Raw genomic sequence first — 253,980 nt, forward strand, 5'->3', positions numbered from 1 at the left:
AACAGCTGATGAGAGGAGTCTTACTTTAGCTTGCCAGTATGCAAAGTCTAGTTTTATCGCCTTTTTCAATGAAGCCTGCTTTGTCTGTACCAGTGGGCGCCTTTCACAAATCCTGCTATGGGGGAAGGAAATTTCACCTACTCTCCTACTCTCATTATGTTTTTGTGTCTCTGCCATAAGTCAAGGAAAGATATGTCCATTTTTGTGTGTGTGTAAAGGAATAAGGCAGACGTATGCCAAATCGACTTGAACAAATATTTTAAAATCCTTTTGCTGAGAGAAATTGCAGGGTGATTACAAAACATGGATGATCTAAGGATGGCATTATTCTTGTATACAGAACAGTCTGCAGTTCTTCATTGCAATCCCCTACCCCCACCCCCTTCTTCAGCACAAAAACATCCATTACAAGGCTCCTGCAGTCACTGATTTATGTGCTTGTGATCAAACTTTCCTGCTTCTAATACTGTGAGCATTTTATAAAAGATGGTTGCAATTCCTAGATGGACTGAGCATGTCTGTTCCTGTGCCGTTGTGCAGCTGCTTTATTATGCTCCTGGCCTCCCATCAGTGATTTCAGTCTTACTATGAGACTCTACAGAAATTAATCTCTCGGAAGAGTTCATTTATATTTTGATGATCACCCAATCTGCATAGCTGCACGATGTACTATGCTTTGTGTTAGCAGTCCATGATCCCAAAATCCCAATAGCTAACCTACAGCCAATTTTGGAGGCTGCATGGGTTGATACCTGTCCTTGTCCCAGAACAGTATCAACTGTCTCACCAAGCAATCTGATCAGTCATATTAGCCTTGACACATTATTTTGAGCACCAGCTAATAGAGGAGAAAATGCCTCACATTCCACAGTTGCGTGCAAATTTCTGAGAAAGATACCAAGTTAGCTTACCTGGCAAATGTGAATTAGAGCTGCATGCAGATTTCATGACAGGAATCAGCAAAGGATGTAATATTTTGAAGCTTGCTCCTCTTCCACATTTTTACATTTTATTCTGTGAAATAAATTTACTTCTGGATGATAAGCATAATAGACATTAGCAATCTCTGCAACATGTAAAAATATAGGAAGCCAACAAGAAGCAGTACTTTTAACTTAAAATGAATGTTTCCTTTATTTTTGGGTCTACCACTTGATTTGAACTGCAGATCATGAGCACAAAACTACCAGATTTTGGTAAAAGAAATAAAGGAAGATCACATTTTTCTTTCTGCTTTAATAACAATCTTGCACATACAGGGACTGCACAGGCTGATCCATGACATTCTTTCACAGTCTCCTAACATGAATTTACAAACAGCAAGCTAAGAGAGTAACAGAGGCACACTTTAACCTCTGCCTCTCACTCCTCCCATCACAAATGCTGCTGCAGCGTGGGACTGGGAATGCAAATGTACCGGCACTGTGGAGGGTGACGGCAGTTGTCAGCGTGAAAGCCCCAGTCACTTCCAGAGAGAGCATCTGGGGCCACAGCAGCGTCACCATTGTTTGTAGCTCCCATTTCTGTCTTAGCAGCCGGAGCCACAGACTTCCAGGTAATCACAGAATCACAGAATGGTTGGGGCTGGAAGGGACCTCTGGAGATCATCCAGTCCAACCTGCCTGCTAAAGCAGGTTCACCCAGAGCAGATCACACAGGAATGTGTCCAGGTGGGTTTTGAATGTCTCCAGAGAAGGAGACTCCACAACCTCTCTGGGCAGCCTGTTCCAGTGCTATGGCACACTCACTGTGAAGAAGTTTCTCCTCAGATTCAGATGGAACCTCCTGGGCTTCAGTCTGTGCTCTTTGCCCCTCATCCTATTGTTGGGCACCACTGAAAGGAGTCTGGTCCCATCCTCTTGAGATATTTATAATCATTGATGAGATTCCCTCTCAGCCTTCTCTTCTCCAGGCTGAACAGACCCAGCTCTCTTAGTCTGTCCTCATAAAAAAGGTGCTCCAGACATCACGGTACTCCAGATGCAGCCTCAGATATCTGAAGGTACTTGTTCTGCCTCTCTTCCTTTGTCTTAATCAGTTTAATATTCTGTATCCACGGTTTCTAAAGACTACTACATATTCTCTGACATAAATACACATTAATGAGATGAAAGTATATTTTAACTTGCTTTTCTTAGTTCTCAGTCCAGAGGTCTGGAGACTGAACACACTAGGTTTTGTATTCTTATCTACATCATATGCAGGTGGAAGGGTGCATAATGCTTTTAGTCCTTCAAAGGGCTGTGTAGAGAGTGAAGAGACACAAACAGCCATCTGCTGCTGAAATCATCACACCCATGTTTCTTGGATTGGGTGCTTTTTGTCCACATTTGAAGTGTGGGCTTTTGGCTCAAGAGACTTCCTTGTTGCCTGCTGAATATTGGTGGAGTTGTGTCCCAGCTGAATTTGTCATTTTATAACATAAAGCCCTCAGACTTCGCTTCATCTGAACAGTCTCTGTTGACTGCTTCAGATTTTCACAGCCTTCAGAAGAGCTACTATTTTTTTTTCTCCAGGGACAGTTGAGGAAAGGCTAAATCATGTGGTGAGTTAAGCCTCCTATGAGTAAACTGAGGAATGGAGATGCTTTTGTTAAAGTTTCCTGACAAACAGCTGGCCTGTATTAAGTGGGGTCTGCTACAGTTATTAAATTTGTAAGTTTTAATTTCACTATTGTAAACTAGCTGGGACTTTCAAAATAGAGTCAAGCATTGTATTTCTAGCAACAGGTGGTAGGACAAGTCTTTGAGCATCTCAACCTGCTGTGTTAACAATTAAGCAGGTATTTTAAGATATGAGACACTATGCTGGAGGAATCAAAATAACAATGTATTTTCTTATTCTGTACAAAAGTTTTCAGTAAAATGAACTCAGAATCTATTATAGATTTTATGTATATACATACACACTATGTGGTAAATTTCCTATTTTTTATTTCAGTTCCAAGATACTGTTGAAACAAAGCACCATGTCTAACTTTGTACAGACTGTTCCTCTTGCCCGGTTAGTAACCTCGTTTTATCTTGGGATCCATTCAGACATACATAGAAAGCTTGTGTGGCCTGAAAAAAAAAGTGGAAGCTTATTCAAAAATACCAAGATTTTTGTTTAATAACTTCACTTCCTTAAAGTATAGATCATTCATTTATCAGCAGTACCGTTCTCTCATGTACAAGTCTTTAAAAGAAATAAGGTGTGTATTAATGTGTTCCATACTATAGAAGAGGAGGTAACAAGACCCAAAAAGCTGAGAGGGGTGTTTGTGGAGTTCTGGTCTTTGGGGAGGGCTGGGCACATGTCAGACAGGAGAGCAGCTCTGGGCAAAGCTACAGAAAAGCCAGGTCCCATGGAGGGGAGCCTGATGTGGACAAAGCTCAAGAGCCGTGTTTGTGGAGAGATGGGCAAAGCTTATGGTGGAGAAAAAAAAAAAGGAGGGGATAAAAAACGAAGTCGATATTTAATAGCAAAAAATATTACTTTATGACTTTTGAATAGTGCTGAAAAAAACTTATTAGGGCATTCAGAGATTGAGAGAAATCAAAGGCATCCTGTTAGTTGCCTCTATTTTTGTTAAATGTTAATGATTTGGGATATTCACACCACAAACTGCATGTTGTTTTATCTGGGAGGACAAATCATAGTAGAAAAAGGCTGAGAAGACCGTAACCATTTCATTTGGTGACCTTCACAACATGTAAAAAACAGATTATAACTTTCAGTTAGAAGGGTGCAAAAAGCTAAATGTCATTTGCATAGTTGCTCTGGAGTTCCTGTGGAGTTAGGTGCTCCATGACTTGCCTGAAAAGAAATTGGCCTGTTGTACTGTAGAGTGACATTTTTATTTGTTGGGAGAAGCATGTTGGTATTGAGATGTTTGCATATAGGACAGTGAGAAAAAACAACATAATACTTTACTAATAAATTGACCACATGAGGCATGAGGCCAAAAATATCTAGGAGGTTTCAGTACATGCAGTAGGAAAAAAAAAATAGAAAAAATGTTAAAACCTGATTCTGCTAGGAATATTTGCATTATGTAGCAATTGGGCAATCCAAATCGGGAGAATAGAATCACACGAAGAAGCAGCCATTCTGAAGATCTCCTCTCTACTGGCACCATCAGAAAGCAACAACAGCTTCTGTCAACACAGAGGGAAGCCATAATAACACTGTATTTTTTTTTTGGTACAGAGTGATGTCCATGTGTGCTCACATCCTAATCACTGGAGCAATTACTGTTTTTCGCATCTCCATTTCATTTCCTTGGCTGAGCACTCCGGGGATTTTGGACTGTGATTTCATTATTCGCTTGGCTCTGCCGTTTGTATTGTGTACCTGCTCCAGTAGATATCATCAACTCTTAATACTCCTGTGCTATGCAGAACAAAACATTTGCATTTGAGAAGGTCGCTATGGCTACTGGCTACCTAACTGTGTACTGCATCTGTAAAAGCCCCAAACCAAAGGTTCTTCGCAGAATTCAGACAAAGATCAACTGTTTGCTATTTGAAATCGTATCCACACCCATTGTTGTTGCTAACAGCACGTACTTGTGTAGGGTTGATTAGGTACAATCTCTCTTCCTATTGTGGATTAATATTTAGAGAGGTTCTTTCTCAGGGCTGCAGGCTGACTCCAAAGGAAAAAAATGTCTTTAGAGGACACTTGCATGACAGCGAACAGATTAATTATACCTGCAGTGGTTCAAGGTATAGCATAAAATGTAAAGCTTTTCCATTAAAATTAATTATGTGCTATTCAAAAATACAAATTCATGCTGGAGTTGTCCGAAACAAATCTGGTAATTTACACTGTAGTAGTTTTCAGAGTACAGAAAAACTCCGTAACTGGGACTAACACAGAAGGTGCCCGCTCAGTAGGATCCAAGTCTTTAACTTGCAGAGGTTCATTCAGAAATACCAACCCTAGTGCTTTGTTCTGAATCACAAAGGCAGGGAAACAGTATTATCCATGGTAAAGAAAACGATGAACAGTGAAACGAAGTGACTCCAGAAGGAGACAGTGAGTCAGCATCAAAGTCTGGACCAAAACTTAAGTTTGCCAACTTGGAGACCTCTCCTCAGAGCTGAGAACAAATGGAGAAATCATCTCTGTGAAAGCACTGGGTGTAGAATTGTACCGAAAGAATCTGCCTGAAGAATCATTGTTAAGAACAACAAAATACAGCTGAGAATTGGGCTAATAACAATAATTTTCTTGATGTGGATGAAATAAACCTCCTTGATCAGAAATTCAGTGAACATTGCATGCATTCTATAAAACCTCTTGCACATATTTGGAGACATCTGGCAGTCCCATAATTGCGGCAGTGCCGTAATTGCGTCCATGCCACAGGTTGCCTGGCCCCCTTCAGAAACTACGTACTAACCCCATCACAACTCTCTGCTGCGATATTTATGAGAATAGCAAGGGAAAGTTTATTGCTTGAAATTAACTGAAGATTGTTCTAAGTGCTGCAGTTCAGCTTTTCCTCCCTCCTAGCAAACATCTTCAATTAGGTATTATTTTGGGAGGGGGGCTGGAGGATTAAAAAATTTCCCTCTCTCCTCTTCACCAGAAGAACAGACTCTTTTTGAGGACAAAATATACGTCTGACTTGACAACATGCTGCTTTGGTAACATAGATGGAGTGAAATATCTGTTCGCTTATTTACCACTGAAATTTGTCAGGTTATGAAGAAGGCTGAGACGTTTTATTGCCAGTTGTAGAACAACATCAGCATTTGTGGATAAAGTCTACTTGCTTCATGAGTGTTCAATGAGAAATTGTGTGGCTGAAAAATGCCTTCATATATGTAATATACTAAAATGAAAAGGCTGTAAAATAATGATATACATCACTTGCACACAAAGATACATAAGCAGAACACAAAAGCAGCTGAAAAATGAAACTGGACGTGCATGCTTGGTTGTCACTTTGAAAGTTATCACATTAAGATGGAACAAGGAAGCTCCGCAATTAAAGGGAAAATCACATCTGAACATAGTTTGGCATTATTTCCTTAAAGCATTTTATTAGATTCTAATGTGAGCCCTATAATTTTGTGATCCAACCTCCTTCTTCAGGAAGATGCCTTCCATTATTCACTCTGTTGTGGGGTGGCAGTGGGCTTTGTTGTGTTCCAGCTATGACAGCTTCCTCTGGTAAGACTGAATTTCAGTACCAAGACAACAGGTAGAGAAAGCAAGGAAAAAAGAATTTCAGACCTTCTATACAGATCCTGAAAGAAGATAGAGAGTGGAAAATAGGACACAATCACTCTTTTTTTTTTTTTTTTTTCCTGACAGTAGGTCATGTACAAATTTTGTAGACCTTACAAACAGCTTTCAAAAGAGTCTTTAGTTATGACTTTTCAGTATGGCTAACAATGAAATCTTAACAAATATTGTCACTGGTTTAGATTAATAGACAGGTTGTAAATGGAAACACCTACCTGACAGGTCCTCCTGTACCTTCGAGTTATCCCCACCTTTTCACTTCAGCCTTCCCTGCCCTTCCTCAAGTTACGCAATGCCATGGGTCTTAGCCACAGGTAAAAGGGGCCTCCTGCCTGCCCACCATCAGGAAGGAAGCCTGCTTGGCTCATCCAGAGAAGCAGCTGTTGAAATACTGTTAAATTTTAGTACTAGGAAGAAGTGATTACAAAGAACTACCAAGCCAACTTATAATAAAAGGGCTACATAAATCTATTTTGGTCTTCCATCCACCCCATCTGGAAGCCAAATTTTTTCTGGGAACTTGCAAAGAGCTTCCTTCTGATTGCCTCCATTGTTCCTGGAAAGAATTGTTTTTGAATGACCTCCATCAGCTTTAGCAGGAAGTTGCTTGTTTGCAGCCATCGCTGCTGAGTTTAGAAGCCAACTGGTTAGAAACATTTGCACAGCAAATCCTTCCCTAACCCCTCAAAGCTATGTGATCATTACCCTGACAAGCAGATGACAGTGTTAAATTATTGCAGCTAAGCCTACCATTGTTGCTGTTTAACTCATTTTAATTTACAGGTTGTGTTGTGTCACGGGTGTGTGTTTCTTAACAGCACCTACTAAGTGCACTTGTTGGATGTACTTCACATCTGTATTTTGAGGGGGAGGGAGGGGCCTCATTTGTTATCTGCCTGTCAGATTCTGCATCTGCCTGTCTCAAATTCAGTAAGCGTGACTCAAGTGATTCCCCAAAGCCTTCATACATTCATACATACATTAATTTGTTTAGGAAGATTCATGTTTGCATAAGGACGGTGTTCTGGGGTCTGGTTGTTGGGGTGCAGCACACCGAGGTCTCTCACTGCGTGTTACAGCCTGCCTGACCCAGCAGCAGCCCCGGTTGCTGTCACCCGGTAAGTGTCCCCTGGCGTGCCTTGGCCAAGGGTCTCAGTGGATTCCGTTCTGACTTTGGAAGAAGATGAGGGTGAGAGCGGCAGGGAGGACAACACAGCCCAGGTGTCTGTTAGCCAGCTGTATGGTGAGGAGATGTCCACCACCTGCTCCTGACAGGGCCTGGCTGTGGGTCCCCGTTACAAGGTAGATCTATTGACTGCCATTTTGGGGGCCTTGCTGGGTACAGAGACGCTGCCATGGAGTCTGCAGGTCCAAGTCAGGATGGGTCAGGCTGTGTCACGCTGCATTTCAGCTGCAACAGCAGCTGTTTCATGATACTCTGTTAATGCTCATGTTTAGCTCTCCTTACAGGTTTACTATACCAATGATTACAATGCTACTGAGAAGACAAGAAAGTAACTTTGCTTTGGCCTTCTGATTACAAGCTGTTTGACAAAGCCCGACATTTTAATTTGATTTCTTCCTTGTTCAAAGGTCACAAGCCTCAGCTCTGCCGACGCTCCTCTGTGCCTTTGCTATCAACAGCACTCACACAGATTTCGCATTCATCTCGCCATCAGCAGCGGGCAGAGCCGGCCCGCGGGGGCCAGGGCTGTCTCCCCAGGCTGGAGGCTGCGGCTTTGCCCGTGTGCACTGGTGTGCCGGGTACGGCCCCTGGGCCACGTGGCTGTGCTTACTCATCACCTTCCACCTGGAGGGAAACCGCAGGTCTCAGGTTGGCGTGCAACCTGCAAAGGCAGAATTTGTTAAGCAGCCTCTAAATCACGCGTGTTTGGGTTCAGGGTGCTTTTCTGTGAACGCCTTGCAGCGGTGGGGCTTGCATTTCTGTACACAACACCGCAGAGAGGCAATGGCCCGCCGAGGCCCCGGGGCTCCCGAGGGCGTGGGGGACTCCTGCAGCGGCGGGCAGGGCGCCTTTTGGGAACGGCTACTCAGGGTGCCCGAGCGGCTCAGGGGGCAGGTGATGCAGCAGGGAAACACCCGCACAAGCGCAACCCCCTCCGCGCTCTAAGGCTGGCCGGGGTAGCCGAGGCCCCGAGGGGCCAGGACTGGGCCTGTGGAGCCGCCTCACAGCTCGGGCCTGACTCCTCGGTGGCCAGGCCCAGAGGGAACCGCTGCGGTGGGCAGCGAGGAAAACGGGCGGGCCAGGCACGGCGGGACGCGAGCCGCGCCCGGGTTGCCGGCGCTGAGGCCGCCCGCCGGGGCTGCACCGCTCGGGCGCTGCCGCTAGGGGTCTCCGCTGGGCGGGGAGGCCGGGCCGGGCCGCACCGCCCGCTCGGGGGCGGGCCGGGCCATCAGCTGACCGGCCCCGCCGCGGCGCTCGGCTGGTGCCGCCGCAGTTCAGTCCCTCTCCCCGGCAGAGGTGCAGCCCCGCGGATTTACAGCCGGACCCCGCCGCGTCTCGCCGGCCGGCCTCCCTCTTTCCCTTCCTCCCTCCCCGTCCCCCGCGATGCTGCCCCACTTAGCCCTACTGCTGTTGGCCTCCGGCGCCGCCCGGGCTCTCGAGGTAAGCGGGGCAGGGGGCGGCCGGGAGGGGGCTTCCCCGCCGTCCTCGTCCGCTTCCCCGAGGCTTTGTCTGCCCGCGGCCGCCCCTGTGGCGTGGGGTCGGCCGCGGCGGGGCGGTCGGGTGGGGGTCGCCGGCGCCCGTCACGCAGCCGGGCACAGCGGGGAGATCCTCGCCCGGCTGCAGTCGCCCTCCCGCCGCCGAACAATAGGGCCGCTCCCGCCGAGTGGGGCGACGAGGAGGAAGAGGGTTGAGAGCAGCCGGGGCGGGCGCCCCCGCTCCCGCCACGCGTGTCCGCGGCGGGCAGCCGGGACCGTCCCTGCCGCCGCGGCAGGCTCCCTTCGCGGATCCGGCTGTCGCCGCCGGGGTATTTCCCCGTTAACTTCGGCCGCCGCCCGCGGAACTGTCTGGCGCGGCGGGGGGCGGTGGCGGGGGTCCGCGGGGAGGGGCGGCGGCGCCGCCAGCCGGCGGGCCGGGCAGGGCGGGGAGGGCTGAGCGCGTCCCGCGGGGGTGCCGGCCCCGCCGCGGGGGTTCCTCTGGCGGGGGCTGGGGAAGGGAAACTTTCCCTGCAGGGGAGCGAGGGGCCCAGCGGCATCCCCCCACGGGGCGGCGGCTGGCGGTGCGACGCCGGGCTGCGGGTACCGTGCAGCCGGGGGCGGGCAGGGCAGTGCCGTGCCTCCGCCGTCGCGAACACACGCAGGTGTGTGGGGTGGCGGTGCGGAGCTCCCCGCGCTCTGGCGCAGCAGCCCTGCGGGGGCGGGAAGGCGGTGCCCGCGGAGCTGCGTGGGGAGGGGGCGGCGGCCGTGCGGCCGTGGCCGTGCCCCCGCGGGCGGGCCGGCGCCCAGCGGCGCGGAGGTGCGAGAAGATGGCGGCTCTGCAGTGCAGCAGCGAGGCGCCGCCGTGCGCGCTGCGGCCGCCAGCAGCCCGCGCCCCTCCGCGGCCGCCCCTGCCCTCCCCTCCCCGGGGCGGCTCCGCCCGCCCGCCCCCGGCCTGGCGGCACCTTCCGCTGGCCCCCCCGCTGGGTGAGGCGCGGGGTGGGACGGGTCCCTCGTACCCCGCCTCTGGGTGGGGGTGTGACCGCACCGCGGCTCCTGCCGGGGTCGGGGGAATTCGGAGGCACCCCGGCGGGGCAGCGCAAGTCCGGGCCTCGAAGGAGGAGCCGGCAAGGGTGGGTGTCGTTCCGCCCGCCCACCCGCTTTCTCCCAAAAGAAAAAAAAAAAAAAAAAGTGTGGGAGGGGGGAGTTACCTCCCGGTCTCCCTTGGTCTCTGGTTGTCAAACCTCAGCCTTCAGAGCTTTTTGTCCTTCTCTGATAATAACCATACCCTTCTGCCAAGGGGGGCTCAGGAGGTGGGTGGGGGTGAGGTGCGTGACAGTGTTTATTCTAAGGACAGCGTGGAGCTCGGCACTCACTCTTGGGCAAGGGGCTGTGGCTCAGGTGCCCTTCACAGGAGAGACCCTGGTACATGATGGTTGAGAGCAGACAACTCTGCATCCTGGCTCTCCATCCCCACCACTCAGGCTGCCGACCACCGGTTTGCACTTCCAGCAGTGGTCTTGCCAGTGTTCAGTGGGGTATGTCAAGCTGAGCAGTTGTAAAGGTGCTCAGAGGTTTAAAGCTTCCAGTTACAAAGCTTGTTTGGGTTTTAGCAGCTTAATGCAATGTTTTGTCATTTAAATGCAATGGAAGGAAATCTCTGCCTTGGGTGCGTAGCTGAAGTAAAAAAATAAGGTTTTATGACCATGTTTCAGGATAGCCCACAGAAGGATGGACATTCCTGTTAGATCCCTGTAGCCCTGGCCTTACCTATAGGTGCGTAGGTATTGCCACTGTCCAGATGCTTCCAAGAAAGGTGGCTTGGATTTTGCACCAAAACTGTTTGAGGGAGTGTCTGTATTCAGAGACCTCTGCAATGGTGTCTGCCTTAGCAATATCCAGAATTTTCAGAGACGTTCTTTGCCTCAAAACGCTTGCTTAGATGGGCACTGTTGTTTCTGCAGAAGCCTTCAATCTTGTTCTGTCATTCCATATGAACATTTGAGGTTTTGAATTTATCCTTCCTTTTGATGTTTGATAGCAAGGTAGGTTTTAACATCTGGTCTTCTTGTGATCAGGCATTTATCAGTCTTGATACTCTAAGGTTGATGTTTTGAAGAAGTAACTGCTTTTATAATACTAAAGTATTTCATAATAGGATTTGCATGCATGCGTTTACTGCACTTGAACTGTCTTCATATGCTCAAGTGTGAAATTTTGATGTTTGAATTAGGCTCTCTTTAGATCTCTTATGAAATGAAACATTTTTCCTGCCATTTTAACAAATGCTTTCTGGAATGCAGCAAAGAACCTTGCTTTCAGAACAAACAGTATAAGGAAGAGGAAAAGCAGGAACAAAACAAATTCTTTCTGTATTACACATGGAGAATTGCATTCTGAAATTACAGGTAGATGAATATTTATTTGTGGAGCTTTAAAGGAAATGTTCCATAGCGATGCTGTGGTGATGCCATAATTGCTTAGCATGTTGCTTCTGCCACTCAGGTGAATCATAGTTACTGGGGTTAGGAAATCCATTGGCCAAGAGCCCTCATAATCTGCAAAATCATTATATTCTTCAGTAGCTTAATTACTTATTAATCTCTTTCCATGAATTTACCGATTTCAGAAGATAAATGCAACAGACAGTAGCAGTCCTTGTGAATTTGTGTGAACAATCTTGGTTTATAAATTAAGATTTCTTCTAATTAGCACACTGAGGTTATCAGGACTTCAGCTGTGCTTGTTCTGCTTGCTGCTCTACTTCCATAAGAGACTCTTCACACCACCTTACTGAAATTAAGTTGTTAAGACGTTGACATCATGTGCTGACCCTCAGAAGGTTAGTTGACAAAAAGTATGTTGCCTGACAGCTTTTTTTTTTTTTTAAACTTGGTAATGTAGTGCTTTATAGGTGTTTTGTTTGTTTTTATTATTTTTTTAATGGAAGACCCCAAATACTTGTTTCTTTGCAATGTGGGAAGGGGAAGGAAGCTTCTCCTTCACTTCCATTAGGGACTTTCATTTCCTTTTCCCATTAGTTCTGTTCCCAAAATTCCCTGGCAAAGGTTCGACATTTGTTCAAGGGTCCCTTTTGCATTTCCTATTTAAAATGCTGCTGTGCTGGGGCGGGTAAGTGGGACAGGGCAGGTGCTGTGGGTACTGTTCCCTTGCCACAATCCTTGGCAGTCGGGTGAACAAATTAGGGGAGTGAAAAAAGAACATCTTTCCAGTTTTTCTGTTGTTTGATTAACAAATATCATACAATTTTGAGACTCTTCAAAAGCATTTTCTGGGGGGAAAAAAACTGATCAGCCATTGTGCTTCTTCACAAAACGCATATGAAAACATGAGGGTGATGACAAGATTTAGAGATCTTTTTCCATGAGCTGTTTATGTGACAGACGCAAGTGATTTTTCTTAATCAGTTCTAATTGAGCAATGTTGAGTTGCATGCAAACCTGCAAGAACTATAGATCATCTTTGATGGCTTTTTATGGCTTTCTCTTTGCATGTGTTTAAACTGTAGAGGATAAAACTTACAAACCAAATTGTTTTCTATGAAGAACAGGTATGTTGATTTATTTCAATTGGCAGTTCTTTTCCAATACAAAGCTCAGCAAAATACCTTCAAGCATACTAACTTCATGTAACTGCCTGATGAATTTGCAGGTGGCTCTCTGGGCAAGAATTTTCCTTTATTTTTTATTTTTTTTTTTTTTTTTTAGTGACTCAGTAAAATAATTAACACAAGTTGCTGGGTGTGGAGATGAGGTCAAGAAATGAGTAGATAGGATCACAGGATCCCTCAGGAGGTCTCTGGTCTGCCCCCCCACCCCTCCCAAAGGAGGGCCAGCTCTGGGCTTTCTGCAATTGAGTCTTGAAAATGCAGCTCCAAGGATAGAGCCTGTGCAACCTCGCTGGGCAGCCTGCTCCATCCACAGTTTGGTTGGTTCACCCTCTGGTTTGAAGCAGGTCTCCAAGCTGTTATTTGTTTGTTTTTAAGGTAGTGTCTCTAGGCTTAATTTACATCCTCAATCCTGAATACTCTGAATGTCATTTTGACATGTCGCATCTTCAAAAAATGTATGTAATAATCGGGAGTTGAAAAAAAATGTATTTGGATTTAATTAAAAAAGTATTTCCTGTCAAGCGTCCATGCATATGTATTAACATGTGTGCATACACGTAATGCATTAAAATCACCTAATGTGTCAATATAATGTATGCAAAATATTGAAATCTCCAATTTAATATATGGCATTAATCACATGAATATAGTGTATATACACATGTGTATGTGTATAGGCTATATTAAACCAGTAGTCACTTACCTCCTTATATCCAGGTAATGAAGAGGTGGAGTTCTTGACTGCTACTGATAAAAATATAATTGGGTTTACATATGGTAATAGATTCATTGAAGTTGTTAGGTGAGCTGTCTGGTGTGGTTTTAACACAAGTCTAGAGCTGTGTGTTATTGGATTTAAATTCTGAGGATTTTGAAAAAAAGAATCCTGTGGTGTAAGAAGATTAAAAGTAAAGCAAATTGAAAAAATACCGAATGACTTTCCGTAAGCTTGGTTAACTGTTCAAGCGTGCTCTTGCGATGAGAGTTTACAACAGCTGCTGCCAGGCTGAGGATTGCCAAGAGCAATGTTGATACCAAGCTTGAGCATGGAATAATTTGGAGACAAAGGACTTGTCTTCAGCGAAGTCAAAACTTTTGCTCTGACCTGTTTTTAGTTTTTGTTTAAAACGGAATGAAGTTGGTCTCGTGAGCCCTTGTTCTCACAGCTTGGTCTGGAATCTGCCCTCCTTCCCTGACTCACCTTCAGAAATACCTGCAGTTGAGGTTTTGAAAATGTGTTTTCCTCTCTTTTTGGCGATGCCAAACCACCTGAGAATATCAGCCAGTAATGGCTGGTGTGAGGTTTTGAGTTTTCAGCCCTAAATAAGTCACTTGTCTGCCCTTGATTGTAATGTGACATTGGTTCTGAAACCTGGGTATTTGTCATCTTCGTTTATTAATTTTGATTAAAAACCTTTAGAGAGCTACCTGACTATTAAATCCTGCTGTGTTCTATTGTAGATTACAAAAGCTCTGGAGTTACCTCGTTACCAAAAATAGCTACTTTTCCTTGTGAGAATTTAGCCATATAACAAATGAGAAACAAAATAAATGGGGATAATGGCCTCTGTTCTAGGGGATCAGTTTGAATGACAGCCAATTAGTATATGTATATATACACGAGTGTTTGTTTAAAAAATAAACATGACACCTCAAGCACCTTGCTGTATAGAGGATATAGGATTGTTTTGATACTGCACTTTGTATTAGAGCAAATACTTGAAAGTGATTCAAGTTAAATACAAAACAAAATTTCACATGATGGAAATAATGGGTAAGGGTCAATACACTTTGCAGTATGTAATTAATGCCAGTGTCTTGCGGTGGCCCATAAAATGGACTTCCTGGATGACAAGCACATGTTGGTGTGTGAATGTAAAGATATTAAAATAAGTGATGCTTTTTAGAAGGGTGCAAAGCTTAAACCAGCTACTGATGGTAGGGACACTGCTCTTCTACAATTGTGTGCTGCAGGTTTCTTGCCCTGCCGTGACTAATAGAAACAGAAGTGTCATAGATTATGGGTATTGCTGGTTTCTTTACTTTAGCTTCCAGTGTAACAGCATTGTAAGCACTATGACTTCTTCGACTGAGAAGCAGGACCTTGCTGGGCTTCCAGCAAGTTCAGGAAAACTTGATCTTCTCTTGAGGACTTAATATTAAAGGATAAGTGAAGATTGCAGTGATTTACAAGGCTTTCCAAAAGGAGCAAACCTTCTGGTCAACTGATGGCATTCCATGGACTGTGGGACAGCCAAGATTTCAACAGAGGAGCCAGCGTGCTTAGTGGTTTTGTAATCTGGCTGCTCTTCTCAGGCGGTAGCCAAACGCTGCCGTTTGGCGGCAACCCACCTAGCTCAGGAGCTGGCTGCCCAAAGCTGCTCTTGCTGCTTCTGCCAGTGGCCACACTCTGTAAAGTGAACTTTTCAGCTCTCTTTGACACTTCTCTAGGTTGTTTTTGCAATCCTGTGCCTTATGAAAGGAAGGAGCTGTGCCATTTTTGGTGTCATCTCCTGGCAAATGCTTCAGAGACCTGAGTCAGAAAATGGCCACAAGCAGTTGAACTGGCCCAGCTAAAAGAGCAGGCAGCTGCTTTGGGGAAGAGCACCAACCTCTGAAACCACGTTTGCTAAAGTTTACCTTAATAGTGTGTAATTAAGGTGCTAGTCTCTTTGCCTTGCTCTGGTGACCTGCAGCACAGGGCGTGAACAGTCTTTTCACACCTGACACCTCGGTTCCCAATTGTAAAAAGTTGGCATCTGGTCACTGCAAAAGGCAAAAATCCCCAAGGAGCTGCATTCAGAGATGGATAACTCCATTCAGTTCCCACTGACTCATTTTGAGCTAATCCAGGTAGGAATTCCCTGATCAGCCTTTACTGGTCTGTTTTCCCCTAGAGCAGAGCTTATCTATTCAACCACAGCAGATAACATATGACAGGAGTGGGGCAGAACTGGCTGCACCTGTTAGTAAAAGCATTTAAAATTACTCCTTTTCACAGCAGGCTACTAATGTGATCCAGTATGGCAGTCTGTAAGATTTATGTAATTTTTATTTGGAGTTGCAATTAGTAAAACAGAGCACGAATCTGATAGGAGTTTAAGATGGGGGCAAGGGTGAGGGTGAGAAAAAAAACCCCTATTGTTTGGGAACTGTATTAGTTCAGGACTTCGAGGGTTTTTTTTGAAACTGAAACAGGAGTTTATGCGTACACAACTCGAATTTAGGTAATACAGTTATTTGGTGCTAATAGATTTGAAATATGCCATTAGTTTATTTTTTCACTGTGAGGGTGAAAACTGACTCCTCACCCATCTTCAGAATTTAGGAACAGTATTTAATGGACACCCATTGGAAAAATAGCAATGGGGCAGGATTTTGGAGTTATTTCCAATCTCTTTGTCAAGTTACCACATCATATTTGTTCCTGCAGCAAACCACCTCTTACCTTCTCAGCCCATTTTTAAAGTAGAAATTGTTCATTCTGAAGATCTGACCCTGTAAAATTGATTTTTCTCTAAATTATGAGCTCTGCAAAAGGGCTGCTTTTTTTTTATTTTTTCCCCCTCTTTCTCACCTACCTTGTCAGATACCATAATGCCATTCCAAGACAAACAGCTAACTTGAGTTCTTCCTTAGTTATGTAAATTTATCTGTAACTGGAGTTTTAGATCTGAAATATGGTGTACTGAGCTGATACAGTAGTTTTATTGCATTCCGCTTTCTCGTAATTTGAAAGGTATCTTGAAAAAGTACATTTTTTCCCTATGTCTCACCTCAAAATATGGGGAAATAGATTTTTGATGTATTATTGTTAAAGGAGTGATTCTATTGTAGTTAATTTTCGAACCTTCTCATAAGCTTAGTCATGGCTTCCAGGGCTTTCTTTGCTCCTTGATACACATCCCATATAACACCTGTATGTTTGTTTAAGTACACAGTGAAAAATACAGCATTATCTAGGGGAAGGTAAACCAAGGAAGATAAGAAAACTGTAAATGCAACAAAAAGGCTGTGGCTTTAAAATGACGTTCATTGTTTTGGGGATTTTCCTTTTTCTTTATAGGTGATGTAAGTTTAAATGTACTACATGTCGATTGGTTGTAGTAAAATTGTTGAGCACTTACGATATGTAAAATCAGAGGGTTTTGTATGTGCATAGCATTAGTAAGCATCTAGACCTGTAGCATTCGTTAAGCTGCAGGGTTGTTTCGAAGCTTTTTTGATATTCCACCGCTCTGCTATGTGTGCCTTGTCTGTCCTCTGCCCAGTTCTCTTAACTAAGAAGTGCAATAAAATTGCTTGTAATGACATGTCTTTCAGCATCCTAGTTTCATCGGTTTCCTTTCGCCAGTTCTGTCTTCAGTGCCATTAAATCTTGGAAGGGTAATATTGATCTGAAGTTGCTTAGGAGCAAACTTTTTAAAACAAGAGTTTTAGAACTCCAACTTTTCCTTCTTTCAGAGTTGCTTTGCTCCTAGAACTTCATTGCAAGCAACTTGGTGGTGGGAACTTGCCTGTAATCCCAGTGTCCAGAAGAATGTGATTTACCATGAGAAAGTCAGCTTTACATCATTTAAAAAAAATAGCAAGCCAAAACCCTCTCAAACTTTAGCGTTTATTATTTAAATTTAATGCAAGAGAGTAAGAGGGGGATTGGAAAGCCTGACAAGTCAAAGACCAAATAAGAGACCGACAGTACATGTGCGTGTTTGAGAGAGTTTTGAGGACTTCTAAATCTTCCCAAGGGGACCTGGACACTGGCACTTGGTTTTAAATTAGTTTCTACTTTGGTGTTGTCTCTTTCTGTTTCTCATAGCAGTAATACAAGCTGTGGGGAATTTTTAAATTTTTCTTGCTAGCTTTAATGCCTGAAAAGCCAGTTTCTCCTTTTCCGTGTTCAGCATGTTGTTCTAATCGTGGTGCCATCTCTGAGTTGTTGAGGTGAAGTGTTTTGTCTTTGCTGGCCTGTCTGGCCTGTTTGAATCCAGGCTGAGGTACCATCTCTGATAAAAATCAGCACTTGCTTGCTTGGGCCACAAACTGTGTTATTTTGGTGAACGGCCAAGATGAGATGGGTAGATGCCCATGATGGGCAGTTCCTGCTGTGTGGTCAGGGAGGGTTCTGGTCATTATCAATGCTGATAGCGAGCACTGGCACTGAGCTGCTTCGTTAAGTCTCTGCTCTGATTATGGGGGGGTCTTTCCTTTGGGCAGAGGAGCTGACGCCTTTCTGAACGTATTTGCAAGAAAACCCTGTGAACAGCTGAGCTTGGAGAGAAAATGTAATCTCTGATACAAACAGCACATTAAAATGAAATGAAAGCATTTTATTTAGAAATCGCAGTCTAAACTATTTCTGAAAATGTATTTGAATGAGGTTTAGGATTTGTCAAACAGCTTTAGATTAATGTAGAGCTACAGTACAAATTAAAAACTACTAAGTTCCTTTTTAAGCCAAACAAAACTTTTGTGGGCTATGGTCAAAAAATACAGAAGAGCAAGACCAGGCCCTGAAAACTGAGGCGGATGTGTGTCGTCCAGCTCATGTGAACCATCCCCCTTCATTTCAGTGGGGCTGCACACACTTGAATATAAATGCATGCCTAAGTGTTTGCAGTTTTAAGGAAATTGTATCTCTTAACTGATAAGAGGAAGAAAGCTTTAATTAAGCTGTCACTTAAAAAAAACCTTCTGAGTTACAGTGGCTGTTTTGTACTATTTAATAAGCAGAAGGACGAGATGTGATTTAAACAGTGCCTTAGTTGCCTTCACAAAAAGAAAATACTGGCCATGGAAAGGCATGCCAAGTATCACTGTCTGGAAGGCATTCAGGTAGGAAAGCAGGGACGTGTTCGTGACAGTACAGCCTTGGGGCAAGCTGAGAAACGAAGTAATTTTTTTTTCCCCTCCAGATGTGAAGACTGTGCAACTATTTTTTCCAGAGAGGTAAATATGAGATGTGGGGCTCCAGCATGGTAAACAGAAGAAATGTAATAGCCTGTGGTGTGCAGGAGGAGGTCAGATCAGATGTTCTCTGTTCAAATAATCGGATTTAAATTCTGTACCCACAGGGAACTTCCAGGGCCTTTAAACATACACCCCGAGGGGAATACATTGGTGTCTGGTCATACAGTGTTTTGTAGAGTATAACACTCTTTGCAAATGCAGCATAAGCTATTTGCTTGCTGATTTTAGGATATGGGTTTTGGTATTATCAAAACATAATTAAGCCTTAAATTTGATTATTTTTATTTTTTAATCTGTTGTGAGTTAGCATTTTCTGTGACAAACTGCTTAGTATGGTTTGAGATTTCACAGATATAAAAATGCTTTAATATTTGCAGAACTGCTTAAGGAAACAGTTGGAAAGTGTCTGTTCTTAGTGTTAAATTGTGATTAAAAAAAAAAAAAAAAGAGTGCTAAGTTTTCTGAGCCCTTGAAAAGTCTTATTTTTTTTATCAGTGGTGGTGAAACAAAACACGCTGGAGCTGGCAGGCTGGGCTGTTTGGGTGTGTTTCCCATGCTGCTGGGTAGTGCCGAAGGAGTTTGGATTGTATCTGCTTACAGTTGTCTTTGCTTCATGCATTCAGTCCAGCTCCCTGGCTTTCTGAAACAGAAATTTTAAAGAAAGAAAGAAACAGTTTTTAAGGAGTTGGCTCAAGTTGTAAATGACCTTAACAGATAAGGAGTCCTTATACATTTTCAAGTGTTCTCATTTTTTAAATGTTTGAGCCTGCAAAAGAAAAATCCTTGGGAGGATAACAACTAAATAATGTATCTTAGGAGCGAAGCGATAGCTCCCCGGTGTATCTGTAGCAGCTGAGGCTGGTGTAAAAGGCCATGTGAGCCTTTGGGGAATGCTGCATTTAAGCTGGAGCACAGGCTTGGTTTATGTTTCTTACTTACTGATTTTTTAATTACAGGGAATAATTTGGGCAAGGAAAATATTTTAGATTTGAGGAACTGGTCACATCAGAATTCTCCAAGGTAAATTTCAGTATGGTACCCTTGCCCCTGCTGCCAGCATCTCCTTGGAATTAGGCTTCTTGCAAGGTCTGAGCTCGTCCAGGGAGGTGTAAGGAATCTTGAGAAATTATGGGTCTCTTTGCTTATCTCACCTCTTGATCAGAGTATGATTTTTTCTTGTTGTTGTAATATGTTCGTTGGAAGTCTTAAGACTTGCTTTGAATTCTTGCCTTTACGTTGCTATTTACAAAGGTTGGGTGGGGAGACCTCTTGTGTTCTCCTTGCCCTTGCCAAACAGTATGGTGCTGATGCTGCTCCTCCACAGCTCTCCAGCCACCCGGTTGATGTTGTCAGGAGCCATCCCTCTGCGGCTTGAGGAGCTTTTGGATGTTTTCCACAGAAATGAAAATTCCTGTTCTTATTTACTGTGCAGTCAATAAACTCTTTTGTAATTCTTGGTTTGTCTTTGGGTCAGGGCTGCCTCTGCCAGGGCTTTTTTGATACTCAGCTGTTTTTGTCTTGCTCTAACAGTTTCAGTTATTGTTTCAGGGGAAACAATGCAATATAAGATTAACCTCAAGAAAAAAAAATCAACAAAAGAAAAGGAAAAAACACCCCAAAGAAACAGCCGCCCCCATCCCCTAATTCTCACTCTAGCTGTCTGTCTTCGAGAAGCATATGGTGTCTCTGGCTTCCTAATTCAAAGACTGCTTTTAATCATGTCAGCAGCCAAATTGCTGGTCTGCCTGCAGGTGATCTGCAAGGGAAGAAAAAAAATATTACCTTTTATGCTTCTCTGTGGTTTATGTTGTGAAAAACAGACTAAATGGTTTTCCTGAGTTGCTGGGAAGAGGCAATAAACAACTTATTGAGTGTTTTTTGGAAAATTAATGAATCTCTCCCAAGAATCAAGCGGAAGACTAGGGAGAAAGCCTTAGGATTACTAATTAATCTTTGGTGGTTTAGTACTTCCTAATTAAAATGCCTATAAATTTTAGGTAACACATATCTTGAAGATTCAACCTTCTACTGCTTTGTTTGAATTAACAGTATATGTTGTAGGATACCAAGTAGTCTTGCTCAACCAGGTGATATAGAAGTCCAGGATTGATGTTTTTGTTTGTTTCTTTGTTTGTTTCACTCAGAATGTTCAGAAAAGAAAGGAGGAGTGTTTTCAGCCAACCATTCCCATGACTTCAATTACATGTCATAAAAAAGCACATAAAAATTCCTTTGGGAAGTGTCTCTGGGTTTTTAGTCCTATGCAGTCAAATCATTGGGGGCATCTAAATTGGTACAATGTTGGGAACATCAAAGGCATTGAATCGTGTGTGCTATGTCCCCCTTGTCATTCTGCTTGTGCTTTGAAAGGAAAAAAAACTTATCTGGGACACAAACAGCAGGCAGGTTGTGCATAGCCTGCCCGGCCTGTTGGGATGTGGCTCATTAAGTCAGTGAGAGATGCTTTGCTATGTATGATTTTTACCTTTTCTTTTAGGAAACCGGGGGAGGCACAGCTTTCTGAAGAACTTCCTTTAAAATAATGTTTGTTTCTAGAAATGTTATTTTGGAGAGGTTGTTTAAATTGGAGGTGAGGAAGGGGTGGGTGTCACTAATTGCAAGTTACGTATTCTGGCTACACCTTTCTGTCTTTCGGAGAGTGTTTATTTCTGTAGTCAGCAAAGCTGAGTATCAAGGGCAGAAGATACAAAGAGAGTAGAAGTGAAATAGAGACTTACCACCTACAGTTAAACTGAAATGTTGTATGTCTTTTAAAATGTATTTGTACGAATTTGTGCTAGTGGTTTGTTTCAGTCTGCTTAGAAACTTGCCTTCACCCTCTATCTTTTCCTCTCAGACCTGAAACGATACTTTAAAAGTTTCTTAATTAAAAACAAAAAACCCCAAACCAAAACAATGGCAAAAAACCCACAAACCCCAAACCAACCAGCCAAGCCATGAATTTTTGATTTCATGGGGTTCTTTTTGGATGTGGTGTTTTTTGTTTCATGTGTGTTTTGTTTTGCTTTACCCGGCACTTGGTAGCTCCCTCTCTGACATACCTCAAAAATATTCTTGAAACTTCTCAGACTGATTCTCCCATCTTTGTTGAATCGTGTGTATTGTACTAAAAAGTGTTTCTGGTGCCCAGAATAGTAAATGTTGTTGGTCTTTTTGTTTTCAGTCTTAGGCAGATTACCCTGTAACAAAAACGGGCAAGTGGCTTGTAAACCAACAGTTGACAAGTAAATTGCATGAGTTTCAATATACGTTTTAAAAAAAAAAATTGAAAGGATATAATGGTGTTGTTTTCAAAAGCAGCACTCTGGTTATGAATTTCTGTTTGCAGAACAGAGTAAATAATGCAGTTCTACAGCTTGCATTGTTTTGATTAGGTGTTCAGAAATGCGTATCATAATTGCTGGATCATTGGCACTTGCAACAGGCAGCTGCGATTTTTTGAGAAATTGCTGCCTTACAGCATACCACAGGAGTGTTGGAAAAACGAAATTTTATTTTTTCATAGTTAAGAATGCAATATTAATCAAGGAGAGCTTGTCATTTGGAATAAAAGGGCTTCATCTCACTGAGGCTCTACTGTCCCCTCAATTTACAGTAAATTTTTAGCTTTTAGCTGGTTTCCATGTTAATGCAAGGGAGGTTATGACTTGTGTGAGGAAATAGGCTGCTTTAATCTTGTGGATGTGGGTATAGATACTGCAGTTGTCATATCATACACATAGGTTTATTTCTTTTTAATGAAAAGGTATGTTTTTATGTAATGGTGGTGGTGTGTGGTTGTTTTGTTTTGATTGTTTGTTTTTTTTTTTTCTTCCCCTAGGTGAGTTGTTAGACCCATGTACATAAATCCTTAACACCTTCCCCCCACTGAGACATTTAGTATCTCGAGTTACCTGCAGAACTAATTCTGAGTTAGAGAATGGGTTTGGTTGCCTGAAACTGGTTGAAATATGCAGCGCAGTTGTACCTGAAGGTACACATAGAACAAATATTTTATTAATGCTGGGTTAGTGGACACACCCATGTCTCTGGGTGGATTTCTTTCTCTTCCTAGCTCTTAATCATGGGAGGAGATGGGAAAGATGCATTAAAATTACATGCTTTGCTTGTAATAGTCATGGTTATGAAAGGTGATCCTCAGTACATGCCTGCATTGGCTTTGGTGCTGGAAAGTCTTACTTATGTTGGTTCTGCTTGGCATGTCCCCTGCTTCGTCACTGCTATACCTGTCACTTCTGCTGCTTGGCCTCTGCTTCCCTTTGTTCCTCAGCCTCAAAGCTGGGGTGTGGGCCATGGATTAGCATCATAGAATCATTTGGGTTGGAAGAGACCCTCAGGATCACAGAGTCCAACCATAACATAATGGTAGCACTAAACTGTTGTCTCTAAGAACCTCGTCTAAATGCCTTTTAAACACCTCCAGGGATGGTGACTCCACCACTTCCCTGGGCAGCCTGCTCCAGTGCTTCACAACCCTTTCTGTGAAGAGTTTTTTCCTAATATCCAATCTAAACCTTCCCTGGTGCGACTTGAGGCCATTTCCTCTTGTCCTGTCACTTGCTACTTGGGAGAGGAGACCAACACCCTCCATGCTACAACCTCCTTTCAGGTAGTTGTAGACAGGGATAAGGTCTCCCCTCAGCCTCCTTTTCTCCAGGCTAAACAGCCCCAGTTCCCTCAGCTGCTCCTCATCAGACTTGTGCTCCAGGCCCCCACCAGCTTTGTTGCCCCCCTCTGCACCCTGTGTGGGTTTCTGCTACATGCTGTGACTGTCTCCAGGAGCGGCTCTCTTGAGCCCTCTGAAGGGGTGGTGTTCCTGCCATCTTGCTTTAATTTTTGGTTTGCGGTAGCATGTGGGTGTACTTGACTCGGATTGTTGTTTTCCTTTCTCCACGTGTGAGCACATACAGTTCCCACACAGATAATTTTTCTGAGATGTCAGAAGGAAACAATTTTCTCTGGATTAAGCTTACTTCTCAGTATGATGTTCTTCTGAAGTAGGGGTGAGTGAATGTCTACCAATTCCCTTCTCCTGGGGAAGTGATGCCAGACCAAAGAGTAGGCTCTGGCAAGTCACTGCCGTTCCCCTACTAGCTGCATCTTTTTGTCAGATTTCCCGGTTCTTTTAGGAGGGAAGGCACTCCTGATAGTTGTGAACAGTTGTTATGGCTTTGAGGGCTTCTTTTCCCAATAGATACCAGTTCTGAATGAATGGCAGTGGTTGTCAGTTTGCCAGCAGGTCTCATAGGTCTGTGGACTGTTCCTGATAACTTTGCAAAAGTAAGCTAAGAGACCAGCTGCCATAAGCCTGACTGTTTTGGACTAGGATGGGCATTTCCTCAACCTATTTTTAGAGCCTCTTACGAGGTGGAAGCAATCGTGCTGAGCCTCGTCTGGCGGTGCGGCACCTGCTGCTATCAGCTGATAAGCCCCATTGAACAGGCATGTTAAGCCTCAAAGAGGAAAATGTTGTCACACTGAGCACAGAGGATGGAATAGGTTTGTGTTGAGGTATGGAGGGAGTGGTTTGATGCAGTGCTTTGGTTTCAAGTAACCCAGTGAGTCAGATGTTGGTCTTCCCTTTTGATTAAAGCTGGTGACTTTGTGCTGTGCCTATATTAGCATTTATGTTCAAATCACAAGCACGTGCCAGGAGAAGGTGCAGATGGGCTGACTCAACTGAGCTCAACACTGCTGTGGGGTGGCCTTGGGGCACAGGGGCTGGCTTCTTCCATGGTGGAACCCAACTGGAAGATGTTCTTCAGGGGGTTATGCCTGAAATGTGTAGGCACCCATGCCATGTAACTGATCTGGGTATGGTTGGAAGTGAAACATGCCAAGGACTGGTGGAAACACAGCTGTTCTGCTCTGCAGGTCCTCTCCATGTCTAACGTAGTTGTAGCTGCAGAGGTGACAGGAAGGACAACATCTTCCAGCTGTGACAGCTTGTAGGGACACTCAATTTGTTTAAGGTAGCGTAGTCACTGAACCATAGTCAGAAATGTAACAGTGCACGCTGAAAAGAAAAATGTGAGTATCTAGCTGCTTTGGAAATGTCCCTGTGACTGGCTGGTGCAATGCAAGGAGTTGCTGCTTTTCCTGTCTCCCAGTGTCACCTGTCTAATAAAGGCACTGGGGCCACTGTGTCCATGGCCAGAAGCTGAGCTTACACACCACTGTCCTTCTGTTAATGCTCCAAACAAGGGGGATGTGGGATATGATCTTAAATAGTGTTTGCAAAGAGAAAAGTTCAGCTTGAAGTTGATAGGTTTTTTTACACCTCTCCTCCTTCTATAGGGGCAAAAAATGGTATGCAGCCATTTGGGAAAGACTGATTAAAGCAATCCATATCTCTTACAAAGCTCTTAGTGACTCCTTGGTGTAATCTACAAGCACATTCCTCCAAGGGCACAGTCACATCCGCTGTCATCAGCACTGCGGAAATGTGCTGAGCAGGCATGTGGCTGGGACCCAGGCTCCCCAGGCATCTCTTCCCAACCTCAAGGGGTTTGTTGTTGTGTTTGTCATTTAAATGAACAGTGCAAGGGCAAGAAATAGTTTCCTGCCTCCTTTTGGGGTAGTTGCTGCTGGTGTTTGTTTTTTTTTCTGAGTCATCTCCTGTGTTGCCTGTAATGGTGAAGACATTAATAGTTTCATAGATAGGAAAATAAGACTCTTGTTTTAGGTAATGGCCATAGGCTAGAAGTATAAAGCTTATTGTAGGTGAAATCCAGACAGTCTGAAATGACACTGCAGGCTGTTGGGGTTGCATATTTGTGCTTGTATGTTGACGTGTGTGCATACTAAAGATAACTAATGCTAATTATGGCTAGCTGTAGAGTGTCTATCTGAGGAAAGAGTCAGATGGACAGGGCTTATTAGCGTCTCAAAATTTATATTTGCTTGCTCAAGTAGAAAATATAAGCCTGGGGTTACCTTACCTGCCTCTTCCCATTCCTCCCAAATAAATAGTACATTGCCTCTTATCCTATGAAGACGTTCCTTAAATTAATCCTGCTAATAGTATCCTAAAATTTACCTCTAGAGTAATCAAATGTGGAGTGTAGCAGCTCAGATAATAGTGAGATGTGACTCTTCTTGCTCGGATTGATTGTGTTTGCACATGTAAATGTAATATCAGCTCCATGGCACCATGCAAAAGCATAAGGAGCATGGCTGTACATGTGTAGGGTTAAATGCAGTGGGAAACCCAACAAACAAAATGTTATCCAACTGTAAAAATAAATAAAACCTACCCTGACTTTTTCTTTTATAGGTCTGTAAAGGTTTTCAAGAGTGTATCTGTATTTTCATACTATTTTGCCGAAAGTTGTGATACTGTTAAATTACTATCCAGTACTGTGCTCTTATGCCTCCTTCACTGAGCACATGAATTATATTTCCATTTTCATGTTTCACTTCTTAAACAACACGGTTAGGTTTAGCAACACAGCTCAGATATTATGTTTAAGTTGAGGTAGTTCTTAATCATCTTTTATTAAAATTGCTCATGTATAATTAAATTAATTTATGGTTAGATCTCAGGTGGCTTGCAGAAAAATTGATGATAATGCTCTACCATCATATTTTTCAGAACTTTTAGCTAACTAAAGTGCTGCTTATCTATTCTTGTGTTTTTCTTAAACTAACAATATACTGTCTGTTAATAGTTTCTAGCTGTCATTTAGTATTTTATTTTTTTTAGGTTTGCTTAATACATAAAACTAAGAAGGAACATAGCTATCATAGTTCTTGTAATTTCAAAAAACTTTTAATAAGCACCTTCCTTGTGCCCTTTTATGAAAGTGTTCAGTAGTGTTACATAATTTGACAGTCAAAGGTCTTGAAAGGACGGATTTGGACAGAATTGCAGCATCAGTTGCTTCAGTGACTGCTGTAGGTATTTCCCAACATGATGCTTGGGAGTGCAAAAATGATCAAGCTACACAATGTAAGATGAGTAAACCATGGTCAGTTATTGTCACCTAGGTGATAGTCCCAGTTTGATGTTTCGCTGGTGAGTATGCTAATTTTTTCTTAATCACCTAGAGAGCTTCACTTTTTAGTCTGTTGTGAATAAGGTATAGATGCGCATTATGTGCGATGTGTTCTCTCGGTGCAGAATATTTCTCTGCTAATTATGTATCAGGTGTAGCAATGGTAGACACTTAAAACAGTGAAGTTAAACAAGTGTCAGTTGTAAATCTGGTCTTGCAGATGGAATAAATGACCAAGTATAATTGAAGAATATACTGTGTTGACTATGTATGCATTGCATATCTTGAAGCTGAATGCAGTTACAGAGACTGGGAATGTGTACAGCATGCACTTGTCTCTTATGCACTGTAGCACCGGTATCCAGCATGTCTTCCTCGATCATTGTTATTGCTGGAAGAGATGTTCTGTCTTACCTGTAATTGCAAATAAATTGGTCTGACAGAGATGCTGCTAGGCTGGGCTCTGCTGTGTGTCAGGACCTTGGAAACGAGAAAAGACTGGAACTGGAAGAAAATGAAGAGGAACAGCTGGATGTGGCAGCTCGCATCTGAGTGGAAGGGTTTTCTTTTGCAGAAAGAAAGCAATGTTTTCAGAAGTGTAATAAACCTTAATGAATGCAGTAATATTCTCATCAAAGCATTACTTTTGCTCACGGTTTTCAGACATTTCGAGTTGTGGTTGCAGTGTGCTAGGTTGGCAGTGGAGGGGAAATGTGTGGAGGTGGCTGACAAAAAGCAAATGTTGAGTTGCTGCTCTTGAATGAAGACAAGATAAAAAGTCAAATGTTCCGTCTGTCTTGGAGGGAAATGTCTTAACTCTTCAATTCTAAAAGCTGGGCTGCTGGCTTTGGTCTGGAGTTAGTTCTCTAGAGGTGATCTTTTGTCTCTGTAAATTCATGGGAGCAAAAATTTTGGAAACCCAAGATCATGTAGTTGCTGTTATGAGTAGTGTGAAGTTATTAAGGTTCGATATTGATAGGCACTGATGTATTATTGCAGGGATGAAGACGAGGCAAGGGCTTCATGCAGTAGTCACGATCAGTTTATATGTAGGTTTGTGCCACTGTCTGTCTGCCCAAATTAGATTTTGTGTAGTCTAGTGAAACTTAGACTGAGGTTGTTTGTGATCCAGGATACAGAAAAACCAGATGTGAAATTTGATGACCTAGAGGAAATGTTTGACTAGATAGGTGGACTCCTAAATCTAAATACACTGGAATCTCAGCACTCCGAGATGAAAACACTTCCTATTTATATTTCATTTTAGTTTTGGATGCATCACGCGAGGCTGTTTGCTCGCAACTTCAACCCTTTTGATTTATTGAGGGTATTGCTCCATATTTTATGATGTCAAGTGAGGCAAATGGCATCAGTCACGTGCTCTGATGGCACAGGCCTGGTGTCAGAGCAGGATGTGTAGGGCTGAGGCAGCCCCAGCCCCTCTGACCTGCACACACTGCTTCAGAGCCTTCTGCTGCTCGAGAAGCATTCACGTCCACGCCATCAGGGATAGCAGTGGTCACAAATGACTAGTTTTGGGGATGCGAGATAAATAAGCATGTCAGCTTTGGAGGAAAGGGAGGGTCCTGCCAGCCTGGAAGTTGTCCTTCTTTTCTGCACTTCTGCTGTGCCAAGTTCATCCTGAAATGGGAGGAAACTGCCCTGAAAATAAACAGCACCATTGCATGTAAGGTTATATGCGGTGCTTAAGCTTGGGAATTTTGGGGTCCTGTGGGATGCAGTTATTCTGTAAGAAGTAAGAACTGAAGGTGGTTTAAGTCTTGAGGTTTTAACTAGCAACACTGGTACGGTAGGCACAACTAGTAATTTTATTCTTCTGCCATAGCTGAAGTTAAAATGTGTGTAAACAAGAAGTATTAAGAACAGTTTGAGGTTTTCTAGCTACCAGGCACTCAAAATTATCATCTTCCTAGAGGTGGATGATGTTTTATATGGTTGCCTGGTGTTTATGGATCAACTTGTTGGAAGAACATCTATTCTTGCTGCTGTATCCTTATGATTTCTGTTGAGCTGGAATAAAAATAAACTTAGAACCATGTTTATAGTCAAGAGTAACAAAAAGAGCAGCCAAAATCCAGCTTTTTTCTGTCACTGACTTTACTTTCAATGCTGTAGCTATAAAAAAAGCAAAAAGTAGTTGTTTCCAGTTGTCACTTTTAGGGCGGTAGTCAGTGTTGCATCTGGACAAGAAGACAAAGAGGTTTCTTGTTTACTGTACTGTGAATTTCTGTGTATGCCTGCTAAGAGTCCCCACAGAAATGGCTGACAATGTCACCATTATATGTTCCCCTGTGTTCGAGGAAGAAAGACCAGAAAAACATCCAGGTGAGAAGCGAGCCTTAAGTACACGTGAGAGACTGGGTGGCTTTAGTGCCTGTTTACTTGCTGTATGAGGATCATCTCTTATAAGGGCTTATCATTTATACCAGTGTGTTAGGGGATGATGCCACAACCAGTTAGGTGTATCACTGTCCTGAAGCCTGTCCTTAGATTAATTTGGTGGATTTAATAAATTTCTCACATGTTCCCTTTTCCATAGCAACGTAAGAGCAGAGTCTGCATACTCATCAACACTGTGTAAAACCTTCCAGGTTTTTGAACACTTTGTGTGTTTGCTGAAACATGTTGAAACCTCAGGTGATAACACACAGGACCACTGCGAAAAAAAAATTTCTGGTTCAAATGGAAATTTCAGCGCCGGAAACTCCATTGCAGCGGCTGCTTGGAGATGGACCCAGGCTCCTCTTGGTTCAGTTGTGGGGTGGCTGGGAAAGCCCCAGTTGGATGCTGGGGCGCTGCCTGTGCAGGCTGCAGTTTGTGTGGTGGGGGGGACAGGCAGGATGGGGTGTGGTTACCTGGGGACACAGAGGTTTGCTTGCTTTGTTGCCTCAGGTTTGGCTTTGGTTTTCAGATGCCTAATTATGTTTTCTCTGCGTGAGGCATACCTGTTTGTTTGGGTTTTTTTTCTTCCCTGTGTTGTCTTCTCTGCAAGTTGGTGTTAATTAGGCCACTGCTCTACACCACTTTTGCTGACAGACGGGTTTTGTAGAGGCTCTTGCAGCGTATTCCTGTGCTGTGGCTGCTCCACCTTGTGTAGTGCCAGCTCAGGTGCTGGCAGATGCCTCTTAATCGATTTGGCCTCGGTGCGACCAGATCAGATGTTGCTCTGCGTGATATTGTTACGGTTGCATCCTGTATCTTACGCTGAGCGGTCTGATGCCTGCCTGACTGCAGACAAGTTTATTTTCTGCCTTTTCTAATTTGTTTGTGATAAACTGAGTGGAGAATCAGAAAATGGGATAACATTTCTGTAAAAACGATCCGTGTGATCTGTATGCAAGTGTACGCAGTTAGGTTTGTGTGGTAGCTCAGAATTGGTTGTCTCAGCCCCTGGCCCTGCGGGTGAAAGAAGAGCGGGCTTCTTGGTTGGGTTGGTGGCTCAGTTCATTACCGCCCTGACCTAAAGAAGCTAGTGGTCCCTGGGATTGTCTAATAGTCAACATTGTTCTTCAAAACAAGAAGTCAACAGAAAATCTGCTTGGAGTTGGTCTGTCTTGAGATGAGCATTTTGGTTTATAAGTGGTTTTGGTAGCTTCAGTGGCAGATGGTTTCATGGGGAGCATCGTTCTACTGTGGGGAAGTGAGGGATGTTCCTCACCTGTGTGGTGATCTGGTCAGGCAAGGAACATTTCACGCATCACCTGTGGGTTTGTGTGGGACGCCTCTCCTGAGGTTACTGTTTGGTTTGTTTGTGAGAAAATAATAACACCTTTTACCCTTTAACTTGCATTCTTGGCAAAATGGCTAGAGGTCTGTGTGTCCCACTGGACTTAGCTGGTGTATGAGATGGAGCAGTCATTGCTGTACCAGTTTGTACATTGTAGCAGTCTTGTTTGTGCAGGAAAAATCAAAGGTTGTCTTTTTTTTCTTCCTTTTCTTATATGTCTTCTCTGTTTGTTTTCTTTTTTTAAAATGAGTATATTGCCTTTGATTGTCCAAGTTATTATTAATAAAAGTAACAAACTTTCATAGATCAGCTAAGAGGGCTGTGGAGGGAGACTACAAGAAAACAAACGTATATTTTAATTTTTTTTTTTTTTCCTGTGGCTATCTAGTAGACCTTTTGTATGTGTTTTGTGCTTTTTCTTAAAACTTTAAAGCAAGGATATAATTGCTGGCAATTTCAAAGTAGGTTTAGTTTCATGTCCTCAGTAAGTTTAAGTGCTCAGTTTGGGAGGGAAATTATTTTGGCTAATTGTATTAAAGTCAGGTTTGATAGTTGAATTGATGCAGAACCATGTCAGTATTGACAAAAATGTGCTGTTCCGTTCTCATCTCTTGATTGTGAATGTTGATTTGGGAGAAAAAAGATTTTTTGCAATGTACTCCAATTACAGTTCCTGAAACTGGCTCTTGACAGCTACTTCATTCTAGGTTTTGCATTAATTTTTGTATTCCTTGACGCTTGATAGACAATTAAATTGATACTTTGTGTTTGCCTCAGTATATTTGTCCATAACAAATGGTTTCTAAAACTGAATTCAGTATGTCATATTGCCTAGTAGCAAATGCTTTCCGCGATGATTTAATCTTATATTTCAGCCTTTCCGTAGTCAGCAGAACTGCCTGGGTAAGGCTTGAAGGTGGGCTGAAAGGGGAAAAAACGGAGGGATTTTTCCTGTCCCCTCAGTCATTTCCCCCTTTTCCTTATCACTTTTTTCTCTCTCGAGAGTCTGAATTGGTTTCTTCCAAAAGGACCTGTTGTTGTAGGGAGTACTTTTGTTGCAGCTGAGGTGATTTTTCTAATGGCAAGAAGAGAAACCTCCTGTTGAAGTTCGAAGGCTCCACTTTCTATCCATTGTAAACTGTCCTTTGCAAAGAGTGAGGAAGAACTTCCTACGTTTCCTTTGCACACATGCATTTTTTTTTTTAATATGATAATGCTGTAAACAAGTGATCCCTTCCAAAAGTAAAAGCTCGGTTTTATTTGTATTGTGCTGGGATTCACGGAAGACTGAATGGCATCTGAGGCAATGCAGGCTTCATAGCCATGTACTGACTGGTTCCAGTAGAGTAAAGAATGAGAGGAGTGCTTGAATGGTGATCTGAAGAAGTGATTTTTGTAAACAAAATTTATTTGGGGTGTTTGCTCTTAAAATAGTTTGCTGATAACTGTCGACTGTACTTCACATCGAATTTTAGCCATAGTAAATTGCGTCATAACTTCTTATTTTTTTCCTGGCGGACTTCACAAACTGTTTAATATACAGATAGCAGAGTAGAAATAGTTTCATATCTGCAAATCTAGATTTACAAAAAGAGTTTTATAAGTTGTTTGGTGTGGTGTGGTGTTTTGTTTTTTTCCCCATCCCTGCTGGTTAAAGTTTCTGCCTTCCTCAGCATATTTTGAGTGAAATGCCAATATTGGGTGGGGCAAAGGAACTGATTGTTTTGTAACAAGCTTGTCGCCTTAATGTAGAAAGCAGAGTAAGGTACTTACTGTGCTGCGACATAATGTTTGAGCATTAACGCTGTCTGTGTGCATAGCTGCATCCCCAAGGGATGCCCGTCCTGGGAGGGAGGGTGGACTGAGCAGGACTGTGTCCTGCTGGCTTCTGCCATGGCCCTGACACTATGCAGTCTGGACTACTTATTTTTTCTAGTAAAACACAGTGTTGTTTTGCAGGAGCGCAAAAGACATCCTTTTGAGTAATCTTCCTGTAGGAACATTTATAAATCTGTCCACCTTACAGCTCTCACCCAGATTTTCAGCATACTTTGGTAATACAAAAGCACAGGAAGTATGATCTAAACTCTTGCAGGTCTTTAATTCACTCTTCTCTTCAATAGCAGTGGTGGATTTTCAGTGGTTCAGGAGTTTGTTTGGACATCTCTTATTAAAGCTTCTTGCGTTTCACTCAGTGCAGAAGACAGTGGCCTGAATGGTCCTGAACCTGGAAAAGAAGCGTAGTGGTGGTTTTGTCCCTTCCTTATAGCAGTCTCTGAAAACATCTTAATGTTGCTGGTCCTGTACTTCATTTACTTCTCACGAGCCCTAATGCAGAAGATCAAACAGTGTTTTTTAGTGCTTCAGATGTTGCTGTATGTATAATCATACGTGTCCATTGTGTGATGTTTGAAATGGATTTATGGTGTCTGTTTATTCAGGCTAATTGGTTTTGACAGATTTTAAGAAGTTTTTTTGAATCAGGAGTGGGTAGATGCATATTTGGACAGCTTTTATCTCAGAAACAAGAAAGTTGTCTGAGCTAGAGACAGAACGTAGTATCTGTGTGAAGAAGGGAGTTTTTAGAAGTCCTGTGAAAACAGGCTGAAAAGGTCTGGTGGCACAGCCAACCTGAAACCTTGCAAACATCAGAAAAAATGGTATAAAATCCCTTACTGTTTGAAAAGGCTAAGAACTGATGGTTTGACATTTTAAACAAGCTTGCATTTAATTCATTCTGCTATACAGTGTGGGAAGAAATGTATGTTATGGATTCTAAATTTGTCAGGCAAACATATTCTAAAGATTTACCAAGATGGTGAAAGTCATGGATATGGAATCCAGTTCACTGTGAATATGTAAGGTCATGCCTGGTGAAAACAATAACTGTTTTTCCTATTAAAAGCTGAGAAGTTGTTGTAGAAGAGCTAAAATTCTCACAGTGGTTTGCATTTGAAAACCAATAAGGTGAACAGTTGTTTACCAAGAGATGTCAAGAGATGGTGTGTGTGGGGAAATCCGTATGTGATAATTTACCAGTGCTTCATGCTGTTTGGAGCCTGGGGTGAGCTCATTGCTGTACTTTACTTCTGAAATGCAGTAAATGTTTTTTTTATTGTGATTGGACACAACTGAGTTCGCTTTCCAAAAACATTTTGTTACGTTGATGTGGATTAAAACTCTTGAGTACTATCTGTATCACGCGAAGAATTACTTGACTTCGTATGCTTTTCATGTTTGAAAAAATAGGATGTTTTATCTAAAATCTATATATGTTCTCAGGGAAGTAAGTGAGGCTTTGCAGGCGCTGAGCATTCCCGTGGGCAGTGAGTCTGTGCAGAGGTCAGTACGTGAGACCGAGGGCTCCACGCTGGAGCCTGCGAGGTCCCCAGGGAGCATGTCTGGAGAAAAGGATGTGCGTCAAGTCATCATTCTTATAGCTGGTCTAAAGTGTTAGCGGTCCTTGGCAGTTAAGTTTCTTAACCTTATTTTATTAATGTAGATTTGATGCTTATTTTCTGCCTTTATGTAACAAAAGAAAATAAAAGTATCTGAAACTAAGTATGTGTTCTTCTGATGATAATCTTGGTTACCCTGAAGCAACTTTAGCTCTCCTTGTGGTTGTAATAGTGCGAGTAGAAAACAATGCTGGTGTTAATTGATAATGTTCCCTATTGCATTAGCAGAGGGAAAGCCCACAGAACATACACTGACTGACCCCAGAGATTGAGGATGAAAGAAAATGTGGCCATGCCAGCAAAATGGAAAGCTGTACTGTTGGTTGGAATGAGCTGAGGGGCTCTTAAAAATTATTCTGTTTTTGAAGTGATGTGGTTGTGGGTGATTTGCTGATATAGAACTACACCATCAATAAAGGCCCATTCTTAACCAGGTACACACTGGGAATGTAACACAAAGCCTTGCCTTATTAATAAATCCTTGGTTTTGGGTTCTGTGTTGTGCAAGGTATCTCACCACTGCAGAGGAAACATGATGATGAACTCTCAGCTTGGCTGAGCCTGTGTTGAATGCAAGTAAGGCAGCTGCTGTGTCCTTTCATGAGTGTTGCCAAGGCTTCTGGACCCAAACACTGTCCAGCTTCTGTGCTCTTTTAAGCTGAACCCTCTGACATCTCAGCAAATGTTGGGAAACTATGCCTCCCTTCCTGAGCTTGTGGGCAGGAAGGTGAGAGCTGGAGGAAGGCTACTTGCTGATAGCTCGCTGTCAAGCTTGTCCCTTGCTGGAAGGGTGGTGGTTACCACCTGGAAGAAGAACCCTAAGCTCCAATGCAAGTCTCTAACCTTTTCAGCTAGCTTGGGTTGAAAGCGCTAAGCAATTCTTGGGCAGTTTCTGTATCAATGTAGTGCTTGAGATGGTCCCAAGGCTGACATTAAACTGGATGCTACCCTACTTGGACATTTCAGCTCCGTGATGTGCTTTCAGGTCATCATTTTACTGTTTTCTCACTTTCCACTTGGCATGTGCAAGGAATTCTGCCGAAGTGTTATTGTGGCTGATATTCAGAGCTGCTGCTTCCAGAGCTGAACAGGCCTGGAGATGGGAAGGAGAATGAGAAATGAGTTTTCCTAAGGTAGGAAACAGGAAGGCAGCTGCAGACTGCTCTAGAATTTTATAGCCTGTACATGGAATTAGAGTGGAGTTTTAAGGTAATACCCAATGTTAACTGTATTTTCTGCTGTATTTTTAGTGGTACAATTTCTTTCACCCTCTCAGTATAACAAGTGAAGTGTAGTTGTATAAGACATGTCAGATTTAAAGGTTTCTGGCCTTGAGATTGAGAGTGTGAAAATGAATGTGCACAACTTTCAGAGAGCACATTCTTCAGAAGGGGGAAAAACATCCAGAGAAGGGACTGTGTTGCAGCTTGGGGCAACTGTTTTGTCAATGTAGGTCAGAACCAATTTTTAATATCTGCAAATAAATCTGTGAGGAGAACTGGAGGAGAAATGATCCATTATGTTGCAGCTCCATAGTGTTTGGATCGTGGATAGCTTGTGTAGAGCTTGTGCTGCTACATCTAGTACTCTGGTCATATTCCTGGTGAGGGATAAGCATCCCTGCTTAGAGTCCTTAGGCACAGCATCAAGTGAAAGAAAATAAATGTTATTTCTGCTTTCAATGCAGATTGAGACCTAGCTAGTCTTAAATAAAAGTTGACAGCCATCGTGCTTGTTTCTCTATTAGTGAACAGAAATAAGGTTTCCTGTACTCCCCTTACCAGGCATCGTTAGTGCGCAGTGGGACTTTTTGTAGTAGAGCTCCAGGCTCAGTAACCAAATATTTTTTCTTCCTCTCTGTGGTTGGAGAGTGTGTGAAATCTTTCATGGTATAACTTGTTCTTACTACATATCAATAAAAAAACAAGTGGGAGGTGGGAAAGCGTAGTTTCTTTGTGATGATGGTTATCAGGATGCTATAGGTGATTAGTTTTAAAAAGCATGATGCTGTATTAATCTTCCAGATTAGTCATTTAAAAGACAAAAAGCCCCCACAAGCCACTGTTTGAAGGATATATCGGTTCAAAATAGCAGTAATATTGTGGGGCTATTGAAAAAGGAGCATTTTTTGTCTTGAAGTATGTGGTTCCAACATGATTAAAAAAACTGGAGATTTTTTTCTCTTAGGAGAGGGCTAATGCTTTGGTTTTCTTATACTTAATGATCTGTGGTGATTTTAGTCTACTTATTGCTAAGGAGACAGCACTTCATCCTTATTATGTCCTCTTATTTGGATCAGTTCTCTCATCTCTGATAACAATGGTTTACAATGAATAATCTCATTTATCTGCATCATTTGAGGATCTGAAAGTGCCTCAAAGTTCATCTTAACCTCTTTCATAAAAGTCTGTTAAATTCAATTAGTATGAATTTGAAACAGTCTTTTTAAGGATGCTCCTTTTGAATGCGGTACTTCTCAGGATCCTTAACAGCAAATGCATGTGAGCATCTCCTCTTCTCACTCTTGGCAAGACTGAGAGCAGCTGCTGTTAGTGACTGTGGAATTAGCAGAGGACTCTGGGAGTCCTTAGTATAGTTAAAAAAACCAAACCCAAACAAAACATAAAAAACACCAAAACGAAAAAACCCCAAAACAACAACAAAACCACCCAAACTCTCATTCTGAATTTTGGCATCTATTTCACCTCTTCATTCAGTTACTTTCTCCAGCCTTGTCTGAATGCGAGACATTTGTGCAAGCACCATAATAAGTCTTCTCATGGAAGAGCAAGAGCTGTCAGGCACAATTTTTGTTGTGTTTCAAAGTTTTGCATAACTAAACTCAGGTGAGGCCAGACTTTCTAAAGTGCTACATGGTTATTATGAAAAAAATCATGACACTTTAAATATTTACAATGAAAACCTATACTGAACACAGAGTAGCTGCTCAAAAAGAGCAGCTGGGTGCACAGTGACGGGGAAGAAAGCTTGTGTCTAGTGGGATAGTAGGGTGTGGGGTGTATTTTTTCGTTATCTTTTTTAGTAGCAGGTGACTCGAGTACCCTACAATCAGATCCAGGGCAGGATCTGTTTCAGCATGGGATGTCTAGTAATGCTGTGCTAATTCCCTTCCCATCACAATACAGAGAGGTAGAATTTAATACATTTTTAGGGAGGAAGGATTGGACATTCAATTGAACTCAGAATGAATTGAAATCTGTCAACCATCTATTTGACTCTGGTTTGTGGCAACTAGTATCAGGCTTCTGCACATCCAGGTAATTTGCTGTGTTGTTTAATCCTAGGGCTGACAGAGTAATTCCTTCGAGTTTGCTCATATTGGTGTTGTGAGCTAAAAAAAGGTTTGTCTTATTAGAGATGTGTTGGCATCTTGGGTAGCACAATTAATGTCTCAGGAAGGATCTTATGGACATGCTCTTCCTTGTAGCAGTCAATGAGTCCTCACCTTGCCAAATGCTAATGGTTAAAGTCAGTGAATGCCAGAAATATTTTGTTAATTCATCTTCACATTGTTTGTGGAATGAAATTGTGAAATTGTTATTTTTATTAATAAAATCATTTTAGTAAGCCAACCAGTCGGACAACTTTCAGAGAAGACTGAGTGGCACAGAGAATAGTTCTGCATGAAGATGAAGACCTTTGATGTATGGAATGCTATAACAGTGCAAAATAGCTGAAACACTTCATTTTAAAACTAGTGAGTTACATCAGACTTCTCACATGGCTCTGTTCAGATGTTTGTGGTTCAGCCAAATGGTAGCAGAGGAGGATGCCATTCTGCATCATTTGAAGCATAACATAAGCAAGGTGGTCCATGGAGCAGTTGCTTTAGCAGCATAGGTTGCATCTCTGTGTTGAGCGCAGATAACGAACTAACGAATGCAAATAACAGATAATGAATGCAAAATAAATAATGAGAATAAAATGTCAGAGCTTCAGAGCTTGCTTTGAAATTGAGTTGATGCAGGATGGAGATCCTGTTTCAGAAGCAAAATTTCAGCTCTTCTGGCCGTGGTGAGCAGATGGGTTGCAGCTTCTGTTCCTTCTTGGAGCAGCTTGCAAAGTGCAGTGTGCATTTCTTCCACTGCAGTAATAACAATGTAGGCTTAGAGTAATTAGTTTAGTAGTTTAGTGTTGTCTTTCTACTATAGGAAAACCTGTAAGCCTATGGGATTTTCCAAATCTGGTATCTATTTTTAGGGAAGTTTGTTTCAAGAAAGCTCAGGTGCCTTGTATACTTTAGCTCACTTTGTGTAATTGCTATATTGTCAAAAACAGAGGATGTTAGTACTGTGTAATAAATCAGTCATGTAAGAGTCATGCTTGGAAGTGCGTCGTGGGTGTTGTGATTTTCATACTGTTCTTAAAAATTTGTTGTTGTTATTTATTTATTTAGAAAGTTACAAATACAAACATTTAAACAGCGGTGTTAGTCATATTTTCATGTGTTTTGGGACTGTACTATAAACAGTGTCTGCTGATTTGCCAGTAAAAGCATCCCATGTAGGATCTAAAAAGAATGAAAACAGTACTGAAGCAGTAATTTAAATGACTTGTTTCCTTCCTTTCTTCCTTCTTCAAAATGCTTCTAAATGAAAGATCTAATTCTGTGAGAGGTTGAGTATGAATAAATGTTATGCAATGGAGGTAAGATATAAGCATCCCTCAAATGGAACAGCATCCTCTTGCAAACTATCCTTTTGCAGCCCAGTTTAAGCAGGAAAAGTTGAAAAAATAACATTAAAAAGGAGTGATTATATTCTTCCATGACATGTTTAAGAGAATGAGGTGCTGGAAATGTGACAAATGAGATGTGAAGCTGTCTTAAAGTCAGCAGCTACTTCAAATGAATTCTTGAAAACTGAAGACTGCTATTCTGTTTAAAAATAAAATCAATAACTTACAGAGCACTGACATTTGAGTAATATAGTTCATTTCAGAAACTGACATTGCTCAAATATTAACCTGTTTATCAAATTTGAACTAGGATTGTTCCTCAAGTTTTGATTTGACAAATATAATTTGTTTGTTTCATTGTATGTAGTTTGGCTCTGCATATAGTAATTTTCCTTTTCACATCCTTCCCAGATACACATGTATTGAAATAGGTTTAAAATATATCTTACAACAACTTGAGGCACCTTTTTTTGCAAGGAAAAAGTGCTTTAATATAAATGAAAACTAGATCTTATTTAGGGCTATTTTGTTTACTTTACCTTGTACTTTCTGTTTTACAAGAGTGATTTTTCAGGGGTGAAATAGAAACCAAAAGGTTACTACTGAGCTTGAAACAGTTTTGTAGTCTGTGTTGCTGCGGAATATACTCTTTCTTAAACTTCATGTATTTATTTAAGATAAAATAAGCAATGGTGGTTCTGAGCACTGGAATAGAAAATAGTATTCTGGAATTACATGGATTACAATGAATGTATTTCAATGCAAAACTTTAATTTGATGCTGTAAAACAGTGTCTTATGTTTGTTTTGGGGTAATGAAAGGCTTCCAGGTGATGAGGTTTAAATGCAGTATCATAGCATTTCTGCACGTGTAGGTATACCAAAGCAAATTATAGCACTTGTCATATTTATCAGTATCATTAAACACTTCTTTCATCAAACTTGCACACCTGCTCAGTTGCATCCTTTTTTTTCTTTTTTTTGCCAAATGAGACAGAGGATATTTAATGCTATATAGGAATTTTCTTGTTGTTTCTTGTTTACCCTGCTGCTATTAGTCAACACATTATATAGCCATGTAAATGACCAAAGACTGTTTCAAAATCTAAATGAACAGCTTGGCAGCAAGACTGGCTTTTTTTTCTACTTCCACCTTCTTAATGCACTTTTTATTCAGCTTGTGAAATCTTGATTCCCCCTGCCTTCCCCGCCCAGCCCTTGTTAAGTGATAGTTGGTGCTGCACTAGCTTTAATACTTCCTGAAAGTAATTCCAGTCATGGATAATTTTGCTCAACCCACTTGTCATCATTTTTCTTCCTGCCCAAGCAGCAGTTTTTATATTAAAATGTGACTAAACCATGCGCAAGTATGTTCAGGCTGTTGTCATCTGGTAGGAATGAACATTTCCAGTTAATCTTACTGTTACATTGATGGCTAATTGCAAAATCCATAAATTTGATTATGGGCTCTTAAGTAACTCCAAAAGAGACCTGCTTGGATCTGTCAGTGTTGTACCCATTTCCCTCACTTTCCCCCCACCTTTGGTGATACATGTTATTGAGCCCATCAAACTGCTTGTGCTTGTGGTCTGGTTGTGACCAAAGTTAGGCAGGCATTAGAGTACAATAGAATATTTTGGTTGGAAGGGGCCTACAATGATCACCTAGTCCAACTGCCTGACCAATTCTGGGCTCACTAAAAGTCAATGCATGTTATTAAGGACATTATCCAAATGTTTCTTCAACACTGATAGGCATGGCAGATTGATAACCTCTCTAGGAAGCTGTTCCAGTGTTTGACCACCCCCTTGGTAAAGAAATGCTTCCTAATGTCCAATCTAAATGTACCCTGGCACGGCTTTGAACCATTCCCAGGTGTCCTGTCGCTGGATACCAAGGAGAAGAGCTCAGCTCCTCCCTCTCCAGGTTCCCTCCTCAGGAAGATGTACAGAGCAGTGAGGTCACCACTCAGCCTCTTCTCCAAACTAGACAAACCCACAATCCTCAACTGCTTCTCATGGGTCATGCCTTCCAATCCTTTAATCAGCCTTGTTGCCCTCCTCCAGATACATTCAAGGACCTTCACATCCTTCTTAAATTAAGGTACTCAATTTGAGGGTTGAGGGAGTGTGGGTTTTAGGGCATTTTTGGAGGCTGCCGTGTTGCTGGTAGGGGGCTCTCTAGTGTTGGCAGTGGGTGAGAAACTCTTGACCCTGCACTTAGTTGTAGGCAAATGTCTTTTTATTATGTTCACGTAGCTGACACAAAAATCTACCTTACCTGACTTGCTAGGAATACTGCCCCTCCCCCCTCCCCCCCCCCCCCCCCCTTTCCCCTCATACTTTCCTCACATTTATGACCATGTTCAGAGATGTTGATTTTTGTAGCTAAACTTTAGTTTTGAGTTTCACTTGCAGGAGCATTTTGGTGTGGCAAAGCTGGACAGGCTCTGCACATGAGCCAGGCTTTGGCTGGCCCTCCTCTTTGCTTGTCTGTGTTTCCAGGGGCCCTCATTGGGGAAATCCCTCCTGTCTTGGGCGAGCATTCGCGTGTGTGTGTGCAGATCTGTTCTTCATTACAGAAACGATAGCGAAATTCCTGGTGAAGTCTTGCAAATATCTCTGCTAAGCACTTGGTTGCTGGGTCGCTAGGCCCTTTGGGGAGGGGAGTGCTTACCTCCCGGTTGCTCTGTGAGACAGCTGTGTAAAATCAGCGTTCAATCCTGGCGAATTTTTGGTTTGTTTTTGATACATTTGGGTTGAATAGGTTATAGCCAGGGCGAAATAAACATCTCTGATCTTCCAGAAGCTTTTCAGCAGAGGTTCTTACTCAGCCAAATATCAGGTGCTCCCTAGTTCGCCTGAGTACTTGAGCTTCTCCATAGCGAATGGCTTTTTGTAAAGGAGATGTGGGTCTTTCCAGGGTTTAGAGGTGTGGCCCTTTTTGTTACTGTTTGCCATATACATTTTTTTTTCAGGAGAGAGCAGCTGTACCGAGCAGTTTACTGAGCAATCCGTGAAATGTTTTTTGACCTATTTCTGTAGGCTGTTGACAACGATAACTACTGCTGTTGTTTCTATATTAACATTATATTATAAACCACTGTTTCTAAATTATTCATGTTGATTTTACTCTTGTGACACTGTTTGTCTTTAAGAAGCTGGGAGATGGAGAATTTTCCTTGGTTTTGACAGACAGCCATCTTAAAGTTGTGGGGAGACAGTAATTTGGTATTTCATCCCTTTTAATTTGGGTGTTTTACTTTTTTTTCCCTGATTGCATTTATAATAAAAGAAGAGATTTTTTCATTGCTTATCTACATGAGCCAGCTTTTCAATATAAATAGTCTTTAAGGAGTTTGTGGTGTGCATAGATACCTAATAAAACTAGGAGGAGAACTAGTATTTTATGGCTTAAATAGGAAGTCTGGCAGTCTGTATTCTGTTACAGTCTGCTGTAAAGTTGACAGTTAACCAACGGGCAAGAAGCCATGGATTTGTCTGGTGACACAAGCCTATATTAGCATGGCATTTGCCCAATTTGAACCATAGACTTCTGGAATTGAGCAGTCTTCACTTGTAGGGTTCAGCAGACCAGAGATAGAGCAGTGGAAGAAACTCGATCTTTCCACAGAGAATAAGAAGGTTATCTCGTGTTTTACTCGCTAAATGTGTAAGGCCAAGCAGAAAGTCCTTTTTACACTCGTGTTATTTTTACCTCTGTTTTTTTTTTTTTTGGAGAAGTGATCTATGAGCAGCCCCACTTCAAAAATAGAATTTATTTGATTTTGTTAATAGTCCTAGGGGAAGCAAACTGATTGCATGCAAATTGATGCTGCTTTAGTTAACAAGAAACCTCAAATTTCAACCTGAACGAGGTGTAGAAGTTTGGAGGAAACACAGGCATGGTTTGGAAGGGTGGCATGTTACTTGGCTGTGTTTAATTCTTCAAAATATTTGAAACCTCTTTTGATTGTCAGCAGAAGTTGTTAAACCTTTAAACTGTTGTCACTGACTTCTTAGTTGAATGGCAGGAACTGGTGTTAGCATGAAAAATGGAAAGCAGGGAGGGATTATTTTAATAATCTCCTAAAATAAAGAGAGCACTTGTTTCTCTTGAGGAAGTTGTAGATATGGAGGCTGTTATTGATTGTCCTCTCCTTGAAACTAATTGCAAATGAAGCAATTAATACAAATAAAATGCACTTTGAAGGCATACAAAAGTGGCTTCAGGTTGGTGTTTGCAGAATAAAACAACCTAAATCATAGAAGCCACCTTAGGGACCTCTGAGGAATGTTTTTTGGTGCTTCGGTGTTTAATAATAGCACACATAAGGTCTGATGCTTATTTTCATATTAAGTTGTACTCTTTAATTACAAGTTAATAGCTGAGCTATCTGGAGTGGCGTTGAGTTACTTTTGTCCCGTGATGAAAAACCTTTTGAAGGTAAAACCTTGCAGCCTATGTGAACAAAGCCAACCCTTGTTGTTGAAATAGGGATTATAAAGAACTATTAGCAAATACACTAATTACTTTTGTAACTGCAGAAAGCAATGACAGAGAGAGTGGATGAGGAGAGGGCTGCGCTTGCTGTCTTAAAAAATGGTGTTTGATAGCAAAAAGTCTTTTGATGTTAAGATTAAATGATAATGAGCTAAAAAACTCCAAACACTTTTTTTTTGTTAAGGTGAAGTATTCTTTTTTTAATTAGATAAGCTTCTTTTGGTCTTCTGTTATGAAAATCCTTCTTGAGTGTCTTCAAAACCACGTAAATGGCATCCAGCATGGTGTGTGGACATGGAGTGCACGGATGCACTGAAGACCCTTTGCACCTCTCCTCAAATAGATATGTTAAATTACCAGGGCTGGAAGAGGGGAAAGCAGAGGCATCTCTTTACTGCATCCTAACATGGGAAGAAAACACATTCCCTATGTCTTAGTCTTTTAACGCTAGTGTAACTTTTTTCTTCCTTTATTGTATCGACATTTTGACATCAAATAAATGCTTGGAATGACTGTTTTACCTCTCAAAACAATAGAAAAATAACATGGAATGCCAATTTTCAAAGACATTCAGGTGGCTTTGCCAGGACTTGCCTTGTTTTGTCCTGCTTTGACTAGGTTTGTAAATATTTCTTTGACACAATCTGATGGGGAAACATCTGGATTATGTCCCTCTTCTTTCCTTGTGCAAAGCAGTTATAACCAGTAGGCCATTATCTGCCTGATGGGCTTGCTCTTATGGAGTTGTCTTCTAATCTGAATCTTTAGTGTTGGCTGGATTTTCTATATTTTTTTTAATATCTCCAACTAAAGTATGAGTCCTTGCTGTGCTTTCTCCTTGAGAGTAGGCAAACTACTGAAACCTATGCGTGAAAGGTATATTAAATGTATTTACTGTCAAATAATATTTTAAGCACATCAACAGTCAGCAGCTTATAAGAAGGAAACGTGGCAGGGGAGTACATGGGAAGATACAATGTGAAATGAAGTGTCTTGGGACTGGCAGACGGATCTTTGGATTGCTGAAATTCTGTAAGGGAGAACCTTCCATCAGCATTGAGCATTACCACAGCCTTGCACATCCTATCCTTTCTTTCAGAACTTGTACCTTTACTACACTTTTGAAAGTTAATAATTAAAAAAAAATATGTAACAACCGAATATTTTGTTTTCTAGATAGAAAAACGTTAGGTTGGTGCTTGAACATCTTGTGACATTAGTCTTATGTATTTATACAGAACTCTAAATAGTGTATGATTGAGGTATTTTTTTTCAGAATCGTAGCTGCCATTTGCAAATATAGTAGTGCTTTATTTGGTCTTTGAAAACTGGAAGTACTGTGAAAGTTAGCTTGGCAGCGTGCTAATTGGTCTTGCTTATTGAATGATTTGCCAAAAGGCAGGAAGAAAAACACATGCTACTTCTTCAAGGTCATGTGCAAAGTGGGCTCAATAATATGTGATTACAGTTTCATTAATGTGCTTGGAGTTTTTACTTTTGCAGAATACTAATAGAACAAATAATGCTGTTAATGTAGTTTGTGTTCTATGAGTTATTCTTTGGGAAACTAATCTGCCCGAGAGCTTTAAGGATTAGTCAAGGAGAGATTTGCCACTACGGGCATTATTGTAGCAAACTGGACTGCAGCTTTATGTTATTCAGCATTACTGTGTAGAAGCTGCTTATCTTTGTAGATTTGGATTCTAGATTATTTAATTACACTAATGCAGATAATTTTGGGAATGAATGTAAATTAATTAAACCATTGGCTGGGAAGAAAACTTGAATGAAACAAAAGTATTCGCTTGTATTTTAGCTGGATATACCTTTGATGTGACAAGTGGTTCATTAATTCGTGTGTTTTAAATGTCATGACAGCATGTATGGGACAAATTACTTCTCACCTCATCTAGTTTTACTCTCGTTTCACTCTCCTGCCTTTTTTTGAGTTGTTTTAATCTCTTAAGTGTATGTGTTTTAAAAGAAGTCCTACTTTCCCACCCCCCCCGCCTCGAAATAGTGCTGTTCAGTCTGCTTTGTATTGGAACTGCTGTCAGATATCTGTTAAAATCAGTAATAGTTCATTAGGTTTTACATTATCAGTAACTTGCACAGACTAGAGACACTCGTGGAATCAGTTATCTTAGCTAAGTTTAGTCTTTTATTTTTGGCTTTGCTGTGATAGTGAAGCATCATCACAGTGCAGTCCCTTGGGAGAAAACCAGTCTGCATTTCTTCCCAAAGTGCCATGATGCTTGAGGTCTTCAAGGCAAACTTGATGGGGAGGGAGAGGGTCTGAAGAGAGAGTTGTTTCTTTCTATTGGTGTGATATGCAATACGCAAGTGATGTGTTTAGTCTCTCACCTGGAGATCTCAGGAAAGACTCAGCAGCACTTTCCACCACACTTTTCATTGCCTGGAAGGCTTTTCTAGCATGGTCCCAGTGAAATTATAGTTGTGCTGGGTGAAGCTTGGTCTTCAAATGGCAGCATAGCCCAGCTGTACACTAAGTACATCAGCTGGAAAGGTGCTTAATGTTTAGTACTCTGCGCTGTTAATGTTGGGAGGGGCAAAATTCCATGGCAGAGGCTGGAAGATCTGTGTAAACCCATAAGACATGCAGGGGAGTGTGCTGGAGGTGAACACTTCTGAATGTTTGCGTTGAGAGGTGAAATGGTATGCAGGAATTTTGTTAGATTCTCCCTTCTTCACTGGTTCTTGGGCTTTTTCCTACCAATAGATGCCACGCTAAACACGTGAGCAAAATTACTGTACAAGACTGGCAGTTGGCGTGCAGGCCTTAGCAGCTCCGGATTATTTATCATAATGAAGTTTTAAAAACATAAGGAGCTACTGCGGTGTTTATAAAAGTGAGGTTTGAGGAGGTGCAGGCAGTAAGTGCTGCAGACCCCTGCCAGTGCCAGTCCAGACCAAAGCAGCTTGAGAGGATTCATGTATCTCAATTTTTCTCCTCTCATATCAGTCAGCCTTACAAAACTAAATGACAAGAAAGTTTTCTGGAATTAATTGCTTAACTTAGTTACTAATTTAGGAATGTGTCCTGGATTGAAATAGAACCCCAAAAAATCAAGTCTATGAGGTCTGATCTCTTCCAGGCACCTTTTTGGCAGGCACTTTGGGAATGCTCTTGTGTTGAGTGGGGAAGGGAGTTGGAAAGAAACCAGAAAATGTACCATCAGAAATATTTGTCTTAATTATTTATCTGTTATTTAGCATAATTAGTTATTTTGGACCAAGAATGGATTTTTAGCTTTATGGATTTGAGCTTTTTCTGTGAATTTTGCTGTAATCTGAATGGCTGCAGAGGAAAACAGTATGTAGAAGAGTGCAGTATTTAGCAGAACACAGTAGCTGCAGGTTTTTGCCAACAATCTGAAAAATTTATGTTTTCCTTTTTTTCATGTTTTTTCACTGTCAGTCACTGTGTTTGATGTGTTCACTCTTGGGAAAATAGAAGTAACAACGCTGTGAAGCATATGCTTGCACAATGGAGTAAAGGGAAGTCTTTTAGTCATATACTCTTATATACATACATAGGAGTGTCTTGCTCAGGTGTTGTCAAAAGGCTCAGCAGAAGCTCTAAATCTAGGATAGCTAAGGCCAAGGTCAGATCTAGTAACACCTTCCTCCTTTGCCCTTGCATCAAAGAATGCTCTGGTGCTTGATTGTTGTGTTTTGACCATCATCTTTGCAGAAAAGCCTCTATCAATGACAGCTGTTTCTGTGGATTTTGCAGCGAGACGAATTTCTTGACAAGCAGGAAGCTGCCAGTTTTCAATCAGAAAAAAGTGCCATAGCAGACCAACTTCTGCTATCTGATATTTCATTTCTGAAGATCATAAGAAATCTTGAATTAGAGATGTATATTATCTATTGAAAGAGCAGAGAGATGGCACAAAGCCTGTCTCAACAATGAGTCTGTTGTCCTGTTAAAACTTTGCAGTGTTCCTGTAATTTTCACGGGTACCTTGCTGAAAATGCAATGTATAAAATTGCTTCTTGTTACTAGAAGTGGGAGGCTTTTAGTTTAAACACCAGGGCTACACAGTGGTAGCAAGTGTTTACCTTCAGATATTAAATGATTTAATGAGTCTTAAAAAAAAAAAGCAAAAATCCTAACATATTTTAAAAGGTGTTATTTCCACTCCAGCTGTTTACAAAAAGCTAATTTGAAAGCTCAGTGTTGCATTTTAGCTGGTGATGTAACAGACAAATCCATTAACCTACTACTCTTGCTTTAAGGACACTCTTGACAGAGTTCAGCTTGGGAAACTGAGTATTTGAATTATTCGTGATCATGATGTAAACACTTTAGTTCTGTTTACAGTGTCTTTTAATTGCTCCGGTATTTCTTTATGATCAGAAACATTTAGCTGTCCTAATCAATAAGATGAAGTGCTGTGCTGAGCAGTTCATTAGCATGGTTCTGTCAGCTCCACGTATAGAACGCTAAATGTGATCATGGCTTGCTCTGGTAGTCTCATTAATCTGGAGATGTTATGTCTTTTTTGAAGGGAATGAGATTTTAAGTAGACAGTCATAGGCTGTCATGTTGCTAGAGTTAAATTGATAGCATTCCAAGCAAACGGCCGCATTTTTTTTTCCACAACTTCAGATGTCTTCCTAGCCAAGGCAAAAAACCCTAAGAAGCTCCGTATTACAAAGCGACAAGTCCAGGTCTCTGTAAATCACCAAAAATAAAAATCTGCCCCAGTATGACTGCTGTGTGTTTTATTAATTCAATAGAGATCCCAGTTGGAAGAGCTGACTGTGAATAGAGTTCACATTCACACATGTCACCTGAGGAATGAGTTGCTTCTGTTTTTATTGAAATTTTGGTAGGGTTGTGTTGCATCAATAAAGAAAAAAATATCATTAATTTGGGGGATTTTTTGCAAGCTTTTGGTACGGATCTGTGACGTTTGAGGTGCTCACCAGAGTTTCTGAAGATATTAGAAGGAGTAAGCATGTGATAGTTCTACTGATCAAGGCAAGGTGGACCAGGTGTCATCCCATCTCTAATTAGCCAGTGAAAGGAGAGTGATGGTTAACTGTTAAATCGTACAGAACTTACTAGTTCCACAAGAGAAATTGAGATAGTAGAGGGGAATCTCTGCCAGTAGAAGTGTTCCTGCTTTATTTAAATTGTGATAACATGTTAAAATCTTAAAGAAGGCAGGAAAATAAGTGTTCTTTCCTTTTCTTAAAAACAAACAAACTAAAAACTTGTTTTAATTTCTGTGTTTTAACTTAAAGTGCTGAGCTAATGTGTTAGGGTAGTTGGATGTTGACTCCTGTAATCATTTTTGGTGTAAATTTTTTTTTTTTTTTTTTTAATTACTGTAGGCATATAAAATGCATCAAGTTTTTTTGTGTTTAAACAAAGAGTGGAGGAACTAAGATACGGGGTTTGCATACGTCTTGTAACACAGTAACTCTGTTTCTTTAGTTTTTCATGAATTTTTAAAATGTTTTTAATTTTCCCCTTGAGAAGCCTTCTAGCTAAAAGATCAAAAATAGGTATTAGACATAATTGCATGCTCTCCTGTACCTTGAATGGAACGGGCTCGCCTTTGAAGTATGAGGGGCAATGGGGAACCATTGACTTCTCTCGAGGAACCCGACCCAAAGAGGAGACTTATGTTTGCCTTTTGTTGCTCAGGTGGCAAAACTGAAGCGAGTATCTTCATCTTCCACCTTTGGATGTTTGCTCCCTCAGGGGGCAGAGAGCTCAAAGAGAGAGGTCTTGATTTGCCTTGGTGATGTGGTCCCACAGGAGGGATTGAAACCCATAGAATCATTTTGGTTGGAAAAGACCTTTAAGATGATTGACTCCAACTGGAAACCTAACACTGCCAAGTCCACCTCTAAACCATGTCCCTAAGAACCTCATCTACACACTTTCTTTTGAACGCCTTTGGGGATGATGACTCAACCCCTTCCCTGGGCAGCCTGTTCCAGTGCCTGACAACCCCTTCCATTAAGGCATTTTTTGTGTTGAGGTTTGTGTGAAAGGAAGGTTGAGTTGGTTTATCAATGCAGGTAGGAAGCTCAGAGATGTTTCAGAATTGCTTTCAACTGGGAAATGGAGGGTAGCTCTGATGTTTGGCTCCGTATCCCAGCAGCACTGGGGTGTTCCAAGGTGTGTGGGGTGTCCTGGGCAGCCTGCCTGCAGGAGGCGAGGAGGAGCCCTGCGGGCAGCCTGTGCTAAGCCTGAACATCTTCATGCTTGGTCGGGTACAGGGTGTTCCATAGTACTTTGCTGTGAGCTAGACCTTTAGCAGTCCCACTGGGATACCACCCCAGCCACTGCATTTTAAGGTTCAGTCAAAACAAAGTTTAGGTGGAAACTGCTGCTTTTAACCTGCCGTCTTTATAAGGCGTGATGAAATACAGCCTGTGTGCTTGGCATCTAAATGAACTGGAGAGGGTCTTGAGAAAAGATACATCGTGGGTAGGTTTTGGTTTGGTTGGTTGGTGGTGGTTTTTGTTTTTGTGTGTTTTTTGTTTTGTTTTTTTCTCTAGGAAACTCTTGAGGAAAACTTGTTACTTATTTGTTAATTGTTAGTGAACTACTCCCCCTCAGTATACCAAGTCTGTTCGGAAAATTAAATTTCTGTAATTGCACCCTAAGTATGCTTGTTGTTTTGTGTTTAGCCCAAGTTGATAAGAAACAATTCTGGGCCACAAAACTGTTTGCCTACAGCTTTATACTCTGTATTATACTGTCACATGCCTGGATATCTATGAAGACCACATTTATGTTTTTCAAATCTTCCTGACTCAGTTTCAGCCTTTGCCACCATGGGTGGGTGAGCACAGAATTTGGTTCAGGTTTACTTTAGCTGTTCCTGCTTTGGATGGACTGAATTGTCAGATGTGAGATTAATTTTTTTTTCTTTTTTCTTTTTCTTCCAGGTGCCTGCTGATGGAAATGCTGGGTTGCTGGCAGAGCCTCAAATTGCCATGTTCTGTGGGAAACTCAACATGCACATGAACGTTCAGAACGGAAAATGGGAATCAGACCCCTCTGGCACCAAGACCTGCATCGGGACGAAGGAAGGGATTCTCCAGTACTGCCAGGAGGTAAGTTCCATCCTTAGGAACAACTGTGGTGGCTCTTCTGAAGCACCGAAGTGCAGGTGCATGCTGGAGAACTCTGAGTCTGTATGGACCTCCCTTTTTTTTTTGGTGTTTTTGTTGTTGTTGTTTTTTGTTTTGTTTGTTTGGGGTTTTTTTTGTTTTCTTTTGGTTTTTCTTTTATCTTCTGCTCTGTTGCCCTTTTCTCCTTTTTAAATCGGTTCTCTGCAGAGCCTGTTAAAACAGCTTCAAAACCTGGTTGCTCAGGGTCACTGAGGATGTTGGACAATTTTGTCCCTCTGTGTTCTGCCCTTGGGGGATAATTTTGTATCATAAATGCATGATGAACTTATTGCTTATGAAGTATTTTTAATGAAGCTGAGGTGACATTATTTTAAATGCCCTTGTTCTTTCTGGGCTGATCTTAAGAGTCAGCTGTAACAGGTCTTCTGTCATCCTAAAATGATACTGAGATACACTGGGTCAGTCTGGAGTTATTGGTCTCTGCTGCACACTGAACCATTCAGAGTTTCTTAATGGAAAAAGCTTGCCCTACAGATGAAGTCACAATGACTGATTTCATATTTGAGAGCAGAAATAATCCAGTCACTTATGACCTAAGAACAGATTGGGGATTTAATTTCGTTTTGTCTCCATGCTGTGATAGCATGATAACCTCGTGCCAGTGTGTGACAATTTGAAAAGAAAATGGGTATTTCATGCCATGAAACAAAACAGCACGGCCTGAGTAGCTTTAGTCCTTATATCTTTCTATACCATCTCTGCCTTTTTTTTTAAAGCAGAGGCTGTTGCTTATTGCCATAGCAGTAGTTGTCTTACTTCCTAAATGTCAAACCAATTCCTGTGAAAACACCTCCTTAGAAAGCAAGATAATTTACTCTTCAGAGCTCTGCTCTATTAGCATCTTCATTCCTGTCCTTTCACCCATGGATTGTTCCTTCTGTTTCTTGCAGTGTTTTGTTCATTTTTTTCCCTGAATTTGGTCTTTATGTTCTAGAATATTGATTTTAAGGATGAACTTCTAATGGCTATTGATTCTTCACCAGTAGCATTGTCTTCTAACTAGAAGTGTTACTTTGTGAAATTAATCATATTTTTGTTTACCAAAAGCATCAAACCTGGCCTCCTAGTAAGGTTTTAGAGGTTTCTTCTGGTTTCTGTTGTCTCCTTTGAGTTATGTAAATGAAGTTGATTTATGCATGATTATATTATTGGAGGAAGGAATAAGGAGACGGACTCAAACAATCATGAATAAAAGTCCACAACACGATAAGTCTTTCTAAATTTATAGAAATAAATATTTGAATTTATGGGAAGTAAGAGTAGAAAGCTTCACTTGTTCTAAGGCGTGAATAGCTCAGGTTGGCAGTTTGGTTACAAATGCTTTAGGTAGGGAAGGATTCCAGAACAAAGACTCAGAGCTGCAAAAATCAGCTGAATGCCAGGTGACTTTGGAATTTTAGGTGACATCTTACCAAAAAAAAAAAGCCTTCTTAAAAAAAAAGTGAAGAAGAAAGCAAAAGCAGTCAGGGTATAGTAGCTGTATGCTGTTAGATGACAAAGAGAATAAAGTGGAAAGCTGTGGCTGCACATAAGGTAAGTTCTTTGCCATGAGAGAGGCCATGTGGTGGCACAGGCTCCACAGGGTGCGGAGCCTCCATCCTTGAAGACTGAGAGAACTTAACTGGGCATTGGCCCCAGCAACTTGGTCTGGCTTAGATGTGGGCCCTGGCTGGAGCAGAGGAAGGTCTAGATGACCTCTGTAGTTCCTGGTTTAGCCTGATTTTTTTTTTCTTTATGTCTGAAACTTTCTCCTGACTGGAGAAACAGAGAGGAGACAACCTGTTACTTGGGTTTTTAAGGATAAGTATTTAAACTCCAGTGTTGCGGTAACTTTGATTTGTGTGCTTTGACAGTTCATTAGCTTCATATTAGGTGATCTTGTCACAATTTTAGAGTGTCTCTTCAGCTACAGTTACAAGTGTAGTGTAGAGGGTTCTGCACTGGCAAGGTGCTTGTGGGTCTGCTCCCTAAAAATGGGATGGATGGGCATTTTACTGGTTTTAGTAAATCTATGTCACAATGGGTTTGGGATTAAGCAGCGTGCTCTCATTAACTTCAAGTGAGCAACTCTGCTCTGGGGGTCTGGCTAAAAACCTTTTCATTGCTGTGCTCACCAGCAGGCTTACCTGTTTGTGGGAAACTGCCGGTCTCCTGGCTGTCATGCCCCATCCTTCCCCCCCACACACACCGGTACAACTGGCTGTAGGACACTGGTGGAGAAGGGACAAGCTGGTCTGGGGTGATAGAGCATGTGGCAGTACTGTGGCTCTCTGTCAGCAGCTTGTTTGACAGTGGGGAGGAATCATGTGAGCCCCTATTTTTTCATACTGGTAATAACTTCAGAAATAGGTAGCAAATATTAGGATGGTCAGATCTGCTGACAGCAAGTTAAAAACAAACAAAAAAAAGGCGTGACATGGAAGTTGATACAGCCTGGTAGGATGGAAAGAAGCTCCCAGTTGGGTACAACTCTTCCCCACAGCCTTCCTTGTGCCTGGGCCTGTAGCATGGTGGGCTTTGGCTTTGGCCAGGAAAGGGCACTACCACTTTGCTTCTGTTTAACTTTCCCATGTCCTGACAAGAGAAACAGAAGAGTCAGATAAAAAGCACCCTCTTCTATTAAATAAAGGAATTTGTAGACGAGTGCCAGTAAATGCAACTCAAAATGGCTTCTTAGCTGTGGGGAACCCCTTGTTGCATGATGCTCCAAATATGCTTTAGTATCCTGGGGGGAACAAGTGAGGTGGTTTTCCTCTTGCCTTCTGCTATTTACATTGGCTGTGAGACAGTGGTTGCTATGAGATCCAGGGAACAGGGTGAACTTGAATTTGCCAATTAACACGAAGCAATAGGCAGTAAGGCTGAGATGTGGTACCTCTTGCATTGGAATAGCATGCAGGTACAAATCTCCTTTTTGATTACTTTTGCCAAATATGACCTTTTCCTTTCTGTCCTTCCTTCCATCCTTCCTTTTCTCCTGTTCATGCTGCTTTTTTTCCCCCAAAAGGAGGGCTGCTACATCTTGGGGTGCATTTTTTCTCAGTATAGGCACAGTCTGAGCATATTTGCTCTGCTGATCAAGCAGACGGGTACTCTGCCTGAATCCGTGTTCTTCATGCTCCCCAGCAACGCGACAGCTTCCTTGGTTCTTTGGTCTTGCTGTAGCAGCAGCTGTTAGTACGACGCTGCTGAGGTGCTGGGTTTTTCCCCAGCTCTGAGCAGTGCCTTGGAATGACACTGGGCATGAGAAAATAATTATTATTATTTTTTTTTTTAATTATTATTTTTTTTCCCCCCTTCATCTCCCATGAGAAATCTGTCCATCCTGGTTTTTGCTGCAGATACCTTGTGTGGCTCTGCAATAGGCATTGTGATTATGGCTGTAGTGCAAAAGATGATAACTGTGGTAGGTCCTGTAGAGTTAGAGTGTGTGCCCAGTTCCTCCTACACCAGGGGCATATTGAAAGGAAACAATGGGGCAGAACTTCAATGAGCAAGTGCAGTGGAGAATCTTGCTCTATGGCTCCTTGGCTGTAAAAAAAATACAAGTTAATAACTTTTACCAGGAAACTCTGGTTAATCCAGAATGATGCTGTATGTAGTCTCTTGCTTTGTTTCTTTCCATGGAAGATAACTTACCAAAAAGAAAAAAAGAAATCGCCTCTTCCAGCAGAACTTACAAGTTACCTGTGTTCCTCTGCCTCCTTACAAGCTGTTTGCGAAGAGCTTTTCCTGACATTGCCAGCCCAGATGCCTGGGTGGTGGGCAGAGCACTGGGCTGGAAGGTGCATGAAGTACAGAAGGGTTTCCATTTCCTGGGAGCCTTGTGTCTTTTCCTTGAGATTGTCATCACTGCCGCTCCTCGTCCACTGCCAGCGTAGGTGGATTTTGAAGTCTTGATGTAGGAAGTAGCAGTAGAGGAGCGTCGCAGGGGCAGAAAGGGAGGAAGGGAATAAGCAGAACCACCTACGTGTTTTAAAGATGTATGTCACTTGTTGCTTTGCTTCTTTTGAGTGGGAGTTCAGTGCAGCACAGGAACTGTCTGGTTTTATATTTGGACAACACATCACACAGTTTGAAGATGACAAAGCTTGGAGTGTGCATTACTTATTTGAAAGGAAATGGGAGATACTTGGGTGCTACCTTCTACCTTCCTTTAGTTCAGTTAAACTCTGCTACTGAAGTCACAAGAAGTGGTTCTGGAAGCAGAGCACATCCATCTCCTCTGCATTCAAATCTGCATGTTCTCCCTTGTTTAGCCTGAGCTGGTGGCTTCTCTTTTTTAAAATATAGCAAAATCAGCCTTTCTTGGGTGGAATGAGATGCTGGTTAGAGAAGTACAATTTACTAGTGGTATCTTTTAATCTCAAACTAGTTAGCGTGCTGGTACATTAATTGTACCTGTTATTCAAAAGTAAAACAGTGTAGGCCCGATCTGCGAACAGCTGTCACATGCAAGTGCTGCAGGTTCTAAAGCAATGTTGCATTAATGTAAGTGGGGTGGTTACACCTGTACATGTGCCAAAATCTTTAATGTGTTGTGAGTGTAGTAGCTGACACTTCAGATCAAGCCCTCAGTCAGTCTTGTCCTGCTGCTGACATTGCAGTACCAGCTGTTTTGCAAGGATGTTGGGAAAACCCTGCCATACACAATTACTGGGTAACCAGCCCTCTGGGGAAAGTTTCTTCCTATCAGTCCCTGATGGGTGTTTAGCTAATGTCTTAAAACAGGTGGGGACCGCTGCTCCTGGGTTTTGCTTTTTCTTGTTTTGTGTAAGAAACCGGGTACCCCACCCACATGTGTTCTATCGCAGGGGTGGCATGGTACTGTTGAAGGAAAGTGTGTTTGGGAGCTGGCTGTGCTTCGCTGGAGGCCACTCAGCTCCTCTTGCTGAAGAGTTTCTGTAACACTGATCTGGAGCCTGCCCTTTGCCAAAGTGCGTGTTTTCAGAGCCAGATGAATATGCAGAGTAGGAAGTTAATTTAGGTGTGCTCAGTTCCCTGTTCAAACAGAATGAGTGTTCATATGGAATATATTGCTGTATGTTTTATGATATTAGCAATTTTGAACAGCTACTGTGTGCTGAATTTTATGTCTAGTAATTAGGATACATTATACAAGTTCCTTGAAGGACTGAAATTATTTTGCTGTCTGTGCTGAACTTGGTGTCCAAAATGGATTGTAAAAATAACAGTTAGAGCTGACAAAAAACTCATTTTGTCTAATGCATGTTTTTTTTTCTCCAGTTAGTTAAATTTTGGAGGTGCTCATTTACATTTTAAGTATGCAAGGAGTTGAACAGAATGGAAAGGAATGATTCTGAAAATTGTTTGTGTTTGTAGTTTTTGTTGTTTGTTTGTTTTGATTTTTTTTTTTTTCCCCAAGACCAAACCAAAACTAGAATAAAACTAATTTGGGTCTGGATAATCACGTGCATGGTTGAGTGGATGGAGTGTAAACCTGGGAGCCTGGAGATTTAGCTGCGCCTTGTAATCAGCAGCTGGCTCACTGTGGGACCTTTTGCTAAGTGCTTAGAATAACTTTCAGATGTAGAGTGTATGTTGACTTTGGCAAGCGTTGAACGTGGCATCTCTGATACCACATCATGACTGTTTGGTTTTTCTTGTAGAGAGAACATGTGATCACGTTCTTTCTAAACATCATTGAGATCTGTGAGCGTCTTACACTGAATGTGTATTCTCACAGAAGTGCCTCCCCAGAAATTAAAAAAAAAAAAAAAAAAAAATAGAATTATAAATGCACACTACCATGCCCTTAACTATATCTGTGTGTTACATGGAGCAGAAAATAGTAGGGTAAATTCAGATAACAGATAATTCATTATAACTGTTGACAGAATAGCATTGTAATTTCTAATCTCTAATCATAATGCGTCTAAAAAGGATCTTCTTGTCATTTGCACAGATCTTCTGTGTTTATGCCACGTGTTTAGGTAAGTTGCTGGTGAAACCCAAAGCCACTTAGCCAGATCCAGTACAAGCTGGAACGTGACCATAATAAGGCTTTGACATTAATTCACCCCACAATCTCTAGTTTCATAGTAGTCCTCAAGTCCCTTGTTTTGTACATGAGCCAAAAGGGCCATCAGACGACTGCCCCATCTTCATTTTATTTACTTACTTAACTCCCTACTGCCTTTATCTCAGATAATCTTTCAGCACCAGGCAGGACTGATGGCAGCACTTCCTTCCCTCTCTAGTCTTTGTCCTTGTTGAGAGATTCTAGAGATTTGTTAAAGGGTTTGTGGAACTGGCAGGGATGCTGAAGATTTTAAAAAGAAAAAAAAAATAGTTTGGCCTTTTTTATTCCTGAGCAGAGAATTTAAGATGCAATGAAAATGGTCTTGCTGCTTTGATAATGGTTTCCTCCATGTTACCTTGTCATTTTCACCCTAATATGAATTGTTGCTTTTATCTAGGCTGCATAATGTGCTCCTTCTAGTTTCTCAAACCAAATAACCACTGCATTGAAGAAGAAAATGAAATTTAAACCTGTGCTACTCTAAATTCAGCAGCTTAAAAAGCCATACATTTTGCTCTGAGGAAAATGATCCATTTAATGAAACATTATGGAAAACATACAGATTTTTTGGCAGCACAGATTGTCCTTAAAAGCAAATGACATTTTCAAGGCAAATGTGTGTTGTTATATTCTGAGATGTGCACAGTCATGCTTAAAAGCTTGAGTGAACAGTACCTTAGCACTCTTCACATTGATTATTGAGGTATTCTGTTTTACTTAAGTTTTGGTCCACAGCAAAAGTGGCATTAGTTCACTATGTCTACTAGTCCTTAGATTTCATTTGCTTTAATGAAGGCTTAGATTTTGGAAATGCAGGGTCTACTACTGATGTTATATTTGTCCTGCAGTTAAACTTGAGTATACTCACCATATAACCTTCTTGAGAAAGAAGACTGAGCTTTTTAGCCCAGACCGTAGTCTGCCATTTAAATGCATTTCAAATCAATTCAAAAATAAAACTTGGAGCCTATGTTACAATATAATGCCTGCCTTTCTTTTGTTGATAATAAAAAGCTCACTTCTCAGTTTTTCCCTATACAGATATTTTTTGCATGTCTCAAAAAGAAATAACATTAAAACCTTCATGATCTCAGTATGTTGTTGCTTTTATGATAAATTTTCCAAAGCTTTTCTTGTGGAAGGAGGCTGCTTCTGCTTTGAGGCTGAGGGAGGAAAAAGGATGAAAATGGAAGAGGATTGTCTGCATAAATATATATTTAGGTAAATGTGTACTGCAGTGTTTAATGAAGCTGCGATGCTGCATTTTCCCCTAGATTAATTTTGGATTTCACAGATATAATGGAGTAGATAAATGACTCAACTTAATCGGCAGGTTCCACCAGCACAGCATGTGTGCCAGGAATACAAATGTTCCTTCTGTCCTCTAAAATATATAAATGCAATGGCTGTATACAGGGTAGTCTTATTGCCTTTTTTGGTTCATAGTTGAACTAGCAGACAACCATTTAGCATGTGATCAAGATGTCAAAAGACATCTGCTAGATTAGAAACATAAAAGACAAGAAGATGATGTTTTACATTATCATCAGCGTGCTGTGTTCTGTGATCGTGGTTTGCGCCTTAAGATTACAGAAGGACTGTCTCACCACGCTTGCACAAGTCTCACTGCATGCCTGGGGACCTTACCGAAGCCCACGAAACTTCTAAGAGGCCTGTGTGGTGTTGGATGTGGTCTGTAGAGATGTTACTTTTCCTATGCCTGTGATGCTGTATGGAGAATGTCCTGGGGGTGGCACAGCACAGCAGACCTTTACTGCTGCATTTCACCCTTCTTTTTTCCTTCTAATGTACAAAGTTATTGTAGTAAGTTGTCTGCTGTTTTCTTTACAGATAGATCTCCCAAACATCTTGCACTATGTAACTCTGAGATGGACTGGTAGCAGCTGTTCCTTTATTAAATAATGTTGTAAGTCTAAGAGATACTAGGTGTAAAGTGTGATGATTACCCTAAGTGAAGAAAAATCTTTTATACAGTTGTTACATTTCAGCCCTTTTGAGGAAGAAATGCCCATGCTAATCCACTTCATTTTCTTCTAAGTTTTCAGACCATTCTTGCATGGACACTTCTGTCTGGCAAGGATCTGTCCCACTTTTGCTGAAGTCATCCTAGGTCCTCTTTAACTCCTGGCAGTTTCCACTCTGATGCAGTTTTTATTCTTGAGGAGGGATGTTTTCAGAAGTAGGTCAGTTCCTTGATCTGGCTCCTGTGTTAGCGCTGGCTCATGGAGAGGTGTTAGCAGTTAGTTGGCCAAGCGGTGGAATAAGTCAGGAATCGTGCCCTGGCAATATCAGGCTTGTATCCGGTAAATGGCACTGAAACCACAGCCCTGGCATCTGTGAGGTACCTCTGGAGATGGATGGGTGCAAGTGTGACTCCTTCTTGGGACTGGTGCTGCTGAGAGACTACCAGCAGGATTTGGGTGTTTGGGTGGTTTTTGAGTGTTCAGGGGCTTCAAGTCTTTTCGGTCTTCATTACCTCTCTGTGCATGACTGGGTGTGTATGTGCATTACCAGTACGCTTGGTGGCATGCCCTAGTTTTTGGGTCATCTGCATCCCTTATGGATGGCTCTATGACTTTCCTGTGCTATATCTTATTGCTTTTTCGTAAAACCATTTCGATTGGAAGATACCCTCAAGATCATTGAGTCCAACCATAACCTGACTCTGGCACTAAATCATGTCCCTAAGAACCTCATCACGCATCTTTTAAACACTTCCAGGGATGGTGACTCCACCACTTCCCAGGGCAGCCTGTTTTCACATGGTGGTAGCGTTACTTTCCTCCCTCCCTCCCTTCCTCCTTCCCTTCCTCCTTTACTCTCTCCCTCTTCTCTAGTTTCCCCCTTGCCACTCCTGTCTATCAACTTTGAAATGTATGGAAATCAGAAACATTGACTACAGCTGTGTTTATCTCACTATAACAGTGCGTACGAAGCTTATTAGTAGCAAACAGGGGGCTGATCTGTTTAGATCAGTAGTACAGAATAGGTTCATGTTCAGAAGTCTGTCTATGCAAGTAAAAGATTATTATGCACATATTTTCAGTTGTTGGTTCTGCAGGCAAAAATTTTTTTTAAAAAAGAGAAAGTTTCTGTCACTCCATAGCTTTGAAGCTGTTGGCAAGGTGATGCTTCCTTGAATTCATAGCAGGGTAATGCCTCAAGGTGGGATGGGGGAAATATTTCTTGATTTCTGAGACATTCAGTTTTTTCCCAAGCAGTTTATTACCACTGCTTTCTAATTCATACAGCGGCATTATCATCCAGTTAGTCTTTATCCAATTAAAATTATACTGTACTGAGTGCCTGCTTTAATCTTCCAAACACTGTATACCTCTGGCTAATAAAAAAAATCCCTCTGATAATCTGCTTTTATAGATGTGTGCTCCTTACAGAATATTGTTCTAGATGGTTGTGGATTAGTTATAATTTATAATCATGAAGAGGTTTATGAATATCTGGGTAATTATTGCTGGCTTTATCCACCTTTTTCCTTTATATACATATAGTATGGGGTTTTTTAATAATTCAACCAGAATTTTACCTCTTTTTTTTTTTTTTTTTCCTTACTTGAGTGGAGTGAGAATTTCACTCAAGGGGTGTTACTGCAAATTGTTAATGAAAAAGTTGGAAAGGTAAGGATTTTAGATATTTAGATTTTTTTCTTTTTAGACCTCTTGAGGTATCTGGTTTAACATTGAGACTGAAAACAGCATTCAATTTAAGGTCCCTAAGACTATTGCAAATTGTTATGAGCCATTAGAGTTAATCCTTGCTAGTGAAAGCGAGAGTGTCCTTTTTAGCTAAGACAGGAGTTTCTACTAAAAAGATACTTTGTGCTGTTTAGAAGATGCATCATAATATCTGTTAAAAAATCAGCTTTGTTTTTTGTGGGTGCCAATAGCTGTTGCATATATTGATAAGAAAAAAATAATTGTACAGTAATGACAATACCATGTTTGAGGTTTTTCTTCTGAGTGTATTGAAACATGAATGCTGTTATTCTGGATATGAGGAAATAGGGTCAGATACAAATTATTTTTCTGGCCAGCATAGTTTCTCTTTCTGTAAATATCACTCTAAGTCAGAAAAGTGCTGACCCTATGGAAATGTAACGATATGCAAGATGTCCTATACCAGCTATTTGAAGAAACCGCATAGTCTTTCTATTAGAATATAAACCAATGCAACTTAATTTAATTAGTTATTATCCTAAGTCATATGTCTTCTTGAAGAACAGTGAAAATTAAGCCTTTTTTATAAAACACCTGATTTCCTTCATTGATAACTTGCTTCTTCCACTTAGCCTGGGAAGATAGCTCTGCCAGAGTTGTGGACAATAAACAGCTTCTTGTAAATTCAACTTCTGAATTGCTTATGGGAAACCATTGTTTTTTGAGGCACTATCAAGATCCTTTAATACATTTTGCTTTTCCTTCTCTGAACCAACTACAGACTAAAAAAAAAAAAAAAAAAAAAGGTAAATTTGGTTTTGATGAGTATTCCTTTAAAGATCTGTGTAGTGTTGGAGCTAATGTTGCTTGTCCAAGTTCCCACACAGCTTGGCAAGTCTTTATGCTCCATCTAAGAGGAAAAAAAAATAGAATGCATCATCCAAGAAACAGGAATTATATTTATGCTGCTAAACAAGGAACCTAAGGGGATGTGGTAAGACTGATCTTACTAAAGCTAAACTTGTAATACCATTGAAGTTAATATGTGTATGTGTTTCAGTATGTTAGAGGAGATTGTCATAGAAGCTCTTGTTTTGAGCTATTGTGGAGAACATGTTGGTGAATATGCTAATATGCAATTACTTACTGAAGCCTGGAAGATGGCTTTTAAGATTTTGGTGCCAGTACGGATCAGAGACACTCTGCTGAGCACTGGTGTGATGCTTTCCTATCACCATTTAATTCCTCTGCCCCAGGTGTTTCACACAAGAGACATTTGTCACTTGGAGTGACACAGCAGACCGAGAAGTCTCCCGTATTCATCCAGGTTCAAAGTTATGAATGTCCTCACTTTTACATACTTTTAATTTTGGCATCTCGAGCTGTTGTAGCTTAAGATCTGTAGCAAGAAGAAACAGTCTGTCCTATGAGATGGTCAGATTGTGTGAGCTAATTTTAGAGTTTCTTACCAAAATAACAGGAGTGCTGCCATGGAGTGGTTTAGCAGAAGTGTTGAGCTTAAGTGGTACATGCTGTTGCAGAAAGAGTCAAGTTTTGTTCCCCTCCTCCTCCTCCTTTCTGCACTGCCAGATTTTAGCATATGTCTCATCTTGCGATGAGCAAATTTAGGGGACTGAACTGGCACAAAGCTAACCCCTGCAAACAAACATAAAAAAAGGATGAGTTTCTCTCTCTGACCCAGTTCAGTGAGGGTCAGATGAAATGATCTGGAGTGATAACACAGGAGAGGTGGAACGGCAGGGCAGGACTACCCTTTCCTATGGAAACTAACCAGTGGCTGGCTTTGCTATGGTGTTTGAACAGCCTGTGAAGGAGAAGCTTTTTAGATATTTCTGAAAGCACTATATCTTTCTGTCTCTTGGTCCTATGTGTTTTCAGAAGAACATAGCCAGTTAATTAATACCTGAATTTCCCCAGCAAGTTTTTTTTCTGGTGATAGACAACACAAAGAATTTAAATGGTGGAAAAAACGGGTGTTATGGGGTCTAGAAGACAGATGTCAAACCAAGCCTATGATGAAGAGCAGGCCACATGTTAATCACAGATGCAAATGTGGCTCCATGATTTCATTTTGGGCAGCAGCTGGAACATAAGTGAAGAGTGAATAGATCCAAAATACCAGAATCTGTGCAGAAAATGAGAGAAAATAAGGCAGATCAAAATAAAGAAATGTGAACAAGACTGGTATTTTTAGACAGGATGATGACAGCAAGAAGGATGGAGGAGAACTGACAGATGAATGAAAGACTGAGAAATTTGATGTAATGCAGTATCCTTGTAGTGTTTATCTGATCTGAAATCTAGTTTTCTTGGGTCATTTCCTAAACTCTTCTTCCACAAGCCTGCCATAAGTATATTTAGAAAAAGGAAATGGATCCTCCATCACAAATGTAGAGTCCCAGCTGCTGCTGTTCTTGCTGTTGCTTTTGCTTCTGCCGGGTTTTGCAGCTGGAGGTGAAGGAGGAGCGGCTGCACTAAGAAACATCAGTCTCACATGCTCTTTTCTAAGATTAACATTCTTTGTTGCTGCTGTTTGGCAAAATAAAATCCTTTCTTAAGTGTAATGCAGAAGTGGAGTCAATATTTGCAAATTAATGGGATGTGTTAATTTATCACATGGTGTAGCTGGGACATAGACTTTCTTGTGGGAGAACTGCTGGGCTCTCACAGGGTCAGCCTGGCAGTTGTCCCAAGGCTGCACCAACAGGTTCTGTGCAAAACTGCTCACGCTGCGCTAGGAGTTTGGTACGGAGTTATTTGAAGTCTGTGAAAATCCTTACACAGACTTCCATGCTTAGATTAGTTAGTCTTTGGAGAAGGAACTTCAGTCTAGTTTAAAGTCTCACTTTCATGAGTACTAAAGAAATTAAAGCTTATCTCTGAAACAGTTATCCTGCTAAACAACAGGAACTGCTAAGCCATGGAGTGCAGTAATAAAGTAGATTGCATCATAACATAATCCTGAAGATAAGAGCATTTAAAGCTTTGATCTGCTTTTTTCATTTGAACAGAAACGTAGGTGCGTTTCTGCAAGGCGAGAAGTAATCTCTCTCCTAGGATGAGCCAAAGCAGTATGGAGTGTTAGAGTTGGTTTTTTTTTTTTTTCTTCTTTCTTCATCAGTTCAAAAATCCTTTCCATCAAAAATACTTGATTGGAATGGTCCAACTTGATTTATTTATTTTTACTTCAGTCCAATTTAGTCAACTTAGTTCCTGTTGGAGGAAGAATGCCAAAGATGGTTTTAAATTAAATGTATTGTTTGCAGTCTTATTTGATTGTATTACTGCCGCCTGAGTTGCAATTACTATAATGACTGCAAATGTACCTGTTTCTGTAGCAATTAATACAGAAAATAAGTTTTTCTGCTTAGCTGCTATTAATGATGCCAATCTATTAAATACTGTTGTAGTAAATGTTTTTTATAATGAAGGGCAAGTCAGTTTGATGCCAAAGGTTGAGTTTGTTAGTGCCTGTACAATGGTACTTGAAGACCATTTTGTTTTTCCCTTGACACCTTCACAGGGCTTGCCTACACAGAATGTCTTGTTCGTGAGGTGCTTTGAGCTTGTTTAGTTGCATGCAGCCATAATAATTACATGTTAATTATTTGCCTCCAGCAACTGGCTAATTGGGGAATTGTTACACAGCGAACAAGTAGAAATGATGGTAGACTCTATCAACACCTTTTATCAGTTGGTGTACTCAACGTGTGGTGTCATCTTCTGGGTGCTCATAGCTTCTGTTTTCCTAGCTTCAGAACTGAAAATGTTAATCTGCATCATATTAAAGCTTGCTTTTCCTCTCGCTTTTCCTGTACTGTTTTGTCTGTGAAAGGTGTTTGTGTATCTGCCTGGCAGGGCTTCGTTAGATGATCTTGCTCTTCATCTGTGCAAAAGGCACTGAGGTCCAGCATGGGAATAAGTGAACACTCGGGCAGGAAAAGGACTGATGCTACACATCTGCTTTTGCAGTTGGCTTTTTTTAAAGAGTATTCAAACAGGGTCACTCTTTCTTTCCTGATTTTAACATTACCATACCATTAGCCCAGCCTATCTTAAAAATAACAGTCAGCAAGACAGGAAACCAACTTGAGAGTGCCAGCAGTCAGGAATGGCTGAATTGGCAGTCTGAAGCCTCAGTCTTCTTAACGCAGTGGAGCATTTTTTCTGGTCATGTCTCTGTATTTCTTTGGAGATCGTGCCTCAGTGAGAACAGGGTTCAAGGTTCAACAGAAATGAAATCCTGCTGCAAACCTCATTGTTTTCCTCTTCAAGAGCAAAATATACTACAGGTTTGAGGTGTGTGAAGTTCAGAAATGTCTGTGGAGAATGTGCAAAGCTCTTTGAAACAATAGAAGTATTTACCTATTCACCCCCATGTATTTGCAGATGGTAGAAACTGGTTTTGTTACTGTGTTTTGACACCACATTACTGAGCTAGTGTAGTTCAGATTTCAAGTAACAGCATTTCACCCAGGGCAGTAGGAGTCTAAGCTTGGCAAGTAGTTGTGTCACACCATCGGCAAGATGTTAACACCCTTACTCATATTAAGTAGACATTATTTTTTCATTTCGTGTTGAAAGCCTCATTCATACAGTGTGTGGACAAGAATGAGTGGTTATTATTTACCCTTTCGACCCTGTGACAGTATTTAGTTGAGCTGGGTGCTCTTTGTTCGTGTCCGGGGTGTTATGCAAGCAGGTTTGGAGACCTGCTGGTGTGATGTGTGGTGCAGAGGGGCACGGGCATGTTCCAGCTGTGCAGTGTTCTGGATTGGAGAGCAGGATTACAGTCCTTCATACTCTGTCCTTTAAAATTCAGAATGGACACATCTCAGAAGATTCATAATCGACATGGACCTTTAAAATTTATTCTAATGCTTCCTTTGCTCAGCATGCCTTTCAGCACTTGGAAGTGCACATCCCATTTTTGCTTGAATAAGGTCTTAAATATTGGTGTCGAAATTTTGTTGGATATGGTTTGACTTGATGTTATGCCACAACAGTGTTGTTCTCTAGGGATTAGCATCACTGTGGTCAGTTGAGTCATTGGGAGAAATTTGAAGTGCTTCTGGTTTCTCCATTTGGCAACCATCCTAATCCTTTTGAAATTGTTCTTTTGTAAGAGAAGGGAAAAAAAAAAGGCTTTTCATTTTTCTGGCTTTCTTTGAGTTGGTGGATTCAGTCTTTCTGCTAGAGAAGTTGGTGTCAGGGTTCCCATTGACCAGTGGAGCATGCAGTACAAGGCCTCAAAAACTGTTTTGCCATCTGTGTGGGAACAGACTGCAGGAGGAAGAAGGCTGGCAAGAAAATGTTTAGCTTCTTTTTTTGTGGGGGATGGAGCACTAAGACAGTTTGTTCTTTGGTTTGCATGCTTTTGAGCTGTTTCTGTTAAACTTACAGAAGCCTATAGACAGCCCAGTGACTGTGAGCTTCCCGCACATCCGTATTTGGTGCTTACATACCAATTTATGAGCAGCTTCTGTCAGAACCTTTCTGCTCCTCATGTCTGCAAGGTTCAGTAGCCAGCTCTGCAGCAATGTTTACTAGCTGCAAGTGAAAAAATTGACTCAAAAGCTTTGGCTCCTAACCTCTCCTGTGCTGTGTGAACAACTTGGAGCCTGTGAGTAGTAGGACTTGCTGTGAATGTGCCATGGGGAAGCGTGGGTCTGAGGGGCTGTGAGCAGCACCTCCTGTGTTCTCGCTGCCGGAAAATAAACCAAGCCAAGTGCTTCTGCTGCCGTGACACAGCAACAGAGGAAGATTTTCTGCTACGTGGGTTTTCACTCTGAAAATACATTAATAAGGCATTATGATGTTACTACAAAAGAGTGCAAGCTGAGTGATAAGCAGCTGAATTGCTCTGGGAGATGCTGCGTGTGTGCTTCTGTTTCACACCCAGGGCTAACTGAGCAGGTGTGGTGCCTGTGTGTGTGCAGTCCGGCAGACTTGGAAGTCTGTTGTAGAAAAAGGATGTTAGGTCTTGGCTTTGTGGCAAAGCACAGATGATGATGGTGCCTGCTTCATTTCTTGCTCTGCTTTCCAACTGGCAGTCACCCAGGGACTCCAGGGCAGAGCTTCACCTGAGGGATCCTTGGCTGAGAGCCCTTGTTCTTGAAAGGGGAGGTGGCTGCGAGCTCCTCCTGTTAAATACCCACATGGACATCATTCACAGGGTCAGGATGATGGTTTATTTCTTTAGCAGCTACAGTATTTAGCAGAAAATTTGGATTAGTTGGGTTTTAAGTTCAATTTAGCAACTGGAAATGATGGTACAAACCAGTTTACTAAAATAAGTGGGAATTTTTACATCTTTCTTGGACAAATTTTCAAGCTTTTTTGCAAAGACATCTACAGGGTACAGTTGTTAGAGACCTCTCTATACCCTTTTTATCTTTTGTCACCCCGGGGATTTGAAATGTTACGAAGCACACACAGTTAGAGAAACAATAAGTGCAATTTATGAGTAAAAGTGAGTTCTAAGTGACCTGGGGAGCCATAATACCTTTAATGGTCAGTGAAGATTTCTTAATATCCTATTGGACATTAGCTTTCAGTAATGCTTTGTGAGTATTATGAAAGACACAAGCAGTACGTCCTGTTCCAGATAAAGCAGAATTTTTGCCAGGTATGCATGAGCTGCTTCCTCGGCAGATTTACTTCATTGTGTGGCCTGCCGAGGCCTCCATTGCCTGGCGCTCCCCCTGCCCCTTTTCCACCAACATGATTTTCTGTGTTCCCTGGCCCAAAAAGAGCTGGTTGTGTGGGAGTTCACAAAAGACAACAGTAATTAAAGGCATTGGGGGAAAGGAGGAATGAGGCTGAAAAAGCCCTGTTCTTTAAAGATATCCTTACTTCGAAGCTGAATACATGAAGCAAGTAAAAGTGTTATGGAAGTTTTCTGGTCTCCTGAAGTGTGGTGTCCATGTTTTTGAAATGTTTCCAATAGTTTGTTTCTCGGTGCCTTTATTTTTTATTTTTTATTTTTTTTTTAGGAGTGCAGGAAGCATATAAGCATATCCTTGTACAAACATCTGTATCATAAGAGTTATTCTGCATTTGAAAATTATTTCAGGTTAAAGCATAATACAAGTTCAAGACAAAATCCTGAATAAGTCCGTGTGGGTCTAATGAGGCTGAAGTACATTTGTTTGGTTTATTCAGCTTTTGTACTGGAATTTATTGCTGGTGTTTTGGAGCATTGTTGTTTTATAGAGTCCTCTATTTGAAACACAGACACGTGTGAAATGAAAAAGACTGAATCAACTTCTGTCTTGGTATCAGCTCCAAATTACAGTTCCCTTGAACACATAGGGCTTCAGAAAATTCTTAGTGACAGTTTCTATAGGTGAGCTTTGACGGTGAACTTCATTTTATCTGACATATAGTTAATATTGGTAAGGGAAGTAAGAAATGCCTTATTTTTATCTTCAGTGATGTATTATCCAGGTTATTGTCCTAAGAGAGCAGTTTGCAGGCAGAGGAACTGTATCTGTGCAAGACCGTGGCATGGCAGTTCTGATTACTCTGGACCAAATGTTATGAGAAAGACTTAATTTAGAGAAAAACACAAATTCATAAATATTTGTGAATGAAGATATGATTTCTTTAGGAAGGGAACTTGCACTGTTTTATACTGATACTAAATATTCTGTGTTGGTGTTTCAAAGCTATAATCTATATAATGTGTATCTCATGCAGAAGAACAAGAATTATTAAAAACCATTGCTGCTCAATTTAAAAGAAAAAAAAATACAGTGTCATCTTAGAGCCAGTGAAGTAAATACTGTAGACATCCTGCTTCAAAGGATCAGTCAAAGACATGGAAATATGAAACAATGAATGCACGTTCCTGTGCTGTTCACAAACAAGGAATGTTAACGGTTCTGAATCTTTTCTGAAGATGTGCTCACTATAGCTTCGTTCCTCATGTTCAACTTAGGTTTTTTTTTTTTCAGAGTCAAATACTTTAGAACATCAGGTAGTCTGTTTCTGATTTACACATTTCCCAAGCTTTTTCTGTATTCCTTTCACTGCAGGGCTAAATCATGCATGGATTTCTTGTATTCTGGATGGTGGAGTACAACCACTATTTCAGAATATAACGTTATATTACCACTTCATGTTCTTGATACTAGAGCCTGAAGTTGCTTTCATGAAAAGAGAAATCACAGCCGCATTTGTCTCTTGGGGCGTGCATGCAACTGAATCCAGGCTTTTAGATTAATAAATTACCCTTTGGCTAGTTCCGCAGTAAACTCAAGAATGCATAAATTAATTAGATTATTAAAAATGAGTTCCCTGGCCTGTTACTTTGTGACAGTTCTTGCATGGCCCTGAGGACAATTTTGACATAAAGTAGGTCATTTTGTAAGCAGTGGAACTTGGAAGTAGTTGAATAGAGAACAGTTACATTTTTTTCAAGTATATTTTCATGGATTCTATGCTACTGCTTAGGTACGTTTTATACTGTGATTTACTCAACCAACATAACTAACAACTTATAGTCATGTATGTTCCCATTTGACAGAAAGGAGGTTTCTTTAGGTGAAGCTTGTGAGACTAGTTCATGTAGGTAATTTGATAATTTAAAATGTGTATTATAGCGCACATACATCGATGATTTCTTTCAAAACCTGTGGAAAAGGAAATTGTAACTTTCCACATGTAGTGATTTTCACAAAGCTATTAAATGGTTTAATTTCATGCCTTCAGAATCGTACCCTATCTTTGGGCAGAAATTGCTGTACAAGATCTGGTTCTTTCCCTGCGGGTCCTTTTTGAAATGTATCATGCTTCAGATGAAATACAGTGTTGCATCTTCATAGTGATAATACAACAAAAAGGAAGATCAGGCTTTGTAGTTGTCTGTTTGGGTTTTTCTAATTCTTTTTTTCTTCCAATGTTCACATTTTTAAAAGAGTAGTCCTACCAAGGACTGTTTCTGAAGATGCAAGTCAGGTGGCTGAGCCTTCATTGTTGTCCCTTGAATGCTGGTTTTGTAGCCAACACAGTTTAATTAAACACTCTTCTTGCATGTTAGTTGTCTTATACAGATCGCTGACACTCCATGTATTGATGTGATCAAGGAGGGAGCTGCTGCCCAGAGAGCACTGTGTCTCGCCTTCCTCCCACTGACATGTGCTGTCAAAGGGATGGCAGCCTGCAGGAGGATCCAGCCTGCAGGAGGATCCAGAAGACCAGAACCAGGCTCTCTGGCTGCTTATTCTGTCCCACCTTCCTTGATATGGTGACAGATCATTTCAGGCAACCCTTAAAGAGGGAATGGGATGGATGAAATCTTGTATTGTGCCTGAAGTAGGAGGTTTGTTTTGGTTTGGTTTGGTTTTTTAACTAAATTTGGCTGCCTGTTTTTTCCCTCTTGGGAGGACAACAGGTCCTCATCCCTTGCACATGGTATGTTACTTTGAGTTAAAAATAACCTCTTAACTTGATTAGGTAGTATAGCATCTAATACTTAACCTGATTCCCACAGAAAGTTAATTAAAAGAAACATGCAACAAAAACAAAAAGCCAAGAATTCACCCTCCCCAGTAAAACCAATCATTGCTTAATTACTTCTAGCAATGCTGTAGAGTAAGAAGCAGATGTAGTTTCATCTTCTGTGTTTGTACTTGAGCAGAGTAAAACTGTGAAAGGGTTTATGGTGGCACGAAAAAGTGGACTTCGCTGTGTCTGTGAATAGAAATTTCTGCCTACAGAGAAAGTGCTTGTTGAATTTAAACCAGTCAGTGCTTAAGATGGACAGGGAAGTAGCTTAGAAGAGATCGTAAGTCCAACCCTGTTTATTCTGAGGTTTTACAGTATGAGCAGCTGGAAATCCTCTGTAATTAGATGAGAGAGACTTTAGGGACCTAGTGTGGTAAACAAAGTTTGCCTAGGAGGGCTCAGATTTTTGGTTTGGTTATCTTATTGCATGCAAACATATTTGTGTCATAAAGTCATGGACTTGAAAGGCAGCGGGGAGAATGTGGTTGACCGTGCACCCTTATTTCTGCTTACATAGGCTTCTGCTTTTCTGGTGTTGAGAGGAAAGCACTCAGAGAAAGCCAGTGTGTGAGGGCTCGGTTAAGTCTGTGCTAATGCCGGAGCCCTGTGTGTGAATTGTAGTTGAACAGGCTGCCTCACATCGGGCACTTTTTCTGATTGCTTCAATTACAAGATAAGCAGCAGTCTTCCGTGAAATTCCAGATAAACAGCACATTGGGGGGTTTCGAGAGAGGAGATTGTGTATATATGAAGCTTCTTGTGGGCAAACCAGCCCAACTAGCCACTGTACTAAAACCAGCTCCTGTTTCTACCACTCTCAATACCAAAAGCACTTGGAATACTGCAGCAGGGTTTTGTACATACGCTCATCACAGTGAAAAGCAGCGAGTGCGTGTTCTTGTGACCAGGAGTGAAACTGCAGCAACGTCTTGATCTCTTCTCCATCTCTGCCCCCATTTTCTCCCCTCATCCGTGGATAATATCTAGAAGATTAATGATCTACTCACCCCCCCCCCCCCCCCTTTTTGTTGTTGTTGTTGTTTTTTTTCCATAGGCTAGGGTCAGTAATGAAGGAAACTGTTTGAGTGTTGAAATGTATGCTGGCTTTGCATGCTCGCAGGAAAAAATAAAAAGGTTTGAAAGATGCTTAGGAGAAGAGGAAAGAGGATTTGCCTCTTAGCATGGGACTTAAGAGTCGCAGGTTGGGCAGACAGTTTAGAAGCGGGAACCAAGAGGATGCCAGAATGAGTGACTGGAGGAGCAAGAGTTGGGGTGCGAGGAGTGGGAATAGAGGGTGAGTTTCATGGCAGGAAACTCTTGAACAGCAGCTCTGTGTGTAATAGTGAAGCAGCTGAGTTACTGGAAGAGAGGAGGATGGTTTCTCAGATGAGTCCTGAAAAACAGTTTTAAGAGCAATGTGTGAAACTCATAGATAAGTGTTGACCCAGATAGCGAGCTAGGCTGCAGCCATTAAGAACTGAAGGATGTCAAAGATGGCTGCTAGGTGATGTGGCTGAAGATAAGAAGTATTATGTCTTTGGAAACTTGTCCTCAGGGTTGAATTAAAAGAAATAATTCACTGGCTGGTTTGAAAGACACTCAGCCTAGGATTATTTATTTACTGTAAGTAATAGGGTGTGGTTTTGCTTTTAAGGATTAATTACTTTTCTTTTAAACTGCAAGGTTAAAAGAGTTCTCTCTTCCCAAGTGACAGCTGGCAATTACTGTGAACATTTGAGATGTTATGCTGATTAAGTTGCAGAAGCAGATACCTGGGACTTTGTGGGCAGAGCTGTTCCTTCTTGGTCACCTTGCTTTTTGTCAGGTTGGCTCATGGCAGCAAATTTGGAAACTGCTCCAATGTAGCTGGTGCTGGGTTTGACTTTCCCGTCATAATCCTCTTTGATTTTTGCTGAGGATAGGTTAGCCAGAAAGAACACAGCACTATTCCTGCATAATAACTCTGAAAAAAAGTAGAAGAGACTAGGATGTGATGGTTGGGAGATGAGCCAGTGTGGCAATATACAGTTCACCTCTTGTGAAACAGAACAGCTGCTTTCTGGACCTCGGGGGCTCTCTGGAGTACTCTACTTGACCACACATTGCATGGTTTTTGTGTTGGTGTGTTAAAATCTTTCTAAAGCTTGCGCAGCTTCTCTTCTCTGCTTTGCCTGTTGGTTTGGTAGAGGGGTTGTGCCCATGCCTCTAACCATGCGAGAAGACTGCAGAGCTGACGCACCGGAGGCTTGCTGTGCTGTATGGTTACGGTGAGCATAGTTTCACCTGGTAAGCCTACATGTCTAATCAGGAGTTACAGCTAGGGCAGAGGCACACAAAGCAAGGGTTAAAAACCTTAACTTGGGACAGCAGTTGCTGAAGAAACAGGCAAAATATTAGGACAGCTGGTTGAGGTGAGTGGGAGTGTAAAGGTAATAAGCATCCATAGTTGTGTGATTTAAGTGCCTGCAATTTAATGTCTTTTTCCTTTATTTGTAAATAAGACAGTCAAGGGACAGTCTTTCCACAAGAGTTTGAGGCTCATAGTCTTTTTTTCATGGAGGTTTTTAGTTTGACATCATTTTTGGCCTTTAAGTTACATGACTTTGGAGCAGAAACTAAAAAAACAGCAACAACAAAAAAGACACAGACTCTCAAAAATTCATGCTTCTCAAGTCAAAATTCTGAGTTTAGAATATTAATGAATATATACAATTACATTATTCTAAGATCCTCTATAGTCATATAGAGAAGTAGTTGTAAAAAGCAGTATAAACTAGAATATTTTGACATGAGACGTATAATAACTGCATCTGTGTAGAGCTGCTTGTTTTGCAGATACAGATTGCAGGATTGAGGACAGGGTATTTAATTCAGGACTGGCAGTGCTTGTGTCATTGCTGCTCATGTGATGCCACTACTGCTGCAGCTGATCTGGAACAGCTGAGACTCTGCAGTGTTGCTGCTTCCAAAGTCATAGATCAGAAAGTTTGCAGAGATATTGTGCATGGACACGCAGAAATAGTTATTGTATGATTCTTCTGAGGGGATGTACCCAACTCGTGAAAAACGAGCGCAGTGTGTCTGCTTGTTACTGTTCTTCATAACATATCTATGCAAAATACTGGGAAGCAGCTGGTGTTTTGTTTTTCTGTGGTTTTAACATGTAGGTTGCTTTCTTCTCTCTGACAGGAAAATCCTCAAAATGATTAAATATGTTTATTTAAAGCGATACTCTAAAAAGGAATAAAAATGGTTTTGACCTAACTATAATTTGTTAATCTGGAACTGAAGGTTTGGGTTTTTTTTTTGTAGTTGAAGCATTGTTTAGCTATCCTTCAGATACACTTGCTGTTAAAGGACATTTTCCACAAGTAGTATTAAGACCACGGTCTTCCTAGACACTGGTTATTAAATGTGTGTATTCTTTTGTGCTTGCACTTTGCAGAGTACTTCACTGAAGTGATAAAGTCTTTGTCCATTTACATCACAGAGGTAAATAGTTACCTGTGTCACATCCATGATTTTTGTTTACAGTTTTAAAAAACAAGTTGTCTGAAAGTTTCTGTGAATGGCTCGCAATGTTAAAGTAACACAAATATTGTAAGTATAGAGCATTCAAAGTACAAAGTTTCATGGTCCAGTTGGAAGGGAACTTGTCCACAGACAAACTTGTTTGGTTGCCTTTTTTCAGGGAATTGTGGGGGAGGAGAGTGGACACGGAGAGTCTGGATGTAATCAGACTGTATCCTAGTTTGAGTTATCGTTCCCTTTCTTTAAGTAAATCAAACCATTCAAATGATTCAAGTTGCTAAAGATGCAACTGCTAAATCCACCCTAATTTTTGTTCTGACTGTTTACAGCAGTAATTTTTTTCATTTCTGTTATCTGTATGAATATTTCTTTCTAACGTTTCTATGGCCAGTCTCGCATTCAATTTTTAATGCACATACTGTCACTGACTGCCTGAGACAGATTTCAAGCAGAATGCCAGGTCATAAATACCTGTCGGATCTGGGACACAATAGCACCGATTCTTCAGTGGCACATTGCAGGGAGACTAGACAAGGTGCTTTCGAAGAGGCTGTGCAGCCTTTTCTCATTGTGAGAGTAGAGAGTTGAGGCTTACATCTGAATTCAAGCTGGCATCAAAGTCCTGCTGTGCCAGGTGCTGAAGCTTAAGGTAAAAGGAAGATCTGGAAACCAAATGTGTGTTCTAATTGTTCTAATAAACCAAGACATCATGAGTAGGTACAGCAAACAACTGAAGGATTAACTAAAAAGAATAGAAGGAAATGATAATAAGAAAATGTGTCCACTCCAGACTGATGCAGCATTTGGTGGCAGTTAAATTGATAGACATCTGGTATTTGGAACAGTCAGAATTTAAACTGATGTGGGATGCACTTTGGAGAAAAATAACAAGATGTTCAAATAAGAAAAAAAAAAGCAATTGATTACAAGTTAATTTTTGCACCTTAATTTTAAACAATTTTGCTTTTGCTTCTTGCCCAGGTTCTCTGCCATTACAAATTGCTGGTGAAGATCTATACCAATTCCAGATTATGCTTTATAGTTTTTTAGTCTAAGATACTGTTGTTTTTTTTTCTCCTTTGTTTTTTTAAATACATGTTACATTTTAACACCACGCTGCATTTTACAAGAGATATGTGTCTGTGTGTGTATGTGCAAGTGTGTGCATGTGTGTGTTCCATTGAATGGTTTCCGTGGACGGAGGATACTCCATCAGTAACTCAGACGATTTGTTACTCTGAAACTGAATCTTATTTTCTTCCCTATGATGATTCTGCTTTTGGAACATGCAGGAAAAGATCCTTAATTTCAAGCAGAAGTACGAATAAATCTGTGCCTCTAATTCCAATCATATACATTATGGTAGTATTTCAAGATTTATATATTCTTATTTCTATTACTGTTGGTATTTTAATTGTGTAATAAAAAATGCAAAAGTAAAATGAAATAGCTCCACTAACCACCTAGTCGCCAGCTAACCTTGTAAACCTTTCAAAAATTTATTTGAAAACATGATGAAAGAAGCAATATTCTGAACGGTCAGAATTACTCTAGATGATGAGGGGCATAATGAATAATATCAAGAGGTTAAATACTATGCTTTTTAATCTAAATGTTTTTTTGTGTGTCAGTGATGACTGTGTCTCATATGATTATGGTGAAGTATTAGTTCAAGATTGCACCAGGATGTACAGAGTTCGTTTGCTTCTGCTGAGCGTGTATGGCTAGGTGGAAAAACCTATCTATATAATCATCTATCAGAGATTGATTAAAAAAACCAGTATATCTCTCAGAGATTTCAGTTGCATTTAATACTGGTATTTGAGTGCTAGCAGGGATTACCCATAGAGGCTGTGGAGTCTCCATCCTTGAGATATTAAAAAAAACATCTGGACATAGTCCTGGCACCTGGCTCTGGGTGGCCCTGCTTGAGCAGGGGAGTGGGGCCAGATGACCCCAGATATCCCTTCCCACCTCAGCCATGCTGTGATTCTGTATGGATCAGGGTGATCATCAAAGACAGCTAGGATGTGTTTCCAAGTATTATTGCAGTAGCTGAGGACTGTTCTTGTTAGGTAGGTGTTTCCCGTTCTAACAGAGAAACCTCTAGTAGTGGGTAGGCTACTTGGAGAAGCACCCTCAGGGTCACAGTTGTTCAGTCTCAACACTCAGCAACTCCCTCTTCTTAGCTGTTTATGTGATAGGTTAAGACATTCAACAAATTTTAGATTTCTGAAGGGGATTGTAAACTGCAGCCAGGCTTGGCCATGCTAAATGGAGTTGAGCACTTCCTCCATGCGGGATATGTGGCGATCTTGTTGCTCTTTGGTGACTCTTTGAACTCCTTCCAGTGTATCCAAGTCCTCCTGAACTGCTGGGCCTGGTGTTCCAGGAGGGGCCATGCCTGCCTCCTGCCCGCAGTGTGCCCTCAGCAGCTGACACCGGCCCCTGGCTGTCACTCCTTGCCCCAGCCGCCCTTCCTCAAATGGCCTCCCTGTCCTGTGCAAGGGGCCTGGGCCTGGCCATGCGGAAAGGCCTCTCAGCTGGTCTCCTTCCTCCTCACAGGCAGGAGCAATGGCTGTGGTGGTGGTGGCCCATCCGAGTGGTTGCTTTAATTGTTTTCTCTGCCTCCTAACTTCATATCTTTCTGTTTTTCCCAGATTTGTTTCAAAATAATCCCAAATCTCCTGTTTGGGTTACACATATTTGAGGTTGTCATAACACTGTCACCATTGTATCATCAACAGTTTTGTATGTAGACAGATCAAAATGCCCTTTCTTTCATTAAGCACGTGTACATTTTGGTCCTAAATCCATGTGTCATTGGACTTCGTAGCAGTAAACACAAATGTCAACAAGATTACATTGATTTCTGAGTAGCCTGAGTGCAGAGGCTTTTTAGATTTTTTTTTGTTTGTTTCTGAAGTCTGAATGTAAGGAAACTTAGTAATGAAAATGGGAGTAAATTAAGATCTAGCAGTAACTTCTGATTGCCAGTTAAAATTTTTAGAGTTTGTTGACCTCTGTTTCTTCCACTGCTGCTTTTAAATTGTACTAAAAGAATTACTCTGCAGCAAGTTATGATAACACTGGAAGTTGGATCTTCCGTAACTTTCTAGAGCTGCTTGCTCCGACTCTCTAGGAGGATCAGTGGCTCATTAGGGACACTATAAATAAATACGGGGCTCATTTTTCTGTGCCACTAAGTAGGTCCCACTTCAGTTCAGAGCAAATACCTTATGTAAGTCTAGTGAGGGGAACTTTCCTCAGAGCATACATGTTGCTGGCGTAAGCCTATTGATAATGAAATTCAAAGCCTGTGTTCCCTTGTGAAGGGTGGACGGAGCTTTGTGTGAACTGTCAAAAGAAATTAGGAGTTTAGTAACTGATGTAGAAACAGAATAAGAGACTTCTTTGTATTTCTTTCTCCTTGTGTATTTCTGACAAATACTGTTAACTATTTAGAATTGGGTCCACTGTACTAACCAGAAGTTAAAAATATGGTTTTGGGCAATAGTGAAAATGAAAATAATATATTCATATCCATTCCCTCCCCCCTCATCTTATTGTTCCGATAAGGAATTACAGTAATAGTTTACTCTTGCTCATTAGAAATTCACCTCAGGAAAGCAACTAAGTTTGTCTTTGTTCTCAAGGATCAGAATCCTATTTTCTATCATTTTAAAGCTGTGTACACATTCCGGTGGGTGCATAAATTGGTTTGAGGCTTCTGTCTTAAGTTCCTTTTTAACACTGCAATCCAGCAATTCTGTAATTTTGTAGTTGTCTTTATTTAAGACATTTACTTCCTCTGTACGTGACAAGTGATGCTTAACCCTGAGGAATGTTTAAAATGTGACTGATGAGAATGTGTCGGTGACCCTGTGATACACCAAGTGCGTGTTTCGTGACAGCATCTGGTATTACGTAACCATGGGCTGTAATCATTCAGATGTGGTGTCTGCAAACCGATGGAGCTTGGATGACGGTAGCATGATGATGCTAAAGGCAGTGTCCAAAGAAAATCAAATCGTTCTCTTGCACCTTGCCTGTTAGCTCTGGAGGCCTGCCGTGCCTTCTGATATAATATTTACACAGCAGTTGAGGTGTGAAATTGCCTGCCATGGTGACATCCTAATCTATTTTGGCAGTGCTGTGATAAGTCGAGAGCATGAACATGTACAGACCTGTTTGGTGAAACTGGGGGGGACCCAAGGGAAAAGATAAAGATATTGGAGAGGAAAGGGGAGTTTTCCTTGAATTTGCAACCTTGCTGTTTCAGTTCAGAGTTCAGTATTTGAAGCACTGGTGGGGGTGCAGCAAGTTCCTCTGGAGCTGCTTTCTGTGAGTAGTGTGAAAATAGTGGTACATTTGTAATCAGCCCTGGCCACCTGCTGACGAACAAAGCAAAGCTACAAGCTTCTGAGTGCAGGAAACTTTCACCCTTAAGTTTTCCATTCTACTCTGTGAGCTTCCCCTAAGTGGGCTGTGTCTCATTTGCTGGGTTAGCACAGAAGGCTGCATCTGAAGCCTCTGCACATGCTTTAACCATCCACTGCAGTGAGCTGAGGGTGCTGTCCAAGCTGACAAAAAAATGTATCAGGTGGCTTCTATGATGTGCTTATGCAAAGCATGAGGTATCTGAATAAAAAATGCTGGTTTGTGATATAAGGCAAGGTTCATGTTCCATCTCTTTAGCATAAAGTGCGTTGCTTAAGTAGTGTTTCTCTAGTCATTTTCTTGGCATTGATATTGTACCTGGCCTTGTTTTGTGCATTAGCCTTTTAATATAGTTCAAATTTACAATTTGCTAGCCCCATTTCTTGTCTTTTAATGAAAGTGAGAAGTTCTTCCCAAGTCTTTCCAATCACACTTTGATTACTTCCTGTTGCTACCATGCCCATGGACCAGGCTGCAGTCATTCAGAGGCTACCGGTCTCAAATCTGAAAAGACCATACTCTTGTTCATTAGTGTCTTTTAAGGTTTGAAACTTTTACTTGAGCTGCAGTTAAATAGCCTGCTTGCTTCATTTTTGCCACAATTATATTTTAAACCTTCGGTCAGGGGAGTGCCAGGAGGCACTGGCGCACTGAGATGCTGTGTGCTTGGGGAAGATACCTGATTGAGACAAATCCTTTCTCCTCAGGGATCTTACAGTGGTTTTCCAGGCATCGGTTGTGGGTTCTCAGAATTCACCCAATCTTGACCCAACCCTCTTTAGTTGGGATTATGTTCCTTTCCTGCAGGGTGTTTTTGGACCATTTCCAATTACTTATTTTTCCTCAGGCTTGTTCCTGTTTCTCTTTTCCTTTTCCACTGTTAGGTATGAGTAGCTTGTAGTTTTCAGTTCATCTAAATCCTCAGATATGACACTCAGAAATTGGTAAGGATTGCTTGAGGAAAGACAAAGGAATACTAGTCTTTTCTGAACTTCATGTTAGGGCTGATAGATTGCCGATTTGAAAAATCCAAAGTGAGTGCTGTAGGCTTGTGCTAGCGACTGGTGTGGTGCAATGAGAGCTCAGAGTGTGGAGTGAAGCAGCTGGGGCTGAGCATCCATGCTGGAAGCATTTTGCAATCTTTGCTTTGGTTAGCTCTAGCCTGGTGGTGTGGAGTAACCATCCATTAGGTGTGTGCCAGGAGCACATCTTCCCGTCTGGTTTTATCCGCGAGGAATCTGGTTTGCATGCCTGAAACTCCTCTACATCCTGAACTGCAGTGGGGTGTGAGATAACATGATCCCAAGGAGTTGAAATGTGCACGTAGATGCCCTTGTGGAAAGTGTTGGATAAAGGGACTGACTGGGATAAAAAGCCAAATATGTAGCTTGATCCAGGTTGTGGCTTGCCAATGAATCAGTCATCCAGTTTGCTGGTTGCACGGTTTTAGGTGAAGTGCATTGCAGTATTAAGAGCAGACAGTATTTTGGTCTCGGCAATTTAGGGAAGTTGGAAATAGGTTTGTATTGGTGATGTAAACCTAAATCTGAATACCTGATTCAACAGGCTGTTAATACTATGCAGACTGCAGTGGGAAGGAATTATGATGGTGTTTGTTAAAATGATAGCATGCTTTTACGTTTATCTCTATTAATTCCAGATATATGGAGATTAGGCCAAATATGTGTAGTTCTGCAAGGAGAGTGGTAGCTTAGACATGGAAAACACAGTATTTTAGACAGCTGTTTAGCTGATCTTTAGCTTAGGCAAATGTAACTGGCCGAGTTACATTTTGACAGCTAGCTGTTACCACCAGCATTTTCTGAATGGGCAACCACATGTTTTTACTGATGAACAAACATACCAGCTTTCCAGGTAAGTGCACATACTCATACTGTGAAGTAAATATAATACAGAGGGAAAAGATAGGAAAATGAGGATTGTATTGTGATATCTACGTTACAAACATGTAACAGTAGTGCATGACCCAGAGTGCCTACTTGCAATGACATCTCTTTTTTTACTTTTAACACTAGGTCTACCCTGAATTACAAATCACCAATGTTGTCGAAGCCAACCAGCCAGTTACAATCCAGAACTGGTGCAAGAGGGGATGGAAGCAATGCAACGGCCACCCCCATATTGTGGTTCCCTACAGGTGTTTGGGTGAGTGACTGAGTTTCTGTCTGTTTTTTCCTGATCTTTGGTTTTTCAGTCCCTTCATTAAATAGAGAGAATCCAGCTAAGTATATTTTACATCTCTGTATTCTGTGAGGTGGGTTTCGTCCTCTTTTTCAGTCCTTTAGAACTACATTAACTGGAGAGAAAATACTTCTGCTCTTCCTAATACTATTTTCATTAGTATTCAAAAGACTGCAACTAGGCTTTTGCTTACTTCCCTGATTTCTGTCATTATCTGTTCTATCCCCTCTTTTTCTCCCATGTAGATATACATGTATGTGCTGTTTACAGTTTTTTGCTTATCAGTTATCCATCTTTTCCCTAAATAAATATTTTTTTTCCCCCATTGTATTTTGGATATCTAGGACTTGGTCTCTTGCTGTGAAAGACAATGAGAATCTGTTTTTATTGAAAGCAAGCAAAGGATAGCTTATAAAGTCCCCTGTTTCTTCCTGCAACTTTATTTCTTTAACAGTTGCTTGCTATTCTGTCCTGTGTCCTTAGTGCTTCAAATTGATTCACCAATCTAAAAGGGAGATTCAGTCCTTCGTTTTTTTCTTTTACTTTTCTCTGTTAGCTGTCTGTCTGCACTCAGAAAACAGAATCTTATTAATGTGTTGTTTTCATTAACATTCTAGGCACAACATTTTCCTGAGGTTTTTCTGTGAGCTATTTAAAAATATTGCTTTATCCCTGCCATTTGAGTTGTGATAAACTGGCTGCCTAGTTTCATGTTTAAATGCTGGAGTTCAGAGTTGGAACTTGCTTTTCTACTAAGCCAGGGCAGCTAAAATGTTGTATGGAAAGCAACTCAGGCCAGTTATGCCATGAAATAAATAACAAAATAAATCCAGAAAACATGCAATCTTTCTAGAATTTTTGTTCATTTGTGTACCATAGGTAAAACACATGGCACACCCTGCCTGGTGCCCATCCAGGCAGTGTGATGACTTAACAAAGGCAGAACTGCAGAGTAACTCGCAAACATGCTTACCACTGTGGTCAAAGGTGCCAAAATATCATAGCAGAGATGCAAAAGCTATACTAAGAAGTATCATGGAAATGTTATTGTTCAGTAAAGTTTCTAGATCTGATGTTTGTATGGATATGAAATAGGTGTTTCTGGACCTGCAGTATATCATTGTTGGTGCTACCGCAGGTAAGAATAACTAGTTTATTCTGAGTAAAAGTGTTCAAGGAGAACCCGAATTTCAAGACTTATGGTGGGAGGAAGGACCTGCCTTTACTAGTATGAATCCTGACAGCAGGAAGCAACCTACTGCTTTTTGTGTGTTTTCCAGGCTTCTACGTGAGTTGAGTTGGTTGCCTCCACCAAAATTTTGAATGCTAAAAGGCACATGCTCTTCTACCCATTTGTTGCTGTGTTTACTTTAGCTTTTCATGCTTAAGGTAAAAACATCAGCTCATAGTGTCGATACACTTGTAGGGCCAGATGAGCAACTTGTTAGAGGTGAGACAGATCTGCAGTCTCACTTAGCTTCATCATGATGTATTTGATCAGATTCCATGTGAGTGCACTTGCACTAATTGAAGATGTGGCAGAAGAAGATCAGACTAGTGCAACTATAAAAATTAATTTTTATCATTTCTTGTCATTGTAAGCAAAGCTATGAATTATAATCAGGGAACTGTTATGCTCAGGACTATCTGTACTTATGTAGATTTGGTCAGTGCCCTGGAGAACTCACAACCTGATTTAAGATAGAAGACAATGTAATCATAAGAGCAAATGAATATAAATTGGCCATGAATAAATTTAACCTGGAAATTATAAGGATGTTTCTGCAAGAGTAAGGAGCTCCAACAGTCTTCTGGCAAAAGGAATAAGAAGACTAGTAATTTAGATGGAAGCTCATAAATTTATGAACAGGGCTGTGCAGTTCCCTGCAGGAGTGAGGAACTGGACTTGAACTTTTAAGGTGTCTTTCCAGAACTGTGGTCTTGAATGAAAAATTATCAGGAGTTGAATGCCTGTTGTCTTAGGTGGCAAGGTAGGCTTTGCTTGCTGGAGGCAAAAATTTTAAAGACACTTAAGCACCTCGTGCCCATTAATGCTTTGCCCTTAGCTGCTATTTTATATTTTAACATATTCTATTTTTTTTGTCTGATTTCTTTATAATTGAGGCTTTTTCAGTTGTGTCTGCCTGCTTTTATGTGTTTGTCATCCTTCTCCTATGCCACCCTTCATCTTTTGACCCTGAATAGAATAAAACTGATAGAAGCAAAAGCCTTGGATACTGACGTTGCCAAGAGTTTACTGGGGGAAGAGTGGCCACACAGTTACTTTGACTGGAGGAAAAACAGTGAGCGTGACTGTTATCTATACTTTCTTCATTAAGTAGCCATCCACTTGTTCTGTGTGGCTGATGTTGGGACTTTCTTGCATGAAGGGAGAAGGTGGGAGAAGTAGGTCGCTGTCCCACACGTGAGGCTGGGGGTACAGCCCATCCTGGGAAGCTGGGCTTGCTTAGTACCCAGTAGCTTGGTGTTCATCTATTGCCAGCAACCCACGGTGTCCTCTCCTGCTGGCTCGCTGCCTTCATAGTGGTGAAGCTGGTCATAAGATGAACAGATCCTCTGACACGAGAGGAAGTCTTGAAAGAAAAAATAAAAAAAGTGTGGCTTGGGGTTTTTAACAAAGACTGTTCATTTACTTTTCCTGTTGGACAGTTACCCTTTTAATGTATTTGATTTTTTTGTAGTCTAAAAGTTGTGGTCAAATATCTTGAATACACTTTCTGCCTTGTAGGCAGGGAGATGGTTGAATGCAGTCTGTCGATGTCTCGTGACTTTGATGAAAAATTATCTTTTTAAATAACCTTATGTGATATCACGTTGGTTTTCCTTTATTTTGGTAACTAATCTTGTAGCCTGTGCAGACAGCTCAGTATGGGGATACTGATTTTATTTATGATCACTGTAAGCGGTACTATATCTGTCTCTGAATACTTTTTTCTTTTTTTTTTTTTCCTTTTTCTCTTATTACTTCTTCAGTGTTAAAAGATTTTTTTTTTTTAAAGCTGGACCTTGCCAGTCAGCTCTGTGTATGCTTCCACTGTCCTTGGGGTGGTAGCTGCTAGTGGGTAATTTCAGGAGTCAGGCGCTGGCAGTGCCCATTTCTCAGTAATTTTAGTGTAAGTAGACCCTCTGTGTAGACCACCATTAAATCCATTGACTCTGCTAAGAATTAAGATGTCAAAAGAATGGCTGTGGGCAGCTGACTGTAGGATTGAGTATTATAAATTTTACTTTGCTGTGAGAGTTACTTTCAGTATCTTGAGTCAGCTTGTAGTTTCTTCCATCTTGACATTTGTTTTCCACAGAGGTGAGAAGCACTGAGTGACAGAAATGTGTCTGCTTTCAGGCTGGAGCATCTTCATGGTCCATTTCATTTCAGTCTTCAACTGAGGCTTTCTGAGACGTGTAGAGACCATGTCGCTACAGTGCTTGGCTGCTCCATTAGTTTTTCCTCTTTGAGACTTGTGCATGATAGTAGTTACTGCAGCTATTTGTAGGAGTATGCTTCAGTAATGCTGATCAGCTTTATTAGATTACACAGCTTCGTGCTTTCTTTTCCTAAGTAGATGCAACTAAAACATGAAAGCAATAATTTAAGTAAGGCAAAATGAAAGCCCCTTATTTGAGTCAGCCATGTGTCTTTGCAGTGAGCACATAAATATGCCCCCTAAAAATGTTCTAGTTGAACTCAAAGAAGAAAAGCACTACTGGTTTAATTTAATTTTAAGATACAATTTTGTGCCTGTGTGCAGGGCTTTGCAATGTTCTTACAACTGCAGGCTTTGAGAAAATGTTCTCATGCAATAAATCTGATTTACTGATGTATTCATTGCATGCCTCCAGGGCCACAGGGGATTAATGTACAGTTTCAGTTAGTTGAAGAGGGGACACTTACTGTGAAAAAAAAAAGAGTAAACTTTAGTTACCTTTCTGAACACACTGAAGGCATTTGCCTTAAAACTATCTTTATTTTTATCTTCCTGCTTTTAGAAAATGACCTCTTCCAGTGTGTGCTTATTCTGGCTCAAAGCTCTGTTAGCCACCTGATGTCAGACATAGGAATAGAAGTGGATATTTAGGTCTCTTGAATGATGGTGTTCGACTGCCATCTTCAAGGGCAAAAAAAGTCTGGGGTTTAAGGAGAGTTTTTAAGTAATAGAAATATTAAAGGATTGAATTATAGTATTTGAGGAGTGTGCTGCTTGACATGGAGCCATGAATGTGTTTTGGTGCTCGGGCAAAGACGACGAGCTGTGAGATGCACTGTAGAAGAGCGTGGATCCACAGCGCTTCCTTGGCGCAATGCAGGTTCTGTGTGCTGGTGTACTTGCACCTACAGCACACAAAAAGTGGGTACTTTTAAGAAGCAGCCCTCCAAAATGGTGACTAAGCTTGATGTGGGGACATGCCACAGGGTTTCATCAAGATGTGCCAAGAAGCCCATGATTTCCACTTCGTTTTATGGAAACTGTTCTTGAAGAATAACCTGGCAGTGTTAACGTTGGAGTGAGGTCGGCCACTGACTGCAGCTGGAGGGCAGGACTTCTGCCTGTGTTGGGCAGCCTGGGCCATGAGCAGTTCTGATTTGCTCTCTCCTCTCTCCTTCCTGAGGGAAAAAAAGCTGGCAAATTTGTGCAGCGTGGGCTCTGAAATTAGGTAGCTCACTCTGTGTTCACATCTGTTGGTGGGAGTGGGCATCCTTGTCCCAGTGTCTTGATTCTTTGAATACCTTGGATAAACGTCATTTATTCAGAAAAGTATAGCCATACATTTCATTTACTGTTAGTGAAATATCCCCCAGCCTAGCTGCTCGTTGTGCACAGTAGCCCTGGAGAGGGAGAAGCTAAATAACACAGATGTTCATGGATCAGTCTGTGGGCATGGCGGTCAAACAACTGTGAGATGGGGTAAAGGGGAATCATCAGGGCACTGATTAACTGAGATGTGTAAAGTACTTGCTGGCTCACACGTGACTCCGTTTTATTACTTATCATTGTGCTGCTGAACACTGTATTCAGACAGTGTTTGAAGGATCCAGATGTAGTGGAAAATCATTATGTATGTAGCCTCTGTCAATCAAAATGGGATTACTTGCAATCATTTGTTCATAAACAAGTGGATTAGTTTATATGACAAGTATATTTTACTGTTTGGTTATGCAGTGAAAAGCTGGCTTCTGTCTCTGGTTTTAACAAAAAAAATCTTGTAAAATATTTATTAACTTGTCATGCTTTATTACTCTTAACAGCTCATAAAGTTAACCACTTGTTGATGTCAGAAGAAAAGGCATACTCAAGTTTTGATATTCATGCCTAACAAATTATACCAAAGAAAACACCAAGGTTATGCATGCATCGAATCATTTAAATAGAGATACATGTAATTGTCAGTTCTCTTGGTTCATCTGGTAGTTTACTTGCAATTCTAACTGTGGGATTTTTTTTCACAAAAGCCTATTAAACTCCTTTTACTTCTGCTATGTGGCAGTATTTTTTTTTTTCCTCTTCAGCTCCCTGTCTAGAGCACCTATTTCTGTCTGCAGTGGCAAAGCTTCTCTTCTAGATACCTTGGAAGCGCTTTCTGCTGGCTTCTCCATGTGGTGCCTAATCAACAGAATGACAAGAAATAATTATCTCAGAGTTTTCCTGTCCCTGCTAGTTTAGCTATCCACCTCCAGCTTGCCTCAGCCTCCACTCAGCCACGTGAGTGATGCAGACAAGCCTCATGCCACACTCTTTTCCTAAAATATAAAAATGCACTTAGTTTCAGCCTACACGACTACATCATGTCTAGTTTTTCTGACAGCACTAGCTGACAGGAAGGAGAGGATCTCCATAAAGACTGACAATCTGAATTGCTTAGTGAGGAGACTATGGGTAGAGAAATCCCAGGCGCACTGAAAGGCACAACTGTTCTTTGGGAGAAATACTTCATCTTTCTCCTTTTCTCCCTCACAGACAATATTCCTACCTACTAGGGGTATTTCAGGTATAGTGCTGGCGGCTGGATGAGAAAGCCCTGCCTGCACAGACTAGGCCCATTTTTTTGTGAAACTGCAAGCGCTGCAGGGATAATGAGGTGCCCTAATACACTGGCTTCTTTCCACTGCAGCAAAGTCTTGGCCAGAGCTCCCCAGCCAGGTCCAGCCCAGGCCCAGAGCCGTGCCGTGCTGCTCAGGGCAGCTCTCGGGCGCTGTGCCAGCGGTCAGAGCTCTCTCCTGTCTGTGTCCTTGCAGCTGAGCCAATTCCAGCAAGCTTTTAGGGCCTCGGTTCATCCAGTGCGTTCTTAAAAGTGCTTCTGTCAGTGGTGTAATTAAGAGTGTGCCCTGACATGCTTCATTGAACAGAAATGGTTTTCTGTATATATCTGAACTCTGTTGGCCTGAATGTTGTGGTCAGCTTCGATTATAGAGAAGAAAGTGGCTGTTAAGCATCAGTTGGGTTACTGATCACTCATACAAGTAATGAACTTGTCTTTTAATTACAATTCTAAGCAGCTGTGTTACCTTGTGATTTATAACTGTCTTTCCAAGTATTTTCTTCACAGAGCAGGACTGTATAAACTGTATTTTAAAAAAAAGTATAAATTAAAGTGGCCTTTGGCATGTTTCAGGGAACCAAATACCATCAGCTGGAGGAAGAGGTGGGGAGTGGGCAGAGAAATGCTAAATGAGGTCGCCCACCAGTAGCACGAAAACTTCCTCAGGCAGTCACAGATCTGTTTCTGGAGGATTCCACCTCCTCACTCGAGCCAAACATCAGTTCAGTTGTTGGTTAACCAAATCCTAGCTGAAGGCGTGGAAACCTTGAAGTGAAGAGATAAAGCAAAATTAGCATTCTGGTGGTGATCAGAACATACCCTCATGTATGACTAAGAGTAAATGTAAAACATTTGTGTATAATAAGCCCAGAAGAAATAAATCTGAACTTCTGTATTTCTGTGCATTTATAGGGTGTATGCATGTTTTACCTGTTTGGTAGCTGCAACGAGGTTTTAACAAGAAAAAGAACAGGTCAAAACACAAAAACTTCTGGAGGTCTTGAATGTAACAGCTCTGTAGATCTACTTACTCATAAAGCAGTAAAAGAATTCCTTATAGGTAAACGTTGAAAATGACGGGCTTATTTGTCTGTTTACAATGGACAAAGGAAACCAGAACCAGGTGTTGTATACACTTGTGGAGCTCACAGGAAGCAGTCAGTGACACGTAAAAGTCTTCTTCATAGCTTTCTATTAAAGACAGCATTAGCAATTGTAGTAAATACTGTGTTTTGTTTTGTTTTGTTTTTCTGTGTTTAGGAGCTTGAAAAGATAAGTCTGTTTTCTGCTCTAATGACCAGATGGACTAGATGATCTTTTGAGGTCCCTTCCAATCCCTGGCATTCTATGATTCTGTAACCAATGCTAGCTGGACTAAGTTTTCTGTGTCTTGTAACTCTGTCCAGGCTGAGTGTGTCAGGAATTAAAAGCAGCGTGTTCCTGTTTTTTCTGCGGTGCTGTATGTAAAATGACTTAACCACAAAAAGTAGTGCTGCAAGAGTATTAGTGAGGATAAAAAGAGCTCAAAAATTAGGAACAGGGGAAGCCAAGGCGGCCTTCTGATCATAGTTCAACCCTTGCTGTGCAAGCGGTACCAGGGAGGCTGCAGTTGTGGGGTGGCCCCTCATGCCTGAACAAAATTTTTGGTGTGTTCTTCTGGCCTCGTGGCTCAAGTTTCTCCCACAGCCTTAGTTGCTGCTTGCCACTCCAATCCTGCCTGAAGACAAAAAAGAATTTTCTTCCCAGAAGTTTCTCCAACCTTACCCGAGCACTTGGGAGACACAGGTTTAGTTTCACAGAGATCATGAGGTGAGGAGTGTCATCCCTAGTTTGTAGTTGGAAGGCTGGGAAGAAGTTTCAAAACCAAAAGTGTCCGTTCATAGTCGGGCTCCAAATGGTAAAGCATTTGAAAAATCATGTATGTGTATTTATGTGTATGTACACATACATACAAGGATTCTTTATGAAACATATACCTATATTTGGCTTTTATAGTTGTGTACATTCACACACACACACAACCTGTGAGTAATGCATTAAACCACTGCGTGAGTTTCATAGCTTGTTCATTATATACATCCATTGTATGCATCATCTAACTGAAAGCAGCGGATAAGATCTCATCCTAAATACATTCTGGTCTCAGGGGAGGGTTGAGTGTTGCCAACAGATTTGATGCAGTTGTGAACTGCAAAGGAAGAGTCAGTGGTGGGAGTCACTGGACATTTCTGAAAGATGCTAGGGAAGATCCTGGAAATGCATTTCAGTAAGCCTGTTTGGGGGTGGTGATGATGCTCTTTTAAGTGCTGAAGACCTAGGAATATGGAACTTCTCAGTGAGTATGATATTGAGGAAGAGGCTCTTTCAGTTTTTTTAAAGGAGTAGGTAGGCAAGTGGATAGTGTGTCTACTTCAATTTTTCAAAAGAAGTTTAACAAGGTCCATTACCAGAAGCTATTAAAGAAATTAATCTACCATGGAATAGAAAACTCTTATGTGGCTAAATAAGAAGAAAGATAAAGGCAGGAATTAATGGTCCGTCCTCAAGGTGGAGAAAGGTCACCAGTAGAATCTCAAGGGATCATTTCTTATGCCCGTGACATTCAAAATATTTGTGATTTGGAAAAAGAATGTAAGTTGTGAGGTGACCCATTTGATGATGACACTTAAGTTATTCAGGGTAAAATTAATAAAGGCACACGATGAAGAATTTCAGATGGCTCTTTGACGTTGATTGACTGGAGGTAAAATGGTAGGCCAAAGTAGATGTAGTGAAGGCAGAGTACATGGGAGAAGCACAAAATGAATTAATCTTATCTTAGTGTATATGGTGATACTGTGAGTAGTCTCTAACTTCTCAGAGCTGAGACCTAGGGTATTAATAGCTCTGAAAACAAAGTTTATTTAGTGCCAAAAAAAGTGGTGTTAGGGATTATTGGGAAAGGAACTGGGAAACAAGACACAGGACATAACTGTACCACTTTGTCAGTTGTGGACTTAACCTGTATCTGTGAATACTGTGTGCCATTCTGGTCGTCCTCATAAGTAGCATTATATATAGTAGAAATTGAAGAATTTAAAGAGTGATGGTGAGCGCTTGCAGTGTGACACAGCCTTTGCAGAAGAAATGGCACAGTTGAATGTGTCTTTTACTGCTTCTGTAGTCCCTTTGGGCCTGGGAACAGCTGAACCACATCTGATTGCATGAAACATAAATTAGCAATGCTTCCAGGGGATCAGCAGCCTCTGGACAAAAGCTGTTATTGTGCACTTGGAGTTGTATGTTATGTCCATGTTATTTTTTTTTTATTATTATTTTCACAGTATTATTGTGCCCGTGCAATTTAGAGTTGGCCTTGCATTTAAGCTCTATTGCTTTGAATTTAAGTTCTTAAGTGGTTTGTAGATTTGGTATTTTTTTGTGCCGCAACACTTTCACCAAGATATCGGAGTTACTTTTCATAAAAAATACTGGGTTTTTTAAAATAGCACAGTAAAATAGTTCTTAATTTGTCAACCATAGCAATAAAATAGAAAATACATGTGTAATATAGCCAACACGATATGTATTTGTTTTTTGTTGTCAGTGGTGGTATGAATTAATCTCCATATTTAACTTTTTAGTTCATGCAGGCAAAAATCCCTGTGTTTAATGAATTAAGTGGTTTTCTGTGTGTTTTGTCCTTCATTAATTGACTTCAGACATGTGTTCATAAATTTGCTCTTATGTTACCATCCTTAGCGGATAGTCCGGCTTTTGGGGAAGATTTGTGTCAGAAGGCTCATCTGTAACCTTGGAAAAGTGTTTGCAAAATGACTTTCAGTAAGTGTGGGAAATAACTTGGCTAATTTTCAGTGCAGTATTTCTCATTTAGGGCACGTTGCCCTTCAGGCAGTGAGGACTGATAAAGCCAGCACTTAGGATGTGACAGCACAGTACCTCAGCATTTGTCTGCCCTCAAAGGATAAATTGTCCATAACTGGCAAGGGGAGGCACGGCAGTATTACGGGCCTGTGCTGGAAGCTCGGGTCTAGAACAAGTTCATTCCTCAGACCTTGTTGCCAACAGCCCAGGGATGAAGGAGAGGTACGGCCTTGTGTCGACCAGGCTTGGACCCGAGAGTGTTCAGTGACATGACAAGCTGGGATTCAAGGTCTGTGTCCACAGAGCAGTGTTGGGATGGCACCATGCATCTTCCCACCAGACTGATGGCTGATGTCTGTGCTCAGACTGTGTCCCTATGGAAAGAGTTATAGCACTTCATACCTGTGTAAACTTCCAAAATCTTTGCTAGATGAACATGCTGACATTTGGAGGTCAAACACATTTGAATACTTCCAGTCCCTTACCCACAAGCACAGGCATCTTTATCATGCGAGCAGAAATTCCCTTTGGGTTCCTTCCTCTTTCACATGAAAGCTTATACTTGTGGAGGATGCTAAAAACTACTGTGTAACAGCAGATAATTTGTCTTCAAAGGTGGGGGTTTGTTTTTTTGCAGAAATCTTCTGCAGTGGGAAATATAAATTGAGAATGGTTATATTTGAGAATGGTTATATGCGAATCATAAGAACAAAGCATCCATTAACCATCTAGAAATGCAGGTTTTGATGAGTGCATGTAGACTAGGTTCTCTTTGAAATGGGAAAAGCAGGCTGCTTTTAGTATGCTTATCATGGAACCAGTGGCAACAGAAACCCAAGAGCTTTCTCATGCGGTTGCCTTTGATGTTTTGTTGGTGTTTTGCTGTTGTTTTGTTGTTTTTTGGGGGTTTTTTTTTGGTGTTTTGTTTTTTTCTTTTTTTAGCAGCCCTTAATCTGACCCCTCTTCCAAAATCAGTGAAACAGTAGTGTATTTTTTTAAGGAACCATTTTGACTGTGTGTGAGAAGACTGCTGGGAAGGCTGCACAGAGGTCAGGTGGGGGGTGAGTGGTCAGGATGGGGGTGGGTGGTCCAAGGAGCCACCAGCTTGGCCCCATGAAGCCAGGGGGCTGCTGCTGGGTAGTCACTCTGTCCCCTTTGAGCAAGCTTTTGCTTCCCCCCACCCCGCCAGTCTTGTCTGGCTTGTTAGCATAGGGGATGTCATGGGTTTCTGTAGTTTACTCATCCCTGTTGTTACAGGAGGCTAAAGGAAGAACAGCTACAGAACCCAGGGGTAGGAATGCACTGGCATTCGCTTACCGAAGCAAGCACCTGATGGGATTGTCTGTGTGTTTTTTTAATCCTGTGCTTGCATTTCTTTATTTATTCTCCATGAGAAGATTTGCATTAATTTTGTTTCAAAGGGACTGTACTCTTTTCTACTTGTGCCTTTGTAGGGTTAAAAATGAAGAAACATGCAAGTGTGGGGGAGTTGCAAAGTGACAGAAGCAAAAAAACTGCTTCTGCAGAGCGGTTATGCATGGCCAGTTTGGTTTTAAACTTCCTAGACTTGATCTATTTGTGCATAGATCATACCAGCATAATACTTATAATGCCCACAACCTGCTTGTTAACGAAAATAAAGCTAATGCCTTTAATACTTCATTAGCTTGAAGAATTGCTGCTGATTTACTGATTACAGTATGGTCTTTCCTCATGAGTGGTTTCATATGTATTAGTGAATGCATGATTAGTCCTGCATTTTGCTTTTGCTGTGGATTTAAACTTTATTCAAACATTTGGAACTTTCTTACTGACCTCCAGGTTGAGAAATAACAGTAGGGTTTTTTAATATGTTTAGAATTCTGTTGAAATTTTTCTTAAAAATCACTAAGGGAACTTAAAGGGCAATATTGTTCCAGTTAAACATGTGAACCTGAAGCTAATACAAAGTACTTCAGTTTTAGTAGAACATGTGAGTATTCTTAAAAATTATAGTCATAACCTTTCATCTTCTTAAATTTTTGTTATTGTTTTTGACCCAGGAATTTTTTTGTATTTACCTAAAAAATGCCAAATTGCTAGATAAGAGTTGTATCTTTGTTCTCAAACTGATGTACTTAACCTGGCCATTAAAAATGCTTCCTAATTGTTCAGTTTGAAATACTGAAAGATAGCAAAAACTTGTACCTAGGGATGATGAATGAGGATCATGAGTATTGGAAGTTATTTACTTCCTGCATTAATATGTTTGATCTTTGACTCCCAGTAGCTTTGTCAGTAAGTTCTTGATGTATAAAATATTTAAATTACCCAATTTTTTTTCTATTAGATCATTGCAACTAGGTCAACAGAAGATTGAATCATAACAACTTGGTATCAAAGTTAATTTTGGTAACAAAATTAATTTTGGCTCTGTAGTAATATCAGCTTCTGCTTCCTTTCCCAGAAGGTAGTCAAGTGAATACATAAGCAGTGTCTGCTCCTGAGGAAGCCTGATCCTCCATGCTTTGAGGGAGACTGGGTTTTATTTTAGTTTTTCTCTTAGCTGATACCCATCGAGCTGGTCTTACATATGATGTGTTTCATACCTTTTAATTATAGTTTAACCTAGGACACAATTTCTGAGTATCTGTTATTTTGTCAAGTCATTGTCTTTCCCTTATGACTATTCTTAATCTGTTACAAGATTATTGATTATTTACGATCAGCTCCCTGTGACTACAGCTGTTTGGAATCAGTCCACCCAACAGAGATTACAAACCCTTTGGGAAAAGGGCTGCCTTACTGTTTTTACGTTACTTAACACAGGAGCATCCTGCCCTATGACTGAAAAGCCCACATTTCACCTTATAGTTCAAATGAGAAATGATCAATAGCATACACATGAGCCCACAGCAGGAACTGTTTCCTTTTACCTGTTTTCTGGGATTCTTTTATTTATTCTGTACTGAGTATGTGATAGGCAAACCTATTTGCATACCATGGACTTTTTTGTATGCATAGTTTTCTGTTTGGGCAACAGCTTTCAGGAATATTTCCTTCTTACCATGAAATCCCTTGTAAGTTCTGTAATTGATCTCAAATTTTGCTCCTTGTGTACCAGCCAATTTGTGTTACATCCATTTCATAAACTGGCTAAGCTTGGATTGAATTACATATTTTTTCTTTAGTCTGAGAAGAAATTGAAGTCTTCTGGGAAGGGTTTCCATCCGATGGTGCTGACACTGCCACAGAGAGACCAATAACCATCTATGAATGCTTTGCTGGACCGGAGCTGAAAGACGCATTCAGATGTTGTTGAATCTGGATCCATCTTTCTGCTGCCTGTCCTCCAGTCTTCCCCTTGAGCTCATCTTCAGTTCAGCAAAGATCAGCTGGCGAACAGTTTTGGTGAAAAGTGGGCCAAGCTGACTAAATAAATAATCCCAAAATTGCTATTTGGTAAGGGGTGTTTAAAACCCCCTGTCTTTGGTCTTACTGATGGCATGGTCACAGGTGCGGAGTGCTGGCAGGAGGCCAGGCGGAGGAGGGGGAGAACATGGAGACACCGTCTTTTGAGAGAAACAACATTTACAGCATTCACTACTTTTTGAAAATGCTACCTCCCATGCTCGATAGCCCATGAAATATTTGGCTGTCCAGTGTATTTTTTGCTTGTCATCTTGGGTTTTATACCCTTAAATATTAGGTTGGCTTTGAAAATAGAAAACATACCATGTGTAAATCACAGTCATCGTTATATTATTGTGTAGAGCACTGAAGTGATAAATCAATCATGTTTCTTTTCCTGTTTCAGATTTTGGAGGAAAAAAAAAAGTCAAACTTCAGACTAGTTACAGTGTGAACTTCCTTTCCACGTGCTCTTTTGCTTCATTCTGTGAATCATAAACATTTTCATATGTTACTTTGTTCTCAATTAGTGTGGGAAACAAGATTTCAGATTAAAACTTGATTGAATCTTAATATATATATTTTTCTTTTCTGTAGCTTACCCAGAACCTTCATAGTACTTAATTTGCTCTTCTTTATTAACTAACAATGATCCCTCAAGGTAATTTGCTATATCATGAAGAAGTAATACTGAAGTCTTATACGTTTCCTTTTTGCTAAACTCTCTAAAATGATAGGCAGCTGTGAAGTTTTATTTCAATTTTCAGTTATGTAACTGCCTTCATAATTTACAAAATGTCTCCTGTGTCAAGGTGTTTCAAGAGGAACTTTTAAATTCTAATAAAAATTTAAGGTGTAATTTCAGGTTAAACTTTAATACCATTTTTATTATGTATGAGCAGTTGGCTGTGTACAATTACTGTTATCTGGTCTGTTACAACAGAATCCATTTACAGCAGGTTTTTGTGCATTATCAGAGGCAAAGCTCTTAAGGAAAATGTACTCTAAAAGAGCATGTGCTCTGCTGAGGCCAGTAAGAGCATTGAAGAAGTGGAGGGGATGTTTTTCTGAGCCTCCCAAGGGCTTTGAGGTGCCACCTCTTTCCCTTTGTCACCCTCCCGTCTTCCAGCAACATGTCTTGCAAGGTGTCTCTGAGGTTGCTCATTGCTCAAAAATGCTGCTTCTGTCAACTGCCTGTCCAGAGGACAAAGCGTGAACGGTGTCTTTGCTGTGTTTTGGGCTGTGTGCTACACCAGGAGATGTGACCTAACTCATGCCCAAGCATTCAAGCCCTCTTTGAAGTTGGTTATCAGGAGACAATACCTTCTTGGGACACTGATGCCTAGAAGTACCCTTTTTTTTAAGTAGAACTTCCAGTTATTTTCTCAATATTTCTGTTTATCGTATGACAACTGTAGCTGGGATGAAATGGGGTAAAACAGCACCTTTGGGGAAAACCTGCTAAAGAACTCATTGACATTGCCTCTCATCTGGCAAAACTGATTCTTTTTTTTTTGAAGTACAGCTTGCAGCCAAGTGCTGGTTCTGTTGGATTGGGATGTCAGCTCAGTTGACCCTCTTACCTGACATGGCAGGTTTTGATCTCTGAGCAAGAACGGCCATGCTGCGTGAAGTTCTTGAGCACCTTCCCTGCCCCAGCAGAACCTCTGAATGGGGCCCACCTTGAACCTCTTGCCCATATGAGGCAGCCGTGGTCTGCAGCCTTGGCTAGACAACAGAGTCCAAGCAATTTATCCAAGAAAAAGAGGTTTTGACCATGACAGTCTGTACAAAAGTCTTATCTGAATAATTAAGTCCTAATTAGGTGAAATTTTTCTTGTTTCTGATTTGAGTTCAAAAGCAAGCAAGCAAGCAAGGAAGGAGTTACTTGCTGTCCGGTTTGGTCAGCCCTGCCTTGAGTACATTATGAGTTTATTGACAAGGTGTCCCATCTGGTGGACTTTGAGAGGAGCACTGAGGGATGGGATCAGCTTCCTGGGCAACTGGAGCAGAGGCACTAAGGGTGGGAAAGGGCAGCACCACCAGCAGTCATTGTGCTGGTGCACTCTTCTGTGTATATTCTCCATTTTTAGTTACCAAAACTGGTAGTGAGCTATCAGGAATACTGCCTTACTGCTGACATTAGAGGTGCTGCACAGAGTAACATCGATTTTCATCTGCTGCTTTGAAAATTTTTGTTGCTCACTGATTACTAACCTGCCCTTTAAAGTTGTTTCCATCCTGCTGTCGTGTGTAACTCCATCCTAATATAATTTAGGTTCCCTAGAACACAGCCCATGAAACACTTCAATCAGCTTACTCCTAGTTCTCTCTGTGTTGAAGCTTGTAAGATGTGTTGCAGCTTATATATTCATATACATGTTGTCAAATATGTAGATAAAAATATATAATATACTGACTGTGATTTATTTAATATCATACTTGTATTGTTTTACACACTTGGGACAGATGCTTTGCCCTTAAATTTTTTTCAGTAGTGGTTCAGTTAGATGCTTTTGACTGGGGGCAAAAATCTGCAAATAATCTAATTTTCAAAAATAAGCTTTTATAGACCTTTCAGATGCATTACAAAACATTCCATCCCAGTGGTTGGTCTTGATTTATTCAATCTAATTTGTCATCCTTGCTGTAGGCCTACAATATGATATATTTACTGTTCTTGTTGAGTTTAATGTCTTGCTTACTGTTGCTCATCCTGCTCTGAAATCCATTTACTCTCTCAATTTTTTTATCTGGTGATGTGATACAGGCTATTTGAATAAGAAATCCTCATTCTGATACTGTGGATTAGACTTAGACAGTAGACAGTGTTTCTGATCATAAAGTCTATGTAAATAGCAAATATTATTTTATCATATTGCCGTCAATATTTGCATGTAACATACTGTTCTCAATAGAACATGATCTTGCATGTTAATCCTGACTTGGTTTCTGTTCACAATGGCTCATGTATGAGGAAGAGAAAATAAATAAAGCAAGTTGGAATTAATTACTTGGTAAAATATGACCATTTTCTACCAGCTCTTTGTATAACAACTACTGCTGTGTTCACTGAGTTTAATTCTTGCAATGAGAACTAGAGAGGAATGATTTTGTTTTAAAGTAGGGCTTTGGTAGACAAAAACTACACTGACTTCTGGGTCATTCAGTGCTCTCATGGGGAGGTGAGTGACAATACAGAGCTTTTGCCTTTTACTTAATTAGAGCAACTTGGCCCCATCATTAGTAGCAGTCATTACTTTTACATCCTGTTGTATCTTGGTGGGCAGGATCCTGTACCCTCTCTGTTGTCAGTCTGTTTCATGTTAGAAGCCAGAAATTACATTTGCTTTTTGAAATATCTTTCTTGCAATGTGATTGCAGCTTCTGCCTTTCTTCAGACATCGGGAACCTCCCCCAGACTCTATGATGTCTCAAAGATAGGTAAATCAGTCCGGTTTTGCTTTGAACCTTGCGTCGCAATCTGGTTTATAAGTCAAACAACTTGAAGCTTCTGACCATGAAGACTTTATTAGAAGAACCAGTGTATGATAGCTGTACAGAAGTTCCAGGGAGTTCACTGTTGCCCTGATACTTAATGGGTTACTAGCCTTTCAGAACTGTCCTTACCTGAAGAAATGAGAGCTTTTATCAGTTGTCTGTTGCTTATAATTAGTGTTTTATTTCTAAAAAGTGATGCTCACTGGGTGCAGAATGTGATGTTGCATTTAGCCTACCTGACAGCGTATCTTTTAGCTTCCTTGAGTTACCGTGCCCGGGTCAGCTCTTCTCTTTCTCCCAAGCTGTCCTGTCCCAGCTGCCTTGTAGCTGAGCTGCCAGACCATGCTGCCATCCTTTCTGCAAGATGAGTTACGGCTCTGCTTTGTGCAGAGCAAAATCACATTTTGTCACATGATTGTTAATCTGGTTACCTGTTAACTTTGCGGGGCATGAAAGTAGTTTCTTATTTTCCCACATTGCTGTTAATACAGTGAAGTCCTTTGCCCACAGGCGGTAACAATTGGAGTGGAAGTTTGATCTTGGCAGATAGAATATTCAGGGCTCAGTGATGTTATGGCAAGTGATTGCTTAGGTTGTTAGTAATCAGCAAGGTATTTCTGCAAAGTTGATCTTCAGCTGCTGCTTATGGAGTTATTTATTCACTCATCAGAGCCTTTGCACAGGATGGTATTGCAGAAACAATTACTGCCTGCACTTGATTGCATAGTGATTTCTGTTCAATGCCAGAAGAGAGAGAGCAACAAATGAATTAAATTACTGCTGAAGTAAAAAGAATTCATTTTTTTATAAGGAAAAATGCAGTATGAAGTTGTTTAGGAGAGGAAAAACCCCAAAATCTTCCTGGAGTAAACGTTTCATTGTTTAACAGGTAGTATATTCCTCATTTGAATCCTGGCGTTTGAAATGGTTTTTGATGGCCAAGCCTTAAAGGTGTCTGTACCATTTTCATTCTTGCAACCAATCTATAGGCGTATGATCGTTACTCCCTCTAGACATCAGTGGACTAGTGGAGCTTTCTCTACCCTTATGCCTAATGCCAGATGCTTTACCCCAATTACTATAATAAGAATGACCCATGAGAAATAATCTCATCATATAACAATGTATAGCTTGGTGGGATTACTGGTCCCAGGTGTGCTGAATTGTTTTGAAGCATCCTGTCTTTGTGCCATCTTAACATTTGATTGGTGTCTTTAGGAAGTCACTAGTACGAATACATAGGATATTCATGAATTAATTAATCCAATTACATCTTATTGTATGCTGTTTCCACTTCAGAGTCCGTTTTCCAACTAGAACTTGAATAGTGAAGTGCATTAAGTGTCACTTCAGCCAGAAGGAAGGCACAAAATTTTAGACCTCTTGCTTGGAGACTGGCACTTGCAGATCTTGCTGCAGAACATATCTGCTGCCTGCAGTGAGTGGGGGGGGCAGGAACAGTAACAACCGACGTGCAGCTTGTTGTGCATCTCACAGCAACAACAGAATGTGATGTTAATAGCTGGAGCGTTAAAATTCCTGCATTTGGAAGCGTTTATGAAGCGTAATCTGTTTTGAAGTTCAGACATATAGCTTGTAAAAACCTGAAGGCAGCTGGGGGAAAAATAATATTCACAAAGATGTGATTCCTTAAGATTTGGAATGTATCCACTTTTGAGAAATATCATTAAGTTATATTTGGTATTTATATTTAAATATAAAGAAGAACATTAAAATGGGTCCTGCAGTATCAGTCATCTTTATCAAGTGATGGTATGCAATTTTGTTAAAAATTTCCAAAAGGGTTCTTAGAAATGTTTTTGTTTTTAAAAACATGCTAGCCTTTGTTTTCTGGACATTTTTGGAAATCCAACTTTATTAAAATCTTAGTACAGGAGTGAACATTGCTTTAAATAGGCTTGGGAACAGTTAATGTATTTTTTACTTTAGATAAACTATACAGATTGAAAACACTTAAAACTGAATAAGGAGGATTTCTCTTTATTTGTTGTCTAACCTAGCGCTGACTGGTGTTTGCTGGTGGGAAAACTCCAGGCTTGAAGAGGTCCAACACTCACACTTGAAACTAAAATACTCCCCTATTTTAAGAAGTACTTTGCTCGGGAAGGGGATGTGTTGAATTTGTGTAATAAAATGAGGAGATCACGCCTCCTCAGTTTTTCCTTACCGTTCTTATTTCCATGTTGTGATTGCCAAATGCACGCCCTGGCACACATGTTTCCAGCTCTCCTTCTGAATTTAGAACATGGGAAGGGCAGGCAATTCCCCCTCCAGTGGCACAGGATGCGAGGACCAGTTGACGGGAAGTATCACTGAGTGATGTCCAGTTTGGTTTCTCTGATGGTTTCTGTCACCTGCTGTGGGAACCAAGGGCACTTGACAAGGATCTGCGAGTGACCTGCGCTGACTTCCCACAGGCAACTTCTCCCTCGACAGGCTTTTTCAGTGTTTGGTGCTTGACTGGTGCCCTGCTCTGCTATTGAATGTCCCACCTGGCAGTCGTGTGAGCAGAACTGTAAGGAGCTCATCAGTCATGAAGAGATGCGTAACTGGGAGAGGATCTAAGTACAAGAGTACAAGGAATAAAGCAAATATCTGAAAAGTCAGAAGACTACAAGGCAGGAGGCAATTAATATTTTGAGATGTACGTGAAAAAAATCAAAATATACTTTATATAAAGAAGAGCCTGAAAATTATAAAAAGAATGTATTTCAGCAAATTATTCTCCCCACTTGAGGCTTTTTCTTAGCATAACTTTTTTTTTTTTTTTTTTTTTTTTTTTGCAATATCTCAGCACTGGCCTGATGATTCTGATATAAAGACTGTTGTGACTGTGTACCAATGACCTTTTTCTATCCTGAATGAAATAGGTCCTTTCTTGAGGTGATAGGTGGTTGTTTACTAAGAATATGTGCAGCATCCCTGTGGATGGTGAGGCCAGAATAGTGTTTCTGTTTCCTCCTCTTGGGGGTTAGTGAGTCCTGATAGTAGGGTGTTTTTGACTTCTGGTAAGGGGTTTCTTGAAAAAGTGTCCTTTTAAGAAGAAAACTTTTGTTTCAGCAAGTTCCTCAAATACCTTTGGTGTCCGTGGTGGTATACTTCGTGTTTTACCTGGTTTACTCAGCAGCTAATGACTTTGAGGTCCTGGGACATGCTCAGTGATGGCTTTTATGAAATAAACACTGCAAAAAGAAGTGGATGTGGAGGACAAAAGGCCTTAATGCACAATGAGTTTAAGCACTGGGTGATGGAGAATTGCTCTGTATACAGCACCCTCTCAAAATGGGGAATGGAAGCAGGGGAATCTTATGTGAGTAAAAGTAGTAGTACTTGATACTCAGAGTATTTTCTGCTCTTCCATTCTGGTAATAGGAGGTCCTCAGCATATGGGGTTGGATTCAGGAAACTTTTTTGTTTTCTTTCCTTTGGTTTCTCATTCCTTGTACCCCTACACCTCACACATTGTATTTCACTCTAAGTACGTGACAGGAATGTGTAAACTTGAGTGTGGAAGAAAAATAATTCAGCTGTTGTGGAGGAGAAGAGACATTTGTAAAGAAAACATTTTAGGTTTTATGGTTTTGTTTTCCATGGCAGCTTTTGTGGGCACAGAAGGTCAAGATACTCTAATCTCTTTTCCCTTGCACTTCCTTTCCAGACTGAGGTGGTCAGTGCTCAGAGGAACGTCATCTCTATGTTTATTTTACTGCAGCTTGCTGTAGTAAAAAAGCTACACGGGGACAGGATGCTTTTCATGCGGAATGGCAACAGGCATGTAATAGCAGGCCTATAACTGCATTTTGCAGACAGTACCGTGTAGACAGCCTGAGTGGAGTAAAAGTGCTGCTGTTTTTGAAAGTACCACTGTCCTCTTTCCCTCCCGATTTTTCTGCTAACTTGGTTGTGGCTCAGGACACTTCAAGTAATTTTCAGAGTCCCAGGATTCTACTTTGAGAATCTTGACAAAAAGCTTACTAAATCTTCACAAAATGGTCTCACAAAGCCTTTCACATCTCATTTCTGTTCTTCAAAGTTTTCTTCTACTGTTTCTTTCAGGCTTTTTCCTTTCTGTGAATTCTACCAACTGTTTTCTGTAGATCAAACAATTTCCGGTAAATTCTTGGGTTATTCTGTCCTCCTGTCTGATGAACCCAGTAGTTCCCTCAGGTACACTATATGCAGGATTGAACAGTATTTTCTAACTTGCCTTGGTTTCTAGCAGCTTCCAGCTTTTTCATTGCTTGCTCTTTTTATAGCACTGCAGATCTGTTCTGACTAGACCTATTGCTGTCAGTTTAGGATGGGACCTGGAATCCCGCAGGAACCACACATCCCCTGCTCCAAAAACTATGGAAAAAAAAACCCACCACCAAATGACTCTGCAGCACGTACCCACAAGTGACATCCTTCACTTGATTATCTTTTTTCCACTGTAGGCAGCTAGGCCGCAGTCTCCAATGCATTCACCAGCCCTCCAGAGCAGCTTACCATGACCTGCTGCAGATTTATCAAACAGGACTACTCTGATAATGGAGTGAAAAGTAAAAAGTAGATCTGAAAAGTCTGTTGGGGCTGCAAAAAAGAGAGGAGAGGGAAGCAATAAGCAATTAAGCATGGTGTGGGAGAAAGAGCAAAGATTTTTGCTTGGGCAGCATCACATAGGAGCTCTGTGACTGAGGCAGGATGGAGTCAAGCTATCCAGAGTTACATCTCTAGACTTCATTACTCCTGCTGTTTCCTAACTCACTATCTCTGAGAAAATAGCTAGTGTTACATAATGTGGTGAGAGGGGACTGTGTCTGCGACAAGTGTGCTCATTTGTGGCAAAAGCTTTGCAGGTGTAACCAATGCACTGAGGAACTGGAAGGGAGAGCAACTCAATCCTGAAATTTCTCAACTTCCCAAGCTGAACTTTGCAGCCCACTTTTGGGCCTGTTTTTTACGTAAATCATGCTTGAGAAGCAGCGTTTTGATTTGTGGTGCAGGGTTTGGTAGTGTGAGCAGCCGGTGCCTAGAGAAAGCAAACCGAAGGGGAAACCCTTCAGATAGCCTCTTGGGGGAAACCTGTGCTGCTGGTCATGCTGATAACAAGTTCTGGGAGGGAGTTTTTTCTCTTTGTGGGCCTTTTAGGATGTTGGGGCAGGAGGTGGGATCCCAACAGGTGACATAACCCATCATGCTGGGGTTATAGTGGGCTTTAGCACACTTCTGTTACATTGCATTGAAGAGAAAGAGAAGAACAGAAAAGGCATCTTATTGTGCTCTCAGCAAGACTTTTCCTTGAAGATGGAGGAGACAAGTGGAAAAAAGGAGAATAGTAAATGAACGTAATGCTTCAATGAACCATTGAGGTGCTGCGGACTTTTAAGGAATGTTTATAAGCTTCATCTATAAAGATGCCTGAGTGTGATGATGTGTATATGAATCTTCTTGTGTGTAAACAGATGTATCCGTCATTGGCATAGCGCTTCAAATCTGAATGACACTTGTGTTCTATCTGGAAAGTAAGACAATTTTATCAGAAAATTTATCAGTTCAAGAAGGACAGGGAACTGCTGGAGAGGGTCCAGCGTAGGGCAACCAAGATGATTAAGGGAGTGGAGCACCTCCCTTATGAAGAAAGGCTGAGGGAGCTGGGTCTCTTTAGTTTGGAGAAGAGGAGACTAAGGGGGGACCTTATTAATGTTAATAAATATATAAAGGGTGAGTGCCATGGGGATGGAGCCAGGCTCTTCTCGGTGGCAAACAATGATAGGACAAGGGGTAATGGGATCAAGCTGGAACACAAGAGGTTCCACTTAAATTTGAGAAGAAACTTCTTCTCAGTAAGGGTGACAGAGCACTGGAACAGGCTGCCCAGGGAAGTGGTGGAGTCTCCTTCTCTGGAGACATTCAAAACCCGCCTGGACATGTTCCTGTGCGACCTCACCTAGGTGTTCCTGCTCCAGCAGGGGGATTGGACTAGATGATCTTTTGAGGTCCCTTCCAATCCCAAACATACTGTGATACTGTGAAATGCAATCAGGCAAAAAAGCAGCAAAGTGAGCAGAAATTCCATTTATGTCTGTTGTGGTTTAACCCTAGCTGGCAGCTAAGCCCTGAACAGCAACTTGGTCACTCTCTCCTGGTGGGATGAGGGAGAGAATCAGAAGAGTAAGAGTGAGAAAACTCGTGGGTTGATATCAAGACAGTTTAATAAGTAAAGCAAAAGCCACATGTGCAAACACAGGAGAACAAATAATTTATTCACTGCTTCCCCTGGGCAGGCAGGACAGCAGGGCTCCGTTACATGTAATGGTTATTTGGGAAGAGAGATGCTGTAACTCCCAACAATCCCCTCCTTCCTTCTTCCTCCATTTTACATGCTGAGCATGACATCATATGGTGTGGAATATCCCGTTGGTCAGTTGGGGTCAGCTGTCCCAGCTGTGTCCTCTCCAGACTTCTTCTGCACCCCCAGCCCACTCGCTGGTGGGTGCTGTGAGAAGCAGAACAGACCTTGGCTCTGTGTGAGCACTGCTCAGTGATAACTTAAACATCTCTGTGTTATCAACACTGTTTTCAGCACAAATCCAAAATGTAGCCCCATACTAGCTATTGTGAGGAAAATTAACTCTGTCCCAACCCGAGGGAATGGTGGGAAGATGTGCCAGGGGAGGTTTAGGTTGGACATGAGGAAAAGGTTCTTCCCCCAGAGGGTGGTGGAGCACTGGAACAGGCTCCCCAGGGAGGTGTCACGGCCCCAAGCCTGACAGTGTTCAAGAAGAGACTGGACAACGCCCTCAGACACATGGTGTGAACTGTGGGGTTGTCATATGCAGGGACAGGAGTTGGACTCGATGATCCTTGTGGGTCCCTTCCAACTCAGGATATTCTTTGATTCTATGGAACCAGGACAATGTGTGTGATCAAAGGGGTAGGACAAAGAAGGTTTGAGAATAAACTTTTCTATGTATGGTACCTTAAGAAATGAAGACATAATAAACACCATGAAATACTTACTGGTATATTTCTTAGTATATGGTTCATTATTTTTATCCAGAGAAGTGGACTTTGATGGATTGTACCTAAAGGATTTTAGCCCTTTCACTCCAGAATTTTGGGTGTCCTATTTGGACTTCCCAAAAATCACAGCGGAACACATGATGTATCAAGATTGGAGCTCCTTGTTATGGTGCATGCATGGGTATTTAGATGTCAGTGAATTCCTTACACTGGGTTTTCTTTTACTTGGATCTTGTACCCCAGGTATGGTCATACGTTGTGTGCCACCACAGTGTTTCTGAAAAATACCTTAATTGTTGTGATTTCTCAAAATTGTTTTAAGAGCATCAAGGCACTAAGTTGTAGTACAGCTGGAATTACCAGTTAGTTTTTATTCTAATAGAAGAGCTTTGTTCATCCCAAATTGTTGCCTTTTGTAGCAAAACAAATGGATAAATGTTGTGAATAGTGAAGGTGGTTTACTTGAGAGTTGTTGCATCAGGGTGTATTTGCTGTTACAAATGCTAAATAACAGAACAATAAACCACTTTTTAGTGGGTGTACTTTCTTTACCTTTTCAAGTTTGATTGAAAGCAGGAATACAGAAGCATTCAAGGACTTCTTTGAAGCAGAAAAAAATACTAAAGCAATAGACATGTTTGATGCTGTGAAAATATCTGTTGGAGAACCACTGGCCTTACTTTTAGATGCTTAAAACACAGTGGATGGGTTTGCTCAAAAAGTAATAAAAAACTTAAGCTATCGTTACGGGAAATAACTTCTTGGAACTTATGAGGACGAAAGGGGCAATACAGAGGTGTGTTGATGGAGTGAGTATTGGTTTTGGCCGAGACCCTGGAAGGCCGAAGAGCTGCAGCTGTTCCCACATCACACCCCAGAGGTGGCTGCGCAGGTTGTGCTTGTCACTTCTCCTGCCCCTCAAATTTGAGTCTGCGTTGCTGTCCGTCTGCCGTGCCCTGGGGCTCCTACTGAAATTCATGCTCTAGGTTACAGATAAAATGGTGGGGACAGTTTTCCTACAGAGCTGTTTTGGGGGGCAGTTTTATGCGCAGGTAGTAAGCCTGTTACTCATCAGAAAACTACAGATGGTCCAAGCTGCTGGGACACCAGGCAGCATGTTTTATCAGCAACACCTTGTCTTTCTGTCAGATGATGATGGGTTTTAGGGAAAGGCCTCTAATTTTGGCATTCAGGATGGGGTCGAGGGAGGTGATTTTGAGCTTTTAAGGCCACCGGGGTTATGTTGCAGTGCCAGGCTCGCTGGGGTCGCTGCCTGCCACCTCCTCCACAGCCTGCTTGTCACAAGCCAGTGCCCGGGGGCTTCAGCGTTCTTCTGCGCTGCTCTCAGTGCTTACAGGTTACTGGCGGAGGAGGTACAGTAAGGTAATATTTAATACAGTAGGTACAGTATTTAATACCTGACTGGGTACTGGTATTAATATTGGTAGTCCTTAATAGGTAACGGTCTAGATAAAAATTATCTTTTATGTGGGTTTTAACATGCTTTCTAAACAATGCTTCTTTTTAACTTCCATTTCAAATTAGATTTGGAATTGGAGAAATCTACAAATCCCTTGTTTACTGTAGGCTGTTAAAATCTTTTAAACTCAACTGAGGATCTTTAACAGTCCATCTTAACATGTCTGGCACCTGAGTTCAGAGTAAAGCTGGACTGGGCCTCAGCATGGCATCCAACCCTCCTTCAAACCAGGTTTTGACAGACACAACCTCTCCCTCTTCATCTGTAGTTACTGAGTCTAAAACAGTGAAGTACACGATGGCTACTTGTGTATGTCGCTAGGTAATTGTTCTTACTGAATCATTTTACGGAAAAAAGGAATGTGTTTTTTGAAGTATCTAGGTGCTTTGCATCTTCTCTGCTTTTCTGGACTTCTGAAGAAAAGAAAAAGCATTTTCAATGAAATGTGGTTTCTTTGTATTTGAGCCCACTGTGTTTGGCTTGCACTGTGATGCAGATTGCAACTAACCTTTAATTACTGACTTTATAAATAAGAGAAAGCATCACACATCAAGACTTACATAAACTTCACCCTTAATAAAAGCACCTAAAGTTATATGGCTACTTAAATAAATGTAACAACGTATGTGGAATGCAATATGTAATAAATAAAGGTGCCTGGGTAGGCAGAGGCGGTGCAGGGCAGAGCAAAGCCCCGCAGTAGCAGGATGGAGAGCAGCGCAGAGTTGATCTGTTCCTCGCTGCACCATACTGAGTGTGTTGTGGCTTGGGACAATCTCTGTGAAGTGACAGAGAAACGACATGTTTCTCTGAATGTTCGTAAATACATATGGTGCAAGCACCTGAGCTTGTAAATTCATTTTAGCAAGGCTTTTGTTCTCATCAGTGACACGGAAAATGAAGTCTTGAGTCCCAGAGCCTCAGCATGTGTGCTGCCTCCTCATGCAAAATTTAGCACAGGCTTTGTTTGAAAGTACTCCTCTGAACGTAATTTAAACATGCTTATTCTTTGGTTGGGATCCTAACCATCTGCAGCAATCTGCTAGCAGGTGTTTGGTTTTGTCACGGTTTTTGTTTTATTACCTTCATCATCTTTGCTCTCTTTCTGTGCAATGTTGGATGAATCCTCACATCCCTTCTGGTTTAGGCAGTGGATGGAAAATCTGCTGCTCAGGACCGTGTCTCACACAGGGTATAGTATTTCAATTCTGAATTACTTTGCCCTGATATATCTCCCATTAAGCAGATAGGGTAGTCATCTTCTTACAAGCATGCCCATTTGCTGGGCCCTTTTCTTCCTAGAGAGGATTTAAATGTGTGTGATCAGTTACCTTCACTACAATTTTAATTCTTCTCTCAGAGGTTGATTCTTAATGCTCTTTCTTAGTCTTTGCTGGGTTGAAAAATGAAATTTCTGATCCAGAACTTCTGACCTTACAGCACAAAATCTGTTGTTGTTCCAAAAGTACTTTTCAGAAAATAGGATGTGCTTGACTGAAGTAAAATAATTTAATAGTAAAACGTGGCATCATAACCTTTGGCAAAACTGTCTTTGAAAAATGTGAACCACTAACACATTGTGATACACCAGGATGGGGCAATACGAAGAAGTCCACTACAAACACTATAGAGAATTAGGCATCAGAAACGGGATTACTGACATTAGAAAAAACCTGAAATTTTTAAAATGTGATTTACTACATTGGCACAGTCCATGTTCCAGTGACATGCGGACAGTTAAAAGACGTAGATTTGAGTTAGTAAGAAGCAACTTTTTTCTTACAAGGGTGAGATTTGCAGCCTTTAGCTAAAGGAATTCTAGGCACAGGCTCTTTGTTTTTTAACACGGTAACATCATCTCTGCCCAGAATTCCCCCTTCAGGCTGTTTTCTCCAGATGGGTCAGAAACCCACAAGCCAGAGGGATCTGGTTTTGTCCAGCCCTTCCCTGCAAGAGCGAGTAAGCAGCTACTGTGAAACAAGTAGCTGCTACACTTGTGTTTTGGATTGCTTGAGGGAGCTTAGTGATTTATGAGCTCACCAATAGGCAAATTGTGCCGTTATGGTTTAGTATTAGAGTACCTCAGCAGAGCACAGATGTACAGCTGTAATCAAAATACAAGAGATGCAGAAAAAATAAGAATAATACAGGAAAAAGCCATAAATGTAAGCCTGACAAAGGTAGCATGGGTGCTGGCTATAACACCAACCATTTGTGTTACGGAGTTGGTGCAGATTTTGCAAGCCCTTCTGCTGTGGCGTGGTCATGGTTTAGTTGTGGCTTGCTGGGCCATTCTGATGGATTTGTGTGTCTGTTAGACTAGTGCAGGCAAAATAAACATTGCAGTTGTCAAGTGAACTTAGTTTAGTTCACCGAACTGCCACTTGAACATTAATTATTTAAAATAACAGGAACAAAAATAGAACAAAAATTCAAAGCTGTGTATTTAAACTTCAGTAATAGTTATAATGAAACAAATGGAAAAAGTTTCCAGCACAGAAGTTCTGTGTATGTCTAAACAATGGGCAGAATTGAAGTTTATTTGAAATAAAAAAAAAAAAAATTGAAGGCAATAGGAATCACATGCAAAGCTGCAAATGATTGTTATTGTCCAGATTTTCACAACCCTAATTAATTTATTATAATTCCACATCATGAAGGAGTGTTACGTTAAATAACAACTCTTCTCCCCAGCTACTTATTTCCTTCTGAAAAACCAGGGAGTAGCTCGTTCCAATGGATTGTGCATTTCTGTGAAATTCAGCAATTGGTTGCAAAATGGAGCCTCATTTGAAATGAGAATTTGGGTTACCAGAAGGATGCTACCTTATTTTCAAAGAATCTGATTTTATAAAGCAGATACATGTTTTGTGTATAAAAGTTAGATCTGTTACTCTACTTTCAATTATATCCATATCTGTCAGATCTAGTCTGCCAGAGTAACATGCACTCCAGGTTTTGGTTGGGGGTTTTTTGTTGTTGATTTGTTTCTTCTTTGGTTTTATAGAAATGCCATAAAGGCTGCTCTGAATGTTTTGTATGCTTCAACAGCCAGAAAAGTAAAACTGTAGTTCTGTATGAAGTTGTATGTCCTAGGAGAGCAAAGTCCACATACTCCGTGAGACTTCAGCAAAACACCCACGTGCTTTCTTAGTGCTCAGGTACTTGGCTAAATTAGAAATTACTTGGGTTCTGAGTGGCTTTGGATATGTGGCAGAATTATCCCCTACAAATACAAGTGTGGCTAAAAACAAGGTACAAATTTATTCACATTTCAGTATAAGATTAGAGTGTGATACCACTGGGAGCAGAGACTTCATTAACACAAGCTGCAGATTTTATATTTTGGGTTACCAGAAAGTGTTTTAACTCATTACTTTTGAAAGTTTATTTTTTGGATGCCTCTAGAAGGCATTTCTGTTAATAATTTTCAGGCGTTAGAGTATGTCACTGAAGGAAAAAGATAACAAAATCTCTTTTTTCCTAGTAAACTGACTTTGTTTTAAAGGTGTCAGATCAAAAGCACTGAAATGTGGCAAGGAAATTCACGTGAAGTACGCATCTTGGTGATTAGCAAAGATATATCCATCTATTTGCTGAACTCTGATTTTCCCCAATGCATTGAGTGTTGATTATTTTTAAAAATGACTTTTAAGTTGTAAGCCTCAAGAGCCACATCATCAGCTCCCTGAGACAACCCTCTACTGCACAGTAAACTTGTAGTCATCTCATTTTGATTAATTAACCTGTTATTAGATCCATGCAGCCATTGGGCCACCTTAGTTCATTCATTAGTAGGCAGAGGCTGTAGATTTTTGGAGGTTACAGACAAGCGTGCTTCAGGGAGCTGATTTATGCCAGTGGAATCATCTGCTGTACTGATCAGTAGATCAGGTCCTCAAAAGTACTCTCTAATTTTTCCTTTAAAATATATCATTGACAGGTCTTGGGGTTATTTAAGTGCAATGCCAGAATTGTACACAATTCCAGTGATTTTAATCTAATAAATCATGTTACTTAACAGCTGAATTTCTTCTTATTTTTAAGTACTGAAGCTGTGAGCATTGTTTATTTCAGTAGTGTGTGAATTTTTGCCTTACTGCTGTAGACAGTGCAATCGCTCTGGTCACTTATCTCCTTGGTAAAGAGCCATTTTTTTCCACTTCAGTCTGACAAGGGACTCAGGTGATCCATGAATCATCTTGTTCCCTGGCTGATGAGCTCCATTTGCTCATCAGCCTTCTGGGCTAACCTGAATTCATCTGGATGATGAAATACTGTTGCAATAAAGAGGCTGCATCAAGAAAAATAACGAAGTGGACTGTGTTGGTGTTTGTGCTTTATTTCAGTAGAAATACCCTGGAATTGTACTAAGAATTTCTAAACGCTTCAAACCCTCTCCCTACTGCTGCTTACATGTAAAATGTAGTTGTCCCTCCACCACACACATCTTAGATGGGTCCTGCAAGTCTCACACGGGGTAAATGGAAGTTAGTGTGTTACACAAAAGTCTTCATAATCTAATACATTTCCAAGATCAAAGACAGGAGCTACTTTCAAATGGAAAGTTTGAAGAAGACGCTAAAGGAAGGACCATTTGGAAACTGTTTCACTCTCTGCAAACAGCCCCTGTCACTTATTCACAAAATCTGCCCTATGCCTAGCTAAAGGTCTATAAGGATGAGGTACTGAAAGCAAAACTAACATTTCTCGGGGTTTTTTTGTTTTTTTCTTTCAGTGGGTGAATTTGTGAGTGATGCCCTTCTGGTACCAGACAAGTGCAAGTTCCTTCACCAGGAAAGGATGGATGTGTGTGAAACTCACCTGCACTGGCATACTGTTGCTAAAGAGGTATATTCATCTGTCTTAAAATTTTCTGCCTTCCTTTGTTGGAGCTGTATCACTCTTCTGAGGATGAGTTTAAACATAGCAGTGACAAGGAAAACAAAAAGCAGTACTTATGTATGTTTGAGTTAATGGCTTTTTGTTCTGCCAAAATGGGAAATGGGAGTCACTCTGCTGAGCACATCAGAGTCCTCTGTTGGATACTTAACGTTGACCTTTGAATATTGACCCTGTTTCATAAGCAGTGTTTTTTCCCCACATCAAGTCACACATCCACCGTGTTTTCGGCCTCCCCCAATGTGATGCGTTGGTGCTGATCTGGAACTAAAGGTTGATCACTAATGCTGAGGTCTTGCCTTTATTATCATCATCCTTAATAAAGGTGTTTGTGTGTCAGGTGCTTCACAAAGATCACACAGGCCTCAAGAACACGGTATGTGAAATTCAGCATAAAAGGGTAAGAGAGCTGGTAAGACATAGGAGTAGCCAAAGATATTTTGCAGTCAAGCACGGAGTTTTTACAATTTACCAGTGCTTTATGGAAAACAGAAAAATGGTAATGAATTTTGGATTGTAGGAATAAAAGCTGAGATGAGCTTCAGGAAGATTTCTGGCTGCTATTTTGTTTGGAACCTCTTAGTTTGTATGTTATCCCACCTTCTGGAGATTAAAATTGAAAGAAATGTGCTTAGCAGCTTTGCAGATTTTCAGTTCTTGCTTGAATCACACTGTTGCCCCTCAGATGAAGCATTTAAGGCACCAACCTTCACACAAGCAAATTCTAGTCCGTTCTAAGTACTTGCAAACTTGGAATGCCATAGCCTAGAAGAATATCATCACTGTGCATCATGGAACTATTTTCATTTTTTCACCTCTCCTACATCACTATGTATTTCTGAACTATATTGCTGTATCTTTAAGGTATAATTATGCATGACTGACTGTTTTCCACACAAGGCCAGAAGGCACTGTAGTGGCAGAGGTGTCAGACCAGGTACAGTGTGTTTCCAGTATATCGGATCTTCAAAATGTTAATTTCTTGCAGTGAACTCCTTTAATAGCATTAATACATCAGAATTGGGATTAATACATCAAATTATCGTTCTGCTGTTGGGCTTTCTGTCTAGGAGGCAGAGCCCGTGAGGATTTTAGGCAGGAGGTTATGGAGTTGTCAAGTATATTGGAAGTGACAAGTCTTGCCATACTGGCAGAGACTAAAGGGTATGGGAGGGGAGAGCTTGTTGTCACAGTGGTCATGTAGACACAGGTGGGGAGGTACCTACAGTGCAGGTAGTGAATATACATGTGACCACTCTAAATCGTGCTTCAAAATTCAGAGATCATGCAGTTCACCGTCTTCAACCTCCTAAGGCAGTATACAGTCCCTCATGTTTTCTTGAGGTCTGTGACATTTTTTTTCAGCTTCCACCATGACATTGTTGCTGTTTTCTTTCTATTTCCTGTAGTCCTGCAGTGAGAAGAGTATGAATCTGCACGACTATGGCATGCTGCTGCCCTGTGGAATTGACAAGTTCCGTGGTGTGGAGTTTGTTTGCTGCCCCTTAGCAGAGGAAAGCGACAATCTCGATTCAGCTGATGCTGAAGATGATGATTCAGATGTCTGGTGGGGAGGCGCAGATGCAGACTATGCAGATGGAAGGTAAGAGTGACTTTCTACCCTTCAGCTTCTTATTATCATCTCCTGTAAGATGCCAGAAATCTGTCTAAAAGACCTCAATGTGGACGAGTCACTGCTCCTTATAAGAGAACTTGTAGCTACAATGGTTGAAAACATCAGTGTTCTACTCATTTATTTTTAACTTTCTACAGAAAAGCTTATTGTTAATACAGTTATTGTGCTTTTAGTGCAGTCATCTTTTTTTTCAATAAGTAGTGCCATATTTATAGCAAAAATGCTTAAATCCATACTTTCCGACAACTAGATGATACATACTGTACTCTGAGATGCTCCATGTGCAGTCTGGGGTACTGCAGCAGATACTCAGCCAACATAACCACTGGAGGTGTTGAAATGTCTTCATTCATAATAGGCATTAGCTATGTGCCATTATTACCTTAAGAATGTTTCTTCTGCTGACAATTACTTTCTAAATGTGATCTAAAAGAAAAACTGCTTTAATATCTAGCCTATCTAGATTTATTAATATGCTACTGTTAGGTTGGAATATGGAGGTTTCCTTTGCGAGACAGCAGTGGATGGGAAGATACCATGTTTGTCTTTACCCTTTAACATCCCTTGTGCATGTAGGCTGATTTTGAGCCAAATATGGGTTATGACTGTGTTGTAACTGAGTGGTCTGGTGCTGTCAGAGCCTTTTCATGTCACTCTCCTGAGCGTGTTAAGCAGCAGTTGTGAGAACAGAGTACAATTATGTCCTTGCAACTGAATTCAAATATCTCTAAGATGGCTTCATAAAACTAAAATCTACATTTTAATTCTGTCTGCGTTCCCTAGATTTCCATCACTTCATGCTGTGCTAATGCCGTGTTTCTGCTTCTTAGGTGATGATGTTGCATCTTTTACAAATAATATACAAATCCAAAAACTGGGATCAGATTACTGGTCGTTTAGAGGAGAACCCTGAAAATAAATGGGAACTGAATGATGTGAATAATATGGAAAGTTAATAGTTCTGAATTGTGTAAAGTTTGGGGGTTTTAATAATCCAGATGGAAACAAGTTCAGGAACAGTGTAGAGATGAAGGACAGAAATTGAATTGCTGAAATTTGGTGCAAAGAGATGACATGAAGACAAGGAAAAATTAGAAGCCATGTCATGGTGGGCATCTAAATCTTCCTTGACAAAGCATTGTGAAGTGTTGCAGGGAAAAGTTCTTTGTGAATAATGGAATAAACTTAATTAAAATATTTCACCCTTGTGATTTCCAGTTTTCTTTTATAAATAGCACTGAATGGTCAGAGCTGCTTGATGCAAGAAACCTGTGTCAAGCAACAGTGCATCTTCCACCTTGACACCTTCAAGCCATTTTCTGGCTTGTGACACTTTGACAGCTGTTGGAAGTAAAATCTGTAACCCTTTCAGTGGGATTTGTTAACCACCCTTTGGACTGTTGCTGTGTCACTTCTCTATATCTTTTTAAGAGTTTGATTGGAATATGTTCTCTTAAAATAAGGTGTGAGTACAGACCTTGTTCTAATTGACGCAGATTAACACACACAAGATAGATACATAGATCTGTCTTATGCACATACTACCTGATTATGTGTATGTCTTGTATTTATTATATACCCCTACGTATAAAATATGTAGATATAAAACTTCTCAGGTATCTGATAAAAGATTCCTAAAATATTTTAAATAAAAGAGCTCACGGGTTTATATAGAGTAGTTCCATTTCTAAAACAGATATCCCTTTTCTTTGTCATTTTCATGTTTGTCACTGAACATTCAATTTACTATTCTAGTCTGTTTTGTTCCTCATAAAGCAGTACAATATCTGAAGAGATGAGTTCAAGAATAACTTTATAAATTTTGTATCCTTCAGGAACAGGAGCTGTAATTGCATTTGAATCCATTCAGAAGTTCCAGGCAAATACTGTTATTTTTTAACTCCCCACCCACAGAGGTGCATGCACAAGGAAATGCAAATGATCCTTTTATGGCACACTTGTACTTCAGCTGCAGATGAAGAGCCAAGCAATTTGTAGTTCTTTTACACTGACTCACTCATATTTCTTGCTGCCTTTTCAGCTTCCCAACTGCATTTAAACTGTGCATGCTGGAGCAAGAAATACTCTTGAAATTTAGTCATATAAAAAACAAAACAAACCCCACCTCATTTCTCATGCAGCAGTAGGTGGTAGTTCAAATTGTGTGTATGTATGTGTATATTCATACATATACGAGCATATGTTTGTGTGTATACAAATATATGTGTGCTGCAGCCCTTCAGCTTACCTGGGTGATCTCACACTGACAATGTTTGCTTTGTCTTGAAGCTTTCCAAAGAGTTTAAAATCCTTTAGTATGTAGGTACATCCGTGGTGTGACGCTGCCTGAAGGGAAGGGGCTGGCAGCTCTTGCACCGGCTGATGCCGACCTCGCTGCTTGGCAGCTCTGAAGCAAAGCGCTCAGTCAGAGGAGGTCTGGGTTCTTTGTGGAGCCCCTCTCTGGGCAGGAAGGGGGGGTATCTGCTAGCAGATCTGGTGGGCAAAGTATCCATCCAAGTATTTTCCTCACTCAGGAATCATGACAGCGGTTACTTGGGGCACATCAACGGAGTGCACGTTGTTGGTATCTTCCAGTTGGTTGTTTTGCACGCATGCTCAGGCCGCACTCCAGATGGTGAGATGCGTGCTGTGTATTTCAAGGTGGGGAACTCATTCTGGGGAATTTTTGTATTTGCTTCGCTGGTCATTTTTGTGGCCGCTGCTACAAGTACTTTGTTCAAAGGCATGAAACTGAGAAGGTAGGAGCTGGTTCCTTAGAAGAAGGATTTTGTGCTGTTCTCTGCTGTGGGTTTGCGGCAGGAATTCCACAGCATTCCTCTTGCAGTGGTTACTGGGTTGACTTATTTTGTACAGTTCTACCCAGAAGTCAAGATTTCTGAATAAAATTAGTTGCCAGTAGCACGAGTGCTTCAGTAATTGATCTTCTGTTTCTTTGTTTCATTAAGATCTGGGTTTGGTTCTGTTGTACAAATAAGCCCTTTTAGATGCTTTGGCGATGCATATCTCAGTATCTTCAGTATTTAGAGTCGCTAAGTGGTCCAGCTGGAACATAACCCACTCCTTAAACCTAGGCAGACACCAGTCTGCTCTAAATGACCCCAGCTGCAGGATTTCATATTCCTTGTTTCTCACGTCTGGCTGTGGGGCCTTCTGCTGAGTAGCTGCTGGTGTGTCTCTCCCTGCCTATGTTTGGTACCTCTCCTGGGGAGCGAAACGCCCAGGCTGGCTGCTTCACATTCTCATCTTTGTAAAACATCAGGGAAAAACGTTGGGCACGACCCACTCCCGGTTCCCCCTCAGCAGGGAGTGGCATGGTGACTGCCGTGTGCCTTGGCCTGTGGACCTTTGGAAGGGCTGTGGCTGCTTTAAAATGCACAAGTAAGTGAAGGCACCGTGTTTGAGGTACAGGTGACAACGTGAGAAGCAAATGACTGTGTCCTCCTTTCTCAAACTCCTGTCATGACAAAGCAGAATCCAACAAATGAAGGTGATGCACCTACATTTTAAAGTGACTTTATATCTCATACCATTCAGATCTAAATTTTAATATATTTGCATTTACGATTCTGGATATTTAGAGGAAACCACATTGCAGTCATTAATTTTGTGAGCACCCTTTTTCAGACCGTTGTATATTTTTACTCCCAGCAGTTGTCTCTGGAAGACTGTGTTCTCTTTTTTGTTTTGCCGTGGGTGTTTCCTTACTCACAGGAGAGGGCACATGGAGGCAGCTTAGGCTGCGGTGCTGTCACAGGCGGCGGTTCTTCCTACCCCATGTCTGACCACCGCCTGGGTCTGGGCATGAAAGGAGGTGGCTTGTTGGCGACATTTGGGGAAAGAAGGGACAGTGTGTTTTTGTGACAGGTGTGTTGTACCCACTTTTTGTTCATAAGGCCAAGAGTCAGGATCTACCCGTGCTTTTGAAATTGCATCATGTCATGCTCATCCTCAAGTAGCGTATAACTCTTACTAAGAGGTCACGAGCATTTTTCAGCAGTGGTGTTCCTTACTACTGCTATCTGCACCTTTAATTAAAATTTACCTTCAAGACTGCCTGAGGGACAGCCAAATACAGGTGCTGGCTTTCAATGTAGCTGCATAGCTAGAACTCAGTCAAGTGACCTGCATGCTCTGGCTGCCCTTGAGACTCGGCACAGCCTCATGGCCCTCCTGCCTGTGCCTGGGCACTTGCTGGAAGCTTTGATGTCCTTGATGTCCAAGGTTGAACATCTTTAAGACTGATGATTAAGCTGGAAACTTCTAGGTTTTCTCTCTCTGCATCTGTCTCACACTCGCCTCCTTATCTTCCTGTCACTGCATAAGACCTTCCAGGCTGCTGTCATTTTCCTTCTTTCACAGCAGGGAAACTGAGGCATGATAAGTTGCATTGTCGAGGGTTATATAGAAAGCTTTTCCTTAAGTCCCGTGGCTCAGGAGCAGAAGATGGTGCTTTAACTTCAGCCAAGTCTTGTTTTTTCTGTACAATCTGAATCTGTTTTCAAGTTTGAAAATAGGAGATTTGATTTCTCAGCAGGTTAGGCCAAATTAGTTTTGTCTTTTTGGTGTACAAAACATATATACAGGCTGATGTAACGACTGGGTAGTGTTGCAGATGTTACATTGTAGGAATTAGTGTATTTTATAAGGATTTGGTTTACAGTTCCTCATAAACTTCTGTGAAGTTAAATTTTGTGGTTTGTTCATACTTGCCACAGTAGGTTTTTTACTACAATGAACAATCCAAAGGGGTGCAATCGACTTTGGGCTGATAATTCGATATCTGTGAAGTGGAAGTAAAACTAAAATAAATTTGTGCTGTACAGCATAGCAGTCATGTTCTTTGGTTTTGCAAACCTGTACCGGGCTGAGCGTAAGGATGAGTGCTTATCTCCCAGATGCTGCAAACAAAGTAGTTAAAGTGCTGTATCCTTTTTGATTGTTATGTGGAAAAACTGACTTTTTTCTTAATTGCCTTGTCCAACTCTAATCCAAGAAATCCTGAAAGGCCTTTAAAACTTTTCAGTTTTTTCTGATAGTAAAACCAGCATTGTATATGTGCCTGTTATGCTGAAGTGTGAGTCTTTATGCTTTTAACTATTTGTCATGTTCTGGCATTTGGGGAAGAGGAGTCACAGGGGCCTAGCAGAGTTACTTTGCTGAGTAATTTGTTAGAGATCCTCACTTGACATGGAGGAAATGTACATTTCATTTCTTTCGCTTTATAGCTCATTTTATGTCTTTATCTATGACTTAAGTGGTACAAAGATGTCAACACATATTTTACCTACTGTCTTCCCTTCAGAAATGTCTGTGAGTTAACCTCAACATCGAATTAGTTACAATCAGCATTCCCCAAAGTGCTGTCATTAAATCACAAGGTGTGTTTAAATTAGCCACGGTCATATAGTGTCCTATATAACAACACACCGAGTCCTGGTGGTGTGTCACACTACTGCCTTGACACAAAGGCAGCAGACAGGAAACTGGGGTGTCTGCCTCTGCCACGTATTTATGAAAAATGCCGAAGTCTAAATGGCGACACATAGCCAAGTAAATTTATTAGTATACAAGCATCAGTATAAGAATATTTCACAGTATCACAGTATGTTTGGGATTGGAAGGGACCTCAAAAGATCATCTAGTCCAATCCCCTTGCTGGAGCAGGAACACCTATGTGAGGTCGCACAGGAACATGTCCAGGCGGGTTTTGAATGTCTCCAGAGAAGGAGACTCCACAACCCCCCTGGGCAGCCTGTTCCAGTGCTCTGTCACCCTTACTGAGAAGAAGTTTCTTCTCAAATTTAAGTGGAACCTCTTGTGTTCCAGCTTGATCCCATTACCCCTTGTCCTATCATTGTTTGCCACCGAGAAGAGCCTGGCTCCGTCCTCGTGGCACTCACCCTCTATATATTTATAAACATTAATAAGGTCACCCCTTAGTCTCCTCTTCTCCAAACTAAAGAGCCCCAGCTCCCTCAGCCTTTCTTCATAAGGGAGCTGCTCCACTCCCTTAATCATCTTTGTTGCCCTGCACTGGACCCTCTCCAGCAGTTCCCTGTCCTTCTTGAACTGAGGGGCCCAGAACTGGACACAGTATTCTAGATGGGGTCTCACCAGGGCAGAGTAGAGGGGAAGGAGGACCTCTCTCAATCTACTAACCACCCCCCTTGTAATACACCCCAGGATGCCATTGGCCTTCCTGGCCACAAGGAATATTTAATGGTGTTTAGTTATTTCTGTGCTTGGGAAATACACTTTCGTTTTGCAAGTGTAGCTTTGACTAGATACTGCTTAATTACCTTTCTTTGGGTCTCTGTGTGCCAGAGCCGTGGGAGATAAAGTGCAGGCAAGAGTTGGGAAGCTGTTGATGTTTTAATTGTGAATGCAGGTGAAAGCAGGTAAATACTGCAACTGGTGTGGCTCTTCTTTAGTGTTCTCTATGCTCACAGTGTTCACTGGCAAGCGCTATGCCCTGTTTATCCCCGTTACATCTCCCCATGTTCCTCTCACCCTTATTTTCCCCCGTGTATCTCTTCATCCACCCCCAGAAAATGTATTTGGAAATTACGGCATGAAAGAAGAGCCTTCAGGGGATTGTTTGACTCGGACGTATTTCTCGCCATTGCATATTAACTGACCAGGGAGATTATAATAAAGTAACCAAATTGAGCTATTCTACCTTATCTGTTGCTCTGATGGGTACTTTAGTCTCTTTGGCATTTGAACTACAACTGGAAGAAACAAGGATGAATGTGGAGAAAAATACGGGTAAAACTAGGACAATGAAGGTGGGGGTGCCCTGGGCGTCAGAGGCCCCATGTGATTGGAAATGCTGCACAGCTGAGAAAGAGTCAGGCCCTGACCAGTGTCTGGATATGGAGCATTGTTGGTGCAGAAGTCAATGCCAGAGCAGATCATTCCAAGATCCCTACTGCTTCTTAAATCCTTCAATTTCTACCTGTTTCCTCATACTCATATCTAGTATGTAGTGACATTGTGTTGGTTGACCATTCTTAGCACCTCCTCCTTCTCTCCCATTGTTTTTTTACCGTTAATATTGTCTTACAGCACTGAGTCAAAAATCTGAGGTTTAATTGGAAGTCCAGCTCTTAGCTCAGAAGATGTCTGAAGAACATAGACATGGGGTATCTGGAGTCTTTTTGAAGTTTTTGCTATTCTAAAGCTAAAAAAGTGTTATTGATCAAGAAAAAAGGAAAGTATCAAGGCTAAATTCTTCATTGGAAATGTGCTTACTGGAGGAAAAAGAAAATAACGTTTTGTCTCTGTTGAGTATTTATCTGTTTTCAAGCCATCTTGTCACTCGTGTTAACACAAACAACAAATTCTCGTTGATATAAGCTTTTTCATTAAATTGGGAAGCCAGTTTCTAAAATTTCAGTGAGAAATGCTCCAGTGGAAATGTGCTAAATGATTCTTTAAGAAAAGGAAAACATTAAAAACAAAAGAAAATCTACCCCCTAATCACTAAGCTCTTGAACTTGTAAAACTGAACCAGATGTGAAGCTGGCCGAAGGGTCTGTACTGCAGATTCTGAATTAGAAGCAGCAAATGATCCGTGTTTGGATGGATAGAGAGATTTCCATTTTTCCATACTGTGCAGACTGAGCTGTAGGCTGTTCATAGCCCTGAAATGCAGGAAAACTGACCCTTGTGCCAGCAGGGGGATGCCTGTTGCAGGAGTTCAGTGGTCTGTGGCACAGGAGCAGGCAGGGGTGCAGCTGGAGGTGATATTCTCATCAGCTGTCCTAATACAAATTGTTCCTAATTGGGAGTCAGTGCCCTAAAATGAACACTAGGAATTATAGACTTGCTTAGTTTTTCTTGCTTTTTTTCTCTTCCTCTGCAGTTTGCCATCAGTATAGGTTAATGCCTATTATTGAAGTAGGTGAATTTTGCATCATGTGAATTGTCCATCACTAAATTGGTATTTTAGAGAAACTGAATTCATTTGGGGAGATAGTGTGGAAGGTGTTCTGATATCTGCAATATTGTATTTCAGCTAATTCGTCAGCAGTTCGTATCTTCTTGATTTTTGTATTACATCTCTTAGAAACTGAAATAGAAGAATATCTTTCCTACCTGTTCTAAATACCTGTTCTAAACCAATATTATTGTTACAGCTTATCTAAGAACTTAGTGTTTTTTGAAGTGTTTTAATGATAAAACCTAAGTGGTTTCTTTATAAATTGAACTAAGGCATCACCAAGTTTGTAGGCATAATGTTAACTGCCTATGTTGAATAACTCTAGAAGTATTTTGTCTTATTTGCATATTTTATATGCTATTAGCGTATTCGGTGTCTCACATTCCTACATTAATTGGGTTTGTCTCTTGTGTTGGCTGTTATTTAATATTCAGGTAACTCATGATATATTTTTAATAACCATTTTTTTCCTTTTTAACATGGAGGTTGTTAAAATTCAGAAAGCATAGAAACACCAGAGCATTAATGACTAGAAAGACTGGTAAGAGTTGGATTTCTTCTTAGGACAAATAAAGTTAGAGTGGAATTGATGAAACAGCGCGTTGCGTTGAGAGGTAATTACCGCGATGCTGAGCTGGCAAATCCAATCACCATTTGAGTATAAAACATTAACTGAAGTGATGGATGAAGCTATGGGTGGAGAGAATTAATCTAATTGAGGAAGTGATGAGTAGAAGGTAGCAAGGCTTTCATGACCCCTGATGAAAGCAGTTTGCTAGCTGTGCAGGCTATTTCTGTGGCTTAAGTGAATGTTGAGCTTGTATCAGGAGGTTAATGGCATCAAACTTTCACATTTAGTAGAAAGCTGAGTTGCAGAGAAGGGTTATATTTTTTTTTTTGGCCTCACAAAACCGAACCATGAGCCACCGTGTTTTCCTTAAGTAACTGACAAAAATTTTATAAGCAAAAATTTTGAGTTGTCACTTGTAATGACTTGTGATGACTAAAACGTGGGAGAGAAATGTTCCCTATATGTGTTCATGTAGTAACCGGCTAAAGAAACCCTTCTGATCTGCCTGTGAGGTGTTCTGAGCAGTTCTTGTGACATTGTGATATGTAGCACCCCATTTCAAGTGCTGTACTATTTATAATGCATGAGAAAAATGGGAAGTGAGAAATCTACAGCTGGGTTTTTCAACACGCACTGTCACACTAGCATGACTGTGTGCTGGTGCATGCATAGCTGGATATCCCTCCATAAAGTTATCCGGCAGTGCCTGCTCTATTTTACCCTTCAGTGATAACGTGGAATAGTAGTTTTTCTGGTCCATGCTAGAAAGAAGAGCTCAGCATTGGGGTGATTTGTGGAAATTTAAGAATCCCACCTCTGATCTTGAATGCAAATCTTTTTGCTTTGGCTGCATGATGACAAACGATTTCTTCACATGGGATCTATATTTTGATCACTGGTGAGGAAAAAATAACACACAAATTGTGAACTGAGTGAAGGTAAAAATAGTAAAATGTTGGCCTGGAGAACTGGATCTATGCTTGTGTCATTCATCAAAGTCTTCTGCTGGGCTTGGCATGCTGTGGCCACCATGAAAAGCTTGGTACAAAAGGTGCTGGTTTTTCTTCTGGCTGCGTTGAGTGGAGGTGATCTGCTCTGCAGAAGTCCTGGCCTCTTGCAGCTGCTGCTGGTGGCAGCTGTATTTAAAAAGTTTGAAATAGCACAGTCTCTGAAAAATGTTAGTCAGTGTCTTAAATTGAACATTCAGAGTTGTTACATGCTTCTGGTATTTTCTTGCTTGCTTTACTAATTGTAAACCAAAGCTATTCTTCCAGTTTTACCATGTTGTTGTTGTGTGAGGGTACAAAGATGATGAATTCCACAAACAGAGCAAGTACTTGGTTTCCTACAGAGTTCACACAGCATGCCTCAGATAAGCTGTAGGAGAGCAGGTTGGACAAAGAGGCACTGAATAGTCCGTTCTGGGTATGGCAGATGTTTTGTGGAAACTAACGTTTGTACCAGATCCAGATTTTTCTGCTGATTCCAAGACTGCCCTCTTCCATCATACTCAGTCTTACTGTGTTTCTGACGTCTGGATTTTGAATGTGATATTTATTCATTGTCCTCAAGCTCAGAGCCTGATTTTGTGTGTTTGCTGATGTTTACTTTTCTTGGTTTTAAGTTTCTCTTTAGCAAAGGTAATCAAAGTGAGAAAGAATATGGGTTAAATATATAATTACTCTGTCCTCTAAAAATGACATTTTTCTTCCTGAATCCTCCTTCTTCCATAGAAAACTGTCAGAACAGTAACACCAGCAAAGGCTTTGTTTCAGGTCAGTTTTGAAAAACTATTCTGCATATTGGTCAACAGGTACCATCTGAGAGCGCACAAGATCAAATGTTGCATGCTAGATCGTATGCCTTCTTTTTAAGCAGGTCAGGTGCGGAAAGAAATTTCTGATAGTATGAAGTGTACCTTCCTTTTTACTTAAATGGAAAAAGATAAATGTATCTGTCAGAGGCAGTAGGACAAGGAATGTGTATTTGGTTTTTATAGATCTTCTGTTTAAAAATTAGATTAAAAGAATGTTATTGGAACGTCTCTTGTTTTCTATCAAAGTTAATGAAACCAGGCACATTTTGAAATTGTTTTTGTATAAAGGTTAAAAAAAAATACAGTAAAAGGAGAAAGTCTGAAGCACACACTTGAGTTGTTTGAGAAGGTCTAAGAACTCAAAAGCAACCTATGTGACAGTTCTTGAAATAGCTGATGTGAGGGTTTTTTTCCTGTTAGGAAATGTGAGAATTAAGATAATTGCAATCTCTTAAGAAAAAGAAAACAAGAAGGAAGGTAATTAGAAGTGACAATATGCATGTTTTACAAACACTAGGCAGTATGAATTGCTCATCCCAACTTGCTCTGCTAGGTTCTTAATAGTTTTCTGTCTCTTAATAGGTTTTTATATATGTCTGAACATCACATTGTTTCTTCTTCTTGTGAGAAACCTGATTTACTAACCTAGAATAATCCAACCTTAATGAAAATAAGCAGAGCAGTTTTTAAGCAGTTTGTGCTTTTGTGGTCACTTAACGGACAGACCAGAAACATTACTGCTGAGGTACCTTGTAGGTCAGACTTTCAATTCTGTAAATCACTGCAGTTTTCCAGACTGTGATGCCAATAAGCCATTTAAAAGATCAGTCGCATAGACTAGAGGTCTGGCATAACCCTATTCTTTCCTGGCTCTGTGCCTAATCTCACAGCTGCAGTGCAGTTTAATTCTTGCCCTGCTGTCCATTCCCACCTCCCCATATTTCAGTAAAATAGACCTTTCTGGTATAACTCCCTACTCTTAGACTTTCAATGCTGAAATTTCATTGCACTCTTGGTTTTGACATCCTTTCCTCTCTTCTACCGCATACAAAATTACTTCAGTGGTTTTTGTTTAAATTTGCTACGTGGATGTTCAGTTTCACATGGTAGGTGTACTTAACTTAGTCTTGAAGTTGACTAGTGTACCAAAGGCAAAGTTAAATAACAGAAGGTACAGTGAGGTGGGTGTTCATGTGCCAAAGTGCACTGTTGGCTTAGATTTTAGCTTTGAGTAGTTGCTCTCTTGTCTCGTGTCTTTAATTAATTGCACCATTCAGAGGAGTGCAATGGTGGGATCAAACACAGTTGGCAAGAAATCTCATCGTGTGGTCAGAAGAACATTTTCTAGCCTGAAAGTTTTGGAATAATGTGAGTTGGAAAATACCCAGGCCCCTGATGTGAGGTTTGTTGAGGGAGAATTTAGTTTCTTGCATATTAACGTTCTGATTTGCTTTTAACCAAAAGCCTGGTAATTAGGCCATCTCAAGCACACTCATCTTCTTGTTTGGATTCCATGCATGTGTCCTACTCTTGTAATTTGCTTTGTGTTTCTGTTTTGTGCTTTCTGTTAAGGCATTAACTCTAAGGCATGTAGAAGTTCACAGTTGCATCTCTGTTTCCTCTCCCATAGTTAAAGACCTTTGTGCTCTGGAGCTTTCCTAAACACAGGGCGAAATATGTATCTGTGCTCAGCATTAATATGGAAGCAAAGCTAGACCCAGCCTGGATGCTTGACAGTCTAGTCCTATCACATGTTTCCTGAAGTTCATTTGGAAGAGGTGTAGAGGAGTGGGGTTTTTCATGCTTTTGGGAACCTGAAGCACAAGATGCTGGAAACTGAGATGATGGCACCTGCAGCAGTAGAGGCTGTGCTTGCGTAGGTTACCATCAGCTTGGCCTGTTAGGCTGAAAGAGCACAGGCTGGAAGTTACGTGCAGCAATTACTTCTCTTCTGTTAATTCCCACAGCTGTCCAGAACTAACGTACATGCCCTTGCTCTCTAGGCAGATGGTTGCTTGTTACTACTGCTGTTTCGGTTCCTCTCCTGGAACTGGCTTTTCCCCAGCTATTTGCTCAGGCTTGGTGACTGCTAAAACCTACAGTCCAGATGCAATCTGTTTGCAGTAAAATACAGTTGTGAAGTGTAGTGAGCGCTAATCTTACCAGATATAAAAACATCTGCCTTGAACACCTTTTCCTTGTTTTTCACCCACTGAGGGAGTATATGTTTTTGTTCAAGTTACCTGGCAAAATCATGATTTCAGTGCATCTGTATGGATGAGCGTTTCTTGCAGACAAATATAAGCCCCTTCACGAAACCAGTAATTAGTCCATACTTATTTGTTACCCTAAACTGAAAGCTTTGCACATTTTTGTCTGAAGTTCATAGTTGTAGCCAGAAACCTTTTCTTAAAACACAGCTTATGCTGCAGCCCTATGAGTTCCGAAACATTGTTAGAAAGAAAACTCACTGTCTTCATTGTCTGTGTTCTGCCTCTGTTGCAGGTTATTGGAATACAGAAAGGAAACTTCTTCCATTTACTAACGTTTTCTTATTTCTTGAACAGCAAAAAGTAGCACAGTTCGTTGACCTTCACTTTCCTTTACCTTTCCTTCGGTTTTAACTTCACAAAGTAACAGGATGATGCACACTTCTGAGTGAAGTGAATAAATATTGCATTGGTGCCAGCTCTTACTGCAGTGATGGACTGAGAAAAGGAAGTTATTAGGCATACATTACAGATCCATGGTTCAAACATTGCTGTGCTTAAGTGCATACTAGCAGGAGTTGTGCAGTGGTATATGTTTTAAAACCATTTTTAAAACCACCCATTGAAGTAGTCAGTATGTTTCTGTTTGGGTCAATGGAACCAATTACTACTTAGGCTGCCTTGAACCCCAGTCTGTCTGAGACATCAGAAATAAGAGCTGAAACCACCAAATTTCAAATAACCTGTTTCACCACACATAGGAGCATATGTGATTTGTATTAATGACCCAGGATGCTAGCTGGATACTTGAGGGAAGCCTCATTTCCAGGATAGGGGGAATGGATTTTAATAACTTTATATGAGGAGGTTGAAGCAGAAGGTTCAAAGCCCTGATGATCTCCACATCCACCATGAAAGGAAAGTGCCAGCCCGGCTTGCCGAATGTCTTCGCTGATGGGAGATTCACTGATGTTGTAGGGAGAAGTTCGCAAATATTTTCATGGCTGTGTTCAAGCCTAACAATTTATCTCTGTTGCCTACTGCCAAACTGCTAAACTCAGATGATGATAATATGATTTTACAAATCTGTGAATTTGTCAGTGTATCAAGTAATTTTTTTTAGTAGCCTTTGAAAAATCCTGTCACTGGCACCACTAAGCTAAGGCAGAATGTCAGGGATTTCTTGCAGACAAGACACTGCAGTCTGTGGTGCTAATAAAACCCTGGCTGGGACAGTATCGAGGGAATATACCGAAAAACTGTCAAGGTATCATGGTTTCAGGGGAAACAAGACTGAGTCATACTTGTTTACTGAAGAACATAAAATGTAATAGCAATACAGAGAAGCACACCTGCAACACATATTAAATAAAACTCTTAAGACTTCTGAGAAAAATACCAGTATTCACATTCATTTGGTAGTAATACTTTGTTTAGAGACAGTGGATTTAAACTGATTACTGTGAAAGGTGTGCAGAAGTTAGACACGCTGTCTGGGAAACAGCACTGTGGTGGTGCTGAGAAATATGAAATGGTACCAGAGCGTGTAGCATGACAGGGAGTGACAGAGCTTTGCAGGCTGTACCACAGGGGGGATTTTGCACCTGTTTGAAGAGCTGATGCTTTATTCCAAATGTTGGAGAAGAGAAAGAACTTGATTGTTCTCTATCATCCCTCTCCCATGCATACTCTTTGAAGAAGAGCTAGGACGATAACAGTGGCTAAACTCAAGGAAACAAAAGCAGGCATATTTTTTCATGTTTCCTACAAGATAAGGTACTTTTGCTAATAACCAATAATATGTGAAGTCCGCCCACTGTCTTTGTTTACAGCAGAAGCACATCAAGATGTTTGTACTAAACCTGCATCTTCAAGCATGGGGCTCAAAGTTCCCCAGTGACTGACAAATACTAGGGGACCTGCTCCTTCCCCTTGGCTCTGGGCTCCTGAGGAGCGTTGCTAAGGGACCACGTGACAGTGTTGATTTCCTCATGTCTGTCATGACCACAGCCTCTTGAGAAGGTGGGGTCATCTTCTGCTTGCACTGCTGAGCAGGGTGACTGTGAGGGACTTGATGAGTAGCCTGGGCATCTAACGTCGCACACTTGCTGTTGCTGTTGGGGCTTGCCAGGGCACCATCCCTGCCCCTTGTGTATCATGCTGCTTGGTCTGTGATGCCGTGTGTTACAGCTGAGTGTGATTCAACCACCAGAATAGCGCCAGTCCAGTTGGTTTCTGGTATTTGGCTTCATTCAAGAAGAAACTTGTTAAGAGAGCATGAAGCCCTTCATCTTCCCACCCCCTCCTCTTTGGAAGACAGTGCTAATAGGGGAAGAGACTACCTCATATTTGTATAAATAAGAATAAAATCAAGTAGACATCTGGGAAAATAATTACTTTTAGAGAAAGCCTGGAGTGCTTATTTAGTAGAACCTGTCTATAGCTTCACACTTCTGTACATTGACAGTTTTTAAAACCTGTTAAATAGGGAAATGGCCTTCTAAAACTGAATTTCAGGCATTTTAATTCTGTAAGTGTGTAGCAAGGCTCTTGCTTCTTTAGATATCTAAATCTAAAGCAAAACCACTTAATTTTCTCTGGTTTTTGTTTTTGTTTTTGTTTTTTTTTTTAACTTGCAATAAAATATAATCCTGTGAAATGCTACCCTTGTGGCTGAGTCTTGCAGAATATGCTGGTAGCAGAAATGTGATTTTTCTAGGAGTGATCAAAATACAGGGTATTTCAAAAAGATGGACCCAATTTCAAAGCAGTACTGCTTCGAAATTGGGTCCATCTTTTTGAAACACCCTGTAGTATAAGGAATATTCCAGTACCTTTTTGTGCAAGCTGTTTATCATGTTTTCAGGAGCCTGATTCTGTAAACTGCTGTATTTTTCCATTACTTTTGGCTTTTTTTTACCTTCTCAGATGTCTAGTTCTTCAGCAAGTAGCAACTCATAAAGGGGGTGCATTAAGTGTGTAATTCTGGTAAGTTAGTGGAGAAGAAACCGTGGCTCACCGGAACAGTGGGCGCAGCCAACCAACACACACAGAGAATTGTCTTCTTTCATCCTGCACCCTTCACCATCACACCCCTTAAAAATAAAAAAAAAAAAAAAAAGTTTCAAAAAATACAGGAAAACCTTGGCCTTGATGCTCAAAATTTCCCAACAAAATGCTGTGGACTGACATAGCTGAGTTGATTGGTTTTGTGTAGCTAAAAACAGATGAATATTGGATGCACACACAGAAGTTATTTTTGAAGTGGCTTTCCATGTCACTAATTGACTTCCGTTTGATTGTTTCATTAGGTTGTTTTCATTTTCCTTTTTTAACTTTATGAGCTTGCCAGTATCTGAGAGTGATCATTCATGTGAAAGGAAGAGGAAAAATAATTGCAGTTTTTTAAAACCATGCTGTGTTTGTAGCTTAGGTGAGAGAAGGACAGAGAGCAGCTTTCTTTAATGTTGAAAGGCACATGGTGTCTGATGCTCTTGATCAAAATCTGCATGTTTTGTACTCAGCATGCCTAGTTTAAAGGTCTATAGCTAGCCAAGACTAGAAGCCCCTTAACCTGGAGATCATAAACAGATGCTGGTCTTATAAATCAACCTCCATCTTGCAGTTGAATGTTGATGGTATACATATAGCATTTATTTCATGCTCATAAAAAGGTGAACAGGCTTCCCAGGGAAGTGGTTGAATCACCGTCCCTGGAGTTATTTAAAAGATGTGTAGATGAAGTTCTTAGGGACATGGTTTAGACGAGGACTTGGCAGTGCTGGGTTAACAGTTGGACTCAATGATCTTAAAGGTCTTTTCCAACCAAAATGATTCTATGATTCTACTTGGTGAGAAAACTAAAAACTGAGGAAATCTGTTGTTCAGAAAGGAGTTACTAAAAATGAAGCGGAAAATTTCAGACATGCTGAAAACAGAGTGGCAGGGGAAAACCACACAGTGGAGATGGTGAAATTTATGAGCCAGTTCTTTGAAATTAAGAAGAGAAGAGCCCAATGGCTTTGTGCCCCTTTTTCAGTCTTTTTCCCATGTAAATGGAACCAGGTCATCCCTTTTTCAGACTCCTCTGAAAGTTAGCTGTTACCTCATCCATTTGTATAACCTACTTGGGCTTGAAAGCTTCATTGTTACTTAAAGTCTCTCTTGTGTTTCTGGAGGCCAAATATTGTAGTGAGGAAACAACAGGAGATTTGCTCTTGTTTGTATAGGGACTTAACTTTCTCCTAGCAGAGTCAGGCTTGTGGCATACAAGATTTTTATCAGTAAGTTTTTTAACTTCTTCTTAATACCCTATTAAGAAAAATCGTACTATCCTCCTTTTTTCTGTGTGTTCACTTTCAAAATCGTAGTAGGCAATCTACTGTAAGTGAAATATTACAGCTTGGCCTCTGAAATGAGGTGAAGGAGAGAAGTTGCTAACTTCATGTAAAAGGCTGTTCAGGCATCTGCAAACCCATGAGAAAGGTGCAAAACCACTTGTGTATGAAGGCGACAAATAGTCATTGCATGTTTATTTAAGGATCATTTACTCATTAGTAGGGAATTTCAGGTAGGTGATCAGATTAGCAAACCTGAGACCTTGTGACAGCTGGGCACTCAGTTAGGAAGCCTTTCAAAAGCAACAGTAGCAGTACCTGAGTGTGCATATTTTGGCCTATCAAGAATGATCTTAGAATCAAGAATGATCTTAGAAAATTCTTGGCATATTAAGCCACCAAATGCATTTGATAGTCAACTGCTGTATTCCCTTCGATCGTCTAAGATTGATTAAATCCTGAGGATTTTAGGCAGGTATTTGAATTTAAAGCACTATAGTGGATAGTTTGGGGTTTTTTTGAGAGCACAGGACTGCTTGTGTTGGCACCTGAATATGCATTGGTACTGCAGGTCTTTTAGGGAGGCCTTACAGATCAGCTCTCTGCTTTCAGGCACCAGAAGGACGTAAAACCTCAAAGACAAAAACTATCAACAGCTAAGCAGGAGTTGAAGTGTCACATGTCGATAGTCTCTGTCCTGTCCGACGTGAAAACAGAGAGATCTGTGCGCAATTCCTGTAGAAGTGGCTTTTCCATTCACACAGTACTACTTAACCAACAGAACAAAAATCTGAGCAGTCAGTGTAGACAATTCCAGGCCAGTTCAACACTTGGTAGTCCTCGGTGAATGGCGTGCAAGGTAGTCAAGAGTAAGCCTCTGGGTATGGTGTCTCCTGGGTGAGAAAGTCCCAAAGAACTGTTACTTCCATGTGTGTATCAACTGAGTGCATTTTAAACTAATTGCAGCTACTTTCAAAGTAAAGATTGATTTGTTGATAGCAGCATGGAGCAAGCATGTTTGGAGTGTTATTCAGCTGTCAAAATACAGTATTGCTGATTGGGATTCTTTTTCTATCACTGTACAAAAGCAGGAGCCCGTCTGGCATCTTGCTACTTTTCTCACTGCATTGCTAATGTTTACTTTTTTCGCTTTTTTTAGCATTTCTGATTTCTCACTCATTGAGATGTTCCAGGGTCCCTGATTTTTTTTTTTTTTTTTTTTAATGTATGGCTGGTGGGAGATGGAGAAACAGGTAACTTGTCCTTGGAGATTTTCTGAATAAAACGTTCTCTCTTGTTATCTTGAAATAATTTTGTTGCTGACGCATCATTATCATTTTCTTTATTTAGTGAGGATAAGGTAGTAGAAGAACAACCAGAGGAAGACGAGGAGCTAACCGTTGTGGAAGATGAAGATGCTGATGACGACGATGATGATGGTGATGAAATTGAAGAAGAGACAGAGGAAGAGTATGAGGAGGCAACTGAAAGAACTACCAGTATTGCTACCACTACTACCACAACTACAGAGTCTGTGGAAGAGGTTGTCAGAGGTAAATTCATGGGCATTTAGCTTGGGGCTGGAAAACAGGTCTTGCTGCTTTGTGTGTTCGCCCTTTACAACAAAAAATGTTCCAAACAGCAAAATATCTTCAGTTGCAACATCGTTATGCTTTGGCTTCTGTAATTTGCGGGTTGAATCCCCTCCCAATTCCCTTTCCCATTACAAATGTTCTTTGTAGGTTTCTGTCTATGAAATGTCGTTCTGTATGATGTGGGTGAAAACAGAGAGATTAGTTAAATTTTAAAGGAACATTAAATAAAATTTGACTGCCATATGTAGCAAATAACACAGAAAAGGTGTGTCTGGGGGGGGTATCATGTGCATTTGTTGCACAAGGATAGGGAGTGTTGGTTCAAAGCAGGAGGTAGCACTAGCTGCTTTGATCTCTTACATTAACAGCAGTGATTCGTTATTTTGTGTGATTCTTGTTAGATACCTGTTTCCAGTATTTCTCCATGATGTAGTAAATCAGTTAAATTAGGTGAATTTAGAAATAACTATGCGGAAAAGTGAACCTAACTAACAAGTTGCGGGGTGGAGGGATGGGGAGGAGACAGCAATGCATTGCCCAAAGAAGAAAATGTGGAGTGAGAAAGAATTCTTCATTTCTAAATTTTGTTTTTCATGATACTTTGTAGTTACTAACATAACTGCATTTTAGAGTTTGAATTTTACCCTAGTCCATGGACAACATTGCAACATAAAATTTTTAAATGCCCCATTTTTTCTATAATACATGTTTGAATTAATTTGCCTTATATTTCTATTTTAAGATGTACAATTCCGTATGATGTAAATCTCTGTAAGGTAGATGTTGATTTTTCTACAGTGCTTACATCTTAACTAATAAGCTCTGGAGACGATGGCAGAAAATTAAAGGCTACAGTTGAAAAGAAAGAAGTTGGGTCTTTCTAGAAGCAGAGGCAAAATGGCAGCAATTGGGGCAGTTGTGAAATGAGCCAGAAAACACCTGGCCTGTCTCCTTTACTTTCCTCTTGCTCTCCCACCCCAGCTTCTGGGGATGCTTGGGACTGAAGTGCTGGTAGAGTCCCCCATTGTGTGTGTGGCAGTGTCCTGTTCTCCTGAACATGGTGCTGCCATTGGCAGGAGCGGGTCTGGAGCAGAGAGTTCCCGCCGACGATTCACTGATGTCGCGAGGACTGCTTTGGAAAAAGCAGTTATTTCATTTAGGTTTTTCAGTTAGGTCTACATGCAGATAAACTCAGTAATCAAAAGCGCAAATGCTTTGCTAAGATCACTTGCAAATGTTTCTTTCTAAGGCTGGCAATGCAGTCTTGTGCATTTTTGTCTCACAGAACTGTGTTGAATGTTTTGCTCAGTTATTGGAGAGCCATCTCAGAGAGGAGGGAGCAGGAGAAGATTATGTTTAAATCTTTAAACCAATTAAATATATTTCCATATGTGAGCTTGCACCACCTGGGGATAAAACGCCTTGTTCTCACTGGTATGTGAATATCAAGAGGGGGAAAAAAAAGAACGCTTGACTTTAATGGGATTTTGGACGAGTGGAAATGAGGACAAATTAGGTAGAACATGTTTCTTTACAAAGGTTGACATTTCAAAGAGGTGAAGATGTTTAGCCTTCAGGAAAATAGTATGTAATAATATGAATGTAAAATACAAAAGAGATGAGGCAAACTGTTGAAGCCACCTTTTAAAAATCCTTTAGAAAAGTATACACTTGGAATGAAACGCTATTGTCCTGTTTTTCCCAAGTCTAAACTTTTCCACTTTGGATGACTATGAGTAAAATATGTGGTGCTGCAATGAGGTGAGAGTAAGCCATTCCTGATACAATTTTTCGGTGCAGTTCTGCCACAGCCCTTTGGGCTTTCTGACCTCCACTGCTCTTGGGGCACAGAGGATGCTGAGACTGCCCCTGGGTGTGTAACTGGTGTCTGACAGAGCTGGCTTATTTCTACATGTAGCAGTGCCCAAATTGCTTAGAGCCTTGGAGCACAAGTCGTATGAGGAGATGCTCAGAGAACTGGGGTTGTTTGTAGAAAAGGAGGCTGAGGGGCGAGACCAAATCATTCTCTACAACTATCTGAAAGGAGGTTGTAGTGTGGAGGGTGTTGGTCTTTTCTCCAAAGTAAAAAGCAATAGGACAAGAGGAAGTGTTCTCAAGTTGCATGAGGGAGGGTTCAGGTTGGATATTAGGAAACAAATTTTCACAGAAAGGGTTGTCAGGCATTGGAACAGGCTGCCCAGGGAAGTGGTGGAGTCACTGTCCCTGGAGGTGTTTAAAAGATGCATAGATGAGGTTCTTAGGGACATAGTTTAAAAGTGGACTTGATAGAGTTGAGTTAGCGGTTGGACTTGAGGACCTTAAAGGTCTTTTCCAACCAAAATGATTCTATGATTCTACTTCCCTTTCTTCACTTAAGCGAAAGCTTCCTTCAGGATCTCCATCCTCCTGGTACAGACGGAAGATCTGGCATACGAGCTTCGGTGCTGAGCATCTGCTGTTGTCTTGCTGTTACAAACAGAAAAGTTTGTTGCTGTCGGTGCAAATAAAAAAGTTAGAGGTGCCTTGTAGGCAATGTACATACTAAGAAGTGGTCCATACTATGGGGACACCTTGACAGCCTCTCCAGATGCGTTTAAGTGTTGGAGCTTCATTCATGTGGATGTGAGCTCTGTTCAGGCTACTTTTCCCAAGCATTAGTCGGTGCAGTTCATAAAATGTATCCTAGCATGTTCTTCACAGATACTTTACTGCCAGTTTTATGTATGCTTTATGAAGCTGTAACTAATAATATGTCATTAGCATTAAAGAGCACAGAGAGTGGGTTTGTCCAATTTGAGAGGAGTTCCTTTTTGTATGTGAAATCAACGAAGACTAAATGTTCTAAAACCATCCATTAGGAGCCAGTTGTGGGCTGGTACTGAGCCCTTTCTCCCCCAAATCAATGGAATGATTGCCATCAACCATAAATATTTTAAAAGCATAAATGTAATGTTATACTTTAAAGATACTCAAGCTACTGTAGAATCAAATTATCAGACAATTATATTTGTATGCATATTTTAATGAATCGTGATTAAAATAGCAATAGTAGAAACACTTCAAACTTATTTTCAGTGAAAAAGGAACTTAGTCTTGCCTACGGAATGGGAGAGGTCAGTGGCAGGAGGACAGTCTCTTCATTTTCTGCAGCAACCTTATTTTTATGGGCCTTAGTGTTTGTTAAAAAATGTGAATAAACTTTCCATAGCACAGTTTTTGTGCTATGGAAAGTATTCAATTTCCTAGCTTTTGTGAGAGACTATGTTTACTCTCAGTTCGTATGGAGTAGGGCAGCAGACCCAGTTCAAACTTGCCAACATAGTGTTGCTGGGCTTCAGGTGTTAAATCCAGCCAATTGTGGGTCTGAGGTTGCAGGGATCCAAAGAGTGAAATTAATGTCAGGTCCACATTTTTCACTTTTAATCACTAGGAGATGTTATTTGGGCTCCTCATCTTAAGGAAGGCGTTGAAGTTCTAGAGAGAACGCAGAGGAGGGTGACGAAGCTGGTGAGGGGCCTGGAGCACAAGTCTAATGAGGAGCAGCTGAGGGAACTGGGGCTTTTCAGCCTGGAGATAAGGAGGCTGAGGAGAGACCTTATCTCTGTCTACAGCTAGTTGGAAGGAGGTTGAGCATGGAGGGTGTTGGTCTCTTCTCCCAAGTAGCAAGTGACAGGGCAAGAGGAAATGGCCTCAAGTTGCACCAGGGGAGGTTCAAATTGGATATTAGGAAAAAAACTTTCACGGAAAGGGTTGCGAAGCATTGGAACAGGCTGCCCAGGGAAGTGGTGGAGTCACCATCCCTGGAGGTGTTTAAAAGGCATTTAGATGAGGTTCTTAGGGACTTGCTTTATTGCTAGAGTTGGGTTATTGTTGGTCTTGCTGATCCTGAGGGTCTCTTCCAACTGAAATGATTCTATGATTCTATGAATTTGTGCTGAAGAAAGTATGACTTGTTTATGAAGCCCTGCAAGAAAACTGTGCCTCTTGACTTCTGTATCTGTATGGAGCACGGGAGGTGACTCTCAGCTGGCTGGGATTTGAGCAGGGGAGCGGTTTAGATTTCTCCTGCCGTCCCCACAGCATCACAGCTGCTGCCGAGGCCTCCGGGCTCCAGGTGGTTCTTCCAGTGCCCGAGCGAAAGCAGCAGGAGCGCTGCTCCCCCATCACGTGCAATTCTTTGTGGTTTCATTTCTGCTGTCCTTCCGCACAGTAGGTGACAAGGAAAATCAGCCTTTCTTGGCGTACAATAAAGAATAAGCAACTTCAGCTTAGTGCTTCCCATCAACATAGCAGTCAATCACATCTCATTTAAAGGAGAGCGGCGGGGTCAGTGCAGCAGGCTGGAAGAAAACACTTGGCAGCTTCCTCGCATACCTATCAGCAGATGCAGGGGGCTTTGCAGCATAAGCCTGACCTGCCTCATCTAGCATATAATGTTGCCCTTTAGCAATTGGTTTTGCATTCTCTAATTCAGCTGGATTTCCTTAAACAGTTAGGAAAGAATTTACACGGTGCTGCTTGAGGTGACATTTTAACTATGTTTACAATCTGGAATTGCAAACGAGAGACCATATGCTGGTTTCCTAACAAGAAAAAGGTAGCCTGATGTTTGTATGGTAGCTCTTTTTATTGATCTAGCATGTTAGGTTTTCCTGCTGAAGATTTTTATGTCTAAAAGACTTTAAATCCATTCAGTGACAGCTACCATCTATTCTAAGGCAAGGGAGGTTAACCCTGATTGCTAGACCTGTCAGCTATAAATTTGGGGATAATATTAGTAGTATATGCTAGATTGATTGGGCTTTTTTCACCCTTGCTACCTTTGCCCCACTTTCCTCCTTGCAAGGTTATTATCTTTCTTTTAAAGTAGTAGTTCCTTGTTTTTCTTGTGCTTCAAGACTACACAGTATGCTTTAGTTGGAAAGCAGTAATGCGTAGTTGTATTCCCCATTAAGAAAACAGGGATAGGTAGCTATATGAATAGTACACATTATGATAACTCTTATTTTTTGTTAGATATTCATTAAGAATGATAATCTATTCTAATATATGAACAAAAGCTGGTAAAATTCACCTAATGGATTTGCGTTAAAATAACTGACTGCTTTTAATTAGTCATAATTTAAGCACAGCTATTCCACCATAATATGATACTTCAAGATACATTGCAATTAGAAGAAATCTTTTTTTATGATATTGTAATCTTGTTGACAGAAGAGCAGTGTATTATTACCATTTGGAGGTAAGGGCAAATGTACTGAAATACTTCACACAGTGTGGTTTCACGTAAGGTTGGAGAATGGAGAGTGGTTTTATTTGGAGTATATCCTGCCACAGGCAATCCCCCAAGAATGTGTTTTGCTAGAGAAAATGTGGTTTTACTATATTTAAGCAATAATTAATTGAATATTTTGTTTTTCTGTGTAAAAAGACTGGAATGCACTTTGGGGCTAATTCTCATATTTGCTGTCTTCCCACATTAGCATAATCATGATATTATGTGGCAACTATACCTTTTTAAAAATACACATGAATTCATGACATTTTATTGACCTACATTTAAAATCAAGCTGGATTTTTTTATGTGTTCTGGTCATTGGTAGTAACTATATGGCATCTTTGTTCAAAATGTGTTAGGCACAAGTAAACAGAAAATGTATTTTCGCGTATTTGTCCCACTTCAGAATTGTAAAGCTTTGTATTCCAGCCAAGTATACAATTACCTTTTTTTAGTATGCCAAATATCTCCCTCCAGAAGAAACATTGAGAGAAATTCAAGCTTAATTGTGCAGAATGGAAATTACAATTTTAAGGGGTTTAACAATTTTAGAAGAGCTGTTATTCAGTATTGCATTTAGAACTCATAATTTTGCTTTTTTCTTTTAACTTCCTCTGTAGAAAGTACTTTAGTGATTGTGTAGCTTGTGCAGCAACTTTATTCCTAGAGTAGAGTGTGTGCCAGCTTCACAGCTGTCTCCTCCTAATTCCAAAAACGTCTTTTGAAATTAGCTTTTGTCTTTGAATACTCAAAGTAAAATTTGGCCACCTCTTGTAACCATATATTCAGAATGAGGAAGTTTTGCTTAAACAAAATTATCTTTAAATATTCCCTTTTGATTAATTCACTGAGTAAAACAGTTTTGTGCCTTTCTGTAACAGGAACAGCATAACTAAGAGTACAGTTATTCTTTAACTTGCCTAATTTTTCTCGGCTAGATAAAATATGTAGACTAGTACAAATACAGATGTATTAATATCCTCAAACTATATTTCTCAGTTCCTGAAGACACAGAAACCAAAATTACTCCAGCTGTAATATTATAATACTAGCGCATAATAAAGAGGAGCATATGCCCCATGATACGTATTTGAGAGGTTCACTCCTCTGGCCTCTCTTGTATTAAATGGATTGCTCTGTTATTCAGTGAAATGTAAGTGGTAAAATGTAAAATTGTGATTCCATATACTTAAGCAGCTAAATGCATTTCTTGTTTGGGTCTGATGTGATTACGATGCAGTTTGAACCGATGGCAGCACAGACAAAGCAAATACGTACCAGTGCTAGTGACTTGGCTTGTAACGCCAGTACTTATTTATATATACTTGACAATATCCACTTCAAACTTGAATGGCTGGTAGCACAGAGTCATAAATACATTATTTTTTCCATTAACATGGCTAAATTAAAGAACTTGTAATATTTGTAAGACAACATGATTGTGTCTCTCTGATGTACTGTTAAGGTAAAGAAGTTTTTCAGAGGTCCTAGATAGGACCAAGGTAGCTTGGAGATGATTGTCTAACTCCTGCTGTTTGTATTTTTTTCTGAAATTCTACTCAAATTTCATTTCTGGTTTAAAATTTGGAACTGACTGAGCCAGCATTTAAATGAGCTTAGTTCTGAGGATCACGTAAATAAATTAAATCCTGAAGAAAATACTGAGTAACCTTCAGTGGTAGAAGTATGTAAATATAGCTTTAATTTTTTTTTCCTTATTAGAATTTAAAATTTTATTTCCAATTTCTCAGTTGAAAAAGTTGATGTTCACAGAGTGGTAGTCCCATGTGGAAAAAAAAAAAAGCATGGAGTTGAGAGTTTGACATAAAGCAATTATAATTTCACTTTGATTTAAAATCAGTTTTCTTCCAAGGAACAGAAAAAAACAATTACTATGGTGATGAAAAATTTTAGAATGCCATTCAGTACGTATTTTATATTTCCTTCAGTAAAAACTGATCTTCAAGAGTGTCTAAAATGTTTGCACATAAATTCTAATTAGTTCTACTAACAGCATTTTGGTAAATGAGTGTTTATGGAAGTACTTTGTGTAAAGCCACTATAAATCAATGTCCACATACTTGAAAACTGTGTATTTCCTAGAATGCTGAAGCCTGTACTTTTCAAAGGAAAAATAACACAGTCAATACTGATGTTTAGTGTAACTAATTTGTTTTCACTATAGCACTTTAACTATTGATTTCAAAGCAAATCAAAAAGCTTTGCCACAGTAGTGTCTTTCAGGGAATGATCTACCTGCTTGGTTAGAAACAACTTTTCTTGCATTAAGAGGCTTGGAATAACTATAAGAAGTTTAGAATAAGGAAAGTTGAATTATACTGTCCTAATTATCTCAAAAATAATTTGCCAGCTCTAAGGTTTTGGCGAGGGGAAGTATTGGCAACTGTCAGCTTTGGTTTAAGGCACAAAGAAGTTGAGATAAAGAAGGATGGTGTGAAAACTGGAAGTGTCTGAAAAGAGAGTTAGAATTTAGACCGCTTATGAACCTGGATTGTGGCAAAGGCTTGTCCTCTTCAATTTTATGCAGTGCTATGGAGCCCAAGGCAAAAATGCATCTTTGAAGGGGGAAGAGTGAGCGTGGTCCTTAAACAAAGCAAAGCTCACTGATAATACTGTATTTCATACAAATTATTTGTGTCAAGTGAAATTGAATTATACAGTCTCAAAAAGTAACTCCTAATCGGTTTTAGCAACAAGATTGATATATAAAGGAAAGACAGCTTTTAATTTTTTGACGAATCATTTAGCAGTATATGTTGCCTGCCTGCTGCTAGTATCTGTGAAAGTACCATAGCTCATCCATCATAGGCATTAGGAGTGGTGGAAGAATGTTTGGATTAATAGAGCAAGATGATGTGTTGAATTTCCCGTCTTTGTACTTCATTTCCCCATCTTCTTAGTTGTGGTGATGCAGCTGAGGATCAAATGTTGTGGCTTTTTTATATGAAGCCAAGTGAGGGGGATATGGAGAGGCATGAGAGGAGCAACTGGTGCAGCAGTAGGAGCAACAGGACCATTTCCTGGGCATCAAAGCTGGTTTAAAAATGTATCTTTGCACCGAACCAGAGGTGAAGGAATGCTACTCTGAGTCCTCCACAGAGAACAGGAGATGGTGGAGGCATCACTGGGAAAGGGGTGACAACAGCAAGAAGTTTCCTAGACTGGAGGAGCAACATGCCTCCTTCAAACAGTGTAGCTGTAAAACAGCAACCCAGAGCATTTGCTCCCCTCCTTGTTCATCTACATTTAGGTCATAAACTGTTTGCACAGTAGGCTATTTCTCTCTGCGATGGAATAATTACCATTTAGGTCTCACCAAAGCAGTACAGCTGTGCAGGCTGGTGTGCAGGATGTCCCCCCACTGCCCTGTAGTGTCACCACCAGCCTGGTGGGCAATGACAGGTCGGGTGGGCGTCAGACCGCTGGCCACAATGCTGGGCTGTGGTGCTTCAGGCTCGCTCTTTCTGATGTGCTGCCCCGTGATTTCTTGAATGATTGTTCAAGTGCATGTTCATGTGCATAAATGACTTTAGTTTCCAAAGAGCCAATTCCTTGTTATCACTGGCATCAGATATTTGATGGAAAATTGCCATCACTTTTGCACATTATTTGTACCTGCCAAAAAACTCTGCTGCTGTTTCTGCGAGAGAGAGGTACCTATAGGAAAATTCCGATTAAATCTGTGAATTGTTCCCATCCTGATAGCCCTTAACAGTGCAAAATGAAATAAGTCAGACTTCATAGCAAAACTAATATTTTGAGGGAAACATAGAAGGTGCTTATTTTATGGGGTAGATGTCAGCACCTCATCAACATTAACTAAGAAAGACTGAGTTGAGACCTTTGTGGTTTTTTTTAAATGACATTTCATGTCAGCAAAAATTCTCTTGATTATACCTGTCTCTTTAATGTCAAGAGTCACTATTCATTTTTAATTGACATGTGGCAGCTCCTCCAAGGCTGTGCAAAGTTAGCTTTGTGTGAAGATTTGACTGTATAATTGGATGGCAGGGCTGGATTTGATTTTAAAATAAATCAGGAGAAGCACCTGTATACTAAATCTGGTCTATAATTAATCATATGTAGTAAACAATTAATTGTAATTAATGTGTTTTACAATTAAATACACTTTTTTTTTTTTTTTCTTAAAGAAAAAGCCCCTAATATTCCTTTAACCCCTGCTATTCCTTTCTCCTAATTGCTTGGGACAGAGCTGCGACAGTTGTAGCACATCTTTGATGATTGCATAGGTGGATCTGTTTCTCTTAGACCAAATGAATGTTCCCTAAAATTGACTCTTGACATTATTTACAGGTACTGTATATGATTATGTTAAATAAGTGTGAAATTATACCTCTGTTAAATATATAAGGAAATGTAGATAGACACTGACTATCAATTACAATTAAATATAAAATCTGTTTATAAGTATCAGTGCTCCCAGGGAGAATGAAGTGTTGGATTAGGACAGATTCTGAAAGGCAAGGTTCTTTGTAGCCAGCATCCAAGAGGTAATGAGCATGAGGGGGATTTTCAGTGCTAATGCACTGATAGTTCTTCATACCTTGCAACCCTTAGGGATGTGCCTTCCACAAAATTCAAATATATGCAGAGAATTTAGAAGCCTCTAGTTGAACTTACCAGTTTGTCTGCCAGTGCAGTGTGTGGGATGAAAGCAAATGAGGGGTGTATTGGTGTTTAAACGTGATGTAGATTTGAAATTACTTATGCAGCACATTGAAAGATAAAACTAGTTTTGTCTGTTTGGAACATTATTGGTAAAGGGCTATATATTTACATGTGTAATTGGCTGAATTCCAAACTGTGGGCATAATTTGCTTTGTCTTCCTTTAATTTGTGTGGTTTGGTTCTTCCCTCAGGTTTTCATGTGTTGCAGGATGTAGGCAGAGACTGTGGCAGCTCACAGTGAACACAAACACAAACCGTTTTAATTTTTTCCTATATATATTCACTGGGGATGAGATTTCCTCCCATGGATGGGATAAAGCTATGGCAGTAATTTGATATATGTGAACCCTCGAACTATGAATTATAAACCCTGTTCTGGGTGGATTGCAAGAGGGAGTTTCTTCAGCAGTGAATGTACATAAAGAGGTGTCTGAAGAGAATTTGTTTTCCTCTATAACTCATAAATATTTTCGTTTTGTTTTGTTTTTCTTTTTTTCTTTTTTTTTTCCTTTTTTATAACCTAGGAAAGCTGCTCAGCTGGTGGGGGGGGGGGTTAGGTGGGGGTGAGGAGGGTTTGGGGAGGATGTACAGCTAAAAATAAGAAAGTGGAACCTTCTGCTTTCAGATGTTCCCCTTCCAGAGAGGTGCCAAGTGGGAACCTGCCAGGGACCTTCAGCAAAGCCCCATAGGCGGGAACTGGGGGGTGGTTCTACCCCCCCAGCCTGGAAACAGATGAAACTTCACACTTGCACCATTACCACCATGCTGGAGCTTGTTTCAGGGCAGCACCTCTCAGTGTGTGTGGATAGAGTAGCTAAAAACATAAACCAATAGGCAGGCTAAGGATATTTAGTGGCACAAATCAAAGATTCGAGTCAGTTCAAAATGTACCTTGGTTGTCCCCGGGGTGGTTTTCCAAGTAAGGGTTTCCCGTTCCCCGAAACACCCTCTTGGTGCAACTCCCTCCTCACTGGCGCACGTGGACATCGAGAGGCACCTAATTAAGAAACCAAGACAAGACAATTTCCATGCTAAATGTGGTTCCTCTGGGTCTTCCGTGACTAGAGGTGTGCTCTGAGCAAGCCGAGACGGGTCCCTGCCGCGCCATGATCTCCCGCTGGTACTTTGACGTGGCTGAAGGAAAGTGCGCGCCCTTCTTTTACGGCGGCTGCGGCGGGAACCGGAACAACTTTGACTCGGAGGAGTACTGCATGGCGGTCTGTGGCAGCCTCAGTAAGTCCCCTCTGCACCCCGATGGGACGGGGCTCACACTAACCCCCCGGCCGCGGGCTGTCCGCTCACTGCTAGGCCCTCTGTAGTCTCTCTTCTTGCTAACCTGGTGTAGCAGTGGGCGACTTCTGGGTGCTGTAGACGGGGCTCTGCAGGGAGGTGGCTCACAGCCTAACGCTGCCTTAGAGGAGGCCTTCGCACTCACTTTCTCTTCCTAATCTCCTGTCTAACGCGTACTGACATTCCGCGTGGCTCTGGGGGTGTGTGTGTACAGTGCATGTGTAGGAACAAAGCACAAACTCTAGGAGAGCTTCAGGTAAGTTTGAGAATAGCTCACTGTTTTTATTTTCATTTATTTTTTCATGTATTATTTCTGTGTAATTTCATGAGTTATTTCTGACCTTTCTTAATCAAAGCAATTTTAACAATGTTTATTTCCATTTTTTTCATTTTTCATTTTGCCTGTTTGTTTTTAGTTTCTTTTAGTTTGTTTGTTTTTGCGACGGAAAGGGGAGAAATGACATTTGATTTTTTTTAGGTTTCCCTGAGGGCTGCGATATGAATGGATGTGAATCGCCTCCCACTTACTTTGTTTAACACACCTCATATTTTAATTATCACTTTACCTGAAGAAAGAGTGTTTTCACTGTGATTTTTTTGGTTTGAGAAGGATGGGTTTCTCCATCACAGAATAGTAAAGCTGATGAATCAGACCCTGGATTTATCAGCTGGGTTTTATTTTGGGAGTCTCTGGTATGCTCCCCTCCCAACTGCCTCGCCAGCACATACTCTTGGGGGAGAGTATTGCCTCCTGTTTGTATCTGGCACAGTAAAGAGTGAGTAGGTATCTCACTGCACTGCCTGCTTACCAGGCACGGAGGAGCAGACCAGTAACGAGTAAAATTAGGACAATAGTGGAGAAAAAATAGTATTTTAAAGAAGAAATAATTATACAGTGAAAAATTGAGGGGGTGTGATATTGAGGAGCGGTACATATTGAAGTTGATATTGATGCTGACGGTAGCTGGCTCATGCAGATCAGAAGCGAAGAAGAAAGCGGCAGTGAGAGAGATGTTGAACAATAATTCTAAAAAAACCACTCAAGCTGTTGTACATTTAGTTTCAGATAGCTGAGTTGAGGCTGTGTTTATTCTTTACTGCCTTGACTAATAGGGAATTTGTGAAGGGCAGTTACCATTTTCAGTTGCATATGGGTAAGTATAATGCTGAAGTGGTGACTTGATCCCAGACAAGATGACGGCTGTCAAAACTAATAATGGAAATAGCTGAGAAACTGAATCTTTTGCTACTTTGCATCTGGAAGTAGTCGCAGTTAGCAAGGGAAAAATGACAGGTCTGAACATGATTTACTTGCACACAGCTCTGGATATTTCAGGAATTCGCTTGATCTATAAGAGGCAAATGAAAGTCACCTACCACTGATCTTACACCTCTTCTGACAGTACCCATTCCTTTCCCCAGAAATTAAAAATATTTTTTAAAATGGGAGAGTGTGTCTTCATCCTTACATTTCACATCCAACAAGGCAGGATTAAATGAAAAATAGCTGTTGGCCCTTTGTGCTGAGCATTTTACCTTTATGGTCAGTAGAAGAGTTTCTAAAAGCTGCATATGCTGGTTCTTGTTGGGAAAAGTCAGCCTTTTCACATACCTGGTAAGAATTAAGAATTATTACTGCCTTTGTCAGCATTATCAAGAAATCTAGAATATTTTGTGAAGGCTGGACAACAGCATAAATAAGGACTTGTAGGAGATCCTGATTCTTGCAAGATTTGTTTTGTTGAATGTACATTTTTTTCAGGTTTGTTTTGGTTCCCACCCTTCAAGCTTATCCATTTGGATGCATTTTTTTGTCCAAATTCTCCAGTGGCACTCTGTGCAGACTCAGAGATCTCCTCACACTGTGTATCTTGCCTGCAGAGCTGCAGTTACCCAGCGCTGCAGTCTGAGAGTTTCATTTCTGCCTTTCATAGTGCTGCAAAATTATTACACAGAGGGAAGGGTGTTACTAAAGAGCTGTCACATCACAAAACAGACTTCATGAGACTTACTCTTACACAGTAAAACTTGGAGGGATGAGACTCTGATTTGTCAAACTGATAATGCGGTGCTGTTGCCTTCCATATACAGTTTATAGGTGAAATCATAGCACCAACTGCTTGTAAAAGTAAGCAGCAGAGTTTACTCTGTGACAAAAGTGAGGTGAGACCGCTCAGATCCGTTTCCCAACAGCTAGTGATCTTTTTGCAGGAAATCTTCTACTACAAGAGATAGCCTCAGTTATGATCTTAAAAAGAATATTATGGGTTTAACGAAACTTAGAAATTACAGATTCACAGAATGTTAGGGATTGGAAGGGACCTCAAAAGATCATCTAGTCCAATTAGATTGTCTTCCTTCTTCAAACTTGTCTCTTGGCAGCAGAAGTTGTACCATTTGTGCTCATGCTGTTTAGGAGGATAAACCATCTTCAAAGACTGGGATTTCTTATGCAGCATGTAAAATCAAAAATCGAGAGAGAAACAACTTCTAAAATTGCTATATAATATATTCATTAGGATATTCAGATAAGCCCCGGAGATTCCTCTCTGTCTCATGGAAGTTGTTTTGGGGTTTCTTTTAGGTTCAGTTCAATAAAACAATGCCAAGAGCATTACCATTTGTGTTCTTCCCATAGATATCTTGGTTTACTTTGGGATTCACAGTTTTTGATCCAAGTCATTTTCTTTTTAAGGAAAATGGAGTTAGGTTGAGTACTTGAGATGCATGGCTTCATTTGCACAACTGGCAGTAATGAAAAATAGAGCTGGTCTTTTCTGTTAGAATAGATCTCCCAGAGGGCTTTTTTTCTGGGTTTCTTCAGTATTTTCTCAAACAGCAATTGAGACGATAGGGTGCACTTTCCAAGCTACTTTAGTTATCTTTTTGTTCCTGTATTTTCATGTTATTTCAGTGTGCTCTATACCCTGGTGTATACACCTGTATAGATTCCTTTATGTTCCTCTGGGCTCATCTACTGTATCTAGGCCACCTTTGTTCTGTCCTGTCTTTCCCCCCTCCCCCATCACCCTTAATAGTTCTTAGTTCTATTTGACTTTTGTGCCCCACTTCCCACACTCCCCCGCCCCACTTATTTATTCACTTTGTTCTTATTCCTTTTCTCTCCAATATTTGCATTATTGTTGCTCCCTTGTGAGTCTCTCTTAGAGAGGGGACAAGATGGATATTGAAAGCAAGGCTTTTCTTGGTCTAACTGCAGTTTGCAAGAAAAGCTAAGTTAGATTTTAAAGAGAGTAATACTAAATATTGGATAGTGGTTGGGTTTCTCTTGAATAGTGGGCAAAAGATGAGATAGTGGAATATGAGTTTATTTTTTCTCATAATGCATCAAAATTCAACTGAAACAAATCCTGAGGATGTTCTGTTGTCAAAAATACTTATATACTGTGAATACTGAAAGTACAAATACGGAGTACTAATATCCTGAACACATTGTCTACAGAGGAAAAAAATATATCATGTTTTGTTCTGCTTCCTTGCTGAAGTCTCTTCATCTTGATGTGAAAAGGTGAGTCTGATCTCTCCATTATCAATGAATTCGACCAGTGCTCTGAGGTCTGACAGAAATGATTTGTCTGTTGAGTAGGAGCTACTGCTGTCACATTTTTTCATTCATCACCCAGCTGCATGGGAATTGATGTATAATTGCCCTAGAAGTAGGTGGCTTTAAGGATCTTGTTACCAGTTCCTTTAGCCTGCTCTCTATTGATTTTTAATAAGGATGTTCAATACTGTCTACGATTTCTATTCAATATAAAGACTCAGACTCCTACTGTGTGACTGGCCATAATGGCTCCTTTGATGTTATTAGGATCTATCAGGCAGTTAATTCAGGTTTAATGACCTCAGGATGAATGTGTATTGATGAGAATAAGCAGGAGACAATAAATTGCTGTTATTAAAGGAATGATTTCTGTCTTATTGTCATACTAAAAAGTAATCTATTACACAATATATTTTCACTTGCCTCTTAATTGTTAGTTGTTAAACGTCCTTTAAGCTACAGGAAATACATATTTTTAATAAGAACTATTTTGAAATTAAGTTAATGTTCAAGTCTTAACTTGGGGACAGAAGGAGCTTCAAAGCTGAGAAAATTAGTTCTCTTAAATGTCTTTCATTTGTCAGCTGTTGCACAGGAGAGGGCTCTCCCAGCAGCTCCTGCAGCCGCAGCGTGGTGCATTCAGAGGGGAGTGGAATTTGTGCTACCTGTAGCTGGAGTGAACTGGTCTCTGGTGGCACAGTCAGATTTTCAACACTTTGACATACCATTAAAATGACCTTTTGTAAAATGGAGATTTTATCGTTGTACTGAATTCCTATGGCTAACAACAGAGGGAACCAACAGGCTTCAGTGTTGTCAGTTGCCTCCTTCTTACTGTAAACCCTGAGACCTCGTAATAAGTTTAAATGTCAACATGCATTGCTTCATTTTCAGTCCTTCTAAGTCCTGATCACAAATTTTTGGTGAATTTAGGTAGCGTAATATTTATTCTCCAGGCTAAATGTTGTAAACTTACAAACTTGCTAAATCTGTTGGTGATCTTGAAGTGGCAGATACTTTATTTCCGTTTCAAATGGAAGATATGAAAATAAATACACTAAAAGCTACAATTTCGTAATGTACATGGAATGTCAAACCCTCCTAAATATAGATCAAAACATTTGCACAAGACCAAGACTAATATGGGAGATCCACTCTTCCTGCTTTTAATGTAAGCTAGCTTCAGCTTGCCTACAGATTAGTATCAGTCTGTCCCTGATAATTGATTAAATCGATCTTAGTGTGTTTCCATTTCATGCTTTTAAGTGAGGGGAAAATTCAAGATCTCTAGTGTTTTGCTGTGTCCAGTTTAATTTCTCTTCAGAGGTACTGCAAATAACAATCTGTACCTTCTAACAGCAAAGACTTACAAGGTGATACTCCTATTGTCAGCATTTCCTTTATCCATTTGTTAACTTGTTTGGGGTCTTGACATCTCCCCAGGTAGCAGTAAGTAAAGTGTTTTGGCAGCTACACTTGGCATGCCAACTTCCAGAGCGTGTCCAAGGCATTAAAGAACTGCTGTGGATTCCTGGAAGCAGAATGGTAAAGTATACCCACATTTTAATCCTCTGTCTTATTTAGTGGGTGGTTGCTCATTTTATGCATACAACTACAGAGACTGCTTGAGCTTGAGGTCAGTTAGAAGACTCAAAGACAGAAATCAGGGCCACATCTGGAGCACTGGAAACTCTTTATTGCAGCAACTAGCTACAGCACTAATTAGTCATGGCACTACAGGAGAGAGATAGAATTTAAAATACAGACGTCTAGTGATAACATTGCAAATCCTAAAAGTCTGTCTTTATAAGTAATGATACTGCAAGGAAGCATTTCACGTAAATACGAAGTCTTCTATTTGAATGAATAGAACCCCCGAAGTTATTACAAATTCACTAAGCCAATCACTGTAGGACAACCTGTTGCTTCGTGACTAGAGCTCTTTATAATCAATTGTCGAACTGCTTCCCAAATTAGCAGTAAAGGGGACATTACCTCTCAAGGCTTCACTTAAATGTGTCCCTCTCCCACCCTCTCTGGCGTGAATTGCCTGTATCTGCTGGTTTTATTTTCTCTGGCATGAGTCATGTGTCTTGGTGGAGATGAGGCAAATTTCAAATAGTGTAGGTGAAATCTTAAGAAAAACCTATTTTTGCAATTCGTCAGTCATTGTGAATGTTTGACACTTACCATTCAGTGCCTAGAAGCTATAATGGCCTGCGTTCTAATAGAACCTATTTAAATTGTTGATTTTGACTATCACTTTTAGTGGATGCAAGTGACTAATCTATTTTTCCTGGTTTCTTTAGCTACGTAACTTTGCACTATATTGCACTCTTGAACAACACATGGAGCCAATGTTGGAGTGGGCCTTTTTTAAAAACCAATTGGGTAAAGTTTAGGATTCAAAAGGGAAATTATGCAAATGTTTTCATGTACAAGAGTTAGACTACTGATAATTTCAAGCACTAGGAATTTTTTTAATGTAATTTGTTACTGTAGACACTGGTTTTGCTGTAAGTTGTTTTCATGAGTCTAACCACAGGTCTTTTTACTCTGTGGAACCTGATGACTTGTTTACAACCTTGGCAGCAGTCATATTCAGGAGAATACTTCTGGCTTGTATTTGTTCATAGCAGTCTCATTTGGTGTAGCAGGTGAAGAATTTAGTAGGGGTTTTTTCCCCTCATAAATATTTAAATTCATGGTGACGAATCAAAAGATAATGACCTTGAAGCAGAGTATTGCAAAGATGCTTGAAGAAAGTTTGCTTTGGAGACCTCTTCCCAAGCACTAAATGAAACTAAGAACTCAGAGGGGGTGATCCAAGCAATTAATGGCTGAGATGAGTGTTGGATGGGTATGAGCAAGGCAAAATTGCATTTGTCAGCGCTGGTGAAAAGGAAGAAGCATTCATGGAGATGCAGTGAAAGCATGATTGCCAAGTTCTACCTGTGCATTGGTAGGAAATGTATCTTGGAAGTTCTTACACAAAGGATTCTTACATGAGAAAATTTAACTTAAACCTAGTTTATCTGTCAAGTATCAACTTTAATTACAGCAATAGATGAGGAATAATATGAGTATGGTATGGTTTTTCTCGCCAGGCAGTCTCAGTGAGGGATTTCACTAAACTGTCTTTCAAGCTGCCTATTGTTTTGATGCCATACCAGCTATTTAAACTATAACACATCAAATGAAGATCGGATCAGTCTTTGCAAAGTAAAGTTCAAAAAGGAGTGTGACTTTTAAATATGTGATTTCTCTATCTCCAGACAATTGTATTTTCAGGCCAAGGTTGCTACATTGACCTGTAGTTTTCTTTGAGTACTAATGCAAGTTACGAAATACTCAAGGAACTATAGGCAATTTTTTATGACAAAGTAGTTTAGCCTTGAGGGGTAACAAAACACTGAGATAACCCAGCTACTTAGAAAGGGAAGAGCATCGCTCTAGAACACTGGGTTCTCTTTCATGTGTTAACTCTCTTCACATCACCTGTGCATGGAGTCTCTTTCAGTTAAACTAGTGGACATTTTTAAGCAATGTCCTTTCTAATCCACTTTAGGAACACTAATTTAACAAAATTTTGGAAGCTAAGAAGCAGCTTGAAATTGAAGGTTGACAAGTCAAGTCTCAGACATGATAGTTCTTTTTACTACTTCAGATATGATCCCTGAGCGTGCAACCACCACTGTTAGAGGGGGCTTTTTTTCTTAATTCAGTACCAATGTGCATGTATTTTTTCTGGCAGAAGAATATATTTCTTTTTCTATAGTCTGTTAGTCCATGTTTTTTGCTTTCTGAGTCCCAACTGTTGCAGTCAGAATCCCTCAGTTTTTATGAAGAAAGCTTTACTTTCAAACACTTTGGGTGTTTTAAAGATAATTGTCAAAACATGAAGATCAAGCAAGCGTGCAGGATAAATAAAACCCAGCTGAATGGTTTTGTGATCAGGCTGAGTCATAAATATGTATTTGAAATGGATGAGCCTTATTATCAGTGAATAACTTAATGGGAGTTTGCAGTATTGAGCATCTTTGCGAAAACTAGAAGACTGAGCAGCTGGAGTTGAGTGGCCAGAAGGACGGGAGCCTCAGGCTCTGCAGGTGGTCAGAGCAGGTCAGTGCTCTGCACTTGGCTTCCAGGCTGGGAGATGTGCTGATGAGCCACTGGGTGAAAGATCTGCCTCCCAGAGCTCCTGCCAGCCCTGGAAGCACAGCAGTGCTGTCTGTTTGCCCCCAAAACCCTAAAGAGAAACCAGCAGCAGCAACCCACCGCTTACAGGTAAAATGATAAAACTGGGCATATATCTGGTTTTCATTCTCACCAGGTCTCCCTTGTGTTATTGACTGTGGGAGGAACTCTGCCCTCCCCTTTGTTTTTTAGTTTTGGACAGGGTTCTGAAAGTGCTCTTGGTGAAAGCATGTATGAAGATAAAGTAATTAAAAAGTAAAAGGAATGACACTTTGCTGGTCCTCCAGCTTACAGTGCTAAGAATGAGAATAGTTGTCTCTATAATGCAGTAGATTATAATTTATATATAATATGTAAATACACTTAACTACTCTCTGTCCCAGTATTGCTCTCTACTAGAAAGTATACCAATTTGGCACATGCTTTCCTCCAAATAATTCAATCATATTAAATTTAACACTTTCTTATGTAAAAGCTCATCCTTGTACATCTTTTTCCCTATGTTTAAAATAATGGTAATTTGCTACAACATTTCCCAGCCCTCATTTGTCTTGTCTCATTCAGTCCGTAATGTATCTGTTTTGTAATAAAAAGGTAATCGTTATTTTCCTTCCCTGTCGTTTAGATTCTGTTCATTGTTTTTGCCACCCTGCTGTAAGCAGAGTAGCTTATTCACAAAAGAATGGGGATACTACCTTGTAAAAAAAAGCTCGTTTCATAAGGTAGCAGTAGCAATAATAGAAACCCTTCTCGCTAAAGATACTCCACATGCACTTGTGATTGTCACAAGTGCTAGAATTAGTTGTGATCTTAGTCAGCAACTGAAAGCTTTGATCTTAATCCTTCATTAATGAGACAGTTGCATATGTGGAATTCATAGGCAAAAAATGCATCCACTGAACACTACATTATAGCTGGGTAATGCTCTCATTTCAAATGTTTTCCCATCTTATATGCAACAGCCGATGTCATTCAGAAAAGGGGCATCTACTAATCCTTTCACTTCATATGGGGCTGGTGAGTGACTGATCTTCCTTCTACTGGAGAGGCTGATATGGATTATTTATTTTTATGTGAAATAATAAAGCAGGATCTGGGGGCATATGGTCCCGCTTTTTTTTTTTCCTGCTCTCCTGTTATGTAAGAATTGTTTTTCAATAGCAAAATGTGTCTCCAGGAAGGTTAGGATTTTAAAGGATTTTGAGGATTTTAAAGTCTAATAAAAATTTAAAAAAATATATGTGGGAATTGACAGGTAAAATGAGTGTGCAAGTGTGAAGAAAATGTCATCTGATGCTACGTTTCTTCCACACCTGTCAACACACACTTTTTGATCAGTCTTCATGCAGTAGTAGAATGAGTTACCTTATAAGAGCAGATGTGGTCAAAAAATGAGATCAGACTAAAGATTTTTAAGGAATCCTTACATGTAACTGATGTCTGACCAGCTGTTCTGAATTTACTATGAGAAAACATGTGATACATCCCTAGAAACAAAGTTCACAAAGGTATTGGCGTGCAAAGGATAGGTTTTGTGCCAATGGCCGTGAAGAGATTTTAAAATGTTTCTGCTTTATGCAGAAGAAGTAACCATCTCTTTTTCTTGTGGGGGGCAGCTGCTGGTTATTGTTATGTTGGAATCACAAGGGTTTTTTTAAAATACTGTTGATAAATTTTTTTTTTTTTTAATACAGAATGGAGAAGTTGTCACAAAATCATTTGCAGGCTTTATACATACAGGGAGTGAAATCTTGTAGAGCTACTTAATTTTAAGCAGACTGGTTATTTTATGACAGAGAAACAATTGTGATCTCAAATTATGCGCATAGCTAACCACTCATAAAAAAAACGCTGCTGAGTCTCAGTTGTAACAGAAAACAAAAACATATATGACCATTTCAACCCACCTTTGAGTATTTTCCTAAACATACGCACCGAACTTCTCTTTAATGAAACTTATCCCGTTTTTTTTAAGAGTTCAAACAGTGTCTGTTTGCAGAATGGGACGTATTTGGTGCTGTTACGTTGGTTGGCCTCTTTGGCCACCAGCAGCTGAATCAAAGTTGCAGGTTTTTTGGCAAATCTGTGTATCTTTGCCTAAGTTGTTCAAATAGTTAATTGCACTTACTACTGAAAGTGTGTGCCTTGTTTCTGGTCTGGATTTCCAGCCTTATTTCTGCCTAGCTTTGGCTTCCAACTGTCAGACCTCAGTTGCTTCTTTCTGATTGGGCTGTCATCAGAAATCTTTTATCTGTAGAGATTTTCTAAATCAAATTAGTAGTCCGCTGCCTGGTGAGTAAGTGTAACTGATTGAGCTTCTTACTACAAGACAGGCCCCCCAAGCTCCCTTCCGCCCACATGCCCGTTCCCAAGCCCTCTTTCTTTTTGGGAGTGCGCAGCAGAGAGCCCCGTGTGGTGTTACACCAGCCCTTTGCCCTTTGTGCAAGGTCAGGGATAGCAATTTTCTCCTCCTGTGCATTATTGCTCTTTGTTAGCATTACCCTCTATAGCAGTAACTACTCCTATATTTATACAGTCCTAAAATTACATTCAGCCCTTTGAAGGCAACCACGAGGCTGATGTGTCCCCCGGTGAAAATGAGTTCGACACCCTTGCTCCACAGCACCAGCTGGAGAGAGCAGCTTGCGGTCAGGTATCTGTGCACTGTCCGCATCCTTTCCGCTACCCCTGGGACAGCCTGGCTGTCTCGGGCATCCCACTGTGAAGTGCGTTGTCCAAAAACCTGGACCATAAAGGCCACGTGTGTGAGATGGGAGCTTTTGCAAGTCAGACCTTGAATGTACAGGTGGCTTAACTGATCTCAGTGCGAATGCTGGTGACCTTTTTTCCTGTTAAATAAGTTAAAGGTTAAATTTGCATAATTTATTGGACAGTTACTTTAATCATCACTTCTTTCCACTCACATTTGTACAGACTTAAGTTCAGTTTAAAAAAAAAAACCAAAGCTATTAAAAAATGGAGAAGTATGGCAAATACCTTGGAGCTCTCCCCCATTTGATCTTCCCGTGCTAAATCCTGCAGTGTCCTCCAGAGGCAGTGATGGAGGGTGTAGAGAGAGGAGAAACCATGGAACTCATTGCCACACCATATTGTGAATGTTAAATCTCATGCAAGTTTTTTTTGGGGGGGGAGGGGGAGAAGGCAATTTGAGTCCTGGAACGAATATCCAACAAGGTTGGTTAAACATTGGAAGGGAATATTTATTGCTCTTGCCCAGGGGCGTTTGATCCCCTTGTCAGGAAACAGGAGCCTGGAAAGAATGGACTTTGCTCAGTCTGACACTCTTAAATTTCTTCCTGCTTTGAAATAAAATATCATTTTATAATGGAACTAAAATGTACTGTACTTAACTGCAGCTTCTAGAAAGGTAAAGATTAAATTAATTTGGTGCTTGAGAGATTAAAAAGCAGAGATATTTACAAATAATTCTAAGCATTACAGAAATGTTTTCACTCAGTCTGAGCTTTGGGTGATTTGTTTCTGGAATTTATTTACATTGGCTGTAGCCTTTCGGGCAGGCAGCACTACAGCCCCAGCACAGACCACAGTATTGTTGAAGACGGGTTGTTATCTTCAAGAGTTTAAAATGAAAGAAAATCTTTATGCTTTTGTAACAGTATGAGAGACTAAATTGTCTGAAGTTGTAGGAGTACCCACTGAAAATATTTGGAGTTGCATTCTATTTTTGTAATTTTTGTGGCTAGTTGGGAAGCTTATTTGTTCCTATCTTATATGTATATATGTACAATAATTAAGTAACAAAGTTTAAAACGTTAGATTTTGTAAACTTGTAATTAAATATTTATGAAACAAAGAGAAAAATGGTGAAATGTTGGGAGGAGAGATAATTTGCACTGCATATTACTTCTCAGTTGGATTTTTTTTTTTGATGGCTTGTAGATTTTGTTGTTGTTGTTGTTTTGAGCCAAGCAATGCCTTTCCTTTGGTCCAGGGACTAACTTAGAAAATCTCTTGTGCAATTTATACAAACAGCAGCCAAAATCATTCATTCCTATTGCAGAGAAAATGTAGAGGTATCTCAAATGCAGCCAAAGCCAAAGGCTTTGTGTTAATTTGGGGATTTTTTTGTTTGTTTTGCTTTTGGGGTTATATATCTAAGGTGAAATACAAGGAAATGTTTGGATTTTGCTTTAATATTTTCTTAAAATTTGAGGATGGATTTCATTGGGACTAACATGTTATACTTCTGTTTGGAGTTTATTTAATAATTTAATATAGATATGTTTATATTTCAACTTTCTTAGGGGGAAGTAGTAATAAATAAATAATGGTTCTTATTACTCAGCCTGATCATAAGATTAAAGTTTGCTTCTGTTGAAGACATTGAGAAATGCCTGGGGTCTGGAGGGGTCCTGGCTTTCTCACTACCTGTATTAGTCTATTGACTAAAATGTAGTACCCCTGTAAGTGAAGTTAACTATGGTGCATATAGTCAACAAATTTTAAAAGAAATCCTGCACAAACTATCTATATGGTCTTTGTTTGTTTGTTAGAATTCTTAAACCAGCTTTGCAATCGTTGGACTACGTGGGACCAGGGAAATTAAAACAGTTCTATACTAAAATATTTAGGGACAATATAGTTGAAATTAAGTAGTTGGTCACCATTGGAGAGCTTTTTAAAGTGCTGTTATGTCTCTAGCACAGAAATGTTACTGTATGTATTGCAGGAGTTGTTGGATGTTACTGCACAGCCAAGGAACTCTTTCTCAGTTTGCTTGAATTAACCCACACGCAAATCTTTCTGCTACTGGTGTGCTTATCCAAAAGGAATGACTGGCATTTAGTGCATGCTTGCTGATTATTTCCTGCATCCATGAGGGGTTCTCTTAATCAAAGTAATTTCAAATAAAGTAAATATCTGTGAGACCAAACTGTTGCTGAGGGAAGGATTTGAGGTATTTCGTTAGGCTTCTGTGGGGCCCGTAGGTGCTTTAGAAGATACTTGCGTTGGCACTTGTGTGTGTTATGGTTTACCTTTTAAAAATAAACTAATATACAAAGCATGTGACTTTGCATAGGGCTTTCTGCTGGTTTACGTACTTTAGTCATTGCCAAGCTTGCTTTTTTTTCTCCTTGGAATTTTTCCTTTGGTGGCACTTTCTAACCTTTTTGAATAACATTGCTTTGTTCACTCTGAAGAGTTTCTCGTGGTTTATAAAATGAGGCAAGGGGGAGAAATCTCTGTATATTTATATATATTTGCTGTATGTAATATGCGCATCTAACCAACATTTTTATATCCTCATCTGAGGTTAAATGAATGGCTTTGTTCTGGTGGAAATTAGACCAGATGTTTCTTGCTTGGTCCAACTAAATTTTACCTGTACTAAAGTAGACATTCTGCTTTTCTTCCCCCTTTCTTCTCTCTCCACTACCTCAAAATTTTACCTCAGTCCCTACCACTGCCGCTAGCACTCCTGACGCTGTTGACAAGTACTTGGAGACGCCTGGAGATGAGAATGAACATGCCCATTTCCAGAAAGCCAAGGAGAGACTTGAAGCTAAACATCGTGAAAGGATGTCTCAGGTAAGGGCAGATTTCTTTATTCCTAAATGTGGGAGTTTTGTCTGTCAAGTCATAAAATGCTCAGGATCCCCGCCATCATCTTATTTCCCAAGGCTTTAGCCAGCTGCCCTGCTTATTTGCCGTGTTGTAAATATATCATTTACTGCCTTTCTGACTGCCTAATAATTCAGCTGGCTGGGACATACATATGTTGTGAGGTTGCAGCTGCAGACATAAGTTGCTACAGTTACTTATGCTGGTAAACAGGAAAAAAAAAAAGTCTGTAAAAATTGCTCTCATCTTTGTGGAAGAATGTTTAGTTTGTGAGATTATTCTTATTTCTAAGTGTAGAACTTGACCACTGTATTAGGCATCCTTTCTTTGTAGCAGCTGAGGGAGGTTGCTTGTGATGAGCTTTGTTATCTGTGTGTAAGCATACATGGCCATGCCCTGGGGTAACATAAGCTTGCATTGTCTTGAGCCTCAAGGTAACATGAAATGTGTCTGTAGCCAAAGAAAAGAGGAAAAATCAGTGCCTTTGAACTGAACCAAAATCCAACTGAATCAATCCTTTTCTTTCCTTTAACTGGAAAGATTTCTGTACCCTGAAACTGTACACTGTTTTTAATTCTGTTGAACACTAAGAGATGAGCTATTCAGTCTCTCAGAAATAGTTTATAATAGTGATGCCAATAAAAAATTGGCACAGTTCTGCACTAATAACAATGAAAAAATGTAAGAGGTTTAAAGGAAAGCCTGTGGTGCATATTTTTTTAGGATGGAACAACCTCAAAAATGAATGTAGCATAATTCAGATGTACTGCATAAATCTGTGTAACTATTTCACTATAATTTTTCTTTGTAACTTTGTTCCCCTGTTGTATTTTCAGTGTTTCTATGTATTACTGACACAATAACCTTTAGCTCTGTGCTAAAATGTTTGAGTAAGCCTGAAATTCAGTTCTTGGAATAAGTCTCTGTCAACTGGCACTGTAGCTATGCCTCACACTTTTCTCATAAACAGGGCAGGGCATCTTACCTGGAGCAGTCACCAATGGGTGCAAACCATGTGCTGTGAATATGACAATAGATAGAGTCATAGAAGCATAGAATACCAGGTTGGAAGGGACGAGAAGGATCATCTGGTCCAAGCTTTCTTGGCAAAAGCACAGTCTAGACAAGATGGCCCAGCACCCTGTCCAGCTGAATCTTAAAAATGTCCAATGTTGGGGAATCCACTGCTTCCCTGGGGAGATTGTTCCAATGGCTGAGTGTTCTCATAATGAAAAATTCCCCTCTTGTGTCCAGTGGGAATAGGAAGATGTGTCAGTCTGCCTCTGCTTGGGGAGTGTTGTAGCACAAACAAGCTGTCTCCTTAAAAAGAGAAAATAGTCCCATTCTAATACTTTTTAAAGCGTTAGCATTTCCTTTCCTCTGGTTGATTAAAAACTGCATTAAAGTGACCTGTGGCCGAGGTGTGAGCGTGGGTACGAACAGCACCCAGCAGGGACCAGCGTGGAGCCCCGGGGGAGCTTGGGGAGGTGGGCACGGGTTGGCCGTACACCCGTGTGCTCTGCACCCACCCAGGGAGCCACTTGTCTCGCTACTCTACCTGATAAAACTTGTGTGTGGCTGCAGCACTCAGGCTGGAGATGATGGGCTGGGAATAAAAGAAGAGAGAGGCCCTGCTCCAGCTAGGCAGGCGGAGGGTCAGGTCAATGGGTAACACAGGCCTCACCTCCGTATTGCCTCCCCCTGTGTGAAACAGCCCCAGTTAACAAACACCGCCAGGGCGAGTGTCCTGAAAGCGAACGGCATTGGTGTGAAAGGCAGGTTTCCCTGGAACAGTCCCCAGATCCTCACCGTGGTTTCGGGTTTGTCTCCAGAATCCCATGTGCAGTGCCAAGGTTAAGCCGAGTAATTAAGGGCAGTATTTGGGTGGACTGTGTATTTTCCGTTTTCTACAAAGCTGATGGTTTGTGGAAAAGAGGTAATTGAATGAACAGGCACTCAGAAAGCGCCAGCAAAATTAACTGGGAAAAGCACTGAACCATGGCATCAGAAAACTTCTGGGCAAATGCACAGCACATTTTACTGTGCGCATTTGGGGCAGCCTCACAAACACAGTTCAAGGGTTTGACTGAAGATCACGCTGGTGCTGCGTGTGCTCTGCCCTCGTTAGCATGTTCCCAGCCATCCTTTCTGTCAGCGCTAATGAGCCTACAGCTGTGGGGTCAGGCAGGTCAGCTCCCTCATCTCCCTGCCATGTCACTCTTCAAAAACAAAAAATAAGAGGTAAGATGACCGACCCTGGCCAGTTCAAGCTAAGTCAGACCTGGGAAACAGCAACACAATAGTACATCAACAAGAAAGGATCTTTGTTCTTTAATTTGCTTAAGCTGCTTATGAAATCACAGCTTAAAGTATGTATGTCTTGAAGCACACAAAACCCCTGCAGAGCTTTCAAGAAGAGAGATAACTTACTGAAGTTTTTAAAAAATCATTTTCCTTTCTGTAAATAATGTCTTGTACAGCATTGAGCTAGCCCCTCCCAATTAATATTTCGAATGTTTAAAAAGTATAAGATCTTATGGAGAGACAGAAAAGCCGTGTACCATTCTGTGTTTTGTTCCTCATGTAAACTGTGATGTGTCTGTGTCCTGTACCACTGGTCTGCTTTCCTGGCATTTTTTAATAAATTTATTTTTACAAATTTATTTTTACATTTTCTTTAAAATCAGGTAGATTCTTAATATATATTTAACTAAAATTAATTTGAAGCTATTCATTGTTTAAAACTAAGCTAAACTATGCTAAAAAAAACCCTATGCTAAATAAATTAATTTAGTAAAATTTTGCTGTCGATATTTTATTATTAAAAAAAAAAAAAAGTTAGCAAATAAGAGCCACTAGCTAGGTCCTCCAGCAGCACCAAACATATTCATTTTTATTTACCCAAACAATAGCTCAAAGTCCAGTTCTTTCAAAGCTCAGAAATTGGGGCTTGTATAGGAACAGAAATGCCCATTTTTCTTCTATTAAAATAGAGAGGAAATGATCAAGTGATCAAATCATTCTTTAATCTTGATAAATGTCATGATCAGAAATATATCAGCTTGTTCACTAAAAACAGATATTTCTTTAATAAAGCAGGTAGTTGTAAAGCAGTACTTGATTTGATGCACACGTTGCAGCAGCCAATCAACTAATAAAAATACTCATGCATTCTAGTTCACATAAAACATAATCATCTAAGGAGCAGGGAAGTTTATCATGAAAAAATTAAATTGAAATATTTTAATAAAAACATCATAAGGGCTCATGCAGATTTTCTCTATATCCTCTTACTTAGATTTCCCTTTGTTCACCATGAAATTCTAACAACTCGTGTTTCTTTTTCTCTTGCATAAAGATATTCACAAAGGCAGAGACCCAGCTTCTGTCGGTGGATGTGTCAGTTCATTATTCACAGCTCCGAAAAGATTCTTTCTCTTTGCTCTTTTCGTACGATGACCTGATGCACCTCTGGTTCAGACTGTTTTAATCCCTCTGCTCTTAAGTGTCGATCCCTTTAGACTATAGACCATGAACATTTTTCTGCCATTACATCTTGCGTAGCACCTGGAGCAATGAGGCTTATAAGCATTCCTAGGCAGTACTGTAAAGAGAATTACATTAGCTTTTCTCAGTAATTATTAATGCTGCTCCAAATAACAACAAAGCTATATTCCCACGCGAACAGGACAGCCATTCAGCAATGCATGTGTATGTAACCTTTAAATGCTTCCTGTTCTGTGACGTATAACGGGGGAGATTGTGCTAACTGATTGCAGGATGTTGTAGTTCTTGTTTCTGCTTTGGGACAATTTGTCTTTTCCTTTCTCTCTCTTCCCAATTTGTTGACTCCTGTACAGCTCCGTCGCTTAAACAGTTGCTAAATAGCCAGGTAGAACCAGATATTGAACCTTACTCAAGGGAGCAGTATATTTATACATTTCTTTCTGCAAACACCTTGTGACATCCTTGTGTCTATAATTTACTCTAACCCCTCTGGCTGTTTACAACATTTTAGGAATCACAGTGTGTACAGTGCTTATGATAGAAACTTAATGATACCTTGTCTCCAGGAATAGTCTTGCTTCTTGAAAGTTCATTTCCAAAACAAGCATCTGAAAATACTGCAGTCCTCAACCATCCTGAACAGGACTGGTGTTATGTTGAAGATTCTTTCAGGTCATTGCATGCAACTAGTTCAAACATCCTGAAGAGATCTTCAGCTGGTTCTTAGTGCCAGTGGCACCACAGAATCACAGAAGGGACCTTATAGATCATCTAGTCCAACCCCCCTGCCATGGGCAAGGACACCTTCCACTGGCCCAGGTTGACCTTCTAGCTAAGCAAACCTTCAGGCAAGCACATCTGCTGGTCTGAATGCTGTTACTAAAATGTCTGTCATAAATTCTGCTCTTGCAGATACACTTCTGTGCCCCAGTGTAAAAAAATTGGAGTACATTCTGCCATTGTCCATATAATGAGATTTTTGCGTTTAGCATCTCTCTTACTAATGAATGATGCTTTCTGTACTTCCTTTTTCCCACTTGCTGTCCCCTACAGCCCAATTTCAAAAGGAGACTGCCAGGCACTAAGTCCTGAGTTCTGAAGAAGTTTGACTTGGAAATGGCTCGCTTCTTAAATCTCAACTAGGAGTTGTCCTTTTCCCTGCACAAAGCCACCCAGCCTTGAAGAGCCTTAAATCTGTCTGGCTTTGATAGGTCTATGCTTTTGGCGGGTGGGTTTTTAAGTGAAGGTTTGGTTTATAAGTGAAGGTGAAGGAGAGTAGGTTTATAAGGCCAAGTTCAGCCTTTTTCTGCAGATCTGTACCTGGGGAACTTTTTTCCCTTCCTGTCTTTGGTTTCCTGCAGTGTGCTACGGCATATTTCGTAGTCACTCATAATTCCCTAAAGTGATAACCTTCGGTGAGAGCAGGAGTTTTCTCTGGCAGCGTGGCTGCCCATAGCTGTATGGCAGCTGTACCTTCAGTTAGTTAGCATGCACACAGAGATGCTTTCAACCACTGAAGTCTTCTCAGTTGCAAAAATTGGCATTCAAAGCCCAGCTACTGCAGTCTTTACATTGAATATTGTTTCTGCGAACAGCCGTGTCATTCTGTGTTTTTCACAAGCCATTCATTCTTGTTGCACCAGAACTGAACTCTGAAGCCCATAATTTACATCCCTCCCAACTAGCTCTGTAGGCTGTCAGTTTATCATCCTGCCTTCCATGCCTTAAAAGGTTTAGAGAAATAAAGCAGGCAGAGACCTGGTCTAGCTAAAGGTCTGCTTATCACATTATCCACAATACTTGTTTTCATCATATGGATTAGCAGAGGGTTAGTTTGGGGGATAAAGATGGCAAGGAAACTGTTGTTCTGAAAGCCCATCAACTGCTCATTCAGAATGAAAGAGTATTAAGCAGATGTCAGAGATTTGATTTGGAAACATAAAAGGAGAGGAGGGAGAAGAAAATAATAAAGTTGCTAACCTAGGCCAGTGCTCAAGCTTGAGCACATCATTGTAGTTTATGACCTGAATTAATGCAGTAATTTCTGGGTCTTCTGGAATGTTCACATCCCAGCACCAGTGACATTTCAGGTCTCTAGAAAGGTGCTGCCTGTATACACGAATTAAGTTTTCTCAGCCACCACAATCATATGGCCTAAGCGTACAATTAAGAGGTGAATACCTAATGTGCACTCAATACACAGCAGCACTCTGAGCATTAATAAGTTTTTTCCAGAACACATCACAGTACTCTGAGTTGTGGTGTCGGTTCATGTCCTCTAGTCCTGCTTTGCCAGAGAAGCAAGAGCATCTTCTGTCCCCAAGTACTGGGAAAGTAACTGGTGGTGGGGCGACCTGTGACTTCAGTGCACTGCGCATCATGTTCTCTGTTGTCAGCTGCTTATTGCAGCCCCTTGCAAATGAATTGTCTTGTCTCCTTGTGAACTTTGGTTTCCTGCCTCCCTAGAGCTTGGCTGCAATTTGCACATCAATGCATATTTGTCTGATGAGAAGATAATGTAAGTTGAAGAGGTACTTTTAGGCTGCCGGTTTGTGTAGGTTGTAGTACAGTTCTTGAGACTGAAGTTTCAGCTCACAGTTACCAGTAAAAAAGTGGAGTGAAATTAAGACTGTGATTTCTAAGTACTTAACTTCAGGTCTTTGTGCTTACAACTGCTGTCTAATCGTGACCCTGATGAAGCCATGAAGCTGACCAAAAAAAAAACCAACCAAACAAACAAAACAAGCACAATTTTCCGCTCTAAAGTTTTTAGCATTGCCTTAGTTTCCCAAAATATATGTCTCCACTCTCCTGGGCTGTTATTGAGACCAGAAACTCTTACAGCTAAATAATTTCACTGATTTGGTCTGTTATTACTGTGACTGATTTATTGCTGTCTTGAAATACAGTCCCAGGCTTTGGGTTAAAAGGAGGATGAAAATTTGAAAAGAAAATCCCATACATTGAGTCAGTCTTGAGTGCAGGTGTCTCTGTGCTGGTTAATCGTTAGGTCTACAGCCCTACATAGGACTGAGAAGGGATTCTATTTCAAGGACTAGGACTTGTGCATGTGGCCTTTGAGCCCAGGTTTCATTGCTCAGTGTTTTTTTCAAAGTCACAGGCTCAACCAGATAGCCTGAGGCACCAGCGATGCTCTCCAGTCTGTCCATCAGGAGCCTGATAAGCAACATCCAGCACATGGGAAAGCTCAGGAGCCTGAGACAGGAGCTGAGTGGTAGAAGCTTCACTTCCAGACATGAGACGCAGCAGGTTTAATTTGTCCTGCCTTTGGCATTGGTCTTGGTAAAATTTCGGTCATGTATGTGGACTGGGAGCTTTTCTGAAATCCCTTTTGGAAACCTTATATTTTACTATTTCTATTAAATGGTATGACAGTGTGGTTTGTGGTCAGAAAGAAAGGAACAGAATAGCACATTTTGAGTAATTGCTTCTAGGTGTTTCTTCTGTCGACTTCTGACATTGTGCTAATCCTGCAAATAAGTCACTTATTTGTGTGCATCGCATTCAGTGAGAGCAATTGTTCCTGCATAAAATGTGTTACTTGAGGAGATTGCTGTCTAGGTGTGAAGTAAGTCCCTGAGTAAGACCACAAGAAGGTTTCAGATGTCATAGACAGCAAGTTAAGACTAACTCATTCCTTGAGTATTGAAATACTGCCCTGTGTTACAGGAGGAGGTGGCCTCTCACATTGCTGAAATGAATGGTACCAAAAGTTCTCCTACATCATTTTTTGTCAGTCTTTTACTTGAGTTATAAATATATTCAATTCTTGAAGTGTTGGACACCAGTTTCTGGACAGACTGGCAGAAATTGCATTGTAATTCTTGATCCCTCGAGCTCAAAGGCCAGCAACATAGTCTGAATAAATCTGAAAATCTTTGTGGTGCCAAAAAAGCATCAGTTAGAATGTGTTGAAATTCACTCATTTTGACCAAGGACATACAGTAGATGGAAGTGGTTTCCTTTGTGTCTGAGATGAAAAGGGGTTGGTATGCTCACCCCTAGAGACCTCCACGTCCCTTGCTTGGGCTGGTTCACAGCTGTATTGCTTCACAGCGGAGTTGTGAGAGCTTGACATGATGTTCTGACACTGAAGTACCATCTTTGTTTAATTTAATAACAGGATCCCACCTTTGTTAAATGTTGTAACTGCTTTTTAAATTGAGATAAAAGAAGGAGAGGAATATAAAAAGGTGACTGTCAGAGCTGCAGTGCTTGGCTGTTGCTAAGCTCTAGACAAGAGAGGAAAATATGAAAGTCACGCTCCTTTTTTTTTTCTTAGGTCATGAGAGAGTGGGAAGAGGCAGAGCGTCAAGCAAAGAACTTGCCAAAGGCTGACAAGAAAGCTGTTATCCAGGTAGAGGAAAACACAACCATAACCTTGCCATCTGAGGCCACAGTTAAAATACAAGGGGTGCTGGGTGTGATATAATTTTAAAACATACTTCCATGGGGATTTAATGTTAGTCTCTGCTGTTTCTGTTTTTGTTCCCAGCTGCTAGTGGCTGCTGGGTGTCTCTGTACTTTGCAGCTGGTCCTTGGAACAACAGTGCAGGATGTTGCTCTTGACTGCATGGAGGGGTAGAATTTTTCTTGAATGTAGATTTGCCTTCAGTGAGAATTGAAAACTCAGTTCCCATGGGTCCCTTGTAAAATTTAGGCTGTGATAAACCAATACAAGCTGCAGGACCTAAGCTCAAAGCAGAGATGGAAAATGTGATTGAAGGAAGGAATCACCATCAGTTTTATCTGAAAGAAACCCTCAGTCAAAAATTATTTTATCCAAAATTATACTATAATTCAAAAATTCTGACAAGCCAGACACTCCTTGAATCCCACTGTGGCTATGTCAGGTATTATTTAATACTGCTAGAATGATTTCAATGCAAAGCTGTAAAAAGGTAACATTCAGAACCAGATTGCTTTGCACATGAGATCCCACAGCTTCGCTCTCTGTGCACTTTACCCAGTCAATCTTTTCCTTTATTGGAATAAGTTTAGGCTCAATTTTTCTTCCTGGTGGACAGTTTATAAGAAATTATGCTGACTCTGTTCAGGTTGGAATTTTTTTCACGCACGTAGACTTACTTGCGAAGTCATGTCAATGACTCGTGGTGGCAGGGGACATATGCTTTCCAAATTCCACCCCACTCTAGGCACAATTCTCTAGTGCTGAACCACTGTCTTGGGGCAAATGAAGGATTCACTGGTGGTTGTGCTGAATGTGTCAGGAATATTTGATTAGATTAATAAAATATGGCCAGGTGTTCAGGAATTCAGGGCATCAGGAGTTTCCACTGAAATCAGTAAAAGGTGCATTCGGTGCAGATTTCCTGGCAGCCAAGTTAGACTGACTTGAGGAAAGATTTTGGTGATTTGCAGACAGAGATGTTCATGTCCCACTGGTCTCTGCTGATGTCTTTGTGTTCCTGTTGTGATGGATGTTTTTTTCAGCATTTCCAGGAGAAAGTGGAATCACTGGAACAAGAAGCAGCGAATGAAAGGCAGCAGCTGGTGGAGACTCATATGGCACGGGTGGAAGCCATGCTGAATGACCGTCGCCGCATCGCTCTGGAGAACTATATCACAGCCCTGCAGACTGTCCCGCCCAGGGTAAGCACAATACCACAAGCTCTACCAGCTGTGTCAAAATCACTGAAGTTGTCCTGGGACAAAAGCTCTCAGATAGTTTGAAAGTTAAAAGTTTAGACTTTGTATGTACATAAATGTAGGCACAAGCACAGATGCCCTCTACATACCTATGGATAGATACATACGTAACGATACTTAAGCGAAAAACGTGAAAGTGATTTGGTTGTCAGAAATTGTAGCCTTTCACAGATCCTGCAGAAGGATGATGAAGCATCCCTCTAAGTTATGGACAGTAGGATACTTCATCATGTCAAGATGGAGCTTAAGGATGACGGTAGTTGTGATTTTCTGTTTGTTGAAGTGTCAAAATGTTTGGCGAAGGATCTTGTGATGGTTGTTGGATGGCTTGAAGATAGCACACTAGCAATTTGAAGTTGTCTGTGTTGGATGTGGTGGCTGTTGGTGGGTGTAAAAACTAAGTTCAGAATGTGGACTGAACAGACTTTTTAATGACTGCGTATCTGTGGTGTGTGTATTCAGTACCAAAATAACTGGTCTGCGACCTCCAGAAAAAGAGAATCTGCACAAACACTGTGGGAAAACAGTCAAATGTTGTATATACCTCTGTCCCTTGCACACTTACTAGATGGAAAAAACTGTGTGTTACTAAAAGACTTTGGGGTCAGCAGTGTAAGATGTAGCCATTAGATCCTGAATTGGCCTCACAGGGAGTTAAATCAGTACAGGCAACCTGGCAAAATTACATGTTTTAAGTGCATTTCCTTCTGCAGAGAAGCCTGCATATTTATTGAGCATGGAAAAGTGATCATCATCTTAGTTCTTTATCATTATCAAACTTTTTTCTCCACCCCATGGCAGAAAACTCTTGTTTTTACGGTGTGCCAAGTAAAAGAGAAGTCTTTTACTTAGGTAAAAGTGTCCTGGGGAAACTTCAGGGTAGTTGTATTAAGAGTTAATCTGTGTTCTGCAACATAGTAATTACTGGAAAATGAAGTTAATCTGTACTAAATTGGTAGAACATGTTGTTTGGTCTGAGTGTGAGGATGCATATTGTAACCTCTGACTGTCCTGCGGGTAGTGAAGGGCTTGGATTCGAGTGACTCCTTAGGAGGCAGATGAGTGAATTACAGGCTGGGATGCAGCTTTCTTTGGGAAAATGGAGTCTGCAGCTCAGAACTGGGGGTGAGATGAGGTGAGTGCACACACTGACTGCAGGTGTTTCATGTTTGACTTCAGCCAATCAGCTGTTGCTGTGAAGTTGAGCCTCATGGAAATGTAATCCTGTCTGAAAAGTACCCCAGAAAAATGGTTTGTTTTCAAGTTGTGTGTGGATCAGGTTGACAGCTTGGTTCTGCAGGTATCTGATGGTGTGGAACGTGAGGATGGGGACCACACATGAGAGCAGAGTGGTCTTCAGAGCTGTCAAAATGTGCAACTTTATTCTTAGCACAAGAGAACTTGACCTTTCATGTTTGTGGACCACAGATGACTTCTTCACTAAAAAAATTTTTAAAAAGTTCAGCTGCAGAACACTTAAGGAGTAAAAATGTTAACACGACTGTGGGACAAAAAAAATCTGCATTATATGTTTGGGTTGCTTGTAGTCAGCTCCCAGAACATCTAAACTAATAATACGTCTGCTGTCTTAGTGGGAGAATATCAGACCTGAAAGACTGTGTCAAAGAACACCGTTTGATGCAGGACTCCAGTAGAAATAGATGTTAAAGGTACTGTTAAAAGTCCGAGATGCATCCTTTATTGTATCCCAACAAAAGCTAAGCATTCTGAAAGGAGCAGGCAGCAAGCATGGAGGTGACATCAGCTGAAGGTGCTACCAAACAGCGACTCATCTCAAAACTAATGAGGGTGAATGGTTTGAAGGATAAGGTCTTTAAACAATTCCTTTGCCATTCTTGTTTATGGTACTGCCCTTGCTTCAGCATCTTTTGTTTGTGTACTCTGTAGTTACTGACAGTTCAGGCATATGTCTCTGAACCATGGGCCAGATGTTTGCCAAAGCACGTGAAAAAAAAAAATTACCTTGAATTCAGCAAGAGGATTTATCTGGTTTTATTGTGGGTCAGAGGGTGAAACCTGAGGGAGTGATTGATGGTAGCTGCACAGCCTAATGAATGAATCCAGTCCGCTAACTGCTTTGCAGGATATGGAGCCAGAAATCTGGATACACTATGAACCCAAACTTTGGCTGCCTAGCCAAAGAGAAAATGGGATTAATGGAGAATTCAACTCTGATACCCTAGATACATTCTTCTATGGTGGTTCCCTCGTAAAGTAAAAGTACACTTGATGCAAATGAGTTGTCTTTGTGAGAGTAAGTCATAAGCTTACTGGTGATTTGTTAAGTAATCATACAAAAGGGAGGTTTTTCTGGACTTCTCCAAAAATATTTTTAAGAACCCCCTTCCACCACCTGTTTCAGATTAGAATCACAGATAGTTTGAGTTGGAAGGGACCTTCAAAGGTCACCTAGTCCAACCCCCCTGCACTGAGCAGGAACATTTTGAACTAGATCAGGTTGCTCAGAGCCCTGTCCAGCCTGGCCTGGGATGTCTCCAGGGATGGGGCATCTACCAGCTCTGTGAGCAACCTGTGCCAGTGTTTTAACACCCTCATTGTAAAAAATTTCTTCCTCATGTCTAGCCTGAATCTCCCCTCTCTTAGTTTAAAACCATTACCATTTGTCCTGTTGTAACAGACCCCGCTAAAAAGTCTGTCCCCATCTTTCTTATAGACCCCTTTTAAGTACTGAAGGACTGCAATAAGATCTCCCTGGAGCAGAACAACCCCAGCTCTTTCAGCCTGTCCTCACAGCAGAGGTGTTCCAGCCCTCCGATTGTTGTGGTGGCCTCCTTTGGACCTTCTCCAACAGGTCCATGTCTTTCCTGTGCTGAGGGCTCCAGAGCTGGGTGCGGGACTCCAGGTGGAGTCTCACTGGAGCACAGCAGAGGGGCAGAATCACCTCCCTCGATCTGCTGGCCATGTTCCTGTTGATGCACCCCAAGGTACGATTGGCCTTCTGGGCTGCAAGTGCACATTGCCAGCTCATGTCCAATCTTTCATCTACCAGTACCCCCAAGTCCTTCTTGGCAGGGCTGCTCTCAATCCCTTCATCTCCCAGCCTCTATTGATACTGGAGGTTGCCCTGACCCAGCTGTAGGACCTTCCACCTCATGAGGTTTGCATGGGCCCACTTCTCAAGGTTGTCCAGGTGTCCCTGGATGGCATCCTGTCCCTCAGGTGTGTCAATTGCACCACTCACCTTGGTATCATCCATGAACTTGCTGAGGGTGCACGCAACCCTACTGTCTGTGTTATTGATGAAGATATTAAATGGTACTGGTTCCAGTACGGACCCCTGGGGGACACCATTTGTCACCAGTGTACATCCAGACATTGAGCCATTGACCACTACCCTCTGGATGTGACCATCCATCCAGTTCCTCACCCACCAAACAGTCCACCCATCAACTCCAAATCTCTCCAGTTGAGAGAGAAGGATTTTGTGGGGGACCCTGTCAAAGGCATTACATAAGACCAGATAGATGACATCTATAGCCCTTCCCTTGTCCACTGATGTAGTTACTCCATCCCATAAGGCAAATAGGTTGGGCAGGCAGGACTTGCCCTTGGTGAAGCTGTGCTGACTGTCTTGAATCACCTCCCTGTCTTCCATGTGCTTTAGCATAGCTTCTAGGAGGATCCGTTCCATGATCTTCCCAGGCACAGAGGTGAGGCTGACAGGCTGGTGGTTCCCAGCGGCCTCCTTTCTGCCCTTTTTAAATTGGGTACTTTGTTTCCCTTTTTTCCAGCCACCAGGGACTTCACCTGACTGCCATGACTTCTCAAATATCATGAAGAGTGTCTTGGCAACTACATCAGCCAATTCCCTCAGGGCTCTGGGATGCATCTCATCAGGTCCCATAGACTTATGTATGTTTGGATTCCTTAGATTGTCACGAACCAGATCCTCACTTACAGTGGGACTTTGCTCCCCAAGTCCCTGTCTTACAGTTCATTTTCCACTTGAGAAGTGTGGGAAGAGAACTTGCAAGTGAAGACTGAGGCAAAGAAGTTGTTGAATTCCTCAGCTTTCTCTTCTTTCTCTAAAGTTATGAGGACAGAATTCAGGTTTAAATTGAAAAAAATATTTAGGATTTTTATTGAAGCACATGTCTTCTCATGCCTTCTGCACCCAGACGGGTTACCATAAATCTGGTTTGTATGTATAATGTATATGGATATGTGTGTGTGTTTGCATAAAATTATTTTCCATGTGCTGTTTAATCACTTGGACATATTGCCTTGTACTTGAACATTTCCCAAGATTATTTAGTCTTTTGGCAAAGCACTTGAAGCAGCAGGATTTCGTTTTGCTTTTGGATGTCTGGAAGTCCATGACCAGTCTGTGCCTGCAGATCATTTATCAGAGGAACACAGCGAGTCTGGCACACATCAAACTGATCATGGATGTGGTACAAGGTTCTCTGTGGGTGACAAAATCCTAATCCACTTGGAACTCCTGTTTCCTCTATGTGTACAGATTTTGTGGTGGTGTGTTCAAGGGGCAGCCTCCTCATGGAAGCTGGAGAGAAACTTCCTCTAGCTTGGAAAGTCCTTGAACAGGGGGAAGCTGGAAGGTTATGTGAGAAGTACCACCATCATTTACTTGCTCTTTTGGAGGAGGCTTTCGCTGTAGGATAGCAAGATATGAGATATGGGGAACCTTTGGTCTGGGTCAGTAGCATAGTCATTACGTTCTTATATACATGCCTAGAAAATGGATGATTTTCAGTGCCATCTACCTAAAACTACAAAATTCTGGGAATCTCTTATGAATAGCTTCTGTACAAGACAAAAAACTTTAACAGCAGATTTTTTTCAGGTGTTAGGCAGATGATTGCCAAATGCCGGTGTCAGAGGAGTGTTTCATTGTGCCGCTCTGGGCAGCAAGGGGGCCAGGGAGCGTACAGAGATGAAATTGCATAGCTTCAGGGTCTGCTAGAAAACAAATCTGAGCAAAACTAAACATTAATACTGTTGTTCTGTTCTCAGAAACGATGTCATGCGGGCTGCCCAGAAACTTAAAATTTGATCCTCATCCCAGATTCCTGATACCACTTAGCTGTGCTGCTATACTTTGTTGCCTTGGAAAATGGGGTGCAGCTGTTCAGTATCCAATGTCAAAATATACTGTATTGTTTCATCCTGCTTGATGGCCTTACTACAGAAAGAAGGATTAGCGGCAGCTGGAACCAATATGCCTCTAGTTTTTAAAACAGTTGGAAATTTTCCCCTTCATTTTGCAAGCTAAATAGAGGAATTCAAATCCATCATTCTCCCTGAGCAGGTTGATTCTATAATTTGTTTATATTCCATCTTTCACGTGCATATCAAATTTTGCTGGATTTATGTCTCCCTGTTTAATCTTCATTGGTAAGAGATGCACATTCTCTGTGGGAAGCCAATGGCGGGGGTGCAAAGAAAAACAGAAAAGAAATCCAACTCCTAGTGGTGAAATAAAGGGTTTCAGAGCAAGCAAATGTACAGGAAAACTTTGAAAGGTAATTTACTGCCTTTCTTTGTGTACAAAGTGGGCATATAATGATGAAAATCAGTTTTCAATGCTTCTAATTTAGCACAATGTTACTGAAATGTAAATTATTTCTAAATAGAGCATCAGCTCTAGCATCCTTCTGACATTTTTGCCATGTTTTTTTTTCTTGTTGTCCTCAGCATTTGCTCTGGTACTTTTTGTGCTACGGAAACAGTGTCTGTTCAAATGGAGGGACCACACTGCGGGTTGAAACTGGTTGAGTTTGGCTATTTGGGCATGAAGAAGGAGGGTTATCTCTGGAGGGGCCCTTACTCAGTGCCTCTGCATTCAGGAAGCTCGAAGCCTTTCCTGAGTCCAAGGAGGTTTCTGTGGAAAAATGCAGTTGGCGGCAGGCCAAAGCATCACTGCTGATCTGGTGATAAAAATCCCCCTGCGCAGGAGGAAAGAGCCGTCCAGCTCTGGTACTCCACCCTCTAGCTCTACTCCTCTAACCCCATAAATTTACAGCCGTGGAATTTCACACATACACTTGATTTGGTAGGGTTTTGTGAAATAGGTGGCATGGATTTCAGCTCTGCTTTCAAACCAGGTCAGACCTCGAGAAGTATGGTCACCTAACTCTGTTTTCCTGCAGCTTCTGAGTCTTTAATGTGAATAAAACCAGACTGTCTTGTTTTCTTCTCCAGTCTGGGGGCTTAAGCATATGGTATAGTCATACACCTAGGCTTGCTGTAGGTTTTTTATAAAAGCAAACTAAAAACAGAAGAGGCAATTCCAGATGGGCATTAAGTTCTGCAAAACCATGGCAGTTTCATTATATCTAAAATGCAAAGTTTTAAAAGAATGAGCAGAAACAAAACTTGTCTTAATTTGCCAAAGTTGAGTAAGTTCAGATCCTGAAAAGAAAATGATGAGATGGAATCAAATACTGTTTTCATTTTCATTTTATTCTACCCCAAGAAAGGTCCTTGGGAGGGTAAGCAAAGGGTATTTTTGAGTACCATTATAGTGATGTGTGGGGTTTTCTTATAAAGTAGCAGAAATTATAAGAAGGCATCTTTAACTCCATATGAAAGGTGTTATTGAGGTTTGATTGCGGGGTGACAATAAAACCGTGGCAGATATATTGTTAACCCCCTCTCCCCCCACTTCCCCTATCAGCCCCTCCCTCTCCACCCTTCCCACTAAGGACACGTGATTGAGAGGGAAAGAAGGACAGAGATGAGAGAGTTGGAAAAATTAAAAATGTTTTACTAATGCTACTAATAAAAATAGAGAAAATAATACAAAATATACAAAACCAATCTTGAAAGTCCCGGCAACTGCTCCGGCAGATGTAGGGCCAGCACCTGAAGTCCTGGACTGGACTCTGCAGCCAACTGGAACTGGATTCAGTCTGTCACTAGGCCTCAGTTCACAGGGACGACTCGCAAGGTCCTTTCCTAATGTCGGCCGTAAGGAAAAGGGAAAAAAAAGGGACGAGATCCTCATGATCTCCCACTTTTATATGAAGTATCACATGAATGGGATGGAATACTCAGTTGGTCAGTTTTTGGTCACCTGTTTCTCATCACCCCTCTCGCGGCATGTACATCCATCCTTATCAGTGACCTCGCACTCCATTGCTATGTCTACCAAAACATGTATCTAGCTTTTCAGGAAAATGCAGCTAATAAGAAGGCTTTAGCTGACAGGCAAATTCACTAAAAGAGAAACTTGTTTTTAACAAAACCAGGACAGGTATCTAGACGGGGAGTTAGTTCTGTATCACTCATGAGTCATGCATTCATCCTAGCCAGCCTGTCTTGAATGCTCATGAAACGAACTACTATGCCTGTGTCAAACATGACCTGCAAGTTAGTAACAGCAGGTAAAATATATACCTAATGTGGTATACTAGGCATTCCTAATAAGTGAGTGAAAAGAAGCGATTGTTGTACATTTCAAGAGCAGTAACCAGAAAGGACTGGTGATTGATTTTTCTCTAAAGGCAAGATTAAATAGCACAGTACAGCATTGTGAAACTTTCCTTTCTGATTTAGAGAGAATTTTGATCAAAATGACAGGCCAGCTCAGAATTTCCCCTGGAAGTTCCATGGCACAGAGCCAGGAAGTTGTATTTTACATACACAGAAATGCTTTGATATGATTTTTGGGTTGTTTCTCTGTACTAAGTATTTTGAATTTCCATGGGGAGAGTGTAAGTTATATTTGTAGCAGTCCAAACTACATTTGATGTTTCCATTTTCCAAGCTCAATGAAATTGCACTGTTTCATCACTCCCTTAAAATCTGAAATAGTAGGCTAGGATCAATGTAGAGTTCATGGGGGATGCATCTGCCTGCATATATATTCATATATATGTATTTATGTTTGTGTATTTCATTTATTAGAAATTTTTTGGGCATTTTCGATCTCATATATGATTCCTGTATGGGAGTAACCTTATCTTGACACTGATGCCACCTGAAATAAAGGCACTTGATTCCAGAGTCAGTGGAGCTGGAACTCACCACCAGGTAGCCAAGGAGCCATCAGCAGTTTCTGCTTCATTGGGGCTTATGTCTTGTACAGCTGGAAACCTATTAACCAGCTGACAGGACTACTAAGTTAAGCTTTCAAACCAGGGCATTGCAGTACAGGTTCTTAACTCTGCCCTGTTGCATATTTATATTCACAGAACTATCTTCCAAATAAGAGAGTAAGCGTATTCCCTACAGTTTGGGTAGAAGGCCTAGACTAGGGGTGTCAAACTCATTTTCACTGGGAGCCACGTCAGCCTCACAGTTGCCTTCAAAGGGCCAAATGTAATTTTAAGGGTGTATAAATGTAACTACTCCTGCATTTATACAGTGCTAAAATTACATTGGGACCTTTGAAGGCAACCGCAAGGCCAATATGGCCCGTGGTGAAAATGAGTTTCACACCCCTGGCCTAGATAGTCTACGTAGACCACATACATAGTCTGTGAATCTGTCTGCTGTGTACCAGATGAATGCATGCAAATCCCAATATGCTCAATACTTTGACAACATTTTTCAGCATAAACAGGAGTTTAAATTACCAATAACCAACAGTGCTTCACCCCGCTTTGCCCACCGTGCGCGTTACTAGATGCATTCTGTCTTTTTTCCTGCATTTGACTAAACAGTGAACATGCGCTGTGAGACTGAGGACTCGTGAAATAATACGCGTTCTGAGTTTGGTGCTGGATTCTGTTCCTTAGGAAGCCACTGGCCATTCTTGTCATGGGATAAATGACAATTGCCAGCAGCATCGGCCAGGGTGACTAAAAACATGGGAATAACAAAAGCCATGTTGAGAGTATCCTGGTGGCTTTCAGGGGAAGGTCAAAAAAAACAAGCCAACAAAACAAGTACAGACACTGCAAATAGTGGAATTATTTCATGAAGCTTAGGTAGCCCCTGGTGGCTGATAAAAGTTAGTTATTCCGCAAGATGTTTTTTTATTAGTTGACTACAGATATGAATACATAGAGTTTTCCCTGGCAAGACACACAGCAGAATTTCAAGCACCAAACCCCAAATTTTTTAATGAAGTTTGGTGGTTGGTACGTTACTTGTAAAGAGAGAGACTTACCAAGCTGGCTGTGGGATGTGTCAGCCCTTTGTTTTTCTGCTGTAGACAGTGCCAGAGCTCAGGCCTCAGGACCTTAATTTATCTGACAATAGCACGACTTTAATTTATAATTTAATATGAGGGTTCCTGCCTAGGGTCCAGGTCATAGATGGCTGTAGATATACTAGATTCAGACACAGGGTCTAGTTGTATCTCCTCAGCCTGTGGAGTTTTCCTTCTCCTCAGTGCTTGACCATTCGTTTTGGTCCCTCTGCCCCACCATCACAAGAGTTCATATCACTGCTCGTTGTGCTAAATTTGAGGGGAATCCTGCTGGAAGTACCTCTGCAAAAAGTGCTTGTGTGGGTGGGATTTTTAAGCAGAACCATTTCACTGCATAATGGCATTTAAAGGATAATGTGTGTGTGATGCATTAGAGAGGTGGGACTTGAGGGTGAGAGGTATTTTTGCTGATACAGAAATTTATTAAAACATTGCAAGCAGCAGGTCTACAGTTCTAGACGTTGAGGAGAAAATGTTCATTCTTTGTTTTGTTTTGTTGTTTTTACTGTTAAAGTTGCGTTTAGCTATAAAACTTGGTCCTTATTTATGGTAACCACCCCAGTCGGGTACACAAAGCACAGTGGAGAGCTGCTGTCATTGCATGTACACAGCTCCAGTAGTTTAGGCCTTCAGCCACGGCCCTGGAGCTGTGAGGCAGTAGCACTGCAAAGCTGTTGAGAAGGTTGGAGGTCTGACCTGACCCATTGAGACTGGGACTTTGGACAGTTACGTCTACCTACATACAGCGAGTTTCTAGTGGTTTGTTTGTTCTTTTTTTTTCTTGAGAAAAAGCAATGTCACAGCCCCTGTAAGGAAACACCTTGCACTTAATATTTTTTCTGCATTGCCCTGTATTTGAATTATGCTTTTCTGCTGCCGTCACAGGAAGATTTCTTGGCCAGACAAGGCAGAGGCATGTGTATCCATTTTTCCTTTATAGTGATAAGTTTGGGCCATTTCACAGTGTTGTAAAAGGCACAAAAGGTGAACCAGTTTACCCAAGTGCTCAAATGAATAAATGCTCAAATGTTGAATGTCCTGAGTTGGAAGGGACCCACAAGGATCATCGAGTCCAACTCCTGTCCCTGCACAGGACAACCCCACAGTTCACACCATGGGTCTGAGGATGTTGTCCAGTCTCTTCTTGAGCACTGTCAGGCTTGGGGCCGTGACACCTCCCTGGGGAGCCTGTTCCAGTGCTCCACCACCCTCTGGGGGAAGAACCTTTTCCTCATGTTCAACCTGAACCTTCCCTGGCACATCTTCCCACCATTCCCTCGGGTTTTGTCCCTGGTCACCAGAGAGAAGAGATCAGCACCTGCCTTCCTGCTCCCCTTGTGAGGAAGCTGTGGCCACCATGAGGTCTCCCCTCAGTCTCCTCCAGGCTGAACAAAGTGACTGCTGCTGTTAGTGGTATTTGACAGGTATTTTTAAGGTTGTTATCCTATTAACAAATCTGCTTGTGACTCTTGATGTAAAAGTTTAATTGACATACTGCAGTGACTACAAATATACTGGAGGAAAACAAAATATATGTCCTTCTGGTGTTAGACATGACACTTAAATTGGAAAATCTCTTGAAGAAACAGAAATTAATCCTGTTCTCTCCAGTCTGCCCAAAGCTGCTATCTTGATGTGTCTTGGGGGCAAGGAAAGATAACAACATTTTCTGTCTCCAAAATTTTCTTGTTGTTAAGCTTTCTGGTCTTCTAGCATTTGTTCCTACAAAGCTTTACAGTTGACATTTCAGTTTGTTTTGCCATTACCATAATGTTGTGAGGATTACTTACTTTCCAACACTTGGCCACAGTTCCTTGCAGTTTGACCCAGGACTTGCCACTAAGTTTAATCCTTTGGTAGGGAATGGCTTCACATCTATTTCTATCTGACAAATCCTCTTCAAATAACCTTTATTTTACTGTCTTTGGACATTTTTAAATCTGTTACTTCTCTTGATCTGAAGAGATTCTTAAATCTTTGAGCTATGTAGCTTCGTTATTAATCTCTTGCATAAATGTTAAATTAGTTTAGGCTCTATATTTGTCCATGAATCTAAGTCTTCTTAAAGCTTCAGTTTCACCCACGGTTCTTCCTGCTTCAGAAATCTGTGCATGAAGCCTCTGATGCTTATTTTGTCACTTCCCCACCCTGTCCTCTGTATCTTGGCCAGGATGCAGACCAGCTGTTTACCACTTCTGCTCATTCTTTACTGCACAGTAAGGTCACCTTGCCCTTTCTTCTCACCTACCTTAACTTCATGGTTATCACTGCTCAGCAGCTTCAGGTGGGATGCACAAGCACAACAGCACATGAAGAGTTGGAGTGGATTTCCAGAATCCATTGTAAACACAGAGTTAATGTCTTAGCTGAAGGCTAGAAAACACTTCCCTGTTTAGGCACTGTATTATTGTATGGAGTAGAAAAGTACATAAAAATACCAATTTCTTGGTCTTCACCGCTCTACCATTTGTCTATGTATGTTTTCTTGTTTGCTTCAGCTATGGACCTTTCCTTTATTCATATTCAGTTTTATGCCTTAAGGCATCTATTTAGTAGGTTTTACTAGTTAAAATCACTTGCAGTATATACATACACTGAGATTTTACAAGATCTGTCACCAAAGCTGAGTACCTTCAGAAGAACCAAGTGGGTTGCCCTTTTATTAAGTTTTGCATTCAAGTCTGCTGATTATTCCTTGGCTTAGATTAAGTAGTGCTTTTGCATGGTCTTCTGTGCAGCTGTTGGGCAAGTTACCTTCTGATTTGAATCTGAATGTGTGCATTCAGTTTACTGGGGATAAAACTTCCCAGTTATAATCTTTCCTGTTGCTGAAGTTTAACTGAAGTTGACGGATGTTGATACTGGTTGAGTATTCAGCATAATAGAGCATATATGGGGAATCTTTGAAATGCTTCTTATGGAGTCCAGGTTTCAGGAGATCTTCTGGGAGGGATTTGCCTGGTGCTGAAGACTGCAAAGCTGGGAGCATGGGGACTTCCTGAGTTAGGTGAGAGGCGGAGTGGAGCGATGGGGAGAATGGAAGCAAAGGCCAAGGCAAATTTAAGTTGGGTGTCCTTTAACTGGCATGCTGAGGTAGCACTTGCCATCTTGTTGGGGCAATAGTACAGTACTTAGACAAGGAAATGCAGTAGCTCAGCTTACCCTTGTGGTCAGAGGGGAAATCTGAACACCCTCTCCAGGGACCATACCTACTTCCTACAACTACTATTCAGTGGTGCATCGTGCTGAATGGCTTGAGTGGGTGGATGTTCTTTATAGTAGTCAGACCTGCCTTCAAAAGGCAGCTGCAGACACCAACTGGCCAAGTGCTTTTGGTTTGGGTTACATCTCCAGTGCAAGGAACTAAACCATGTTATTGTAAACGAAACTGATTTTTTCCTCTATTTTTTCCCTATAGCCTCGTCATGTATTCAACATGCTGAAGAAGTATGTGCGTGCTGAGCAGAAGGACAGACAGCATACTCTCAAACACTTTGAACATGTCCGCATGGTAGACCCAAAGAAAGCTGCCCAAATCAGATCTCAGGTAATCTCCACTGAGGATTAATGGGGTCATGTTTGTTCATAACCATTGTGAAACTTCCGTGCACCTGTTTTTTCAAAAATACCTGACTCCCTTCTGTGGGCAGCTACATGCAATAAATATGGTCTGCTTTTTGGCAGAAGATTAGGGCAAAGTTATGTAGGAGTAGGGTGGGTATAATTTGTCTTCTGAGAAAAACTGAAAAGCAAGTTTTCTGTCTGTCCAGACAGTGAGTCAGTCATGAGCATTTCCTGAGGAGCCCTCCAGCGCATTAATGCCCAGAGCCTTTATTAGTGCTTTGGTAAATAATATGTCTGTGAAAATGTCAGTAATAGATTTAGAGACCACACGTGATGATGCTTCCCTCAGCTGAAATGGCAGAACCAGAACGATTTAGCCACCTGACTGCAACCAACCTTCCTGTCATCCTTGCAAAGGTACTTGTAGTGCCTATAAATGTGATTACTGCGAGGCACTTGAGTTTAACATGTTCTTTCTAAATAGGCACTGTAGTTCGTGGCATTTTAACTGCTGAATGTTACTGCAGTCCTCAATGCGTATGTTTTGGAAGAGCTTTTATGTTGTCTTTGTGAATCATGGAGGGTGAAAAAGAAAAGAAAAAGACTGAGAAAAGGCTTACAAAAAGGCAATTAAAATTGTAGGCATAATGGATAAGCTGTAAAAAAACATGCCATAATCTGCAGAATCAGCCACTGATCCATCTGCAGGATGCAATGGGAAGCACTGTGTTCCATCCGCAGTTTTTGAACTGACTGGCATCACGAAAAGCCAAATCAAAACCATATACCTCTCTGAATGACACAATTTGCATATTAGACTTCTCAAACATCTGTTCCAGCCATACTTGTACATTGAGGTCATGCTGTCTTGAAAAACATGAGTTTTAGTTTTTAAAACACTGGATTATTTAGTAACAAAAAGCAGTGAAATTTTGCAGGCTACAGCTTGTGTGGCAGCACAGATGAAAAATGAACACTGATGTTTAGGTAGGAGAAGTGCAGTGAATTGCTTATTGTATCATCATAGGAATGGGTATTTCTACAGTATCTTTGCTTCTTGAATTGGCCAGAAGCTTGGGGGAATGTAGGTTGGAGGATCTGATGGGGAGTTTTTTTCAGTGGAAAATGGAAAATGAAATATTTTATTCCAAAGCATAAATACTGTATTTCAATTTGAAGAAATTTTACTCTTCTTCCATGAAATTGCTCTCCACAAGCCGTTTTCCCCTTTAGGCCTAATTGCCCTGTCAGTCTTCTAAGATGGCACCTCAGTTTCTGTTTCTACTGAAGAGAGGTGACACCTGTGGAGGGCACCGTCGGGGAGTGTATATCATGGGATGTCGTGACTGAACCCATAGCAGTGTGCGGGAACCTGAGGCAATAGACTTGTAATCACATGAGATAGTACACTAATGCTTCTAGGTGGAAATATTTCTGTTTTCAGCTGAAAATGTTTGCAAATGTTTTTAAATGTTTTTACCTAGGAAATTGGAGCTTTTTTTTTTTTTTTTCAGAAAGAGCTGCTTTGTTTTGTAATATTAGGTTAACAGGAAAAAAAAAAGCTGACACGTTTTGATGCAACAATCATTGCGCCTCACTTGGTTTGTGTGTTATGTGGAAACTTACGGGTGTGGGCAAATGTAAATGTTATTGAAGGATAAATGAGGCTGTGGATTTCTGCCACAATAGCTGCTTGTGTACATGCTCTGCCTCACAGTACATGTAAACTCTGCTTTAAATTACTGCATTCCCATGGGATTTCAGGTAGTTACTATGAAAGAGCAACTAGAAACCATTTTTGTGACAGCTGTAGGAGAGAGGTGAATTTCGCAATGGATTTTACAGTTTCAGTCCCTAGAGCATACTGAAATTTTATCCCTAGCACAAGTGAAAACAGTCTTGCTCTCTATAATGTAGAAAATTTGTAATAATTAGCAGTAGTCTTTCCCACCTTAAAATACTTTTATTTCCGTAGGTTATGACACATCTACGTGTGATATATGAACGCATGAACCAGTCTCTCTCCTTCCTCTACAACGTACCTGCTGTGGCAGAGGAGATCCAGGATGAAGTTGGTATGTAAACTATTAGTGTAGAAAAAAGGGAAATATTTCTGTGATGAGTTACCACCAAAAGCAAAAATACACCATTTTACTTCTCCTATTGATATACTATCCCAGCTGAAAAATAGGAGAGTAAACTTACCGATGTTCTTAGATTATAAATTAAATTATAATGATTATTTGGAAGACAAATCTTATATAATTCATGCAGCAGCATCATATTGTTGTTGATGTTTTCCCTGAAATATGTTAATTTGCATTGGAAGCCTCCAAGCTATATGGAAGCAGCTATTGACAATGGTGTTTAGCAAATCCTTCCCAAGTTTGGATATTTAATTTATATGCTAAGTATTTATGTTATCTGATGTAGACATTTTGGAAATCCCCCCGCTAAAAAGTTAGTTGCAGATGCAAACATCTGAGAAAAGTGTAAGTATCAACTGGAAGTTACTAAGTGGTCATTGAGTTCTTGATTAGTTGGTCAAATGTGTGTTTCCTCTGCTCCCATTATTTCCAGTGCACAGGCTGGGCTGTGGACCAGTCAGGTAGCAACAGTCCCATGTTTGCATCTTCCTCAAGTGCTGTCCCAGCGGAGAGCTGTGAGAGAGAATGGTCTTTCCTCTCATTTGAGTTTTGCTTTTGGCTGTGGCACGGCTGCAACAGAGACATCTCCATCACAGCATTAGAACTCTGCTGTGTGATGCAATGCAGCTAGGAAAGTTCTCTTAGCCTGTATTAATTTCAGATATAGCCATAGCTCTGGACATCATGATGCTAATGTGCTTCTTTAAGAAAAATAATGCATGGATGAATGCAGATGCTGGAGATGGGATGGTCATTGTCTTTGGAACAACTTTTTTTTTCACAAGATGTAATACTCTGCCAAACGGCAGTTAATGGGTTAGTTTCACAAATAACCAGCTTCAGCTGATTAAATAAATTATTGATGTCTTTAAAACACAAGAGAGGGAGGTGTGCTGTTGCGGTAAGAATTAGGATGCATTAGGACACAGGGAGGGGATGGACAGAGAGGAGTGGGGGATTCATTTGTCCAAAGCACACATTAGGGAGGAGAAGTGCTTCTGCTTGTGAGGTAGCTTGAAGGGGATGGGGGTGAGATCAGGAAGTTGGATAAGAGTTTGGGAGGAAACAAAAAGATAGCTGAATTAGTCATTATCCTTCACCATGTGCTTCTGTGCTCCACAGTTACAAGGCATAATCAGCAGTCTCAGTATGTAGTTGTAGAGAGCTGTTCAGGGAAGAAAAATCAACACCTTATTGATCATTTGAAAGCATATCATTTCTGTAGCAAAAGAGATGCCAATATTGTTAGGTCTTCAAGATGCTCAGCTTGTTTTCTTTTTGCAGCACCATCATTCCCTTGGGTTTTTTGCTTGAAGTTTCAATTTCTTCTGTTATTGGTAATGGTAGTGCTTGTTGGTGAGGACATTCTTCTAAATTTTCTTCTCCCTCCTAAATATGGAAGTGGAATGAGAATTTCAGAGGCTTTGAAGTGGCATGGGACCAGAAGTCTATTAACTGCTAAGTGGTTTACAAAAATCTGACTCCTAATCTCAAATGTAATACTAATTTTTAGGGGGAAAAAAGAGCCTAAAATTAGTAGGATATTATTTCATAATAAGATGAGAGAAGCTAAAATATCTCAAAAGAAGAAGTATATCAGTCTCTCAAGTACATTTCCATACCTTGATTATTTTGTGGGTTTGGTTATACTAAAAATTCTTCAAAGCATTGCAAGGTTTAAAGCGATGAAAAATAATTCTCATACTGGGAGTTACCAGGCAGCGAAAATTGAAGAAAGCACTATCAGACCTGGGCTGTACTAGATAAAATAGTTTTCAGTAATGACAAGAAAGTCTATTCTCTTTCAGTATCAACATTTTGCTTGTTCATAACCTTGGCTGTATACTTGGGTTTGCATATCAGTTTTAATGGAAGTTTGTTGAGGTCATTCCCATCTGTTAAAGGAGACAATATCCTTGTAACGTGGAGCACTGATCAGTCTGTTTCAAATTCTGTTCTGAAATTATTCAATTTCTTAGTCTCTGTACTCTTCCTAAACTCATGGAGAAGGAAATCTATTACAGCTGCAGAATCTGTGGAGAAGTAACATACTAACAAAGTTGCACTTTGTAACATCCCCAAGAAACATTACAACTCTCATTAAAAAGATAAATGTTTCATTAAATACCTTTTGTTAGAACCATTGACTTAGAAAGTCTGAGTCAGTGGAAAAGTCGAAAAATAACCTAGATAAGAACATCTCACACGCACAGTGCCTGAATAATAAATGACATGTAAGGAAGCATAGTTGAAAATAGTTCTTCTCTTAGGCTGCGATGCAAGTTAGATGGCTAATGATTTAGGTCAGATTTTTTGTTCATTATGCCTTCATTTTCTAGTTCCACGCTTTACTGCAGAGTTCTTCTTGAACAGTTTTCACCTTGAGGGATGAATAATCTTTGCTTTAGAAGACACAGCTCTGCCAAAGGTAGTTTTTCCCTGAATTGAGCAAGTAGTTCTGCGAGCAGCAACATGAATGAGATCTAGTTTCCTGTGAATTTCTACTGTGGATTTAATTAATCTAATATCTAATAATGTGCTGGTTTTTAAGTAGATTTTCTCGTTGCTGGAAATATTAGGCCCTCTTTTGCACAGTTTCTCCATTACTGTTATAGCTGTTGACAGATTTGAATCTCAGGTCTTGGGTTTTAATTATATTTTTAGAAACTAAACAATAAATACATATAAATTTCCCTTATGTCTTCCTGACAGTCCACTACCAAAGGTTCATCCATGAGAAATAGGTAGTGTTCTGTCATTGAAAATGATATGTGCCTGAAGATAAAGTGCACACTTATAATTTCTGTCTGTTAATTTTGAAGTCTTTTTGCTGAGCAATGAACTGGAATTTTATGAAATAGAATCAAGGGGCATAGCAACTGCATAGAGAATGCTTTCTTCAACAATCTGAAGATTTTTTTTTTCAATTAATGCTTGGTGGTCAGATGAATCACAATCCAGCAGTCTGGACATATGAAGTTCCTTTAAAATACAGGATATGTTTGAAGTTCCTATCTCAAGAGGCAAGTTTACAGCCATAGTTTTAAGGTGCGGAATCCAAAATATGAAATCCAGCTTCTACACTAAAAGCAGCCTTTTGAAACTCCTGGTTGTATTCAGACCTCTGGCAGAGACAGTGACAAGAGGTTAGGGTAAAATTTAAGAGAGTTATAGTCCTTATCTGCAGGTGTTCATCACTGGTTGATGTTTGTTGACTTAGAGAAGATGCCTTGACTTGAGTATATAGATAAAGGGGAAGACCCACAGCACTCCAAAGGGTAGAAAGCAGCACTTACACAAAGGGAGGATTTTTTTGCTGAGCATTTGACCATGGTGTAATGTGCAAACACCCCATTAAGGCAACAGGCGCATATTGCAGCAGCAGATTCCAGATGCGTAAGGAAGAATACTGCTGGCTGGCTGTTGTTCACAGTGTGGCCGGGGAAAAAGGATCAGTGTAAGAGTTGCAGAAGGTCTGTCTGACCATGATTGCTAAGGACAAAGCTTGGAAAGCATAAGCAGGTCACTTGTGTAGGAGACCATTTGGCATTCCAGCTGCAAATGATTTCTCAGGGGGCAGTGATGCAAATGTGCTACAAACCAGGTCACTCTCAGCATCTGATGTAGTTGTTGGTGTTAAGTGCTGTTTCTTGTGGAAAGGAGTATGCCCCATGAATAGGAGAGTGGCACAGAAACCTGAAAAGATATATTTATTTGCGCACTGTAGGTGAGCAGATTATTTGGTTACCCTTGGTGTTTGTACTCACCTTTTTCCTCTGATAAATCTCATATACTGTTTATGTACAAAAAGCTCAGAGAGAGCAATGGCAGACTCTAAGAGAAATCAGCAGTTCCTTTGAGCACTTCCTGCATTAAAGCCTTATTTGATTAGACTGCTTATCCATGTATGTAAAAGGCAATTTATTGCTGGGAGTGACACAGCAGGCACAGCTTCTGGATCAGAAGCTACGTCAGAGCTTTGTGCATCAGTTAAATGGCAGGCGGTGAGCTGAATTTTTAATTCTGTCTTTGCTGCTGTATTTCCGAACTGATGTCCTCAACTCCATGTTTTCTAGCCCACCACTGATGAAATATTCAGCACTGCCTACTGCAGTAGTATGGTAACTAAGCTCTGAAACATTCCATGATGAGCAATAAGTAAAAGAATATGATTTCATCTGTCCCTTGACAAATAAAAATCAAGCTATTGTTATTTTATTATTCTGTTCACCGTGCCTGCCCCATTCTTCTGCAGCATGTTCTGGATGCCACATTCACATTATATAGCTGGAAGACAGGAGAAACACAAGCAGACCCCAGGTCGCTACTTGTGTTCAGATGCATACTCTGTGCTGTGGGTCATGTGCTATGTCAAATGTTTACGTGCTTCAGCTTAGCATGACAAAATTTGAGCGAGTTTTGCTTCTTGACATTTGGTTCACAACTTCCTCTGATTTTTTTTTAAGTATTTTTAGAAAAAGCTGTAAATATAGGATGAGCTACAGAGTTTTAACCATTAGGTCCCTATACCTGTCAGTCTGTATCTGTGGAGGGCAAAGTTAGTGGTACTTCAGCTGGCTCTGGTCTTTCAGCATTTATAAAACTAATTGTTGATTTATTGTTTCTAGCTGGTAATTTTGACCTGCAGTCAATCCACAGCCTTGCTGCATTTCTTTCCATGAGTTGAATTAGGATATGCTGTTCTCCATTCATTCTGTGCTATCCTTCTTAAGAAGTTTTGGGGGCATCAGCTGCTTGGCACTGACTGACAGTCCAAAATGACAACCATTGTGGTTTGGGGATTTATATTGCAAAACCAAAACACACCTGTGGGGGCTTTGCAAAAGCAAGTTCTGTGTCTGTCCTGTGTGGTGCCATTTGTGATTTTCTTTGTCCTATCCCTTAAACTGTTATGTTTTGAATATGTAATTAGTAATGTCTTTCAGACTGTAGTGGGACCTCTTAGTGTCTCTTTTTTCTGTAACTCTTCCTTGTACTTTCTGTCTTAAGATTTAGCTGATGGGAAGAACTCTGCTTTCAAAAAATATATAAAATCATGAAGCAATGCGTAGGATCTCTGCACCTTTATTTGAAGCTGAGTTGCCATATTGAGGTATCAGAATAACGGAGGGAGGTTGACATACATTGAATGTGTCAATAGCTTGTTAAAAGGATGTTGGAAGGTATCATTCATACCAAATAAGAACAGTAATTACCTTATAGCTCAATTTCAGTACATCGCACTAGAAAATTCTTGAAAGTGCTTATTGGTCAGGGAGGTGGCAGTTCCAGTCCACTCCGTGGGAACCAGTTCTGCTCTTCCTCTCGAACTAGAGGCAAAAGTACTGGTAGGAGCTGCTTGATGCAGTTCATATCATGTATCAGAGTGGTTATAATGCCTTAATTATTTTTTTAATGGTGAAGGAAAACAGGAGCATGGGTAAATGAATAAGCAGTCTAGGATTTATCTGTACTGGGACAAACCAAGTTCAGTGAACCTGAATAGAGAAGGATTAGGAATTGTCATCAGTGATGTTCATTCTTGGATCAGCTGGGTTTTGCACCAGTTGACAAACCTGCTTAATCCAGTCAATGTAAATCCTTCTGGGTCTGTGTACAGCAGCATTTTAGCTCACATAGGAGTGAGCACATTTTTGGTGACAAAAGTCTCGGTTGTTCCTGTTTACTGTGGTGTTCCACTTCACGACTTGCTAGTGTAAGCGCGGGCTCTGACTGTTCTTGAGAGCAGACACTGGAGAGGTCCACTTGCTTCTTAAGTACAGGCACTTTCTAGCAAGAGGTGGAGGTGCAGAGAAGCACGCTGAGGACTGGGAAACTGGAGATGTTCTTGCTGAAGAAAAGCAGCTCCTCTCTGGTTTTGGTTAGCCATACTTTCCAGTTAGGCTTTTTTGTTGTGGTTTTTGGGTTTTGTTGTTGTTTTTCGTTTTGTTTTTTCTTTTTGAAGGAGTCAAATGGAGTTGACCTTTTTACCCAGAGTAAAATAAACATCCATAAGTCCAGTGTACAGATGCAGTAGTTATAAAAATCTGTAGTTGAGGAAGGTTGGACAATTCCTGTTAAATTTTATACTTTCTGCCATTCTGGAGGTCAATGGAATTGTTGTTTCTAAATAGCCCAAGGCACTTGGCTTGTACTTGAGAGGGAGCGCCTTCAGTTTTGGCCACAGAGGAGAGTCATCTTTGCCAAACTGTGAGTGTTGAATTTCTACTCTCATCTCTTTAAAACCAGCACATTTTTCCATGGCAGCAATTCTTTCATTCATATTCAGTGGGTATATCTACACCATACAGAAATTTCTCTGTAACAGATTTAAACAGATTTTCTGAAAGTAGTACAATTATGTGCAGGTCTTACCCTAAGGTACTGTAAAACCTTCCTTCTGGTTTCCAAGAGACTGGTGTTTCTGTGCTGTACCGTGCAGGCTTCCTGGTCTTCCCTGGCTGCTCTGCCCTTTTTGCCCCTAAGGATAATGCAACTGGAACACGCAGTCGAAAGCAGCCTTCAGAGAATATGTATCTGCACAGGTACCCTGGAGTAACTTCCAGCACGATGTGCTTTCTCCCCATAGTAGACTTTGCAATTTGTGCATATCCAGCAACCTTAGTTTTCCAAAGAAAAATTTGAATTTTCTTGAAGTGGTTATTTACATTTAATCTTCTCCCTTGAAGCCCTATAGCATTCAGTTGAATAAATTATTTGTTAGAACTCTAGCAAAAACTGTATTGCTGGGTCAGTGGTTAAAAATAGCAGAGTTCTTCCACAAAAGCAAATGAATTCTGTGTTAAGCTTTGCACGGCAGCATTTAGATAGGGTCTTTTTATGCTTAAAAACTGACATATGACCGAGCTGAACTGCCTGTGAGCAATTAAGACCTCTTCCACCTAAGGACATAATTTTTTAAAGAACACTTAGCTTTTTTTTGTTTTACGTATATAAATACACACACCCTTCTGGTTTGGTTTTTTTTTTAGATGATTTATTTTTAATCATCACAAGCTTATGGTCTTTATTAAGCCATCAGTTTTATCACTTCATTACCTCTATAAAATACTTTTATAGTTATTTAAATGCCATAAATAGCTCAATAAGATACCATTGAGCTATTTGTTGTAGCAAGGTGATGTTTTTTTTTATGTGGGGAATCAAGCAGTGTCACAGAATCACAGAGTGACTGAGGTTAGAAGAGGCGCCTGGAGGTCATCTGGTGCAGGACCCCCAGCTCAAGCATGGCCACCCAGAGCAGGTTGCCCACGATGATCTCCAGATGGCTTTCGAGTATCTCCAAGGATGGAGACTCCACAGCCTCCCTGGGCAACCTGTGCCAGTGCTTGGTCACCCTCATGGTAAAAAAGTGTTTCCTGAGGTTCAGACGGAACCTGCTGTGTTTCAGTTTGTGCCCCTTTCCTCTGGTCCTGCCAGTGGTCACCACTGACAAGAGCCTGGCTCCATCCTGTTTGCTTCCTCCCTTCAGGTATTTTTATACACATTGATGAGATCCTCCCCAAGCCTTCTCCAGGCTGAACAGTCCCAGCTTTCCCAGCCTTTCTTTGTGAGAGAGATGCTCCAGCCCCTTCTTCATCTCTGTGGCCTTTTGTTGGACTCTCTCCAGTGTGTCCATGTCTTTCTTGTAGTGTGGCCTCAGCAGTGCTGAGTGGAGAACAAGGATCACCTCCCTTAACGTGCTGGCAATGCTTTGTCTCTTGCAGCCTGTCTCTTGCAGCCCAGGTCACCATTTGCCACCTTTGCAGCATGAGCACATCACTCATGTTCAACTTGGTGTCCATCAGGACCCCCAGGTTCTTTTCTGCTAAGCTGCCTTCCAGATGGTCAGTCCCCAGGATGAACTGGTGCATAGGGTGGTTCTTCTCTAGGTGCGGGAATTTTCATTCCTTGTTGAACTAACTGTCCTCCCTTTGTGTGTTACATTTTAGTAGGCAAAGGTGATTGCCAGCTGAAATGACAGTTCTGTGTTGCTGATGCTTTGTAAATTCTGCACGCCATTCAGGAGCTTGGAAGAGCTGAAGGGCCTCAGTTACTTCTCCAGGTTGGAGGCTCAGCTCTGTCTGCTAGTAAAGTATGTCCTTTACTGCAGCTTAGGATAGAAGGAAAAACATCCTGGAAATAGATCGAACATTTTCCTCTTCTAAGCGTCTCTTATTTTCTGTCCAGATTATTTAACTGTCATAGAAAATTGGGCAGAGAATAGCAGATGATTAAAATAGATATAAATGTATTTCACTGACATTGATGTTCTCAAATGCTTTCATTAGTAGCATACTGTATCCTCCCCATCTTTTGTAGCTGAATGTTCTATTGTATCTTGTCTTGGGCACTAATATTCTTCAGAAAATACATGAATCCTGATTTTTGTGTGCACAAGCCCTCTTTTAATCTCATAAATATTGTGAACATGACTTTAGTCAGTAAAAGAATCAACTTCTTCCAGATCTTACAGATAATGTCAAAAGGATAAATGGCTTCACCTGACTTCTGATTGGGATGGGTCCTTCATCAGGGAAAACATGGGACATCTTGTTTTCCATTTGCTTTTCAGACACTTCATCAGAATAAAAAGCTCTTATGATGTTCATTAAGAGCATATTTTTCCAGTGGTTTGAAAAACACTGTTCTGTTTCACTTGCACCTCTAAGGAAATCTGGTCTCATGATCCAAGTGTTAGAATGAAAACCGGGAACTTCTCGTAATAATTATGGACTTGTAGATTTTAAACAAAGTAATTTTAAATTTTTCTGGTCATCTGCTATTTCAGTGGGTATTTGAATCTTTCATTCAAAACAATTCATCCTTTAGCAGCGGAGGTTTAAAGTTGTTGCCTTCATTTTTTCTAAGGAGCTGATGGCTGGAGCCCTCTGCCCTGCATTGGTACGTTCTTCTTGAAGTCTCTATTCTCTTGTCTTTTGTGTTCCTATATTCTGAAGTATTTTTTCATGGACACTTCTCTTTAAATAGCAAGTTATCATCCTCACCACAAGTCCCACAGGACATTTATTACCAAGAGACCACTCTGGACTCACAGTGGCAGCAGGTTGAGGCTGGTACCATGTCTATTTCACATGTTTGTTTTTTTAAATACCTCTCCAGAGCAGTCTACAGGTGACCTTTTTTCATCCTAGAATTGAGAAAAAATGCACTAAGCTTTGAATAACTGTCCAATGGTTGGTTGTATTCACTCCTATTTTTTCTCGTTTGATTGGGTGCATGGAGATGTGCGGATCTGATGAGCATTTTCTTCTAACTCTCCAGCCATTTCACGTGTCATTTTCTGGTGTTGTGGAGACAACAGGCTGAGAAATTCTTTCTTGGAGAGCATTGTTTGTGCTGGTAGAGGGGCTACAGTTGTTTGAAAATGTTGAACATATGTTGTACATGTATTATTTTAAATCAGTACACTGGATATGCTTGATTTCAGAAAGCATCATAACTCAGAATTACCTCAGTTACAGATTGGTTCATAAACATCTATTTGAGCTGATTTCTTGCTCTGTTGTGTCTTCATCATAAGTGAAAAAAAAAAAAAAAGCTGGAGCACTTGTTTTTGAGATTATACAGATAAAGACTGTGGTGGTACTAAAATTTTTTTAAAGTCTGATTCTACTGTGTTATGAAGCAGGATGGTTTCTTTTGGCTTTTCTCTTTTGTGTTTCCTGATAATTGCTTCTACCATTTTACTTTAAGGAAATAATATGTTCATCATGTGTCAAATTTAAGATGTCATTCTTTTATTGGATGGATCACAAAAGTCTGAAAAAATCTTGCAGTTGTCTGGTTCACAAATACGATCTGAGAGCAGGTTGGCTCAGATGAGATTGACTCTGAGTGCTTCCATTCAGATGGGGAGGCACCAGCTTGGCGAAACATTGGCCACTCACAGAAATGTCATTATGCTTAGTTATCGAAAAATTTCTTGATGCACCGAATATATGTGTAATTTAATTCATAAATATGTCTTATTCCTGTCCTCTTAAATCAAGTTAATGATGTCGGTGTCTGTGACTACTGAAGCAGCCCAAAGTTGTGGGAGTATAAGCACTCCAACAACAGCTTTCACTCAGTACTTGCTGTTGAATGATGGATTTTCTTTTCCCAATCACTTGCTTTGGAAATACAGTTGTGTCATTCTGTGTAATTCACTCTAAGTTCATATTCCTAATAGGAACTGTTAGATTGTGAAAGAAGGTAATTAATCATCTTAATTCTTTCATGCCAGCAAATTACAGATGTCCAGTGAGAATCAGTTACAGACTGTCTGCACAAGCTATTTATTATAGCTTTATATGTTATAAATTAGAGAGCTAGTGTGTCAGTTCCTGATTTCAGAATGGCCTCTGGTATTTGTTGTCCAGAAAAATTATAACACCAAGTGTGAAATGCATCGCTATGGGCAGATATCCTGAGGAGGAGGGCTGAATATGCCTCTAATGACAACGATATACTCAGTTTTGCTTTATTCAGGCATAACTTTCTCTTCAGGTGTGCAGAGTGAAAATTCATAGGTGCTTATTATGGCCAAGAATACCTGATATATTCTTGCTAGACAAGCCCTTACTATTGGGATGAAAAGGGAAGAGAATTAGTGAGGTTATGTGATCTTATAGGACAGCTGTATTGATGGAAGTGTTGCAGCAATCTCCCCACAGTGAGTTCGCATGCACGTGGCCTTACAAATGAAGCAATCTTTCATCAGTGCAGCTTTCTCCTGCTGCCTGGTTCTCGTATGCCCAATTTAATTGAAAAATTCATTTTGCTGAGTAGTGCTGCCTGGGTGGGGTTCCAGTCCTTCCTGCTATTACATCATGCGTATGAAAAATGGCATAAGAGCCACCAGAATAGGTCATATACCATTTAATAGATATATTTTCACATTCAATGAATGGGTCTCTTTAGAATACTCAGACAACCCAGGATACATTTGACCTATCAAGTGCTAAAAATGCAGTTAATGAACAGGCAAAATATATTTTATCTGGAAGAGTGCTGCACAATTCAGTTTGGGTAAATTCTGATTTAAACGATTTTAAGTCAAATCGAAAATGTTCTCTTTTGACCAAGGGAATCAGGTGCAATAAATTAATTTTCAGATTTTTATGTTTTTATGGATTATTTAATGATTTACAGGCTGCCTCAGAGTTCAGTACACATCAAAAATTGTTGTGAGATTCATAACTGACTTTTAGAAGTGTTTATATAAAATTACTGACTTTTCAGGTGTTACAAACTGATAGAGTTTTAGGTTCTACTGCAGTTTTGGGTTTTACTGTGTATTATAAGGTCAGGAAATAAACTGTTTTTACTAGTAAATAAGACCAAGAAATAATTTATAAACAAATAATTATTTGGGGAAATAAGACAGTAAAATTCCATAGCCATTTTTCATGTAAATGTTATTTTTGCAGGGCAGTTTCACTTCTAAGTCCTATAACCTACTTATTTAGGATGGAAATGTACTTGGCTTTTTCTGCTTCACCCAAGACTGAAGGAGCATAATGAATGCTGATTCATCTGGCAGAAATGTCAGTGACGTGGCGGGGGAGGGCTGTTTATTTGTTGTAATTTAGACTCTCCAGTCTATTTGAAGTACTTAATGATATGTTAATTTGGAATTAAATGTGGAGTTAAATTTAAACCTCGGGGATTTGTCACCATGCCGTATGTGGATCAGGATAATGACATAGAGTGTATGTTCTTGATTATGGTATAGAGTTTCAATTCATATTTTCACCAAGCATTTTTTAATATTTCCTTGTCTACCTTGATGTTAGGTTGCTATCATCTTACATGGAGAGGAACTTTCCATGTTAGTAAGGAAAAACTGTTTTGTTCAGAATTTTTACCTAAAAGGATACCATTATATGGAAGTGGGATTTTTCTGCATTTTCCAGAGCTTTTGAGACTGTGAATGGTGAACTATTTTTCTGAGACAATATTCTTAATTTAACCAAATTGAATGAGGAGAGGGTGAGAGAAGGGCAGGAGACCACAGAAATGGATAAAAAGGCTTGAAGTTGTGAAAGGGAAGAACAGTGCCTCTGATTTCTATTTAATAACTCTTTTTCAAAGATAAACACAAGCTTCTGTTTTGGACTTACTTTATCCCACAAACTTCCTTAAATATTCTCTGCTTTGAACAGAAGGGGAAATTCAGCCATTATTCAGTTGACTGGCTGTTAAATATTAGAAAGTTATAAATGTGCACACATCTGTAGCCTTATATTGATATTTAATTTGAGTTAATAACTACTTTATGTAACTGTCAGGTAGCTAAGGGTCTGTAGTAATTATCATATTCTTTCACTGAAGGTGGAGTGTCATAGTAGCCTTCTTACAAAATTAGACAAAATTTCAAGACCGCAAGTTTCACAACAGACTGTAAAAATGGGAGAGAATTATTCTGGTTCTTCCTTGATGAAGTGGTATGGAAATTCTCACAGACCTTTGCTCAAAGCTCTCTGCAATTTCGTAGCCATGTACAAAGCTGAATTTGCATTGAAATTCATCCTTAACAAAAAAGCCACCTTGGTCATGTTGAAATTAATCCTTACATGGAAATCAATGTTTCCCTGAGTTGGATCTTCCAAGCTTTCTCATGCTTTTGAACACTGTTTACTACCAGAAAGCTTGGTATAATTTGGTCTACATCCAAAAGAAGAACAATTGCATTCTAAGTTACACATATTTTGGGGTTTTTTTATCATTTAAGTCAAATAGTCTGCAAGGGAAATCTAATTGCAACATTATTACATGTACCTGCTTACAGGAGGAGACTCGTTTGGGTTGTTTCTAAGGTGTGATTTGGGAAACATTGAACTCCATATGTGCTGAAAGAGAAGAAGCAGCAAGAAATGGGAAAGAAATGAAAGTGATAAAGTTGTTACTTTAAAAAAATATATTAGAAGCACGTTCTTTTTAGTATGGTTCTAAATATTGCAGCTATTCTTAAGTTCAAAGGTGTATTTCTTCTAAAGTGTGGTTCTTAGGCAACAGGGTGTTGTCTAAGACTATGGAACGGTTAGTATATTACTGACTTCTAGGAAAAATGTCTTAGGTCAGCTGTTTCATGATACCTTAAATATTCGTTTTCTGAGAATGTGAAAAAGGAAAAGTCCTTTTACCTTAATGAAAAAGATTTTTATACACCTAAGAAATTTCTGAAATCTGGAAAACTACTGCTGCTATTTACTCTTGCTCTAATTCTGATGTCTCTAAAAGACAGAAAATAAGAACTATAAAATACTGTTTTCTGTGGTTCTTGCTCTTTCGGCCTCAGTTTAACCCTGAGAGAGAGACATATTGCACTGTGAAGGTTTCCATATAAGAAGACCTGTGGTGTAATTTCACATGCTAACCAGAAGAGAGGAAACTTAAATCTGATGCTATGGTCACATTTGTCTGTCAGTATGGATCTGAGCATTGCAGGTTGGGCTCATTTCCAGAATTTCAGTGTAATGACCCAGCATATTGCTCTTTCATCATCATCTTCAAAGCATGGAGGCAACAAAGCCACTCTCGCACCTGCCAGTGGGCAGGTCACTGCCAAAAAAGTTCTTAACAGAGTTGCTCTCTGCATTAAATTTGACTTGTACTGTACAAATGGATTAGTTCAACACTGAATACCACATGATTGTGTTTTGCAGTTTGATAACGTTGTAATTATGACACCTAGTAATATCACAGAATCACAGAATGGTTAGGGTCAGAAGGGACCTCTGGAGATCTGTCGAGAGTTTGATTGTGGGGTGGCAATAAAACTGTGGCAGATGTATTGTTAACCCTCTCTCCCCTTCCTTACTCCTTCAGCCCCTTTCTCTCCCCTCTTCCCACTAAGGACAGGTGATCAGGAGGGAAGAAGGACAGAGAGAAGAGTTGGAAAAATGAAAAATGTTTTACTTATGCTACCAATAAGAATAGGGAAAATAATACAAAATATACAAAACCAATCTTGAAATTTCTAGCAACTGCTCCAGCAGATGTAGGGCTGGCACCCAAAGTCCTGGACTGGACTCTCTAGCCAACTGGAGCTGGATTCAGTCTGTCACTAGGCCTCAGTTCGCAGGAACGACTAACAAGGTCCTCTCCTAATGTTGGCCATAACGAAAAGGGACGAGATCTCCCACTTTTATATGAAGTATGACATGAATGGGATGTTATATTCAGTTGGTCAGTTCCTTGGTCACCTGTTTCTCGTTGCCCCTCTCACGAGATGTACATCCATTCTTATCAATAACCTTGCATTCCATTGCTGTGTTTACCAAAACATGTATCTGGTTTTCCAGGAAAATGCAGCTAATAAAAAGGCTTTAGCTGACAGGCAAATTCACTAAAAGAGAAATTTGTTTTTAACAAAACCAGGACAAGATCATCTAGTCCAACCCACCTGCTAAAGTAGGTTTACCCAGAGCAGACTGCACAGGAATGTGTCCAGGCGGGTTTTGAATGTCTCCAGAGAAGGAGACTCCATACCCTCTCTGGGCAGCCTGTTCCAGTGCTCTGGCGCCCTCAGAGTCAAGAAGTTTCTCCTCATATTCAGATGGTACCTCCTGTGCTTCAGTCTGTGCACGTTGCCCCTCATCCTATCATTGGGCACCACCATGTAACATTATAATCTTATAATACATCTTAGAATAACAGTATGCTTGAAATTCAGTGGAGCTTGACTTTTTATGCACAGACTCTTTAACTCTTTAGGCACAGACTTAAGTGTGATTACATTTAAGCACATGCTTGAAATTTCCACCGACTTGGGCAGAGGCTGGTGGACATACCCATGATCTTTTCTGGTATATGTGCTCCTTTCACCTCAGGTGAGGAACTCCTGCTTGATGCAATAAGTTACGTATATGAAAGCCACATAATATACCAGTGACTTAACTAGCTTTCTGACAGCAGAATTTGCATTCATCACAGGAAATCCTTCGAACAATAAGTATTGCCTCTATAAACTTGTGCTAATACTTTGTATTTAGGAGTTCCTTACATCAACCCTTATTTACAGCATGTCTCAGTAGAAATAACTTGTAAGGGGAAATGTATGTGTGTTTTCAATGTGAAATACATCTGTTCATTTGCATGAAGTTTGTGGAAGTGCTACTGATGAAACTGTGGGTTACAAGTATGCTGTCAGTTTGTGTAAGAGATCTAATGTGAGTGCAGATACACAGGTAAATAATGTTTTGGTTTTGGGAGGTTTTTGTTTGTTTGTTCATTTCTGAAATATGCACCGAGGCAAAGTCTTTAAGGAGGTCTTGTTTTCATGTTTACCGGTTTGAGGGAGTTTTGATTCATACAGCTGACAAGATGCAGACATGCTAATTTAGTTAAAACCTGACTGCATTACACCAGCGCAACTCCTTTGGGCACATGCTTGTGTTGAAGATTATGAACTGTGACACATAGAATTAGCCCATAAAGTAGGCGTACAACTGAAAGCTGCAGCTGAACGTTACCTCTTACCAAGTGGCCTGTAATAAATGATTGTGTAAATGTTCTTATTGAATCCTAATTGTGATGTACAGTGTTTGTATGATCTAAACTGCCTTAAAACTGCTATGAGATAATTAGTGGGCACATGCAGATGAAGCAACTGCTATGACTCAAGCACTCTGTAATTTCTACCATTAAGAAGAGTAGGGAGATTGCTGACGCTTTTTAATTTTGTCATTGTGAAAGCACATGCTCAAAAGAAACCATAACTTTGGGGAAAAAAGAAAACGTTCAGTTCAGACTGAATAGTGACTGATAAGATGATGAGTATAAGGCAAAAAGACACTGCATTTTTTTGAGCTGCCTCCCAAACCTGCATTTGTTGAGTCAATATATATTCTATCGCATAGATGTCATTTTACAAAGAAAGTGTGGTGTTGGGTCAGAGCTATGACATTTGATTTGATGGTGTCTTAATTAGTAGTTAAAAGAGGTGGTTTTGGTGCACTTTGTTTTTGATCTAGTTTAAGACCTTAAATTGCTTTATAGAACTTCCAAAATTACAATTGCCAGTTTTAAAGCTTCTTCCCAAGTAAATTCAAAACTCTTGCACATAGTGATTGCAGAGCTTTTCATCAGGTAGATAGGCTCCTTGAAAAGACAACAATCAAATTTATGGTTACTTTGGGAAATTTGAAATAGTGGACCATGAACTAACTAAAATTGATGTTTTCAAAGGTAACTAATAGATTGCCTTCATTCCAGGACAGCAAGTGTAGCTGTTCTGTGTGAAACTCTTGTCTTTATAGCTATTGTGGTTAAGGGCTAGGGTAAGTATGCCCTAGAGTCCAACAGTGGAAACAATGTTGTATGCCAGTAAAAAGGAGATGAAGTTACAAAATAGCATAGTTTTTGCCACCCAAGACACCATCAGCTCTGCTGGGATTTGTCATCGTGTCTATGCTAGTACAGTGCTCTTTGCAGAGCCTTTCAAGTTGAAGTGTGGTCTGGGGCATTGTGGGCAAATGGCTTCTAACAATCTAGTGTCCACCAGAAGATTTTGTAATAGATTTTATTTCTTTTCCTCTGCTCCTTCTTTGCTTTTGACTCTGTGTGTCTCTTTGCAGGATAGGAGAATAGTCTTGAAAGGAGATTGTTGTGGTATTACCCTTCTGTTTAGTTTCCCAAGCTTATTTCACTTCAATTTTTCTAGATGCTGTTGTTGACTAGTAATGACTTCCTTAGAGATGATGATAAGTCTGAGAATCATTTTACTGAAGTACTAGAAGTGAGCCTGTCACTCATCTTGAGAAAGAGAAGGGGTTTGGCTGCTTGAAGGAGAAACAGTGGGTTCTGTGCCCTCACACCAAATCCGGAGCTGCTGGGAGGTCTGCAGTCCCAGCTGAGTGTGGGTTTTTTCAAGGTCATTGTTGCTTTTGAGCACGTAGTCTCAGAGGGACAAAAAGTTTCAACATCGTCCTTATTCTTCTCTGTGGCAGGACTTAGCAGAATGCTACAAGGAGATAATGAGCCGAGCAACAAAAAGTTTATTATAGGAACACTGTCATGGAGTTTTTGGCCTGCTAGTTTGACTGGAGACGAAATTTTGAAGAGCAGCCTAGAATCTCTCTATTTTCAGCACCTAAAAATGAAGATATTCACCACACAAAGAAAACCTCTGAAACAGTTTTGAATGCACATCCTAGCCTCCAGCTGTGTCTGTACTCCCTGCTTATTTAGGGAATTGTCTTTTGCAGAGTGGGGGAATTGAGTTGGCAACTGTGGAGAAGAGACAGACTACTGTATTGATGTGTAACAGAGAGGCTGTATGGCTTTCCATTAGCGTAACTGATGATTCAACTAGCCATCGATACTTAGAACAAAATCAGCACTGAAAAATTGATCTTGGACTTTGCCAGCTAGTGTCAGTAAGTGGAAATCCTAGGGCAAACTTTTTTGACAGTTCAGAGATTGAAACAATTGTTTGCAAATCATTTACTCATTGCAGACACAGCTGCCTCACTCTGATGGACTCCAGCACAGTTTGTAAGCCAGGCACTTCCAATTTCTCCCTGTCATTCAGTGTCTGATTCATCATGTCAGATGGGCTTGATTCATTTTGGCCATTGTTTTCCCATTTGTAAAATGGATGTGATCATAATCTGCTGGTTGTAATATCTCTCCGCCTCACTTGAGCTATTGTGGGTGTCAGTTAATGTCCGTACTGTGCGCTGCAGCTGAATGGGAAACAATGGAGCCTGCGAGCACTGGTGACAACGTGCTCCTGGTTGGGTAGTGCTGAGAGAGAGGCTTTGTGTGCACATCCCTCCCAGCCGCTGGGGACTGGGATACCAGCGCGGTATCTTGACGGCAGTCGGGTGCCCCTCGCTGTCAGCCTGGCGGGCCCAACGATGCCGAGTGCAGTGCCAGCCCTGGTGCCTTTCCTCTGCTGCTGGGGCCACGTCCTTCTCCCTCTGCTCCTTCCTCTCTGTGCAGTGTTTGTCCCTTTTCAAGGGCAGGAGCTGTCTGCAGGTAGCACAGACCACATCAGGAGTGGGGAACAGACAGGAGTTGTGGAGAATTGGCACCACTCAGAGACAAGGGGTGACTGAGACACAGCACCCCAACACCACTCCATGCCACTGCTGCACGGGCTGCAGCTCTCTGCAGCTGCCCCACTGAGATGGGGAGGACAGTGGAAACAAGGGGAGCTGCACCCCAAAACTCTTCTGGTTCCTGGGTACGAAAGGCTTGCAGGCACTAAGATCATAGAATCGTTTGGGTTGGAAGGGGCGTTCAAAGCTCATCCAGTCCAACCCCCTGCACTGAGCAGGGACATCTTCAACTAGATCAGGTTGCTCAGAGCCCTGTCCAGCCTGGCCTGGAATGTCTCCAGGGATGGGGCATCTACCACCTCACTGGGCAACCTGTGCCAGTGTTTCACCACTCTCATTGTAAAAGATGCTTAGCAGTACTGTAATGCTCACTTTCCTGTGATCCGTGATGACTTGGTATTATAACATGCTCAGCTGGTACTGCCTGTGGCTTCCTGCAAGGCTCTTGAACACCAGACTTCTCACTAAGGCCGCTAACATCCAGCTCCTTTTTTGTCAAGTTTTTGTCCCTAGCTAATGAAAGTTAACATTGTCACATGATATGATGTCTGCTCAGAATATTGAGGTGCCTCACCTGTCTCTCCACTAATACAAGGAGACGCTTTAATTTGATAAAGGATTTGTGTAAGTGCAGTGAGGAGATAAAAATTGTATTGCCTTCTCTGCTGAAGATTTATTATGTATCTGATAAAATAATATTGTTTTCAATAAAATGAACATGAAGGGAAAAACAATTCAGTGTTATATAGGCTTTCTGTGCTGTCTAGTATGTCATTCTAATGAACAAATCACAGAATTAAATTTTGTATACACAGTAGGCTTACTGTCTACTAAAGCAATTGCTGTTTAAACAGAAAGATTTGTTTTAAAACATCATTTTACAAGATTCAAGACCCATATTTGCCCCAGGACTGGAATTAGAACTTTTTGTTTAGTTTCGATGTACCGAATTTAGTGTAGTAATGGGCTGGGAGAGAACTGCATCACTAAGAGGTGCTCTTTAAAGAGACGTATTGTGGAGCAGAGCCCTACAACATCATCGCTGACAAAGGCACTGCAGTGGTGCCAGCTCTAATGCTCCTGACTCACTGGGGATCCTTTCTGAAGAGCTGCTGCATGGGTGCAGTGCACTGCTGTGGTAGTATAGCACACTGCGAGACTGGGAGGGAAAAACATGCAAAAGGTTTTACTGACGGCTATAAAGCTCTCGTGTGTATAGATACATAGATGCATTTTTGCACTGGTGATACTGGGAAATAAGTGAGTCCCTATGGAGTAACATAAAGGGCCTGTCAAGTAGAGTGGTGATTTCTGTCCCTGAATTGCTGCAGGCTTCAGATGTGGCTGTGAAGCAGTGACCATCAGGGTTCCTTAACAAAGTGAAAGGAGAAACCAGTCTTAATAAAAGCTTTTGTATCATCAGCAGTCATGTGAATGCGAGGACTTGCGTAACCTTTATGATCTTTGATTCTGAACTATTTAGCTCTGCAATATCTGCCTACTAATTACATCCATATATTATTAGCAGTTATCTTCTTCATTGCAATTGCTTGCTTTAATGTGCTTTGTGCACTGAGTTCTCTCAGAGTACTTGGAAGTATTATGTTGCTCCTACAAAAGAAAAGGCAGTGGAGGGGAAGATGAAGAGTAGATGAACTACTGAAAAGGGAATTGAAATTTTAATAATGAAGCACACACTATCTCTGAGCTTACTTTTAAGACTGAGTTGGACAGTCTGTCCTATATGCCTGATGGAGCTGGAAGTGCTTTGATGGTTCTCACTGTGCTTAAGTCCAAAAAAACCCCAACCTAGATAATACTGCTCAGCTTTCGGTTGTGGTGGCTTGTAAAATAATTTGTCTGTAGACACCTATTACTACTTAAGATTTTTAGCAAAGAACTGCTGCAGTATTTTGCAAAAGTTATGTGTGTTAAAAGAATTAGTGTTTGTTCAGATTCAATGTGTTACAGTAAGCCCAATTTAATACAGTAACTGTAGTGGTGATATAGGATTTAAGAGCCATGATGAGCTTTGATAGTGAGCATTTAAGAGGAAGGGGAAATAAAAAAGACATTCCTTCCCGTGGGCCTCTTGACTCACGGAAACATCCTGAGTTGAAGGGAATTGATTTGTACTTCTTAGAAAACTGGTGGGGAAGAGTCCAGGAACTTGTAAAGCACAGACCTGTGATCTCTTAAGTGGTGGAAATGTGGGTAGGAAATGCTATTGAACAATTCTGGTTGATGTTTCAAAAAAATGCCTTACTTAGCAGCAGTGTGTATCAGTTTTGACTATTCCAAGCCTTTATGTTTTCTTTATCATAAGAAAACAGAATCTCATAACAGTAAATTATTAGTTTAATAGCATTGGAATTAGCTCCTCAGAAATGCAGGCTCCTTCAGATAATTTCTATGTTGAAATTTCCTTGCAGATGAATTACTTCAGAAAGAGCAAAACTATTCTGATGATGTCTTGGCCAACATGATCAGCGAACCCAGAATCAGCTACGGAAATGATGCTCTCATGCCTTCACTGACGGAAACTAAGACCACAGTTGAACTTCTTCCAGTGGATGGAGAGTTCAGTCTAGATGACCTTCAGCCGTGGCATCCCTTCGGTGTTGATTCTGTTCCAGCCAATACTGAAAATGAAGGTATGTACAATAGTGGGAGAAGCCACATAATATTCTGATTTGGGCTTTGGATCTCTCTTCATGTTGTTCCCTGAAAATTGACGTCTTTCTGATGTAAGCAGGATAGAGGTTTTCAAATCTAAGTTTAGAACTGATATACCGTATCAGCTGTGTCTCTTTGATGGAACAGAAAATCCTGACTAAAATTTGGAATTTAGACACACAATGAATTTCAGTGTTGAGCTTACTTTCCTTTAAAAACAAACTAAAATAAATTCCAGGAAATTATGATTGACAGTCATATAAAATACACGATGACAAGGTAAGGGAGATAGAGAAGTTGTTAGATTTTGTGCCATGATGAAATTAGCGTTTTAGTGAAGGAAGAGCTTTTTAGTTGCTGACATGAACATAATTACATATCCAGCACAGTCCTAGCATGAGAGTTGATTATATTTCCCCCCGCACTGGTTTTTCTGGAATATACTGCAGATGTGTTCCTGGATACTCAGCAATGCAGCTGTCTAGTGAAAACCTTTTTCCTGAGGAGTATTTTATGTTGCTCATGGACTAATTTATTGAAGTGACTGTATAATACTTTAATAATTTATGTATAATCTGGCATTGGTAGTTTACTTAGGTGCCGGAGCCAATTAATCAGAAACCCAAGGGACTTAGATCATGTCATTCCAGTTTCTCCTGTTGTGTTTGTTTTCCTTTATCAGTTCAACTCAGTGCTAAGTTAATCACAATAGTGGAAGTTTGTTACCGCAAAGCAGACGTAGATTCATAGGGGCTAGAGCTACTGAAGTTCATTTTTTCAGGCGGATCTGTGATGTGTAGCTGAACTGCACAGCTGTTCTCCATGTAGTTGGCATATGACAACAGCTTGACATATGCAGGTGGGTTTCTAGGTAGAAGGAGAGTCTTGGCTTCTTCACTGCAAAGAGCTGTTGCACTACATGAGAACACACGTTCTCCAGAAGTCTTTTGAAACTGCTGTCTTAGGCTATACCTGCTCTCAGAATGGGTTTTGGGGACCCACCTGACACAGTCTCACTACAGCGTGATGTGTGAATGACTGTGGGCAGCGGGGTGCTTGGGTGTGAACGTCGATGTGAACATCAGGTGTGAACATCGATTTGCCAGGTCTGCTGTTGGTGCCACGTGAAATCAGGGGAGTCAGAAACAGTTTTGTGATCAAAGTGGGTCATCCCCAGGAGACAGAAGCCTAAGGTCAAGTGAAAAAAGGACATGGCTAGGATCTGAGCAAAGGTCAACAAACCTGTAAGGCAGAAGAATACCAGGTTTGAGAGGAAGCAGAGAAGTCTGGTCAGGAGCAGGGCTAAAATCAGACCAGTGTCAGCAGTAGAGGTAGTGACCAAGAAAAAGAGCAGAGAGAGCTGGAGCAAACTCAGTGGACTGTCCAGCATCAAGAATCAGAAGACAGGAGGTGGTGACAAGGACTCCAGGTGTGTCTGGAGGGCACTCGCAGCCAAGTGACGTGCTGAGCAGCCGAGAGCAGCTGGTTGGATTGCGTCAGGTGCTGACTGGTGGTGCAGGTGGCTGAGCAGGGCCAGGCTGAACTTGACTTTCCAGGGGAATCAGCTGCAGCTCACTGTAGCATCCGCGTCAAGGTGTCTGCCACAAGTGCGCCACTGTCTGGGTGGTGGTGTCTGTCCTGCAGGAATTTTCCAATACAGGTCTCGCTGCAGTTTTCCCCATAGCTGATACACACAGGGCATCGATTTCTATACCCACTGCCTGCTTTCGTTAAACTTGGCAGGGGGAATTAATTACTTTTGAAGTCTGTCTTCCCAGTTTTCAAAACGTACTGATCTCAGTCACCAAGTTCAAAAGTTATTAGGTAGACAGGTGCACCCAGACATACAGTTTAATCACACAAGCCTTTTTTTCCTTCAGAAACTTGGCTACGTCCAGAATTTAATAATGAAGGGTATATCCTTCAATGTGAGACTGAATTCCCATAGGCAAGTATATTGAGGGTGGTTCTCCTTTTAAAATACATGACAGCAAATAAGAAACAAAAACTCTCCTGCTTGAATAACATACTGTTTAATTATGAATCCTGTGTATTTTAATGCACTACATAGTTTGTTGCAGCACTTCTTAATGTTTACTGTGGGACCATCTTTTAACTTGCATGCCTTAAATTGGTTAGGGTTTTTTTTTTATATATCAGGCTTGTATTTGTCTGAAGTTACTGTGGCAAACAATTCTCCTAGGCCAACCATTACTAGTGTTAAGTTGGCACAGTTAGAAACAGAAATTACTTAATGATTTAAACCTCTTCAAATAAATCCTTCTTGTTTCATATTTCTCTGTCAGCTATTCAAACCATAATATTGTTAATGTGATCATGCCTACAACACCTTCTTTCTCTCTTTAGATACTCTCTGTACCTTTGCCTGTAGTATCAAAGGGGGATTTCAAAGCCTCGTCTTTTTCCTTTGTGTTTGTCTCCCACATCTTTTTTTCCAGAAACCCAGGACTAACTGTGCCATTTGTCCTCACTTCCCATGCCCGTGTTCTTCCATGGCCATGGTCTAATCCCAGACTTTGTCTAAATTGCTTCCAAAAGCGTGTGTCTGTCTTGTTATAATATGCTTTGGAAGTAGCAAGAAGGAAATAACAATTGACACAATCTTTCTTCTCCTTTTTTTTTCCCTCTACCTCTCTATTGAAGGTCTTTTTGCATAGTCTGTTTTTCACACAATAAATTACGCAGAAAGGCTTTTATATTTTATGCATTACTGAGCAAGTCATTGCCATTTCTTAACAGATAACCATTGATCAAGAAAGGTCTAAGTTCAAAAATCATATGCTAGAGAAACCTCAGATGCTGTAGAGTGACTATCCATTGCAGCATTAGTGACAGTCAGCATCTCTTGCTGCTGAGAGATGCTGATCATGCCAGCAAAAATCAGAGAACTGAGCATCTCAGCTTCCATTTGCTTGGGTGAGGGCTGAGGGTACTCAGCAACATCAAGAAAATCACAGCATGTTCCATGTGAATAGCCTGGTATGTGGGAAATCTGCTAAGTGACCAGTCCAGCAAATTTAACACAGACCACCAGAGAAGTTTCAGATAGCAAGCGAGTTACAAGCTCAGTTGTTGATATTAATCTAGTTTGAAAGCTGAAGTCAACTTTTCTAAAACTGCTGGACACAAAACTGGAGTGCTATTAATAACAGCTTGACATATGCAGGTGGTTTCTAGGTAGAAGGCGAGTCTTGGCTTCTTCACTGCAAAGAGCTGTTGCACTACATGAGCAATAGTTTTCTTCAGTCCTGAGCAGGCACACCAGGTAAATCATTTACCTCATTGCAAATTTGCATTTCTGTCAAAACAAATTTCTAATGGGACCATTGGTGTCTGAGAGGCAACTATAAACAGATCCTGGAGCTGGCTGGGTTAGGACCTGGGATCCCGTTCCCTCCAGCACAGTCACAGCGACAGGACTTGTTTTTAATGAACTGTTTAATGAACCAAATGTGACTGTGGAAAAAGTGGAAGGAAATGCAGCCATTAAATCTTAGTTTCAAAGTATCCAGTGTTTTGCATATAAGTGATGAAGTTAAAATACTACAAAAAACACCTCAAATTTGTCATTGGTTCCCATGCCTGTTTTCTTCCATAGCCATGATCTAATCCCAGGTTTCTCCCAGAGATATTCATCATGTATTGGATTGGTACGTTGCCATATAATCTCAAGGTTTCATAACTCCATTTGAAATTTTCCCAATCTAAACTGCATGTTTAGGTAAAAGGATTGGTTTTATGCAAACAGTTTATTTTACTAAAATTGCTTTTTCTGATGAGCGAGTGAAAAATAGTCTACAAATAAAAAGAGCTTGAAAGCTCAGTATTTTCTGAAATTATTTCCTTCCTTGTTGTTTCCCTGAGGTAGTTTCCCAGTAAAGGTCCAAAGAAATGAATCTAAAGCACCAGGTAATACACTACACAACTTGAATGGCTGAACATGTGTCTAGCATATTGCGATACAAATTAGGTTAATGAAAAATGCTCCCCTGAGGACACTGCAAAAGGCACCACCAAACTGTCAGGAAATTGGATTTTAACAATGAAAAAACGCACCTTCAGAGGTGGGGGTAGAACCCCAACAGCTTGATGCTCTGACACTGCCAAGGTCCCTGGGCATTTTGCCAATGACTGACTGGGTTTAGCGTTTTACCGTTTGTATTTTGCCATGCAGTTACAGTTAGCCTTAGTGACAAAGTATTTAATTAAAAGTGAGATTTTTTGTGAAAGTACCGTGTTACCTTTATGACTTGGCCAGTTACTCCCTTCAACACTGTTCTTGGTAGGTGAAACGTAGCTCTCCTCACCTGCTGGTTTGTACCAGCTTTTGAGTTTCTTGATCCACCTTTTATTTTTGAAAAGAGAAGCAACCACGTTCTCTCTTGCTCTTCTGAGATGTATTACCGTTAGATAGAAAGTGGGATGTGTACCCTGTATGCAGCCTGGGTAGTCAGCATAAGCGGTTACCTACCAATTTAGTTTCATAAGGCTATTTGGAAAATAAATTTTTAGTCTTAATTCTGTGGACTTCTGTGCACATGGAAGCATGTCCAAGAGAAATACGATTCTGCAGCATCAAACGGAATGCATTTTTTATAATAATACACAGTACCTATTAGAGTTTTGAGTATTGATAAATACTATAATAGATTTAAACTTCTCCCTCTATATCAATTGTGAGGCGGTGTGGTCCAGTGGGGCAGGCAATGAGGAAGCACATGGACAAGATTTTCCAGAGGTAACTGCTGTTTGTGTGTACATCAATACCAGGGCAAGAGCAAGCAGGTTTTAAAATGCAGCTGAAATTCAAAAGCTGGCAGTTCAGGGCTGTCAGAAACCAGCCTTTCTTCATGTTGTGCTGCCCGAGGCACGCTGCCCTCAGTTGCCTGGAATCACGATCTGCTTTGGAAGACCCTTGCCTTCGAGCTTTGGCCTCCCGTTTTTGCTGCCTGCCGCTGGTGTGTGACCTTGAGCAGGTTGTTTCACGTTTGTGTCTGTTATGAAATGTGCCAGTAATGTTTGCCTTTTCCCCTGTAAAGTGCTTCCAAAACTATAGATGACAAGAAGAATTATTCATCACTAGTACCTTCACCTAGTGCCACAGATACTGCATTACCTGAGGTCAGGTCCATGCAGCTGTACAACAGAAACTTCCTCCATCCTTTTTTCCCTTCACCTACTCTCATTTTTATTGTTACCAACAACCTGTTCTCTCTCAGTTCACCACAGCTATGGGCGTGTAGGATTACAGAGTGCTGAGTGGGAGGGAAATAAAACCCCTCAGCCTTCTAGGGAGGAAGTGGGGGACAGGGCAATGGAGGGGGGTTCTGCAGGGGCAGTTTGGGTAGTATATGTCCTTGGTTGTTTCTTCCTTCAGTCCTTTCCACTGAGAGTTACTGCTGACCTACCCGTGGGTTGGTACAGACAGTATTTCAAAACCTTATAGAAGGCTTAAATAGGAAAATACTTAAAACTGTAGTTTTTAGTTAAGGATGGAAATTGGTTTTTGTATAGCACTATGTAAGGAAAGCAATTACATGGTCTGGTGGTGCCAAGCTGCACTGCTGTGAAGGCAGGGGGTTTGATGGGCTGTCTCTGCAGCACCAGACCAACGAGCTCTGTGAAAATTTTGCCATTCTGGAAACACAAGCAAGTCAGACGTGCAGATGCATTTTTAGTCTGCAGCTACTGCAAAGCTGACTTATTGCTTTTTTTACAGAGGCAGGAGGTATTGCAGTCATTTCCCGTGATCAGAGGGCATGGCTGTCACACAGGCTCTCACTTACAAGCACCACAGGTTGCTTGTCAAACCCATAGCCACTCAGCAAGTGACACAGACTTCTCAAGCAGATGGGCAGCCCCTTGCTTGAGTCAGCGATATCATCAGGCTAGTGTGATTTCCTGATGCTGATGCTACAGCGAGCAGTTCATGATTGAAAACTATACTCTTGTCAGGTTTCCTATGTTATCGTTGCTCCCTTACTGCTGATTAGAAGGTTCGTACTTGAATGGTGAAATCCAAATGTATGAGAATACCTTATTTAAAAAATTCTGAATTCCAAGCTACGATGTAAAACTTTATTTCTGACTTTAATGTCTGACAGTGACACTTGGGTAGATAAGGAAGGTAACAGTATTGCAGCAAGAGAGAAACAGAAAAAAAAAAGGGGGGGGAGGGAAAAAAAAATCTGAATGTTTTAGAGAACTTCTTCAATATGTTCAGTTTGGACTTAACTGAGGCAGTAGGTAGTGACTCAAACAGCATTAAAAGTTTTGCACATCCTGTCTTCTGCTAATGGCAGTGAGCTCCATCAACCTTAGGTTTCAGCTGATAAAGCCTCAGTACAGTAATACAAGAGCTATAAAATTGTGTATGACACACAATCAGGTAGAAAGTGGTGTATCTCCTTTGCTTCCCTTTCAAATATTGGAAGATAAATTTGCTGTCTACAAATCACAGCATATCAGAATGAAATATTGATTGTATTTTCAAAATGTGCTTTACTTTTTTCAAACCTCATAGCTGATGCTGTAAAGAATCTCTATTGAAAGGAAAAAGGCATCCGGATTCAGTGGGTTTGTCAGTCAGCATTGATCAAGACTGGCTGCAAGAATTTACTCATCATGTCTGTTCTTGCTGCCAATTCTGATGAGGCAACTGGTTGCATGTAATGAATATCTTTTCACCCTATAGACAGAAGTTCTGTGATCTTGATGGCTTCTCACTTTAAGCAGTAACCAGAATATGATTTAAATTGACACATCAGCAGTGAAGCTTTCCTTTTGAAGTTGTGCCTGTCCCTTCGCTTTATTTCCAGGATTACCTGAAGGCAGATCTTTTCTAGCTGTTGCTTTGTTAACTTTGTTTATGCAGTATGTCTCTCCTGCACTGTCCCAATGGAAGAGCAGTTGACTTTATCATTTTGGGGGATTTTGTTTATTTTTTGTGTGCTTTTTTTTTTGTTTCTTTTCTGCATATGCCCAGTTGAGCCCGTTGACGCCCGCCCAGCTGCAGACAGAGGACTCACCACACGACCAGGTATATAACGTGCATGGCTTTTACCTAACCTGTGTTTTCCCAGTGTGCATGTGGTCTCCTTGAGCTGAAATGGTCACCTTTGCTTTGGTCTAATTCTCTCTTAAAATGTAACGCTCTGCCACGAACCAGGGAAGCGTTCCCACACCAGCCCCATCAGCCTGTGTGAGTGCTGTCTGTCACGGGCGCTGATGGGCACTGGTGGAGGGAGTGGGACCCACAGACCCAGAACTGATATTCCGTTCAGGTTGTCTTCAGGCAATGATGCTTCGGCAGGTGCAGGGGGCAGTACCCTTCAGGGCAGAGAGTACTCTTCATTTGAGAATATGTGATTAAAATGTTGGTACTTTTAGGCAGAGTGTACAGTTTCTTGTAAGTTGAGGCTAATAAAGAATTGCAAGGAACATTAGGATTTTTTGCTGTGATATTTATCTTGGCTAACTCCAGACATCTAAAAATTGATACATATATTCTCCCTCTTGGATTCACTGAGGACACCTCTATACGGCTATTCATTGCATTCTAGGATAAACAGAGGTGATTCTTTGCCCTCTGTAGGTACTTGTGTCTTCCTGTTCATTTCAGAGGAATATCAGATGACTAGTTTGAGTTATGCTAGAAATGTTCAGAAAATTGAAATGTGGCAAATCCAACATTCAAAAGTAAAAGATTGGGTTTCATACTAACTTTTTTTGCTTTTTAGGTTGTTTCTTTTTCCCCCTTATTTTTATTTAGGATTATCTAGATATGGCTGATTCCATTGAGAGCAGACAGCCTTTTATTTCAGAAGAGATTACTCTTCCACACATAGTGAGATTAGATGGGTATATTTTAGGGTTAGAATTATTGCAGTGTCACATTGTCATTGCCTTTTTTTCCTTCAGATCGGATCAAATTGATCAATTTGTCCTCTCTTTCCTTTCATCTTTTCCTCCAAACATCCATTAGAAAGTATTATGGTTAGCACTCTCCTAGTTTGCGTTTATATCTTTGAGGTAACTCAGCGGTGTTTACTGACTACAGAAAATTGTACACTGGGAAGTAAAATGAACTCCTATGCTAGAGCAATTGGGATACAGGTCAAGGCTGGCCAGTTGATTTACTCCCAGCACTGTTTGGGGAGTCTGAGATCTTGACTTGTGTTTAGAATCTTAATTCACTCTGTGAAGAGAGCCTTGAAACAGGTGCAGAGCTATCTCTATAACCATGCCAAAAATCATGGGATCAAGTAACATTCCTCCAGTACTGGATTGTCTCTGCCTTCTGGATTAGATTTCTTGCCCAAGAGCACTAGAATAGAAATAGCATCACAAATGAAACATAAATGTGTTGAATCCAAATTTTGTAACGTCAGTTCAATCTAGGAATTTTCTTGTAATATTAAGTTAGTGATTGTTAACTCTTTTAATCTCATTGTGAAAAATCTGGTATGAGGTTCATGTTTATTACTAAAGATTATTCCTTCCGTCAGTTCACACACACACACATAGGCGCATACACAGTGGCAGAAATTGCTGGTGTCCCTTCCCAAAATAGGATTTTCTCACACTGCTGCGCTCCAGTTTCAGAGTGAAATTATTTCAGTTCGGGGTATCAGAGCACTTTGGTGGTTGGGATGATATAAATAGTACTGAAAGTACGGCTAGCACAGGTCATGAGGGATGTTTGTGAATTTACAATGGACTACTAAGAAGAGGTAAGAAGACTACTAAGAAGGGGCCTGTGTAGCCTTTGCCACCTTTAGTGCAGAGTTCCTGTGCTGAGAAGGCCCCTCCTCTGGTTTTGACACAGAGAGGGAACCCCTGCAGCCCAGCAGGGACACATGTCATGTTCCTCCAGGTAGAGGGATGGTTGTTTGACCAGAGAGACTGAGATCTCTCACTGCCGTGTCTACGTTCTGAATTTCACAGCATAAAGTGTCTTACATGTGCACATGAAATGGAGATTTTGCCCCTTTACAGTAGCGCTAAATGTGTCATAACACAAAGCACAACGTGTTCTCTTCAGCATTCCTGGTAGACCTCAAGTTTCTTAAGTCTTCAATTAGCATGTCCAGACTTCTGCAGATTTGCCATTACTGATAAAAAAATCTGGCAATAAATGACCACCTGATTTTTCATCATCCTTTCAATACAATTTGTCTGTGATAAAATTTTAATTTAACAGAAAACTGATACCAGTCTGAGTAGCTTCATAAACTAGGAGTAGAGTAAAGCAAATGGATGCTTAGTTAACCTGTGAAATAAAAAAGAGATTCTGTCAGTTAAAAAATACGTGCTCTAAAACTCTTTTACTTGTTAATTGTAAACAAAATTTATATGTTAGAGGTTAAAAGAGGAAAAGAGACACTTTTTTGGTAGTCCCTGTCCTTTTGGGATAGTCAGTTTTTACAGTTTGAAGCTATTTTTTATATCAAAAAACAATCGGAAAACAAGGTTATTATTCTAGAATGACAAAGTATTAACAAGGGACCTGGAGGCAGGTTAGCACATGCAGCTGCTTGTAACTTTTTGTTTTGTTTTAGTTGCCTAGAGTCCTGCTGATTTCAAGAAAGGTTTGTCATTCTCACAGCCCTGACTTTTCAGTTAGTGCCTCTGCTTGTTTTGCTCGAGCAAACAAGGCGATCGCTGCTGCAGGGTGAAAACACAGGTGTCCAGTCTGGCTGTCCAAGCTGAGGGATAAGAACAAGTGGACATGTTGTCAGTGTTGAAAATCCCTGAAGAAAGTCAATTCTGAAAGGACTAAGACAAGCATAGAAACACATGTCCTTTTTTCTCTTTTCCATTTTCTTTTAAAACTTTTCACCCCCACAACATTCTTGCAATGATCACTACGTTTTTCATAAAAGCAGATCATGCAGATGATCTTTGTCCCTCTCCCGCAAGAGAGGTCATTTGGTCACAGTACAGAAAAGAAGAGCAAGTACTTAGTTGTTTGTAGTATTTAGCATAACTAGAATCTCATTACTTCACCACACTGTTCTCTCTTATTAATAAATAAAGTCTGTGAGTCAAGTCGGGAAATTTGAAGAGTTGTCCAATCCATAGGGCAGGAAAGCTTTTGAGGAAAGTCCAAGTTTAAACCATTTACTAAAATTTAAGTCAGTTTTCCAAACCCCCGCCTCCGTAGCACTCCACCTTGACTAGCAGTGATAGAAGCTTGAATTTGAATCTGATTTACATGTGTCCCCAAGAGGAGAGTAGTGTCGGCGGGATCCTCCCTTTTTCTAGTATAGATAGAACATCTGTGTGATCCACACTGGTGTTTGGAAAGGAGCCAAGTGCTTCAACACAACGTCCTTCCTCATTGTAATTCACAAATGGGGGAACAAAAATAAGAATTGTGCCTAAGTTGCTTTCTTGACATCTCTTTCCTGAAAAGGAAGTAAACAGAGATGGTAAAAGATCAAGGGGAAGAAAAATATCTAGATGTACTAACCTATTTTTAATACAGCATGAAATGATAAGAGATTTATGACATGTTTCTTGGTATTTATAAATTGCTTTGGAGAGGGAAACATTAGAAGGTTTCAGTCCAGCCTGAGAACTTCCACAAGAACTTCAAATAGAACAACTCCTTCCTTGACAGCCTCCCTGTAACAGCTTTTTCAGTAGTGTTTCCTTCTCCCCTATGGCCTAGAGGTCACCTTTTCATTATGAACATTTAATTTCTTGCAGCTGAATTTTGGGTATGTGTTTTTGAATAACTTTTTTCTCTTTTGTGTGTGTGTGCTTGCGTATATAGAGATAGACATATACACGCACACAAAGATACATATAAAAACATCTTTAGATAGGCAAAAGCAAGCTCCTTTTTATTCATGTTAATTCATCAGGTCTGATCTGTGGTAATTGATTGAAGATGAGAAAACCTGCCATCAGAATGGGTGTTGCTTAGTATAATATCAGCAGATTTTCTGAAATTCAAGGTGATAAAGGAAATAACAACCTCTCTGTTCAGGGTAGACTGTATTCTCATCTGTTGCACAGTTGCAGCTGTAATTACACCACTAACAGCTGTAATTGTATCACTTGGCATGCCCATAATTCACAATGCAAGGATTTTATTATATCAACTGAGTTATTTTTTTCCATGTAGTATAGTCTGTGGTTTGGTTTGGGTTTTTGCATTCTCCCAGCTCTTTATCAGTTGATTGTTTTTGCAAAAACAGTCAATAATTTTGAGGAGACATTGCACATAAAGCTGCTTCTGTGTCTCTGGCCCTTCCGCTGATAAATCATGACTTGTCCTTCTTTATTACATTATATAGAAAGCTGAGGGATTTTTTTCATGCACAGTTGCAGAGGCTCTTCTGCAGAATCATTAGCACATATGCTGCAGTCTGTATGAGGTGAGAGCAGAGAGCAACTTAGTGAATTATTGATGATTTTCTTGCCAGAAATTGCCAGGGTTTTTTTTTCCTGTCTTAGTGATGTTGGTTCAGTACAGTTGTCTTAAACCAACTGTCTGCAGCTACCAAATAAAAGTCACTAATAGAATTTTTTCCTTTAGATTGTTTTATAAATCAGATAGTTACTGACTGTGTATGCAATTATATGTGCAGATGCACGGCATCTGCATTGACATGCCAGAAAGATTACTGAATTTTATTTGGTTATTCATTTTTACACACATAAAATAATCCCTGATATTCTGAGAAATAATTATTTCGTCCTAAGTTCCAATTAGATTTTTTTTTTTAAATATAACTTTATTTTTTGCACTTACCTTCTGCTTTCTCCAATTTGAGCGCCCTATAGTCATCCATGAAGTAAAAGTGAACCACCATTTCAGTAACTTCCAAGGAGAGACCAGAAACTTTTAGATCCATACAGTCTTAAAAGTGCTTACTCCTCAAAGATATTTGAGTTGTCCTTACAAACCTGAGTATATAATATTAATTCTAGTCTTTATAAATTAGAATGCAAGCTTCAGTATTCTTTAATTTCAAAATTAAATGACCTGCACAAAGTCATAGAGTCATATGCAAGTAATAGTTGGAACTTCTAGTGAGGACATGGAGCCACCTACCTGGGTAATTATTCAAACGCTGCATTTTCTTTCAATCCACCCTTTTCATTTTAGATAAAGCTTTACCCAGGTAAAGCTGTTTACTACACTTGTAACAGGCCTAGATTCAACAAATCTTCTCTTGTTCTTGCCATTACTCAAATACAGTTCATGGACATGGAGTTGCATGTTTTCTGGAATTGCAGTCAGCATATCTGTTGCTTAAATATGCTATTTGGGGGTTTTCTATGTAGAGACCACCCATATCTGGCAGTTTCAACTGTGCTTCACCTGAAGGTTTGATTTTTAACTCTAACCAGAAGGCCACAGGCACATCTGATGCTCTTTCAGACCCTTGCAGAACAAAATCACAAAATCTTGCTAGATTGTTATTTAACCAGTAGAAGCAGCAATTACAGGCAGTGTAATTCCTTGGTGGAATTCATTGTATCCTTTTTCTTATCCTTCTTAAAGCCTAAATATATATTTATACAAACACAAAAGCTCATCTGTGTGAAGATCAAGTGTTCCCCAAAACAGCTACTTGGTTTGTATTTCATTTGAGTAGCTTTTAACTCCATATGATTCACCCCTCCCTTTAAAAGACCAAGGAAGAATAAGGTTTGCATAAGCTGCTCTTTTTGCTGTGTGTGTGCGAATGTGTGCATGTGTGTGTATAAAAGTTAACGTTACTTTTTAGTAACAATACAATTAAAAGCCCATCATAGATAGCTCATTTTGTTGGATTTTACTAGATGCTTTTAAGCCCATGTTTTTGATGCACAAGTACCCAAGCCCATTATTATCCTGCCCCTAGGAGTGATGCATAGAGGATGCCTACAGACTGCACCTCTGCCTTGTGCTCCGGCACATCCACTGAGCGTTTGGCAGCCATCATTTGATAGACTTCCAGGACTAGAAACTGTATTTTCACCATTGTGTTTAGTAACCCTGGATGAACCTTGCTTCTTCGCATTTGTTCATTCGTATTTTGAACATCCTCATGATTTGTGCCAATGAGTTCCACAGTCTAGTTTTGCATTGTACGAAATTATATATACACTTTCGTTAGCTTTTAATCTGCTGTGTCATAGCCATGTTGATGTCCTGTACTTTCTTAGGACAAATAATGAGTAACTGTTTCCTGCAGACTTTCTCCTTGTCACTTATATAGACCTCTGTAGCGTTCCCCTTAGTTATCTCTTCCAGTCTGAAGACTGCCGATTTGTCTAGTCCTTCTCATACAGAAACCATTCCATAACAGTGATCATCTGTCTCACCCTGCTTTGTGTCTTTTCTAGTTTTTCTGCCTTCGTTTGAGGTGGGGTGACCAGAGTGCATAGCCAGATTTAAAATGAGGATACAACATTTATACAGTGGTGTAACAATGTTTTCTGTTTTCTCTGTTCCTTCATAATTACTTCCAGCTTTCTCTTTGCCTTTTTGACTGCTACTGAGCCACCTGCCCACAGAGTGTTATCTGCAGTGACTGCAAGGTCTCTGTCTGTCCTGGGTGGAACAGACCTAATTTAGACCCTGATGTGTATGTATAGTTAGGGCTGCATATCCCTGCGAGCACCAGTTTACATTATATCAACATTTAATACCATTTCCCTTTTATTATGCACTCAGAATCTGTAATATCCCTCTGCAGTTCTTTGCAGCCGGTTTTACTTTGAATATCCTCTTTTTTTCTTTTATTTTTCGTCAATAATCTTTGTCATGTCACTATTCACTCCCTGACCCAGCTCACTTTACAAGCAGCACGGCACAAATCCTGTTGGGACCCTGCTGGTAACGTTCCTCCATTGTGAAAAATGGCTGTGTATTTACACTTTATTTCCTGTCTTTTTAATCAGTTATGGAAAGTCATGTAGGACTTTCCCACTTAATCCTTGCCATCTTAGCTTCTGCTAGAGCTTTGGTCAGGGACCTTCTCAAAGGCTTTTTGGAAATGCAAATACACTCCAAGACGAATTAGTGTCCTCTGCGCTTCCTAACTCTACCAGTGACCTCTAGGAGGTTTGGGAGGCAGGGCTTCCCTCAATAAAAGACAAGCTGATTCTTCACAGATGTATCTCATACATGTATTGATATGGATACTCAATATTTATAGTTCCAGTGAATTTGTCAGCTGTAACAGCAGAGCCGTGCAATTCCCCAGGCCCTTGTCCTGGGGGACTTTCCACGTGATGCTTTTGCCAGCGTGTCTGAGGGGCAGCAAGCGTGGCTGTGGTGAGCAGCTGGGAGCCGGCCACCTCTGCAGCCACTACAGCTGTGGGCATGAACCAAGTCCTGGGAAAACCCTTTCCCCTGGCTATTTAATTGATTTCCCCTGGCTATTCCACTGTTGGGTTTTCCCCCTCCTCTTTAATCCTAAAAACAAGAAGGCGAGGGGTTGAAGAGGCAAGCCTCTGTGCCGCCTGATGCACCTTCTCATTTTCTTTGCTTCCCATTGTTGCAGGTCTAGGGGGTATTTTGAGATGATACACAAAGGAGAGTAAATCAGATTATTATTTTAGCGTGGAAAACTAACCATAACTGCTTCAAATATAGGAAGGCAAACCTCTTTGCAGGTACCATGTGGGTTTTATTTCCTTCATCTCCATTTCCTCTTGCCATTTCATTGACAGAACATCATGGGGGTTTTTTTAAACTGCAATTCCTTAAGTGTGTTACGGTTCTTGATTTTGGAAATGGTCTCTCATGTATAAATGTCATAATATACTTGTGTCATTGGTGTAACATGGCATCAAAAATCAGATGCTTAATAAATTTGAGATCTTTAGGTGCCTTATTCCTTTAAAAAAAGACACTAAGGTAGAATTCATGGAGCAGTCAAACTGTTCAAGAAAATAAACATAAATACTTCACTGCACAAAGATAATTCTTGTTCTCTCCTTTGCGTGTTTTACTGTGAAAAGAAAGATCAGAACCTTAGAATGGGATTGTCTGTACAGTCCAGAGGAGTTCTTGGGAAGGTCTGTTCTTGCTGACTCATAGTACAAAAATAAATCCACATTTAATGAAAAAAGAAATTGCACATTCAAAGGCAATAAAAGGGCAATAATTCTGGCATTGAGTGCTGATTTAGACTGTGGAGCTCATTGGCACACGGAAGTCTTCGAGAATTTATTGGGAGTCCAGAGACAGTGGAGCACAAGAACAGTCAGTAGTGTTGAGAATTTTCAAGAGTTTCTTCCTCTGCATCGGAGCTTAAGGTCAGCCCAAAATACTAAAAATCAGAATGAAGGCTTGGAGAGAGGAGTTGGAGTGATAAAATGCTAAAATAAATAATAGACAAGGAATATGAATCAATTTGTTCTGATCACATTAGACAGGGTGAGGAAATAACTTCTCATAAACATCATGCTTCTGCAGTGTTTGTACCTCCAAGAAATATGAGTGTCAGTCAGTTGATACAGAAAAGGAAAATAACCAGCTACATGAATACCCATATGTACTCTATAAGCCAGAGCCAGCTTTTCAGGACAAAAACATTCATATACAGGATGCACTGCTCAGCTGTTCTAAGTCTGGCTTGTTCTCCTGAGGGTGTTTTCCAGGATGAAATCCTGTCTGCCTTTGCCATCAGACAAGTGCAGCATCTCCCTTTTGCACACATAAGGGGACAACAGGACAGCAAACTATCTACAATTAAAATCACTGCAAGCTTTGCTTACTTGCTTTACTGTATGTTTCTAATCAAGAGGGACAGTTATCGTTTCTCAGACAGAAGTCAAAACTCAGATTAATTCCGAGCAGTCTGAAATATGAAAACAAATAAGAGCCATGTAAGCTTCACAAACATTTTAATAACTCTTACTTGTAAATGTTTGTGCAAAAGGTAGAGACTCAAAGGAAGCAAGAAAATACATCTGGGGTTCCCCACCTCACACCATGGATGTGTGTTTTTTCCTCACAGAAGCCTAATCTTAGGGAGCAGGAAGATTTTGGCCTAAACACCAAATTTTCTTGACGTTGCTAAAGAGACTGTCAGAGCAGATCTGTCTGCATCTTGTGAGCCAATGCAGGAGATGGCTGTTGGTCCCTCACAGCTTAGTTCTTGTGGTGTTTCATGCTGAAAGCCTTTGATGCTTGTATCAGCATAGCTGCAGTGGATTAAGAAATGTGTAACAGAGGAGAAATTTTACCAGCTCATTCTGTGTCACCTCAGTGGGACTGAAATATCAGACCTACCTCACTGTCCTCCCAGTTCCTTTTCACGTTGCATCACACCTCCTCTGCGTGAATGACGCAATTGCCTTCTGCTCTTGTTTTGGTGGAGGTAGACGGAGCACAATTGAGTCAATGACTTTAATGAATTTTCATTGCGGTGCACTGCAGGTTCTGGGTTGACCAATGTTAAAACAGAAGAGATATCTGAAGTGAAGATGGATGCAGAGTTCCGGCATGACTCAGGATATGAAGTTCATCATCAAAAGCTGGTGAGTGAACAAACTGTGCTTTCCGCACGCGTATTTCGAGTTACTGATACATTCTTGAACTAATGGGTCGATCGTGGCCATGTTTTCCCTGGGAGATGTGAATGCTGAAAGTGTGAACAAAAAGTATTCATATTAACAGGTGATGATTTTTCAAACCTGGGCTAATTTCAGCAGACAGGGTGGAAAGTCTCATGTGAGAGGAAATTCTCACAGTTCCTGCCCTTGCACTGCCATGGGACTGGATGTGGTCATATGGACAATACTTGTCCCACAGTCCATCTGTTATGTTCACGTAACTGAAGAGAAGGGATAGAGAGGACGGAAAATGCTAAGTAAGTTTTTTTTAAATAAATAAAAAAAGTGTGCTGGAGACATGCAGCGTGGTGCAGCAAGAAATAGAGTGACACTGTTTCAGGAATAGATTCCTTTTCTGTCAAAACAGATGGTGGTGATGCGTGAAGGAGGCTGAACCCCATGGAGCATAACCTTTCATAAGATTGCCTGCTTGGGATAAGAGGAGATTCTGCACTGGCTTTAATTTGTACTTGGCTGTATTTGTGTGTTTTATTCCTTTAGATCTAGTAAATTATTAACAGGTGAAGTGCAGGTAGGAGCAAAATATTGTTCCCCATTTGAACTACGCGGCTTATGAACACAAAAATAACAACCAAAAGCAATGTAAGTAAGAATAAGCATCTTCCAGAAGCTTTTTTCAGACCCTTAATAAGTAATGAAGAACCTATAGAGCAGTGTTGGCTATAAACCTTTTCTGCTTCCTCTTTTGTAAAGATATATTACATGATGAGATTGCAGTTCTGTGACTTTCAATATCCTGATATTAAACTTGAAAGCTTTTTCTCTTAATATATTCTTAAAGCTAAGTAGTGCTGAAAATTAAAATTAACATAGGACTCAAATTTGCATTTGAACTAGGCAATCACTGTGTGAAAAGATAATTCTGCCGTCTCTTTGATGCCAAGAACTGAGAATTCCCGGTCTGACGAGCTAATCCAAAATGCATTAGCACTAATTTGGGAAATTCTGACACGCTTAGCTCAGATGGGTTAAATATCTTGATGGAATGAAATCATGGGAGTTTACCGAAGGGAAGGAGCCTGGAGTTTTAGACACAGTAGCTATTAATCCGGTGTCACATGCACTTCCCAGCAGCAGCCTTTCGTGTTTAAGTGGTTTACTACCATCCCAAGAAGTTTGCCGCTGGAAACTACCCTTACCATGGTGGCTGGTAGGGAACGCGTTGCGATTCCTGCGCTTGCGTAATCTGTGTGAGGCTTAAAATAGGACTTTTCCAGCTTTTTAAAACATTTTAGGCCATAAATCTTACTGATAGGTACAACCATTGTTTAAAAATTAGGAAGCTGTCCTCTAGGTTATCCTTTCAGTTGAGACAGAGCAAGCAGTCTGGTGCTGCTGAGAAGGTCCCGGGCTGATGCCCTTCTCCCTTAGCTTTAATTCAAAAGCAGTCAGCAGAAAGTACTTTCATCTGTGTTTTCCTTCTCCTGTGCTCTGGAGGGATTTACTGAAACAGTCTCCTTAGGATATTGCTTTGAATTCAGCTGCTCATTGTATTTTACATGCAAACTTCGGAATAGAGCTGAAATTGCAGTTATTTTCTCCTTTATGGGTGTTCACATTTTTACTGTACATTAAGTTGATTTTCATGGCTCGGAGTGCTTAAGGCTTTCCTCTGTTGCATATGTATATTAGCTGGGTCATTTCACAGTGCTCCAAAATAGCATGGTAACACAATTTCATTCCTGGGCAGGTAAAATTGACAGAAGAAATTATTACTTCACATCAGCTTATGCCAACTCTGCCCATTGTGTGTACTTTCTAGTGAATTCTTAACTTTGTTTAAACACATTTCTTGCTTATGACTAGGAACAACATAAATATTTATACTGCATGCTTTAATACCTCTCTGAGGAAGACTGTGTTTCTGAAGAGTGCAAATGTTATACAGCTCATTATAATTCTCAGCTGGTTTCCTGCTTCCCTCTGCATTTTTGTTAAATACTTGTCAAACTATTTAGTCTTTCAGAGCGAGGTAGTCTTACAATTCGGTGAATGTAATTTATTCTCTAATCCTTTTTGCCCATTTTGGTTAAAAATAATAATAATAAAGGCCCACTATTGACAAGCAGACAAAAGGTTTGTGAAATTTGCATAGATGTAAAATAATCCAGCATACTCTTTGAATACAAAACAGGACAGTGAAAACAATCATCCACTTTTCATACCTGCTCCTGTTGTAAAAGCCCATCTTGTTAAATGCATAGTAAAGCATCTTGCTGTCCACTGTTTTGCCTTATCAGTACAAATAATTTAAGTGGATCTTCTCTGTTTTTCACACAAGTGTTTCCTCCACTAGGTCTCACTTGAGTATTGTCATCATCCAGGTATAGCTCATTCTCCCTTTTCCCTGCAAAATCTTGAAGCATCCCTTGGTGGTCACTTAAATCATCATGCTTGTTTTTGTTGGACTCTTGTCTCTTTGGTGGGAGAAGTTTCTCCCAGCTGGTTGCGTGCAAGTTTCACTTTTGTCCCACAAGTCTTCACTACTCCCTTATCAAATAAATGCATCTTAGTCCAAACAAGCCACACATATAGATTTATGAACATTTTCATGATTAGCATTCTAAAAATAAAGAAATGTGCATGCTCTCTGGTTACTCTTCTATAGGCTCATCAGTCATTTTGCAATTAGCTTCACTCACTTACTGAAGGAAGAAAAAAAAAAAAACACAGCTCCTATCTAAGACCCATGTGAAGCAGAAATGTGGAGATGAGTCTTCCCCTTAGTCACAGCACTGCTACACCACAGGCAATGCAGATTTCCCAAATTGCTCTTCTCCAACTATGAGAGCTTTGTGCTACAGCAATCCAGTTTTGAATAATTAGGATGACATACAATGCTGTTTAATTACTGATACGTCAATAGACTTTATATTGCTGTGGCAGCTGGACACATTAACCAAATAGTGAGCTTTTTATTAGCCACCTTCCTTTATTTTTCTTTTGCAGGTGTTCTTTGCTGAAGATGTGGGTTCAAATAAAGGTGCCATCATTGGACTAATGGTGGGAGGTGTTGTCATAGCAACAGTGATTGTCATTACTTTGGTGATGCTGAAGAAGAAGCAGTACACATCTATCCATCATGGGGTTGTGGAGGTAAGAAGAGACTGCCAAGCACAACTGGTGTCACACATGCAACACAGTCAACATGCTGCTCAGTAAAGATATTTACAAATGAAGAAACCATGCGTTTGCCTAGCCCTATGTTTAGAGTTGGAGTGGTGGCACCTGGTAGAGTGGAATCAAATTGCCTTATTTTGTAAATCCAGACACAATATAAACCATGTTAAGTTGGTTGTACAACCACAAAAATATCTCCTGGAACTATACCAGATCAATCGCCTCACAATGTGAAAGTTCATTTTATAGGAAATTTAACAGGAGCCAATGAGCAGGCACTGCACAAGAGGAAAAATCTGGGTTTACTTTTGTTGGGAATGCACACACACGGATTTCTTTCTTTAGCTTGCAAATAAACATTTGAGGCAGGTCTTCTGTGGATTGTGCTGGTCACAAGGATTTTCTCTACACAGATACTTCATTACTTTTTGTTCTCTAAACAAGTGGGTTTTTTGCCATTTGCTTTTGATTTATGGCTAATCTGAAACTTACAGATTGGAGAAACAAATAAAAGAAACAAATATAATATATAATACTCTCATGTGGGATTTTCAAGATGAAAACCTGTGTCTCTTCCCCATCTACCAAATAAATTTGTGGTCAGTTTACAGTAACGTAAAATACTTCATGTATTGCTTGGATTTAAGAAAGCATCTCTGTAAGTAGAAAAACCTGATCGTGACAACTTGTGTATTGATATCTGGTCTTCTATGTGAGTGTCCGGTTTGCAGACAGTACTTAGATTAGCCAGCACTGGAAACATGTATATGATTTTGCCTTCCAAAACTGGCATTTTAGAATTTTTATTGAAACTCTGTTTTGTTCAAGTCCACAGTTAGGTTGTTTTCACCTTGAGTCAAACGAGCCTTGCTTTGGTCTTGCTGGAGACATACATGCTTCCTGATGCATGTATTCCACTGTCTGGGGCAATGAAGGGTCTTAAAAATATTTGAGTGAGCCTTGGCCTTAAACTTGTGCTTGTCCATCCCTCTGTGCTGTGATTGTCCACGTGATTTGAAACCCTCCAAGGAGACGTGGTCAGAAGAGCACCAAACATTTGGGGTGAGATTTGAGCAGACAGCAAGCCATGCAGAATTTGGACCGAGAGGCAGAAAATAGCAAGCAAGAATCTCAAATTTAACTTTCCGTATGGAAGCTTCCAGTCCATCTCTTAGAAAATTAAAATAGGCTTTAGTTTCAGTAAACCACCTAGTCAATAGCTGCTGCCAACAGTTATGCAACCTGAGAGCCTCCTTTGGCTGAATTTAGCGACAGCAGAATAGGCCAGAAGGCTTGCCAGGCCAGAGCCCTGAGTCAGACATTCCATGTGAACGTACCATTATTGCAGTCTGACCTTCAAATTTCAGGTGGGCTTCACCTGAAAGAATAGTGTGGCAAAGGTAATCTTGGATTCCTCTGAGCTCTCTTCAGTGACAGTGAACTTGGAAACATTGGACTAGGAGTAACATCCACAAGCTGAACAAGTAATTCATGTCAAAATGACAGCATCACTTAGAGAATAAAAATCTTTACAGATAAAAGCGTAAATGTGGCTCTACCAAGAATATTAGTCCATTTATAGTACCACAGTGTAGACGGTGCTGCATTGTGTCTGGCATTGGCAGGCAGGATTCCTTATTCTGTGAGACTTACTCTGTGGTCTTGGCAGACTGCATAGCCTTGCTGTCTGAGCTTCTCACCTGCAAGAAAGGCATCACATCTATTTTTGTCCTGGATTGGTGAAAATTTTGTAGCACTTATTTTGAGGGAAAAAAAAATCCACCCAGAGATCCATATACAATTGATGTTTAATATTAAAATGTCTTCAAAGTTAAGCTGTTCCATTCTAAAGAGGATTAATTTATTTAGCAACAGCGTACCTTTAATGTGCTGTGCACAAAAAGCACAGAAGAGCAAAATCACTTGACGTGAAAATAACCATCCATCAGCTCTAGGTTGGGCAAGTGTATTTTAACAGATTTTGCAACCTTGTTATTGCATGTCTGAAGTTACTGTGAAAATTTAACTCTGTGGTAATGAGTGCAAGATTACAAAACAGGTCCTGTTCCACCTGTATTATCATCTTCCAAAAAGTCAACTCTGACTATAGTACTCTTTCTCATTTCAGTATTTCTTTAACAGAAGACATTATTAAAAATCCTATTAGCCTTTTTTTGAAGCTCTGAGGAGCTATACTTGTCCTGTTTAGAAGTGTCATAATAATTTTCTTCCAAGTCTGACAATATAAACGTTTCAAAGTGGTTCAGCCTTTCCAGGAGAAGGACTGCCACAGTTAAGTAAGTGACAGCATGGATGAAAATTACATATTTTGAAGGTGTTTTTGGCTAGTGCAGCCACCCCAGCTGCCTGCAGGAGGTTGCTTCCTCCATGAAAGCAGGTGGCAAAAGAGGAGTTCTCACCTCTCCTGTGCTCCAGACTACAACTGACTGTCTCAACCCCTCCTCTTTCAGGATCCGCTCTTTGAAGCTCATTTGCTTCAGCAGGAACATGTGGGGAGAGGTGACAACAGGGGGTTCACAGCAGTAGCAGAGAAACCATTAAAATTGCTGCACTATGCTCCAAAGTCCATCTGTCAAAGTCCAATCTGCAGATGTATATTAGGCAGCATCCATTTACCATCGTGTAAACAACAATGTTGTGTTCAGCCTATCTTTGAGGGCTGCTTTTGATCTGCCCCGTAGATGTAGAGGCAGCACATTAATTTTTCTGCAGCATTACCATCTTCCAGACTCCGCATTAGGATTTTCTGTGTCAAAGGTCCATAGGCTGGAGCAGCAGGGGGTAGATGGACAAATAGCCTCAAAAGAGGTTATCTGCCTGACCAAGCTGTTCTTTCAAGAGACATCACATCATAGAAAAGTGTCTAGGCTGCTTCTCAGTAGTGCCAGAGTACCCACGCCTTACATGCTGTGTTCAGCCTCTGCCACCTCCATAATGGGTGCAAAAAGCTTCTTAAAATGGTAAAGGGCTTTAGGGATTTACTGACAAGGAGATAATCAGGTTCAAGGCATGTCATTTGACAGAGCAATGCCCAGGGAAGGGGTTGTAAGGAATGAGAGGAACAGTTTGGCAGAGCTGAAATGGGTAAAAATGAGTAGAAGACCTTTTGGATGAGTGATAGCGCACATAAGGTGGCAGTGAGATGGATTACCCCGCAGCAGAGAGCTACAGGAAAGAGAGGTGCTAGTGTACCAGCACTAGTCATTTTAAAAGCTGAAGGGGAAATTAAAAAAAAAAAAAAAAAACTACTCAGACTGCAAGTAGAAGCCTCAATAAATCCCTTTCATCTATAAACGCCATATTTCAGAGGCTATTGGACTTCCACTATAAAATAATTTTATCAAAGTGGGGCTTTTTCATACGGAATATTGTCCAGGGGCATAAAAAATTCAGTCTGATTTTACTGTCCTTCATTGTATTTTTTCATAATCTTTCTCCTGCCTGATTTTTTTCCAAGTTTCTCTAGTTTCGTGTAAGTTCTCTAGTCTCTTCTGCCTTACACTTTTCTTTAATTTTCTTTTAATGTTGTTGTCTTACTCTGTTTCTATCCTGGAAGCAGGTTATGCTGTGTGCTTATCACATCTTCTAGTCCTCAATAAGAAGTGCTGAGTGGGAGGCTTAAGCTAAAACGGGTGACAGAGTTCAATACCATGTTGTTTGGAGCTTAAATATGAAGGCATACAGCACAGGTTCTGCCATACGCCTCCTTTGCATCCCAGCCTAGTGGGGGGAGCCTCCTAGAAAGGAAGATGCTCTCAGGCATGTATGGTACACAGAGACCCCTGAACCCTCATCCCCAGAGCTTTAGACTGTGCTTTAATTTCATGCTCAAAGAAGTTTTTTTAGAGCTGTGAGTGGTTTAGTTGTAAACTTCGAGGATTTCACTTCTTCATTTGTAGAAGCACCTGTAGTGTGTTGTTACTGTGCACAAGAACCAGGGCTGACTTGATGCCACAGCAGCCCCTTCAAGGACGAAAGGAAGGGTGGCTTGTCCTCTGCGCTTGCTTTGTATTCCTATTTTTCTGTAACTGCTGAAAATGTTACGGGAACACCTGCCATTTCCTTACTTTGTTCTTCTCTTCCATTCACAGCCATGTTAGCAACAACTTTAGCAGCAGCAGCTGGCAGGTGGTGGCATTGTCACAAAGCAGATAGTTAATGCTGTTAAATTTGCATGTCCCTAAGGGCAGGGATTAGGCCTTTTACATGTTTGTACAAAATCTATATGGAATGCGTTTATTAGGCCCTACTGTTGTTATACTGATGATGTACATTGACAGCAAGTGAGGAATTGACAAGGAATTGACAGAAGCTGAGGGCCACCCGTGTCCTGGGTGCATCCAGCACAGCATTGCCAGCTGGGCCAGGGAGGTGATTGTCCCACTCTGCTCTGCACTGGTGCAGCCTCACCTGGAGCACTGTGTGCAGTTCTGGGCAACACAGGATAAAAAGGTTATAAAGCTACTGGAGAGTGTCCAGAAGAGGGCTACAAAGTTGGTGAAGGGTTTGGAGGGGAAGCTGTATGACGAGCATCTAAAGTCACTTGGTTTGTTCAGCCTGGAGAAGAGCAGACTGAAGGGAGACTTCATGGCGGCTACAGCTTCCTCACAAGGGGAGGAGGGCCAGGCGTTGATCTCTTCTCTCCAGTGACAGAACCCGAGGGAATGTCAGGAAGATGTGCTGGGGTGGTTTAGGTTGGACATGAGGAAAAGGTTCTTCCCCCAGAGGGTGGTGGAGCACTGGAACAGGCTCCCCAGGGAGGTGTCACGGCCCCAAGCCTGACAGTGTTCAAGAAGAGACTGGACAACGTCCTCAGACACATGTTGTGAACTGTGGGGTTGTCATATGCAGGGACAGGAGCTGGACTCGATGATGCTTGTGGGTCCCTTCCAAGTCAGGACATTCTATGATTCATTGCATATGGGTATAGAAGGTGTGTCCTTGTGGAGGGAGAAGTCGGCAGCCCCTGGAGAAAGGACAGGCACAGCAGCAGGCACCAGCCCAGCTCCTGGAGATGCTGGCAGAGATGAGTGCTGGGACTTGTCAGCTCTCGCTGCCTCTCACCCAGCCCCACCACTGCCCTCACTGCAGCGTCCAGGTGGGACTTGAGCAGCAGGCACGGATGTGTCTTTAAAATGCGAGTGCACAGTTGTACGCTGACTGCTCAGCACATTGTTGTGCAGAGACGTTGTGAGGATTTGGGGGCAGAGGTTGAAGAGAGGGAACAGGTTATGAAATTCCCAGGAGTTGTCCTGATCTTGAGGGATGAAAATGATTGTTGACAGCCAAGCTGAGCGCTCTCTGCTCACGTGGGCTGGCCAGGGGAAGCTGGCATCCTGCAGTAGAAAAGGAACTGTTTCTTTTGTCAGTTCTGGAGAGGAAGGAAGGCAGGGGAAGAAAAACTATTTTTTATTTCCCCTCCTAATTTCTAAAACAAGCGAAATCTAGAAAGAGCAGCTTAAAGCAAGAGCACCATCTCTAAACAGGGTCTCACTGCCTGAAAGCATGTCACAGGAGGTGAAGAAATAGATGTATTTTGGGTTTGTTGCGTAAGAGAATTACTCCATACAAATCCAACTTAATAAACAAAACCAAACACACACACACAAAAAAAAAAAAAAAAAAAAGAAAACCAGCCTTTGAATGTCAGTATTTTGACAGCAAAAAAAGGCCAAGTTATGTTGCAGAATCAGAAATGTGGGGAGCATGGTGTCAGCTGAGCCCAGTGACCCTTTCTGCGTGGCATCCCGTGCCCTGCTGGCAGGAGTCAAGGGCTTGGTGGAGTGCTCAGGGCTCCCAGCTATGGAGAGTCTCACAACAGCTTGTGAGCAAAAGCAGTATGTGGCCCTTGGGTGTTTCACAAAAACGTGCAATTATTGCATAAGAAAAAGAGATTTGATGTAAGATACAGGATTGATTGAAAATGCAGTTTGAGAACTGGAACATGGACAGGGAGTTGTAGAACGTGCAAATACGAAAATGGGTCCCATTTGGGGTTAGCAGTTCATCTGAGCAGTCCAGTGCATGTCCCACACACAGAACTCTTTCTTCTCTTAAGTAACAAGTAAAAGAACATCAAGACAGAAGATGGACAGAGAGGACCCATTTTTTGGTGGTCCTGTGGTAAAACCTACCAAAATAAATGAACAGCTGTCAAAATCAGCTGAGCGGCCTGCGTTTGTCCCTGGTGTGGAAGAACATACCTTTAGTCTTTCTCCAGGGTAGCAGGTAACAACTTACCAACGGTCCTAGTCTGTCATTGCTAGGCTGAGTTATTACCAGTATTGTAGAGTAGATTTGAAATGAGTATATGACATAACTACTTCTCCTTTGTATTTTTTTATTAAAATGTTAGAGTAAGTTAGCTTGCTGTAGAAGGCTTCTTGAGAGAATACACTTTTCCATTATTGGTTATTTTTATGCTAAAAATAAATGGATGTTTTTCCTAAAGGTCACTACTTAGCAAAACCCACAGGAAAATGTTCATAACTAGTACTTTAATGTAGAGTTTTAGGCACCTTCCTGATTTTAAATTTTTGATGATGTGAAATTAACTTTTTACCTCCTTTCTTAAGAGCTATCAGACTCTAGAGAGAACAGACAGCAAATGAAATAGCTGACAAGCAGGCTTTCTTAGTTCTGTTTTCATAGGTAGCTAGTAAGATAGCCAAGATACAGTGTGTTTTGAATACACAACAGCTATTGAGCTCATACAGCAGAGGTAAAATACCTAATTAACATTAAGAGACTGCTCTCACCCACTCTTAATTTGATGGGGTCTTTTATTTCTGTAATTGTTCAGTGAAGGAAGAAAATAATTTGTGGAGCTGCAGGTATTCAGTAGAGAAGTCTTGACTGAGCTGTCTTTATGCCTGTCTTCCAGGTAATCAAGAAAGGTCAATTTTTGTTAAGTAGAAATACTTAAACCAGTGCAGACACGACAGGTTTTTTGTTACTAAATTGAATGAAACTCGACCTTGGAGCCAGTTCCATTTCTGTGAATGCAACAGGATTTTTTTTCTCACCTTGGAGCTGGCTACTCTGACATTTCCTTGCTACCCTCATTTTATTTTTTCCAATTAATTTTTCTTGGTCTTGAGACCACAGTATCTGCAGCAGACCTGAGAGCACAGTATAGGCAGAAGGCAGCCTCCAGCCACTTCCTTCAGCTTTTTAGTGAGATTTTTCTTTTCTTTTGAGACTCAGTTGATTCCAAGTACAGATACCAATATACATCCTAGGAGGAAAAGCCTAATAATGGGGGACTAGTGGGGAGGTACAAAATATACCCCAGGGTTTCTTTTATAAGACTTGGAGAATTGTTCCTGTTGCTTTATCTTCTTCTGCATATTACTCTGTCCAAAAAGTGAACCATGACTGTTGGAGCTGTAAGGGCCGTCTCTTGGAAGTTGCTCTTTAAAGCTGTTTGCTGGCTTCTCATTCATTGCTGGGTGCCGTTCTGCCTGTTTATTTTGTTTATGATGCCACCGCAGTCCTGTGTAAATGGAGAGAAGAGTTTTCAGAGACAGTTGCCTCTTCAGACAGTGTTAGGGCCTCCAGGTACGAGGTTTAACACTGTTTAGTGGAGAAGTGTCCCTATCACTTCCCAGCCACCTTTCTTTTAGACTTTCTTATGAGATTTGGACTGAGATTGGGACCTAACTTACTTCTTCCTCTTCATTAAAAAAAAGCGGGGGGAGGGAGCCAGGGAAGAAGCTTTCAAACAAACCCCGTCTTGTGTGTGTTTCAGAGGACGCTTTCTGCCTGAATGCACAGGAGTATATTGGTATGTTGGGTGGCCCTAAAGTGGGGAAACGTGGGATGTGCTGTGAATTAAGCCAGACTCTGACCCTGGTTGTTTCTTCTCCTGACAGGTGGACGCTGCAGTGACACCAGAGGAGCGCCACCTTTCCAAGATGCAGCAGAATGGCTATGAAAACCCCACCTACAAGTTCTTCGAACAGATGCAGAACTAGGACACCACAGCAGCCTCATGAGTGGGACAGCAGAATGATTGCTTCACTGCCCATCGGTGTTCAGTTATAGAGTAATGCGGAAAGAAAGAAAAACACTCTGTTTTATTATTTACTCATTCTCGCCTTTTGACAGCTGTGCTGTAACACAAGTAGATGCCTGAACTTGAATTAATAAAATCAGTAATGTATTTTCTCTCTCTTTCTCTTTACATTTCAGTCTTTACACTACATTATTAATGAATGTTTTTTGTGTATTGTAAAGAGGTTAGCTGTATTTAACTAGTGCATGGGTAGATTCTCTTTCCCAATTATTTATCATGTAGCTCCTTAGCCAGTTGTATATTATTCTTGTGATTTGTGACAAAAATTAAGACCTAATTGAAATATGCTTTAAGAATTGATGGGGGATGCTTTCCGTGTCTGTGGGGTTTAGCTGCTTCTCTTTGCTGAGCATTTTTTTCTGATCACTATGCATTTTAAAGTAAAACAACATTTTTTAAAAAGTATTCCAGATGAGTTACTGAAATTCTTTTCCTCTGCAGCTGCATTTTATTGTACAGATTGTTGCTCCTGCTGTATTAGTGACGTAGAAATCATGGGAATACACATTCGTTTCTTTGTGCCTGTTTTATGTGCACACTTTAGGCATTGAAAGGTAAACTTTATTTTCTTTTCCATGTATCTTTTTGATCTTAAAAAAAATATTAAAAGAATCCCTGTTAATTGTGAGCACTTCTTGGGGGGAAAAGTGCCTGCTGGTCGAAAATTAACAGGGATCCTCTGCAGGATGATTGTACAGAACCATTGCTTATGAATTGATAGCTTTCTACACTGTGTTACATAAATAAATTAAGAAAAAACCACTTGGGCAAGAGTTTTCTTTGGAAGCAGAGAACAGAGATTTCTGAAAGCCACTTACGTGGAAAACAAGGATGTTCACACTGAGAGAGGGTTGGGAAGGGGTTTTCCTGCGAGCATCATGGCACGTGCAGTCAGAAGCAGCGAGACAGGGTGGGGGCGCAGGGCACCAACTTTGGCACATCTGCCCCTCTGAGACGTCAGCTCCTATTTTTTTTTCTTCTTTCAGTTTGTATGACAGTGTTTCAGTGTAAATAAACACATTCCTGGAGGAGCCCTGTTCCAGTGGTGTGTTTTTGCGCCCACTGGCTGCCCCCGTGCAGAGGAGAGCGCTGTGCATGACTGGCCTCCCACGCTGCAAAACCATCCAGCCCGGTGCTGCGGCATGACAGCGGGTGCCCAGGAAGGGTGAAACAGCACCGCCAGCAATTTTTTCCCCCAAATCTGCAGGAAGCGGGTGAAGCCTTTGGTGAGCTGTGGTGCATAAACCCCAGCCCAGCACCGTCTGCTCATTGCCAGCTGAGAGCTTCCTAGCCGTGGGGAAAAAAAAGGCTTAGGGGAGGCCTTATCACCATGGCCCAGTACTTAAAGGTGGCTGTAAAGAAGATGGAGACTCCCTTTTTACAAGGAATCGCAGGGAAAGATGAGGGGTAATGGGTACAAGTTACTCCTGAGGAGTTCCTGATTGGACACGAGAAAGCAATTTTTTCTCAGTGAGAACAGTCTCCCCAGGGAAGTGGTGGATTCCCCAACATTGGACACTTAAGATTCAGCTGGACAGGGTGCTGGGCCATCTTGTCTAGACTGTGCTTTTGCCAAGAAAGCTTGGACCAGATGATCTTTGTGGTCCCGTTCATCCTGGTGTTCTATGATTCAGGCCCTGGCCCTCTGGGGTCGTGGCTGCAGCATCAAGGAGAGCACAGTAACCCACGCACAGGGGTCACTAGATCAGAGAGGCGAGACCACAGTGGGTGAGTAGACCAGGTGATCTTCAAGGTGGCCTCTCTACCCAGCTCACAGCAAGGACCCCTCAGATGGAGCTTGGAGGTCAGTTGATGGAGCTATAAGTTGGGTTATGGAGTAAAACTGGAGGTGCGTGTTGCATAAAAAAGAAATTACTGTTTCTATACAGCAAACAGGTTAAATAAAGCAGGACTGAGGAAAGAGTGGAAGAAAGACAGCAAGATCTATCCAGGGACAGCCTCTTCTTAACCCGGTTTGTCTGCAAAGCCACAGCAGCCTGCTCTCCAGCGTCACCTGCAGCTTTTGTCTCCACAGCAAGACGAAGCGTGGCTGCTGTGGGGCTGCACAGCTCTGGTGAGGGGAGGAGTCGCTCAACTAAGAGAAGACTGCAGTTTCTAACCCTGTTGCACTGACTCGTCCTTCCCCATCCATGACCTACAAAACCTCACCTGTTCGGCCAGTTCACCTGCTGGCCTGGGCCACGGGAGGTACCTTCATCCAGCGAGGGTACAGACAGGGCAGGTAGTTTCACAAGCCACATGTAAGGGTGCAGGGCGATGAAGAGTCACTTGCTATTCTGAACCAGGAGCAGGAAAAACTGCTGAGCTTCCCATTACCTGTCACTATCCAGGTGTTCTTTCCCTTTGTTCTCCCATCCCTGCAATAGCAAGGGACTCCAGGGCTCAGAGCCCTGGAAACATTTGGTGTTATCTGAAGGCCCTGGAGTACCAGTGTTTTATGAAGAACTTGCAGAATGTCCCCAGAGGGTTAACCATCTCTGGCTTTAAAAATGGACTGTTTGGGCCAGAATATTGGGTGATGGATATTTAGGCTTAGGGTCATGTATGTCTGAGTAGGTCTTGTTATACAGGTCACACAGACCCCCAGAAAGGAATACGTAAAACTCTTGCCTGTGCACAGTTGCAATATCGCAGAAAAAGATCCCACTTTGAGGGAAGACAGGACGTAATTCAATTTAGCGCAGTCTCATTAAAGGAGCATTATCAAAATTCCTTTTAGGAGAAGCTGCAGTAATCCATAAAATACAGAGGACCACTGGCCTTTAGAGCAAATCCCATTTATAATACCATAATCCTATGCAATCCCCGTTATAGAAAAATGCAATTGCTTTGAACAGCAATTCCCAGACAGTCAAGATTCCTGGTGTGGGGTTATTTGTCCGGTGAGACACCGATGCTGCTCTTGCTACTTGTGGACAAACTGTTAATCAATCACCCAGTTTTACACACCGACTAAGTGATCAGTTTTTATGACTCACTCCACACAGGCACATTCCTGAAAGAAAGGCAATAAATGCACACCGTGACATGCACGTAAAGCACAGAGGATGAACAAAGTTCCTGAAACTTCAAGAGCGACACTCCCACGGCTGCTGCAACCCCAAAAGCTGCCCAGCAGTTTATCACAGTTCCCAGGTATCAGCAGCAGCCTCCTGCCTGTCTCTAGCCATGCAAGCTCCTTATTGTGGAAAGATTGTATTAGGTATGAATAAAAACAGTTTGACAGGTTCATAAAGTAGAAAAGCTGACAGAGGATGGTAGCTAAGCACCTGGCTTCTGCGTGCAGGATTGATTGAGTATCACCCACTTTGGCGATAAACCAAGTGGAATGGTGGAATGCAGCTATGGGCTGGAAGTTGTGGAGTTCCGTGTTAAAAGCCAGCCTCATTTAAAACAAACAAGGGTCAAAAGCCTCATGTGTATTTTATGAGCAGAAGATTTAACCTTGCACAGTTTCTGGAAGGAGGAGACATACAAACCTACTTTCTGGGGAAGACTGATTGTCCTACTTTAAGAGGAAGCAGAGACAGAGCTGTGAAGCCCTGATGACATGGAATAAACACCCATATCCTCAGTTTTTCTTACTAGTTTGCTCTCGGGGGCTTTCCAATCATTATCCTGACTGTAAGACTTCATCTGAGGCTTGGGAACCAAACAGGTTAAAAACAACAACAACAACAACAACAACCAAACAGCACAGCTTTTATGTACATCAGGTTTCTGTTGATCTGCCTAAAATCATGAGCCCTGGCATGTGGCTTTGGTAGCCATATGTGAGAACTCTAACAAGTGCAGCTGAAAGAAGGGACGTTCTGCAGCATTAGCAGTACTATGCATTCAAAACATGTGCTTAGCAGTGCAAGATCCTCAGCCTTGAATACATAATGCGTTCTTATCTGCCTCCCAATTTCAGGACCTTGAAGATACATTCACATCTCTCTTCCAAGCCTGTGGCTGCAGTCACGTGGACCACAGCCTGCTTGTGATGCTGTGGTCAAAGCACAAGGCGAGATACTTGTGAGATTAGTCCAGTCCATCATCAGCCCAGATGAAATCCCTAATGCTCCTGAGACTGACACAGAGCAAAACATCATGCCCTTTTGTGATTATAAAATTGCCCCTAAAAAAAAACCAAAACCCAAACACTTCCATAGCAGGCTTGCGAAAGCAAGCAATTTTGTATCAGAGTTTTTACCAAGTTAGCACACCTAAAACATATACATTTTCCAAATGCAATGCCTGTATGTAGGCAAGACATCAAGAGTCGGAGGTTGAGACTCAGAAGTGAGCATGAAGATTCTTTTTTTCCCCAGTAAAATCTCTTAGCTTGACAGTATGCAAAAACATAAACACAGCTAATATCTAATCAAACAATTTATCTTGCTGGCTGGGAAGGAAGACCAAAAATGTTACTATTATTTCTATTTTGAAACAATAAGGATCTCTTCGAGGTCCACAGCTCTGTAGCTTTATAAAATACACAAGATTCTCCTTAAAACAGACTTTTATATTTAAAAGTTCAAATTTAAATACACAACTCAGGAAATGTTGTAAGTCGAAGGCAATGATAAAAATAGGCCTCTATCACACAGTCAACTAACTACATTAAGAACACACACTTGTAGATGCAGCTCTGTGAACCTATAATTACAATAAACACTAAATATATGCACAGTGTAGGCAAGACAGTGTTAGCTGAATGGCATCTTAAATGGCTCCATATGCTTTTGACTAAACTACTTTGTTAATGTACACACTAAAGTCCTCAACATTTTGCTACTGCATAATGTTTCCTTCAGTTTTATAGCACTGCAGAATGTTACGCAACTCAAGAACAAACTCTGGCTCCATTAACACGAAACCGTGGATTTGTTTGTAAGGCAGCTCTGATTATTTTCCTCCCACCTGGCTGCAGCCTGCGTAAGCTGTAAACTCCTTGGAAGTTTCTTTCTTTAATCTGTTTTGATGGCATTTAGCTGGATGAAACTCTTGTCCAAAATAGGTGCTTCTTCAACAATAAATTATTAGACCTCAATAAGCACTGTTAGCCTTTTCTTACCTGTGAGCAATGGTCTTCATTAGTTTAAAAGCAGGCAAGTTATTGCCTATGTAAACATGTAACGCTTTCCATTTTGTGTCGCTTCCAGCTTGGGGGCGTTTGGCTCAGGACTTCATGAAAGTGAGGAGGGCACAGGTCTTGTTATTGCAAAAGAAATGCAAGTTCTTGCAGGACTGAATTAGACAGAGCTGTTCAAGCAGCTGGAAAACGAGAGCAGGGGAACCATGAAATATAAAAGCTGTTCTGCAGGAAATGAGTGCTGAGATGCGTAGGAAACATCACGCTGCTGCTGCCTTTGATGGAGAAAAAGCTGGTGTGACATCTGGCTCAGCCTACCTTAGCAATTAATGCCGTGCAATAAGTGTGGATCTGCTGATCAAAGCACTTGGTCCTGAGGCGTCTCACATCCCTGTTACGACCCAAGTTCAAGGTGTTTATTTCAAAGTATCTATAATCCAGCCTCCAGGGCTAAACAATTCGACTGCACGTACAGTCTGACACTTTCAGAAGCTGAACGACCCTAGCAAGCTCTGCCTCCCTCACTTGCCACCACTTCTAGAATGTACTGTGCTGTCCCTCTCTCTGTCTTCTGTTAATGTGTCACTGCCCACATCAGCTTGTACACACGTGATCTCCCTTTTAAGGTTTAGTGCCTCTATTTCTGTCTTTCCTGGTACTGTTTGAGTGGCACCATGAAGACGGCTTCTCCATCCACCTCCCTGTTTATGTTTGGACAGTGTGACCATGGGCTGTGGGCTGAGGGTGGGAACGTAGTCCTGAGTCCATGTTGGGAAGACACCTGACGTCTGTTGTCCTCATCTGGTTTTTCTCCTAAAGGATGAGGATGACAGGATTTCCTCCTGGGTGGCCACCATGCTTGGATTCCTCTCCCCAAGTGTGACCATGGCCCTGGGAACATGTGGAGCTTCTGGGAAATTATCCCTGGGATCAGAAGTGGAGCTACTGCCCAGGGACATCTCACCACGCAAGTCCTGCCAGTCAGCCACTACCCATTTTGGGTGGGCAAGACTGCCAGGGTAAGTTGGTGCTTAGGGTCTGTGAGACAGTCTTCCAGGCTTGAGTCCTTTGAGCAGTGCAAGTAGGAGGAGCTGCTGAAATAGTGCAGCTCTCCAGGCCCTCAATCCTCGTGGGAACCACAAACACACCAGGTGAGGGAATGAGGGGTTTGGGAAATGTGCCTCATTGCTGATGCTTTTGCCGTCGTAGTAAATGTAACTTCAATATGAAAAGACTCCCCATGTTTTTCTCTGTTTTGTTTCTCCACTCCCTTTCCTCAGATATGGTTTATTCTTGCCTTCCTACATCCTCCTCTAAGATTTGCCTACTCCACTATGTCATTCCTAAGTAACACTCAATTTGCAAGCATGCAGCAAGCATGGTTACTTGGATTACACCTTCCCTGGCTCTCTGTGATTTGGGCTTTTACATTCCCATCAGGCACAGGTGCCTATTTGAAACAGACCTACCAGACTCGTGTCCTCTGAAAGGGATCTGTCCTATATACACCAAAACCCCTCCAAGAAACTAACACACCAACAGGGGAAACTAAATGGAGGTTCTCAGGGGGTGTTGTTTCAAACTGCCACATGACAACTCCTAACCAAACCTCTGGAGTCAACACAGTGTTTATTTCTCGTGTGTGAGACACCAACAGTCTTTCCCATCTTCCCCTCCTCTCCCTTTCCACCCCTCCTTCCTACTTGTTAAGAAGTGTCAGCACCACACTCAAAATGCCAAGTGATTTTTCAGCTATTCCCATCTTGAATCTGGAACATGCTAAAAGTAGTTGAACCTAAGTCAGCTCAGCAGGAATATACATCTGCTTTTGTCTGACAAACATTTACAGATTTTTTTACCTTTTTACCTGAGTTTGCTTGTAATAACTACTTTCCCCATCTAACAAGTGTAGAGGGACAACCTTTGAATTCACCAGACACACCACCAAAAAGCAGAAGCTTCTTTAGGTCTTTTTACTGCTCTCCCTGCCATGTGAGTCCAGGCTATGCAGTCTGCCAATGCTTTAGTGCTTTACACTGTGTATTACAGGCAGTGGGGAGATTGTCAGTGGAGTCAAGCAAATGACTCATCTCAACCCAAAATTTACACATTTGGTAAATGAATTACATGCTAAACTAGATCACTGAAATGAGGGAGGAGACAACTAGCATGGTAGGATGGGGGGGCTGTCGTTGTTGCAAACACCTCTTATGGCAGTACAAAGGGTAAAAATCCTAGTCAAGGAGCTATAACCTTGGCCTGAATTGGAGAAAATTGTCTCTGTCTGGACTCCAGGTTCCTCTTGCTTCCTTCTATCTTTTTGCAGTGTAGGTGTCTGCTTCTAAGTGGCCTCTCAATTGACCATCACGGGTCTTTGGGACCTAGTCTGTGTTAACCACAGCTACGTGACAGAGATTTAAAATGAGGCAGGATGAAGTGGAGTGGTTAAGGATGCTAACTGAAGGGGTCACTAGGTCTACAACGAGGACTCCGTTTCAAAACTGGGAGCAAGAGTACCAAATTGGTGTGAAGTAGCTAGCTAAAACAGCAACTGTGTAAAACAATTATAAATATATTATGTATTCACCAATTGGCCAAAAAGGAACACCAGTAGGTAAGCTTACTGACAGGAGTCCTTTTCCAGGGTAGAAAAAACAGGAATTCCTACAGGCAGTACCTTAAGCCTCTTGCTCGAAATACCTGGGCAGAGAGGACATTTTATAAAGCTTTTGACAACTGCCTCAGAAAGCTTCACTCGACAATAAACATTTATTGGTGCAAAGCTGCAGCATTTTCCTCTTTCCCATTCTGACTGTAAGGCACCACCTTCACCTCTGTGCCTACAAAGTATTCATTAGACAGCTGGTGTGTGGATGCTGCTTGTCACACCGCAGGAGACACAGCAGCACACAAGGTTCGGGGTGTGAGCTGTGGGGCCAGCCGTCCCATGCTCGCTCCGTAGGCGAGGAGACAGAGCTCCTGGGGTCAGCCAGGGAAGGCGGACACCAGTGGCAACCCCTGTTCAGGGCTGGCTGCTGCAGAGGAGATCAGATCCGAAACTTTGCCGGGCAGGCAGAGTCTCTGCGCTGGCTGTCTGCAGGCACGGGGCATCACAGGCCCTGGCTCCATCAGAAATAGCTCAGTCGTAACTAAATAGAAGCTGCATTTCAGAAACGCAGAAAGAGAAGTACCAGCTTTTGCAGAGGTGATGTAAAGACAGAAAATGTTAAGGCAGGAGGAAGAGGCAATCAAAACAAAAACTGAGGGCGCAAGCTGACTATCAGTGTGCTGCTGAAAGTGGCAGGAGAGGTTTTCCTCCTTTCCCAGGAACCCCGATTGTAGCTTTGTAGAGAGAAACAGAAGTGGAGAAGAAACCACTGAGACTGACTTGCAGTTCCCAAGACATCCCAGACAGCTGATGATCCACAACAATTTTGTTTTGTACTACAAAATTATTTTGTCTGCTGGTACCTGTCCTCAAATGAGCCGGGAGCAAACCATACACCCAACAGTGTGCTGTGTAGGCAGGGAGAGAAAGAGAGATGGGGAGAGGTTCTTGTTTCACTCAAGCAGATCAAAACACAGCTATCTAGAATCTGTCTAAAACATCCACATTCTGCTGCCCAGTTCATTAGAGGAAGAGTTTCAGACTAAAGCACCTTTGCTTAACATTAATACAGAACTAAACCAGAAATAGTCACATGTGGCAACTTACGGATACCTCAGTAAGGAGACAGACAAAAAAAAATACATGTGATAATTTGCAAAACTTAAGATACCAGCATTTCAAGATCCTGTTTTTAACCTCCTAAAAATGCATTTACACATCCCACACATTAGCTACATAATCTGTTCCTAGCAGGAACAAGCCAACAACCTTCTCCATCATATAGAATATAAAGAGCTCATCGACTGTTTGGAAAAAGCAAAGAAAGCAGCACTTGGAGAGGCCTGGAAGGGGGTGGGGAAGGAGGTGTGACCCAAGGTTTACCAAGTGATGATGTTGGATGCAGAGCTATCATCCACCACCTCATCCACAGCCAGAGTTTGAGGGCACCTGCTGAACCTCACGGGCCATCAGTCCCAGTCAGGGAACAGCAAGTGCATCATTACACTGCAGGTGGTCAGCTTGCACTTGCTGCCTCAGGAGCCCAGAGGGGCAGACAGGATCATCAGGTCCAAAACAGGGCTAGAAAAATTCATCAACAACAGGTCCATAAATAAATATCAAAGGGACTGGGTACCCTCTAACAGCCCAAATACAGTGGCTGGGAACATGGGGAGAGTGAGGAGGAAGGACTGCCGCTGGTAGCCGGGCTCACATGCTCACCTGAAATGGCATCTCCTGCTGGCACTGTCAGATTTGAGATGCTGGGCAGACAAGATGGACCATCAATCTGATTCAGGAGGGCATTTGTCATGTTAGAAATAACCTTCAAGGGAAAAGGGAAAAGAAAAAAAAAAAAGCCCTTCCATGTGACTGCAGAAAGTGAGGGAGGCAGAGAATTTACACTCCTGGGAGATGCAGCAATGCTGGCCACCTCAGGAGCTGCCTGATTACACCATTAAGCCCATTCCTCCCCCAGGGCTCCAGTGCTGCCATGGAATAAACTCTGACCAGGGTTAGGTTAGGAGTATGTATGGTTGGTGTTCCCTTCAGTGATCAAATTTAAAGCAAGCAATGCAGGGAGAGAAGGAAGTCCAGGAGCACACCTAGCGCTGCCACAGGGTACAATGCCTTGATTTTTGCTGAGCTAATGGTTTGCTCTTCCCCTCTGTGCAGAGCTGTACTGTCTCAGTGAGCCACTGCAGCAGCCAAGATGTGCATCCCCAGGCAGGGTGACACAGAGCTGGGAGGAAGACAGGTGAGCTGCCATGGCCGGGACTACCTGGCCACCACTCAGTGGTGAGGAGGGTTTGTCTCTGTGAGCACTGAGGTGCAGGGGTGCAAGGTGGAGATCTCTGGGAGGGTGCCAGCTAGCTTGCACCACTTGGTAGCACCAAAGGTTGAGGGCCATCTGCTGGGTTTTGTGATGTTACAGTTTGGATCAGAGATTAACAAACCTGTCTCCAAGTAGCCATTATAGGGATGTGGCAGGACAGAACTTGTTTCTTTTCTTGCACCCTTCCTGTTGAGCAGTCACCTGTGTGATGTGGCCACCTACACTGCCACATTTGATTCACACTTGTGTGTGCATACTAGCCGTCTCTCTACCCACAAGTGCCCTCTCAGACTAGAGGACATTCTGGATCTGGGAATACCTTTTTTACATCATTATTAAGGTACTGTGGCATTGAAATCCCAGTTAGGACACTTCTGCTCTAATAGGGTTTTCAGTCAACAGGACTAAGGCAGCTTTACAAAAAAGAGTATGAAGAAAATAACTTGCTCTTTTTGATAGCCACAAGTCTTTTGCAGGTGCTACATAAAGGGAATGGGATGCTACACCTGCAGTGTAGCAGGCAACAGCCCACAGTTCTCTTCTCTTCAGGGCTTTACCCCATGGACTTCCCAGCTGAGGCTTTCTGGTCCTGAGAGGAGATGGGGAGGCTGGAAGCCTCCAGGAAGGAGGAGCAGACAGATGATTAATTCCTCACTGGTCTCTCAGATTTCTTTCCCTTTCTTGTCTCCACAAGAAGACATTAGCTGGTCCATTGTTAAGGATTCTGAAGGTGTGGGCTCAGACGTCACTGTGCTAGCCAGAGGTGGCCATTGAAACTAGCTTGTCAGACTAGCTGAAATCTCTCTCTCTCTGAAAAAAAAATAAATTAATACTCACTTCAAAACCTTGTAGCCAGCTCCTATGACTTAACACAGTAAAATTCCTGTGTTCTTTCCTGGGAGGAGGGACACAGAGGCTGAGCTGGGCTGTTCTCCCCTGTCCTTTGTTCTGTGTTTTCTCCCCCACACTGGGCATGCAGCCAATACCCACTCCTCCCCTGCTTACACCGAGAGCCCGACCTCCCCTGGGGTTTAATTTATTTGTCTTTCGTGGCTCTTAGGATGCTGAAATAAAACCCTGCAACAACGTGAAAGCTATCATTTGTGTAATTCTTGACAGGAACAGCCTGTGCTGTGAGAACACACATCAGAGGATTTGCCAAGGTGCTGGTGCTGTGCAGCCTCTCTGCTTCAGACAAGAACCCAGCCACTCCTTTGCGCAGCCCCTGGAGCTCTGAGCTTCTCCATCAGGCGGTCACAGCTCTGTCTCACAGGGACCCAGAGCCCCTGCTGCTATGGTCTGGGAGAGGCAGGAGACATTTCTGCATGCCTTTTCTCCCAGTGCCTTTCATAACACTCCCTATGATTATTTCATCAGCAGCTGGTGGTCAGTGTTATATTAATAAAAACCTGCCACATCTGAGGCCTGAAGGGAGGAGCCGCATGACAGAGCATCATGTCCTGTGTGGAGAGATGCAGCTCTGCCACCACTGCTTGTGCAAGAACCACTGCTATGACTAGTTAAAAACATCACGGTAGCTCCTATACTTTTTTGAAAGAAGCTCCTCCAGAGCGGTTCGTAGCCTTGATGGCTCTGCCTCAGGCTGCCCCGTGAGTGCCTTAGAGCAGTGGGCACAGCTCACCCAAACTCACACCTCAGAACAGCCGGGGTCTGCAGGCTCTCATGGGCTCTGGCGCAGTCACAGCTTTGCTGCACCCAAGACCATGACAGATGGTTTGGGAAAGAAAAGGCAGGCTGCTTGGTGTGGAGAGCAGTTCCCAGGCTGCCCTTAGCAGAAAGTACTGGCATAGTAGATTAGTCTTCATGCATCATGCAGTAAGGGGAGATCTGGGGTCAGGTGAACATTACTGTCTCTGTTAACAGCTGTCAGGCTCAGTACCCAGGTGCACCAGCAGTGCCCAGGCAGCACCACCCCACCTGAGCCATACTTACAGGGGGACTGTTGGAAACTTTGCCTGCAAAAAAATGTAAAGGGGAATTTCCTTTCCACAAAGCAAGGGTGTTTTCCCTTTCTTGGGTCTTCTCTCAAGGGCCACCCATGGCAGGCAGGGTGGCTGGTGGTGTACCTATGTGGTGGGATGAGCCTGGCTGGATGCCAGGTGCCCACAAAAGCTATTTTATCACTCCCCTCCTCAGCTGGACAAGGGAGAGAAAATATAATGAAAGGCTCATGGGTTGAGATAGATAAGGACAGGGAGATCACTGAGCAATTATTGTCATGGGCAAAACAGACTCAACTTGGGGAAAATTTATTACCAATCAAATAAAAGTATGATAAGGAGAAATAAAAACTAAATCTTACAACAGCTTCACCCCACCTCTCCCTCATTTCCAGGCTCAGCTTTGCTTCGAATTTTCTCTACATCCTCCCCTGCAGCAGTGCAGGGGGACAAGGAATGGGGGTTGTGGTCAATTCATCACCTGTTGTCTCTGCTGCTCCTTTCTCCTCAGAGGGAGGACTTCTCACTCTTCCCCTGCCCCAGTGTGGGGCCTTTCCCACAGGAGACAGTCCCCCATTAACTTCTTCAACATGAGTCCTTCCCATGAGCTGCAGTTCTTCATGAACTGCTCCAGTGTGGGTCCCTTCTGCAGGGTGCAGTCCTTCAGGAACAGACTGCTCCAGTATGGGTCTCCCACAGGGTCACAAGTCCTGCAAAAATACTAGCATGGGCTCCTCTTGCCAGGGGTCCACAGGTCCTGCAGGAGCCTGCTCCAGCACAGGCTTTCCACAAGGTCACAGACTCAGCTGGGCCTATCCGCCTGCTCCAGCATAGGGTCCACCACAGGCTGCAGGTGCGTATCTGCTCCACCATGGACCTCCGTGGGCTGCAGGGGGACAGCCGGCCTCACCACGATCTTCACCAGAAACTGCAGGGAACCCCTGGTCTGGTGCCTGAAGCACCTCCTGCCCTCCTTCTTCACTGACATTGGTGTCTGCAGGGCTGTTTCTCTCACATATTCTCACTCCTTTCTTCTGACTGCTGCTGGTGTTGTGTAGGTTTCCCCCACTTCTTAAATAAGTTGTCACAGAGACACTACCACTGCTGCTGATGGGTTCACGCTCTTGGGGCCAGCTGGCATTGGCTCTGCTGGACACAGGGAAAGGTTCTAGCAGCTTCTCACAGAAGCTACCCCTGTAGCCTCCCTGCTACCAAAGCCCTGCCAAGCAAACTCAATACAACCTGTCATCCTGTCACTCTCATCTGTAGGGTGGACAGCACAGTACCTTCAAGAGAACAGACCCCCTTAACATGGTTTGGTTTTAGGGTTTAAAAAAAGGAATTGAGTAGCAATAAGGCCAGGCTGTAGTCCCAACAGCAATGGGTAATTCTCTGACTAAAGAAAGACAGCAGGTCAAGGAAAATGTGTGGGCTGCAATGCATTATAGCATTCCCTGATCCCACCATTAGGATGACTCACCCTGAGAGGGTGTGAGGACAGACCTGCAGGGGGCTAATAAATCTCTTAGGCAAGCAGGGAGCACCTGAAAACAGAGTTTTCACTATATTGCTTGGGAAACACAACATACTTCTAGGGATTGCATGCAAAAAAATAAACACACAGAGGAGTGATTGCCTGTGGCAGCTCTGACAGAAAGAAGCCGTGTGTCCTCCCAGCCAGGGAATAGTGTTTTATAGGCTGGATGAAAAGTGGCAGTGACCCTCCTGTTGGTCAAAGGCCTGCATGGGTTCCTTCCTGGCAAACCTTTGCTAGCAGCAGTGTCAGACTTCTTGACTCTACAAAGAACTGATAGCTCCACAAAAAACGATGAGAGGAATGCAGTGGCTGGCTACCAGATGCCCACCCAGCCGCTCTCTCACTCCCCCTCCTCAACAGGCCTGGGGGACAAAATGAGATGAAAAAGCTCGTGGGACGACATAAAGACGGGAAAATAATTTATGACTGAGTGTCAAGGGCAAGCATTTATTTAATTTACTGTCAACTAAAATACAGTTGAATTGTGAGAAACAAAGACAAAAATTAAAACACATCCAAGCTCAACTTCAGTCCTTCATGCCCAATTGCTCGGCCTCCTCCCTGCTCCCCACCCCAAACAGTACAGGGGTGATGGGGAGTGGGGGTTGCGGTCAGTCCATAATGGCTCCTCTTTGCCGTTGCTTCCCCTGCACACTCTTCCCCTGCTCTAGTGTGTGTCCTCTCCATGGGCCGCTGTCCTTCAGGAAATACCCACCTGCTCCAGCATGGGTCCTCCATGGCTGCAGGGAATCCTTGTTTGGGTGCGTGGAGCACAGCAGATACACACCTCACGCCCCCCCAGGGATGCACCCTGGGATCTCTGCAAACACGGCCCCAGATGGTGGCACAGGCGGTGGCTTTCGTTGTTTTACATTTCACTTCCCAATTTCATTCCAATCTTCTGGGACATTTCCCTTTGCAATACCTCCTCCTTTGTCTTGGCTGTGCCTCCTAAGACAAAACATTTGAAAGATCAGTTCAAAACAAGTTTTCAGGATGGCTACCAACCCTCCTGCCCTAGAGCAGACCCCCTCCCCATCAGCCATCCCTGTCACCCTGTCCCCAGGATTCAGCTCGCCTCTGCCCTTGTCTCTCACACTGATCCTGGGTTTCTCCAGCTTTAGCTGATGATCTCAGGAACCAAATCACATCACAAGCTTTACTGAAAGGACAGACAAAGGAGGGTGCATGACTGCAGGGGCCACTTACAGGGACTTGGGACCGAGCCTGAGGTACCACCTGACTGCTACCCCTCACACTGAGTAATGTGTGCTATTTACCTATGTCTCAGAGCATCCTGGAGAGGTGACAAAGCTATAACAGAGTTGGTAGTAAGGCTCATCAGATTGAGTGAAGGCCTGAGGGAGGCATGGAAGCTGGTTTCTAGGCCTATGCGAGTACTGTTTCTCTTCTTCTTTCCATAATCATATGACATTAAAACAACAAGGAAGAAAAAAAGTTACTTTTTTGTTCTGGCAGAATGTGGTTACATGAAATTCAAGCCTGCTGGTTATGGCTTTGCAGACAAAGGAATGTATTTATGCAGACTCAAAAGAAAATAAATCCCTTCAAATAATAAGCTTCAGAAAATACCTCCCTGGTAACCCATCCATCACTTCTAATGGGCTGGTGATGCAGTATCAGGTATTGTCATCCTCCGGAAAAAAAAAATTCATACAGCCAAGTGTAACACCCGAGGGAGAAAGTGAACTTGTCTGAGCTTCATTGGAGAAGGAGATCCCACACACCAGAGCCTGCACCCCAGGACTTTCTTCTAGCTGTGTTACCTATAAGTTTCAAATACATCCCCACCTGCTCAGACATGGGGCTAACCTCCCCTATATCCTGCTGGTCTCTCATCAGATTTTCCAGCTTCTTTTAGTGCCTGCTTTTTTGCTTAGACCAAATACACTTAGAAAACCCCACAGACAAGCCCAGCAGGCACAGCTTTCAGCATAGGCAAAGCTGTGAGCAGCCAAGCAGCCACAGCCCAGGTCCCACTGAATGCTGGTACTGCAAGGAGCAGGATTTTCATCTCATCCTCTGGACAATGAAATTCATTGTTGCCCACTCTGTGAGGGCTTTGAGCTGCTTCTGTGTTTCCCATTGGCAATGTCCTTGCCACCCCAGCTGCTGCAGAGTGGGTTGAGGAGCAGGAGAGGTGGGCCCAACCTCTTCAACAATGACTCACATGGGTGGGACGTGTCTTTTTCTCCCTTGAAAGATCTGGGTGAAGGTTTTTCAGGCAAAATCTTTCCATTTTTGGAAAAAGAAAAAAAAGTCTGTCCCACAGAGATGTCAGTAGGAAAGACAGACAAGCCCAAACTCATGTATTTTCTTCAGATAACAAAATTTCTTCTAGCAAAAACCTCAATCTGACAGAGAGCTCCACCAGCACTGATAATGAAATGGAAAAGTTTCTTCTTTCCTTTTTGCCCATGCCCTTTTATCCTCTGACTCAGGAGAACGGGGTATAGGATGTCTCTTGCTCTCTAAAAGCCTGAATAAATTCAACCAGACGGATGTATAATGAGGTTTATTTAAGGTACCCTTTTACACTTCAAATGTTTCCACAGACAAGTGTGCATGTGGAATCCATCCGTTTCACAGGAAGCCCATAATACCCACTTGAATTTAAAATACACACTTAAGAAAAAATTGCACTGTGTCCTCATAACTGCAGGGGACTTTTGAGGTCATGAACATGAAGAGACAAGTGGATGTATCAGCATCAGGCATTAATTCCCTTTTGTAAGGTCTAGCAGCACATGGCAGCCCTTGCCCTGTCACAGAGCAGAGCTGATTTTCCGATCTTGAGTGGGCCTTTTTTGACCAGAGCCAATGATCGTAATGAACTGTATTGAAGTATTACTAATCAAAAAAACACCCACTGGAGACTGCTGTTTTCACTAACAACTTGCTAGTATCTTGGGTAAAATCCCATGGACAGTGCCAGCAGGGGTTTAAATGGTAATTCAAAGTTCAAGACAAGGCTCATGTGTGCACTATCGGGGTCACCTCTGTAGCTGCCAAGTTTCATATCATAGTGAGGAAAAGACAAGGAATAGCCAACACGAGCCAAGTCATCTGTGAATTGCTTTGGTCAAGAAATTACTGATGGCACCCCCTTTATTTACAAAACTAACTATTTTCTTTCCCTGATGGTCATAACGAAAGATCTGAAAAAGCACACCTGACATCTTCCACATGTCCACGTGCCTTCCAGTGCACTGGGAGATACATGTGAACAATTCCTTATGGCAGGACACAGCTTTCACAGAGCTCCCAGTCACGAAAGCAGCCCAAGGGCATCAGTGTCACCCAGACACAGGGTCCCTCCTTGGGCTGGGAGTCGCTTCATCCATTTGTCTTGTCACTGCCTGAAAGCCTCCTCTGTTTGCAGCTGCAGAAATATTCCCCAGCCACACATTTCCAGTCTGCTGCCTGAGAGCATTGCAGGGCTCTCTGATTTCAGTCGGAGGAAATGCTTTTAGGAGTAGTGTCTCTGGCAACCCATATTTATTGTCCTGCTTTTGCATGATTTGCCCAGCCTTTTCAGCACTATTCAGTCAATGCTCGATTAATCTTGGTTACAAACCTTTATGTCTAAATAATTTGTATCTTTCTTTTCAATAATATAAACAAATTTCAAAGCAGGTATCACAGCATAATAAGTATTATTACATGGACAGCTCATGTGTGTAGGAGAAGATTTCATTATGCCTTTCGCTTCTTTTTCTTCTCAAGACAACAGAAAGGATCAGGCTATCCCAATGTCCTTTAAGGAGTACCAGGAGGAAAGATTTTGCTGAGCAACCCCTACTCAGGCATATGGCAGCAGGTTGCTAAGACAAAATACTTGGGTCTCCCTTTTTAGCATATGCAGGTGATGGTCTTGGAAGGCTCAGAAAGGCTGCAGGGCACTGCTGGCTTTCGGCCGTGCATCAGACTTCTCAGAAATAATAGACTTGTAGGAAAACAGGATAACCTTGACAGGATATTGCTTCCTATTTTGAAGTTGAATAGGACAGTGATTTATATCTGCACGTCACCACATGCAAAAAAAAAATCTGAACCCAAAAGGTATCACAAGGGTCTTTTAAGTCCATGTGAGTATGAAGCCAGCGTTTCACTCTACTTTGCTGGCTTTAATGGCTGTCTCTACCCAGAGCTGAAGGGGAACAAGCTTCACCTTGACACAAGCAGCTCAAACCCACAGATGTTGTGACAACATGTCTGAGTATTGTTTTTTTCTGCACCATGCTGCCTTCACGCACGGCCTCAGTCTGTTGGTGTTGCTTGAGATTGAAGCCTGGAGCAGAGTGCTGAGATGAGCAAACAGAAAGCAGCAGCACCAGTAATGCACACAGTCATCTTCTTGTCTTTGTTGGCCTTGCTTGTTTCCAGAGAGAGGATTCTTGAAAATCCATGATGTGCTGTCTTGGGGTTCAGCATGATTGCAGGCACCAGTAGGAAGCCTCTGAAAATGAAATATATCATAGTTTTAACAGAATAGAAGACTAATATGGTGGTTGGAGGAAGCGGGGGGACCTTGTATCTCCTTAAACCATAATGGTTACAAAATGTGAGACTCCTGTGTCTCTAAATTACTGCTTACTGAGGCACTTCTGTGAACCAATCTCTGCAAATAGCGATCCCATTTTAACTTCTCACTAGGCATCCACTAACCCGGACTCCTGCTCTGACTCTGAATGCAAGAAGTGGCTTACACTGGCTGACGAATTATAGGCTCTGGTATCATCACAGTGACATTTCATAACAACAAAAATTAGCCTGGGTTTAAAATGGAAAAGAAAAAAGAAAAAGGAGAAAGCATCTGAGGGCAGAAGGATGCTTTCCCCTTCCAATCACTGTACATGCAACAGCATAGCACCCCTTAAGACGACATAAGCAGGACTCAGTATCAACACACTGAGATGAGCCTCCTACCACTTCTCATGAAATTAGAGGTGAGGAGGATCCCCTCCAATTGTCTAGCACTATCATGAGGCCAGTTATTGGAGTCCAAGTGTAATTTTAGCAGCTGCTGGCATTTCGGAGATGTGGGCAGTTGTGTATGGTGCATACTAATGACACATAACGGTGTCGGCCGATCCTTCATTTCTCTTTACAAATCACACTTCCAGTAAGTCGGGGTTGGACTAGATAACCTTTAAAGGTCTCTTCCAACCCAAACTGCTCTATGATTCTGTGATGAATCTGTGATGCTATGATTCTACAAACTGACAAAGGGAAGCTTTAGGGATCCGGGCTAAGAGGTTAGAGTGTGTCTCAGCATCAGCCTTGTGCCACCTCTCGGGTGCTGGTCCCAGGGACACTGCTGCCCATGGCAAGCCCAAGCTGAGCAGCACCTGGTCCCTGTCACTTGCAAGTGCACATTGCTATCCCTGTGAGATTTTCTCCACAGAGTCCATAAAGCAGCTCATGGGGCCACATCATTGACAGGACCACAGAACTGATTCAGCTGAAAAATAATCCCAACAAAACATATTGGGAGGGTTATTTTAAATAATTTATTCTATGCAAGTTTTAGGTATGTGTAATCATATGTCACATATAATTGCCATATATGTTTTCCTACATGTAAATTGTCATTTTAAACTTGGATGAGTTTATTGCTGTGGCTTACCTTCTTGTGAAGCACAGCATTTTTAGCAAAGTCATTATTTCACACAGCCTCTGCCATGCACTGTTGCTATTTCTGCTCAGCCTCTGGTACGGCTTCCCAGCCGGGACTCACAGTTGAATCCTGTCACCTGATGAGGGCACAGCCCACAGGCTGCAGCCAGGACACATCACTTATTTAACTCAGCAAGCATGAAATCCCAGTGGTGCCGATGATGGCCACCCAAGGGATTGCCCATTTCAACCAGCGCTCCCCTCAGTCATCTGGCTGGTCCATGACCCAGGGACAGGGAGAAGCAAGGCATGGGGGATGCTCCCTGAGAAACACGGAGGCGTCTGTGATGCTCGGCTCCGTGGCTGTGAGCAGCCTGGCTGCCTGCAAAAAGGCAGAGCAAGGGGTCAGCAGCGGTTCCTTCTCAGCCTCCCCTCCAAAAAACACTGCTGGAGGCTGAAGGCCTGTGCCTGTGGGCTTTGCAAGGGCCTCACCTTGCTCCAAAAAGAGGTGCAGCCAGTGGAGCCGCTGGCCAGCCAGGCCAGGGCATCTCTTCTGCCATGTGAGCTGCAGCCCCAGAGCCGCCCCCTCCATCCCCCACAGCTTCCTGCACCTCGACACTGAAACAGCAAGTTGTGTGACCACGTAACAGAAAGGATTTTTTAAATAAAAAAGGCCCTGCTTTTGAAGCCAGAGGTAAAAAGATCATAAATCTTCAGAAACAGCTCATTAGAAAACTGGAATTAAGCAAAAGCAAGTAGGAATTTTAAAGATGACAATCTAATTTTTTCATTCAAATTATTGATACTGCAATCTTCTATTAATTTCCCTATAATTTGTATATGCACTTAAGAGAACAGATCCCCTCCATCCATCTTGTCAGGCACATACACACAGGATTTTACCAGTAAGAGACTGAGAGAACAACCCAAGGTTAGTAGAGAGAAAGATGCAGCAACACCCACTGTCACTGGGAAATCTGAGTGCATCTCATAGAGGTGACCTCATCACTCTCTGTAACTACCTGAAGGGAAGTTATAGCCAGGTGGGGACTGGTCTCTTCTCCCAGGCAGTCAGCAATAGGACAAGGGGGCATGGGCTTAAACTCTGCCAGGGGAAATTTAGGCTGGATATTAGAAAGAAATTCTTTACAGAGAGGGTGGTCAGGCATTGGAATGGCCTGCTCAGGGAGGTGGTGGACTCGCCGTCCCTGGAGGTTTTTAAACTGAGATTGGACATGGCACTTAGTGCCATGATCTAGTAAACAGACTAGAGTTGGACCAAGGGTTGGACTCGATGATCTCTGAGGTCTTTTCCAACCCAGTTGATTCTGTGATTCTGTGATTCTGTGATCTCCAGCAGATACAGCAGAGCAGAGTTTTGTAACACAGGGGGCACACAGGCCCTATAGTTTCACAGTTTTGTTTTGTTTTGCATCCCCCTGCATCGCTTCAGTCGAAGTGCTTCAAGCACACCACCGAAAATGTCAGAGAACAAATCAATATCATCAAGAGAGGAGTGCTGCTGATGCACCGGGGTACCACACGGGAGGAGGAGGACAGCACTCCTGCCTGCAGTGGTTTTGCTGGTGTGAATGCCACTGCCTGACACTTTCCCCTAGGGAAGAAAGAAGTGTTGGGATTTTCATCTTACTTCAGCTAACCATCCTCACCCTAATTCAGCTCAAAGCTCAGAACCCATGACAAACCATCTCCTGGGTGTGTCATAGCGGACAACCCAAGTGCTTGTTTAGAAAGGACAGGAGTAATTTTTGTACACTTTGAAAAAGCCTGGGTTGAAATAACCATTTTCAGCTGATTCATTGCATCTGCTACCTTCTGCCCCAGAAAACCTGCCTTGCCTGCAGTGAGGAAGGCAAAAGCTCTGTGCCCACAGCCAGCAGGTGACGGGGAAGAGGAGGAGGAAGAGGGGGAGGAGGGATGTGCCTCCAGCTTGAGAGGTGCAACCCAACCAGGCAGCGTCAGAAAGGCTAAGGGGCATCAGCAGCAAATGGGAAGCTCTCTGCTGGCGTTTGTGACAAAATGCTGTGAAGCAGCATTAACACATCCAATAAAAACAGGTGAGTGGTTTGTATTTTTCAGTGCAGTTGTGCCAGGCTCCCTGGAAATTCAGACCAGGGGCCCTAAGAGTGCTCTGTCACTGTGGTCCTCACCTCCTTGGTGCTTCACAGACAACCAGTTAAGTAATTAACCAACACATACAACTTTTCACAGAAGGGAAAAAAAAAGAGGAAAAAAAAAAAAAAAAAAAAAGGCTGTCTAACAGAGAACTGCCATGTGAGATGGTCTTATTTTGGTAACATAAGCAGGAGTTTTGACAACAGTTATGGAACATGAAAGTGTTGGGTTTTTTTTACTCTTTTTTAACATCCTGTTACTTGCCATTACTTGCCAATCTCCTGTTATGTTATGCTCACCTCATGTGGTAAAACTAACTGGTTTTAATTATTATTTCCTTGGGTTTGACTTTATAAATATTTTTCATTTGCTTTCCAGGTTTTTTTGTGCGTTTGCACATTATCTTCTTAGATTCTTTCCAAGCTGTGTTCTCATGTGAAATACAACCAAGTTACATGCAAAACCTTGGAGCACATTTGTTACCTGTTTTCTGAATTTAACTTTACACACATCCTTGATAGAATTATTCATGTGTTTCTTGGCTGGCATGAGTGTACTTGGGATACGAATGCCTGACGACTCTATTGAGATCTGGACAAGAAACTTCCCGTTGAGCTGCCAAATACCTGTAGCAACCACAAGCTGCCTGTCCTATTTCTCATGGGGAGCACATGGGCTAACAGGCTGCTGAGCGATGTCCTCCTCCACCCAGCCCCAGCCCTGCCACGGTGGAGGTAAAGCTGCAGTGGAGGCCACTGCCACATGGCAGCACAAGCCAGGGGACCAGGGAGGACGGAACCCTGAGGGTGGCAGGTGACCATGGTCCGTGGTGCCATCAACTTGGTGATGTTTCACACTGTGAAGACATGAGGAAGATATTTTTTTACACTGAGGGAGGTGAAGCACTGGCACAGGTTGCCCAGAGAGGTGGTAGATGCCCCATCCCTGGAGACATTCCAGGCTGGGCTGGATGGGGTCCTGAGCAACCTGATCTAGTTGAAGATGTCCCTGCTCAGTGCAGAGGGTTGGACTAGATAAACTTTGAACATCCCTTCCAACCCAAACTATATGATTCTATGATTTTTGCTGGCTCAGCCACAGCAGCTCAGCTATACCATGTGGCTCAGGGGTGGCTGGTGCCCAGCGCTGAGCCTTCAGCTCTGCTGCATGTGTTAATACATCTCCCTCCTACACCCCCAGGAGGAGTGTCCTCTTAGTTCAGATTTTATAGAGTGCTGCTATTCTATCTGGTGTGCTTGAATTCATTGTCAGAGTGACATCAGCTGGGAAAAGCTGGTAGTGAAGCAGAGCTTTATTTTAATGAAGTTTCCACCCAACAGCAAATTTCACCTGTGCTGCACAGAACAACTCAGTTCTTTTGAAATCCAAAATTCCCAGACAAATTCAAATTTTCCATAATCTGAAAGCAACCAGTGACCTTCCTCTTCAAAAGAGTTACCCAGATTAATACCAAATGAAGTTGTACTTTATTTATTAATTTTAAATGCAAATTCATACATGAAATGAGCAAGAGAAAACTGGAGCACAACAGTGATGCTCAGCCTGGTTGAAGGACAGAGCTGAGCACAGCGGGTTTTTGTATTTCAGTCATAGAGGAATGAAGCCTCAGCATCGGGTCCCGTGCGGCTGGAGGTGGCAATTATCACACCGATAGGCTGACTGCTTGATCTGGTGTGTTTTGTGGTCCTTCTGGCAGTAGCAGTTGTATTTTAATCCTGTATTAAGACTACAGACTTCTCATTAAAAAGCGAGGCAGTTGCAACAAGATACTAAGTGATTCAACACATGTTTATAATAATTTCTGCTTCTGGCTGGCCATACATAATATTGTGCAAGAACCCAATGGATTTCTTATGATCTGGGCATAAAACAGGACTACACCTCTTTCTGAAAGATATCAACAATTGCTCCAAAGGACCTTGGACAAGTATGGCCTACACAGAGGAGCAGGAAGTTATATAGAAATTTTTCTTTGGCAGGAAAGCACGCTTTATTTCTGAATATGGGATAGGTGAGGTTGGAGAAATCCTTCTCAAAGAGGAAGATACAGCAAGAAATCCTCGGAGACTCAGATCACCATTGAAAAAAGGATACTTTTTCTTGGAGCAGGAGACTAATGTTTATGGATTTTTTTCAGCCAAAAATCTCTGCAGGTGCAGCTGTGCTTGTCTTTTGGGAAAAGCAGCTGTATGAGCTCTCACTCAGTAATATCTATGATGTTTGCTCCTCTCAAATCTATTATTGATTTGCTGAACCACCACAACCTTGACAGAAGGGCTTCTGATTGGGATTTTGTTTAGCGACTAAAGTTTTGTAGTTCCCACAAGTGACAGGCATTTTCAACGTCTAAGGAAAGCCTTGCAAAGGGAAATGGGCCCTTTTTCATGTAGAAAACTGATTGCCCTGAAAGTCACAGGGGAAAACAACTTCCTAGACACAAGCTAATTTAACAGATGATGGAAAAACCCCATGAGAAGCAGTCTGCCCCCTGCATGTTTTTTGGGAGAGGGGAAAAAGCTGAGCTTCTGAGGAGAATATAATGCCTGGACTTGAACTCAACTTGAACTCAGGGGGTTGAACTCAATGACCTTTGAAGGTCCCTTCCAACCCAAACTATTCTGTGAGTCTGTGTTTTAGCACCAATGCCCTTTGGTAAAAAGCTGTTGAGCTAGCACTCTCCCTGGGACCACTGTCAGGAAAAAGGAGTACTATTGCTTTTAGTTCTTCCATTTCATGGAAGAGTTTCCAAGTTGTTATAAGGAAAGGGAAGGAGTAAAGTGCTTACTTGTCTAAATAGCTCCAGTAATTTCCCCATTATTTATGAAAGTCAGACTGAGTTGGTATGAAGTTTGCAAGTTTCTCTGCAGTGAACAGCGTCTCGCCAAAATTTAAAATTTTGCTGCTGATTGAAAGAAAATTATGATCAGTAGGTGAAGCAATGGAAAACTGCAGGAAAAGTGGAGAGCACTACAGCACACTTCTCTCTGGCAAGAACTCTACAATCAGAAGGCCAAATACAGTTTAAAAACAATTAAACACAAGATTCCCTGGTATGGAGAAGCTTCAGGATTGAAGACTTTAAACAGGTTACTTGAAATGCTTCATGGAATAATGCTGTAATAGAAGAGTCTGTTGGAAGCTGTCTGCTCCCCAGGATCACTGCTCACCAGACATATCTCTCAGCTGATACTGAAAATAATTCTCCATAGGACATCCAAAGTTTAACCAGAGCATGTTTTTCAAAACCCTTCAGTGAAGTCCCAGTAACGAGAGAATAAAATCTTCCGGGTGTACGCTGTTGAAAATGGAAGAGGAAAATCTGCTTTTATCTGTTGATTCTTCCTGGCCCAAAGGGATAATCAATGCCAGTTGCTTCATTCAGCAGCCAGCAAGGATATAACCACGAACTACACAGAGGCTCTCTGAGATCGGGGCCAACAGGAGACTGTCCATTGGCAGACAGCACTGTGCTACTCCAAGCCAGCAGCTACAGCTCTCACTGCGGCTTTCTCTGAGCTGCTTCAGCTGAGTTGGGCGTTTATTTGCTTCCCTGCGTTTTTGTTTTTCAGCGATGGCTCTGTTTCCCCTCCCCTCTGGCTTGCCTGCACCTTCAGTCAACATCAATGCTCTACGTGCATTTATATTCAGTCTGTTAAATCACAGAATCAAAGAATGTTTGGGTTCGTATGGACCTATGGAGATCATCTAGTCAAACCCACCTGCTAAAGCAGGTTCACCCAGAGCAGATTGCACAGGAATGTGTCCAGGTGGGTTTTGAATGTCTCCAGAGAAGGAGACTCCACAACCTCTCTGGGCAGCCTGTTACATTGCTCTGGCACCTCAAAGTAAAGAAGTTTCTCCTCGTATTCAGATGGAACCTCCTGTGCTTCAGTCTGTGCCTATTGCCCCTCATCCTATCGTTAGGCACCACCGAAAGGAGTCTGGTCCCATCCTCTTGACACCCACCCTTGAGATATTTATAAACATCAATGAGATCCCCCCTCAGCCTTCTCTTCTCCAGGCTGAACAGACCCGGTTGTCTCAGTCTCTCTTCATAAGGAAGGTGCTCTAGGCCCCTCATCATCTTCGTAGCTGCTGCTGGATTTCCTCAAGTAATTCCTTGTCCTTCTTAAACTGGGGAGCCCAGAACTGGACACAGTTCTCCAGATGTGGCCTCATCAGGGCAGAGTAGAGGAGGAGGATAACCTTCCTCGACCTGCTGGTCACATTCTTCTTAATGCACTCCAGGATACCATTGGCCTTCTTTGCCACAGGGTGCATTGCTGATTCATAGTCAGCCTGTTGTCAACCAGAACTCCCAAGTCCTTTTCTGCAGTGCTGCTTTCCAGCAGGTCCACCCCTAACCTGTACTGGTGCCTGGGGTTATTCCTCCCCAGGTGCAGGACCCTACACTTGCCCTTGCTAAACTTCTTCAGGTCCAGCCTGTCCAGGTCTTGCTGAATGGCAGCACAGTCTTCTGGTGTGTCGGCCCTTCATCCCATGTTGGTATCCTCACCAAACTTGCTGAGAGTGCACTCAGTATCTTCATCCAGGTCATTGATTAACAGGTTGAACAAGACTGGACCTAACACTGACCCCTAGGGAGCCCCACTAACTACAGGCCTCCAACCAGACTATGGACCATTAATCACAACCGTCTGAGCTCTGCCATCCAACCAGCTCTCAATCCATCTCACCATGTACTCATCCAACCCACACTTCCTGAGCTTGCCTATGAGGAAGTTGTGAGACAGTGTCAAAAGCCTTGCTGAAGTCAAGGTAGACAATGTCCATAACATGCCCACCCTCATAGCTGACATTTCTGAGCAGCTTTGCACCTCTAAGGAAGAAGTTTTTATTTCTTCCTTCAATTTGTTCTCTTCAGCCAGGTCTCCCTTAAAAATAAACACTTCTCTGTTTAAGCTTGGTCTACTGCATAGTGAAGTGCAAAGGGCACAATACTATCTGACCAAGCAAAGCTAGGAGAATCTCCCTCGCAATGTATACGTATATACGTCTATAAACTTGCACAGCACTTTTCTGTCAGGATACGCTCGGTCTCTCAACACAAGCCTGTTCTGCTCCAGCCCTGTGCAAAGCCCCTCTGGTTGCCCTGGCCCAGTGTCCAGGCAAAGGCTGACTGTCTTCTTTGTACCTGCTGGCCTGGCCAAGCTCACCTTCTGGTCCAGGGAAAAACCTACCTCTGCTGCCACCTGTCTGGCTTTATAAGCTTTTTACAGCCGTTTTCAGAAATTAAATAGTATTGCAGTTTCCATTTTGGTGCCAGACTAGCATCATCAATCAGCTATCAGCATGGTACTGCGCTCTAGGTGATTACCCAGTCTTCTCAGAGAACTAGCCTTCTTTTGACTATATGTTTCAGGAGCAACAGTGAAATTGATTGTTGAAACCTGTTTTCCAAAATAATCCAGGACTTTCAACCCCAACACA

General features: G+C 41.4%; 1 protein-coding gene across 2 annotated transcripts; it reads left to right on the forward strand.

Moving 5' to 3' along the window:
• The first annotated feature begins 8,674 nt into the window (after positions 1 to 8,674).
• APP (amyloid beta precursor protein) lies at positions 8,675 to 227,955 on the forward strand. 2 transcript variants are annotated; one of them, XM_082043207.1, is made up of 17 exons: positions 8,677 to 8,866; positions 49,863 to 50,030; positions 79,385 to 79,514; positions 109,607 to 109,719; positions 111,180 to 111,373; positions 129,657 to 129,859; positions 140,955 to 141,122; positions 154,379 to 154,512; positions 162,356 to 162,430; positions 163,528 to 163,686; positions 176,322 to 176,450; positions 178,443 to 178,542; positions 199,121 to 199,342; positions 206,371 to 206,424; positions 215,779 to 215,879; positions 218,925 to 219,071; positions 226,991 to 227,955. In XM_082043207.1, the coding sequence occupies exons 1-17, from the start codon at positions 8,810 to 8,812 to the stop codon at positions 227,090 to 227,092; spliced, it is 2,256 nt and encodes a 751-aa protein (XP_081899333.1). In that variant the 5' UTR covers positions 8,677 to 8,809; the 3' UTR covers positions 227,093 to 227,955. The 2 variants fall into 2 exon arrangements, with proteins under 2 accessions (XP_081899334.1, XP_081899333.1); XM_082043208.1 differs by lacking the exon at positions 206,371 to 206,424 and having other exon boundaries at positions 8,675 to 8,866.
• The last annotated feature ends 26,025 nt before the right edge of the window (positions 227,956 to 253,980 follow it).

The sequence above is a fragment of the Streptopelia decaocto genome (genome assembly GCF_964273445.1).
Source record: "Streptopelia decaocto genome assembly, chromosome: 1".
In the NCBI taxonomy this organism is placed as follows: Eukaryota; Metazoa; Chordata; class Aves; order Columbiformes; family Columbidae; genus Streptopelia; species Streptopelia decaocto.

Bases quoted from the DNA above. Each gene is read 5' to 3' on its own strand.
- APP (XM_082043207.1), top strand. From the start codon at position 8,810: ATGCTGCCCCACTTAGCCCTACTGCTGTTGGCCTCCGGCGCCGCCCGG. The intron at 129,860-140,954 runs GTAAATTCATGG...TTCCGTGACTAG, and splicing joins TGTGGAAGAGGTTGTCAGAG to AGGTGTGCTCTGAGCAAGCC. The intron at 176,451-178,442 runs GTAATCTCCACT...TTATTTCCGTAG, and splicing joins CTGCCCAAATCAGATCTCAG to GTTATGACACATCTACGTGT.